General features: G+C 44.2%; 4 protein-coding genes across 34 annotated transcripts; 3 read left to right on the top strand and 1 right to left on the bottom strand.

The window, feature by feature from the left end:
• Positions 1 to 65688: 65688 nt before the first annotated feature.
• VDR (vitamin D receptor) lies at positions 65689 to 174696 on the top strand. 11 transcript variants are annotated; one of them, XM_084836803.1, is made up of 12 exons: positions 65954 to 66148; positions 86937 to 87019; positions 97411 to 97479; positions 115001 to 115072; positions 119059 to 119209; positions 130206 to 130336; positions 157023 to 157207; positions 158971 to 159079; positions 160879 to 161041; positions 163167 to 163318; positions 165615 to 165731; positions 168556 to 174696. In XM_084836803.1, the coding sequence occupies exons 4-12, from the start codon at positions 115009 to 115011 to the stop codon at positions 168813 to 168815; spliced, it is 1332 nt and encodes a 443-aa protein (XP_084692929.1). In that variant the 5' UTR covers positions 65954 to 66148; positions 86937 to 87019; positions 97411 to 97479; positions 115001 to 115008; the 3' UTR covers positions 168816 to 174696. The 11 variants fall into 11 exon arrangements, with proteins under 11 accessions (XP_084692935.1, XP_084692929.1, XP_084692927.1 ...); XM_084836801.1 differs by lacking the exon at positions 86937 to 87019; XM_084836802.1 differs by lacking the exons at positions 65954 to 66148; positions 86937 to 87019 and adding an exon at positions 87035 to 96394.
• A 6530-nt stretch (positions 174697 to 181226) lies between these two features.
• On the top strand, positions 181227 to 198912 carry MYG1 (MYG1 exonuclease). The gene is made up of 7 exons (XM_084836796.1): positions 181227 to 181421; positions 184676 to 184788; positions 185770 to 185929; positions 191701 to 191850; positions 194245 to 194367; positions 196005 to 196186; positions 198059 to 198912. The coding sequence occupies exons 1-7, from the start codon at positions 181260 to 181262 to the stop codon at positions 198231 to 198233; spliced, it is 1065 nt and encodes a 354-aa protein (XP_084692922.1). The 5' UTR covers positions 181227 to 181259; the 3' UTR covers positions 198234 to 198912.
• A 3253-nt stretch (positions 198913 to 202165) lies between these two features.
• Positions 202166 to 222676, top strand: LOC146353573 (leucine-rich repeat-containing protein 3-like). Of its 4 annotated transcripts, none has more exons than XR_014788098.1 (4): positions 202166 to 202326; positions 205669 to 206359; positions 208105 to 208207; positions 222475 to 222676. XR_014788098.1 is itself a non-coding variant. In XM_084836798.1 (3 exons), the coding sequence occupies exons 2-3, from the start codon at positions 205743 to 205745 to the stop codon at positions 208148 to 208150; spliced, it is 663 nt and encodes a 220-aa protein (XP_084692924.1). In that variant the 5' UTR covers positions 202166 to 202326; positions 205669 to 205742; the 3' UTR covers positions 208151 to 208224. The 4 variants fall into 4 exon arrangements, 2 of the variants coding, with proteins under 2 accessions (XP_084692924.1, XP_084692923.1); XR_014788097.1 differs by lacking the exon at positions 222475 to 222676 and adding an exon at positions 213146 to 213707; XM_084836798.1 differs by lacking the exon at positions 222475 to 222676 and having other exon boundaries at positions 208105 to 208224.
• On the bottom strand, positions 214012 to 239310 carry AAAS (aladin WD repeat nucleoporin). 18 transcript variants are annotated; one of them, XM_084836781.1, is made up of 19 exons: positions 239267 to 239310; positions 238801 to 238915; positions 237356 to 237482; positions 236772 to 236808; positions 236109 to 236236; positions 235077 to 235189; positions 234392 to 234483; positions 234043 to 234089; positions 232835 to 232933; positions 231668 to 231811; positions 230781 to 230901; positions 230259 to 230383; positions 229887 to 229947; positions 229155 to 229245; positions 226637 to 226730; positions 225567 to 225634; positions 222039 to 222120; positions 217739 to 217823; positions 214012 to 216035 (listed from the first exon to the last, which is right to left on the bottom strand). In XM_084836781.1, the coding sequence occupies exons 3-19, from the start codon at positions 237421 to 237423 to the stop codon at positions 215892 to 215894; spliced, it is 1599 nt and encodes a 532-aa protein (XP_084692907.1). In that variant the 5' UTR covers positions 237424 to 237482; positions 238801 to 238915; positions 239267 to 239310; the 3' UTR covers positions 214012 to 215891. The 18 variants fall into 18 exon arrangements, with proteins under 18 accessions (XP_084692907.1, XP_084692906.1, XP_084692908.1 ...); XM_084836787.1 differs by having other exon boundaries at positions 215575 to 215760; XM_084836780.1 differs by lacking the exon at positions 236772 to 236808 and having other exon boundaries at positions 239092 to 239310.
• Between the last annotated feature and the right edge of the window lie 29657 nt (positions 239311 to 268967).

Below are 268967 nucleotides of genomic sequence, written 5' to 3'. Positions count from 1 at the left end.
TAAAGTTTTTCAATGTGTCATAATTTCTTTGTTTTAGATAATTTCTTGGGAATCTTTTACTATATACCACATAGAATCTGATACAAACAGTCGAGAGAGAATTTATAATAAAACAATATGAAGCAACAATATCCATCTCACCATCCATTTTAGCCTCCTGTGAGATATATTTGCCCTGGAAATTGACAAATTGCTATGGTTAGAGAGTTGTTTATGTGAAGCTTCCATCCAGTTGGAGCCTAATCTGAACCAAGGCTCAGCCTGAGAAGATACAGAGCAACAGAAGAGTGTTTGGAACAGATGGAAATAAGCAGAAATATTATTCTCATGCCAAGGATCACTGCCCAAGCCTCCCCACCCCAACTTGACACATTGCCCAAGGGGTGGGCAATATCTGGCCCTCCAGTTGTTGTTGGATTCCAGTTCCCATCAGCCCCCACCAGCTTGGCCCGTGGTTGAGGATGATGTGAGTTGTAGTCCTCAGCTCCTGGAGTGGCACAGGTTCCTCATGCCTGTTCTACACTATCTGCTGTGTGTTGTATTAATTTACTATGCAAGAGCCTGTCCTTCACTGATTTAACTGGGTGTTTGTTCTTTTTGCTAAAAAAAAAAATACTAGGAACACACAGTTGTCTTACAAATTACAGTGTGTTATCAACAGTTGAAAATATAGCTCAGCGGCTGTAATCTTTGAAACGACAGGCTGTACATTATGTGGTGGCTGAAAGCACAATCTTCTGCATGTCTAACTCAGAAGCAAGTCCCACTGAGGTCAAGAGGACTTACACCCAGGTAAATGTGTATAGGATGGCAGCAGTAGTGTTTGTGATTGTGCATTTGCATTTGTCTGCACCAGAAGCAAAAAAAACACAGCCTTTGCATTCCACCTAGAAATGTAGCTTCTACACGAGTCTGATCAAAGCTGGGCATGCGGGAGCTGAACCGTTAAAAATAACAACGCTAGCAGTCATACTAACAACATTTTAATAAGACATCACCAAGAGATAAAACAGAGACATGAAAGAGGCAGTGATTCTGTAGGGAGAGTTGGAGTGTATGTAAAACAGTGCATCTGTTTATGTATTAAGTGCTTTTCCCACCTGGGTTTGAGCAGTGTGTTCGTAGGAACCTTTGCGTTCTCATAGGCTTGAACCCTGGCATTTCTCAGTTTAAGAAAATTAAGCACTATAGTGCAGTGCATCCATGTACCAACAGACCCTGCTCTGAGATCTTCTAGAAACAAGCCGCCCACACTGTACACCTAGATGGGAAAGGCAATTAACAAGATGGAGGAGTGGGTGGGTGACCTTTCATTCAAGAGCTTATTGGCTCTAGCCATTCCATTGTACTGCATAGCTAGCCCGGATTCCCCTCTGATTAGTTTTCCTGGAAATCCATTAGCTCCTAGAACATGGGAGATAGATGCTGGCTTGTGCGCGCGTGTTATATTAGATGTGATTCTAGAAAGTCCAGCCGAGCTGCTTAGAAAACATGGTCATCTTTGTTCAATTTCCAAAAGCAGCCATGCTCCCCGCTATTGAAGCCTTGACCCATCTAGGCACTCAGTAGTCAGGAAGAGGTGCTCTGCATATGTTCAGATGTGCTTTTCTTCACATTTGAAAGCTGAGATTTGGCATTTGAAACAGATCCTGCTGGAGCTGGGCCACGGGGTTCCCTTGTTTCCCAAATTAAGCCCTGACAAAGGCATTGGTTTAGGAATCTGCTCAGCAACCCCATCTTCTGGTTATACTGGATAACCTGTTGTCTTCCTAGCACAGCCTTCCTCAGCTAAGTGTCCTCCAAATGTGTTGGACCACAACTGGCTGGATTCTGGGAGTTGTAGTCTAACACATCTGGAGTACACCAGGTTGGGAAAGGCTTTTCTAGCTAATCTTTCAAACGTTTTGCCTGGCTCTGCTGCCGCCATCGTGTTCCTTGCTTAGGAAAGCACTGGCCTAGGAAAGACCAACAGGAAGGCACCAATCACAGGGAAAGGAAGGGAGAAGATACACAAGAAAAGAGGATTTTTTTTTTAAATTAAGCCCAATGCATTTTGAACTGAGTTCTTCCTCAGGGGCATTCCTGAACAACCTTTTCAGCCTGGCATTATCCACACACTGTTACAACATTTAGAATAGGGAGTCACCATACTATCAACTGGACAAGGATCCAAGAGGGCCTTAGCCCAGTAATACAGCACATTGTTGGCATGCAGAAGGTCTCCATTTCAAGATACAGGACATCTGCTCTGATAGTCACTGTCAGTCACAGTACACGATACTGGGCTACATGGGCCAATTGTCTCCCTTGTCATAAGGCACCTTCTTCTATTCCTATGATGCTAAAAAAAACACACAAGCTATGGTTTGATCCTGCTCCGCCTCAGCAATTCTGTGTGAGTTACTGTTCTGGGCGTGCTACTTGACTAGCTCATGCAGAGGTGCAACAGGTAGCCTTCTCTCAGGGCAGGCAATTCCATTATATCTCTGCATGGGGAGTGATTGAATTATTCCAACATAATTGATGCAGAGCTATTGTATTACTTATATTTATTACATTTATATCACATGTTTCCTCCAAGGAGCTCAAGGCAGCATACATGAATCATTCACGTACGCATACACAAACATACACTTACACGCATTTTATCTTCACGACAACCCTATGAGGTAGGTTAGGCTGAGAGAGAGAGTGACTGCCTCAAGGTCAGTGAGCTTCATGGCTGAGTGGGGATTTTGAACTGGTTCTTCCTAATCCAACACTCATACTACTACGCTAGACTTGATTGAATTTAGCATGGCCATGTGTCCTAGTTTATAGTCCACTCACTGAAGGGCTGTCAGTGACATTTACATCCTGTGGTGGCACTGTACTTCCTGGAAGGGGCTATTTCTCCCTGGGCTGTTCACAGGCTCCATGTAGCAGGTATGTACATGTGTCTGTGTGCGTATGTGTGTGTATACACACAAACATATCTGCCACATGGGAGCTGCTTCTGATATTTCTCTCTCTCTCTCTCTCTCCCTCTATCTATCTATCTATCTATCTATCTCCCCATCTTTAAGCTTTTTTTTTCTTTCTCTCTTTAAAAAAAGGTTTTGAAAATTTAAAAAGAAAACTGGTTATATCCCTAATGTGATGCACTTCTTTAGGTTAGTCCTAACATCACCAAAGATCCTCCACAGCACCACTTGGAAGTCCAAAGGTATCCATATTTACTATCCAACTTTTAATTCATTAAAAACTTCAGCTTTCATTCCTTAAAACCAAACTCCCAGCCCTCCAAGTTTGTAGAGATACATTTGACAATTTAAGGTCAATATGAGTGAAAATCAGGGCTTAACCTGAGCCAAGGATCAGCTCTGCTCTGCAACATATGAGGAAAGGAGTGTCTCTGAACCTGTTGTTGTTGTTCAGTCGTTAAGTCATGTCCGACTCTTCCTGACCCCATGGACCATAGCACGCCAGGCCTTCCTGTCCTCCGCTCTCTCTTGGAGCATGCTCAAGTTCATATTCATTGCATCGGTGATGCTATCTAGCCATCTCATCCTCAGCCATCCCCCTCTCCTTTTGCCTTCAGCCTTTCCCAACATCAGGGTCTTTTCCAGTGAGTTTTGTCTTCACATTAGATGGCAAAATATTTGAGCTTCGGCTTCAATATCTGTCCTTCCAATGAGCAGTCAGGGTTGATTTCCTTTAGGATTGACTGATTTGACCTCCTTGCAGTCCAGGGGACTCGTAAGAGTCTTCTCCAGCACCACAGTTCAAAAGCATCGATTCTTTGGCGCTCAGCCTTCCTTATAGTCCAGCTCTCACAGCCATACGTTACTACTGGGAAAACCATAGCTTTAATTATACGGACCTTTGTTGGCAAGGTGATGTCTCTGCTTCTTACTATGCTGTCTAGGTTTGCCATAGCTTTCCTCCCCAGGAGCAAGCGTCTTTTAATTTCATGGCTACAGTCACCGTTTGCGGTGATCTTGGAGCCCAAGAAAATAAAATCTGTCACTGCTTCCATTTCTCCCCCTTCTATATGCCAGGAAGTGATGGGGCCAGATGCCATGATCTTCATTTTGTTAATGTTGAGTTTCAAACCAGCTTTTGCACTCTCCACTTTCACCCTCAACAAGAGGCTCTTTAGATCTTCTTCGCTTTCTGCCATTAGGGTGGTATCATCTGCGTATCTGAGGTTGTTGATAATTCTCCCGGCAATCTTAATTCTGACCTGTGATTCATCCAACCCGGCGTTTCTCATGATGTACTCTGCATATAAATTAAATAAGCAGGGCGACAATATGCAGCCTTGTCATACTCCTTTCCCAATTTGGAATCAATCGGTTGTTCCATGTCTGGTTCTTACTTTTGCTTCTTGGCCCTCGTACAGATTTCTCAGGAGACAGGTAAGGTGGTCTGGTACTCCCACCTCTTTAAGAATTTGCCAGGGTTTGTTGTGATCCACACAATCAAAGGCTTTAGCGTAGTCAATGAAGCAGAAATAGACGTTTTTCTGGAATTCTCTTGCTTTCTTCATGATCCAGCGAATGTTAGTGATTTGACCTCTAGTTCCTCTGCCTCTTCGAAACCTCGCTTGTACTTCCGGTAGTTCTCGGTTCACATGCTGCTGAAGCCTAGCTTGTAGGATTTTGAGCATCACCTTGCTGGAATGTGAAATGAGCGCAGTTGTACGGTAGTTTGAACACTCTTTGGCGTTGCCCTTCTTTGGAACTGGAATGTAAACTGACCTTTCCCAGTCTTGTGGCCACTGTTGAGTGTTCCAAATGTGTTGGCATATTGAGTGCAGCACTTTAACAGCATCATCTTTTCGGATTTTAAATAGCTCAGCTGGAATACTGTCATCTCCGCTAGCTTTGTGGTTAGTAATGCTTCCTAAGGCCCACTTGACTTCGTTGTCTAGGATGTCCAGCTCAAGTTTAGTGACTTAAATCTATTCATCACCTCCACTGTATAGAGTCCTTTTCTCCAAATACAGAGCTGGACCTCATACACATCTGTCATAGATGGAAGTGCTTCAGGGTTATGATGGTTTCCATGGATGCTGAGTCCTGGCACCTCTCTTTTTAACAGTTAATCAGGGGTATCATTAGGAGAGGCCCACCTGGGCATGGGCCACTGATCTTTTTTGAGCTGTGACCTGGAATTTTTGAGCTGTCCTAATTGCCATTTTTTAAAAATTTTCCCATTGACTTGCATTGGAAAACAAAAACGGCCATAACGTTTTGAGTTTGTATGATAAATACATGAAATCTGGAGGCTTGGTAGCCCCCATGCAGCTGAATGAATATGCCAAATTTCAGGCAGTTAGATCTAGTGGGGTTTGTGCTAATCACAGGTACAATTTGCTATTCTCAAGAAAATATGTCAAAGCAAAGAGCTATATTTTTTGTGTGCTTCCACATACGTGCATGGAATTTGGGGACCAGGCAGCCCCTATAGAGATGACTGAGTCCACCAAAGTTCAGACAGTTAGGTCCAGTGGCTTTTGTGCTAGCCACAGGTAAAATTTGCTTTTTCCAAGAAAATCTGTCAAGAGCTATAATTTTTTTGTGCTTCCACATAAATTCATGGAATTTGGAGACCTGGCAGGCCCTATGGAGCTGACTGAACCTATCAAATTTCAGACAGTTAGGTCCAGTGGCTTTTGCGCTAGCCATGCGTAAAGTTTCCTTTTCTCAAAGTCTAAAACAAAAAGTGAAAACTGTCAAGCCACCCAGGGGATTAGCAATCCTAATCAGAAGGTGTTTAATGTGACCATTAGGAGGTCACTATCCCTAATCTCTGTTGTAGGGGCTTTTTTGAGGTGCTAAAAACCTCTCTCCCCCTACTTTTCTACTCTTACATGCCCACTATTGGGAGTTTGCCTGCAATGACATTTTGAAGAGGGAGAAGGAAGGAAGGAAGGAAGGAAGGAAGGAAAGAAAGAAAGAAAGAAAGAAAGAAAGAAAGAAAGAGCTCCATGTGAAATACTGGTATTTCACACCGCATCTGATTTTACTGCCCCAAACTGGAAACTTTGGCTTCTGCAGTTTAGTAGCTTCAGTACAGCAAAGGATCCAATCAGCCTCCACAAACTTCTTTCTCCCCCTCCACTTTAATTTCTCCTAAATAGCTGTAGGACTCAAATAATCCCAAGGGGAGGGTTAGGACTATGTGGCGTCATGATCGAGAAACTTCTGGAGCTTTTAAATAGGTTCTACAGTTTTAAAAAAGCTAGAAAAAGCCCTCAGCTACCTCACCTCCTAAAGTTAATTTAAGTAAGTGCAATCCTTGCAAACCCTGCACAGCCTCCTAAATTCCTCTGAAAGTACTACTTCTCTGAAAGGAGCCACTTGGCTTAGGGAATTCTCTCTACCCCCCACCGCCGCGCACATTTCCAATCACCATTCTTCTTCTTCCCTCCCCTCCCCTCCCCTATCCTATCCTATTCTTTCTTTCTCTTCTCTATTCTACCCAGATGGGCTTGAGCATGCTCCGGGAGAGAGCGCAGGACAGGAAGGCCTGGCGTGCTATGGTCCATGGGGTCACGAAGGGTCGGACACGACTGAACAACAACAAATTCTACCCAGAGCATATCTTGGGGAATTCTTAAAGAGAATTCTCTTTGGCGGGCAAGAGAAGTTCTGAACTGTATTTGACTTTATACAGACAAGAGGGTTGGTTTTTCTCCTTCTTCTCACTCAAGTCTTTGACAAAAGTGGGTTCACATGGTCACAGAGAAACAAATCTGGGGCTGTTTTGTTTGTCAGTTGCCATTATCCAGCAATAGGAAGGGCTGTAGCTCAGTGGCAGAGCACACGCTTGGCATGCAGGAGGTCCCAGGTTCAATCCCCAGCATCTCCAGGTAGGGCTAGGAAAGAATCCTGCCCGAAACTTTGGAGAGCTGCTGCTGCCAGTCAGTGTCAACAATTCTGTGTGAGATGGACCCAGAGTTTGACTCAGTATAAGGCAGCTTCTTATCTTCCTATGAACAGAAAGCTTTAATTTAAGAAACAGGAGTTTTTGGTTTGTTTTTTAAGTGGAGGGGAGATAAATATTGCTAATTTATGCAATCCTATGTATGCCTACTGAGAAGTCCCATTATGTTTAATGAGGCTTACCCTCAGGGAAGCGTGCATAGGATTCCAGCAAAAGTTACTTTTTCAGGGAGGTTTGCACCTTGATGTTCTGCATGTTTACTGAGAATTATGTCCTGAGTTGTGAGCATGGTACTGCAAGCTTAATACAGTGCCTACCCAATGAATTGACTACCCTTTCAGTTCAGTCTTATGCATGTTTTGTCATTTGTGAGTTGGGGGGGTTGCATGAGGGAAAGGCATTTAGTACATGTTCAGAGTTTCTCCATAACTTAGCCCTAGTTTTGCAAACAGATTCATTGGCTGAATCCTGGTGAAGTCTTGGCACAAATGAAATTATGGGGAGGAAGATACAATGAGAGCTTGTGCATAACAAGGAGGAGGTAGAGAGGAGTTGCACAAAAGAAGACATCTGTTTTGTTGAAGAGTTGCTGGAGGATGGTAGGATGAGCCTGTTTCAGTTCAGGTATTCAGATGAACAGTGGCAATCCAGTTCATAATATATTGCCAGAATGGCCCATCTTTACACTAGACTAAGGTACATAAACAGGTGGTATATGCACATCTACAACAACAACAAAAAGGAAGAAAGAAAAAAAGCATAAACAACCTAGACAATGCAGGCAGAGAGTATACAGAACAATCACAGCTATGTGGATAAGAAGATAAAAATTGCCTTGCTAGATCATACCAAAGATCTGTCTCAGCTTTGTCCAACTGGGTGCCCTCCAGATGTGATGAACTACAAATCCTATCAACCCTAGCTAGCCTGTCCAATGGCCATATTGGCTAGGGATGATGGGAGCTGAGGTCCAACACACCTGGAGGGCACTAGGTTGGAGAAGGATGATCTATCATACAGAATTCTGGGTCCAATAGCCATCCGGTTCTTTTCTTGAGGCATCTGGTAATCATGGGTATTTTGCCTTTGAACATGAATCTTGCATGCCATGCTGTACCTAAGGCTGAAACTAGCTATCATGGAGAATGCTTAGCTGCTGCCCAAAACAGCAGCCCTGTGTGTCTCCTCTTCCTTTCCCTCCCCTCCCAGTAGTATCTAGTAAATGCAGTGACACTGCATTCTGAGTTTCCCCACCTCCACAAATGGCAGCCAATAAAGGGGGAAACCTGCGACATTATGACATCAGATCCTGTGTTTTAGTTTATAGGTGTTGTGTGACAGAGGAAGAGGCACTTTCTTCCTGCTTTTGGTGGTAGCCCTGCATCTCCCATAACATCTGGTTTCCGCCTAATTAGATGCTACAGATAGCCACACAGAAAGGCAAGTCTTATCATGGCTGGTGTGGTTTCTGCCTCCTTTGCTATCATACATTTCAGTGTTTCCGCCTCCAGTGCCACACATTCACAGGGTTTCAGCCTCACAATGCCAATTATGACTGTTGTGTCATTCTGTTGGCATGGCAATTGGGACAATGCTTAAAGTGGGGTTTCCCAACTGATGTTACTCTGGCACTGGGGGCTAGAGTGGTTGTGGGATTAATCCATTAGAGTCCTTCTACATCTGGCTACCAGCAATTCACAAAGTAGCTTGTGGCATGTAAATACTGCCTTCAGGCAGTGGTTGAATTATAGGAGGCCGGAGTATGGGCAGCATCCTACTCTTCACGTCAACCACCTTGTTTTTGAAAGTCACGGGAGGGGGGCATAATTTCTAAAATTCCAAAAATGGGGAGGGGGCTTGTGGATTTCCTTAAGAGCCCACGCACACCTCTTCTCCCATATTTCAAGCATGGCCTTCAGTTGGCCTTGTTCACACTTGTGACAACTCGCACTCAAGCACCTTGGGAACGTGTAGGCTCTGCTACTAGGCCTAGGCAGGACAGCATGCACCCGGAGATGCCATTTCTGAGAAGAGGTGCCTAGAGCCAACCCAAAACATTTTGCTACCTGAGGCAAAGGTCAAGATGGCATCCCCACCCCCCGCCGCCTGAATTCTACATACAAACGATGACTGGACTGGCAGCTGAAATTTACTTCAACACTGGTGATTGGACAGCATCTTCCACTGCACTTGAGGGCAGCTGATTAGATTAGGGGGCAGTGGCACAAACAGCCCTGACCTCCAACACTTTGCCACTGTTCTGTGCTCCCTCCCTCTGCAACTGCCACCAGAGACAGCTAACTCACTCTTCCTAGAGGCACCTCAGTGTGAGAACTTTACATACAGTGGCAGTTGTGTCATTGTGGCAGTCCTTTTGGGGGTCACTGTTATGTTGACTGAAGCTCCTGCGTGGAGGCAGCAGTGCCCACAAATGGTGCCTCAGCATGCACGGAACCCAGACATGAGCTCAGTAGCAGCCCTCACACTCTTCTGAGGTCAGTGTCAGCTTCGGGGGGGGGGGGGTTGGGGGGGTTGCTTGGAACAAATGGTTTCAGTGGAAACTCCCCTCCACAAGATGGCCCACCTCTTCCTTGCCACTGTTCTTTTGCTTGCCTTCCTCCACTAGGCCCATCTGCATGGCCTCTGAGAGGGAGAAGGCAAGGTGAGTGGAGGCAGCTACCCCTCCTCCTCGCTCACTGAAACAGGGCAGGTGAACAGACAGAAACAGCAAAGAACAGGAGCAGCAGGGCCAGGGACTCTAGAGATCCTCTGCTAAGACATGAGCCTCAGCATGTGCCCAAGAATGCTGACCGCTGATGTTGGCCTTATCTGAAGCATTTGCCATAAATGTGAATTGGCCCAAGGAACTTCCATAAGTTTTAAAAAGTCGCTTCTTTCCCATGCCCTTTTAGGCTGCCAATGTACCACAGATGAGTAACACAAGTTTCTATAGTTAGATGGCCTAGTTAAAATATAGCACAGTAATTTCTATGGATTTATTTGAAAGGCTCTTCGACATTCATGACAGGTGCAGTTTCAGTATTTCTATCAGATTTACTGTTCACATTTCTGTTAGATTTGCTGTTCATATTTGCTTTTGGATAAGATCAGATTGCTTTTGGATAAGATTTTTGCACACACGCACGCACACTGCAGTTGCTGAACTTCTGCATCTCTTAATTGCCGGTAATTTCCATCACAACAGTTTTATTCAGTGGATTTACCCTCCCACGCACGGTTCTAATCAAGATGTTCATTGTGCAGAGAGATACCATAATTTCCTCATGTGCTGTTTTCAAAATGTGACTTCTATACATTGTCAGTTTCATTCATAGGTTTGTTGGAATGCAGGGTTCTTTACTTCTTTTTCTTAACTTCAAAGTTTCTTTAAAGAGCTTCAGGCTGCTTTGTGTGAAAGCAGAGCATAGGGATTGTAGTTCAGGCCATATACAGAAACAATAATTAAGGACGCAGTCCTATGCATGTTTAGACAGAAGAAAGTCCTACAACTTCCAGCATGCTGGGAGTTGTAGGATTTTTCTCTCTCTAAATATGCATGCTGTCACGTTCCTTCCTCCTCCTTCGCAATCAACACTCTCCAAGATACCAGGCTTCAGGCTCACTACTTTATTTTTTAATGACCAGGTTCCTTACAAATACAAATTTTAGGAAATTCTCAGGCACAAAGGAAACAGCTACTCCACAAAATTATGAACACCAATAGAGGAGCCAAAGTGAAAGTTAGAGGAGTTGCTGGCAGTTTGAACAAGAACTTCTCAGCCAGACTAGCTTAGGGGGGATGCCCCCCCCCTTACAGTTGCTCCCTCCTACATAGGTTATCACGCATAGCCAACCTGGAGGAGTGACTGAGCTCTGCCTCTAATCTTTCCCTCTTCGCTCTGTGACGAACCCTAGCATCCCTCAAGTCATGCCCCTCACTCTCCTCCTCCCCCGAGACCCGAGTTCTCATGGAGGAGGAAAGGGGGGGGGGCCCTCCAAGCCAAGCCATCTGTGTGCCAAGGTCTTGAGAAGAAGGCCTTGCCATATCTGAGCTCACTAAGGAGGGAGCCTCCCCCTGTTCTGGCTGTTCCCATTCTGAATCTGAGCTGCTAGCTATCTCCACACACTCAGATTCATTTCTGACACACAGGATTGCACTCTTAAGGGCTCATTCACTCAGCCATATTGTTTACAGCTGTATTTGTAAATGGAAAGAGCTCTGCCTTCCTCTTCCCCCACCCCCATGAAAATAATTGTTATTATTATTTAAAATACTTATATCACACTTCCTGCCTGATGACAGGCCTCTGAGACAACTGACAATAAGTGAGAATTAATACATAATGATACAGAAGAAGATTCTGTAAAAGGCAGTAATTGACTTGTGAAGGTTCTGGGGTGATGATGATGGAAAATGTCTACTCCGCAGGCCTTGGGTGTTGCTACTGCTGATGGGTGTGGCTGTTCCAACTGCTCCAAAAAGTTGACAGTGTCAGTGCCAAGTGAGCATCCTCGGGGAGAGTGTTCCATAAACGCAGGGCTACGTACTGCACATTCTCATCCCACTTTGGGATGAAGACAGAAAGAAAAGTGGTCACAGTAGGTTCTTCACCAGTAAAGCGACCCTAGATTTGCAGTCCACCTTGCACGTGTGCGTGGCCTGCAAGTTGAATGGTAGGTCACCTCTCAGTTTATGTCAATCCTGGGACTTAGTTTTGTGACAGGCTGCAGTGACAGTCTGATTCGGGCAAAGTATGAGTGTCAAACGGGCCAGAGGCAGAAGACCTTGTCACAGTTGGGCTGGAGGTCAGACAATGGCTCAGGCAAAGAGGGGCCAGAGGTTGAGAGCTTGCCAGGAAGACGGGCTGGTGGTCAGGTACCAGATTGGGCAGATGAGAACAAAAGAGTCAGAGGCAGGATGGAACTTTGGAATGCAGACAGAAGAGTGGTCACAGTAGGTTCTTTGAACATGGGAGGGGAAAAGTTCTGTTTGATGTCAAATACTAGCCAATAGGCACCATGACACCTGCCTTTCCCCTGATATGCTGCCAGAGATTTTTCATGTTCTAGAGATCACTCCAGGACCAAAAAGAAATGTGTGTTTTCAGGGGATTAAGGTGTATTCAGACCACTTTAGTCACATGTAAAATGCTGGGATGTTTGTGTTATCACCTAGACTGCCTTGTTAATAACCACTGTAACTATTTTGCTTTTATGTAACTGTCTCTTTCTTCTTCTTTTTTGCACTCCTTCACCCCTGCACATGCACCCTTCCCAACCATATGTATATATGCCTGCCAATGTAGGGTTACACTTCATGCATCTGCTGAAGTGGACTCTGGTCCACAAAAGCTAATGCCATAATAAATTTGTTGTCTTTAAGAGTCTTTGTTTTTGCTGCAACATGGCTAACCCTCTGGAAATGAGAATACTGTATCAGTCTTCAGGGGTGCAGTTAATTAATTCTAGACTCTGGACATGATGGATTTATGGGGGTGGGGTGGGGCTCTTTAGATGGTCATATGTATTACTTCACTTCTTTCAAAATGTGGAATGTCGGCCTCTGCCCCAAAGTCCCACCCTGACAGCACAACTGTCAGTCTTCATCCTCAGCATCAGGCAAGTTTGCATTGCATCAAAAAGGAGTGAGTCTTCCTGCAGTATAGACATGATTCCTGCTTATGTGAAAACCTGCAGCGCTGTTCCCTTTTACCCGTGAATGCCTGGAATGGGCTGAATAACTCCTGTACAGAGTTTCTCTAAAACTAACTGCTAAATTCCCCACAACTACCACTTAATTATGGTGGATGTATAACTACAGGATCATTACCGAAGAGCATACGCAGCAGCAGTAACCCACCTACATAACAAGCCCAATCAACTTGCAGAGGTAGCATTACAAAATGATAGAAATGCTTGTGGCTCAAGCACAACTTCCAATACCATCTGGATTCGGGTTTTAGAACCTTAGTCTCATGGAATTAATAATTCCTTTTTCACGTATGCTTAAAGGTAATTTAAAACAAAAAAAGTCTGATCACAAACCCTTTAGACTTCCAGTATAGGTCTTTCCAAGTGAAAATATGCCTCTCCATTTCAGCCATGCCTCATGGGCCAAGCTAGTTTGCTTCTTCAAGATGAGGGCTGATATTTACAGACTTAGGGGACCCAGAAGAGGAAATAAAATGGTTGAAGCTCCATATCCAAGCCCAGGTAGGCTATCAGACTCACACTAGTCCAAGAAGCCAACAGCAAGAAAAAGATGAGGCAAAATTAAAATCTGTGTAGCAGGTTGAAGTCAAGGGTTAGTTGCAGGGCCGGTTCTGGGTTTCAAGGTGTCCTTGGCAAAGCACATCTGGTTGGCCTCCTGCTCCCACCAGTGAGCTCTCCTGGTGGTAGTTGTGGACAGTGATGGCAGCTGTAGTGGGACCTTAATACCTGATGGAGTGCCTGTACTGGTCTGAAGGTAAAGGTGAAAGGTAAAGGTGTCCCCAACCAGTCATGTCCGACTCTAGGGTGTGGTGCTCATCTCCATTTCTAAGCCGAAGAGCCAGTGCTGTCTGAAGACGCTTCCGTGGTCATGTGGCCGGCATGACTGAACACCGAGGTGCACGGAACGCTGTTACCTTTCCCGCCGAAGCGGTACCTATTTATCTACTTGCAATTTCTTGCTTTCGAACTGCTACGTTGGCAGAAGCTGGGACTGAAGACGGGAGCTCACTCCGTCACGCAGCACTCGGGTCTCGAACTGCTGTCCTGCCGACCTTCCGGTCTGCAGTTCACCGTCTTAACCACTAAGCCACCGCGGCCCCTTAGTCTGAAGGTACCCGTACACTATAATTGTAATCTGGGGTCCTTCTCCAAGTGCCTCCTTCAAGGGAGGTTTGGAGGATGGCAGCAAGGGAGAGGGCCTCCTCGGGGGTGGCCTCCCAGTTCTAGAACACTCTGCCCATTGAGGTCCATCTGGTGCCAACATTGTCATCTTTTCAGGGCATGGTTAAGACCTTCTTCTACTCCCAGGCATTTGACAGCATATGATAGCGTTTTTAACGGGTCATGGGATTTCTTATTATGGATTGTTAAAATTGTTCATAGTTGTATGTAAATGGTTTTTTTTATATTATGTTACTATATTGCATTTTTAAGGTTTTAATATTGGTAAACTATCCAGAGAGCTTTGGCTGTTGGGCAGTACAAAAATGTAACAAAAGCAATGCAATGCAACATAACGCAATGCAATTAAAATGGCAGGCAGCTGACAAAAGGCGTTTTTCCACGCTATCAGCTTCACTTTGTTTGCAATTTTGTTGTAATGTTTCCCCAATCACATCTTCTCTTTTTCCTGACCCGGCTTATCATCGCTGTAGCCTGGGCCTTTGTGCTGTTTCCACTGAGCTCTAATCAAATTATTTTCTTGATGGCTGGGTGGAGTCTGAGTGGAGTCTGGGTTGGGTCTGATTACCTCATCTGTGTTCCCGCATCCTCGGCCGTGTTTCCAGGACAACAGACGGAGAAGCTAATGGAGGAGTACCGGATTTTAAAAAAGGAATCAGCTTTGCTGCGAAGAGAGGCTTCCCCCCTCCCCCGTTTCTCCTTTCCCCTAAAAGTCCAGATGCACCTGCATTTCAGGAGCAAACCTCATTGAGCACAATGGGAGTTACTTTCTTGTGCTTGTGCTGGGAAAGGGGGGAGAACACAAAGAGGGAAACCAGCCCCCATTTTAACCCAGAGGACCTCATTGACCACAATGGGAATTACTTCTGATGAGACAGTAATGGGATTGTTGTGTGATAGAGTGCTTTAAACACAAAGACAGAAACCAGCCCCCATTGTAACCCGCAGGATACCTATAACGAAGCTGTGAAGTACTTTCTTCCTAAGGCAATTATTCGGAGCCTCGAGATCCGGCTTAGTTGCTTAATCGTACTTAAGGAATTGGGCTTTAAAGTGTGCCATTTCAATTAAGGGGGAATCTCTGTAAGTTCTGATGTGGGCATTCACTCATTGACTGCAATAGGAGTTACTTCTGAGGAGACACTAATGGGTTTGTTGTGAGAAAGAGACCGAAACCAGCCCCCATTTTAATGCACAGGATCTCGATATGGAAGCTGTGAAGGAGTTACGTCCTAAGGCAATGGACCAGAGCCTTGAGATCACAGTTAATCACATTTAAGGAATTGGGCTTTGATATATGCCATGTCAATTGAGGGGCTTCTCTGTTATTTCTGTGGTCATTAAGAGGGCAGACCTCATTCAGCACAATGGGAGAAAACACCCTTTGACTGGGGTCACGGGCTGTGTTCTAGTGCTTATTTTCAATGATGTTTTAAAAGTTGGTCCCTCGGCATCCTCCTCCAAAAAGGCGATGAAACTTCTGGAAAACAGGGAGGGAAAGGTTTCGGTCACTGAGGTCAGAGCAACACACCCACAAAGGCCAGGCCACACACCCCATGGGCAGGACTATGATACCAAACCCAGCACAGTTGTGGAAACAGGTCAGTAATGGAGCCAAAGTACACCGGAAAGTCAGACTATAACCAGTCTCAGAAAAAGCGGTTTTTCCGTGTTAAAATGTGGGGCTGGTGCTGAATGGCCACAACATTATGAAAACACAGAGACTTCACCATGCAGCCAGCTTGGAGTAAATAGCTGGTGGAAACACAGACAAAGCCAACAGGCCAGTATAGGTGTCATTAGTGGGCCCCAGCAGTTGCCCAGGGATGCCAAGTACTGATAGTGACCCTGATTAGTTGTTGTTGTTGTTGTTCAGTCATTAAGTCGTGACTGACTCTTCATGACCCCATGGACCATAGCACGCCAGGCCTTCCTGTCCTCCGCTCTCTCCCGGAGTGTGCTCAGGTTCATATTCATTGCATCGGTGATGCTATCTAGCCATCTCATCCTCTGCCATCCCCTTCTCCTTTTGCCTTCAATCTTTCCCAGCATCAGGGTCTTTTCCAGGGAGTTTTCTCTTCGCATTAGGTGGCCAAAATATTGGAGCTTCAGCTTCAGTATATGTCCTTACAATGAGCACTCAGGGTTGATTTCTTTTAGGACTGACTGATTTGACCTCCTTGCAGTCCAGGGGACTCGTAAGAGTCTTCTCCAGCACCACAGTTCGAAAGCATCAATTCTTCGGCGGTCAGCCTTCCTTATAGTCCAGCTCTCACAGCCATACGTTACTACTGGGAAAACCATAGCTTTGATTATACAGACCTTTGTCGGCAAGGTGATGCCTCTGTTTCTTACTATGCTGTCTAGGTTTGCCATAGCTTTCCTCCCCAGGAGCAAGCGTCTTTTAATTTCATGGCTACAGTCACCATCTGCAGTGATCTTGGAACCCAAGAAAATAAAATCTGTCACTGCTTCCATTTCTCCCCCTTCTATATGCCAGGAAGTGATGAGGCCAGATGCCATGATCTTCGTTTTGTTAATGCTGAGTTTCAAACCAGCTTTTGCACTCTCCTCTTTCACCCTCAACAAGAGGCTCTTTAGATCTTCTTTGCTTTCTGCCATTAGGGTGGTATCGTCTGCGTTTCTGAGGTTGTTGATAATTCTCCTGGCAATCTTAATTCCGTCCTGTGATTCATCCAACCCGGCGTTTCTCATGATGTACTCTGCATATAAGTTAAATAAGCAGGGCGACAATATGCAGCCTTGTCGTACTCCTTTCCCAATTTTGTACCAATCGGTTGTTCCATGTCTGGTTCTCACTGTTGCTTCTTGGCCCTCGTACAGGTTTCTCAGGAGACAGGTAAGGTGGTCTGGTACTCCCATCTCTTTAAGAATTTGCCACAGTTTGTTGTGATCCACACAATCAAAGGCTTTAGCGTAGTCAATGAAGCAGAAATAGACGTTTTTCTGGAATTCTCTTGCTTTCTCCATGATCCAGTGAATGTTGGCGATTTCATCTCTAGTTCCTCTGCCTCTTCGAAACCCAGCTTGTACTTCCGGTAGTTCTCGGTTCACATGCTGCTGAAGCCTAGCTTGTAGGATTTTGAGCATCATCTTGCTGGCATGTGAAATGAGCGCAATTGTACGGTAGTTTGAACACTCTTTGGCGTTGCCCTTCTTTGGAACTGGAATGTAAACTGACCTTTTCCAGTCTTGTGGCCACTGTTGAGTGTTCCAAATGTGTTGGCATATTGAGTGCAGCACTTTAACAGCATCATCTTTTCGGATTTTAAATAGCTCAGCTGGAATACTGTCATCTCCGCTAGCTTTGTTGTTAGTAATGCTTCCTAAGGCCCACTTGACTTCACTTTCTAGGATGTCCGGCTCAAGTTCAGTGACCACACTATCATGGCTATCAGGGACATTCAGATCTTTCCTGTATAGTTCTTCTGTGTATTCTTTCCACCTCTTCTTAATCTCATCTGCTTCTGTTAGGTCCCTGCCTTCTTTGTCATTTATCATGCCCATCTTTGCACAAAACGTTCCTTTGAGATCTCCGATTTTCTTGAAGCGATCTGTAGTCTTTCCCATTCTATTGTTTTCTTCGATTTCTTTGCATTGTTCATTTAAGAAGGCCTTTTTGTCTCTCCTTGCTGTTCTCTGGAACTCTGCATTCAGTTGGATATATCTTCCCCTTTCTCCTTTGCTTTTCACTTCCCTTCTTTCCTCAGCTACTTGTAAAGCCTCATCAGCCACTTGGCTTTCTTGCATTTCTTTTTCTTTGTGACGGATTTCGTTGCTGCCTCCTGAACAATGTTACGGACCTCCGTCCATAGTTCCTCAGGCACTCTTGTCTATCAGGTCTAATCCCTGAAATCTATTCCTCACCTCCACTGTATATTCATCAGGGATATGATTTAGGTCATACCTGAATGGTTTAGTTACTTGCTTTTGATTCATTAAATTTTAATCCTATCCTTCCTCCTCTTTTTATCCTCACAACAACCCTGTGAGGCAGGTTAAAGGGAGAGATCAAGCTCTTGGTGGGTCTGCCCAGTCTGCCTTTCAAACTACTATAACACACTGGCTGGCTCTCCAGTAAAGAGCTGGAAGCAGCAGGAGAGAAGGCAAAGAGGAAGTGAGAGCAGATGTGTGGAAAGCTAGTTTACTGCTGCCGCAGGCAAGCAGAAAGGAGGAGAAAGCCCTTGCCTTTCCCCCTTGCACACTCCATGGCTGTGGTATGCTCACTATTGCTAGTATAGTTATATCAGGGCCTTGCTCATGTGTTTCCATCCTCTACTAGGTTCTCTTCAGTCATATTTGAGAATCTATGTGTGCTGGAGAATCTGAACAGGACCCCATGCGGAATGTGATAAGAGTCTCTACTTTCTTTTATTTATTTAAAGTTCCTAGTCCTTATGTTTCTGAAAATGTGCTTGAAAGTATGTGGCCAATTCCTGGTGAAAGTTGCAGAATAAAATTTCCCATAGACAGAGGGTGGGCCTCCTGTGTCTGTATAGCTCCTTATGACTCAGAAACCCAGAATGAATTATCCAGAATTAAGAGGAATTGTGCAAATAAGTCTCAGTTGCATAATTTATACAGGCTGGAATATTGAGCAGTTCTTGGTGCAGAATTTAGAGTGCCTTGCTACTGGATTTTAGAAATACTTTAGTGCCAAATAAACACAGCCCTAATTGTGTTTACTTGAACTAGTGAACCATTTTTCTGAGAATGTGCTGTATTGTACTTGGATGGCCTCTTCTTCATACTATGTAGCCAGATGCAGATACCAGCACTGCAAAGACTTCAGGAACATATAATGTATGTGTTGCTGTTGTTTTAGGAAACAGGATGACAGAATGTTAGCTCACATCTGGAGGCATGTTCAGGATGGTGCAATGCAACATGGCACTTCCTCTGTTTATCTCTGAACATAAGTGGGGAAGACACATCAAGGGCCAAACACATGCAGTTGCATGCAGGCATGTAAGGATTTTGTTAAATCTGTTCTGGCTGTGTTTTGCGGACAGTCAGGCATCTTTCATTCCATCATATGCTCAGTGAGGGAATTGGATTTTTTTAACCAGAATTTTGTTGCACTTGAGCTAATTCACATTAGTGCTAATGCACACTTACGCACATGTGCTAATCCACATTAGTTAATGTAAATTAGAGCAACCCCCCCCCCCAAGTGAAAAACTGGTCCGCAAGTCCATGGAATCCCCATGACTCGAAAAAAAGTTCTGCTGCAGAATCCGCAGGTTGGATTCAAAGAAATCTGAACTCATTTGAATCCATTACAGATTTCCCTGACATCCCTAGTAGTACTAGTGCAAATCCTGTGCTGCCATGGGGGCTAGTAGTCTGAGAGTGATTGGATAAAAATATCTTTGCCCGTTTCCCTTCTGACTGGAACAACTTTACACTTTTAAAATAAATGTACTACAAATAAACCAGCAAAGGAAAACAAACAAAAAATGTTATTTTTTAAAAGATCATTTACCATTTCTTGAAGTTTGATGTTGAAAACACATGATTGATTGATTGATTGACTGACTGACTGATTGACTGATTGATTGATTGATTGACTGATTGAAAATATTTCTTGGCTGCCTTTCAGAGCAGAAGCCCTCCCAAGGCAGCTTATAACAATAAATACATAAAAACAATTAAAATATTAAAAGTGATAAAAATGTAAAAACAATAAAAGCCAACAATAAACAATTAAAACCAACAATAAAACCAACAATGATGTTAACAGCAGCAACTGTAGCAGCCATACCAGTAGAAGGCCAAGGTAAAATAATGTTTTAAAGGCCTTCTTAAAAGACTGCAATGAGGGAGCATGGCGGACCTCCGATGGCAGCTTGTTGCAAAGATGTGGGGCCACTGCAGAGAAGGCCCTCTCACATGTGTTCACCCACCTGACTGCTCTCACAGGTGGGCAAATGAGAAGAGCCTCTCTTTCTGATCTTAAAGTGCAGGCAGGCTGATATGGGTGTAGATGGTACTTCAAATAACTTGGTCCCAAATTGTTTAAGGCTTTAAAGATCAAAACCAGCACTTTGAATTGGGCTCGGAAACGCACCGGTAACCAGTGCAGCTGGCGCAGAATAGGAGTTATATGATGTAAGATGTTTCTTTCTCTTCTCCCTCTGGTGTCCTTTCAGCTCTTCTTCCTCAGCTTCCTCCTCCTCCTCTATCACCAACTGACTTTTCATCATCCCTTTTCCAACATTCTGTGCCTGCCCTTTCATTGGCCCAGCACTCTAAAGAGCTCACAAAAGTAAGCATTATTACACATACATACACAGAGTGTGTCACATGTTACATTAAATGCATGGTGTTGGGCATATGCATTAACCTCCTCTTTGCCTCGTCCCTCTCCCTTCCCGAGCTGCCCAAAGCTTGAGCTTTGAACTTTTTTGAAGTTTCAAAATTTTCTGCATGTCTACATTGCTCAAGCTTCAGTTTACAACAAAACTGAGCAAAATTGGTCAGGTAGGTATCTCTAGTAATAAGCCTTACACTGCTGTATTCTTATATTAGATGTAACCTCCCCCCATTTTATTAGATCAAAAGCAGCCTCAGGAAGAAGCTGTGGGTTTAAGACAGGGGTGAGCAACCTCTGGCCCTCCAGGTATTACTGGACTCCAAATCCCAGCAGCTCTGAACAGCATGGCCAATAGTTAGGGACTATGGGAATTTTAGTCCAACAAAATCTGGAGGGCCAGGGGTTCCCCATCCCTGGTTTAAGCAGAAGAACAGTGGACAAGTGGCTGTTTAAGCCTTTTTCCTCCAACTCAAAATCGCCTTCCATAAGTTGATTTCCTCCCCAAAGAGGAAATTTGGATAGCAAGACAATGTGAAGAGGAATATTATCCTCTATCACATTGTCTTGCTATCACTCTAGAAGAAAATTCAGATCTGTCAGTAATGTATCATGATGCGCTGTATTAGGCCATCTACATAATTTAGAGCACAGTGCTGTTATGACATGTCACATTTCTCATGGGTGTTCCAGGTGAAAAGTTAATTCCAGTGTCATAAATCTTATAAGACAAAAGAAACAGCTGACATCAGGAGAGGAGTTTAAATCGTGGCTTCATTGCATGCCACTATGAACAAGCCAGGTAACTATATCAGGGTAGCTTCATTCAACTTTATCTGTTTTATCAATGGGGATCTTTATGAACCCAGTTTTACAATCTATGCCAATTTCCCTTTTAGGAGCATGTTGGCTTGGGGTCACTTTCCTGCTAAAGATGCACTTGTTATCTTGAAACTGTGCCCCGGAGTAAAATTGGCCCCAATCTGTCCCCAGAGTAAAATTGGCCCTAGTCTGTCCCCTGGAGTAAAATTGGCCCCAGTCTAATAAAGAAACCTCCCAGCTTGAAACAGGAAATGGATCTTGGAGGCATGGGGACTCACAAGTCTAGTGTTGGTAAAAGGTACTGTCAGGGTATCCAGGGCTCTAAACTCAAGATGGTGTGTAGTCTATTGAATTCTGACTACTGAATTCAGGCTCCACAAAACCATTAGTAACTTAACTTATTGACGCAGGCCTGTGTTAAGAGCCTGGCTCTAACCATGAACCTGCATCAGGGCTTCTCTGAGGCCCAGGCAAAAGAGAGGTAAGGGGGAATCTGGGAGCTAGGTTGTCATTAAGGAAACAGTGCACAGTTAATGAACTATGCTACCTGCATACAATGCATCTGGACCTAGCATGAGCATCATCCATCCAGAGCCCCTCTAGGGCAGTGAAGGAAATATGGATGTGTGCAACATCAGCCTGTGATTGGCAACATCTGTGACTGGTGGGCAGTATGAGGCCATTGGATTGGCCAAGCCTGGTATACATAATAGTAGTTTGGCATGCTGCCTTTGCCTTCTTAACAGTGTGTGTGCTCCTTGCCTCTAAATGCCTTTTGCCAGGTACCCTTGGCGGGAGGATACACACACATACACAGAGTCATACAGACAATTCTGTGTTTTGATTGAACAAGGAAATGGAGTGGTGATCCACCAACTTCTAATCAGTGCCAGAGGGAGAGCTAGGTACACTATCTGCTTTACCATTCCCTGTTTGTGCTTATTGACAGGGCTAATGGCCAACGAGATAAAGAAAATTATGACGTCCAGAAGTAGGTCAGTGAAAACTTTCTGGGAAGTTCTATCCCAAGAGATGTTCTGCCCAACATCGGCACTGATGTAAAGTTGCTTTGCCTCCAGAACTGGAGGAGGGAAGAAGGGTGGTAGGGCTGCCATAATGACTACACAAATTGGAATGCAAGGATAAATTTAGGGCGATGCAAAGATTATCCCTTCTGAAGAGCAAGGAGGGCCACTCCTCCCTTGAGTCTATCATGGCTCTAGCCCAACTCATTTTGGTGGTTTGATAACTGGCCAAATTACTGCCATAGGAGAGAAGGATGATGAATTTCCTGTCCTAATTCCTAACTGTAGCCACTCCGCCCACCTTCAGTTCCTGGCTATCTAAGGGACTGCCTGTCTTGCTGTGAACTTGCCCAGTTATTAAGATCTGCAGGAGAGGCCCTTTTGAGGGTGCCATTACCCTCAGCAGCCCATTTATCAGGCATGCACGAAAGGGCTTTCTTCTGCATTGCTCCGAAACCAAGGAGTACATTCCCTCAAGAACTGCGATTGGCCCCCACTCTCTTGTCCTTGAGAAAGAGTGTAGAGACACATCGTTTCAATTTAGCCTTTTAAAATGAGTATTTTTTAATGTTTCCAAACTTTTACTGTTTTTAATGTTCTTGTTTTTGTTGTTGCAAGGTTTTATTGTTTTAAATTGTTGTACCCTGCCTTAATGGCTTTTTAGCAGATAAGGCAGGGTATAAATGTTAGTAATTAATTAATTAGTTAGTTAATTCAATGGAGGGATGGAGTGCAGCTCAAACAGTTCTGAATATAGTCAATTTCACTCCAAGACTGAAGAAAAGACAGGGGTGTTGTTGTTTTGAATACAGAGGATTGTTGAGAGCATGTGTGTGATACAGATATGTGGATAAGCACTCATCATTTCATGTACACATTCATTACACATTTTTAAAAGTTTCCCAACTGCTCCAGGCATTGGAGGCCTAACATTCCCTCTGTGTTCGAACATGGTTCACATTTACTTACTTACTTACTTACTTATTTATACATTCTATACTGCCCAATAGCTGAAGCTCTCTGCACAGAATGGGGCTTTCCTGCCTTCTCCTTCCCTCTGCAACACATTGCTGTCCCTGAAAATCTGCTCCTGGGGGTTTGGGAGGCCCTTGTGAAAAAGGGGGGGGGTGCAGATGGAAGGGGAGTTGGAAAAAATTGCCGCCTTCTTCACCTGAACCGAGGAGCAACTTAGCATTCAAACTAAGCCCAGTTTGCACATCACAGCTACCCAGGGTTTGATTAGAACTGGGGTGGGTAACTTTCAGAGGTTCAGGGGCCATTTTCACCCCGCAGATCTCCACTGTGGGCCACATTCTATGGGGTACCATGCAGTCTGTGGAGCACTCCCCCCCCAAAAAAAAGAAAATAGAGCCAAAATGGCCGGTTTGCCACCAAAATTCCATGAAAAACCACGCTGTAGCATTAAAAATCACTACAATCGTTAAATGTAGCTTCTTTCCAAGCTAAACGTAACCCTTTTGGCACTAAAAGGGCCAAATTCAGCTTGCAAACAAGCTAAATTTGGCTCTTTGGAAGTTCTGTAGCTGCTACAGATGCCATTTGTGGGGGAGGACATTTCGGGGGGGGGCATCTTGCCCAATCCTGGTTTAAACTCTGGGTAGTTGTGAACAAAAGGGAGGGAGGGAGCATGCTAGCTCCCAGCTGCTCACCTGCTCCTGCTGAGCTAAGCAGCCCAGGGATACTCCATCCCTGGGTTGTTTATCCTGAGGTCTAAACCCAGAATTGTGGCTTCTTGGGGGAGGAACAATCCAGACTTGTAGCCCATGGTTTGTTCTTGGACGGAGCATCCCTGAGTTGTTTAGTTCTGAAAAAGAAAAGAAAAATGTGACTTAAGTCATTGGTCCAAAAAGGAGCACCAAAGGGGCGGCGGGACAATAACGCCTACTGGCAATGTTATCCTCTCACTATTATGCCTTGAACTGACACCTAGCAGTGTCCACTTCCCTTCTGACACTTCCCCAAGTCCCAAGGAAGTCAGCAACTAGGAGTTATTGATTGGTTCCCTCCTCCCATCACAGCTTTTTTTTCAGAGCAATTACGGCTGGGGTTACTGTGTTTCAATAACAGCTGCACAGGATGGAGTGAATGGGGCCCTACTGGGGCGGGTGGGTGTAAGTACTGCTGGCGTGGGGTGCCCCATTTGCTCCATCCCATGCAGCTACCTTCTAAGGGTTAAAAAAAAAAACTGTTGGGAGAGCAGCATATGCAATGGCACAAGGCTGCACAGAGAAAGGAAAGGGAAAGACCCTCGCCGTTACCCTCCATCTAGGATTATATAGATAAATTTGTATTCCTCTTTTCTACCCCCAGAATGGATGTGCCCAATGTTGACAACATGAGACAAACATTGACATGTTGACAACACGAGACAAATGACAACAATTGGAGACTAAGGCCATACACTGCTTTGGCCCGAAGCCCAAACTCCGAGTCAAACCGGGTGCCTTAGGACACTTCAGGCCGAGTCCGCTCCAAAGTGCTTTGGTGTGCTTCAGAGTGACCTGGAGGCTCAGCCGCCACACCACCGCAACTTCCACCACCTAGCCCCCAGCTCCTTACCTGGTCCTCTGGACACTCACTGGTAGCTGTCTTGTTCCAGGGAATGGGGAGAGCCATTTTTTAAATGCCTCCCCCCATTCCCTGGAACAAGATGGCTGCCAGTGCACATCCAGAGAGCCTAGGAACTGGTGGCACTGGTGGGATCTCCCCTGTGGCAACAGCGGCAGCTCCCCTGGCAGCGCCCCCCCCCCATGGAACAAGGGCCCAGATAAGGAGCTGGGGGCTGGGCAGTGTGTTGGGGGGTGAAGTGGGATTCGGATGTCCCAATCCTGCTTCGGCGTCATAGGCCAAGGTAGGTTGGGGGGCCCCCAAATCAGCCCAAGCCGAATCGGGGCCCCCGAGTCAGATTGGGGGGGCATGCACAGCCCTATTGGAGACTGTCAGTGTGCGAAGGAGTCAGAGGTTGCTGTGCAGGCCCCTCAGTTTCCCTGGTTACCCAGGGACAAAAGCCTGCAACCACTAGGACAAGCTGAACAGAAGAAAAGGGAATCAGGTCAAAGACTCTTTAAATGAGTAAAGGACTCTGAGACAGGTGCAGGAGGCGGGGCAGAAGCAATGGATAAAAGCCTAAATGCTGGAGGAGAAGGAAACCAAAGTAGATACAGGGAGGCCGTGAGGAGCAACACTAAAGGAACTCACAGGGACAGAAAGGGGGAGTAAGCCTGGAAAGGCACTAACTGAAACAGATGACTGGCTGATAAGAGAGACCTTTCAGCATAGACAGCAGCAAACAGACAGGTACAAAAAGGAGGGGACAAGAAGACTTAGCCACTTTTGCAACACATGCAGCTAGGGTTCATCCAGACCCTACAATTACTTACCAATGACTGACTTTATGACATAGGCAATCTTTGGGTGGGTATGCACATAACGAGAAGCTGCCATGGGTGAATTTCCAGGTGGGGTTTCTTGTGGTGGTGGCTGCTGCTATTTTGAATATTTGAGCGTGGGGGGGGCATAGCTTGTTATTTGTGAACTCAGTGATGGTGGGTTTTGGGGGTGCTTAATAAGCTACCTGCAACCCTGAAATAGGCCATGGGTTCTGGTTGGCTTGTTAACCACCCCAAAAACCTATCCTTGCCAGACTGTCATGTGATGACAAGCTATAGTGCCCCCCTGCTGCAGCTTGAATATTCAGAATGGTGGCTGCTGCCAGAATGAAAACCCCTGTGGGGAAATTCACCTATGGTGGCCTCTTGTTACCTGTGAACCAGGTCTTTCTGAACCTGCAGGTACTTATTCATATCATCCAGTGGAATTCAGCCTGGTCCTGTATCGGTTTACCTTGCTTGGTGAATTTTAATCCTGATCCTTCAGATACTTACTCATACTACCCACAGACATTTGTCCTGGTCCTGTAACTACTTGCCAGCATGGCTTCAGGCCATACTACTGCCTTATCATATGAATATTTCCACAGTAACTGAAGAAGTGGTCCTGCTGCTGCAACAATGGGCTAAACACGAGATGCTTTCTAAGGTGATTCCATTTAAATCCAGATTTTCATTAATTTGCTTTAGCTTCCCCCATGGCAGACATAGGCAGTAAAGCAGTGTATACACCCTGAAAAAACACTTTCATGGGGCAAACTAGGGATGTACGAAAATCACTTACCTTTTCGCAGCTTGGCTTCGCGGTGGGGGGGAGGCGCTTCGGTTCTCCCCCCGAAGTTCAGGCGACGGGGGGAGGCTTCCCGCCTCGCCTGGCCGAAATTCGGGCCGGGGGGGGAGGCTTCCCGCCTCGCCCGGCCGAAATTCAGGCCGGGGAGAAGCGCCCCGTCTCCCCGGCTGCGAAACAAAAAGTAAAAAAAAAAAAAAGACCCCGTGATAGCCTACGTGACGATTTACGTAGCCTATCACGGCTAGATTTCCAAAGTCAGCCGTGATAGGCTACGTAAATCGTCATGTAGCCTATCACGGGGGACTCTGGGGGAAAAAAAAAAGCGCGTACGCAAATGGCGGCTCCCATGGGGACCACCATTTGCGTTCCTTATTTTGGCACGTCTAGTCTATGTAAAGATTTACGTAGACTATGGCGAAAATAAGGGCACGCTATTTGCGTTGCCCTTATTTTCGCCGTAGTCTATGTAAATCTTTACGTAGACTAGACGTGCCAAAATAGGGAACGCAAATGGCGGTCCCCATGGGAGCCGCCATTTGCGTACGCGCTTTTTTTTTTTTCCAAAGTCATCCATGATAGGCTACGTGACAATTTACGTAGCCTATCACGGCTGACTTTGGAAATCTAGCCGTGATAGGCTATGTAAATCGTTACGTAGCCTATGCACAGGTGTGTTGTTGTTGTTTTTTACTTTAGTTTTTTTTTTTTTTGCAATGGTGGCGGCGGCAGCTGGTCGGGAGACCGGCCGCCGCCCCCACCCGTGACGAACCGCCGCCAAACCGCCGCCGGGAGGGACATTCGCCAAAGGTAAGTCCCGTCCCGGGGGGGGCAGGGGGGCGGAGAATTTCACCGCCGATTTCGGGGGGCCGAATGCGCTGGCGCTCAGCCCCCCAAAGATTCGGGGAGAAATTCTCCGCCATCCCTAGGGCAAACGGCACCTGAAACTGCGTTAGTTTGGGGTTGGGTGAGCGGAGTCATAGAATCATAGAATAGTAGGGTTGGAAGGGGCCTACAAGGCCATCGAGTCCAACCCCCTGCTCAATGCAGGAATCCAAGTCAGAGCATCCCTGACAAATGGCTGTCTAGCCTCGTCTTGAAGGCCTCCAGTGTGGGAGAGCCCACCACCTCCCCAGGTAATTGGTTCCATTGTCGTATTGCTCTTACAGTCAGGAAGTTTTTCCTGATGTTCAGCCGGAATCTGGCTTCCTGTAACTTGAGCCCATTATTCCGTGTCCTACACTCTGGGATGATCAAGAAGAGATCCTGGCCTTCTTCTCTGTGACAACCTTTCAAGTACTTGAAGAGTGCTATCATATCTCCCCTCAGTCTTCTCTTCTCAAGGCTAAACAGGCCCAGTTCTTTCAGTCTCTCTTCATAGAGCTTTGTTTCCAGTCCCCTGATCATCTTTGTTGCCCTCCTCTGAACCCTCTCCAGTTTGTCTGCATCCTTTTTAAAGTGTGGTGCCCAGAACTGGACACAGTACTCCAGATGAGGCCTAACCAGTGCTGAGTACAGGGGAACTAGTACTTCCTGGGATTTGGAAGCGATGCTTCCTTGAATGCAGCCCAAAATAGCATTTGCCTTTTTTGCAGCCACATCACATTGTTGGCTCATATTCAGCTTGTTATCGACAACAATTCCAAGATCCTTCTCGCTTGTAGTGTGGTTGAGCCACGTATCCCCCATCTTGTAACTGTGCATTTGGTTTCTTTTTCCTAGGTGCAGAACTTGGCATTTATCCCTATTAAATGTCATTCTGTTGTTTTCTGCCCAGCACTCCAGTCTATCCAGATCACTTTGAATTTTGTTTCTATCTTCCAAAGTATTAGCTATCCCTCCCAATTTTGTGTCATCTGCAAATTTGATCAGCATTCCCTGCACCTCCTCCTCCAAGTCATTCATAAAAATGTTGAAGAGCACTGGGCCCAGGACTGAGCCCTGCGGTACCCCACTCGTTACCTCTCCCCAGTTTGAGAAGGTCCCATTGATAAGCACTCTTTGAGTCCGATTCTGTAGCCAACTGTGGATCCACTGGATCGTTGTTTCATCTAGCCCACTTTGAGCTAGTTTGCTCATCAGGATATCATGGGGCACTTTGTCGAAAGCTTTGCTGAAGTCGAGGTATATGATGTCTACAGCATTCCCACGGTCTACAAGGGAGGTTACTTGATCAAAAAATGAGATCAGATTTCACTGGCAGGACTTGTTTTTGACAAATCCATGTTGGCTTCGAGTAATCACGGCATTGTTGTCAAGGTGCTTCCAGATGGATTGCTTTATGATCTGCTCCAGAATTTTCCCAGGGATTGATGTCAGACTGACTGGTCTGTAGTTCCCTGGTTCCTCCTTTTTACCCTTTTTGAAGATAGGGACAACGTTAGCCCTCTTCCAGTCATCTGGCACTTCACCCGTCCTCCATGATTTCTCAAAGAGAATAGACAGCGGTTCTGAGAGTTCTTCTGCCAGTTCCTTTATGACTCTAGGATGCAGTTCATCTGGCCCTGGAGATTTGAACTCATTCAAAGTAATGAGGTGTTCCTTGACCATATGCCTGTCGATCTCAAGCTGCAATCCTGCCCCTTCAGCCTGTACTTCGCCTTTGCCAGGGGGGTCATAGACCCTCTTTTGGGAGAAGACTGAGCCAAAGTAGGAATTGAGCACCTCTGCCTTTTCTTTGTCATCTGTTATCGTTTTGCCATCCTTATTTAAGAGCTGAACCACCATTTCTTTCCTCTGCCTTTTACTATGCACGTAGCTGAAGAAAGCCTTTTTGTTGTTTTTAGCATCCCTTGCTAACCTCAGCTCATTCTCAGCTTTAGCCTTCCTGACGCCATCCCTGCAATTCTGTGCTATCTGCCTGTACTCTTCCTTTGTTACTTGGCCTTCTTTCCACTTCCTATATGTGTCCTTTTTTGTTTTCAGGTCATCCCTAAGCTTTTTGTGAAGCCACATTGGCTTCTTCTGTTGTCTTCCACCTTTTCTTCTTGTTGGAATTGCTTGTGATTGTGCCTTGAGAATTTCCTTTTTTAAAAGCTCCCACCCATCTTGGACTCCTTTTCTCGCTAGCATCACTTGCCATGGGACCTTACTGATCATTGTTCTGAGTTTATGAAAATCAGCTTTCCTAAAATCCAGGGTACGCATTTGACTACACTCGGCTTTTGCTTCCCTTAGAACCAAGAACTCAAGTACAACATGGTCGCTTTCCCCCAGAGTTCCTGTAACTGCTACTTTATCCACTAAGTCATCTCTGTTGGTTAGGATCAAGTCAAGGATAGCCGATCCTCTAGTTCCTTCCTCTACTTTCTGTAGGAGGAAGTTATCCGCCACACAAGTCAGGAATTTCCTGGAGGGGCCATGTTTTGCAGAATTTGTCTCCCAACAAATATTGGGGAAATTGAAGTCCCCCATTACTACTACATCATGCTTCCTTAAAACATTGGCTATTTGCTTTTCAAAAGTTTCATTCTTGTCTTCTCCTTGATTGGGTGGCCGGTAGTAGACTCCAACCACCAGGTTCCTTTTATTCTTTGCTCCATTTATTTCAACCCAGATGCTCTCGATGGGGCTACCAAGCTCCTCCTCCTGTATTTCTGTGCAGAGATATGTATTTTTCACATACAGTGCAACCCCACCTCCCTTTCTGTTCCTCCTATTCTTTTTGAACAAGTTATATCCTTCAATTGTTGTATTCCAGTCATGAGAGTCATCCCACCAAGTCTCAGTTATACCTATCACGTCATAATTTCCCTCTTGTATTAAGAGTTCAAGTTCGTTCTGTTTGTTTCCCATACTCTGGGCAACTCTGAGTCCTGTAGACTCTGAGTCCTGGGCAACTCTGAGTAGAACTGAATTGTCATCAACTGCGTAGGTGGGGGGCAGCGAATGAGCAGAGGCTTCCTCCCTGCCCCTCTCCTGTGCTCAGTGGAGTGCAATGGAAGAGAATGAGTTACTTCTTAGTAGACATGTTTAGCCAACACCTCTCCTCACATCCACCCTTTCATGATGCAGCTTTCCCTTCAGCCTATCAGTGCTGCTCCCCCACAGCCCATGCCGAAGCCAACTGAGGTGACACAGACTCCCAAACTGCACTAAAGCTACCACAACAGGAACATCCAGTACAAAATGATTTTGCAAAAAAACAGCTTTTGGGGCAGAAAACCCCGCAGTCAATGCGAACTGGGGGTAGCATCATCTGCCACAATTGTGTGTTAGGTGCAGAACTGGAGTAAATCCCCCATGTAGATGGGGCCCTTGCGAGGTAACAAGGATTAATAAAGTTAGTAGTTGATATATTTATGTTGCCAAGGTTTTTTCAGATGAAAGCAGGAAAAGACATGTTGCCCTTGAGGGAGGCAACTCCCCCTGTCACACTTCAGCAAAATAAAGAAGCACCAGTAAAAAAATACAAATTTAAAACTAAAAAGAGCCAAAACTGAAACAAGAACCAGGATGAAACAGAACCAGGCTTGCTGGGAATGAACCATCTTCAGGCAGTGATGGAACACTGGCAAAGAGAGAGGCAACTAAACTTCCCAGAGCAGAGTTCCACGTTCTGAGAGCCACAACATAGAAAAGGCCTTCTTCTGTGTCCCCACTAACCATCACTCAGAATGCAGATTGCAACCAAGACATCTTCCTTGCTCCTTTAACTCAGCCTTCCCAACTTGGTGCCTCCCCCCAGGATGTGTTGGACCACAACACCATCATACTCTGCCAGCTGGGGATGATGGGAATTGCAGTCCAACACATCTGAGCATCATCAGGTTGGAGAAGTCTGATTTAAATCTTCTGGAGCAGCACAAGGGTATGCATAACTCAACACATTCCTCCACTGGTTCCCTTCCCCATCTTCCTTTTCTACTAGGTGTAAATACTACCAGACTCCCACTTGTAAGCAGGGGAAAAGAGCTGGCCATAGCTCAGTGGTAGAGCACAGACTTTGAATGCAGAAGATCACAAGCTCAATCCCCAGCACCTCCGAGTAGGGCAGGAAAGACTCCTACCTGAAACCCTGGAGAGCCATTGCTGCCAGTCAGTGTCAACAGTACTGGGCTAGATGGACCACAGCTTCCTATGTGGAAACAGCAAAGGGACATGGGAGGAACAGGCTGGGAAGCACAGTGGCTGCATATTCGTCTGCATCCTTAGAACATTTGGAGGGGCAGGCAGGATCTCTGGATTATATAACTCTAGCCTCAACTGCAGCTGGAGTGAAAATGCTGCTCTTTCAACAGCATCTTCTTCTGCTGGAGTTGCCCAGCAGAAAGACTGAACTTGGGTCCTGATACCCTGAAATATTTTAGGAAAGTTCCCCAAGAAGTATGTCCTTCACACTAAGAAGTATTCTTCTTAACCCCAGGTGACTGCAAAGTTCGGCACTTTTAAATTGACTTTAAATGGAGAGATTTCAATTTCATAACTATGTCTTGATCTGCGCCCATTAAGTCAATTTAGAAACATTTAGCAAAACATTTTTCCCCAGGTAAATTTAAGCTGTCTAGCTTACGATGGATGATTAATCATCAAGGGGTTTGCTTGTTTTTGTCTCTGCCTTGTTGCTGCTTCTTCTACCCTTACTTTAGTTTTTAGTTTTACCCCTTACTTAGTATTCACTGTCTTGTCTCAATACATTTCAGGAGATGGAGCATATATCTCCTGGAGGTAAGGGGTTAGAAGCTCTCACTCTTGCTGAAAAAGAATGTAGAAGATCTGAGAAACACATCATATCCTCTAACATGACCCAGGTGAAAATGGATGTGTTAATCTATTTATTGATCGATTTATTTATTTCATTTCTAAACCAGCCAATAGCCGAAGCTCTCTGGGCAGTTCACAAAAATTAAAACCACAAAGAACAGCATAAAACAATTTTCATATAAAATATGAAAGCTTAAAACTATAATATAAAAGTACAACCAGAATAAAACCTAGCAGCAATGCAGAGATTTAAAATACAGATTTAAAACAGCAGAGCTAAAAGACTAGAGTGCTAAAATGCTGGGAAAATAAAAAGGTCTTCACCTGAAGCTGAAAGGAGTACAACATAGGCACCAGACAACCCTCTCTAGGGAGCTCATTCCATAGCCAGGGTGCCACAGAAGAAAAGGCCCTCTTCCTGGTAGCCACCTGCTGCACTTCCAGGTCCTCCCAGAGAAGGACCACTGAAGATGATCTTAGGGTCTGGGCAGATACATATGGGAGGAGATGATCCTTCAGATAAACTGGTCCTAAGTTGTTTAGGACTTTGGATGTTAATACCAGCACTTTGAATCGGGCCCGGACATGGACTGGCAGCCAGTGCAGCTGGAAAAATACTGGCATAACGTGTTCTCATTGGCCAGTCCCTGTTAACAATCTTGCTATCCTGTTTTGGACCAGCTGAACTTTTTGGACCGTTTTCAAAGGCAGCCCCACGTATAAAGCACTGCAGTAATCCAGACAACAGGTTATCAGAGCATCGATAACTATAGCTAGGCTATCTTAATTGTGTGGACTGAGGGGGCAGGGATGTGTTTGTTTTTAAATAAATGCAAGCATGTTCCTTGTTTAGACTGGCAGGCTTTAGGGCAGAGGTGGGCAACCTGCAGCTCTCAGTCTAATTTCATGTGGCCCTAAGCTTAATTTCAAAAGCCCTGTGCAAGTGATTAATTCAGACCTCTGGCAAGAGTGATTTGTCCCTCTGCTGGCAGCCTGCTAGGTTGGAAGGGAGAGAGAGAGGGAGAGGGCAGAGAACTCAGTGGCAGAGCTTCTGCTTTGGATGCAGAAGGTCCCAGGTTTGATCCCCAGCATCTCCAGGTAGTCCTAGGAGGAGAATCCTGCCTGAAACCCTGGAGCGCCATTGCTGCCAGTCAGTGTCGACAATACTGGGCTAGATGGACCAAGGCTCTGGTTCAGTATAAGGCAGCTTCCTATGTTCCGAGAGAGGGAGAGAAGGAGGTGGCCCTGTCCACTTTTATTTTGGCCCATCACTCGCTTTGTCCTTGCCCACCGTCGGCATGTTGCCCCTGACAGATCGCCTCCAAGGGAATGCAACCTTAGACAGTGGATTTTTCCTGGTTAAATATTCTTATATTATCTGATGATGCTGAATCAATGGGACTTGGTGACATTTCAGCAAACTTGCCCATATCCTGTACTCTGGCTATGGAGTTTGACAGGTTGGTTCCAGGACCTACCTGAGAGGAAGGGCTCCACGCACAGAAGGTCCCTCTGCCTGATTTTTGGGGATCTACCTCCTCTCCCTCCAGTAAAGGAGATTGTTACCTTGTCTTGGTGCTGGAGCTTGAGCACCTCAGTGATGCCATGAGCTAAACCGTGAAGGGACACCCAAGACGGGAAGGTCATGGCAGAGAGGTCAGACTAAATACGATCCCTGGGGAAGGTAACGGCAACCCACCCCAGTAGTCTTGCCATGAAAACTAAATGGATCAGTACAACCAGAGATATGTTGGTATACCATCGGAAGATGAGACTCCCAGGTCGGAAGATGGTCAAAATGCTACTGGGGAGGAACAGAGGATAAGTTCAACTAGCCCCAGATGTGATGACGCAGCTAGCTCCAAGCCAAAAGGACGGCTAGCGGCCGACGTGCTGGTGGTGAATGACGAATCCGATGTTCTAAAGATCAACACACCATAGGAACCTGGAATGTAAGTTCTATGAGCCAGGGCAAATTGGATGTGGTTATTGGGGAGATGTCAAGATTAAATATAGACATTTTGGGTGTCAGTGAACTGAAATGGACTGGAATGGGCCACTTCACATCAGATGACCACCAGATCTACTACTGTGGACAAGAGGCCCACAGAAGAAATGGAGTAGCCTTCATAATTAATAATAAAGTGGCTAAAGCAGTGTTTGGATACAATCCAAAAAACAATAGAATGATCTCAATTTGAATTCAGGGTAAGCCATAGGGATGTACGAAAATCACTTACCTTTCGCGGATTATGCTGATGGTGGGGGGGGGGAGGCGTTCCGTCCCTCCCCCCCGGAATCCTCTGCGGCCAGCTGTGCTCCATGGCAGGTCCACGGAGCAGCCGGCCAGGCCCAGCCAGGTCAGAGCCGTCCGCAGCCGGATTTCCGGCCGTGGAGGGCTCTGGGTAAAAAAACAAACAAACCCGCATACACAAATGGCGGCGGCTATGGCTGCCGCCATTTGCGTTCCTTCTTTTTGGCCGTCTTAATCTACGTAAATATTTATGTAGACTGTGATGGTGAAAATAAGGGGAACGCAAGTAGCGTAGCGGACGCTATTTGTGTTTCCCTTATTTTTTCCGTCTTAGTCTACGTAATTATTTACGTAGACTAAGACAGCTCAAAATAAGGAACGCAAATGGCGGCGGCCATAGCCGCCGCCATTTGTGTATGCCTTTTTTTTTTACCCAGTCGTTTTAGGCTACGTAAGTTTTTACGTAGCCTAAAACGTCTGGGTAAAAACAAAAAAGGCGTACACAAATGGCGGCGGCTATGGCTGCCACCATTTGCGTTCCTTCTTTTTGGCCGTCTTAATCTACATAAATATTTACGTAGACTATGACGGCGAAAATAAGGGAAACGCAAATAGCGTAGCGGACGCTATTTGTGTTCCCCTTATTTTTGCCGTCTTAGTCTACGTAAAAACTTACATAGCCTATCACGTCTGTGTAAAAAAAAACAAAAAAACTGCAAATGGCGGCGGTGGCAGCTGGTCAGAAGACCAGCTGGAGTCGGAGCTGCCGCCGCCCGGAAGATCCGCCCCAGGTAAGTCTCGTCCCGGGGGGATCCGTGGGGGGGGGGCGGGGGGCAGGCCGTTCCGCCACAGATTTCAGGGGGCCGAATGCACTGGCATTCAGCCTCCCCGAGATCCGTGGCAGAATTCTCTGCCATCCCTAGTAAGCCATTTAACACCACAGTGATCCAAATATACGCCCCAACCACAGATGCTGAAGAAGCAGAAGTAGATTAGTTCTATGAAGATCTGCAGCACCTACTGGATAATACACCAAAAAGAGATGTTATTTTCATTACAGGAGACTGGAATGCTAAGGTGGGTAGACAAACGACACCTGGAATTACAGGCAAGCATAGCCTGGGAGAACAAAATGAAGCGGGACATAGGCTGATATAATTTTGTCAAGATAACTCACTGTGCATAAGAAACACTCTTCCAACAACCTAAAAGACGACTTTATACATAGACTTCACCAGATGGTCGACACGGAAATCAGATTGACTACATTCTTTGTAGCCAAAGGTGTCTGCTGAGACACTGGAAGTAGCCCAAGAAAGAAGGAAAGAAAAAGGCAACAGTGATAGGGGGAGATATGCCTAATTAAATGCAAAACTCCAGAGGTTAGCCAGAATAATTATTTTTAAATGAGCAATGCGCGGAAGTGGAAGAAGAAAATAGAATAGGAAGGACAAGAGACCTCTTCCAGAAAATCAGAAACATTGGAGGTAAATTTCAGGCAAAAATAGGTGTGATCAAAAACAAAGATGGCAAGGACCAAACAGAAGCAGAAGAGATCAAGAAAAGGTGGCAAGAATATACAGAAGATCTGTACAGGAAGGATAATATCGGGGATAGATTTGAGGGTGTGGTCAGTGAGCTAGAGCCAGACATCCTGAAGAGTGAGGTTGAATGGGCCTTAAGAAGCATTGCTAATAACAAGGCAGCAGGAGACGGTGGTATCCCAGCTGAACTGTTTAAAATCTTGCAAGATGATGCTGTCAAGGTGATGCATGCCATATGCCAGCAAATCTGGAAAACACAAGAATGGCCACCAGATTGGAAAAAATCAACTTATATCCCCATACCAAAAAAGGGGACACTAAAGAATGTTCAAACTATCCAACAGTGGCACTTATTTCACATGCCAGTAAGGTAATGCTCAAGATCTTGCAAGGTAGACTCCAGCAATTCATGGAACAAGAATTGCCAGATATACAAGCTGGGTTTTGAAAAGGCAGAGGAACTAGAAACCAAATTGCCAATATCTGCTGGATAATGGAGAAAGCCAGGGAGTTTCAGAAAAACATCTATTTCTGTTTTATTGACTATCCTAAAGCCTTTGACTGTGTGGATCATAACAAACTGTGGCAAGTTCTTGGTGGGATGGGGATACCAGGTCATCTTGTCTGCCTCCTGAGGAATCTGTATAACGACCAAGTAGCAACGGTAAGAACAGACCACGGAACAATGGACTGGTTTAAGATTGGGAAAGGAGTATGGCAGGGTTGTATACTCTGACCCTACCTATTCAACCTGCACGCAGAACACATCACACGACATGCTGGGCTTGATGAATCCAAGGCTGGAGTTAAAATCGCTGGAAGAAACATTAACAATCTCAGATATGCAGATGATACCACTTTGATGGCTGAAAGCAAGGAGGAGCTGAGGAACCTCATGATGAAGGTGAAAGAAGAAAGTGCAAAAGCTGGGTTGCAGTTAAACCTCAAAAAAACCAAGATTATGGCAACCAGCTTGATTGATAACTGGCAAATAGAGGGAGAAAATGTGGAGGCAGTGACAGACTTTGTATTTCTAGGCACAAAGGTTACTGCAGATGCTGACTGCAGCCAGGAAATCAGAAGACGTTTACTTCTTGGGAGGACAGCAATGACGAATCTTGATAAAATAGTCAATAGTGATAAAAGAGCAGAGACATCACACTGACAACAAAAGTCCGCACAGTTAAAGCAATGGTCTTCCCCTTAGTAATCTATGGCTGCGAGAGCTGGACCATAAGGAAGGCTGAGCGAAGGAAGATAGATGCTTTTGAACTGTGGTGCTGGAGGAAAATGCTGAGAGTGCCTTGGACTGCAAGAAGATCAAACCAGTCCATACTCCAGGAAATAAAGCCAGACTGCTGACTTGAGGGAATGATATTAAAGGCAAAACTGAAGTACTTTGGCCACATCATGAGAAGACGGGATACCCTGGAGAAGATGCTGATGCTAGGGGAAGTGGAAGGCAAAAGGAAGAGGGGCCGACCAAGGGCAAGATGGATGGATGATATTATGGAGGTGACGGACCCGACCTTGGGGGAGCTGGGGGTGGCAACGGCCGACAGGAAGCTCTGGCATGGGCTGGTCCATGAGGTCACGAAGAGTCGGAAGCGACTGACCGAATAAACAACAAACCTCCTCTCCATACCACAGCTCAGCCCCGTTCAGCAGAGTCTCCTGACTAACATTTTCAGGGGGCTGGAGGGTCTGCTGTAGGAAGGGGGGGGGAGTGCACTTCTACCAGCACAGTTGATCCAGTTTAAATCTGGATCCAACCCACTGAATTTAGGTGATCACATAAGAAAAAGTAGCTTTTTAATTAGATTAGAAGACAATGCCCTGGAGGAAGGAACAGTAATCTTCAGAGCTTTGCCTTTCATGTTTTAATTTCATGAATTAATCAAGCATTTAATGTACATGTAATGTACTTTCCCACATCATGATATCGGCTCAGTATGGGAACTCCCGAAGTCAGTTTGGGGCCATGTAAAAACCGTAAACTTGGATAAACTTTTCTATCTATGAATATTCCAATCACCATCTTTCCCCACGTAGACAGTTGTTATCTGATGAAAACAGGGTCAGATTGGCGTGTATGTTTCATAAGGGGCAGACCAGGGTGGCCAGATGCAAAAGAAGACAGAGTTTCTGCGCCTTCAGTAGCTGTTAATGACGATCTTCTCCTGATGAAATTCCCTCTTCTACATAACTATTAAAAGTGCAGGAGCCCTTCCTTTTTTCACCCGGCCACCCTAGTGCAGACTACGGCCCTCACCATATGAGGAACCCCGCTAGGATGCAATGAGCTGGGAATTTCCCCACTGTGGGTGTCACCATCTTACTCTTTGCACTGGACTCCTTAAGAAACCCATTTAGCTGTAGAGTCTAGTGGCTAGTCCCTTTTCACAAGACATGGGCTAGTGACTGTGGCCACAGCACTTGCAGCTAAAGGAAATCTTACAGCGCAATCCTATGCATGTTTACTCAAGACAGAAGTTCCACTGTGACCAATGGGGCTGACTCTCTAGTAAATGTGTTCAGAATTCCAGACTTAGAATGCCAGTGGTCTGATCAGTGCAAGGAGCAAAATACTGCCATATTTTGTACAGGTGTGTAGGTAGAAAATTTGGCTTTCTACGCAACTGTGCCAGAATGTGAGCCCATTCTTGCCCACCCCAACCCCAATACATAAAACTGGATTTTCACACCAGGTTTTTTCTTAGGACAGATTCTGGGAAAAGCTAGTGCCATTTTTACTTGATCAAAAGAGGATCAGTACTCTACTTCTGGGATTGGTTGCATCATGTCTCAACAGGCTTTTTTTGTAATATCACATCTGTTGGCTTGAAACAGAGCCCTTTCAAGCTGAAAGACATGTTACAGTCCTTTATCGGGTAGATCTGATAACTGAAGGGTTCCAACAAAAGTAGAATACAGGAGTTCTCCCAGCCAAAAAACTGATTTATGATTAAGGACCCAACCCTGTTGCGTCATATGGCAGAATGGGCTACTTACTCATGAGTAGTATTTCTGTCACCTCGCAGGTACAAAGTGCAAGGAGTAAGTTTCTAGCCCTCCGGATTACTGAAAGTGGAAACATCTTTAACAGGTGTGCCACATTGGAAGGATGGCCCAGCTGCACTGGTGCAACTCTCCTTCTGGTCAACACCAAGTGTGCGTATTAATAGGGCTGGCTACACCACCCATGAGTCTGTACAGCAGAAGCAATAACACCTGCAAGGTGAAATATTTCAGGGGAAGGGTGGAATGCATGCAATGAACAGATGAGAAGGGGGATCTTGGTGTGTGCAAGCACATGTGTATGCATGGAAATGGCTGCATTTGTGTGGCCCCGGATAGAGAAGAAAAAAGCATGATTTCTGGTCAGAAGCATGTAGGGCCCCAGAGTATACTTTGCCATAGGCTGTTTGTGCCTCATAAGACAATACCGTGTCAAAATGCATTGCTCTTGGGAGATGCCTTAATTTATGTCAATATGTAATCTTTGTCTAAGAAAGCGTGTTGGGAGTTGCAGTACTGACTTGCCTGAACATCTGTTCCTGGTTGGCTGTTCTGGGACATGCAAAGACAAGAGACGGGTTTTCTAGAAGTAGTAACCAGCACATACCTTGTTCGTAAGAACATAACCTAAGAGGTGTCCTGCTGGATCAGACCAAAGTTCCTTCTTGTACAATGCACTGCCTCCCACAGTGGGGTGCCAGATGCCTCTGGGAAGCCCCAAAGCAGGACACGAATAGCAGTAGCCCTCTCCCATTGCTGTTCCATAGCAACCGGTATTGAGGGGCCTGGTGCCTCTACTTGTATTGTCAGGTCCTTCTCTTCATTGCAAAAGTAAAAGGAGAACATCTTTTTCTAAAGTCTGTCCCTGGAAGTAGTCTCAGTTTGGGAATCTACTTTTCTTGACTTACCTGAGCCCAAGAAGAAAGCTCACCAAATCCACCTGATTTGAATATAAAGCTGCTTCAAAAACTCTCATCCAGAGATGGCATTTTAAGGGTCCGATTTCAGAACTGCAGAATTCCCCATTCATTGTGCCCTAAACTGGGGTAGGCAATGCCTGCAGGCCCTAATGTGACCCCCAGACACTTTTCTTGGCACTTGTGAAGGTCCCCTACCCCTCCCACTTTTAAATTAACGCATTTTCGTATTGGCAGCTCAGATCACTTCTCAGGGAAGTGAGGGCCTCCAGCTGCTGCCATCTTCATTTCCCATGAATGTCTCTGGGCTACATGATGGGACTCAAAGAAATTCTTAGGAAATTAAGATGTGGGGGGGAGAATGGATGTGTGCGTATGAGTGAGAGAGAGCACATCTATGAGTGGCAATCCAGAGGATAATTTGGCTTGCTGAGGGGGATGGGAGAAAAAAAGAGTGTGGCTTCTGGGAAATAGGTTTTTGTGGGTGCTTATTTATTTATTTCATATCCAGATCAAACTTTGCTCTGCCAAAATGTAGCCACCGCCACAGCTTTGTGGGTGCTCAAAACTATGTTTCAAAGGAGTCACTTAGTGAGTTGGGGCTCAGACTCCACCTCTGCCTTGTATTCAGTCTTTTGGACAGGTTTCTTGTCCTTTGCAACTAGGCATGCTTCCCATGACAACCATTTTGTGGTGGTGCCCATGATGGTTTCTCAAATTGCTACATGTGCCCATGGGCCCAAAAAGGTTGCTTACCCCTGCCCTAGACTATTGTGAAAACTTCAGTGAGTCTCCAAACTGATAAGTATTCACAACCAAGGGTGTGTTTTCCACCAGCAATTTATTCCAACCTGGCTGCATGTGGAGGTTGTGCAGTTTACATGACATCATAGCCATCCAGCAGACGTCCCGGAGTTTATTGCGGAAAAAACAGTTATTCTGAGACTGGTTATAGTCAAACTTTTCCTCTTTACTTCATCTTAGCTACAGTCCTATTGGGGTGTGTTCTATCACCCGCACTTGTGTCAGTATCATAGTCCTGCCCACGGGGACATGTAGTTCTGCCCATGGGGGGGGGGGTGTTGCCTGTGATCTCACTGACCCAATGCTTTCCCTCCCTGTTTTCTGGAAGTTTCAATGCAATTTTGGAGCAGGATGCAAAGGAACCAACTTTTTAAAAAACATTGGAAATAAGTGCTAGATCACTAGTGCGTATAAGCCTGCTGTCGCGGGCAAGCAAGCACTACCACTACAGCCTGAAAATCAGGTTTATCTCAGGTCACTTTCCCGTAACTAACGTGGGGAGGATCCACAGCTAATATTCCTTTGTGTCCTTCGGTCCTGTTTCGCAAGCTTCACAGTTCAGCTTTTGTATTACATGCTAAGGCTCTATCTCATTATAATACCATTGCACAGATCTTCTGTCAATATGCATACCCTCTATGTCAGTATCTCGCTTTCGCTTTATCACGAAATAGCACTAACACGCACTTGTGCTATTGCATGATAGCGCCTGCTGACCCCTGTTGTAGTCAATGAAGCTTGTTCCTGAAAATGCACTATCATGCATTTACGATATCGCATGATAGCACATTTATTCAGGGGTGCCTGCTAATGCGGTAGCCTGGTATTTAGAGGGAAAGGGGGAAAATGGGTGGAATGGGACATTAATCCGGGAAATCTACTCAGAAGTAACTCCTATTGTGGTCAACGAGGCTTGTTCCCAAGATTGCCATTAAGGAGAGTAGAGCCTGGAGGGGGGGGACCTCTCTGATTGGTTCAGCAGCCCCTGCCAGTCTGATGACATTCACTTCCAATCCCCCCACCCCACCCGGAAGTATGTTTCTATCAGTGACTTATAATGGTGCAAACTCCAGTATTCCTTCATTTGCTTCACCCTTCTATTGTTGTGGAAACACGGTCCAAGTTAGGAATGTTGGTATTATTCATCCTTTCATACACTGTGCCAGAAGACAATTTACATTCCTATGGTAGTCTTGACAGGTAACAACAGGATTTTTGACTGCAGCTTCACCTCCTAAGGGGCTTTGGGAGAAAACCTCAATGGGATCAAATGAAAAGAATGTGGGATACCTCTTAATAAAGGATAATTCATTCAGGGTCATATCTGAGTGGGGGGTGGGGGTGGGACAACTCTAGGAACACCTGGTGGAAATGGTGGTTTAATATAGCCAAACCTAGGGAGACCTCCAGAGGTAAAACCTCACCCTTCGATTGTGAGACACATCAAAACTACCTTATTTGCAAATGTTCCTGCTTTGAGCAGTTTGTGGATTGTCCAAATAACCCACCTGAGCTAAAGAGCAAAGCTCATTATCTACTTTACTGAGCCCGATATGAATTTCCTCTGTGGATGATGCAATCAAGCCATTTTCAGAAAGTTGATCTATTGACTGCAATCTACACGGCCAGCATGCTTGTGTTTATGTTGGTTTTGTGACAATGAAATGGAAATTACCAAGATACTTTAAGGAGAAGGATGGAGACTAAAGTCAGAACTGCAGTTCTAAGAATGTTGTCTTCAGGGGAAGCCCTACAGAAATCACTGGGACTTACTTCCAAGTAAACATGTTCGGATCATAATATAAATGGCTTCTGGGGCACAAATCCCCAAGGCTGCTTCTTATATATTGTGATCTAATTCTAGTACTGCACGGGTGGGCAGAAGGTAAATCTGGAGCTACTGATAGATCACTGGGTGATTTGCAGTAGGTTGGCAAGGATTTCTGACTCCCACTTGTTTCACAATAGCAGCAACAAAATTACTCCCTCTGTGCCCCTATATTGTATGGCTGAAATGAAAAAAAAAAAAAGCTTCTGGTAACCAGGAGTGGATTTTTATGAGGAAAGATTTGTGAGCTCTGTTCGGTTCTTCTGGTAAAGTTCCTGGGCTCAGAATTCTTTCATTCTAAGGGTGCTTCCAGACAAGGCTTTTATCCTGCAATCACCCAGCCTCAAATACAGAATTTGGGGGTGGTGAGGGGTGGCAGATGATGGCATTTTCCATTTGCAGGATCATTTCTAGGGGAAGGCAAAGTGGATGGTCAACTAGGGCACCAAGAGATCTAGGGTGCAGAACAGCCCCCAGGCAGGGAGTAGCAGTAGTGGCTGGGCAAGTCTTGGTACGTGGTAAAGGAAAGTGCTACACTGGCCTATCCAGGCTGCAGCTGTGTGCCATTTTAAATCGCAGTATTTTCCCTAGCATGAGAGGCAGCAAGCAGAACCAATCAGCTACCTAAGTTTGCAGCACACTCGGCCAATGAGGACCGAGCACAATGGAAGTTGTTTGTGGAATGGAAGAGTGTGTGTCCAAAGAAGGGCTTGTGTGCATTTTGTGTGGCTGTGTGGATTCGCACACCCCTCCATATAAACAAAAAGTGACAATGTGAAAGTAGGTCCTATGTTTCAGGCTGAGAATCAGAGATGAGTTTCGGGTCTGGATGGGTAGAAGCCCACTGGTTTAAGGGATGCATATACTGAATTCCAAACAAATGTACTGCTCCTTACAGTACAGTGATAGTGATAAATATTGCAGTGTTAAAGAGATAAAAATAAAAGGGCTTTTCTAAATGAGGTTTTTAACCCACACCTCTACCGAGGCTTCTGGTTTTGGATTCTTTACAGGATCAAGGCTGGTTCCTTTACATGTGTGTGTGTTTGGGGGGGGTGTCTTTCTCTGTCTTTCTCTGTGTTTCATTACACAACCACTAGATGGCGCTGTGGTATAGCAGAATTGCACAATTACGCAAGACACTCATTCCGCCATTTTTACATAAATTAAATACATAAATTTCTAAACTACATAAAAAGGGAGATAAGAGAGATCCAGCTAATTATAGGCCTATTAGCCTTCTAGATGTTGCTTCCAAATTGTATGCCAGGTTCCTCCTTCAAAAGTTAGAAGAATGGGCAGACATGCAAAAAACGATATCTGAGCTGAGGTACAAGACAGGTTTCAAAGAGGGAAGTCTACAGTCGATCTGTATTTTGTGATGAATTTTCTGTTGCTTAAATACGTTAATAACATACAGCAAAAGCTGTATGTTGACTTCATTGATCTGAAGTCAGCATTTGATACAATTTCTAGACACTTATTATGGCAGAAATTGGAAAAACATAGACCATCATTCACTGTTTCTTATTAAAACATTGTATACTGATACATCGGTGCAATTTTAAAGTTGATCTGGCTGGCCATCTTACCTCTAAAATAAAAACTTTTGTTGGAGTTAAACAGGGATGCATTTTGGCAGCTTTTCTGTTTAACTTCTACATTAATTATATGGTTAAGAAACTGGATGGTCTGCAGTTTGCCCCTGTTACAATTCTTGATTAAAAACTTTCACTACTAACGTATGCGGATGACCTAGTACTTGTATCTAGAACTCAGGTAGTAGGACTAAGATGGCTTCTTGCAAAGTTTGGCTCATACTGTAAGGTAAGGTAAATGCTTTGTCCATAAATTACGCTAAGACACAGGTTGTTGTGTTTGGGAAGCGTCCTAAAAAGCATGTCTGGCATTTGGATTAATATACTATAAAACAAGTGAAAACATTTAAATATTTGGGAATGGTCTATTCAGAAATAGCTTCTTGGAATATACAACTGTCAAATATTAAACTGCAAGCCTTTAGATTAGCTAAAGCTATTCTGAAATTTGCTGCCTCTAAAGGAGGAACTTGGCAAATCCTGATGTATCTGTTTATAAAGCCAAAACAATGGTCTAGATCCTCTTTGGGGCAGAGGACTGTGGTAACTCAAAGGTGTCAGATTTAGAACCCCTCAGAATTACTTTATAAGAGCTCTGATGGGCCTACTGAAAGATGCGTTATTTGCCATGGTTAGGTTAGACCTGTATGTTGAGTACTGAGAGCCATAGAGATAAAATAATTCTATGTTATTGGTTTAAGGTGCAACATATGGATAACACTTGGCTACCCAAAAATTGCTTGATTGAACTGACTAATGGATTACCTATTAAAAATTGGATACACCATGCTGCCCAACTTATGGTTAAATATGGTCTCCCATTGAATGAGCTTAAAAATTTCCCATCAGTTATACAGAAAAATATTATTAAGAGAACTATACGGAAGGTTGTTACTAAAAAGGATTTAGGGAGCAATCCTATGGCCGCTAGACTGCAGCTAGACAGCCATAGGATATGTTGTTTTCCGGGAACTTACCTCCTCCCACTTCCGTGCTGCCTCCGCTGAGGCAACACAGAACAGCCCCGTCCTCCGCACTCGCAAGAGGAGCGTGGAGCGGCCAAAAGGGGGTGTGGCTGGGGGCGTTCCAGGGCAGGGAAAGCGTAGCTGCGCGTACGACACATTCTATGTGTCATACGGCAACCTTCTTCCCTGCTCCGTCCTCTGTCTAGCTGAAAAAGCAGGGCAGGAGAAGCGTGGAGGGAACAATCCCCCCGTGGTTCTCCTGCCTTGTTTTGGACAGGTGGCTGCCTCCGAGTTCGGGGGCGGTTGCCTATCTAGATAGGATTGCTCCCTTAAACTCTGTTTATATATCTACATGCACACCATTATATTTTAAAGTTAGAGAGGCCCATGAACATGTAGATTACTTTACTTTACTGAGCTGACATTTGTACAACTCCGGAAAGCTGTTACAGAGTTACGATTAAATATGATGGATACTGCTTATAGAGATGGGAGGCATAGGGGTACTCCAGCAAATGAGCGTATTTGTATTGGTGGTTGTCCTGAGCCAGAGGAACTCGTCCATTATATTTTGCGCGGCCCCTTATACCAAAGGGAACAGTTTGTGGTACTCTTAATTGAAAAATCCTCTTACCAGAGTCCTTTGGATCTGATTTTCTATCTCCTAGTAGATATGGATAAATATGTGACCTGACGTGTAGCTCTCTTTGCCATTGCTGCCAAGAAGATCAGAAAGAAATATACAGCAGAGACAGCCATCAATTGCAAAGGAGATGACTGTATCTGCTTTACACCATATCACTTATGTCTCAATGACAGATTATTTTTAAATTTTGTATATTATCTGTTATATGTGTTATGTGTAGCCTTGGCATTTTTTGCTTCTTTCTCTTGGTGTGTATATTTATACCATATTACTTATGGACCAATGACGGACTATTTTTATATTTTTATAGTTTGTACATTATGTGTTATATATATTTTTAATCTTTGTATTTTTTGCTTTTTTCTGGGCTTGTGAATATATTTTATGCAAAGGCCATTAGCGAAAAGCAATAAAATTGGATTGGATTGGGTGGGGGGAATAATACCACACTTTCCTCGATCTAAAAAAAAGCAGAGGAAATGGTTGCAAAGAGTGGGAGAGGCCCTGGAGGATGGCAGCATTGTGTAAAGGACCTGCAAACTACCGTGAGTGAGCAATCATGAGCACACAATAGAAGCCTCATGTAGAAAGGCTCAATATCCCAAGAAACTCATTTTTTTTCTCCATTCACCCATTTAATGCTGTTTAGGAACTAATAGCAGTAACATTGGTGGTGGTGGGAATTGTACCTTACCTGGGGCACCAAAATACCTTGAGATGGGCCTGTCCATTTGCAAGCCTCCTGTGTTTATCCCACTGTTTCTTCCATCTTTTTTTTAACAAGAAAAAATCCATTAAGGAGGAAAAGATGGAATAGTTGCACAGTGCCATGGTGGGCTGCAGTGATCATGTGAACCCAGTCAGTCTTTGTCCATCCGAAGTCAACTCACTGACCAGGTTTGCATGATCATGGAGGGAAAATAAGCCATGGTGGCTTATTTTCTCACCCTGCACATGCCGATTGTGAGTAATCTAATTAGTGTAATGACCTTTGCCAGGTGTGGGTTATCATGAGGTCCAAACGTGGTTTGTAAACCACCCCAGACACCCTCCCCTGCTGGCTTTGGATGTCACGACAACCCGCACCCAATGAGGGTAATTATGCAAATCACTCAGTTTGCAACTGGCATGCGCGCAGGGAGGGGAATTTAGCCACTTTGGCTTATTTTTCCTCTGTGATTGTGTGAACCCACCCACTCTCTGTATCTTAACTCCGCATTGTCTCTGTCAGCTCTCACTTCTAACAGACTTTCTCCATTGACTTCACCTCCACCCATCATTCCATCTGGGCCTTGCTGTCAGTCCTTGCTCCACTCACTCTTCTGGTAACTGTGTGTTAAGGGTTCTGATCTGCACATTTTTGGTTTTAATGTTTTTCAATGAAGATTAAATCTAATTGATCTGACTTCATAAAATATTATGTCACACTAAATAAAAATCCGTCTTAATAGCTCCCTTTGATGTTGTGCCCAATTAGGAAACAGATAGAAGAGACATAGGAAAGAGGCTTTGTTAGACATCTGGTATAAAGCGAAGTAAGAATAGACAAAAACTACATGTTCTACGGATCCTCAGATCTGAATCTTTATAGATTGTGGAAAATGGTGAGGTTGAACTGTGAAATAATTTAGGTCTAATAATTTGGTTTGTGTATGATGAAAAAAAAAAAAAAATCCCCTTCATGGATCACTGCCTTGTTGTGGCAAAGGGGTTTGCGTAACTCAGTGAAGCCATAAGCTATGCCGTGCAGGGCCACCCAAGACGGACAGGTCATGGCAGAGAGTTCTGACAAAATGTGGTCCACTGGAGAAGGAAATGGCAACCCACTCCAGTATTCTTGCCAAGAAAACCCCATGGAACGTATCACAAGGCTAAAAGATATGACGCCGGAAGATGAGCCCCTCAGGTCGGAAGGTGTCCAATATGCTACTGGGGAAGAGCAGAGGGAATTTCCAAGTAGCGCCAGAAAGAGTGAAGCGGCTGGGCCAAAGCCGAGAGGACACTCAGCTGTGGATGTGTCTGGTGGTGAAAATAAAATCCGATGCTGTAAAGAACAATATTGTTTAGGAACCTGGAATGTCAGATCAATGAATCAAGGTAAGCTGGAGGTGGTCAAACATGAGATGGCAAGATTGAACATCGATATCTTGGGAATCAGCAAACTAAAATGGACAGGCATGGGCGAATTTAATTCAGGTGACCATCATATCTACTATTGTGGCCAAGAATCCCTTAGAAGAAATGGAGTAGCACTCATAGTCAACAAAAGGGTGGGAAAAGCAGTACTGGGGTACAATCTTAAAAATGATAGAATGATCTCAGTACGAATCCAAGGCAAACCATTCAACATCACAGTAATTCAAGTCTATGCCCCAACACTGATGCCGAAGAAGCTGATGTGGATCAGTTCTATGAAGACCTACAACACCTTCTAGAACTAACACCAAAAAAAGATGTCCTCTTCATCATAGGGGATTGGAATGCTAAAGTAGGAAGTCAAGAAATCACCGGGATAACAGGCAGGCATGGCCTTGGTGTACAAAATGAAGCAGGACAAAAGCTAATAGAGTTTTGCCAAGAGAACATGCTGATCATAGCAAACACTCTTTTCCAACAGCACAAGAGACGACTCTACACATGGACATCACCAGATGGTCAATATCGAAATCAGATTGATTATGTCCTTTGCAGCCAAAGATGGAGAAGCTCTATACAGTCAGTAAAAATGAGACCTGGAGCTGACTGTGGCTCAGATCATGAGCTTCTTGTTGCAAAATTTCGGCTTAAATTGAAGAACGTAGGGAAAACCACTAAACCATTCAGGTATGATCTAAATCATATCCCTTATGAATATACAGTGGAGGTGAGGAATAGATTTCAGGGATTAGACCTGATAGACAGAGTGCCTGAGGAACTATGGACGGAGGTCCGTAACATTGTTCAGGAGGCAGCAACTCAATCCATCCCAAAGAAAAAGAAATGCAAGAAAGCCAAGTGGCTGTCTGATGAGGCTTTACAAGTAGCTGAGGAAAGAAGGGAAGCGAAAAGCAAGGGAGAAAGGGGAAGATATATCCAACTGAATGCAGAGTTCCAGAGAATAGCAAGGAGAGACATGAAGGCCTTCTTAAATGAACAGTGCAAAGAAATCGAGGAAAACAACAGAATGGGAAAGACTAGAGATCTCTTCAAGAAAATTGGAGATCTCAAGGGAACGTTTTGTGCAAAGACAGGCATGATAAAGGACAAAGAAGGCAGGGACCTAACAAATGCAGATGAGATTAAGAAGAGGTGGCAAGAATACACAGAAGAACTATACAGGAAAGATCTTAATGTCCCTGATAGCCATGATAGTGCGGTCACTGAACTTGAGCCGGACATCCTCAAGAGTGAAGTCAAGTGGGCCTTAGGAAGCATTACTAACAACAAAGCTAGTGGAGATGACAGTATTCCAGCTGAGCTATTTAAAATCCTAAAAGATGATGCTGTTAAAGTGCTGCATTCAATATGCCAACAAATTTGGGACACTCAACAGTGGCCACAAGACTGGAAAAGGTCAGTTTACATTCCAATTCCAAAGAAGGGCAACGCCAAAGAGTGTTCAAACTACCGCACAATTGCGCTCATTTCACATGCCAGCAAGGTGATGCTCAAAATCCTACAAGCTAGGCTTCAGCAGTATGCGAACCGAGAACTACTGGAAGTACAAGCTGGGTTTCGAAGAGGCAGAGGAACTAGAAATCAAATCGCCAACATTCGCTGCATCATGGAGAAAGCAAGAGAATTCCAGAAAAACGTCTATTTCTGCTTCATTGACTACGCTAAAGCCTTTGATTGTGTGGATCACAATAAACTGTGGCAAATTCTTAAAGTGGTGGGAGTACCAGACCACCTTACCTGACTCCTGAGAAACCTGTACGAGGGTCAAGAAGCAACAGTAAGAACCAGACATGGAACAACCGAGTGGTTCAAAATTGGGAAAGGAGTACGACAAGGCTGCATATTGTCACCCTGCTTATTTAACTTATATGCAGAGTACATCATGAGAAATGCCGGGTTGGATGAATCAGAGGTCGGAATTAAGATTGCTGGGAGAATTATCAACAACCTCCGATATGCAGATGATACCACCCTAATGGCAGAAAGCAAAGAGGATCTCAAGAGCCTCTTGTTGAGGGTGAAAGAGGAGAGTGCAAAAGCTGGTTTGAAACTCAACATTAAAAAAACTAAGATCATGGCATCTGGCCCCATCACTTCCTGGCATATAGAAGGGGAAGAAATGGAAGCAGTGACAGATTTTACTTCCTTGGGCTCCATGATCACCGCAGATGGTGACTGTAGCCATGAAATTAAAAGTCGCTTGCTCCTGGGGAGGAAAGCTATGGCAAACCTAGACAGCATAGTAAGAAGCAAAGACATCACCTTGCCGACAAAGGTCCGTCTAATCAAAGCTATGGTTTTCCCAGTAGTAATGTATGGCTGTGAGAGCTGGACTATAAGGAAGGCTGAGTGCCGAAGAATTGATGCTTTCGAACTGTGGTGCTGGAGAAGACTCTTAGGAGTCCTCTGGACTGCAAGGAGGTCAAATCAGTCCATCCTAAAGGAAATCAACCCTGAGTGCTCATTGGAAGGACAGATACTGAAGCTGAAGCTCAAATATTTTGGCCACCTAATGCGAAGAGAAAACTCTCTGGAAAAGACCCTGATGCTGGGAAAGACTGAAGGCAAAAGGAGAAGGGGACAGCAGAGGATGAGATGGCTAGATAGCATCACCGATGCAATGAATATGAACTTGAGCACGCTCTGGGAGAGAGCGCAGGACAGGAAGGCCTGGCGTGCTATGGTCCATGGGGTCACGAAGAGTCGGACACGACTGAACGACTGAACAACAATGATGAAAAATATCCCCAAAGTTACCCAGTTATGCAGTTTTTTTTTTCAACAAACCCACAATTAATGTGTTTTCTTTTGTTGGAGACCGGCCATTGTTCTAAGCTTTCATTAATACTATTTGTGCAGTCGTATTTTTTCAGTAGTATTTGCATAGCAGCTTGTATTAGACTGGTTTCACCAAGTAAAAGCAGTATTTTCTTGCATATTTTATTTATGTAATTATAATCCACTACCTGCCATCTTACAAAGATCCCCATCTCCTACCCCAGGCAGCTAACAGTCCACTTGGGCCTCCTTCACACCGGGCTTTTATCCTGCGATTGAGATTGCTCCTTCATGGAAGTTTGCAGGCTCTTTACATGATGCTGTGACCCTGCCATGACCCTCCTGCACTAAATGCCCTTTGTTCCGTTTTTAAATAAATCGCAGACAAGGAGCTATCAAATTACTCCGTTGTGTTCCGCTTCAGTTTCCTCCATCAAAAGAGTTAAAGTGGGAAGAAGAGGAGCGAGATCAGTGAAAGAGAATGGAAGGGGGAGAAGGAGGGGGAAGAGGAGGGGGGAAAGGGAGCGCGTGTAAAGGGAGTCAGTTGTGATCCTACATTTAAAACGGAAGCAGAAAGCCCTGTTTTAAATGCAGGATTTTAGGCTGGTGTAGAAATGCCCTTAAAAACAACAACAGTCATTAAAACTCAGTGTGTGTCTGCTGTGAAAAAGGCAAAGTCCATGTTGGGCGTAATTAGGAAAGGAATTGAAAATAAAACTGCCAATATCATCCTAAACCTAAAAAAGGATATTATAGAGCTGGAAAACGTGCAGAAAAAAGGCAGCTAAGGGCACAATCCTATGCATGTCTAAACATGCATAGGATTGTGCCCTTAATTACTTTCCTTCTTATTGTACACTGATTTGCAGTGCAATTCTACCACCCCCGCCCCATTGTTGATGGCTGAAGGAGGTGAGGATGTAGTGGAAGTGGCCCTGGGTTTGGACAACACACTAACAGATGGTTCAACAAAAGCCCAATAGTTCAACAACAGCCCACACTCAACCACTGAGTATGGGTTAGCATGTTCTGCAAACCCAATCAGTTAGTTGAATCAGAAGTGGGAGCTGACAGGATTAGTTGGTTAGAAAACAGGGTGAGGTGTTAGTGAGATCAGAAATGTTAGTTTAGGTTATTAGAACTATTATTTATTATTATTTATCAGATGACTATTTGTTCTGGATTTACGTTCCATAAATAAATGCATGTTTAATGTTTTTAACTACATTAAATCTGGGTAGATTTTAAGGTTGGCATATCTCGCCCCACACATGCTGGCTTTGAAGTACAACTAAGTATATCAAAAGGAGAGTCGTACTGCTGCCTGCAAATCAGGCGGTAGTGGCAGTGGATTAAATTAGGGAGTATTAGGCGATGTCTGGGTTGGAGCAACTCCCCTATGAGGAAAGGTTACAACACCTGGGATTGTTTTGCTTAGAAAAAAGATGAGTAAGGGGGGACATCATAGAGGTGTACAAAATTATGCATGGTGTGGAGAATGTGGATAGGGAGACATTTTTCTCCATCTCTCATAATGCTAGAACCCAGGGGTCATCCCATGAAGTTGATTGGTGGGAGATTCAGGACAGATGAAAGGAAGTACTTCTTCACCCAGTGCATGAATAAAATCAAATAAAAAACCACCAATTTGGACGGATTTAAAGGGGGATTGGACAAACTCATGCAGGAGGGATAGGGCTATCAATGGCTACTGGCCCCGATGTCTATGTGCTCCCTCCAGTACCAGAAGCAGTATGCCTATGTATACTAGTTGCTGGGGAACGTGTCCCGGAGGGTGCTGTTCCACTCATGTCCTGCTTGTGGGTTTCCCGTGGGCAGCCGGTTGGCCACTGTGTGAACAGAATTCTGGACTAGATGGACCTTTGGTCTGATCCAGCAAGGTTCTTACGTTCTTAAAACACAATTAACAACAAAAAGTGGGGGTGGGGGGAGACACCATAGCAGAACCAGCAGACATAACAACTGAATAGAGAATCACTGTCAGTAACAGGTTCTCCCTCAAATGCTCTACCAGACTCATGTATGCCCCATGAAATCAGATGGGCTTCTTGTAGGAGGGCATTCTACAGCTTTGGCTCCATGACTGAGAAAGACTTATTAGAACATAAGAGCTTGGCTGGCCAACCAGATGCCCATGGGAAGCCCACAAGCAGGGCATGAGTGCAAAAGCACCATCCTGCTCATGTTCCCCTGAAATTGGTTGTGAGAAGCATACTGATATGGAGGAAATATATAGCCATTATGACTAGTAGCCATTAATAGCCTTATCTTCTATGAATTTGACTACATCCCTTTTAAAGCCACCCATGTTGGCAGCCATCACTATGTCATATAGAAGCAAATTCCGTAGTTTAACTGTGTGTCATGTGAAGAAGCACTGCCTTTTGTCTGTCCTTCCATCTCAGTAAAATATGAAACGTAGTCCCAGTGTATTGTGTAATGCATGCCCTATCTTTCCAAGCGATAGGAAGTTTGAGAGGTAGTGCAGCCTGGTATTGGCTTCCCCCAGATGAGACTTGTAGCATTTTTGTAATATTTGGTTTATCTACAAATAACTCGTCTCTCTCCCCCCTCCCTCTCCATGTGCTTCTTTCTCTGTCCCCAAACTGCTTCATTTTGTTCCTTCACACCCAGACATACCTTACATCAGCCCCTCCCCTTAGACGGGATGGTCACCTCCTTCAAGTTCTGAAGGCTAAGACTCAAGAGTCCATCAAGAGACCATCTTCTAACCGAGCCTTCCCCCATCTTGGAGCCTTCCATGATGCTTTGGACTACAACTCCCATAATTCTTAACCATTTGGTCATGCTGGCTGAGGGAGATAGAAGTTGACATCCAAAACATCTGGAGGGCACCAGGTTGGGGAAGACTGTACCATTAGCTCACATTGAGGAAATGCTGACCACCCAGCTGGGCCACTGACAAGCAAAGGAATGGCTGGTCAGTAGAAACTGATTGACAAACTATGGACTATTTCAGGAATCACCATGGGGAAGAGCAAGCCAGAAATGTTGCACATACAGAGATGTCACAACTGTGATATGTATATGTGCAGTAATGCTGAAATACCTCAGTTCTGGGTACAAATATCTGGTGAAGTTCCTACAAACACGGTATTGTAGCGTGCAATGACTGAACTTTATTTGAACTTTGCAGTTCTTACAATACAAAATGACTGCTGTTCTGGCGTTCCCCCGTTACTTCTTCCCTATATACAACTACGTGCAGAACTACACCATTCCTACTTTCCATCACTCACTCTCATTACCATTTCTGCCTGCAGTGGAAATTTCTAGCAAGTTTCAAAACAGCTGTGCAGTAGGCTTGTGTGATGTGTGTTCAGGCCCAGATAAAGGTAATAAAAGAACAGCATTAGGTATTTTTTGGCAACCTAGGTGAAATATTAAAATAGAACTCTCTTCGATGTCTTCTGGATCCCAGCCATAGGGGCAGAAGACTATACACGCACTACTTGGTTTTCAGTTGGACTTTGGATTTCCATATTGTGTTGTTAGTAGGTAAAAGCACAGCACATCCGCTTTCAACTGAGGGCCAACTTTGGGCTGTGGTTGGGATTTGAGAAAGCAATGCAATTGGCCATTTAATTACTACAACAACCTACTTTGGGGATGAGATCTCTTTTGCTGGGAATCCAGAAAAGCCACCAATAGAAAGTGACTTGGGGGTGCTTCCAGGCAAGGCTTTTATTGCACCATCACCCTGGATCATTCATGGAATTTTATGATGGTCCAGACAACAATGTATTCTATTCGTATTCCTCCCATTTTCCCCCACTACTACTTCTATCCTTTTTCTTGCCCCAGAAAATCCATTATGGAAGAAAAGATAGAATAGGTACACAGTTCCTTCTAATTGGTAGCGCTAGGATCCCTCCATCTGGAAGCATCCTGGGTGGGGATGGGAGTGTAACTTCCACTGCAGCATTTTACAGATCTAATAAGCAGCCCTAATTGTACAAAATGTTGACCAAATTCATAAACCTTGATCATGTAGTCTCAGAGTTATACATACTTTCAGTGATGAGATTCATTAATCAAAACAACTACAACTTGTTTCCTGCCTCCCAGCTGAGCAGAGCAGAGCAGAGCAAGCTGCTCCAGCTGGTCCAGGGACTACAGAAGCAGGCAAGCTCCCAGAGAGCGAGCGAACAGAGCGAGCGGACAGGGGGAGCAAACAGGAGTTGGCCAGGGGAGTTGCAGTGGTTGAAGAGACAAAGGAGACAAAGGAGACAGAGGCTAAGAGGTAAGTGGGTTGCAGGAAGCCCAGGGCGCTGCCCTTTATCCTTCTGACTGGCTGTGAGCTCACCAGGAGCTTCTGAGAGCTCCAACTGAATTGGAGGGGTGTGGCCTGAGTACTCCCAGCAGCTGACTGGGCGGGAAGCTTCAGTCTGTTTCCCGCCTCCCAGCTGAGCAGAGCAGAGCAGAGCAAGCTGCTCCAGCTGGTCCAGGGACTACAGAAGCAGGCAAGCTCCCAGAGAGCGAGCGAACAGAGCGAGCGGACAGGGGGAGCAAACAGGAGTTGGCCAGGGGAGTTGCAGTGGTTGAAGAGACAAAGGAGACAAAGGAGACAGAGGCTAAGAGGTAAGTGGGTTGCAGGAAGCCCAGGGCGCTGCCCTTTATCCTTCTGACTGGCTGTGAGCTCACCAGGAGCTTCTGAGAGCTCCAACTGAATTGGAGGGGTGTGGCCTGAGTACTCCCAGCAGCTGACTGGGCGGGAAGCTTCAGTCTGTTTCCCGCCTCCCAGCTGAGCAGAGCAGAGCAGAGCAAGCTGCTCCAGCTGGTCCAGGGACTACAGAAGCAGGCAAGCTCCCAGAGAGCGAGCGAACAGAGCGAGCGGACAGGGGGAGCAAACAGGAGTTGGCCAGGGGAGTTGCAGTGGTTGAAGAGACAAAGGAGACAAAGGAGACAGAGGCTAAGAGGTAAGTGGGTTGCAGGAAGCCCAGGGCGCTGCCCTTTATCCTTCTGACTGGCTGTGAGCTCACCAGGAGCTTCTGAGAGCTCCAACTGAATTGGAGGGGTGTGGCCTGAGTACTCCCAGCAGCTGACTGGGCGGGAAGCTTCAGTCTGTTTCCCGCCTCCCAGCTGAGCAGAGCAGAGCAGAGCAAGCTGCTCCAGCTGGTCCAGGGACTACAGAAGCAGGCAAGCTCCCAGAGAGCGAGCGAACAGAGCGAGCGAACAGGGGGAGCAAACAGGAGTTGGCCAGGGGAGTTGCAGTGGTTGAAGAGACAAAGGAGACAAAGGAGACAGAGGCTAAGAGGTAAGTGGGTTGCAGGAAGCCCAGGGCGCTTCCCTTTATCCTTCTGACTGGCTGTGAGCTCACCAGGAGCTTCTGAGAGCTCCAACTGAATTGGAGGGGTGTGGCCTGAGTACTCCCAGCAGCTGACTGGGCGGGAAGCTTCAGTCTGTTTCCTGCCTCCCAGCTGAGCAGAGCAGAGCAGAGCAAGCTGCTCCAGCTGGTCCAGGGACTACAGAAGCAGGCAAGCTCCCAGAGAGCGAGCGAACAGAGCGAGCGGACAGGGGGAGCAAACAGGAGTTGGCCAGGGGAGTTGCAGTGGTTGAAGAGACAAAGGAGACAAAGGAGACAGAGGCTAAGAGGTAAGTGGGTTGCAGGAAGCCCAGGGCGCTGCCCTTTATCCTTCTGACTGGCTGTGAGCTCACCAGGAGCTTCTGAGAGCTCCAACTGAATTGGAGGGGTGTGGCCTGAGTACTCCCAGCAGCTGACTGGGCGGGAAGCTTCAGTCTGTTTCCCGCCTCCCAGCTGAGCAGAGCAGAGCAGAGCAAGCTGCTCCAGCTGGTCCAGGGACTACAGAAGCAGGCAAGCTCCCAGAGAGCGAGCGAACAGAGCGAGCGGACAGGGGGAGCAAACAGGAGTTGGCCAGGGGAGTTCGGCAGGGGAGGTCAAGGGGGAGGCCCCTAACATTTTTTTTTATTTTTTTTTTTTTTTTTTTTTACTAACTTTTTTTTCATTTATTTGTCTTGTAACACACACTTCCACACCAGTGGGACTCTGCTTTTAACCTCTACTGAGTAGAGGAGCAGGCACAGGCTAGTCTAGAACAATCACAAAGCTAGACACAAAAAGGGAAAAGAGGCTATGGAAGGACAAGACTCTCCAGTGGTGGTGACCTGCAAGGTGTGTGCAATGTTTGTTTTCTTGCCTGAGAACAACATGGCCTACACCTGCAACAAGTGCAAGTTGATCACGCTGCTGGAGGAAAAAGTAAGTGGACTGGAGCGGCGACTGTCAACCCTCCGGGGAATAAGAGAACACGAAGAGTTCTTGGACAGAATGGGGGAACTACAGCAGCAAAGGGCGGACCAGAAGCTTGAAGAGCAACAGCAAGATGAGGCAGTGGGAAATGCTGAGGTGAAGAAAAATGGAGTAGAGGATACTCCTTGGAAAACGGTGACAGTTAGGAGAAGAAGAACTAGACGACACTCTGCACCAGTGGAAGCGGTGGAGCTGTGGAACCGATTCCAGGTACTTGCAGATGAGACTGGAGGACAGCCTGCAGAGGAAGAATCACAGGGGAACCTGCATGAGAGTGAGCAAGAGGCTAAAGGTCAGTCAAACAGAGGCGATGAAACCCAGGCCTACAAGAAGAAGAAGAGAAGAGTGGTAGTAGTGGGAGACTCCTTGCTGCGTGGGATCGAGACCCAAGTATGTCGCGAAGACCCGTGGACTCGCCAGGTATGTTGTCTCCCGGGAGGACAGATTAGAGACGTGACTGAAAGGTTGCCTGCACTCATAAAGCCCACTGACAGGTATCCCTTTCTTCTCATCCATGTGGGAACAAATGATACCGCCAAGCGGAGCTACGAAGAGATCACGTCAGACTTTGAAGCTTTGGGAAGGAAACTCAAGAACTTTGGGGCCCAGATAGTTTTCTCATCCATCCTTCCAGTAGTTAGAAGAGGGATAGAAAGGGAACGAAAAATACTCCGGGTGAATGACTGGCTACGAAGGTGGTGCCGATGAGAGAGATTTGGATTCTGGGACCACGGGCTATACTTCCTGGAAGATGGGCTGTTGGCTAGGGATGGGTTGCACCTCACAAAGGCTGGGAAGAATGTGTTTGGCCACAGCATGAAGAACTTCATCAGGAGGGCTTTAAACTGAATCCTACGGGGAAGGGAGATGTAATGTTGGGGGTAACAATGGACGTAGGCGCATGCACTGCAATGGAGAGAACAGCTCTGATAGCGTCCAATAATAGTCTTCAGACACAGGTAGGAAGAAAGCCAGACTATGAAGCACATGGTCTTCGATGTCTATATACTAATGCCCAGAGTATGGGAAACAAACAGAACGAACTTGAACTCTTAATACAGGAGGGAAATTATGACTTGATAGGTATAACTGAGACTTGGTGGGATGACTCTCATGACTGGAATACAGCAATTGAAGGATATAACTTGTTCAAAAAGAACAGGAGGAACAGAAAGGGAGGCGGGGTTGCACTGTATGTGAAAAATACATATCTCTGCACAGAAATACAGGAGGAGGAGCTTGGTAGCCCCATCGAGAGCATCTGGGTTGAAATAAATGGAGCAAAGAATAAAAGGAACCTGGTGGTCGGAGTCTACTACCGGCCACCCAATCAAGGAGAAGACAAGGATGAAACTTTTGAAAAGCAAATAGCCAATGTTTTAAGGAAGCATGATGTAGTAGTAATGGGGGACTTCAATTTCCCCGATATTTGTTGGGAGACAAATTCTGCAAAACATGGCCCCTCCAGGAAATTCCTGACTTGTGTGGCGGATCACTTCCTCCTACAGAAAGTAGAGGAAGGAACTAGAGGATCGGCTATCCTTGACTTGATCCTAACCAACAGAGATGACTTAGTGGAGAAAGTAGCAGTTACAGGAACTCTGGGGGAAAGCGACCATGTTGTACTTGAGTTCTTGGTTCTAAGGGAAGCAAAAGCCGAGTGTACTCAAACGCGTACCCTGGATTTTAGGAAAGCTGATTTTAATAAACTCAGAACAATGATCAGTAAGGTCCCATGGCAAGCAATGCTAGCGAGAAAAGGAGTCCAAGATGGGTGGGAACTTTTAAAAAAGGAAATTCTCAAGGCACAATCACAAACAATTCCAACAAGAAGAAAAGGTGGAAGACAACAGAAGAAGCCAATGTGGCTTCACAAAAAGCTTAGGGATGACCTGAAAACAAAAAAGGACACATATAGGAAGTGGAAAGAAGGCCAAGTAACAAAGGAAGAGTACAGGCAGGTAGCACAGAATTGCAGGGATGGCGTCAGGAAGGCTAAAGCGGAGAACGAGGTGAGGTTAGCGAGGGATGCTAAAAACAACAAAAAGGCTTTCTTCAGCTACGTGCATAGTAAAAGGCAGAGGAAAGAAATGGTTGTTCAGCTATTAAATAAGGATGGCAAAATGATAACAGAGGACAAAGAAAAGGCAGAGGTGCTCAATTCCTACTTTGGCTCAGTCTTCTCCCAAAAGAGGGTCTATGACCCCCCTGGCAAAGGCGAAGTACAGGCTGAAGGGGCAGGATTGCAGCTTGAGATCGACAGGCATATGGTCAAGGAACACCTCATTACTTTGAATGAGTTCAAATCTCCAGGGCCAGATGAACTGCATCCTAGAGTCATAAAGGAACTGGCAGAAGAACTCTCAGAACCGCTGTCTATTCTCTTTGAGAAATCATGGAGGACCGGGGAAGTGCCAGATGACTGGAGGAGGGCTAACGTTGTCCCTATCTTCAAAAAGGGTAAAAAGGAGGAACCTGGGAACTACAGACCAGTCAGTCTGACATCAATCCCTGGGAAAATTCTGGAGCAGATCATAAAGCAATCCATCTGGAAGCACCTTGACAACAATGCCGTGATTACTCGAAGCCAACATGGATTTGTCAAAAACAAGTCCTGCCAGACAAATCTGATCTCATTTTTTGATCAAGTCACCTCCCTTGTAGACCGTGGGAATGCTGTAGACATCATATACCTCGACTTCAGCAAAGCTTTCGACAAAGTGCCCCATGATATCCTGATGAGCAAACTTGCTCGAAGTGGGCTAGATGAAACAACGATCCGGTGGATCCACAGTTGGCTACAGAATCGGACTCAAAGAGTGCTTATCAATGGGACCTTCTCAAGCTGGGGAGAGGTAACGAGTGGGGTACCGCAGGGCTCAGTCCTGGGCCCAGTGCTCTTCAACATTTTTATTAATGACTTGGAGGAGGAGGTGCAGGGAATGCTGATCAAATTTGCAGATGACACAAAATTGGGAGGGATAGCTAATACTTTGGAAGACAGAAACAAAATTCAAAGTGATCTGGATAGACTGGAGTGCTGGGCAGAAAACAACAGAATGACATTTAATAGGGACAAATGCCAAGTTCTGCACCTAGGAAAAAGAAACCAAATGCACAGTTACAAGATGGGGGATACGTGGCTCAACCACACTACGAGCGAGAAGGATCTTGGAATTGTTGTCGATCACAAGCTGAATATGAGCCAACAATGTGATGTGGCTGCAAAAAAGGCAAATGCTATTTTGGGCTGCATTCATAGAAGCATCGCTTCCAAATCCCGGGAAGTACTAGTTCCCCTCTACTCAGCACTGGTTAGGCCTCATCTGGAGTACTGTGTCCAGTTCTGGGCACCACACTTTAAGAAGGATGCAGACAAGCTGGAGAGGGTTCAAAGGAGGGCAACAAAGATGATCAGGGGACTGGAAACAAAGCCCTATGAAGAGAGACTGAAAGAACTGGGCATGTTTAGCCTTGAGAAGAGAAGACTGAGGGGAGATATGATAGCACTCTTCAAGTACTTGAAAGGTTGTCACAGAGAAGAAGGCCAGGATCTCTTCTTGATCATCCCAGAGTGCAGGACACGGAATAATGGTCTCAAGTTACAGGAAGCCAGATTCCGACTGAACATCAGGAAAAACTTCCTGAGTGTCAGAGCAATACGGCAATGGAACCAATTACCTGGGGAGGTGGTGGGCTCTCCCACACTGGAGGCCTTCAAGACGAGGCTGGACAGCCATTTGTCAGGGATACTCTGACTTGGATTCCTGCATTGAGCAGGGGGTTGGACTCGATGGCCTTGTAGGCCCCTTCCAACCCTACTATTCTATGATTCTATACATCCTAATTAGGTGCCGTGCCATCATGTTGCCAAGATTCATAATTTACAAATGCACCAAAACTGTGACAATACAGTAGTTAATTATTTGTCCAGTTCTTTTGACCCTTTAGAATGAGCTAACTTGAAATATTCATACTATGATGTTTTACCAATAACGATCAAGAAAATTACCATTCTTATAGTCTGCATTACAGAATTGTTGTGAGTCGCTATTAATCTAATGCTAAACTAGATATGATTCTAGACATCTATGAACAATATCGTGTGTTTATGTGTTTTTAACATCAAGCTAGTCATGGGAAAGGTTCTTTTAGGGCACAATCATATACATGTTGAGACAGAAAAAAGTCCTATAGCTCCCAGCATGCCCCAGCCAGCATGGGGCATGTTGGGAGTTGTAGGACTTCTTTCTGTCTGAACATACATAGGATTGCACCCTTAATCCTTTTTTCCTATGCTGTTTTGCTTTCTGGAATGCCCCACATAACTATATTTCAAATAGCAGCTCTGAGGGACCTTTCAGCTGACAAAATGGCAGCCCTGACCTGAGTGGAGGTGGGGGCTGCTTTGATGTTTAAAAAAAAAAAAAAAGGATATCCTGTTCATGGTTCTCCTGCATTATGTCCAGTTTGGCCCTCAACCCCCTCTGATATGTGGAGATCATTATACAGGGTAGTGGTGGTTCTCTCTCTCTCTCTCTCTCTCTCTCTGTCACACACACAGACACACACACACAACTGCAACATGTTGATAAAAGCACGAAACACATTGAAGAGTGGTTGTAAGCCATTCTAAGCAGCAAGAGCGCCCCCCCTCCCGGTAATATGGAGTACAATACCTATGGGCTGTAACTGAATTGCAGCATATTTTTAAATGTTAAAAAACCTAAGTTAATCAATAAGTAAAATACATTTTTTCACACACAAAGAGGCCTGAGTTTGGAAAAGCATGAACTTCTGTCTTTGCTTCTGCTTTGCTGGGGACTGGGGTGACAACATGCTGGCACTTAATCATCATCATCATCATCATCATCAGTTTATTTGTATGCCGCTTTTCCATGGTAAAACCATGCTCAAAGCGGCTTATAACAATATCAAGACAATTTACACAATAGAATATAACATTTCCTAATAATTAACAATTATACATCATAACAAGGTTTAAATAGCCATACACATAAATACATATGACATTAATAAATATACAGTAGGATTAAACAATCCAATAATAAATATACTAAGGTCAAACAAAGGAGAAAAAAGCAAATCCAGACAGCAAAAATAACCACAGGGGCAGGAACCATTGTAGCTGGAGTCAGTCAGTCAGGGCCTGTCCCTCCCAGGCCAGGTGTAATGAGCCAGAGAAGCAGGGACCAGGCCTTGCAGGACTCTCAGCTAGACAGTCTCTAGGTATAGCTATACTAAATTCCTGGATTTCTCCATTCTTTCTTATGGGCAGTTGTCACTTTTACATTGCAGGAGAAAGTGGCAGGGAGGCATCAAAAGTAACTAGAAAGTCGTTTCTAGACAATGGAATTATCAGTTTAGGATTTATTCATTTTTAAATCTGTGATGCCAGCCAGAGCTCCTGGTAACTTCCCACAGCGTTTCATCTAAGACAGCCACCAGGAGACCCTGTCTGTTGTCAACAATATCCAGAAGTTCAAAGGGGAAGGGAGCATGACGTGATCTTGTCATTTGTGACAAGCAGATTGACAATTTTGATGTAAAGGCATGGCAAGTGTAAAAACAGGTAATGAAACAAATGGGATGTGGGAAGACAAGCATGGATAAGGCCACACCTAAACCTGTCCTTTCTCCTTAAATGGCCTGGGGATGCACAGTGTTTGAGAGAGGCTGAAGGAACTGGCGATGTTTATTCTCATGCAGCATGGTTAGGAAGGTAAATGAATGGTTTTATGGCTCCATGGCAACTAGGCAATAGTGTGCCAAACATTGGTATATATATTGGGCATAATAAAAACCTCATGGTGATGGATTACTAAAAAAGGACTAAAAAAATATTCCCATGGATGACTAAAAGGGTTTTAGAAAGTTTGTTATGAGGAACGTTTTCTTTAGGTTTTCATACAGCGAATAGCTAAACTTGCTTTCTGAATGGACACCGATGAGTAGAAGATTCTTTCTTTAAAAAATACCTATGGGTTTTGCTGGGTGGAGGCTATTAATTATTGTACACACATGCCCACCAGTTTGAGTTGGAACTAGAGATAAACAGATTAACAGCAGGCATATAGTCAGTGAAAGTGACTGAAGTCTTGAGGGTGTGGTGTGTGTTTTTTTGCGGTGGCTGCCAAGAAGAAGCTGTGGGGTGCTCTGGAGGCATACTGGTTGCCTTTGGGAGAATTTATGCTGCTTCAGGACTGCTGCTACTTGTCTTCAGTTCCTCCCTGCTCTCTTGTCCTTAAGTTGTATATTTGTGAAAAGCGAGGTATTATAAAAACACCATAGCCATAATCCAGGGATAGGCAACATGGTGTCTGTGGGCACCTGGGGAGGTGTCCTACCTTATTTTTTCTTGGTGCCTGCTGCCTACCCCTGCCATTATCCAATGCAAAGTTAAGCCTGTTTAAACTTGTTGATTTTAGTGTGCTTAAGGGTGCAGTCCTATGGGGATGGCTGTAAGCCTCCGAACTTGGAGGCTTATAGCCATCCAATGCAGAGCAGCAGGAGCGCCAGAGGCGATCTTTGCCTCCACGTTCCACTCTGCATTTGTGCTAGACAGGTGTTTTCACCCATCTAGCTGAGGCACTGGGGAGGCGTCATATACCGCTTCCCCAGTCCCCTCCCCTCCTCTCCCCTCCCCACCCCACCCCACCCACAGAACCTCCCTCTTTCCGCCCTTTCCGAGGTTGTATTTGCAAGTTCAGAGGGGCAGCTGGCGTGGGGAGCCTTGCTGACTGCAAGGGTGGCAAGCTTGAACTCCTGAGACCAACCTTGGATTCAGAAATCTGAACTAGCCTAAGGCCTCCCCAGACGCTGTCTCAGGGTAATAAGGTTGCTCTCTAAGTGTGCTTAACTATTGTGAACAATAAGGCTCACACTATATGTAAAACTTAAAACAAAGAGAATCAATCAATGATTTTAGAAAGGAAAAAAAAGATAGATTAATGTGTTCATCAACACAACAACACATAGCTAGATCCAAAGGCTGCAAAACAGGGGACTGAGTTTGGAGAGGATCTAAATTGGTATGCAGTAAAACACACACGGACACTTGAGCAAACGGTGCTGAACTGTTATAAAGGCTGACCACTAATGAGTCCTCTCCCTGCAACATGGTATGGAGCTGATGTAGTAAGAAGGTTTGAGACTCTCTACTAGACAACTCCCTGTAAGCCAGGAAAGGTACTGCTCTGGCCTTACCAAACAAGGCCATTATTTTTATGTCTTGGGCCTGGTGGTGTCCATTTTCCTTTTCCCAGGAAGTTAATGTCACTCTTGGGGGAAGAGAAACAACACAGATCTTGCTTTAGACCCCCTGGTCTTATTTATTTTTCAAACCTTTGGGAACTGACTAATCCATCTCTCTCTTTTTATGGCCACAAGCAATTAACAATGTCTGAGGTGTTCAAAAGTAAACAACCATTTGCCTTTTATTTCGGCTAAATACTCTGGATCCTTGCTTGGTGTACACGCTATGCTGACGCATTGTTTCCTTCCTGACAAAAAGGCACGCACGTGGGTGGCTTGCTTACCTCACTAACCTGTTCATTTCCATACAGAGAGGACAAATCGTGTACTTTCAATCTGAGACAGGAAAGTATCAAACTACGTGGAATCAGGGGTGAGGGCTGCCAGGTGTTTTTTTTAAAAAACAACACCTGAGTGATCATGCAGTCATTAGGCTACAGGTTTCATTTTTTGGTGGCCTCATTCTCCTACAGCTTCTCCACAGAAAAATGTCATCCTTGGGGAAGCCTAAAAGTTATCCTTGGTTATTCAACTCAAGAGAATTTGTTAATTTCCCTCCCATTGGTGTCAATGGGAAAGAAACCTTGGAAACAAAACCAACAACCCACCTCTTGCCTGCTGCTTCCTGGCCCTTAAAAACACCAGAGCTTGCCTTGGACATACCTCTCAAATGTAACAATTCTCCCAGATACTGACTTTATGAGCTCACAGTTGATCCTGATTGGGGCCAGAGCATGTATCTTCTTAGCACATCATTAGCTTAAATCAAACTATTATTCCAAACGAGTAGCCTGTTTTTCAGTCTCAGGCTCTGTTTTTGTATGGTGGAGAAAATTAAGGGAATCAGTCTAGTTTTAATATTAGTTCAGGTTCAATTTGATTCAGCATATCTACACTACAAATGTATATTGTTTTTATGAGTTTCACTGCACCACCCCCACCCCAGAAGAACGATGGGAACTGTAATTTGATGAGGATGCTAAGAGTGCCCACACTCAGCTACACTTCCCGGGATTCTCCGCAACAAAGGAATCTTTATAAACCAGCCCCCCTGGGATGCATAAACCATAAGACAGCAATCCTTATGAGGAAGCAAGTCCCATTGAATTCAACAAGGCTTTCATCAGAGTAGACATGTATATGCACTACAAGTCTGTAGATCAGCCTTCCCCAACCTTGTGCCCTCCAGATGTGCTGGATTGCTGGCTGGGGGATGCTAGGACTTACAGTCCAACACATCGGAGGGCAGCAGGTTGGAGAACCCTGCGGTAAGATCAGGGATAGGCAGAAGGTAGATCTCTAGATGTTTGGGACTTCAACTCCCAGAAGCCCCTACCAGCAATGGCCAGCCGTCATGGATGCTGGGAACTGAAGTCTAAAAAATGTGGAGATCTACTTTCTGCCCACCCCTGCTGTAGATACTGAAGGGAAGGGAGAGTGAGGCGGAGGCTGTCTCTGATTAACAGTGCCAACCTAATGCATGTCTACTCAGAAGTAAAACTTGTTGCGTTCAATGGGACTTACTCCCAGGGAAGTGTGAGTAAGATAGCTGTCTCAGTGTTTATAATACAACACAGTATGCAGCGCAACGGTAACTCAATCCGATTCACGTTTGCTTGTGCGTAAGCTCTACTGAACTCAGTGGGACTTACTTCCGAGTAAATATGCCAGATAATGAACGGCAGGGAGTCCCTGCCGCTGGACGCCCCGAGAATAGACGGCCGTTACCTCACAGAACTTGAGTGAGGCTGGGTGTGCGCAGATCACGTGCCCCTTCGTGAGACGAAGGTAAAGGGGAGCACACGCCCATCGGGAACGAGGGTCGAGGGTCTTTTTTTCCCCGCCCCGCTTCACGCGCCCAGCTTGCAACTGTCAAATTTACAGGACGACGGGGGGGGGGCGGGAGGGAGACAAGTTAGGAAGGGGCGAGAGAGGCGGGGTTAGAACCCGGAACCGCAGAATGCCATTGGTCTGTGCGGGACGAGCCGAGTAGAGCCTTGCTCCCCTATTGGGCGGGGCTGGGGAATTTCGGGGAGGAGGAGTGGGCAGGGCGGAGCCAGACAGAGGGTGATTTCCAGTTAATAGACGATTACTGGATGGGGTAGAGGGCGGGCGAGTGCGAGAGCCGGGGCAGGGAACGAAGGTACTGAACTGAGCGGGGTCTCCGGGGGTGAAGGGCTCGGCTGAGGGCGCGTGGCCGAGTGAGTTTGTGGTCTGCTCCTCTTCCCTCACTCTTGCCCAGGAGTGTGTACGTGTGTAACGTGTAGACTCGCACACGGGGAGGTTGCGTGCGGGGGAGGCGGCACGTTTTCCACCGTCAAGGGAAAAAGTGGAAGTGGCTATAAAAAAGTTGGGGGGGTGGGGTGGGAGGAAAGGTGAATATTACTACTGAAGTTTTTTGTGTGGTGGGGGTATAAGATAGAGGGAAGGAAAATAAGAGTTGAGAGAGCGAAGAGTGTCTGCGTGCCACAATATAGATATCAATATATATCACTCTATTTTTCTTAATGTCTTCCTTTCTTTCCTTTAACTTCCATATATTCCACACTGTTGCGAAACAATTTAAAGCAATAATAGTGAATTATATGGGTAATCTGTTAAAAGTATATTTTAAGTTAATTTGACTTAATATGGAGGAGTTCTTTTGAGGGGTTGGTTGGTTGGTTGAAAGAATAAAGCCATTTTAAGGGAGAGGGCAGGTCTTACAACTTTTGTTTTCCTATCCTACGGAGACCATGTTTCTCATACACATTCTATTGGCCTTTTCTCCCTCTTTGTTCGTGTATCCAGCCTTCCTGAACCTGGTGCCCTTCAGATGTGTTGAACTCCAGTTGGCTAGCTGGGGATGCTGGGAGTTATAGTCCAACACATCTGAGCGCATGAGGTTGGGGAAAGGCTGTATCCCTACTATAGCGAACATCTAAAAATGTAAGGTTCTAAAATGATCTGCAATATGCAGAGCGGGATATAATTCCAAATGAATAGGACAGAAACTTGAAAGTTGAGCTGCAGGAGCATAGTTTCATGCTTCCATGTGATGAGGGCACTCATACAAACAGGCAAAGAGAATGTATGTGTAGGTGGCTGCTTAAAAGTTTTGTGTGTGAGTTACATCTACTTGTTATGTGAACAATTGGCATGAAGGTGGGTTAAGGTTTTTACATTGCAGTGTGTGTGAATATCGTCCTCATCATCCACAATTGGCTCTGTGCCTCACGCCTCTCCAGATGGATATTGCATGGACTGATCTGTGATCAGTGTGCTCCCCCTTCTAACTTGCTTCCCTTTTTCCTCCAAAGGTATAACCTTGTGTGTGGATCAGGGCAAGTATCAGCACTTGGCATTCTTGTGCAGCTGCCGGGGCCACTACCCTTTAGCAGGGTCCACTGCTTATGTCCTGTCCTGGGCCCGCCATACAAAAAATAAAAATCTGGCGTGGTGTTTTGAGCAGGGGTGGGTGGATGGGTGGGTCTAGCTGCCATATGCATTTTCCACAAATTCCTGGCATCACTTCAGAGCACTGTGGGAAATTAAACTAGCAGCTGTCTTTTACTCAAAGTGGTGCTGTCTATCCCTGCCATAGAAGCTTGAAGAGGGCCACTGACAAGATGAAACCCGCCAGTGGCCGCTTTGTCCAAGGCTCCTTCAAACCTGGAGTTAGCTCTGGTGTGGATGTATAGATATGGGAACTTTTTCCAGGCTTAGCTTCAGATGTCTCTTGCAATAGGCTTCTTGAATAAACACCCTCTAAATTCAGGCTAGTTTTCCCTTTTGCTAAAAGTGTTAACATTTTCTTGTACTTTCCTTGCATGTGGCATTGTCCTAACTTATCACCTACTATTTCTGGTATTGACACAGTAGAGCAATCTCAAAGAAAAGAAAAAGCTTAGTGCTTAGTCTTGTTTGTGAGACTCAAGTAATGCAGCAAGGGAAATATTCCTCAGACATACCAGACAGGGAGCACAGGCCATAGATCTGGCTGTGATCACGTGCAGTGATGCTGTCCTCCTGAACTCCCTAGTGCTGTAATGTGTAAATAAGAGCTTTTCTCAACAGCAGTCTGATTACTTGGAGGGCCAGAATTGAATTAAACCAGAGATTACTTGTATAAGGCGTATGCATTATCCTGGCTGTGTTGCTTTCCTCACCCTTTTGAAAACAATTGATTCTCTGGACTCTTTCTAAGGCCTTAGAAATCATTGAGACCTGGTTTGCTAACAGAAAAAATGTTTCTGTGTGAACTGAATGGAAACTTACAGAAAGCCACTTGAAATATCATTTTGCGTTTAGTGCAATACATCCCACGTGCCACCGTGTCATCCAATCTCTAATCTTACCTACTATCTACTACCCTGGCATTGTGCCAGCATCACTGAAACCAGAAAGCTCTTAACATCTTTGAGGCGCAGGCTGTCCAGGTTATCTGATTTCATGTTAATAATTTCATCCATACAGATCTAATTTGTATGCTTAATTTCTAAAATGAAGTGTGAAGTCTTAAACCTGACTAGAAGTCACATTCTTTACAATGAGACAAAAAAGCTTGCCTTAAATCTCAGACATATGAGGCCAATTGTGGTTACCTTATTACTTGTCACATATATGCCACACCCTTCCTCCAAGAATCTCAGGCATACTTGGATAGGGCTACCCCCTTTAGAATGCAATCCTATGCATGTGTAGACAGAAAAAAGTCCTAAAATTCCAGCATATCCTAGCGAGCATGGTATGGTTGTAGGACTTTTTTCTGTCTAAACATGCATAGGATTGCATCCTTGACCACACAGCAAGGTTGGGTTTAGAGGAAGTGACTGGCCTAGAGTCATTGAGTGAGCTTCATAGTGCAAGATAGGATTTGAACCCAGGTCTCCCCAATCCGTCCAACCTGTGCCAGTGTAATTGTGTCCTTTATTACTGCTTTACATGTTTCACAGCTGAGCTTTGGCAAGTTTTGGCAAGTTTTTAAGCACTAGAGTTGGGTTGCTAGCTATACTAAAAATGCGTTGTATGAATAATGGCAAATTACTTTTAAAAATCTCTTTGCTGATGCTTGCTGTCCACTGATCACTCCTTGTTTTATTCAGTTCTCTTTTGATTTATTTTCTCCTGGTTAGTTTGAGTGTAGACTTGGCCATAAGTGCACTGCACTTAGGATGGATTGCATGGCTATGGACCATGCTGGTGTGAGTAGCTTGGGAGAACCATGGGATAGTGGGTGTTGCATCACTCAAGCATCCTTCCAGATGTTTTGGACTGCAGTTCCCATTATTATGTATTTATATATAGTGCCATCAATGTACATGGCACTGTACAGAATAAAACAACAAATCCCTGCCACAGAAGTGTACATTCTAATAAAATCACATAATAAAATCAAGGAAGGGAAGAGAATGCATCAAACGGGCACAGGGAACAATAGAAAAATAATCAATATTACCAAGCAATTAATACAGTCTAAGCTAAAATAATCCATAGCTATTGACTGTGCAGGCTGGGGTTGATGGAAGTTTACTTCAAAACATGTGGAAGGTACCATGTTGGGGAAGGCTGACTCAAGGTAATATAGAAATGGAGCCTCTTGCTATAGCATAAAGGAATCTAGGATTTCTCTGTTATCCATTCCTGGTCCAGTCCAGGTGTTTCCCAAATACCTCTTTTTACCAGGTAACTGTATTGTAGAGGTTGGAGTCACTGTAATGCTTTCCTGTCTGCCTATTCTCTCTCACAACTGCTCCACTTGGGTATTTTCCCCTCAAGCCAGGCTGATTTCTGGTCTGAGCCTGGTTAAGGGGAAAGGGACAGAGATTCAAAACTTCCCCTCCCACCAACTGATTCATACCTGAAGATGTCCCCTTCCATGACATTAATGATACAAGGCGAGCATGAGGTTGGGAATTCTGGGTTTGCTGCATAGCAGATAGATCCACCCTAAATGTTTTGTTAGGTCCCCCCATCCCCTGTACAGTACTTCATTTATTTTCATATACTTATGTACAAAACACACTTTCAGGTGCTTGCTGTTCTTGTCATGCTTGTGTTTGTCTAAATAATAAAGTTCTGAAAACTAGCTTGGTCTAGTGAGAGGCCAAATCATTGCTTCGCTATTAACTTTTTGGGTGCCGTTGGAAGGTTTCAATTCTTCTTAAGTTTAAATCTTCCTCTTAGAATTCTCATGAGGATGGATAATTTTAATTATTTTAGGGTGCAGTCCTATGCATGGGCGATGGGGAATGCTGGGAGTTGTAGATAACATGCGTAGGATTGCGCCCTCACGCGATTAAAATTTGTATATACTTTAATTACAAAGAAAAAAGAGCTAATCCAGTTTTTTAATATTATATACATTTCAATTGTTAGATAGAAAAGCAGTTATTATTTCAAGGGCCACAATCTAGGTGACTTCATTATGTACATGAAAGAGCATGCACATGCACAACAGGTTTATCTTTTTTAACTAGCAGCCTCTCCCATGGCACATTGCTAGCTGCTTTTGAAACTCTTCCCTCCCTCCTCACGTGGGCAGGCTGCTGTTTGTAGAAGAATGGAAAATGTCATGGTCCATGCATGGTTCAGGTCTTGTGCTTCTCTTGACTGGGCAATTTTTTTTAATCCACGTGCTTGATGGAAGCTGGTTTTGTTTACTGGTTAAGAGTTTGAGCTGGAAGTTGCTGATATTAATCTTGGCTCAGTCATGAACTTACTGGATAGCCTTAAGCCTGCTGCTGTCTTTTGGGGTGTATACAAACATGTATAATTTTAGTGGTGAGCATTCTGTAGGACCAAACACTGGGCTTCTCCCCTCGGTTTTATTCATGGGAAGCCTGTTCAGGCTTTAGCAGAAGCTGGGTTTGCACAGCACTGGGTGGCCAGCTCAGGTGTCAGTCACAAACTTACATCCCGCCCCATTTAGAGCAGGGCAGTGCGCAGCGTTGATCGGATGACTGCTGTGTCAATCACAAAGCCATCCCCTCTGTCTTGAAGCAGTTTTAAAAGTTTATTTTAGAGTAAAAGGTTTAAAGCACTGAACAAATACTGGAGCTGATAAATACGGAAGGCACTTGAAAACAATGTAGACAGTCTACCTGAACTGTGGGGCAGATGGTGGGCACTTATGTTGAATCCTGAGGCTGTATGTGTGTTGTTACAGGGGTTCAATGGTGAGGGGGAAGAACTTGCCCTGCACCAGGAAAACCCACTTCTGTTCCTGTTTGAAGGTAATTCTGATTGTATGCAGCCTTGGACTCAGTCTCCATCTGTAATATAGGGATAACAACACTGGCCAGTCTCACAGTGTTGTTGTAAGGATTGCAGACTTAATGTATGTGAAACATACTGGGATGATAGAGGAAGTGTTACTTAAATATTTAAATATTAAGTATTATAAGACTTCCCTAGTAAGGAATGTATGCTGTCTTAAATCATAACAGAAAGAATAATACTTGGTATTTACATAGCATTTTTGACTGTTCAAAGCACTTAATATATATTATTTTCTTGTAAGCCTTTCAACAACCCTGTGAGGTAAGCCAATATACTGTCCCCATATTGCAGATGATTGGGGAGGACTGTGAGGCTGAGAAAATAACACCTAGTGAATTCATGACAAAGCAAGATTCGAAATGAGGACTTCCTGAATTGAAACTTGGTCTATGCTATGCCAGCTCTTAAATATAATAATTCCTCTTTGTCCTTTGTTCTGTAGCTCAGATACCATGTTGGCTTTTTAAAGTGACATTTAGCTTTGTATCTCATACCAGGGCCAGATTTATCTTCCTCCTTTAAAGGTAGGTTAGGTGTGGGTCTTTGATGTCAAATAGGAAGGATGGATTAGGCTTTCTCTCTTTTCCTTGTGAACCCAGAGGAGGTGGTGACTGTGTGTTCATATGGTTGCCTGGTATGTGCGTAAAAAGGGTGAGGTGCCTCTGTGGTTTGTTTGGCACCAGATGTAGAAATGGGTGGAATCTCTGTGGAAGATTTTGTGAGCAGGCAGAAGCCAAGGGTAGAGAAAGGGGTGTTATAATCCTTCTCACTCTTTCATCAGACTTGTTCTCATCTTTGTATGCTCTATCATTTTAGGGGATGATACTCAAATTCTCCAGAAATTAGCTTTTGGACTGAGTTGTCCCAGGGCTTGCTTTGTTCTGTGGCATGCTTTCCACCCACACTAGATATTGGATAGTGACTCAGCTTCCTTTACAGGATCAGATGCAACAGTAACTTGTTTAGAAAAAAATTCTTCATTTCCTTCTGAAAGAGCCTTCTTGTCAGTGTTCAACTTTATTTTGGAGTATCTTCAAAATTCTGGGAAACTGCTGCTGCCCACAGAACAGATGTGATTGTCACTAAAGTCTAGCAAGTGTATCAGCTTGGCCTCTAGACTTGAATTTCAGGGCTGCAAAAATCCCAGGGGCCTGACTGCACAGACACTTAAAATGGTATGCTGGCGCTTAGGAATTTTGACACTTTTCCTGGCTGTGTGTAGGCCTGGCTCTTAGGAATTTGAAAGACAAGTAAACAAGGACTGAAAAAAAATTGAAGGGCTGACTGACACTGAGGCTTCAATAAACACTTTTAAACAGCGTAACTCCTCCTGTATTTTAGTACAGTCACTTGTTTTGCCCCCAGCCTTCTGTAAACTTCCAGAATTTTTGAAAACCGCAAATTAAAGTTATGGAACATTAACAGTAAGAATCGTAGCATTTTTCCTCATGTTTGACAGCTCTTTTATCCCGATTTGGTGGAGATCTGTAACTGGAGGCTCCAGTTGAACCTCAGGTCACTTAACCAGAGGCTGTGTGGACAGAGGGACAGCAGTCAATCAACAGGACTTACTGGAAATCCACTTTGACAATGGGTACGGACCCTTTCCTCAGTGGCTCTCCCTTAAGTTGTATACCAAAGCAATTTCCCATATGCTGAAGTTTATAGCACTAAATTTGGAAAGCAGGGAACCTCGTCTCTGAAATATTGGCTGTACAATCCAATGAGCACCTACATCCAGAGAAGTCCTTTGCAAGATGATTGACCTCTGTGATGGTCTGGTGTCTACTGTGCAAGTCTGTTCAATGTGCTTCTGGCTCACTGTCCTTACTCTGTTTGCTTCCAATTTATTTATTATTTATTTATTATTGCATTTATATCCCGCCTTTTTTCCTCTTGCAAGGCACTCAAGGCGGCTTACATGATCCTCCTCCTCTCCATTTTATCCTCACAGCAACAACCCTGTGAGGTAGGTTGGGCTGAGAGTGTGTGACTGGCCCAAAGTCACCCAGTGAGCTTCCATGGCCGAGTGGGGACTAGAACCCGGATCTCCCAGCTCCCAGTCCAACACTCTTGCCACTACACCACACTGGCTCTCCAATTGTTGCCTGTAGTTAGGAAGACATAAATTGTGGTGAATTATACAAGTCATTTTCCTGGCCATTATATGCCACAGCATTTCTATTCTTCTTGGGCTGTCGGCCTTGGCTCTTGGGATTCATCCTTTCCATGGTTGGAATATTATTCCAGTAAATGTAGTGGTGGTACTCTGGTCCTATCAGTGTGTGTAGGACTGCATTTAGTATTACCCCATCCCTCTTTTTCCCTTTCCATGCACTCCCTCTGCTTGTACCAGAATGCAAATATAACATCAGGTGGGCAGATCCTGTGCTTATGAATCTTTTGTATGATCTGTTGAAGCATCTCCCCAAACTGAACCCCATTTAAAGTCACTGTAGACAGAGTAGACCATACTATGTTAGATGGACCAGTGTTCTGACTCTGTATAAAGCAGCTTCATGTGTTAAAATTTGTAACTCAAACTGTGGAATTTGAGCACTTGTCTTTGTAATCTACTTTATGGGGAAACATTTTGATTATCAATATGTTTTTTAATTTCAGGTGCACTTACTGTAATGTCAATGAGCAGGCCATTATCAGTAGTCCTGGGACTGTCTGTACTTGTAAGAATGGAGAGGGGAACTGTTCTTCTGGATCATAAGGAATATAAATGGCAAGATAAGAGAGAACAAAGGTCCAACCAGATAAGGCAGGGCAAAGACTGCTATGGGTTTTAAAGCCACTTTGAGGCATAATTCTAATCTGACATTGTTTTGCAACATACACGGTGACTGGGAATAGAACTGGGAAGGCCTTAGGTTGGAAATTAAGCATCTTTGAATATTCTGAGTAAGTTTGGGATTAGTTTACTGCCAAGTACTCAGTTGAAAATGGTTACCTGGTAGTTGGGAAGCCTAGTAGCTGGGAGTGATGCAAACTGTGCTATATTCATTTTGAGCTTGAAACAATTGTACTTTGACCATTATGAGCTGTGTAAGCTTGATTTTGATCTTTGAACTTGCTGATTTGAGGTAGTGATGGTGTTGAGAAAAATGAATCTTTAAATGACTCAACCCTAGAAACAACAAATATGCTGCTGCTTGTTAAACAAAAAACAAACAAACAAAAATCACCATCACCTCCCATTGACGATCTCCATGAACCAAACCAATTTTCTGCTGCTTCAGGGCTGGGATATGCTTGCATAATTCAGTTAGCATTTGCCCGACCTGGGGCTTCTATGTGCAATTTTGTTTAGTTTGGTGCTGCTAAATTTGGCCTTCCATACGTGATCTGGAGACATTTGGGGTTTTAGGCAAGATCATAAGAAGAGCCAGGCTAAATGAGATCAATGTCCATCTAGTCCTGCATTCACTTCACACAATGGCCAACCAAGCTGCCTTTGGGAAGCCCACAAGTAGGACATGAGTGCAAGATCATTTTGTGCTGTCAGTTTTCCCGCTTTTGTCTAGCTTCACTCAGGCAGGGTTTCTTAGAGTTACCATATTTGTGGCTGCCACTTACTATAGGAGTCTGCAATGCCTGCCCTCTAACATCAAGCAGCCTGCTAACACTAGGGTTAGCCAACTACCACCCTACAAGCTGGTATCTGGTCCCTGATATCCCTATAGAATTTAAATAAAAATATGGTAAAATGTTAGCCCTCTGCTTCAGTAGTAGCAAACAAAAGTTTTCAAAATGTAAGAAACAGAAACATTTCATAGTTCAATGCTTTATCTTTTATTTTTTATGTAAATAAACATTTATTTGTAATGCTAGGCCTGAATGGATGAGTTCTGTAACAGAGAATCCCTTACTGCAAATGGCAGCAATATTTTTGTGGCTTCTGACCATTGCCAAAAAGTTAACATATTTTGGTTGACTGTTTAAATGCGAGATGTTTGACTAAAATGGCTTTTGGGGATAAGATCTAAAGAGGGAAATATTCAAAGAAGCCAGGAGGCTTAACAATTACAAAAAAGAGCTCCAGTCATTTGAACTTCTGTACTTGCGGTCTCTGACTAGGGTATGTCCTTAGATTTACACTTTTTCAGAGACCGTAAACAAACTGACTTGTGTGAACTACAGAGTTCATGACTTTGATTGTTGGTTTAAATAACACTGTAACATAGTAGCATACCGAAAGCCTAGTTACTTAAACACTGAAATTTGTTAATGTCACAAATTAGCACACTTTGGGGAGAGACTATAGCTCAGTGGTAAGTAACAAGCAAATGCTCTGTATGCTGAAGGTTTCAGGTTCGATCTCTGGCATTTCCAGTTGAAAATGTATCAGGTAGCAGGTGATGGGAAAGACTTTCTTGGCCTGAGACCCTAGAGAGTCAGAATATACAATACTGGAGTAGATTAACAAATAGGAATCTGCCTTATTCCAGGTCAAACTATGTTCCTGTCTATAAAACATGCAAAACCTTCAAATGTAGTGAAGACTTGAACTCATCATGCACTATAAATTCCTTGAATTTCTTTGAACAAGTCCTGAATAAAAGACCACTGCTGTCATTCTTAGTGTATGTTTAGATGTGGACTCTTCAGTATTGGTCTGAATTGACTATCATTTTGATTGAAGCAGTAAGCTTTTCTCTTGCAGAATGGAGATTGTCTAGCAGAATGCCACCTCTTCTGTACATATGGTCTCCCAAAAACGAGGGGAGCCTCTCAAATGTGAATGAAATGGAGGGTTAAGAAAATAGCCATTTTTCTGTGTGTAAGTGGGTTTCTGAACTTCCTGTAACTTATTTTATGGACAATGCACAGATCAGTGCTATCCTGTGGAACTTCTTGTTAGTGCCAATGGAATAACCCCCTAGCTGTACTCAGCTTTTTTGTGGGGGGAGATCTAGGTTCTTCCATCAAAGATCTTAACTCTTGTTACCAGCTCATTTATCCCTAGTATCCTATTGATTCTGCTAGGGACAACATGAAGACTGCCTGCTAAATCTTTTGTTTTGCTATAGTTATAGGAAAGCTCACTACACAGTGTCAGTATCAGTTCGTATATAGCTTACTAACTTTATATTCCAATTTTGTTGCCACCTGAATATTGTTGGGGGTTTTAAAACCAATTTATTTTCTACTTTTATGTATTTTTTAGCCCAAGTTCAGTGTTGCTCATTGGACAGCCTTAAGGGTTCCTTAAAGTAGGAAATACAGACACCATTGCTCTAATCCTGCAAGAGTGATCTATACGTAGAAGTGTGTGTGTGTTTTCCTGCCTTGGTTCCTCTTTATTGGATTCCTGCATCCAACATCTGGGTTGCCTTGACACTGGAGAGCTGAAGGACATCACACTTTGGTCTTGCCTAGGAGACCAAGGGCCACTGGGAGGCTGCGCCCCCTGCCACCCAGAAAGAGCATCATGGTATGGGGGAGGCCAGCCTGGCCACAGCCATTGGCCAGACAGTGCTTAATTTCCTCTTCCCTTCCCTTGTACAATTCCTATTGTACTGTGTATGTTAGATTGTGAGCTTGTCTGTTTTACCTTTGAATACATGTACAGCACTTACAAAATTTTAGGCACTTTATAGGTATTAATAATAATGTGCAGAGCAAGAAAATTGTTGTCTTCAGCTTTGACAGTATGTTGATAAAAGAGATTGATGCCAGTGCCTCCCTTACCCAACCAACAGATGCTACCATCCTTCTAGCCAGCATTCACACACACACACACACACACACACACACACAAATCTTTGTCTATTGCTGCATGTGAAGACCTATAGATCAGGTTCAGTGTGTTCAAATGATTATCCAAGGAAGTGAGAGAGTGTACTACTTTAAAAAAAGAATTATGAATGGTCTAATCATCATCATCATCATAATTATTATTATTATTTATTACATTTCTATATCGCCCAATAGCCGAAGCTCTCTGGGTGGTTTACAAAGATTAAAAACATTAAAAATACAGTATACAGAGATTAAAAATCATTTACATGGAAAACACATGAACAGACAATATGCACAAAAGAAACATATATCTAAAATGACTTCAAACAAACAATCTCAAAAGCAAACAACCATAACCATAAGACATTACAGGATCGATTAAAACTTATGCTGCCAAATGCCTGGAAGAAGAGAAAGTTCTTAACCTGGTGCCGAAAAGATAACAATGTTGGCACCAGGCGGCCCTCGCCAGGAAGATCATTCCATAATTTGGGGGCCACCACTGAGAGGGCCCTGTCCATCTTCCGAGCTTCCCTCGGCGTAGGCAGCCAGAGGAGGGCCTTAGATGTTGAGTGTAATATATGGGTAGGTTCATGTTGGGAGAGGTACTCTGTCGGGTATTGTGGTCCCAAGCCATGTGAGGCATATAAGAGTCAGTCTTATATGTTCGGACCTTCTAATCCCCGTTATCAGTCTGGCCACTGCATTTTCATGAGCTGCAGCTTTGGAACTGTCTTCAAAGGCAGCCCCACATAGAGTACATTGCAGTAATCTAACTTGGAGATTACCAGAGCATAGACAACTGAAGCCAGGTTATCCCTGCCCAGATAGGGGTGTAGCTGGGCCACCAACCGAAGTTGGTAGAAGTCACTCCATGCCACTGAGGCATGAACAAAATGCCTTAAAATGAACAAAATATGTAGCATTTCATTCTTCATAAGCATATTGATCTTTGTGTTTAGTACTGTAAGTAAGTTGCTTAATGTTAAGCTACTGAGGGCGCAATCCTATTGAGATAGGCGGCCTCTGAACTCGGAGGCGACCACCTAGCCAAAGCCGGGCAGGAGAAACACGGAGGGGATCGTTCCATCCGCGCTTCTCCTGCCCTGCTTTTTCTGCTAGGCAGCCGATTGTGGCTGTCTAGCCACAGGAGCATGGAGCGGAGAGAGAGGCTGCTCTACGACACATCGGATGTGTCGTACAGGCAACTACTCTCTCACTGCCCTGGAACGCCCCCAACCTCGCCCCTTTCCAGCCGCTCCGTGCTCCTCTAGCAAGCGCAGAAGATGGGGCTGTTCCGCACTGCCTCCGAGGGAATGGAGGGAAGTCGTTTCTCCAGGAACCGACCTCAGAGTGTGAGTTCTGAGGTCGATTCCCAGAAAATGGCATATCCTATGGCCGTCTAGCCGCTGTCTAGCGGCCATAGGATTACTCCCTAAAAGACACAAGTTTAAAAAGTGCTGAATACTGTACCTGTTTTGAAGAACAGTTGCCCCCTGCCTTTTTATGAATGTTGCTCGCTCACCTTAGCTCTCTGCTTCAACTAATCGTAAATGCGGTTTGGAAACCCTGATGAAGTAAATGCCTGATTCATATTTCTTGGCTCCGGAGTTTGCCTACCTTGGATAAGACCAGCTTAGGTTGGTAGCTGCCAAGAAGCTTACCACATCTCTCCTTCGAAATCCTTCAAAAGAACATTGGTGAGAAGCTTTTTATTTGTGTTTTAAATTATTATTCTGTTCTGGTACATTTTTAAGTCATTGCACTTCCTAAAATGCTTATGAGTTTTCTTTGAATGCCTTGCTTATTTAGCATTGTAGTCTCAATTTGTATTCTGCTTTGGGCCTTTTCATTTGACTCTTTTTCAAGGAACTGTGAAAACCCTGCATCCATTTATAGTTCCTTGACCCAGGCAGAGGAATGAGAAGGACTGCTTGTATAATTTGGCTGTGACCTTTTAGTACTGATGGATCAAACTGAAACTGAGAGTCTGTATTCTTTGGCGTGTAACTGATACAAAAAAATGAGCCATTAGAGACATATTGTGTTTTTTGGAACATCTTATTCGCTTTTTTATTCAATTGTATAATTTTATTTATTTGAAAGATTTATACTTCTGCCTTTACAGCAATTGTCTCTGGGGCAGCTTACATTCACAATTAAAATAATATAAGCTGCAAGTGCTATCTGTGTGTCCCTCAAAGGCTTTGAAACTGCTTACAAATGTGCTGTCATGAAATTCCATGGTGTGTAGTTAGTTTTTACCTGTTTAGCTATACACAGGTAGCTCTTGGATCTAGGAACGCAAAACAAAGCATTTCCCATTGTCCCTTAGCAGTCAGCTATAAGGCCCAAGGATTTATTAGTGTTTGTCACGTTTGTATTCCATCCGTCTTTCAAGGAATTCCAAGGATATGGGATTATTTTATTGTTGTTCTCAGGATAAACCAAGAGATTTACCCAAAGCTTCACAACTGGGTGAGAATTTGAACCTAGAATTCAAACATCCAAACCTATTACTCTATCTCACAGGCCCTCGCCTGACATCAGCTGAGATAGTGACAAGTGAGTAGCTGAGTCAATGGCTAACAAAAAGGGACACGTGCCTGTGTGTAGGACTACTGTGACAGCGCAGACATGCTTGCATATTGGTGGCTCTGGAGCCGGTTGTAGAAGTTTGGGTGCTCAGAGCCAGCTATTGTTTTAAGTATGCTAGGAAACTACCTCCCTTCAGTGACACTGATCAGTGGATGGTCCAGGACTCTGTGACTGGTATGGCTGGCTCTTAGGATCCTGCCCAGAGGTTCTGGGTCTGGAGTATATATGCATTTTGTGTTGTTCACTCCATGTTAATGTGATCATTACTGAACACCCTTAAAACATGTGTCTGGTATTGAGAATGTTGTTGTTGTTCAGTCGTTCAGTCATGTCCGACTCTTCGCGACCCCATGGACCATAGCACGCCAGGCCTTCCTGACCTGCGCTCTCTCCCGGAGTGTGCTCAAGTTCATATTCATTGCATCGGTGATGCTATCTAGCCATCTCATCCTCTGCCGTCCCCATCTCCTTTTTCCTTCAGTCTTTCCCAGCATCAGGGTCTTTTCCAGGGAGTTTTCTCTTCGCATTAAGTGGCCAAACTATTTGAGCTTCAGCTTCAGTATCTGTCCTTCCAATGAGCACTCAGGGTTGATTTCCTTTAGGATTGACTGATTTGACCTCCTTGCAGTCCAGGGGACTCGTAAGAGTCTTCTCCAGCACCACAGTTCGAAAGCATCAATTCTTCGGCGCTCAGCCTTCCTTATAGTCCAGCTCTCACAGCCATACATTACTACTGGGAAAACCATAGCTTTGATTAGACGGACCTTTGTCGGCAAGGTGATGTCTCTGCTTCTTACTATGCTGTCTAGGTTGGCCATAGCTTTCCTCCCCAGGAGCAGGCATCTTTTAATTTCATGGCTACAGTCCCCGTCTGCGGTGATCTTGGAGCCCAAGAAAATAAATCTGTCACTGCTTCCATTTCTTCCCCTTCTATATGCCAGGAAGTGATGGGGCCAGATGCCATGATCTTAGTTTTTTTAATGTTGAGTTTCAAACCAGCTTTTGCACTCTCCTCTTTCACCCTCAACAAGAGGCTCTTGAGATCCTCTTTGCTTTCTGCCATTAGGGTGGTATCATCTGCATATAGGAGGTTGTTGATAATTCTCCCAGCAGTCTTAATTCCGACCTCTGATTCATCCAACCCGGCATTTCTCATGATGTACTCTGCATATAAGTTGGATATAACTCTGCATTCAGTTGGATATATCTTCCCCTTTCTCCCTTGCTTTTCGCTTCCCTTCTTTCTTCAGCTACTTGTAAAGCCTCATCAGAAAGCCACTTGGCTTTCTTGCATTTCTTTTTCTTTGGGATGGATTTCGTTGCTGCCTCCTGAACAATGTTACGGACCTCCGTCCATAGTTCCTCAGGCACTCTATCAGGTCTAATACCTGAAATCTATTCCTCACCTCCACTGTGTATTCATAAGGGATATGATTTAGGTCATACCTGAAAGGTTTAGTGGTTTTCCCTACATTCTTCAATTTAAGCCGAAATTTTGCAACAAGGAGCTCATGATCTGAGCCACAGTCAGCTCCAGGTCTTGTTTTGACTGACTGTATAGAGCTTCTCCATCTTTGGCTGCAAAGGACATAATCAATCTGATTTCGATATTGACCATCTGGTGATGTCCATGTGTAGAGTCGTCTCTTGTGCTGTTGGAAAAGAGTGTTTGCTATGATCAGCGTGTTCTCTTGGCAAAACTCTATTAGCCTTTGTCCTGCTTCATTTTGTACACCAAGGCCATGCATGCCTGTTATCCCAGTGATTTCTTGACTTCCTACTTTAGCATTCCAATCCCCTATGATGAAGAGGACATCTTTTGTTGGTGTTAGTTCTAGAAGGTGTTGTAGGTCTTCATAGAACTGATCAACCTCAGCTTCTTCGGCCTCAGTGGTTGGGGCATAGACTTGAATTACTGTGATGTTGAATAGTTTGCCTTGGATTCGTACTGAGATCATTCTATCGTTTTTAAGATTGTACCCCAGTACTGCTTTTCCCACTCTTTTGTTGACTATGAGTGCTACTCCATTTCTTCTAAGGGATTCTTGGCCACAATAGTAGATATGATGGTCACCTGAATTAAATTCGCCCATGCCTGTCCATTTTAGTTCGCTGATTCCCAAGATGTCGATGTTCAATCTTGCCATCTCATGTTTGACCACCTCCAGCTTACCTTGATTCATTGATCTGACATTCCAGGTTCCTAAACAATATTGTTCTTTACAGCACTGGATTTTCTTTTCACCACCAGACACATCCACAGCTGAGTGTCCTTTCGGCTTTGGCCCAGCCGCTTCACTCTTTCTGGTGCTACTTGGAAATACCCTCTGCTCTTCCCCAGTAGTATATTGGACACCTTCTGACCTGAGGGGCTCATCTTCCGGTGTCATCTCTTTTAGCCTTGTGTTACGTTCCATGGGGTTTTCTTGGCAAGAATACTGGAGTGGGTTGCCATTTCTTTCTCCAGTGGACCACATTTTGTCAGAACTCTCTGCCATGACCTGTCCGTCTTGGGTGGCCCTGGACGGCATAGCTTATGGCTTCACTGAGTTACGCAAGCCCCTTCGCCACAACAAGGCAGTGATCCATGAAGGGGGGTATTGAGAATACTCAAATGTTCTAGCATTCAGCCTTCCCCAACCTGGTGGCTTCCAGATGTTTTGGACTACAACTCCCATCAGCCCCAGTCACCATGGCCAATGGTTGGGTATGTTGGAAGTTTATTTATCATTTATTTTATTAAATTTATATACCGCTCAACTGACAAATGCCCTAGGGGCATTCTCCAATCATAAAACCCCAAAGCAACAATAAGACCAAAAAAATAATATAGCTGATGAAAATGTCAAAATATTAACATATTAATATATTCACAACTTTAAAAAATAAAGAGCCAGCTTTAAAACTAATAAAAACAAGAAATTAAAGATTAAATGCCTGCTGGAAGAGGAAGGATTTAGCTTGTTGTCTAACTGTATATAATGAGGGCAGCAGGCAGATCTCCCTGGGAAGGGCATTCCACAGATGGAGGGCCACTATGGAAAAGGCTGTTTCCCAGGTGGCTGCCCACTGCACCATTGTGGGCACTGGCACCCAGAGAAGAGCCTCTGAAAATGATCTTAAGAGTCGGGCAGGAACATATGGGAGAAGGCACTCCTTCGGGTAGTCCTAAATTCAGGGCTTAAAGGTCAGCACCAACAATTTGAATCGGGCCCGGAAACTGACTGGCAACCCATGTAGTTGATGCAGCACTGGAATAATACATTTAAAGCTGCCAGTCCCAGTAAGTAGCCTCATTGATCCATTCTGCACTAACTGAAGTTTCTGGGCTGTCTTCAGAAGGAACCCCTCATGAATTGTAATAATCCAGGCGCTTGGTTGTAGTCCAAAACATCCCCAGATTGGGGAAGTCTATTATAGTACTATAAGGCAAGTGTAATGTCGCTGCCTAGCACTTACACGGAAGAGGGGGTTTATATGCAGGGCACGGTTCTTTAAGTACTGGTGAGATGTGTTCCCAACAACCAGTCCCAGTCAGTAGCCTAGCAGCTATATTCTGAACTCACCAAAGTTTCTGAACACTCTTCAAAGGCAGCCCCAAATACAGCACATTGTAGCAGTCTATTCTGTTACAGGAACAAGAATAACTAGTCAGATCAGGTATCTCTGTTTAGATTGGTGCACTCTGGTGCACCAGTCTCAACTGGTGAAAGCACCCCATGTCACTGATGCCATTTGGGAGCTTCCAATGACAAAGTTAGGTCACTGAGTACCCCCAGATTGAGATGCAGCCACATCCAGAACAGGTTGAACTCTGCCTTCCTGAACATACTACTATATGGGTTTCCATATTAATGAATGTGTATGTCTGTGACCACTGTAAAACATAATAGTGTACTCTATGTGCAGAACCTTCGGATTCTAACATGTTATTGGTATGTTTCTGTGTTATGGTCTTCTACACACTGACTAGTACTGCTGCTTTCCTGGCATACATTTGACCTGGGACTATAAGGACAGAAACGTTTTATATCAGTTAAGTGCTAAAAATAGCATAATTGTAGTTTGGACTGTAATTATGTCAGTCCAATTGCTCATATGGGATAAGATTTATTTTTATAGTATGTAATCTGTCTTCCTTTAAAAAAAAGAAAGAAAAGGCAGCAGTGTTATACACTTTAACTAGTTGTAAGATACAATGGCTGAATAGGTCTTGAACCCAAATCAATTTTTACTGTTCGTTTGCAGTATACGCTTGGGCAAATAATTTTATCCCTCTTCTCAAATTCTGATTTTTTCCTATGCTTATCTTTCAAGTGTTGCCCTAAGAGCTCATAATCATGTAGTACAGCGATTCTCAAAGTGTTTGACTAATAATCCAGTAGGTCCTTAGATGCCCACAAACACTAGCAAACCTTTCAAACCACCTCCCAGAATTGCACATTTTACCGCTCCCAGTGTTTCTAATGCTAAATAGCTTCTCTTTCTCAAAAGTTACAAATGTGTACCATTTTATTTGTTTTTAAGAGAGCATGTACAGGAAAATTTCACTCTAGATTTTGTCCATCAGAAACCTAAGGATACGGTTAGCAAATAATGACTTTTGGTTTTAAGCCCCTCCTTTGGGAGCTTTCCAAAAGATAATACAAAAATAAAAGCACATTTTAAAAATCCCTTTAAAGTCACTTTTAAAAGAGGGAGGTGAAAAAGCAAGCTAAGGGGAGCCGACAGGTACACACTTGAAGGGGGAAAAAGGGTTTTATTCAGGCAAGCACTTATGGTGGCACCACAGACAGGTGTGACTGTGTGCACACAAAGTGAAATTTGTAGGTGCCAGTGAAATTTTTCCAATGAGCTAGGTTAGAAAATAATTGCTGCCAAGCTTCTCCAGCAATCCAGCTGCTGGTTGCCAGCCTCAGTTTTTTAAGCACCTCTGGCTAATAGTTGCTTGCATTTTTGCAACCCTAACTATAGTGACAGAAAAAGGTTAGAGCTGCACATAGCTTGAACTTTTTGCATTAAATGAAAGACTGATATTGGCCATTATGTTCAGTGGGGAGTCACTGTTTCCCTCCAGTTCTACAGTCCCAGGGCAACCTAAGAAATGCCAATATGGACTACATCAGGGTGGTATTGTAATGCTGTAGCCCAGGGGTAGGCAACACGATGCCCGTGGGTACCAGTATGCCACTGGATACCTTTCGTAGGGCCCACCAAGGTACCCTACCCGTTCCTTTAAAACACTCACACATTTCGCTATGAAATTGGCTTCTGTCAGAGCTGAAAACTGTGAGTTCAAAGGAGTTGTTTTGTGTGTTGGATCTCAGACCCCCCCCCCTTCTTTGTACTCGAGGCAAAGAACAAGTAGCTCATGGGCAGGCTACTTGTCCTTTGCCACTCGTCCCATGACAGCCATTTTGTGGTGGTGCCCAGGGCAGTTTCTCAAATTACCAAATGTGCCCAGTGCCCCGAAAAGGTTGCCTAGTCTTTTCGAAATGTTGAAGGAGGAACTGCTTCAGAGTTCAGTTGATGGAGTGGGTGAGGAGAGTTAGTCTCTGAGGGAAATATCAGAACTATTGTCTCTGCCTTTTCTGTATCTTTGAAGTAAATTTCAATCTGTTCCTCTGCTGGTTCATGACAGGTGGCACAGGCCTAGGGTTGCTAGCTAGCCAGAATTCAACATGTGCCTACCCACAGGCTTACAATCTAAAATAAATGACATACAAGGAAAGGGGATTAGGAGGGAGGAGGGATAACCCAATCTGCCCAGCATTTTCTTAGGCAGAGAGGTGCCTGTGAAGCTGCTGCCAGCCTAAGTGAGCAAACTTGAGTTCATTGTTCAAGACACATAATAAGAACTCTGCTGGATCATACCAGATTGGGTCCATCAAATCTAGAATTCTGTTTCTCCCTGTGGCCTCACAGATTCCTCTGAGAAGCCCACAGGCAGGGCACAAAGGTGACTGTCCTGTCTCATTCTTGCTTCGCAGTTGCTGGTGTCCAGTGGCATACTGCCTCTGAACCTGCAGGTCCATATAGCCATCATTAGTAGCCATTGAGAGATCTCTCTGTGAATTTGCCTTTCTAAAGTTATTTAAACCATCACCATACTTTGTGTCAGCAATTTCAGTCAATTTAATGATGATCTATGTAGGGGAGTACTTTACAGTTGGCCAAATCCCCCCCCCGCCCCCATCAGATATGAATCTAATTTACATTTGTGCACCATACACACCTGGCTACATGACTTGTGCTGCAAAGAGTGACAGAAGGGGTGGTGGAGAGAGGGCCTTGAGGGAGGAGCGTGAAGTAGCTGGGGTCTAGGATGATGAAGTAGGCAATCTTATCTTCTACTAAAACAACTTGGCAGACGTTAACAAGGTATGGGGTGAATGGGTGCACCAGGTTCAGTTTTGCAAATTAAACAATGAAAGATGACAATGACTAAAACAGGGTATTGATAGATCTTTGTTTAGGCTCATTTCAGGTAAGATTATATCTCTCTTTAATGAGATCCAAACGTTCTTGTGCAACAAGTGGCAAATCACTGGATGCAGTATAGACTACCATTCCTGGTTTGATTATCGGTTGTCATTTCCATGAAAAACCAACAGTCTTGATGTACTCTTAAAGTTGTCTGGGGACTTTTTAAAGGGATAAATAGGGCCAGAGAAGTGTTTCAGATTCCTAGGCACCAACATTAAATTTTATGTGCAGTGCTACCCTGGCCTGAAAAAATGTTTGATTAAGAGCATGAAGCTAAAGGCAATTGAGTATAAGTTTCCCCCAGTGGGTTTCTTTACATTTAAAAAAAAAACCCATCTGGGGAAACGTATACACAATTGTTTGTTGTTGATGATGATGATAAAGAAAAGCAGCTATAGGAGGCTGTGATTTTGAACAGAGCTCCAGAGGGGTGAGGGTCTCCTTAACGCTTTCCTCTTAGTCCAATTTTCCCACTCCCCCAATTTCTTTTATCTCCCTCATGGAGGTCCATGTGTCTCTTTCCCTGCAGGGAGAAAAAAATGTGTTTGAGTGTGTCGGGGAGTCACCTTTGGGCAGAAAATGCAACATAAGGGGAGGTGGTTAAGTAGACCCTCATACCATACGTGGGATCTCTATACTTATACCTGGCAAATATTTCCAAAAACTTAATGCTTTGTTTTGTAAAATTTTGGGGGGTTCCTCTCCATCAAGAATATCTTTTAAAAGGATGCAACTTCCAATTAATGAAGGCAGGTTCGGTTTTCAAGATCTAGCTGTGTACCATAGGGCCTATTTGCTGACCTCTACTAAATTTTGGTCTTTTCCACTCAAATTAGATTTTCCTCCTTGGGCAGTATTGGAATCTTCTTGTCTGGAGCCTCTGTATAAATGGATGGCATTAGGTTCTCAGCATACTAAGGTAGGCAGAGTTCCTCCCACAATTTTGGCAGTTAGGGAAGTTTGGCATATAATGTCACGTCAGTTGGATCCATTTTCCCATGCTAAATTGACTTTATGGGGAAATCGAGATTTAAGAATGGGCAAGAAAATGTTTTTCGGGCAGACCTGGACAGATAAAATTATTTTTACTGTAGATCAATTAGTGAGGGTTGATGATGAGTTTTTGTTATTTTCACCTTTGCAAGATCAGTTTGATTTGCCTGCTGCAGTGGAATGGCAGTACTTGTAATTGAAACGTTTGTTGGTATCTAGATTCGGTCCTTCTGCTTTTATTGCCTTGGAGTCTCCTTCGCTATTGGAAATACTTATTGAAGCTGATCAGATATATTGGCCTATGATTCATGTTTACAAACATTATCAATGAATAAATATGACACGAGTGGTTTACAGCAGGAATGGAACAGGGGATTGGAATGTCCTATTTTGCTTAATCAATGGACTGCTGTTTTGGCATCTGTATCGGACATTTCAATGAATATTATTCAGCAAAAACTTTTGTTTCAGGTCTATTGGACGCCACAGCATCTTTTTAATAAAGGCTTGTCAAATTCGGCTAATTGTTGGAGGTATAATGCAGTCAATGCTTCTTTTATTCGTATTTTCTGAAAATGCCCAATGGTTGCCTCGTTTTGGGAGGAAGTTATTGTACGGATAAATTTTGTATTGGAAAGCTCTTTAATAATTACTGATGTAAATGTTCTCTTAAATTACTTACCTGCTTCTTGGAATGTAACACGTGGTCAGTGTAAATGGATTTGTCGCACCCTTTTGGTTGCTGAAAGACTGATATTACGATACTGGAAGGATAAAAGCTCACCGCATGTAACACAGTGGACTGAAGACTTAACAACACTAGCAACATTTGAAAGAGTGGTATATAGGCATAACTTGCAGATGGACTTATATGTGGATATTTGGTCTGCTTTTACCGAAGTTTGTGTGTGACCTTTTTTTTCTCTTTCTCAAATATTGTAATACTTGAAACTGAGGATTTTGAATATGTTGTATTATTATTTTTATTTTGTTCTTTTTCTTAGGTTTTGTTATGTTTTGTTTTGTTTTGTAAAAATTCACAATAAAAGACTGGGGGGAAAAGTAGACCCTCATACCTATGAGTGCTCTACTCAAGCTTACAGTCTTCAGGAGCAGATTTTGGTTAAAAATTACATTGCAAGGAGGGTACTGTGTTATTTTAAAAAATAATAATTAAAATAAACTTTTCCAATAACAAATAGGATGATACATAAGTAAGACCACAATGTGTCACATGTGCACAGAGCAAATGCTGTGCCAAGCAATATGGTTGCAGGGCAAACAGCTTAAACTGAGTGTGCAGTGAGCCAAGCCTCATGCTGCAGAGGAGAGTGAAAGAAAGAAAAAAGGTCCCTCACCTCTCTGACCTCGGGAAAAATAAGCCTTCCTTGACTTTAGATATAGTGATCAGTCAGAGCCCAGAGCAACTAGAAGGAAGGTCACAAGAACTCATCATGCAGGGAGGAACGTCAGTGTTCCACAACCAAGGTTCCAGAAAGAATATTGATTTTAACTAATTAGTCTGGCTGAAGCTCTCTAGTGAAAATACAGAATTGCAATATTTGTGACTCTGTGTGCATAAAATGTTTGACTGTGGCCAGATAGACAGAAGGAGTATGCAGAGAGATTGTCACATTTGACAGTTACTCTTCTTTCACAAGGCCTATCTTTTAAGAGCAAAGTTTCTCAGAATATGAACAGGCATCCCTAGTGATGCCAGTTAGGAGCTTGAGCAGTTTGGGGGTTGTTAACCACAGTTTCAGCAGTCAGGATGTAGCCTACTATGTCTTTGAGTTTGATGCTGGTTACTCTACTGAAGCTAAAGATCAGGGCATATGAATAAGTAAGTGAATCTTTGATGTTGGCAAATGATCAAGCAGAAAAAGGAAAGAGCATTGCATTGCAAAATATACTTGTTCAAACTGTTTGCAGCATGGCTTGCGGTTTTCAGTGAATGACTAATCTATTTTGTTAGGATTCTTCGCTTTCTGTTGCAAAATGTTGACAGTGAGCTGATGTGAAGCTATACAGGTGTTTGTTGGATACATCTCTGTTGAACTGGGCACAGAACACAGTAGGGCTTGGTGGGATCTAGCCCTCTGATTGTGAGAGCTACATCTAGAGCTGCATTCCAGTGCACATTTACTTGGAAGGAAGCCCTGTTGAACTTCGTGGAACTTACTTCTGAGTAAACATAGTTGGATCTGTCTGCACATTTTTGAAGAGAAGTTTGGCGAAGGTGTATAAAAACTGCTGATGGTGAATGAAGTTTTTTAGATGTAGTCATCAGTTCTGCAAGCAATTTTTTTGCCTTGTAAAATTCTGTATGTGTGCATGCCCTTTTCCAGAATTCAGTCAGTTCAACTTAGATCCTGTTACTGAGAGATTGCAAAATATACAGGTGCTGTGCATGTATTTCTTCATGATCTGGAGTGGCAGCACAAAACAGATCACTGTTTTGTAGAAGAATAAATCTTCTGGGATTCTCTCCACTGAAGGCTTCTTGAGTATAACAGAACCAGCTTAACTTCCTCAGAGTTTTTGGTGCTAGAAAAGGAGTTCACAATTGGAAGCTGGAGCCTTCTGGCTGCGCCTGTGAGTCATGTGACTGAAGGTTTACCAAAGAGTCTAAATTGTCAGTTCACTAGTTGAATCAATCAGTCACTCACTGCTGAAGGCACAGACTCTGGGAGCTGGGATCTCCTGTAGCTAGAGGTGCTGAGGGCAAACAAGTACTGCAGGCAAGTATTCTGTCTCGTTTCTATCTTAGTGACTTAATCAGTAGATTAACTTGCTGTCTCCAGCCTAAATACTGAAAAAGTTTAGCAGGAAATAGTCACAGTGTGTTCAGGTTTTTGTACCCTGGCAAAAAGCAGTAATGTTTACAAAACTGTTTAAAAGGTAAAGGCAGGTTTGTTTTAAACATCCCCGATTGATTGTACTTGAATAGCTCTAGCAATTAAGTTTATCCCTTTTTTCCATATGGTTGTTGATTAACATTGCCTTTTTGTAGATTTTTGACCTAGTCATCTCCTTTTCAAAATAGGTTCAAGCATGCCCCTCTTTTTCTCCCCCCCCCCATCAGGTTTTTTTTTTTAAGTCTACTTCTTTTGATCTGGTAGGGAAAACTAGTTTCAAGAAAATTATCCACAGGACTGTAAATCTGTTGCAAATACTTTCTGGCAATAGGTACAGTATCTCAACAGATTTGATTTAGCACAGAGTGTTTAACCCTGTAATTAATTTGGTATTTACAAATGTGGTCCTTTCTGACTTGTTTTGGTCTTGCTTCTAGGGAAAAATATACTATTTGAGATGTGTAGTTAAAATAAGAAGGCAGTGCATGCATAAAGAGCGATTAAAACTTGCATAGGTATCCATTGCCAATTTAGAAGTACTACCAGAGCAAGAAAGTATTACTTGTATGTTATGCCAGATCCAGCTTATATTGTTGTGCCTCAGCCCAGTAAGAGAGGGAATGCTCATGCCAAAGTGAGCTGACCCTCTTATAAGAAATCCCTAACAGATGTGGAGCACTTGCTTTTATATGTAGGTCTATGTGTTTGTATGTTGGGGCGGGGGAAAGCTGAACTCTGCAGGTTCTCAGCCAAAACTATACAAATTTACAGATGCCCTGCGCAATGAGGGTTCTACTGGCTTCAGTGAGGGTTTTTTCACTCTTCCCACAAATGGGTTATGTTGAGGCTTTTAGACATATATGTAAGTGCTCGTTTTAACATTTCTAAAAGAGTATTTCTAATGCAAATCTTACATTAGAATTTTCAAATCGGAATTACTACATTAGAATCAACAAGTTTACATTATGAAGATTTTGACCTTGTAGCATTGTTAAAACTTGTATACCCAATAATAAAAAATGTTACATCAGCTTATTGTAGGAGATTTGATGTAAATGTAAAGCTGTAGATGAATGCGAATATTAAAATTAGCTATGTTTTCAATACAGAAAATGTTATTTAAATGACTATCCTTTTAATAGTGTAGTGTTCAGTGTCAGCAGATCCAAGTAAACCTATGACTATTCAATTAGTGTTCCTATATTGTACTTTAGAAATTGACTTGTAATCTGAGATAGTTTTGAGTTGAAATAGCCAAGTTCTGTAGATTTAATCAGCGCCAGGTAGTAGGAATAGAAAACATTTGCAGTTACATTGGCTTGAAGAATAGTGAACCTCAAGTTTCCCTGGGCACTAATAAGCTATTTACTAAGTGTTGAATGTGGGATGGCAAGCGGAACCGCAGTAGAGTGTGCTGTTGTGCAAGAATAGAGCTCAAGATCTGTTGGTAGAATCAGAATTGTTTGCTGACTCAGTCTAACACGCGACTCAGATAAAGTCAACTACAGTCCATGGTTTGTTCATTCTTTACTTTGTATTCCCTTTTCCTTTGTCTCATTAGATTATAAGCCTGAGAGCATGAGAAACCTGTTTTATGTTTGGAATTTTTATATAGTGCTTTGATTTTTGAGGTAGTTCATAAAAATATTACTAGTGCTGAACATAATGGCAACTGTGCACCTGACTTTATATAGAATTAGCCCTCCCCCACCCCTCCCCAGGTTTACAATCTAAGGACCACTTCACACATGATTACTTTTCTGTGCAAATACCATATTAGCATAGGTAAAACAATGGACAGTTATATGTGACAAATACACATGTATCTGTTTTGCTGCATAAAGGGAATAGGAGACATTTTGATGGAATATCCTGGTTTTGCTGGCGGAGTTAATTGGCAGCAGACAGCTTGGAAGGTGTTTCAGGCATAGTAAGAACCATAACAGAAAATAAAAAAAGCTGAAAATTAGAATAGGGAACCCAAAAGGCTGTTAATAGATGAGAATAGGGGACTAAGAGCTCTGAATATTAACAAACTATTAACAAATTTAACAAATATTAACAAATTTATTTAAAACAAAATAAATAAACAAATGTAAGAGCTTGAAGCTGATACAGAAAGTAAAGAAGGACAGCCCAGAAATAAGGGAGACATGATAAGCAATGGGAGAGAAAAATAGAATTATCCTTCTCCCCTTTTGATACTTACATAGAGTTTGTTGGCAAGTCCTTTCTATTGGTTCAGGTCCCTGGGGAATTCCCACTACTCAGGAACCAGAAACTTACATCCATGCCCTGCAGTGTACTCTACTTAACCAGATAAGATTTACTTGGGCTCTCTCCCTGGGTAGCTCATTTTCCTAGTTATATGTTTTCACCTAAGGCTGGAGACAGAGAGTAACTTTTGAGACAACTGAAAATAATTTGAGGGTAGCATTATGTTCCATGCTGTGAAGTACACAACATCTTTTGTCCCACTGCCATCACTAATCAAACAGGATTGCATGCTTTGAAATGATAAAGAAACCTCTTTATCAGGCTCAAGAGACCTGTGATGATGGCAGACCAGTTGATTGGAGCAGATCTGCGTTTAAATTGTATCTAAAGGGTGAGGGACATGGCACACTGATTTGAAGACAGAAAAGGGTGCATGGATGAGGGGAGCTGAACCCTCCTACTGCTTGCCTCTCTATGGTCCATAATGTCTCAAATGCCTTTAACCCCACCCCCAGCTGGGCTGTGATAATGGGCCTGGTTGGGAGAGAAGTGCCTGAAGGGAGGAGCTGGGGGCACTAAGCTATGGAGCAGTTCAGCTTCCTTTATCTACACATTTCTATCTCTTAATTTGCTCTTAAAATTGGACCTCCGCTCTGCTTTATCTGTGATTGAAGAGGTCCTGTTACAAACGTGTCTGCCACTGTCAGTTTTAGCCTCAGAAGCAAAAGCAGGATGTGAGTATACAACCATGAGCAGTGATCCTTCTCCCTAACTGCCTTCAGCTCTCTGAAAAATTGTCTGTCTCTAGCCTAAATCGAAGTGCTGCAGAAAGGCTAAGCGGTTGCAATTTCTCTTAGTCTTCCTTCTGCCCCTACTGGTCACTCCTAGCAGATTTCTTGCACCCTATGTAGGATAACTTTTTTGTTTACAGTTCAAAATAAGGCATTATCAAACTGACCTACTGTACATTTCCCATGCAATTCTGTACTATAGAATCTATAATTCTATAGCAGATTTCCCGTGCAATCCTTTGCCCAGGAATTCTTGTAGATACACTGTTGTGTGAGATTGGTGAACTTCACCAGTGTATATTCAAATTAAAAATATGTATCAAAATAATGGATATAGCAAAGTGAACAATACGGGAATGCAACTGCTTCAGCAGTCGTGTCAACGTTTGACGAATGAGGAATTGTATTGGTATTGTACCCTCGCTCTTTCAAACCCTGCTTTGGTTGCTATACAATGTATACCAGAGTGACAGTTAACAGAAATTATTAGCATTTGTCTAAAGTAATCACCAAGAACTGCTACTTAGTTGATTCTCAAAATAGCCTTTTCAACCTTGATCCTTCACCCTAGCATAGCAATAAATTATCTGAATATTCTATTTGGGAACTCAAATAATCACAACTTGTATATTTTGGCTTAGCATATAAAGAGGAAAAACCCTGAATGCAAAGCCTCTTTGCAGGTCCTCTCCATGATCCAGCATGTTTAGATGTTCATCTGCCCTTGACACTCTTCACTGAGAAACATGCCATGTGTGTGGGGTAAATTCAGCTGCCCCATAAACTGAATTTATACATAGTACTGTTGGGATGAGTTGACAGTCTTACCACTGCCCCAGACGGCATACTATCACTACTGTCCATTTATGGAGCTCTTTCTTCATCTTACAGGGCTTGTCTTTTTGTATGTTGTTGTGGCTTGAACAAGAGGGGGACCAAAAAGTATTGCATCATTAACTGCTTTGAAAATGGCTTTAAAATATATTTTAGTGACATAATATTAAAATGTATCTGTCCATTTTACTGTAAAAGCCTTTTCAGCTGCTTTTCTGCCTCAGCTACTTTCTCAATTGCCTGTGAATCAAGTTTCTGTCCCAAAAAGATTTAGTGTATGCTTTCTGTTATACTATATTTGAGTATCACTGTTTGTGTAAACAGGGCCACATTCTTAATTTAGATTGATTCATTCGCAACCAAGCCTCTTGGTTCCGTACTCAAAATTGAAAATATCTTTTAGGACTGTTTCTCCATATACAAATATGCATTGAGATGATGGGGGAAAGTCCTTGCCTTTATCACACTTCAAACTTATTTTGTATAAAGAGCTAAAAAGTGTATTAAGATGTAACCAAATAATATTAACTCTAAATCACAGCATCACTGCAATCCAGGTGAGCTATGGGAGGAACATAGTATAATAAACTCCTGAATGCTGGATCTTAAAGTGGACAGAAGCACTCTAACTGAGGGGCAATTGGGAACCAAAGACTTTGAAATAAGGGACACAATGACAGCCATCAGATTTTATATTGGAAATATGAAGCGATATTTCATGGAGTGCTGGGAGCATTTTTTGTTAGATGGAGTCATCTATGGAAGAACTGAGAATTAGTATATGTTTCCCTTTCCCCATGAGGCCCAGTGAGAAATATTTTCTGAAATAATCATGTCTTATAAACAAAAGGAGGAACTATAGCTGAGTGGAAGATCACAACAATCAAGGTTCAGTTCCTACAATTGTAGTATAAGTTGGAAGAATCTCTTGCAGATGCTATTGGTCTTAGTTTTGCTCTTGTAGCTCCACCCCACTTCCCTTTAACCAAGCCCATTTAGCACCATCTTTGGCCATGCACCTTCATTAAAGAAGGAGATATGAAGAAATATATAAGTTGTCTCTAAGCATGAACAGAATGCATGAGTAACTTCAGCCTGTCCCACATACTTAGAACTAAGGAGGAAAGCTTCCTTTAATGGCATGTGATGGGGCTTCCGTATAGGCCTGAGAGCCCCTTTACATCTCTTCTTAGAAATTAAGCTCAGCTCACATCTACTTTGACAACATTCTGTGAATGTGGTTTACTTTATTATTTTGGTGTCCATTGTTGTTCAGTCGTTCAGTCGTGTCCGACTCTTCATGACCCCATGGACCATAGCACGCCAGGCCTTCCTGTCCTCCGCTCTTTCCCGGAGTGTGCTCAAGTTCATATTCATTGCATCGGTGATGCTATCTAGCCATCTCATCCTCTGCCGTTGGTGGCCATTATGAATATGCAAATCCCAGCTGGGGATTGCTGTGGCATGTGATGTCATCTGAACCTAGCCAGGGATGGTTATTTGAGGTTTAAACAATCCTCATATAACCCTAGAACAGACCGTGGGTTATGCGAGGACTGTTTAATCCTTGAATAACCCTCCCTGGACCAGCTCATAGGAAATGACAAACCACGCAGCCCCCACCTGGGGGTTGCATATTCATAATGGCAGAGGGCACACACTATAGCCCCTCATGGGTCAATTAACCCACAAGGGGCTGTCGTGTCATCCGAGCCAGGTCATTCTGTGGTTGCAAAACATTTGAAAGGATTGCAGCTGAGAATATGGCAAGCTAATTGAGACTGGGCTGTTTCTCCTTGTCTTGTGTAGCTGTCTTGGGCTACAGTTTTGTAGGTTTAATGTATTGCCACACTGCAGAGTCCTCTGGAGTAAAGATACAGAGACTCTCTCCTAAGACAAGTTAATCTAAAGTGCTGATAACCGTCTTGATATTGCCTTTAAATATGGATGTTCGCTGCCTTGCTTCTCCCACAATGTGCCTTATTTTCTGTCTCAATTATGAAGTTATTGTTCAATTATTTGGTTTAATTGGAAAGATAAAAATAGATAGCATTGGCACTAGATTAAAGCTGTTTGTATTCACACAGATGTAAGCATCCTTCTCTTCTCGTATGAATTGTGTGTGTCTTGGCTTTCTTGTTTGTTACCCTATGTAAGTAACCATATTTTACGTTTTAGCATTTCTGGACTAATGGGCAGAATCCAACGGGGCTCTTACACCTCCGCTGATTCTTACGCACCCTGCTTGCCACAAATTGTTGTGCAAGCAGTGGGCCCTACTGATTCTGTTGCATGAGTATAACCCTCCACTTGCACAATAGCAGTTCAGCGCTTCCCAGGGGAAGCCCTGAAACGAGCAGAATGCTCATTTCTCATTTGGGGCAGGTCGGCAGAGCTTCATTCTGCAAGCTCTACTGACCTATCCCGGTCCAGAAACAAGCACTTTTGCTTGTTTCCGGTTGTCAAAGAAACACTAAATCTTCCTTCTGCAAGTGGTGGGTTCTACTTGCGGACAGGAATTGGTGGGGCACTTATTGGATTCTGCCCATGGACACCATTTCTCACGTTAGTCCGAGCTCCAAGAAATTTGAAAGGAGTGGAGTAAGTAAAGGCACTACTTATAATCATGCTACAGTGGGAGATCCTGTCTGATGGGGTATGTTCTCTAGTGTATATATAGCCTGATGGTTATCCGAGCTGTAGTTGGTATTAATGTGTCTTTACTTGCTTTGTAAGGAAATGGAGAAGACATAATTGCAAGGCAGAGCTTTAACTCTGTCCTGTGCTTTCTTTTGTCTGTATTAAACCGGATGCTAATATGCTGGAGCTACTTGCCATGGAATAGTGATATGGCAGTGCAATTAACTAGATAGTGGTATCACTATGGAAATCATGTTGACCATGTGAAAAGCTGTGATTTTACAGAGAGTAAAAAAAGCAATTTGCAGAAATAATGGTTCTAGATAAGAAGTGGAAATCAAATATGTTTCTTTCTATTTTTGTGCAACTGTAATTGGATCTCTTTATTAGCTTATTTGTATTGAGCCTCTAAAACACTTACATGGCTGACTTATTTTAATGGTTAGAGCCAGTCTTGTTTAATGTCAGCAAAATGACCTGGAAAGCACAAATTAGTGGTGTGCATGTTTTTATTCTGAAAATAGATGTGTAAATTTAAACATCCTCCTACAAACCAGCTTTAGCTCTTTGGGGAAAAGAATTGTGCCTTTAGATTTCAAGGGAACGAGGACAGTAGTACAACTCTGCTTAGCCTCAAAGTAATCAGTTCAGACTCCTGCATTAAGAGTGCATGGAGAGATGGGGCTCAATTTGAGCCAGTGGCTAGAGTGCTGGACTGGGAGCCAGGAGATCCAGGTTCTAGTCCCCACTCAGCCATGGAAGCTCACTGGGTGACTTTGGGCCAGTCACAGACTCTCAGCCCAACCTACCTCACAGGGTTATTGCTGTGAGGATAAAATGGAGAGGAGGAAGAGGATAATGTAAGCCACCTTGGGTTCCTTGCAAGAGGAAAAAAGTGGGATATAAATGCAATAAATAAATAAATAATTGGGGGACCGTGTTACTCAGGCACTACAGAGCTTATTCATTTGTTCCAGGTTTGCCGCTTTAGACCTTAGCTGCTGGTGGCTTTCTAGAAGAGGACATCCCTTCAGTGCCTAGCCCAGGTATCTTATCACATCTACATAGCTTTGTCTTGGGTAAGAGCTTGTGCTGTCCAACTATTGGATTAAATCCATTTGTATTAAAAAAGAATAAGAAAAAAAGGATAATACAGGAAGGGGCTGTTTCACACTCCCCTTAAATACAACTTCGGTTAAGGCTTTATGAGATAATCCCAAGCAAGGCCCATCATTTTTGAAAGAGATGAATGCGAAAGAGATGAATGCGAGGTGTAGAAAGCACAGGCCTGAGGCAGACACAACACTGACATGGAAACGGTGGAGGATGGAGCATGCAGGATGACTGAGGTGATGAGGAGTGAAGGAAATGCCATGGAGATTATGAGTTGATGGCCTGAGGTTTTGGGGAAGAGGCAGAAAACATTAGCCATGGGTGGAGGTTGGGGTGCAAGAACATTAAAAGCTATTGTTCAGTTATTTGAACAATCCCTGATCACTTGACCACTCAGTTAACTTATGTGTCTGGTTTCTGAATTTTAACTAAATATCACTTGTTCATTGTCAAACTTCTCTCTGCAGCTGCAAAGGCCTAGAAATGTGCCTTTTCTCTCTTCAGTAAAGTAAAAGCTGGCTTTTAGTGATACATCTGATGTACACATCTTGCACTGGTGGATCACAGTGACAGCATTAACAGCGCAAGCTGCTTTGCAAAAAAACAGTAATCTAGGCAAGTAATCTTTGCAGAAAATTTGAGCAGGTACTGTAGTCTCATAGCCTTTTTGCCTCCCTTATAATGTCAGTTGGTGCATGGCAGCTTTTCTCAATGGAAGATATTCATTTTTCAGCTTGCCTTAATTTTTGTATATGTACAAAACCTACTACTACCTGAAACAGAAATGTTAAACCCAGGTTGTTTCCTAATCACGTTTCTTGAATTAGTAACACATACCTATCAGTGTGTACATATCTGCATCATCGTCTAAGTTAGCAAGCTAAAAATAGACTGTTACTTTGTACCATACAAATGCTGAAACTAGGGACAGAATGGAAGGCAGAACATGTACCTATAACTGTGCCTGTGTGGTTAGTAGGACATAGTATTCCCCATAGCTATGTGGTTTACTTTACTCAGCACCATTTCCAAGTTCTTCATGAAAGCTATGGTTACTACCAGACAGCCTCTGCCAGGCATGCATCTTCATTGCATTCCGTAAATAGTGTCCTTTTAGTATGGTATTACAGCCACAAATTAATAAATAGAGTTAATCATTTAAAAAAAAAAAAAAAACCTGCAGGGCACTTAAAAAAAAAAAATCTGGGCACTAGCCACCAGACCTCTGCCTAATGTGAGGATGGGATCTGAACATTAATTCATTCATATGTGGGTTGCCAAAGCCATAGATGATGCTGGGGAGTTAGTATGAAAAGGTATTCTACAAGTTAATTGACCAGTAAAATAATACATGGCCATAATTTGAACTGGGAGAATTACAGAAATCTGTGTGTGAGACTGAAGGAAATATTATAGTTCCACTTTATTGTCTTTGTTTATTCACATATGGTCTAAACATATCTACACTTGTACAGAGGACAGAGCTCTGAGTATGTTCTAGGGCTGTAACCCTCAAGTTGGCACTTGCACTCCCTTTTCCTTGAGGGAAATGTTTTACCATATGTGGTTGCTTACCTGTAATTGTGGTTCTTTGAGTGGTCATCTGTGCAGTCACACAAGCTACCCTCCTTCCTTGCTGTAGGAGCTAGTATTGCCTGCTCTTGTTCAATGAATCCTTATATAAACGATTGAATTAGGATTATTGGGCACCTGAGTGGGAAGATGGGAGTCACGCCCCCTTGAGCATGCAAATTGGGGGTGGGGCGCCTGCCAAAATGCTAGTCATGCTCTACAACAGGGGTGAACAACCTGTGGCCTGGGCCCACATGCACCCCCCAAGGCCTTAAGTGCAGCCCCGGGTGCCTGAACTCCTGACTGCTGCATATTGCCCCCTCCCCCACCGATTTCCTGCTAATTGTGCTGCTGTTATCAGTGATATAGATCACTCTTTCTGGTGAAGAAATATGAGAATCTCTGGGGAAGGGAGTGGTCTGTATCAGGATCACTCGGGAACAGGGTTGAGAGAAAACACTCCACTCCCTCTCCCAGAGATTCTAATACAAATCATTCTTTTTCCACCACTGCTACCAGCAAGGAGGGAGCGATCTATATCAGGATTACTGATGTGTGTGCATGCATGCATGCAGCCCCTGACCTCCTAGCCAGCTTAACATGTGGCCCTTGAGGTTGAATAGGTTGTGCACCCCTCCTCTACAATGTCTCAAAATGAGGCTTGGCATAGAACCCATATATGTGTGCTCAGCTTCTCTTTAAGAATGGAGTTTTCTTCTGCTGATATGGCAGCTTCACTTGAAGGACTTAGAAATATTAGTGAAGTATGGCTTCGGCCTGTTGTCGAAGACATTTTCCTGTATCAGCCAAGAAACAGTTGTAGCTGTAGTTTTTTATAGGCGCAAGATCAGAGCCATGTATATTGACTTAAAATAGGGCAAGTACACTTAAGGAGGTCTGAAAGATGTGCAGACTAATCCTGCACACATTTTACTTATGTCCAAGATCCACCCCCTTTCATGAGATTTACTTACAGAGGAGTGCTCATAGGATTGTAGCCTTATTTATATTTTGTTACTTAACCTTAAGTTCTTCCATAATTTGAGGCAAAGAGCTTGGCTAGATCCTAGAAGGCTGGAAGGCCGTGTTGGACTATATGAGCCTTTCCCTTTCTGTTTACATTTTCTCTCCTGTAATGCATAGCAATGGCAAAGTTATGACTTACACATTTGCTATTTTTGTTGGGGGCACATTTTTATATCTTCCTGAGGTAAAACTGAGCATTTCTTCATAAGATATTCCTGTACATATTTGTCATAGCCTGTTTGTCATTGTTGCCATGATGTCAACAGCCAGCATTGGGAACATTTAGGAACTGGTGCCGACAGACCAAAGCTAGTTTAGAAACTTATGTAAATACTCTACATTTCACTGGATTGAGGAGGAGCAAACTCTCCTACTCCTTCATACTATCCTGCAAAAACCTTTTGATGGAAGTCCACCCCCCATACTCTACATAAGTGAGGCTTCTGTGCTCTCTCTAATTTTGAATTAATATTTTGAGTTTTGCTTTTCATTTGCATCAACATAACAAAGACAGCCCTAACAATTAAAAGGTGTTCTCTGTGACCAAAAGTAAATCCAAAAAGTAACCCACCACCCCCATCAGAGGAATGCACTATTTTCACCTGAGATGTTGAGAGACCAAAGTAGAAAAGTGGTCAAGAATCCTTGGACAATCTAGTTGTCCCCTGTGTAACACAGCTACTTTCAGTTAGGGAACAGAAAAATAGATTCTTCTTTGAGCTGATTTGCACTTTCTGCATTCTGGTACAAAAAGCTTTGGAGTTTAAAAGGCAAAATACACATATAGCATCCTTAATTGGGAATGTTACATGCACATTTAAGTGGTGAGGTTTCCCCAGAATAAACACAGGTGATTAGGAAAGGAAAGATTGACTTGGCTCTCAGCACCACCTAAAAAAATGTGAACCAATGTTTACCCCACAGTTTAGAGTGTTCTTTTATTAGCTGTAACCCAAAAATGGTTTGCAAAGGCAAGGCCACACCATGTTTGTTCAGAAATCCCATTTCAATTACACACACATGCACGCACACACTTGCATGTGCATGGTGAACATGTCTTCTGGGATTTTTGCTTTGGGCAAATGGACACATGATTCTCAGAGATTTATCAGAAGGCACTAGTATCTACTTGACCTTTGGCATAATACGAGTCATATCTTATATAATCATTGTGGCATCAAAGGCTTCAAGAGTGCTTTGAAGTAAACATAAAGGTGGCAGAGTCCAGCAGTCCCTCTAGGGAAATGAATTACATGATCTTCAGTGCTGGAGTGAACTGGTGCAGTCCTTATCAAGTAGCACGCTACAATGTAAGTTTTTGATCTGTTGATCATGAAATTCAGCATTCCACAATCTTCTGCAATTCTATCTGGGCAGTAAACAAGAGACCACGAGTATGTGTGTGTGAGGCAGGTGGTGGTGGTGGGGTGTTGAGCAGAGCACACTAATACTGGAAGAATCCAGCAAATAATGTACTTGCCTGTAAACCAAGAATGATGCAAGATGTAGAGGATAACAGCTAGTGTTGCATAGTAGCTTAGAGAATGTTGTGATTTGGGAAGCCCCCGGTTCTCAAACCTCACCTCAGGCATGAACTTGCAGAGGCAACCTTTGACAAGCTGTTAATCTCTTGCAGCCTTAGCCAACCCACCTGCAAAAGAGGCTAAATAAAGCTAGCCTACCTTGCAGAGCTGTTGTAAAATTGCTAAGATAATTACATAATGCAATGTGAGCATTTATATGCAATATAAATTGTAATGACACCATGTTTTAGTCTACTGAATGAATAACAGGAGTATATGGCTATGCCTCATACATTCTTGCCTTTCATTTAGTTCATGGATTTGATGCCACATAACACTGTGAGGACTGTTAGCTTAGATGGCTTTTTTTAAAAAAAATACTTTTTATTTATTTTGTCTTTATAAATGAAATAAACAATACCAACAACCTAACCTGATCAATAACTACAGTTTCCCAACAATGCAATATTCTTATGACGACACAACAGTAACAAAAAGAAAGGAAAGGGAAAGGAAAGAACAATCTTCCTCTTTCTTCTCCCCTCTTCCCTCTCCTCTTTCAAAGAGTTAAATTTAAACTCCAATACCCACGGGCTTCAGATGCCATTCTATTTTAAAAACTATACCTATATCACTAGGTTGATTACAATTTTAATCAACCTTACATTTCAATATCATATGAACAATCTTATCTCAAGAAAGCAGGCATACAGTTCATTCCCAGTAACCATATATTGCCCTTAAGTTAAAATATAATAGTAATAAAGCTTAACAATTCAACCAACCAAAAATCTTACTGAGTAATCTTATAGTGGTGGTGGTGGTGGTGGTGGTGGTGGTGGTGGTGGTGATGATGATAATAGCAATACTGATTAAAAAAAAGAAAAGACGAAATTATTATATAATAAAGTTTGAAATATAATAAAGTTGCGAAGAGAAAACTCCCTGGAAAAGACCCTGATGCTGGGAAAGACTGAAGGCCAAAGGAGAAGGGGACGGCAGAGGATGAGATGGCTAGATAGCATCACGGATGCAATGAATATGAACTTGAGCACGCTCCGGGAGAGAGCGCAGGACAGGAAGGCCTGGCGTGCTATGGTCCATGGGGTCACGAAGAGTCGGACACGACTGAACAACAAAAGTTTGAAAGCAACCTTACAACAATCAGTGATATATTTTACACTGGATATATAAATGAGTGTGTTCAATACACCCTCAAACAATATATTTAAATACAGCATATCATATCTATTTTGGAAAAAGAGAATTTAAAGAAAAATAAAAAGAGGAAAAAAATGAAAGAAAGTAAACGAATATATGTATGATCAGATATCTTCTGGCCTAGCCTGAATCAGGTAGACTAAACATAAACAGTTAACTTATTTAAAAATTCCAGTTCATGGGGCTGGAACAGAAATCTCACACATTTTTACGTTCAGCCATGCCTCCGCCATTTCATGGTTTAGGAACTTCTTCGTCTGACCTTCAGAAACAATGCAAAATGTAGCAGAATATTTTAAATAATATTGTATGTTCATTTGTTTTGCCACATTCTTCGCCTTGATGAATTGCTTTCTTTTATTTGCCACCTCTTTGATGTAATCTGGAAACAACATAATTTTATCTTGTTTCCAAAAAAGACTTCCACCCTCTCTTGCCAAACGCAAGATAATTCTTTGTGGAGACTCTTGCAAATTGAACTATAATCGTATGGTCAGTCCCTTTAGCATTTGGCACACGAAATGCCTGCTCAATATCAAGTAAATAATCAGATGGCACAGGCAGTATCTCATGCAAAAGCTTGTCCACAAAGGCAGGCAAATTTACATCAGTAGGCAGATTTTTAATCCCAATAATACGTACATTGGATCTCTGTGTGAAAGCCTGCAGTTGAGAAATTCTGGCAGAGATATTTTTGAAAAGAGCTTGTGTCGTAATTTCATTCATTGTGAGCCTATCTTGTAGCTCGTTAACTTTCGTCTCCATTTTTTTGCCAGGAAGTGTTAATTAAATCCATAGCTCCTTGCAAGGTGGTGATGGAATTTTGGATTAAATCCAATCTCTTGGCTTGCTCCACAAATTGCAAAGATAAAGTTTTTATCAAAGTAAATAATTCCCCTATATCTTCTGTTCTTGGAGCTTTTGACAAAGGTGGTATGGGAGGAGTGGGCAGCGATGCAACCCCCTTCTCCTCGGTGTAGCCATGATTCATTTCCAACAAATCTTGCAGGTCCTAAAATATTCTCAAATATTGTTGATATTCTTAAACCATCTCTCAGGTGTTGTTGATATTTCTTAATCCATATATTACAATGGAACACGTCAGCCCTGTTTTCTCCTATTAAATAGGAGTTTCAGCACAGCTTTTTGTGGTGGTTAAGCTCTGGGAAGATAATCCGGGAATGCAGCCCCTGCACTGCCTTGTGGGGAGTACTTTTCTCCAAGATGTTATCCATAATGCTGCCTTGCCCCCCCCTTTAATTCCAGGGGGGAGATGAAAAGTTTTTTCAACCATTTAAAAAGCTGTCTGAGATCGCGTCCTGCAAAGACTTCGCGGGATGCTGCGAGGGCGACATTGGTTCCAACCGGAAGTCAGCTTAGGTGGGTTTTTAAAAGGAGAAGGACTCTTTCAAGTGCTCCACATGTGGTAGCTGCAAGGTAACAACAATATGTTGTTCAGCAAAGCACAAGCCAACCAGAATAGTGGTCCTTGGTGCAACAAGGTGATTCTTCTTCTCCTCCTCCTCCTCCTATTAGCGAAGAGGATCTCAAGAGCCTCTTGTTGAGGGTGAAAGAGGAGAGTGCAAAAGCTGGTTTGAAACTCAACATTAAAAAAATGAAGATTATGGCATCTGGCCCCATCACTTCCTGGCATATAGAAGGGGAAGAAATGGAAGCAGTGACAGATTTTACTTTCTTGGGCTCCAAGATCACTGCAGACGGGGACTGTAGCCATGAAATTAAAAGACGCTTGCTCCTTGGGAGGAAAGCTATGGCAAAGCTAGACAGCATAGTAAGAAGCAGGGACATCACCTTGCCGACAAAGGTCCGTCTAATCAAAGCTATGGTTTTCCCAGTAGTAATGTATGGCTGTGAGAGCTGGCTGTGAGAGCTGGACTATAAGGAAGGCTGAGCGCCGAAGAATTGATGCTTTCGAACTGTGGTGCTGGAGAAGACTCTTAGGAGTCCCCTGGACTGCAAGGAGGTCAAATCAGTCCATCCTAAAGGAAATCAACCCTGAGTGCTCATTGGAAGGACAGATACTGAAGCTGAAGCTCAAATATTTTGGCCACCTAATGCGAAGAGAAAACTCCCTGGAAAAGACCCTGATGCTGGGAAAGACTGAAGGCAAAAGGAGAAGGGGACGGCAGAGGATGAGATGGCTAGATAGCATCACCGATGCAATGAATATGAACTTGAGCATGCTGCGGGAGAGAGCGCAGGACAGGAAGGCCTGGCGTGCTATGGTCCATGGGGTCACGAAGAGTCGGACACGACTGAACGACTGAACAACAACAACAACAAGCTGCCTTGAACTATCAGGAAAAATGGGATATATATTTATTAAATAAAAGTTTAGGTCCAAATTACTGCTAAAACAGCTGTGTCTGAGAAATGTCTTTGGAAAATGTTGCAGCTAAGTTTAATAGCAGCTTATATATAGCAAACTGCCCTTGCCTTTCAAGAAACTGTACCAAATATTTGTATACTAGATTAATTCACACTTCAAAACATCAGTGTTCACTGAATATATGACTTGTTAGGGCAACAGAAATTTCAAGATCACCATGACAATTAGTTATGTGCCAGTTATCAGTCTCTTGAATGGTAACCTAAAAATGGAAAGGGTTTTTTCCCCCATTGTACTTTAAGAACAGAAGAGCCCTGCTGGATCAGACCAAAGGCCCATCTACTTCAGGATTCTGTTTGCATAGTGGCTAACTAGATATCTCTGGGAGATCCATAAGCAGAACATGAGCACAGTAATGCTCCTCCCCAGTCGCTAGTATTCAGAGGCATACTGCTGATGATGGTGGAGGCAACATATAGCCATCATGACTGGTAGGCATTGATAGCTTTATCCTCCATGAATGATTCTTGTATCAGTGATTCTTAACCTGGAGCAGTGTTCTGCAATACAACAAACTTTTCTTGTTCTTTGCAGACCAACACATTCCACAGCCATGTGGAAGGCTGCGTAAATCTTTCTGAATTACAATCCTGCTCTTTCTACAGCTGTATTGTGTATTTGTCTAAGCAAAGAATGAACACTTGGGGTGAAGGAGAGTGCAAGTGTTGCAAATAGTGGGCATGGAGCTCTAGACTCACTCAAGCTCTCTGCCACTGAGGGCCAAACTAGATGAGATGCTGGAGATCCTTGACTGGAGCTCTGTCTCCTTAAATGTTGATAAATAGCAGCCATGGGGGACCACAGCACTATGAGAGGAGGATTTTACCCTTTCCTCGCCTATTGCAAATAAAAATCACACACAAACACCACTCTTAGCTGAGCACACTTGTACAAATAGCACCCAGTCCAGATCAGCTGCTGCTTGCCTATATTTGAAGACAAGAGTATCACATATTCCTGTCTTATCTAGTTTAGCCCTGAAATGTTTCTTGGGGATAATTCTTAGCTAAGTTTTAACCCTAACTCTGTCTTGAGTGCTAAGTGTTTCAGTGACACAAAGCTTGTGCAAATCTAGCAACATTTACCAACTAGCTTGTAATGTTTCCCCTTCCTTCACTTAACAATACTGCTGCAATGAAGGATTTGAGTTGTAATTCAGCATTCATCGGTAATTGCTGTTATAGTTTTTCCTGTAGTTATGCCGTAGGCTCTTAAATAATCTGAAAGCATGACATGGACTACAGTAACAATCAGTAGACTATAGTAACTGCTAAGTTCTTGATGAATAGCATTATTAAGATTTTAACAAGCAGGAATACAGAAGGTTTGTGTTTTTCTTAGCAGTTTGTTTTCGATATATAACCTGCATGTTGGCAAGCATGTGCTGCATAAAACATATCTAAATGAGATAGCCTCCCACAGCAACAATTGCAAGATATTCGTAGCAAGAATAATTGCTAGACCTTCTTACAGTTTTTGTATTTCCAGCTTAGAAACTTTGGTAGCAAGGCGCCGCACATGTACACCAGCATCTCCAGAAAGTTTTCCTGCAAATTCCATTTGGCCAAAATTTCCAGTGAACTCTGTAAGGCTGTATGTATGCTTTGTTCTGGAGCCTGACCCACATTTCTTAAGAGCAGGATCAAAGATGTCAAGTGCAGATAACAAAAAGGAATGGTGTCACGAAACTATTAGCCACACTGGGATTATCAAGTATCTGAGAAATTATTATGACGCCTCTCAGCTGATAGCAGGACACTTCCTTTTTCTTTGACACCACTTATCAGATCCACATAGTAAGCCGGTTTCTAGTTCTCAAGGTTGTGCAGGTGTATTGAAAATGAGCAGTGTCTCTAAAGGGCCTTGTGCTTACAAGTCCAATGGTGTACATTTAATGACAACCTAATCTTCTTGTGTTACCCATTTCCCACCACATTCCTCATCAAGTTTCCCTACCATTCTGGTGTTCTGTCTGGAAGAATGCATCAACATTTTGATTGTGTAGCGTGCTTGAGTAAGTTGGTTTATAGTGGTTTGGATTCTGGGTCCACAAGAGATCAATCTTCATCCTAAGCTTTCAGAAATGTTGCATGAAACAGTTCTAATTTCAATAGCATCCATCTGCAAATGAAGTGTAGAACCTTAGTTAGATCGACACTGCAGCTTGTATTGCTTCTCGGCGTTTTGACTGTGCGTGCGTGTATGTAGTATCTAAGGTCAGTGATGTTCCAAGTTTGCAGCAAATCTAAACCTTGAAGCAGCACAACCAAATGATAAATTTCAAGAAGAGGAATGCTAAAAAGCTATAGGATTGACATACTTATATTAAAATAGGGTGCTGTATAATATCAGGAGGTTATATTAAAATATAGCCTGCCTGGTCTTCTCGGCCCCCACCCTCTTGTTGCATAGACAGTATGGAGGGGTATCTTCTCTCTCTCCCTTTTCTTTATACTTATGTGTTGAATAATTATCTGCCCAAAGTATCAGCGTAGGTATTTGAATGAACCATTCTGATTTACAAGAAGGAGCAAAGTCAAGAGTTCCATAAATACAGATTAAATGGCAATGTATCTACGTTAATAAATCTGATAAAATGTAATTGGTTTTGAATTCCCTAGTATTGTAGATTAGTCTAGGGGATGCTACATGTTGCAAATTAGAACTGGCCAAGAAATGCTCAGCTTTTTCTGTAAAAACAAGTTCTCTGATGGTTGGGTAGGGAAAGTAAAGTGACAGCTAGTAAAAAAATGAAAGGGAAGCAAATCTAATATTTTCCTTTCGGTGCCTCACACTGGCAGTTGAGTCTTGCATATTTTGAAGCAATGGAACTGGTGCAGAGCTCCATATTTTGGAAAAGTCATAGTATTAAAAAAAGAAAGAAAAAAAGAAAAATTAGTAGTATATCCCATTTTTAACAGAAGCATTGGAAATGGTGAATGTCAATTCCAGTTAAAAGACCAAAAGAGCTAAGCCTTTCCCAAGAGTAAAGTATCTGTTTCCCTACTATCACATCTTAAACCTTGTAGGATTGCTACATCAAACGTATATTTATTTAGTCACAAAATAGGAAATGCCTTGTGGATGTTATAACGAAATAGTGTGGCCCATTTCCCAAGGGGACAATTAAGTCTCATGCAGCCATCGTAGCTACTTCAATTTTGGGAACTTCATCTGAAAGCTGTATTAGTCATTGCTTAATGGCATAGTCATAATTGTGTGAAGGGGAAATCCATATGCCTTTTTAGTCTTCAGCATTTATATCTCTATAGCATAGGGAACTTTTCAAGGCATTCTAACTGCAGTTCTATAACTAGGCCAAGATACTTAGCCAAGATGCATCCAGACAAAAATTGTACTAAATTCTGGGGACAGGAAAGTTGTTGCTTGGCCTGCTGATATCTTGGAAGACAGAAATACAGAAGACAGGGCAGACTTGTGGAGGGGGGTTGTTGTTCAGTCATTAAGTCGAGCCCGACTCTTCGTGACCCCACGGACCATAGCGCACCAGGCCTTCCTGTCCTCCGCTCTCTCCCGGAGTGTGCTCAGGTTCATATTCATTGCATCGGTGATGCTATCTAGCCATCTCATCCTCTGCCATCCCCTTCTCCTTTTGCCTTCAATCTTTCCCAGCATCAGGGTCTTTTCCAGAGAGTTTTCTCTTCCCATTAAGTGGCCAAAATATTTGAGCTTCAGCTTCAGTATCTGTCCTTCCAATGAGCACTCAGGGTTGTTTTCCTTTAGGATTGACTGATTTGACCTTCTTGCAGTCCAGGGGACTCGTAAGAGTCTTCTCCAGCACCACAGTTCGAAAGCATCAATTCTTCGGCGCTCAGCCTTCCTTATAGTCTAGCTCTCACAGCCATATGTTGCTACTGGGAAAACCATAGCTTTGATTATACGAATCTTTGTCGGCAAGGTGATGTCTCTGCTTCTTACTATGCTGTCTAGGTTTGCCAAAATCTGTCACTGCTTCCATTTCTTCCCCTTCTATATGCCAGGAAGTGATAGGGCCAGATGTCATGATCTTAGTTTTTTTAATGTTGAGTTTCAAACCAGCTTTTGCACTCTCCTCTTTCACCCTCAACAAGAGGCTCTTGAGATCCTCTTCGCTTTCTGCCATTAGGCGGTATCATCTACGTATCTGAGGTTGTTGATAATTCTCCCGGCAATCTTAATTCTGACCTGTGATTCATCCAACCCGGCGTTTCTCATGATGCGCTCTGCATATAAATTAAATAAGCAGGGCAACAGTATACAGCCTTGTCATACTCATTTCCCAATTTTGAACCAATTGGTTGTTCCATGTCCAGTTCTTACTGTTGCTTCTTGACCCTCGTACAGGTTTCTCAGGAGACAGGTAAGGTGGTCTGGTACTGCCATCTCTTTAAGAATTTGCCACAGTTTGTTGTGATCCACACAATCAAAGGCTTTAGCGTAGTCAATGAAGCAGAAATAGACATTTTTCTGGAATTCCCTTGCTTTCTCCATGATCCAGTGAAAGTTGGCGATTTGATCTCTAGTTTCTCTGCCTCTTCGAAACCCCGCTTGTACTTCCGGTAGTTCTCGGTTCGCATACTGCTGAAGCCTAGCATGTAGGATTTTGAGCATCACCTTGCTGGCATGTGAGATGAGCACAATTGTGTGGTAGTTTGAACACTCTTTGGCGTTGCCCTTCTTTGGAATTGGAATGTGAACTGACCTTTTCCAGTCTTGTGGCCACTGTTGAATGTCCCAAATTTGTTGGCATATTGAGTGCAGCACTTTAACAGCATCAGCTTTTAGGATTTTAGCTGGAATACTGTCATCTCCGCTAGCTTTGTTGTTAGTAATGCTTCCTAAGGCCCACTTGACTTCACTCTCTAGGATGTCCGGCTCAAGTTCAGTGACCGCACTATCATGGCTATCAGGGACATTAGATCTTTCCTGTATAGTTCTTCTGTGTATTCTTTCCACCTCTTCTTAATCTCATCTGCTTCTGTTAGGTCCCTGCCTTTTTTGTCCTTTATCATGCCCGTCTTTGCACAAAACGTTCCCTTGAGATCTCCAGTTTTCTTGAAAAGATCTCTAGTCTTTCCCATTCTATTGTTTTCCTCGATTTCTTTGCATTGTTCATTTAAGAAAGCCTTCTTGTCTCTTCTTGCTATTCTCTGGAACTCTGCATTCAGTTGGATATATCTTCCCCTTTCTCCCTTGCTTTTCGCTTCCCTTCTTTCCTCAGCTACTTGTAAAGCCTCATCAGACAGCCACTTGGCTTTCTTGCATTTCTTTTTCTTTGGGATGGATTGAGTTGCTGCCTCCTGAACAATGTTGCGGACCTCCGTCCATAGTTCCTCAGGCACTCTGTCTATCAGCTCTAATCCTTTAAATCTATTCGTCACCTCCACTGTATATTCATAAGGGATATGATTTAGGTCATACCTGAATGGTTTAGTGGTTTTTCCTATGTTTTTCAATTTAAGCCGAAAGTTTGCAAGAAGCAGCTCATGATCTGAGCCACAATCAGCTCCAGGTCTTGTTTTTACTGACTGTGTGGAGCTTCTCCATCTTTGGCTGCAAAGTACATAATCAATCTGATTTCGATATTGACCATCTGGTGATGTCCATGTGTAGAGTCGCCTCTTGTGCTGTTGGAAAAGAGTGTTTGCTATGATTAGCGTGTTCTCTTGGCAAAACTGTATTAGTCTTTGTCCTGCTTCATTTTGTACACCAAGGCCATGCTTGCCTGTTATCCCGGTGATTTCTTGACTTCCTACTTTAGCATTCCAATCCCCTGTGATGAAGAGGACATCTTTTGTTGGTGTTAGTTCTAGAAGGTGTTGTAGGTCTTCATAGAACCGATCAACCTCAGCTTCTTCGGCCTCAGTGGTTGGGGCATAGACTTGAATTACTGTGATGTTGAATGGTTTGCCTTGGATTCGTACTGAGATCATTCTATCCTTTTTGAGATTGTACCCCAGTACTGCTTTTCCCACCCTTTTGTTGACCTTGAGTGCTACTCCATTTCTTCTAAGGGATTCTTGCCCACAGTAGTAGATATAATGGTCACCTGAATTAAATTCGCCCATGCCTGTCCATTTTAGTTTGCTGATTCCCAAGATATCGATGTTCAATCTTGCCATCTCATGTTTGACCACCTCCAGCTTACCTTGATTCATTGATCTGACATTCCAGGTTCCTAAACAATATTGTTCTTTATAGCATCGGACTTTCTTTTCACCACCCGACACATCCACAGCTGAGTGTCCTTTTGGCTTTGGCCTAGCCGCTTCACTCTTTCTGGCGCTACTTGGAAATACCCTCTGCTCTTCCCCAGTAGTATATTGGACACCTTCCGACCTGAGGGTCTCATCTTCTGGCGTCATATCTTTTAGCCTTGTGATACGTTCCATGGGGTTTTCTTGGCAAGAATACTGGAGTGGGTTGCCATTTCCTTCTCCAGTGGACCACATTTTGTCACAACTCTCTGCCATGACCTGTCCATCTTGGGTGGCCCTGCACGGCATAGCTTATGGCTTCACTGAGTTACGCAGGCCTCTTCGCCACAACAAGGCAGTGATCCATGAAGGGGTTGTGGGTGTTAATCATGACTGATTTAAGTCCCATTCATTTCAGTGGGCCTATTCTGAGTAGGACTAACACTGCATATAACCCAGTAGTTTTTCAAACACCACCAGATATATTTAAATCCCCTCCTGAAACTGACACTTGCAAAGCTTGGCACTTGTGGCAGAGCTTCTAGTACTTGGAGAGATTTGAACGTTACCTGAAATGCCATCAACTAAATGCAGAAATGACTTCTCCATTTGACAGGCGACACTTCTGGGTAACCTCTGAAGGGGAACTTGTTTAGTAGGAATGCACTTCAGATTACACTGGAAACCGTGCTTTGTAAACCCTCACGCCCATGTTACTTTGGCTTAGAACTTTCTGAAGACCTACCATTTTTAAGACACAACTCAGAGTTTGTGAGAGCTATTCTTCTCTTCCAGGAAGGGCACCTTTCACTAACAGCGCTATTAAAGAATTCCTTTTCTGTTCTGGTATGTCCATGATACTTTCCCTTCCTTTGATCATTTTGGACACAGAACGATGTCCTTGGTTAGATTTTTTTTGGCTTTCTCAGGCAAAGCAGATTGCTTAAAAGACATTAAGAGGGTTCTTTGACAAACGTCAAAGCTATCTATATTCTATAAAAACTAATCTGACTCAAGGTTTCATTGCTTCTTTTCCTCTGAATATCTGAAATCTCTGTTAACTGGGTTTCGCGTGATATCTGACATCACTGTTAACTGGGGTAAAGTGAAATATCTTAAGAATATGTATTTTATATCCATTACCATACTTGCTTTAAAACTGGAGAGAGAGAGAGTCTTATGGACAGCATCCAGAACACAGCTCTGTGTAACACAGGCCTGTGTTCTGGAGCCATTGACCTGGTTTGCATGCAACGACACACTATCTTGGATTAATTTCCCTGCGGGGCTTGTTGTTGCAGTGCTGGCCACCAATGCAAGCTGTAGTGGGGGTGTGCTGCAGCTTGTTACATGCAAACCTGACCAGGGTGGCTGGGAAAGTCAAGTGACAACTAGTAAAGAAATAAAAGGGAAGCAAATCTAATATTTTCCTTGAGTACCTCACACTTGTATATTTTGAAGCAGTGCAACTGGTGGGGAGCTCCAAATTCTGGAAATGTCATAGTATTAAAAAAAAGTATTAAAATCACCCAGTAGCCAAGAGGAGGTGTTTTAATTCCAAAAGGAGAGGGGGCTGTGGTTTTGAGGAGTTGAAGGAGCTCTGTTAGTGAGAACTGATGCTCCAAAGGTTTTTAAGGAAATATTGGTGCCCCAAAGTATTTCTAAAAATAACTGAAGGCCTACAGTATTTCTAAAGAAGTCTACATTGTAACATGCCTTTTGCAGAGCATGCATAGCGAAATATTTTTTCCATAAGTTTTCTCATATTTAAACAGACGTGTGTATTTCGTAAGCAGCCTTTGTAGTATGCTTGAGAAGTAGCAGTTGAATGCTTGTCCTAGCCTAGGACAGACGTATGATAAATTCTACTGAAATATATTTCTATTGGCAATCTGTAGCCATATCAGCCTGAATCAGCCTACATGGTTTGAGCATAGGGCATTTCCACCCCAGCCTAAAATTCTGCATTTAAAACGGGGCTTTCTGCTTCCGTTTTAAATGCAGGATCACACCTGACTTCATTTACACACACTTCCTACCCCCCTGCTCCCCTTCCCCCCTCCTTCTCCCCCATAGCTGAGTCTTCCATTCTCTTTCATTGGTCTCTGTCCTCTTTTTCCCACTTTAACTGTTTTGATGGAAGAAACTGAAGCGGAACACAAGGGGGTAATTTGATAGCTCATTATCTGCGATCTATTTAAAAACAGAACAAAGGGCATTTAGTGCAGGAGGGTCAGGGCCTCATGTAAAGAGCCTGCAAACTCCCCTGAAGGAGCAATTTCAATCGCAGGATAAAAGCCCGGTGTGAAGGAGCCCCCAGAGAGAAACCGATAGCATGCTCAGAATGGATGAAAGCCAGTTAAGCTACTGTATAGTAGTATGCGTATTGTAACAGAAAATAAAATGAATTTCTAGAAACTACAATGGAGAATGAACAGGCCTCCTTTTGAATGCTGTGACAGGATATGGTCCTTTGTATTGATTTATCTGAAAAACAAAGAAAAAGGAGAAAAAGCTCATAAGATTTGTTCAATATAATTTAGATGTATTAATTCCTTTGTTATAGGAATATGCTAGTTTGTGTTCCGTGCTGATTTTGGAAAATATTGGCATCTAGACGCAGGCAAAAGAGTGGAGACTCCTATCTGTGGGTGACAATCAAAGCTAACCATTCCCCCCTCCCCCCAAAGTGCAAATTCATGGGCCTGAACAATTCTTCAGATTCTTAGATACCAGTTTTTACGTATTTGGGATAGATAAGCTTGATGTCAGTGAGTTGGCTCATACCCATGAGAATACAGCTAGACAATGGCGCCTAATCTTTTCAATACTTGCTAACAAATTACACTGCCAGTTGGGCAGCCATGGACCTTATAAGACACATGCCTCAGAGGAAAATTCAAAACAGAGTAGGATAGTAGGTGCCATTTTCTATGTGTGGTAAAATAGGGGGAACCTGTTAAACACAATCCTGCCTCTGTTGCACACCAGAAGAGCACAGTATTGTTTTTTAAAATCTTATTTAGAAACATTTGTCAAATGAATCATGAAACTGAGAGACCTTTCAATTCATTGGTATAACCCTTCTACGTAAGTGTCTTGAGTTATAGAAGGAAAAATCTCTTTCCATGTCATAGGCCCCCCATGTGGATAGTGAGTGCAGTTTCTTATTGAAAATTCTTCTGAATTCTCAAACCTTCCTTTGCGGTGCCTGAGAGTAATGTGCTGTGGGGCTAGTATTATCTCTCGACATCTATGAGGTGACGTTGCAAGAGCTTGGGAAGCAGCGCTAAATTTACACCTTATGTTTTGTGATTCCCATTTGGGTGTGGTGGCTTATTTGCAGAAAGCCACGCCTCATTCTTTAATATATGTTGCTTACGTCAAAAGACTGGAGTTAAAAGCTAGTATAAATTCACAAGCTCAAATCAGAACGTGAGATTACCAAACTCTCTTGACAAATGCTGGATGCTAAATTAATGTTTACAATATTTTTGGATCACAGGTGGCTCCATGTCACAGTTTCAGAACTCATGGGAATTATACCAGCAGAGTATGCCAAATGACCTGGATGTCGGTAATGTACCTCATTTTCTTACAAAATATTACTGTGATGTAATATGGTGTCTCTTCCCCATTCAGGGGAGAATTGTATAAATTTTAAAAGCTGCATTATCTTTTGCTTTCATTAAGCCTGAAGGAAGAACCAAAATCATGGGCTCCTTGAGGCTTCTCTGAATAGCTCAGTTCTTGCATGCATTGTTTTTTTTGGTGTTGGTATCTGCAGATGATGTTGGATTGGTCGTGGATAAAAGTGGTGATATTTTAGATGGGACTAACTTTTTGTTAAAGTACAAGGGTACAACTTTCAAGTTTCATAAGCACTTGTGTAGCTAAGAGATGGAGCTACAAATTAGGCTGTCTCTGATCTCACCTCTTCTATGAACTTACTAGGTAGTCTTAGGCAAGACACACTCTATGTCAGCCACCCCATCTGCAAAATGGGGACAATAACACTGTTCTGTGGTTTTGTTATAATCCTAGCAACAACACTGTAATCAATATGGTTTGAATACTCTCAATATGGTTTGAATAATGCTTCATATAAATGCTAAACAGTATTATTACATATCTCTCCTTGCTGTCAGGCAGACTGGATAGTTAGCAAATTCTTGTCTCTAAAGGTTTTGCTCTTATTATTCTGTAGAATATATGAGGGGTGCATAAAAGTCATTCTTAAAGTTTCTGCTGATGTTGGTATGGGGAACAACTGAAGAAATAACTTTGGGGATGAGCAGGTTATAGAGAGAAGCGTTGTGGAGGCTGGAGTTTAATTCCATTTTTTTTTAAAGGTTATTTGGTATTTACTAAATACTTAACTATGACTATGTTGTACTTCCTCCTTTGTTGCTTGGTGTTGAGACTGAGAGCTCTTCTGGGATGGGAATCCATCTGATTAATTACACGATGGCTGCATATATTCTGACACCTTGGGATAGAATAGAATGTAAATCTGAATACATAGCACAATGTTGGTTACTAATGCAAGTGTTCAATTTAATCTCAAAGAGACATATATAAATATTGACCAGTGGAGAGTCCAAACTTGTTAGGACAAGCAAGTTCTTATTTAATCCTTCCAACAAATCAGCAATTTGCAGCTGATCAATGGGTGTATTGTATATACTGAAAAACTTGTACATCTGAAGTACTTGTCATGATATGGAAGCCAACTTTGTCCTTTCTAATAGAGAATAAAGTATCCTGTAGTCTGTCTAACATTCTTATGGAATTATGTGTAGATTCTGAACCAGCAAGATGTTGGTTCAATAAGATTCCACCCACCCCTCATTCTTTGCATATATTTCTTTTGTAGATTTTGTTGGCTGATTATGTATTTACTGCCAATTTTAAGAAGGGCTTAATCAACTATGAGTAGAAAAACATTCTGAGGTATTAGCAAAGGCTAATACATTTTGGAATACTTAGCTGTCATCCTGGGTTATGTAAGTTTTGACTGCAATTCTTAATAATGGTCTCCACAAGGGGTAGCATTGGAGGGAACTAATACAGTACATGAGAAAAGCCTTGCAAAATTCTTAGCTTTTACTTAAAATTTATAGCTGCCACTAGCCCAATAAAGACTATCTGAATGGAGGAAATATAGCCACAACAAAGAGATGAGCCCCTTGAGGCTCATGTTCCATTTAATAAACAGGAGATTTTAAACAGTTACACACTGTTACAAAATCACTTTTACCCAGGTAATTAAGTATTATCTGATAATCCCATTTTAGTTTCAAAATTACTTCATGGTCAGTAGTGAAAGCAAAAGGTGAAAGACAATATGGAAAGTCCCCATTCTTGGCCACAATCACAGTAGCTTAGCAACATGTCTTTCTACTGCCTGGTCATTGCTAAATGCTCATTCATGAAAGAGGCAAGACAAGATTATTGCTTGTTCACATGTTGTTTTCGGATATCAGGCTTGAGTTTTAAATGCAAATGGTGACATTCAAAGGTTAACAACTCATCACTGATTAGTCCAAATTTAGACATGGAGTTTACATAGTAACTAATAAGTGCACCTCCTATTTGGGCAGACTGTCAATGTTTGCCTTACTTATAGAGGACCTGGGTTAAGTCCATAATTAAGAATAAGGCTGAATTTCCAGTTAAGTGGAAAAGGGAACTGTTAATACAGTAAGTTCATCCACTTCTTCTTTTTTAAAAAATTAGTCTTGATTCTTAGGCAGACATATGGAATAGGATTTTTGAATGTAATGGGGGAGGAACAGCAGAAAATTTGAAAACAGAGATCATGAAACCTTTTCTATCCTCAGTTATACATGTCTGAGGGTAGTTAAGATTAGCTTCATCTTGCCTTGGGCTTAAACTACATGTGACATTAGCAGTCCCATTTGTTAAAACTGGGTCTGTCCCAACCATGTATAAAGCAGGGACTGGGGGTCAGTTTCTACACCAAAAGAGGTATACTAATGACTAAACCCGAGGCCTATCTCCTCACAGCTTATCCCCCAAGTACTTTTCTCCTCAGTTGCATTCTAATGCCTGAATTGAAATTAACTGGGAGAAGAGCAATTGTGGAGGAGGGGTGACAAGGATTTAAAGACGTAGAGTTCAGCGCCATTCACCTGCTCTAAAAATCCAAACCCTTCCACACTTGATATGTGATTGGGGCAGACCTGGGTTTCAACAAATGGGTGTGCCACTGTCCCAAGTTGTTTGCATCTGAGCCTTGCAGATATGCACATCTTACCAGATTTTAATACACCTGTTACTGTTGTGTTGCAGGAAAGATTGAGAAATTATGACTATATGGAAGCAAAGCCATAGCAGGCCTACAGGGACCTGGTCACTCAGGGATATTCCAGATTCTCCTCCCTTAATTTTCAACTTCCATTAAAAAAATAAAAACCTCTTTGCCTATTTATGGAGATATAAAAGGGAACTGTGGAGGCATACTCTGACTAGTTGCTCACCTGGTTATATTATTTGGTGTTCTGTTAAATGAATGCGAAGATACTGGGACAAATCACATGGTGTTACATTACATGTTACATTAAAAATAATAAAACATGCACACATGCAATTTCAGTTAGAGACCTCTATACAACTAGAATTAGAATGCCTAGTTCTGACTCTGCTGTTCTATAGCATTGCTGCTCTACTCACTGGCCGCATTCATACATAATGCTAAGGCATGGTTTATGTTAACCATAGTTTGTTGCTTTAGCCATTAACTATCTTGGAGATGAGCAAACAAACAGCAGCTTGTTTTCCCTATTTCTGGTTTGTTTCTCTCCTATTCATTTTGCCAGCCTTCAGAGCAGTTTCATTTGCAGGCTGCTCTTGCTGGGTGCCTTTGTTTTGGCAGCACAAACATGCCAGGGATAAGTTGCAGTTCAAGGTTCAGACATCATGACAAGACATGATTTAAACAAGCCAGGCTTCATAAACAAACAACAAATCATAGTTTCAATTTGTGGTTTGTAGCTGGTTAACAAGCCATGGCTTGTTTATGGGGATGGGTTCAGACACAGCAAGCCAGATTTCAACAAACTACACCATGGCTTAGGGTAATGTGTGAACCCGGCCATCTTCTCATATGAGATGACATGGTAAGAAAAAAAGACATTTTTACCCTATTTTGATTGCATATTCTTCTCGGACCAGTTTGCATTCTATAATTTCATTATTTATATCAATCTAATTCACACAAACACCTTTTTTTTGAAAGGATAAGGTGGAGGTATCCTGACTTTAGCTGCAGTGTTTTCTTACTTACCTACCCATGTGAAGATGAGAAAACAAGGCAGAATTGCACTGTGTGTTTTTATTCTACTGGAAATCGGGAATGTGTGTGTCAGGACCTGTACAGCTTGAATAAAGGGATTTTGCTGTGTTCATGAGGAAGTCAGTAACAGTGAAAAAATCTTCATACTTGATTTTGCATAGTCTATGCTGCGTAGTGCTGTTAAATTATGACTTTACTCAGAAAACTGTCATGGTGAAGTTGATAATCTCTATATTTCCTCATAGAAATGGAGTCCATGGCAGCTTGCCCATCCTTTCCTGATCCAGCCAATGACTTCGATAGGAACATTCCCCGTATCTGTGGTGTTTGTGGAGACAGAGCTACTGGCTTTCATTTTAATGCTATGACTTGTGAAGGTTGCAAAGGATTTTTTAGGTACGTGACTCCTGACATTTAACTTACAGGTGTACCCCAACAGTTTTGACCTGTGCCCCGAAAACCAAATCTTTTGTTGGACCAGCAGTTTACTCTTACCATCAAAAGTTGATCAAATAGTTTTCCATGTCCTCTTGTTAAAATTGTTTCAGTGTAATGACAGTATTTGTAAAGCGCCTTTAAACAAGGTACTGCAAACCCTGCCTGCAGATCTAGAAGCTAAGGAATGAAGAGAGCATATATGGAAGATAATTTTTGAAGTAACTTTGCCTCTAACATTGAGCATTGGGGGGGGGACACACAACAACACCCTAATCTGACTGCAGACTTAAAGGTGAACTTCCTCCTGGACTTTTATGTATGCATATATGTTAAATTCTGTAGATTATTTCCTATGTCCAGAAAAGCCAAATTGATGCAAATTTGATGTAAATGGAATAAATCTGGCATGATGGGAATATCTGGATCATTTCTTTAATTCACTAGATTGTGGAACAAATTCCATTCAGCATCCACAGAAATTACTGAACTGAGGGACACTTATGCTGGTTTCGGTATTCCATACTACAAAACAGAGTGTTGGAATAGCAGAGGCAAACTGGGATAGTTTGGGTATTTATTTATTAATTTGCAGCGTTTTTTACCCTGCTCTTCAGCCAAAAAATGTTTCCAGAGCAACTTACAAAGATTAATAATAAAAGTAATGGTAAAAGGTAAACAGAAACAGAATTGGGGAGGGAGATAGAGCTGTTCAGAGTGACGTAATCTCTCTCAATCACTTAAAAGCTCCAATTCACTTCATATCCTTTTGGAGTAAGTGACAATGTTTTCACTGTTAAAAAATCTTATGCTGTCATTAGGGCTTTAAACTAAATATATGATATTCTCATGATCTAGATCAGGGCTGGGCAACACCCTTGCACTAAACCACTGTTTCAGACAGTGTTACATCTACACTAGCCCAGAGGGTTTCAAGAAATATCAACATTTTAGCATATCTCATAAATGAGGTACCTATTTATCATAAAACACATTTCTGTAATGATGACATAAGAGGTTTTCCTGGGAACTCTTGGTTAAAAATGGATGACTAATAGCAGGCATAATTAAAAGCTGTAATGTGACTAATTAGGGGAAACCCCACATGTATCTATCTAATGCTGTAATTGGAAGGTAGGAATAGCATGGGTTTGGGATTAGCATGGACAGTAAAGCTGAGGATCAGAAGGACAATTTCCTTTTAACATGACCCCCCTTACTTCAGCATCTCTGTAGCAGACATGTCCACTTTGCTAGATTGTTGGAAGGAATGTTTTGCATACCATAGACCTTGCAGCCAGATTTCCAGTTGGGCTACAGTGCAGCCTGGCTAACTAGAACAACAACATTTTCTTCCATTACTGTTGCTTAAATGAGTAACTCATCTTGCAAGTGTATATTTCCACACACAAGGTTACTGCCCTCAGCTAATCAGTCATATGCTGTGTGTCCTAGACATGATGCACGTCAATGCCAACTATTCATCGTGGCTGTGGGACATTGGCTGAAACATCTATTGCAAGGATCTGATAGAAACCTGAGATGGTTGAAGCTTGCAGAGTTTGAGTATCTTACTCCTGATAACATTTTAAGGAAATCTGAAGGATTCTTTCAGAATTATTCTGAAATCCCAAACTAAAATCCCAAGGAGGATCTTCTCCTTTCATGGAACCCAGGTTTATAGGCCAATGTTTCACAAGTTTCTGATAGCTGAGGGACACTGTTTTTCTGAATTACAATTGAAGGCATATTGCTTTTATGCCTGAAAACATTGGAAGACAGCTCACATTGCAGTGACTCACACAGAGATGCAGTGGAAGACTTCCACGATGGTAAGCCTTTCTGTTGTGTCTGCATTGAGTGCAATTATATCATTCTTCCTTTCTCACTGCAGAAACGCTGCAGAAAATCAGAGAAGGCTGATTGGAATGGGGCACACCTGGAACCTCATTGGAGTCTTAGGGTGCAATCCTATGGCCACTAGACAGTGGCTAGATGGCCATAGGATTGTTTGGTTTTTGGGAACTGACCTTGGAGCCCATGCCCCGAGGTCAGTTCCCAGAAAACCACCTCTCTGCCCCTGCTTCCTCATAGGCGGCGTGGATCGTCCCCAGGCTCCATGCTCAGAAGAGCAGAGTGGGGCAAAAGGGGGCATTCCTGGGGGCGGGAACCTCGGAAGGGCCAGTACAGCGCTTCCTATGTGTCATCTGACCTACCTCCCCCCCGCTCCAAAGTCCCATGCCTAGACAGCTGAAATTGGCCGTCTTGCTGCGAATGCAGGGCAGCCAGAGCGCGGAGGAGAAGATCCCCCCCTGCACTCCACCCGCCTGCATTGGATAGGCAGTCGCCTCCGAGTTTGGAGGGTGCTGACTATCCCCATAGGATTGCTCCCTCAATTATTTATTTTACTGCATTGCTCAATCTTTGTGAATAGTGCTTTCAAGTCCCACTAGAATGCATCAATGCAGTTTAGGAATGACTGCTATGGAATCATCAGTGGATTCACTTGCAGCTGGTTTTTGTGTGGAAACACAAAATCCTGTTAGTTTGAGATTAATTTGTCAAGAAAACCAGTGTAGCTCCTTGGAAGGACCACTGTTGAAGTATTTATAAATTAAAATTAAATGTGGATTAACTGTCACAGCACTGCTTGGAATATGGGTGAATTTCTCATGTTAAACTCCCAGATCTTAACCATTTTATGGTTGGACTCTGTTCTTGATAGTATGCTGCTTATACTTTGTATCCTTAAGTGTATGCACTTAAGTGTATCCCTGCTCTTCTACTTTATTCATTTGAAATTTTTCTGTCCTACCTTTCTTCACAGTTTTGCTGCTCCAACTACTTTGGAGGGTTCCAGCTATCATTGCTTGTGCCAGGGTTTTACCTTACAACTTGCACCATCATTTATTTTATTTGGTGTAGTGGTGAGAGTGTTGGACTGGGAGCTGGGAGATCTGGGTTCTAGTCCCCACTTGGCCATGGGAGTTCATTGGGTGACTTTGGGCCAGTCACAGACTCTCAGACCAACCTACCTCACAGGGTTGTTGTTGTGAAGATAAAATGGAGAGGGGGAAGATTATGTACGCCGCCTTGGGTTCCTTGGAGGAAAAAAGGCGGGATATAAATACAATCAATCAATCTATACTGCCCAGTAGCCAAAGCTTTCTGCATAGTTCACAAAGCAAAACTTAAAACTATAAAAGGCAACAATATAGTAAATTATAATACAAAAACCTTCAGTTTTAAAACAAATACACCCAAACTAAAAGCAAGCAGCAATGCAAAGAACTAATAGTAATTAATGCAGTTTTAAAACTGAAAGACTAAAAAGTCCACAACTATGGAATTGCCTTTTTCTTCTTTTTCTAGTGTGCCAGGGTATTTTCTGAAAGCAGTATAGAGTCCCCATGTTTGTGAGGGTGGCCGTTTGGAGCCACTTCACTCTGTGCAGCAGTATGGGGATGCCAGAGAAAAACTTCTGGTTTACCCAGGCTGCCATGTAAAATGTGAAATGGCTGTTAGTTAGGCAAGCCTATAGTTAGGCAAGTGTAGAGTTAATCTTAACCTGTGATTTGAGTATTATAATATTTGATACTTATTGGCTATGGCAGCTGGGCACTATGCAAGGAATAATTGCATAAACACCGCCCCTGCCCACAGGCTTGCTAACGTAGGCATGACGCATGAGGTAAGGAAGATGAAAGAAATTGAAAACAGATTATGAGGAACTGAGTTGAAGGAGGAAGAAAAGATGAAAACAGTTCAGTTAGAAAAAGCATGAGAGGAACTCTTAAATGTTAAATTTTAGTTAAGTATTTTAGCTTTCTGGTTTTACTACATTCAAAAATTAAGCACCCCAAGCTTTAAGGAAGTGGTCAGTTAGAAATCTAGAAAAACTTCCCACCATACTAGGAAAATGGTGGAGACAAGGGACAGAAGGATGCTGCTGAAGGCTGCCTTTCCTTTTCCATGAGGACTAGATAAAAGTACAGTCACCACTGAGCAGAGCTAATGCAAGTATAATGTTAGTTTAATCAGAAGCATTCTGTTATTGTCATATGGAAGCAATCTTTCCCCTCTCTTCCTGCTTAACGAGTAGTGTAGCACAACTTATGATGGAACATCATGGTGCTGTGCATTTCACCACAACCAGGCAGTGATATGGGGCAGAGGCAAGGAAATTCACAGTGCAATAATGTCATGCCACAGATTGTGTTATAAGATGTTACCAGGAAGAGAAGAGAAAGAGACACAGAGTGGTAGCTGTTACTCTCTATCTCAGGAGTTTCCCAGCTTTTTTGGACTTGTGGGTACATTTGGGAATTTGATAAACTGCTGCGGGCGCCACCACAAAATGGTTCCATGGAGGATCTGGCTAATCACATAATGGCTGCCATCCAGGCCTGGCTAGTTGAAAGACAGAGAGCGGGAGAAATAGTGAGGCTAAAGGGTGGGAGGGAGGAGAAAATAGCAAGGCAAAGGGGTTGAGGGGAGAGAAAGAGTGAGGTGAGGAGGAGGAGGGAGAAACAGTGAGATAAAAAGGTGGGTGAGTGGAGAAATAGCTAGGCTAGAGGCTGAGAATGGAGAGAAACAGCAAGATAAAGGGTTGAATGGGAGAGAAAGAGCAGGGCTAGGATTGGAGGGAAGGAAGAAGGCTAGGAAGGGGGAAGGGAGAGAAATAGTGAGGAAAAGGGTTGGGTGGATAGAAATAGAAAGAGAGAGAGCAAAAAGGTCTATGTGGACAGAAAAAGATTGAGTTGGGCCAAAAAGCAACTACTTCCTTCTCTTCCTGCTCACTGAACAGCTGATCAGCGACAGGTTCAGGAACAGAAAAGAGAACCTGGCACCCTAATGTTTTTCAAGTTTTTTTAAAAAAAAATTTTTGGAGGGGGTTGGGAGTTCCACGGGCGCCATCGGAGGTCTCCATGGGCATTACATTGGGGACCCTTGCCCTATCTCTTCAAACATCTAGTTCTGGCCCATAGATGTGGCATGATAGTATGGGTAAGTTGCCAAGGAACTTGGAGTTTCCATGCCTCCAGACCAACTCTTTTTCTGAAAACATCTGCTAAAGGCAAATACAGAAGGCCTTTACTCTTGTGATTTGACTTACTGGTAGCTGCAGGAACGGCAGTGGTATGAACGATGCACTGGGTCATACCCAAAAATCCCAGCGGCGTTATCTGACCTTGAAAGTGGGTAAAAAATGTCAGTTGGGCAAGGTATGTCCTGGGAGAAATTTGCAATAGGCTTTTTGTTTCAAAGCAACAGTAATGGTATCTTAAGACCAAACTGGGACATTAGAAACGAGATGCCTGTTGCTAACTGCCTGCCCCTCTGGTCATTTTCCTCTCCTGAGCATGATTCAAAGAGTTTGCCAAACACTCTGCCCTTCATCTTTCCTGTGAACTGAAGCCTTCTGTGACTGACTGTGCAAGATGCTGCTCAGTCCTGTGCATTTTAAACCTGAAGCAACAAAGTTATCAACTGCTTCAGAAAAACAGACTGATTAAAGTAGATATTGTCTGCTAGGTCCTTCATAACAAGTCCATCAGATATGTTGTAAAATGCATGTCAGGGAAACCATGTGTACTGGCCTTCCAGTTGCTTCTCTTCCATTGGAAAATACTTCAAATCCCTTTAATCTTCAAACAGGCTAGATTCTCTCCCGCAGTCTTTTACCCATTGACACCTCTTATAATTGCAGATGGCTAATATATTCTTGGATGTGATCTTGCTCAGTAAGAGGTGAGCATATCTTTTAGTCTGGCAAGCGTGCAACACTGGGGAGAGCTTCTGCCCTTCTCCTGAGCCTAGAGAAGGGTTGGGATTATTCATTATATTTTGCTGACTTTGAAGATACTTTGTAAAGCCAGTGAGATTTCTCACTGTTTTCTGAATGTCTCTGAGGCTTGGCATGAGGGCCATTGCTAGGCCTAGACTCATGGGGTCCCAGCCCCAAATCTATTTCCCAGGGTCCTGGATCTGTTCCCCAGAGCTCCAAGTGTCCATTAATGCCAGTGAAAGATTTCTTAGCTTAATTGTCATACTAGGGTGATTTTCAAAGGAGATTGCAGCTGGGGAGGGAAGAGTTAACCCTCTCCTCACCACATATTGGGACGCCCTCCGAAACCCCCACTCCCAACATGGAAATTGAGCTTAGAAAAAACCCTTCTGTTGGTGTCAATGGAAGCTTTTCTTCAAAGCTTAATTGCAGAACATAGGGGCAATTTTCCTCCAGAAGGGAAAGGGGTGGGGGGAGAAGTGCTGGAAGTAACAGTGAGATATTGCAAATTAATTGTAATTTAAGAGGATTGGTTGATTTGGGATGATCTAGGGTAGGGAACAAATTAATTGAAGAATGTATTTTATTTGACGTGAGAAATTAATTGGCTGGCTTTCCCTTCTGTGAAATTGAAATAAATCCTAGTAATAATTTCTAAGTTTGCATATATAGATATAAATTAGCATATTCAAATTTTATGCAGCTTTGTGACCTACAGCCTGGGCTTGGAATTTTCTAAGTACCTGGTAACCCTCAGTCAGTTCCTTGGTGTGACAAGACCCCTTTCATGATGGGGAAGCGTCAGGTTCCTGGTGAGCACAAACTGGGACTGGCTACAAATTTGTGGGCTGCCTGAACATAGAATGTGAGGACATCAGAGTTTTCCTTTGAGTTAATGAAGGCTAGCTAACTTAGTCCTGGTGAAGGAGATTTGTTTAAGCCTGAATTCTCCCATTTAGTTGTACATCAGGAAACCTTATTCCTATGTAACTCAGAGATTGGATTACAGAGTTCTTTTCAGAGTAATATGGCAATTGTGGAGCTATGGTACAGCAACCCTTATTTCTACACTTCCTTACATCAATAGAATCCACAAGTTCCTGATTGTGTCTTTAGCTTATCTTTCCCTGTCCCAATGCTCTGGGTCCTCCCTTGAAGTAGGCATGGGTTCCTTTTACATTTGGCAGTGAAAGGTTTTTCTTAGCACGTGAGAGATGAGAGATTTTAGTGAAATGTAGTTGAATGTTAAACAACTTTAATGAAATTGCTGATCTGCAGAGCAGAGAACATATAATGCCTGCTTGGTGGGAGGGTTGAAGGTGGTTTAAATATGCAAAGGCTCAAATGACAGGCAAGGGTGCTCAAGCTAGGACAGCACAAGCAATCCTATGGTTGGTTGGAGATGACTCAGATTCCTGGAAAAGAAAGTAACTTCTGGTCAAAGGCGAGACCAATAGATGTGTAACACAGAGCCATTTATGTTGGTAAGAAGCTGGTCTAGATGGTTTTATGGTGACAGTAGTTGTTCATAAAAAATCTAGTCCTCATGTGTCCTTTAGAATGCATTTTCAAGGCACTCTTATTTCCAAAAAGTAATTGTTCTTAATGTTTTTTAGTTAACATTCATTAACTTTGCATTGGTTTGTTTGTTTTGCTTTTGTACAAATGGTTACTGGTAGTATCATGGTTATTTGCCACATGAGGGCTGATTCACATTTTATGAACCAGATGTATTTGCCACATATATGCTACTGTGTAGAACAGCAAGGTGTGAAGCAGAAATGCACGTTTGTAAATATGCAGCAGACATGGGCTAGTGGTGCATGGCTACTGTATTATCAACAACATGCATTTCTTCTTCATCCTTTACAAGATTTGCTACTCCAAACACAGATTTAATTTCATCAAACACTCTTGATACATTCAGCTCTGAACTGTTCAAGATAAAATAGTAAGGAATTATGACCACATTCAATTGTCTTTGCCCCAGATGTTAGTGTGGGAGTGACACTTATGGACAGCATTCTGCAATGCAGCTATAGATTAACTGAGCTACTTACAGGTCTTTTTTAGGGCTACATAATTGGATTGTTCATATGTTTGCATTCTTCCCAGCACCCCAAGTTGTGTGGTTTCCCCAGTACCAGGTGTTGGTGATGACTATAAAACTAATTAGTGACCCACTTATAGAAGACTGAATTCATCTCTGCTTGAATAGCTACATATATATGTACATAGTCTGGGAGTGCTCCTGGGTACATCTTTGTCACTAGAGGCCCAGGTGACCTCAGTTGCTCAGCGCCCATTACCAGCTTCAGCTGGTGCACAACTATAACCATTCTTGGATAGCCTAGCTACTGTGAACCATGCACTGGTAACCTCACAATTAGACTACTGTAATGTGTTCTATGTAGGGCTGCCCTTTCACCTGGTTTGGAAGGTGCAGCTAGTGCAGAATGCAGCAGCTAAGATGCTCAGAGGAGCACCTAGCTATACACATATTACAACTGCATTAAAAGAATGACACTGGCTGCCTATTACCTACCAAGCCTTGTTCAAGGTTTTGCTGTTGACATACAAAACCCTAATTGACTTGGGACCAGGGTACCTAGCTGACCACCTTCCCTTATATATACCCAGTTGACTCCTGAGATCTTCTGAGGAGGCCTTACTGGTCATTCTGTGGCCAATGGAATGTCATCAGATAGCTCCTGATTTCCAGGTCAGTGATAATGATAACAACAAGAAGAACCATGCTGGATCAGACTAAAGACCTGTCTAGTCCAGAATCTGGTCCAGCATTATGCTGTTCACACAGTGGCTAACTAGGTGCCTACAGGAAGCCCACAAGCAGAACATGTATAACAGCACCTTCCTGCTCATGTTCCGACTAACTGGCATACAGAGGTATACTACCCCTGATACTGGAGGTAATATATAGCTATCATGACTAGTAGCCATTGATAGCCTTCCCCTCCGTGAATGTATCTTATCCCCTTTTAGAGCCATCCAAGTTGGTGGCCATGTTGTGATAGCGAATTCCATAGTTTAACATGCACTGAGTGAAGAAGTACTTTTATCTGTCCTGAATCTCCCACCAATCAGCTTCATGGGATGGCCCCAGGTTCTCATATTATGAGAGAAGGAGAAAAACTCCTCCCTATCCACTTTCTCCACGTAATCTCTCTCTTGTTCCTCTTTGGATTTCTTTGGCCAACAATAGACAACTGAGGTAATCTCCAAGGTGTTTCTTTCAATAAGGGCCAATCTACGCAAGGGGGTTTCCTGGTATTACAACATCTGGCTTGCGTGCAGGGCAAACTATGCTCACCCCAGCCCTTTGTCCTGTCACTATTTCTCCCTCAGTATTCCTTTTTTCCCCTTAAACTTCTCTTAGTGAATAACCACACTTTATATTAACACCTCCATTCTTGTGCAGCAGCAAAAGTGTGCATGCAGTTAATGGACTCAACAAGAAAAAAGCCTAACCCTCTCTCCCCAAGTTTTTTTGAAAGGAAACTCCCACAATTGCAGCACTATTTAGTGGAACATGGCACATACAGATTGTGGGTTATGCAAGGGCTGTTTAATCCTCAAATAACCGCCGCCAACTGGATCCACAAAACATGACAAGCCCCGTTTGGGGGTTGCATATTTGGTGGCTGGTACATGTCAGAGCTCCTTGAGGATAAATTAATTAACCTCCGATGGGCTGTTGTGTCATGTGAACTGACCTTATATTTCCTAATCCTCTGGCTTGCTCATCCAATCTGCTGAAATTTCCTGCTTGAGAATTGCACAATGGTGATAAACTTTAAGATACTTCTTCAATAGATCACTGTATCTTACTCTAGAAAGAGTAGGGTATGGGTACCAATGGTGGAGGTCTTTCAGGCTCATCAACAAAAACAGAGACAAGTGATTCTGCACTATTACCACCCCAAATATCCGCAGCCAGTTTTCCCAGACTATCCTTGTAGCTGAGACTAGTTGAGTGCACGCTAATGACTGGCTGGCTGATGAAAGAACAGGCAGTCTGCTGTCAATCTCCCCCCCCCCCATTTTGTATGAAGGCTGTAGATATTGCATCTGATCATGCCCCAGATACATCTGTGTTTGGTGACCCTTGCTGTGAACACTGATGTTTTTGGCTGGGAGTGAGCAAGCTAGGCTCTCTTCCCCTTCCCAAGCCTGGCCCACTTGGCTTCCTTTAGCTTCCTTTATCTACTAGAAAGAAAAGACTTTAAAGCCCAGAAAACTTTTTAGAGCTTGTATGAAGTTTTTACCCTTGGGATTTATTGTAGTGGCAGGCTTCCAAAATAATACTGTTGGATATGATACAATCAACGATAACCCATTTGGTTCTGTATTGCATTCATGTTATGTTTCAAATCCAAGGTGTCTGTCTTTTTTTAACCCTTTTTATATTCATTCGTTTTTAGCATGTTAATTGATTTATCCCTTAGTGAAATTAAACCTGTTTGAGTGTAGGTTTAACCTACCACATTCTCACTCTTACTTCATATATCTGATGAAGTAGGTTATTGTCTTCTGAAACCTCATGTGATAAACCATTTGGTTTTTAAGATACCACCACGTTCTGTCATCTTGCTGCTGTGAGCTACTTTTCCAGGATTCCTAAAGCAATTAGAAATGTTTATGAATTGACAAATACTACATCTTTGTTTTTTGATTGGCTATGCTTGAGTTCCAGGTTTTTTGGCCCTCTTCTATCCTGTTTCTAAGTAGTTTTCCAGGATTGGACTATTTGAGCCATCTGAACTGTGGTTAATGTTTTCCTGTTCATAGTACAAGCTGTTTCTGTCAAGAAACTGTGTTTTTCTGTATGCAGTCCATAAAATATTAAGTGATTTTTAGAAAGAAAACCACCAAGACATGCAAATTGTTAGTTTCTTCGAAGTGTAATGACAGAGCAAATTGTTAAAATAACCGGATTTCTTAGAATCATAGCATCAGCTACATTTGGAATATTTATCCTATGCTATGTAAGTGCTTGCATGCTGCCTGTTTAGAGGACAGCTAGTTTTGTATGCAAATTTGCCACACTGTTTGTTTTCAGAATGGTGTCCACACAAAAGGCTATGAATTAAGTCTTTTCCTAACAGCAAGCAAGCCAAGATTACATTTTTGTGTGTTTGTTTTCTTTAGGAGGAGTATGAAAAGGAAAGCAATGTTCACATGTCCATTCAGTGGCGACTGTAAGATCACCAAAGATAACCGGCGGCACTGCCAAGCTTGCCGGCTGAAGCGTTGTGTTGACATAGGCATGATGAAAGAGTGTGAGTACGCATGTAGCTCTCTTTCCTACATTAGAGGTTTTGCAATACTTAAAGACTGAGAATCCAGATCACTTTTTCACATAGCTTTGATTTGTTTAAAACCATTTTGAAAATTCTAGCCTGTAGGTTTAGTTGAAGGTTGGCTCCTTTTTTCTTGCTTTTTCCATGATCTGTTTGGCAATATGTGATGGCCCATTTCAATTAGGTACCTAAAATACTCTTGAGTACAGAAGTTAAAGCATGTGTCCACTCAGAGGAATGTGTGTGTAGTAATTCTGGCCTCAAAGCCATATGTGCCCCTTAACCTTTTCAGTTATGTGGTTAAGAAAATTTTAGGCAAGGGGTTGGGAGATAGGATCATTCAGTCTTGCCTAGGTGGAAGTGTACTAATTCATTGATAAGCAGTTCTGAGTTTTCAGTTGTTTCTGGCCATTTGCATTTACTTCAGATGTCTTCACAGCTGGCAGAATTTGAGGCAAGAAAAGGATAAAGGCAATGGTGACATGTCTGTCATTGGGTATAGAGCAACTGAGTTGCTCAGGCTACTCTTCTTCACTGACCTCAACACCTTTACAGCAGGGGTGGGCAATTTTGAAGGGTCCCAGGACTAATTTCCACCACCTGGAACCACCAGGAACTGCACCCCACCCCAGCACATCACCATCAAATTTTGGCAGCAGTTTAACCATGAGAGAAAAAAGGTGCATTTCTGCTTTATAACAAGGTGCACAGGGAGCACGCTCCTTGTTTTAATGCAAAATCAAGCCCTGGGAAGCACAATTTTGCTTTAAGACTAGGGGTGCGCCCCCTATGCACCTTGTTGTAAATTGAAAATGTAGCGTTCTTCTTGCTGCCACCATGTGACACCACAGTTCAGCAGTGATGTCAATTTGGGATGGCAGGGGCCACAAAAAGGGATGGAAGGCCATGTGGATGGTGATGCACTTGCTGAATCCCTGCCTGTCATCTCTCAGGTCTCAAGTTTAGGTCCTAATGTGTGCTAGAATCCTGACAGATGATATTTCTGTAGTAAAGAAACTTGCAAGCAATGATCAGTGCAGACACCCTAATAGCTATCTGTCTATCTTATCTATCCATCCATCCATCCACACACGTTCCTGCTTGCACTGCCCAGGTTTAGGTCTGGCAATATCCTTGATTTGATTTATATTCTGGGTAGTGTCCAATGTTAGTCCTATTTAGAGTAGACCCATTCAAATGAATGGGACAAGTTAGTCATGACTAACTTAAGACCCATTCATTCCAATGGGTCTACTCTAAGTAAGTAGGACAAACATTGGATATTACCCTCTGTTTCCCAATTATCATAAAACTGGGCTGTCACCTTTGCAAGCAGCCAAATCTATCTTGCTCAGCAGTACTTTCGAAGGTATAACATCAAGATTTGCTTTCAAAATTAACTTGCTATCGACTAAGTTATCAATTAAATGACTGTGGAAACTAGCAGATTGGAAGGGTAGCATTTCTTTCTTGCTTCCTTTCCAGAAAAAGTTGTTCTTACCTTACCAGTAGCTAAAGTAGTTGTGCTATTGTACCACAAACACAATATAAAGCATAAAATACATTTTTAAAAAGGTACTTTGAGCTTAGTTGCTGTGATAGCAGAAGCACTATTCACACTACTGCTGTACTGGAATTGTTCCACTTCTTAGGAAGCCTAAGTCATTTGGGGCTGTGCCCATTCTCCTCTTTCTAACTTAGGAGAGACAATGAGTTCATAGCAGCAGTGTACTGTTTTAGTTTTTAAAAACATTTCTAGGAGGTGTGGAATATTAACTGAGGCCATAGTGGTTAATATAATACCTCTGACTGAGCTTCACTAAGGCCACCCAGGGAACTTGGTTGAAGGGAGGAGTACAAATACCTATAATAAATAAGATGTGATTCACAAGAGCGAGTACCCATATGAATGCTCTTCTTAAAATACAAACACATGGAGGCTCTGTACATGTAAGTCATTGGTGTGAACAAGCTTCCAACACAGTTGCACCATGCCATTGCACATTTGCTTTTCAGGTGACTGCATATATGAATCAAGCTAAAAAGGGCCAACCCAAGACATTTTGCTGCCTGAGGTGAAGGCCAAGATGGTGCATGCGCGTGCACACACACACACACACACACACACCAGTGTTCTGTACAAAGGGATTTGATACAAATCTTAGAAAACCTACACCTTAGCAACCTGATCAGGTGGTTAAACTATAGTAGTAAGCGTACTGTAGGCCTTCTATAGCCTTCACAGTGCAGTGTAAGAAAAGTCAAGGAACCTTCCCCCTGTAACCACACTACAGAATTACCTTACCCAAAGATCAATTTAAAAAGTGAAGGGGGACACACACAAAAAACATTTGTGTTCTGTCCTAGTATATGAGCATAACTCTCTGATAAACAGCGTTTGTTTCCTTTCAAATATACAGTATATAGCATTTCTTTTATTCTTAGAATTCTAGGTAATTGAGATGGATGAGGGACTGGGTTTGCTCCAGTTGAAAATAATGGTAGCTGAACTGTGTGAAATGTCATGTTGATATGCGGTGGTGTCATAGTACTATGGATAATCATCATGTACACTATGGTCCTCTTGTACTTTGCACACGTATGCAAGTCTAAATACATTTCATTTTATAACATGGGTCCCAAGTATTTTATTTACATGGTTATGTTATAGAATTTAATTTTTCCTGCTTTTTTTGGTTTTGGCTTCAACAGAAAGTTGATTTGTTCCATCTTTGCTGAATAGACAAATAGAGAACTTTGGTTATTGGATAGTCTAAATGTGTAAAAAAAAAATTAAAAAATTGTGCTGCTGTTGGTCAAGTGGAGCTTGTGCAGCTGAGAGCTCTTGATTTTCCTTTTTAAAAGGTATCTTTTTATCATTTCTGATAAAATGTCTGAGATTCAGTTTGGAAGGAAAGTAAAACTAAATCAGACTTGTTCATGTTCAAATTTCATGAATATGAAATACAACTCGGCATTTGCAAAACTATCATTTCGTGTTGGAATACCCTAGCTGGTACTTAGTAGGCCTTGGAGTACTTCCCAGCATGCCAGGAATTGTTTCTAGGAAATGGAACACCACACAGGATACATATGGTGGATGGGACTCTGCAAGGTTGTAACATGGCCTCCAGCTATTGACTAGCAGCTTAACACACTTATGTGCATTTCAAGCAAAGTGTGATCATCTGTTTTTAATACCATCCACCATGGTATCCTTCTAGATCTCCTTGGGGATGGGTGGGGGGAAATCTCTAGAGTTTACCTGAACACTTCAGAATATTCATAGATTCTTTCTCTTCTCTCCCCTGCAACTGTAAGCCCTTTGTTTTCAAGAAATAAGCTCACTGCAATAAACTAATTTAATGAGTTAAGTGGGCAAGATATACGGAAAAAAGAGATTATAGTCTTACTTTAATAGGCATAGCTAAAATAGAGGTAGTGCATTGCAGTGATAATCTGAAGTACACCCAGCCAGCACAAAAGAGATCTTACTGGATAAAAACCAATTTTTTACTTGTCACTAGCTGTGAAATCAGGGGTAGGCAAATTGGTGCCTCATCCACATTGTCTCTCAGTTCTTTTGTATTAGCCCCACTCCTGTGCCTTTAACATCAGCCTATCATATAGAAATTCAGCAGGTAAAGCATGGAGATAATCAGCTGAAAAACTTGTCAAATTTCTGAGAATCAGAAGTGGAGCCAGTAAAAAAAAGTGGCAATCTGTTGAGAAAAAGAAAAGAGGTAGTATAAAGTATTTGTCCACAATGGTGAAGTGCTTCTTTCCATATGCCAACTGAATGAAATATACAGTGACCTGGTTCACACAATCATGGTGGGAGAAATAAGCCACATTGGCTTATTTCCTCCACCACATGTACCAGTTGTGTGCTGGGTGGATTTGCATAATTACACTTGCCGGCACCACTTGCTGTGTTGTGTGAACCCAACAAGGGTAGCTTGTTACTGTGATTAACAAGGCTGTTTTAGGGTTCTGGGGTGGCTTGTTAACCATGGCAACAAGCCACCCTTTCCAGGTTCACAGAAAAGTATTTCCACAGGGATACAACTGCCTGCTTTTAAAATAGATGCTTACCCTTTTGCGTTGGCAAATCCAAAACAGGAGGAGACCATTCTCCTGTGACAATGTTTTCCTCCCTCTTGGTTAACTTGTTGTAATCATTAGACAGGTAGCATTTAAATGGAGTTGATGCCTTTGTGCCTCTTTGGAATATCTTTGCATAACAAGCCCTGAAGAGAGTGGAGGACTTTGATTTCAGCAGCCCTTTGCATGAGCAAAGGGCAGCTTCAGCGGAAGTGTACCCACTTTGAATTTGGCAGGGCTGGCACTAAACCCCAGTAGCAGCATGGGAGAGGGATGTTTTCTAGGATGTGGTGGTAGTGTACAGTGTAGCCGTTAACTTGTAAATGATCCTTTTAGTGAAATAGTTACTTGATAAAGGAAACCTTAACTGACTGTAGCTAAAAATAGCCTTTCCAAACTGACTGCTAGTTAAATGAATGGGAACAGAATGTGCTTTAAAGAGCTGTAGGCCAAATTACTAAAAGGGTCATGCTCTCTGTAAGGCTGGTTCTGTAGCACCAGCTGTGTTTTTCCCCCTGGAAACAACTGTTGCCATCCATACTACATCCTGGGTTTAGGACTTCACTTCTGGGTGTTGTTGTTAGGTCATGAGAAACATTGGTACCTGCAGCTGCAAGCTTGCTGGTTTAAACCACAAGAGGGGTGATTACAAATAGATCTGCCTCTTGTTTTTACATAGCAAACTGGCACACCCATTCAAAGGTGAATCTACCGTAGTACAATAAATTAAGGGAATGGGATTAAAAGCAGGGTGAAGGACACAAAGATTGGGTTTGCATGTGCACAGGTGGTTAGTAAGCCACCATGGCTTATTAACCACCCTTGTGTTGTGGTTAACTCAGCCTAAGGCTGCTATCTCTTATAGCTCTACAATTTGCATTGCAAGGAAACACCAGCCAGATCTGTCCTCTCATTGGCAGCTGCATTGGTCACACTGGCTCAATTCAGCCATCATTACAAACTATGGTTTGTTTGCACTAGCCTTAGTTGGGATCCAAAGCCATGGTTTAGAGCTGCACGTGAACTTTCATTTTTTTATATCTGCTTTCCACTCCAGTCTTTAGGTGCAGTAGCCTCTGGAAGCAAAGCAACAGCTGTAACTATGGTTGGCAGTTCAGTTCGGACATCCTTCCAAGCCATAATTTGAAAACCCACTTCCCCCAAAACATGAATTCTGATTCTGGTTTGCTGGCCAATCACAAGCTATAGTTTGCCCACTCAGACATCACACTTCGGTGTGATGCTTGAACTGAACCATTCTGAGTTAAGTCATAGTCTGTCCTGACACCCCCACCTATGTAAGATCTGTGACTGGTTCCATGCAATATCAAGTAGATATCAATATCAAGAAGTGCCCCTTCTCTCCCTCACGTGCTCTGACTTTCCCTCTTACTTCTAAATCAGAATTGAAAGGGGAGGCTGGTCCTTGTGGAGTGGAGGAGGGATTGTGAAAGCATAGGGCCTGTTCATAGTCATACTGCCAAACCATAGTTGTGCGGTAGTATGTCTAAACAGCATGTCTGGTTGGGATGGTGGGCTCCCAGATTTCCTTGCCTTATCTAGCTCAAATGTAGGGGGGTTGGGGTTACTTTAATGTCCTTAGGGGTAAGTGTTTTAAGCTGAGTGAGAAGCTGGCATAAGTCCACAGGAGACAGGCTGTTATCAACGCAAATTAGGTCAACTATAACTTCAGCCTACAAAAGTCTATCTTATTTAAATGATCTTGAACAGAACTAACTCTACATCATAAACATGAGACTGATTATTGACTGAATGCAACTAGACATCACTGGATGTGAAAAGGTGATTGAGTATTGCCCTAACAATGTGATAGGGCAATACTCATATGTGTGAATAAAGTTCATTCTTTTATTTATATAACAAAGATACAGTACTGTTAAGATGGGGAGCAGTCCTCCCAATTTCCAAGAACCATTTTCATTACATTTTTTGATCTGGCCAACCTATCACATTGTTAGGGCAATACTCAATCACCTTTTCACATCCAGTGATGTCTAGTTGCATTCAGTCAATAATCAGTCTCATGTTTATGATGTAGAGTTAGTTCTGTTCAAGATCATTTAAATAAGATAGACTTTTGTAGGCTGAAGTTATAGTTGACCTAATTTGCGTTGATAACAGCCTGTCTCCTGTGGACTTATGCCAGCTTCTCACTCAGCTTAAAATATGCAAGGTTTGGCTTTGTGGTTCCCCCCCACACCCCCAGACCTGTTTTCTTAGGGCAGGGGTGTCAAACCTCTTTCAGCCTGAAGGCTGAATTCTATTTCAGAGAAGCTCTTAGGGGCCACATTCCAGTAGTTGGTGGGGCCGAAGGCAAAAGGGGGACAAAGATATCCACATATTTTAGCTTAAACATCTTACTGCCAGTAACTAAGGCTGAGGAGAGTCATTTCAACCTCTTGGAATGTGAAAAAACCCACACAGGAGTTGGGAAACCACCAAATGATCAGCTGTCAGGGGAAAGGCGTTCTGGCCAGGGCAAGGAGGTGTGGCCAACTGAGGAGCCCCAGAGGGTCAGATTTGGTGGGAACATGGAAGAGTATGAAGGGGGATAAATCCTATATGAGAGAGAGAGATCTATGTGATGGAGGAATTGCTGAGTGAATGTGATTGCAAGATATAAGATAGATAAGGATGTTAGTGGAAGAGGACATAAAGGTGACAAAAGATGTGCAAAGGATGGGTCTGTTTACTTAGCATAGGAATGTAAAGCAGTTTTGAAACCCTATCAAATAGAAAAGAACAGCATGCAAAGGTGGCTTCACATGCCTACTTTTCCCCACTGTTAAATGAGTCTTCCCAGAAGCAATCAGTGTGGAACTTAGTCTTGTAGATGGATTCAATACATTTCACTGTCCCCCCCTTCCCCTCCCACAAATAAATGGCAAGCCCATCTAATTGTAAAAAATTCTTGCAAAAAACCAACATTTTGATGAAGACAGTTTATATGTCTACTGCTTTGAAACACCGGTGGGGGGAGGGAAAACAACAGAAAAATATGAGATGGAAAACCAGCTCTGAATCCGTTTAAAATGTGCCTGAATCTAAAACAGTTTTAATTGAATTATTATCTGTGCTTGCTAACATAAAACCTGGTATGTTGTCAGAGTGAAGTTTTGCATAACTGTAATAACATGGTATTTATTCTTTTTACCACTTTGTTTGACCACAATACAGGAAGGCAAAGAAAAGAGGCAAAGCCTCAAAATGGTGCAAAGATATAGGAAACGTTAATAAGACATACCAGATGCATCCTTTATAAAATTATGGCATTTTACGTCTCTTAAAGTTTCCTGCGGATTGTAGGAAGTTTCCTACCAGCAGAACAGCACCACTGGAAGAACAGATTCCTCCTCCACATTTGGTCAGGGGGCCCTCCAAAGTAGATTTGGAGAGGGGCAGGGGGTAGGAGGCAAGAGGAAAAGGGAGTCCTGTTATCTGAGTTGAAGTTCACTCATGCATGCAATGCTAGATTTTGCCCTATATCTTTGTAGTGTCCTGAGGCTTTGCCTCTGTTTAGCCACCTTGTGTTCTGGTGCTGTTCAACAACAACAACAAAATTCTGCTCAACAATATAGAAAACCATAGAGTTGGCTCTCAAGACACAGTACTATAAATATTTTTTTTAAATTTTGAACATTTACCTTTTAAATTTTATTTCATCACTAAGGTGGGGTTAAATTTTATTTAATTACTAGGGTTGTGTAGGGAATGCCTTGTTGAACTAGGGTTTTTCTGGGGCCTCTTCCCACTATCACCTCTTGTGTCACCTGTCCCAAGTCACTGCTGAAGGTTGGGGTGCCCTCCAGAGAAGCATTTAGCATGTCATGAGGTGATGCAGTTGGAGGGGAAAGTTAGCAAAGCAACAACAACCCACAACTGTGCATGTGCAAAAGAACTTTCCATTTGGATCCCAGCCGTATTACTTCATGAGAATCAGTGTTGTGTTAATGATACCTGTGCGTATCACTCACACCTGCATAGCTTTGCATGACTGGATACCATACCACCTCTGAAGGTAGCATGTGTAAACAGTCATTGCAGACTTTGCGTATGATGATGATTATTATACTAATGTGAGCAGAAATCAAGTTCCCATGACTGTTATTCACTTACTGCTGAACTTATCTGATTTAAACTTGCCAAGGCCACTATGACCAAAAATATAAATTAATTAAAAATTCTGTGATTTGTGGCAGTTTCTGAGAGAGGGTAAAAATCTGAACTTTTAATAGCCAGCTGTTGAGCATGTAGAAGAGTTGCTGTATCTGGTAAAATTCCACTTCTGCTGACTCTTCAAGTTACTTTAACCACTCTCATATTCTTGTTTGTTATCTGCAAGTTATATCCGATTCTTGAATGAAGCCCCCATAGGAGAAAAAGAGGTGAGGAGCTTCTTCTTAGGGTTTCTGCATTTGACCCTGAAAACTGATTAAATCTGACATCACAGTATATCTCTTGAAATGTGACTAAAGGCAAACACTGTTAGCAGTTCTGTAGGTCATGTTTAGTAATAAGAAGTAAGTGTGTTGTTTTATTATTTGCATACTTAATTATGGGGCCACATACCCCACCCTTTCCATACCAGTAAGTACCAATGAAGACATATGGGAGTATCCCAGAACAATTATCTGGTCTCTGTGTTTATAATTCTATGAATGTTAATGAAAAGATTTATAATGTTATCATTCTTTGTGAATCCTACCTCTAACCAAATACTGAAAGGAGTTTTACTAAATAGTGCATCTTAGGGAGAAAATGGTCATGCCTGTTTGTGACAGACAAGAGGAACCCTTGGAAGTTGCAGATAACAATTCTCTCCTGAACAACCAGTACAATACCAGTGTACATGTGACTCTGTTAAGATATGTACTCTGGACCCCTCCCTTAATTTCAACTCCTATGTCAGTGAGAACAGCAAATTAAGGCTTTGTTAAATTGAAGGTAATGATTGATTATAAGAACACAAGAAATCAGTATTTTGGGTTGGATCCATCCAAAGTTTTTGCTTTGAATAGAAGGAGCTTACATTTTCTTCTGTGAGCACACCTCTGCTTTTGTGAATGGAAGCGCCTTCTTTTTACAGAGTAAAAACTTTGGATCCAGACTTTTGTCTCTAATTCCAATTAATTGATAGTGATGTCTGTTCTGAAGTTTGCTTGAATATCTTTCTTCACAATTTTGAGTTGATAAATATTACACAAGTCAGCACTGAGATCAGAAATCATTATACTTTGGGGGGCATGCTGTGCCGGTTTTTACTGGCCAAATTGGAGGTGTTTGTGTTGTGAAGTCTTGTATCTCCCAATCTCCAACTGTTCAGTTTCTTATCTTTTGTGTTCTTCAGGATACATGATAAGCATACAGAAGCTGCAGGCAGACAACAAGTTGTGGGTGGGAGCAGGGAGCAAGGAAAGGCAGGCAGGCAAGATATAGTCTGGAGACCATTTGAAAAGATCTGTCGTGCTTTCCACAATATTATCCAGAACACTGGCCAGTTTTTTGCAATGACTTCCAACATAGTTACTACCCATCTTAACTGTTACCTGTCAGTGCCTTGCATGGATGCACTCGTGTGTAAGCCAATGGCATGCACAGAATTCTTCCTCCACTGATCTTTTGCTTAACAAGCTGCACTCCATGCTAAAAACAAGTGCACAGAGAGTTTTGCATATGCTGCCAGCCTGTACACAACCACTTCAATGTATAGAACTAGTGGCTAGCAGTTACTGAATTGATCTTTAGGCCAGTTCTGTGTGACAATTTGCTAACAACCTTTAATCATCTGAGGCAAGGACATTTCCTGCAGCTGCTAAACAGACACATTTGAAAATTTATTCATGCATTTATTTGTTAATTTGTTAATTGATGTAGCATCACTAGTGTGCATGGTGCTTTACAGAGTACAAAAGGACAGGTCCCTGCTTACAATCTTAACATTTGACACTGAGCGAACAATAGTGGAAGGGGAGGCCGAGGTAAGCAGAGAAAGAATTTGTGGCTGTTTCAGTTACATGTGCTCAGGTTTGGTTGCAGGTTTAGTTGCAATCTCCAGCAACCTGGTGCCCTCCAGATGTTTTGTACTACAACTCCCAGAATCCTTTACAGTTGGCCATGCTGGTTGGGGCTGATGGGAGATGTAGTCCAAAATATCAAGAGGGCACCAGGTTGCCTGCCCTTCAGCAGGGCATTGTAACTAGAAGGCTCATCCTAAGCCTCTTGGAAGAACTGTGTCTTGAGGGATTTGACAGAAGTAAGAGAGGTGGCATTATGTAAATGTTCTGGGAAGCAACAAGGGGGAAATGGTGGAAGAGGCAGTGGAGATGGGTTGCAGGGAGAGGGATGGTGATAGAACTGGGTGTCATCGGCATATAGGCAGTACTGAAAGCCATGGCTCGATGAGGTCAGCCAGAGACAGAAGAGCAGAGGGCCAAGAACAGATCCCAGGGGACCCCAACAGAGAGATTGAAAACAGAGATAGAGCTTACTAGTATGGAAACCTTGAAAGAACAATTAGACACAAGAAAGAGAACCTTCTGAAGATATTATCACAAATAGAGGTGGCAGTATACTCAGCGCTAATAAAAATACCCCTAAGTCTTTAAAAGACTAAATTTAATTCAGAATAGTCCATTTTCAAGCAATCCAAGTCCAGTGGGCACTGGAACAATGATGCTGTAGTTTTCTAACCTTTAAACTGGCTTAAACAGATGAAATTGGGGATCATTACTCCCACTGAAGTAAAAATAATAATAATGTAGTTATGCAGCAATCAGTCTGGGTCAGGAGAGGATTGGGTTTTTTCTGGCCATGGAGGATTTTTGTAATAGAAAATGAAACATTGCCATACAAGAAACATGATTTGACAGTTCTAGTAATTAGTGTGCTTGTTCTTCAAGACAGACAATCCAACCCCCCTGTTGTTCACCATGAGTTAGCGCTGAATTGAAACTGACTTGACCCGTTGCTAACATGCAGCAGTTATACTATGGGGATCCTTGTTGGCATGATTGATTCCACCTGATGAGAGGGGAATCCTCTCCCTTGGCCAATTTGTCATTGGGAGCAAAAGGTTCCTGCTTGGTCGTGTGACAGTTGGCTACTCACAGATTGCATCTTCAGACAGGGAGGGTTGTTGTGCAGCTGGAAACTGCCTAGAGGCCAAGGGCAGGCTACCTTATAAGGCAAGGCAAGCACTCTCACTCCATTCGATGGACTGCATGAGGGAGGCTTACAGATCCTGGCTGCAGCTCTGGCTCCTCCAGATGCCTCATCTCCAAAGCAGGCCTGAGGCAAAACCGCCCCAACCCCATGCAGAGGTGTGGTAATATAACACTAAAAAACAGACTATAAGCTCCTTACAAATGCTTCAAAAATGCTGCTGGCTACAGTAAGCTTTTCCAATGGCCATTTTTGTTTTGGTAGGAAACAAGAGAAAAGGCGTTATATATGATAGTACTTTGTATCTGGTTGGAAAACCATGTTTAGGATCTGGAAGTATTCTGTGAGGTGACACTGTTCTGCCCTGTGCAATTGCTCAGTCTGATGAAGGCTTTTGGCAAAGTTCAGAAACTGGTGCCCATCTGGTTTATCTTGAGAATCAGTGAAGTCACTTTACCGTGAAGAAAATTGTGCCATCTGGAAGCAACCCTTTGGTGGCTTAGCAGATACTTTAACTTGTGGTTCTGAAGGCTGAGGTCCAAACTAGATTTGACATTAAATGTGTCTTTGCATTTAGTATGCAGGGTTTAAAAAAAAAAAAGTGAATAGCATCAAAAGGGGTTGGGGCTGATAATTGTCCGGGTCTCAGCAGTCATGGAGGAGGAATATAATATTTTCCTTCACTGTTCTGGTCCTGAGGAAGATCCCTCCTCTGAAAGTAGTATTCACATTGGAGGGAAATCTCCCCCCCCCCCATGGAGGAGGACAGGGTTAAATTTAACATTAGCTCCCCCAGCTGACCTGCTTTCATTTAAAGTCATGTGGAGTTTGGCCCTGAGGGGAGTTTTATGAGGTTAATGCATCAAGTTATGGGTAGGGCTGGATCCAAGCTACTGCAGTCTATTTGTTTGGACTGAGCTGCCTTATGGGGCTGTGTGCTGGGGGTCAGCTTAGGACTGTGTAATCTAAGGGATCATTTTCATTCCTATTTGTATAATGAATATGGAAAAACCCACCAGTGAGTCCTGGTGAGTACATACAGTCCTGCAGCAGAATTATAAATGGCTTTATCATGGGGACCAGGTACTGGGACAGGGTTATTCAGATGTTTATAATTTTGCCTGGTTCAGCATACTTAAATTTCCCTTAATATACTCCTACTGGGTGCTTGCTGAAGAATCACTGGTTAGCCAGGATTGTTTTCATTATTTTTACAGCAATTTATGGTACAATCTTAGAGTATAATCAGATCCACTGCCTGGAGGGGGTTAGGATGTGGCAGAGGGCCCCCTCCTCTGGAGGAGGCATGTCCATGCCAGAGGCCCCAGTTACATCCACAGAAAGTTCCATGGGCGTAATTCTACTGCAGCAGTAGCCAGTTGTAGGCCCTGAAGCAGGGTGTTCTGGGGTGGGGGCAGCTTTGAATCCACTGGATCCAAAGTTTTTTCCCATGAGGCTCCAGGACTGGGCCTGTTACTTGCGCCAGTCTCAGGATGGCTTAAGTATATTCCCTCCCGTTGATTAACTTGGAGCTAAAGGAGAGAACCCATTACATTCCTTCTGGAATGTATGATGTGGCATGTCATCATCAGTGCTCAGTCCAAACAAGAACATTGAAGTGTCTCCACTCTTTTGTTTTGTCTTTTTCACTAGTCCCATGATTCTGATGAACACTGAGCAAGCTGTGGAAGGATCTGTTTAGAGTCCGCTATGTTCTGCGCTGTGAGGTGATCCTTTATCCACTTTGCTCTGTAGAAAAATATACACCATGGCACGCATACTGCTTTGAGAGAACACTGTATTACCATGTTTCTTCAGCATGGCAAAAGTCTTTGAGCTTCCTTGTTATTACCTTCCCCTCTAAGGCCTATAGAAACATGTGGGTTTATTTGTATTTATTTTTATCTGACCTTTCAGGGCTAATATGAATATGGCCTCCAACCCGGAATCTTGTAGCTTGAATAAACTCCTGGTAATTAGTCAGTCATGTTTCACCAAAATACATTTTAATTGTAATGATTATTTCAGTTGCTATTCTGTTGCTTGCAGAAAGGCAACAAATCCATCCTCAGTCCACTTCAGTAGACTTTTGCATGTGAAGCCCATATCACAAAAAAAGTAGCTCAACTTGAGGGTACCACGCAACACTCTTTTTGATCACAATCCTGCACCCTGTATACAGAGAGGGATCAAGTGGTGAAGCAGTTCTCATTGCTCATCCACTTCAGGAGGTCTAAAACTTTTTTGATGTGTGCATCTCATGATGTTCTCTCCACGCAGTGGGTGCAACATAACCATGGGCCTTGTTGTCCCCTTTCCTGTCTTCGAATGATCCCCACACACCCCTTATCTCAACATTTTGAAATAGGTGCTTCTCGGCACCATTTTAGCACCCTCTTTTGTATGCGTGTATGTGAGTGACCTGGTTCATATGTAACAACAACACTGAGTATGGGTTGTTGAATCCAGGATTATCGTTAAGTGTGAACCTGGAATTATGGCTTAACTATGGGTTGTTCACCACAAGCAACCCAGAAAGAGAACTCATGGGGCCAGTTCACACATCACAACAAGCCATCGTGGGTTAATTAACCCTCAGGGCATTGCAGCATGTGCCGGTGTGATTTTGAATATGCAAGCCCTGGCTGGCGGTTGTTGTGGCTTGTTATGTCATATGAACCTGGGCACTGTGGGTTGTGTGAGGGGTAATCCTAGAACAGACCATGGTTTGTGAACTCTGGGTTGTTTTAACTTCCATGACAACCCAGATGCATGGATTGTTATGGGTCGTTTCACCAGGCTACAGAGGCGGTGGGTAAGAGTGGTAAAAAGAAAAGAAGACTGATCACTCTGCATGCCAGTACTACGGCGCCACAAAGGCATTTGGGATATAGGGAAGGAGCGGGTGAAGGAGGAGGGAATTAAACAACCCAGGAATTGAAAAAACGGTACTTTTCGCAATCATCTGGCAGACAAATCATGGGTAAACTCTGCGTAAGGTAACAACCCATACTCTGGGTTGTTACATGCGAACCAGGTCTGGGTATGTGTAATTTTTTTAAAAGGTGCTTGCAGCATAGGGTACATCAGCTGCAATCTTATTTCCACATAGATATGGTTACAGTGGGGTAATAAATCCTGACTCTTTCTGGTCAGTTTCACAACCTCTCTGGCAAACTTGCCTACTTGCCTTTTCCTAGTCAATTTTAAATTCACCCCTTGATTTTTCTGGTTAATTTCACAACTGGGCTAGACACCTGCAGGATTTCATTACATCTTCAAGCACACCCTCTCCCCACATTTGAAGGGGCTCCTTTGATTCATTGTTTCCCAACACAGTTTTTTTTTTTTAAAGGAGAAGGGAATGCAGCAGTTGAATTGACAAGATTCAGTTTTGCCTCCCTATCTCCTTTTTAAAAATCAATAGGCTACTCCTTATATTTTAGGGCTTTTCCACACTGAGCTTTTAATCTGCAATCGACATTGGTTACTAACAGAAGTTTGTGGGTCCAGGACCACTCCCATGCTTTCTGACCTTTATGCTGTTTTTTAAAAAAATAATGAGCTATTTAAATATCATGAATTGATATTCTCTGTGAAAAGAGGAAGTGGCGCTATAACACAGCACCATCAAGTGGCTGTATAATGAAACATATAGCGCTTGCAGATAAATTAACTCCCTGGGGGAAGAAAATGGATTTGCCTGAAAAGGGGCAATCTTAATCCCACAAAGAATATGGAAGCAGAAGCCCCCGTAAAGTTGCAGAGAAGCCCTTAGAGTACCCCCAATGCAAACACAGTGAAATTTCGAATTAAAAAAAAAAAATCAGTTGAGTGCCAGTAAGAGGATTGCAGCCTTACAGCAGGGACAGGGAATGTGTAGCCCTCCAAATGTTGTTGGACTGCAACTCCTATCAGCCCTAGCCAGCATAGCCAGTGGTAAGGGATGATAGGAGTTGCAGTCCAACAACATCTGGAGGACTATGCATTCCCCTTCCCTGTCTTAGCACCAGATCCTACACATGATTAATCAGAAGTAAACACTAATGTGTTTAATGGGATCTCTCCCTGCTTTGTGTGTTCGGAGAAACCTTGTGAAAGGGGAAAGGACTTTCAAGGACACAAAATGGCTCAGCAATCAGAAATGCACAGCAGGCTATAGAGAAAGGAGGAGCACTCCCCAACACATTGCCCACCATCCCCAGGGACTCCTCGCACAATGCTTCAACTGCACATTTTCCTGTCCACACCTGCTAAAAAATTGCCCTGCTTTTCCATTCTTTCTGCCCTTACCAGATTTTTTGTGGTTAGAAAAAAGATGAATGCAGCAGTGGGAAAACATGGGCTGATTATAAATGGATCACAATGTCATCTGGACCCTCTGTAAAATTCCATGAATAAGGCAGGACGATTGCACAATAACAGCCTCACCTGGAAGCACCCTAAGTCTTCCCACTCTGAATATTTCACTGCTCCTCCAGGAGCACTGCAGCCTGGACAGGCCACTGATCCAGTTAAGGCCTTTCTCAGGCCCACCTTTGCACATCTGGGGGCCAGAGGAAGAATGAGCACTGGATGTCAAATGTGGGTCATAGGAGTTATTGTAGTGTGCTACTGTGAAAATTGTGCATTTCTGGCTTCCGTTGCATATTGCAGATGCAAGCTGTAAATGTATTCATTTATTTATTTTGTACCCTGCCTTTCTACAAAAAATGACACTCAAGGTGGCTATGTATCGAAGCTTGCAAATCACCCAAGAAATGTGCACTCTCTGTCACAGCCTAGGTGGAGCAGGTAAGACTTACTGAGGTTAGTAGGCCTACTTGTGAGTAAATTTGCATAGTTGCATTTTTATAAGACCCATCAAATGTGGAATACCATCAAGCATATCTTAAAAAAGCCTTCCCCAACTTGGTAGTCGCCTGATGTATTAGACTACAACTCCCAGCATTCCTGATCATTAGGCATGCTGGCTGAGGCTGATGGGAGCTGAAATCCAAAACATTTGGAGGGCACCAGGCTGGGGAAGACTTGTGTACGACATTTTGTGTATGCCCCCTTCCAATGAAAGCACAGTCTCTCTGTCAACTTGATCCTTGTGAAGAGCTAGGATGAAAAGGAAAAAGTTCTTTCAGATTCATTCTGTTGATGTGGCTATCATCAAATTGAACCTCTGTGTTGAGGAAGACTCCATGGAAAAATCTGTGTGTGCATTAATATTTGGTGTTGATTCAAATATTCATGCACATGCAGTCTTGTAGTCATCCTAGCTCTTCATGGACATCAAGTTGGCCAAGAGGTTGTGCTTCCATTTGAAGGTGATATCCACCATGCCTGTGAAAATAGTGCCATTGGTGATGGACTCTGTTTAACCTGTGCAACAAGATCTGTTTGAAAGGTACATTTGATAACTATCCCAAATTTGGTAGGCATTTTACCATTAAAATACAACTACAAACATTTACTCACAAATAGTCCCACTGACCTCAGTGTGTTCTACCTGCTCCATCTGGACTGTGAAAAAGAGCAACACCTAGGTGATCTGTAAACTTACATATGCATAGAAATTACACCTGCAATATGTAGCTAGTAGCTGGAAATGCATGTTTTTGCATCTCTGAAATCAATGAGTGGCATGGCCAAGTTGCACTGCACTTGGAGCAGCAGTAGCCTTCTGGAGGGGCAGGGAGAGTTCTGGAATGATGGTGGTGCAGGATTGTGACTTCTGCCACCACGACCACGCACAATACATTCTCATGGCTATGTTTCTGAAATTAGTTGCTATTGCTTAAATGCATGTTAACCACATTTACTAGATTCAGGAAACCCAGTCAACTTGGAAGGTTTTGTTAGATTTTAGCAAGCAAGTTATCTAATTTAGAGCCTGCTCAAAATTATCATAAATTCTCAGTTAACAAGGGTGGGGAGGAAACATCACTCAGAATCATTAGTCATAAAAGCACCTTAGATGGGGTATGATACACAAATTGGGAAGATAACACTTTTTGGTAAATGTATGTCTGCCTGTCCCCTTTGCCTGCCATTGTACAAATCAAATCCTTTTTTTAGGAAGCAATCCTATGCAGCTAGTCAGTGGCTAGAAAACCGTAAGATATGTCCGTTTCCAGGAACCGAGGCTCCGAGGTCGGTTCCCTGAGAACCGACCTTCCCCCCTCCCACGCTGCCTCGCGGGCAGCTCCGTGCTTGGAAGAGGAGCGCGGAACAGCAAAAACGGGGCGTTCCTGGGGGCGTTCCAGAGCAGGGAAGGCGGAAATGCCAGGATGACACATCCAACATGTTGTCCAACAGCCGCTTCCCTTGCTCTGCCTTCCTGCAGCTAGACAGCCAAAATTGGCTGTCTAGTCGCAAATGCAGGGTGGCTGAAGCGCAGAGGAGACGATCCCCTCCGCACTTCTCCTGCCCTGCATTGGATTGGTGGTCGCCTCTGAGTTCGGAGGCGGCCACCTATCCCGGTAGGATTTCTCCCTTAATTATTATTTTCCTAAAGCCTCTGGAATGTTCACAGACTTAACTTTTGCATCTGCTTAGAATGTAGTACTGTGGAGCATATGCATCCATAACATGATTCATCCGCCTAAAAATTGTAAAAGAATGTGTGAGATTGAACTCCCTACAAAGAGAATGGTGTGGGACCATTGCATGAGAGCTCTTAATACATGACTAAAAGAATAACCTCCAGCATGCAGCATGTCCCTTTGAAAGACTCCTTTGAAACCCAATTGTTACCTTTTTGCAAATGGTGGCAGTGGCACAAACCATTGTGGCCGTGACAGAAGCACCACAAGATTGCACTGACTTTTCTTAGTCTTAGCAGTTGTTTATGCCATGTTGTCTGGCAGCCTCTCGCAGTATGCAAGTGTAGAGGTCAATAACAGGCTTAGCAGAGCTAATGGCTGCAGTTGAGGTGGTTACAGAGTTAGGGTGTGGTATGGCATTAGAAAGATTGGACACTAGGGATCCAAGTGCATAATTCTAATAGTTTTAGTATCTCCACTGATCTGAAGGTATTTCCACAACAGTAATCTTTCTCAACATACTGTGGCATGGGAAGCTTCAGTGATTCATTTCCTACGTTCGGTCTTAGCACCCAAGCTGTTGCAACAGGGATTTCAGCACCGTTCAAAATATTTTTCTGTATTAAAAGTTTTAAAACGTGTTATAACTTCCTTTTCTTTGGAAATCACATCCAAAAAAAGAGCAGCTCTTGTGGGTTTTCCCCCCTCTTCTTTCCTTTTTGAACCTTTCAATATTTGGTACTACAGAAAGAAATAAAAATCTCTGCTCTTGAAGCTGTTTGTGTAAACAAGGGGTAAAAATCTTTACAAGCTGCTATGTTTGGGTTCAGATGCTCTGGACTTATTCCAAATAATCTTACCCATTCTAATTTGCAGTTCAAACCTACATATACTGCAAGGAAAAAAAATTGGAAGTGTGGATTACATTGTGTTTGTATAAAGAGTTGTCAGGATATTAGAATAGGGCACTAGCCAATAAATAAGAATAGATGTCTGCCAGCCAGAGCTTTGACTGGGATTTTCAGTGGATCAAGTGATTTGCTTTTACAAAATAGTTACTACAAGCGATTCCTTGATTGTTCAAATGAAGAACTCATTGTTTCATTATTTTGTATGGGGAAAACATTGGCTGGATTGCAAAAGTAGATTAAATGTGGAGTGCGAATTTATCAGTATGCCTCCTTCAGCTGAAGCAAAGTCTTGAAACTCTTGGTTTTCTGTCTGTTGTGAGTGAGAATATTGAAAGCACGTTTTTATCCCTTGGCTACAATTAAATTTACTGTGACAGATGTTTTAAAAATAACTTTTTTCCAGCATTAAGCATTTAAACAAAGCTCCTCTGTGCCAGGAGTAGTGTTAAAGAGGTTGCTAATCACTTCCTAGAAACTATAAGAGTCTCCAAAACAAACACCATGTCTCTGTTAACAAGCTGCCTGAGTACCTCATGATGGGTGCGTGAGGTCATGGCAACCTGTACAGTCCCATCCCCATAACCTTCCAGGAAAAGCTTTGCGGTCCATCCAACTTGGTGCATTCAAAAATCAATGCTTTGGCTTTAAAATCATATTCAAAACATGCAGACAGCCACCGCCACCATTTGGGTTAATCCATAAAGACTTCCTTTGCCTGGTTCCCTGCTGCTTTCCCCATTCCCCTCACACAAACAGTTATGTAAACTAAGTTATAGTTCGTCAGTATGTGTGTATGCATAGTCATGCAATAGCATACACTTGCAGGGGCTGATGTTCAGTAAAGGTAGCATTTCTACAGAAAAATGGCTATATGCTAGGGGTATGGCTAGGGGTATAGAAGGGGTATGGCCAAGCAAATCTTATCTCAACATCCCCAGGGAAAGCCCCAATCACTGTGAGAGAAAAAATGTTCCAGATTTAGGAGCAGGTACAAAGGCAAACAAAAGTTATTATTTCCAAAGTAGTACCCAAATTAAGGGACAGAACCTGGAGTACAGAAATATTCCCCAAGACCCTGATCCTTAGGTTTTTTGACTTCACAGTTTGAAATGGTTTGACCAGCTTTTGTTATTTTTTATAGAGGCTTAAAAGGCTGCTCACTTTCCTTACTTCATAAACATTAAAAAGGGTGTATAATGCTTATTATACAAGTGCCTTATCCAGGTTAATTTTGAGGATAAGTCTAAAAAAATGCTTATACAGTTCCGTAACTCAAAACTAATTACATCCCTGAATGAATGTTGGTATTCTAGCCACTGCATAGCCTGGAAACAGTTGGATACCACCTTGATCTTCAGATCATTTTCAGGCATGCACAGAGTTGTGCAACTTTTGTATTGGAAAAACACTAGCAGCTAACTAACCCCCAGCTTAAGTAGCTGCAGGCTGCATAGCAGTTACTTGCTTTGCATCACCGGTGTATGCCACAATGACAAATGACCTAGCTTCTATTTTTTCTTGCCAGATCTCTCATTCCAAACTCCACCTTAACCATAAAATGTTCCTTCTGCCCAGTCTGCAAAAGAAACCCCAGTCATACGATGACTGCTGCCTTGTGATTTTTAATGTCCTGTTTTTCGAGGTTACCAGTGTCTTGACAAAAGCAACATTTATTATTGTTGATTGTAATTTCTTTTTGTAGTGTACTGCTGATTTGTAGTTAGATTAAAAGAAGTCTTTTAAAACAAATGTTTGACTGTAGCCTGTACTGAAGACATGGCGGAAGAAAAATCCTATAGTGTATGTTTTATGTTGTGAGGACTTCTCTGTCCTGCTAATATTATATGGTTTACAATATTTCTTGCGAAGGCAACAATGTAAACATTATGGCTGTATTCCTAAACACTCTTACTGGAGAGTAAGTCCCATTGAACACAGTGGGACTTGCTTCTGATTAAACATGCATAGGATTCCACTGCATATATGTTAATGCCTCTTCTTGTATATTCATCTTCAAATGTACAATATCAACTGAAATTTTTCATGCTTATTCTTGGGGAAAGGGTTTGGGGGGGTGGGGTCTTCTTCCCCATGAGTTGGCAGGGACTAAGGGAATGTCAACACAAGAAATGTAAATAGATATAACTGTCATGACTTTCCACAATTAAAGTCTAGGAACTGTATGTTTGAAAGTTTTAGGGCTGCCTCACAAACTTGTTAAAACTACAGTTCCCAGAGCTGTTGTAGGATGGTAGATCACTTTATATTGTAAATGTGCCCTGCCTGTGAATCTTGTCAGACAGTTCCTCTCTTGTTCTTTCTTCATGAGCCACTCTGAGCCCAGGACGTAGATTCCTATTGAGGAGCTACTCTGAGATTTCAAAAAATGCTAAGCTCCAACTGTTCCTAGAGCCAGGCTTTCGTATGAGCTCAGCTGCCTTGCAAATTAATAGCTGAGCCCCCAGTTTGTTTCTTCCTCGGAAGGATCCCTAAAAATGCTTGCAACAGGTGAACTGTATGGAGTTAGAGGTAACATACTATAACTTGTTTGGTCACCCCCTGTGGTGCTATTTTGGCAGAGACCTTACATCAAATCAGAAACTTTTCTTGAGATTTGATTAGTGTATCTCTCTCTTCCCCCCACACCACAAGTTTGTGTGTGAGACCATTATAATTCCACTACTAAACCCTTACTATTTGTTGAACAAGACTTACTGATCCCATTCTAGACTTTCATAAGGCTATGGGTTTTGGAGGAACAATGCAAAGGGGACAATGTCAGGCTGAAATCATAAAAGTCTTCTACAGTGACTATTCATAAATCTTTACAATCCTGACCTCGTTCAGTCGCAACCAACCCCACTCCTACCATCTCTTCAAACAGCTTTTATTCCTATTTTAAAGATAGGAAACTGAAGCTGAGAAAAGGTGATTCACCCAAGGCCATCCAATAATGACAGCTGGCCTGGGACTGGAATCTAGGTGCTAATCTAGAACTATATTTATAAAACCTATATTATTCTATATCACATCCACTTTACAATACTATTACTGAGATCCCCAAATATAAAAATTCATAAGTTTGAATAAGTGTGGCTCTGCACAAAGAAACTTTGGCCTCAATCCCCAAAAGAGGCAGCTTGTGGGGTGGAAATGGTAAATGTGGAAGGAGCGCAGAACCCATGTTTGTTCTATATTGTATTCTACACTGGAAAATTAAATAGATTAAATTAAAAATATAGTTGACTTTCAGAATTTAATAATTATATTTATTTTTATTACTATTACTATTATTAAGTTTGTCTTGGGCCCAATTCATGTCACCACTTGGTATATGGCAAATCTTCCATAAGTGAAACAGTCCCTTAAATATTCTTATATGTTGAGACTCTGGCTTGCCATTTCCTAAAGAGAAAAAAGGTTTAAAGCCAGGCAGTGCTAGCAGTAATTTGAATACATGCAATATGCTGTTACGTTTATAAAGCCTGTTACTATGCCAGAAAGGAATCAGCTAGCCTGTGGTATGCTCATCATATTAAAAAGAAAAACGGTCATGTGAATCAACCCGTAATAGTTTCCCTCCTGTCTTAGAAGATCTCTAGGATAATTTTACACCGACCCTTTAAAAATACCACATCAAGCAGGGTCTAGCAGACTTGTGCTTTTATCTTTAAATTTCAAGTATTTCTAAAGGGTTTTTCTCTACACAGCATTACGTAGGAACATCGACTGTGGCATTATCCTTTTCCTTTTAGCTTCTACACACACACCCCATCCACATTGGCCCAGACTGTTTTTCTAGGTCTGTGTTGAACTTTAAGGTGAGCTTTTACACAGGTCAGGTTTGGTGGACCCTGTGTTGGTAAAATAGGTAATCCAAGGGGGACTGAGAGACATCAAAAATGGCTCTCCCGATGCTGCATTAGAAACCAACCCACATTAACTTTACACTGAAAGCAGGGCTGGCATCAATTAAAGGCATGGTCAGGCACCTGCCAAGGGCCCCACTGGCAAGAGCTCCTTGGAATTCCTCCTCCTCTTCACCATTACAACCTGCATCTCACTCTTTCCCAGGCAACAATTCCACTGCTTACTTGCTCACTGGCAGTGTCTGCCTGTCAAGCAAGCAAGTAGAAGTGATGAGGAAGAAGATGAGGTGCAATAGGAGCTGGTGACAATGGTGGTGAGAAGGGAGACTCACTGAGGGCGGGGCCCAATAGGAATACAGAGTTCCCAAGGGCCCTCAAAAACCTGGAGCTGGCACTGCCTAGAAGCCCCAGGGGAAGAGGGAGATATATGAAATTAAGGCATCTGTTGAATACAGAGGCTTTTCTGGATTCAGTCTTAGAAAAAAGTGAACTTGGGGGAGATGGAGTAGACTAGAAATGAGATAGCATTCTCCTGTGTGGCATTGGGAGAAGCAGGCAGTGGAGGTAAGATATGTGCTACTACAAAATCTAGACTTATAAATAAAGCAAACTAGTTACTAAGGAAGCGTATACTTACATCTAATAGAAGAGTTTTTCTCTCATAGGTTCTGTATATACTGGACAGATTTACTTATTTTATTTACTTTATTATCTGTTTTGGACATCTCTATCCCACATTTCTGTTTTTAAAAAATTGAGGTGATTTGACTGCATGACAGATTGACTTTATTAGATGTACAGTTAAGTGTCTGAGTTTAATGGAGGAAACTGTGTGTATATATGGTTGTAAATACACATCAGGGTGTGGCATTGATTTTGCAGGAAAGTAGAGCTTCTGTTTCATTTGCTATTGAAATACAGCTGTATGCACACGGTCGTATTGTGCAAGTTTCCTATAAGTAATATATCTGATTCAGAGAAAAAGAAATTGTATCTCTTTGGTAAACAGCCTCAAGAGTGTGGGTTGCTCTTCTAGTTCCCTGTTGGAAGAAATTCAAATGGGCCAGTGCTTTCTAAAGCAAGGAGCTGAGACTTCGACCTTTCACACACTGCCCTTTCTCTTGAATACATACTATTCAGAGTAGGGCATGAGATATGGTGATCTCAAATCTAGAGTTTTGTTGGACTTTTTTTGATGGTACAATAAACCAGGTGGGTAAAATTAGATGAGATGTGATAAGACTGGGTTTGAAGAAATAAGTCTTATGCAAGATAGCATAATAGACTGGGCGGGTTCACATGTCACGCTAAGCCACCCTGCAAATAAGCCACGGTGAGTTGGTTGTTCACTGAACAACCCACAGTTCGTCCAACAGGCAATTGGGCTTGCCATGGCTTGTTTTCCTCCTCCTTCCCCCTCTCCAGCCAGCTCCTGCATGTATCCGAGGTCCCTGTGTGGCAGAACCCATCTTGTCTTCTCATCCTGGCCCCTTCCCTGCTCTGATCGCTACTGCTTTTCGTTCCCTGGCTTTTGGGGGGCGGGGGGTGCTTCAGTAGTATGTACATAGGTTCTTTTATACAGGATCAAATAAGAACACAAGAATTGCTCTGTTGGATCAGACGGAAGGCCTGTCTGGTCCAGCATTCTGTTCCTACAGTAGCCAACCTGATGTCTGTCGGAAGCCCACAAGCAGGACATGAGTGCAACAGCACTCTCCCGCTCATGTTCCCTAGCAATTGGTATTCAGCCTCAGATATTAAAGGTCTAATTGTGCACGTAGGTCCAGTTTCTCCAATTCTTGAAATCTTACTCCAAGAAACAGGCACAGTATCTCCCCCACTTCATATCCAATAAGCATATTTTCTGATTAAGCTGATTAAGTTGGGAAATTCTACACAAAGTAGAATAAGGACACACGTGTCATGTATGTTTCTTTTATTTGCTCTCCACCCATATAACCATCATGAACTAGTAGCCATTGATGCACATTATGTATACCCAGCTCTTTACAAAGAATCATGCCACTCAAGACGCTGTCAGTTCTACACTATTGTCTTAAAAAACAGCCTACATAGTTGCAAGAATCCTACCAGCATTAAGACCATATTTAGGGCAGGTTATGTGCTGCAGCCATCCTCCTGCTCCTAGCAACACAACAGCAGTATGGATCCCAACCTGACATTCTTTTTCAAGGACTCATACCTGCCTCTGAAGATAAGAAGGTAAGAGTCCAGCAGTTGAGGCATGCGAACAGGCTGGCTTGAACTGCAGAATCCCATTTGATCTCCTACCCAGCCTACACATAATATATTGCAGGGTGACCCTTATAACATTTTTTAGCGTGCAGAGTGCTTTATAATCTTTATCTCATTATTCCTCACTTCTGTGTTAGAGGTCATTTTTTTTTCCAGTTTCCAGGCACCTGAAACTGGATGCTCAAGGCTACCAATAGCTGACTTGAGATACAAACTCCAGTTTCCCAGGTTCCAAGTCCCAACATTATTTCCAGTGTGGAGTCTGTAGTTTTGTCCCAGACCATATTTTGGATTTAGCTCATATACAGTGGATATTCCCTGAAGTAATGTCCATGTGCCACTCCAACTATAGAGGATTTATCTAACAACCCATGTGAAACTAAATAAGTACCCAAAATCATCATGGATTAAGGTTTGTGATGGTCACCTAGTTGCCATGCTGTGATGGAATTTCCCAGAAGACACATGTAGCTTGTATGTTAACACCTAGAGCTGACTCACACACCTGGCTGAGGATCTAGTAGTGCAGGTGGTGAAAGAGCAGACTAGATACCCCTGCCTGCAGTATGTACAAGGTGATGTGTGAGATGGTCACTGTACATGTAGGTCCGGTTTCTGCAGTCCTTGAAAACTTACTCCAAGGAACAGGGACAGTTTCTCCCCCCTTTTTATATTCAGTAAGCATATTTTCTGATTAAGTTGGGAAATTCTATACAAAGTAGAATAAGGACACATATGTCATGCATGTTTCTTTTGCTTGAACTCCACCTGTATTAGTCATACAGTGTGTTTATTGTTAACTTCGTTTCTGCCTTTAGTTTTCTGAACACAGCCTTTGTCTGTATTTGCCGAAAGTATTCCTCGTAGCCTATTAATGCAATATGTCTATGTGGACATCTGTAGCAGCCTTCTTTATGCAACCATGGTAATGCTTCTGCCAGCAGTATGCACTGGCACTGCTCTACTATGAAAATCTGTTGTAGTTGTTTACTTGTAAAACACCAAGATATTTTTGGAGTTCAGTTTCTGAATTTTCCAGAATGTATTCTAGCACAACAGGTCATATTGTCCCCATAAGCAAACTTTTCCTTTGCTGAGATGCACAACAAGTTGATGTTGGAAGTCTGATGCCACAGTATCAACAAGAACAGCATATCCACAGCTATTTGGTTTGTTTGATGATGATGAAATTGCACTGCTTCTCCAGTTATTTTACAGGCATATATTCAGAAAATGACTAGTATTAGAGTGCACACAACTGTTCAAGAAAAGTACCGTTGGCTATCTATTTCGTTAACTTCAGTGAGATAGTCATGTGGATGAGGCCTGACTGGGACATACAGTTAAAAGACACGCATAGCTGCATGTTCTCAACAAGACGTACACACATATTGTTCAAATGTATAATACGTTAATGTATTAACGCTGTCAGCCAAACATATGACCTGTGGTTGTTTCCTAGAGTTTTAAAGTTCATAGGTGGGGTAGGCAACGTGGTACCTTCCAAATGTCTGGGACTAGAATTCCCATAATCTCTGACTATTGGCCATGCTGGTTGGGGTTTATTGGAGTTGTGGTTCAAAACATCTCGGGTGCACCAGGTCGCCTACCCCTTATCTAGCCAGGTGTCTTGACCCTACAGAAGGCTGCTCTCTCTTCAGACATTAGTGTACCATGGAAAACATTCCATGTCTTTATAAGAAACAGCCCTCAGAATGCATGTTGTATTTGTTGTCTTACTTTTCAGCTAATTCTTGCAATTTGATCTTGATTCTTAACTGTTTTCTATCTCTCCATCAATGAACAGTTATTCTGACAGATGAAGAGGTTCAGCGGAAGAGGGAGATGATAATGAAGAGAAAGGAGGAGGAAGCTCTTAAGGAGAGCTTGAAGCCCAAATTGTTGGAAGAGCAACAACGTGTCATTGAGATTCTCCTTGAAGCACACCGCAAAACTTATGATCCCACTTACTCTGATTTCAACCAATTTCGGGTAAGCTGAGACCTTGCTTTCTTTTTATAGTCTTATTACAGCTGAGTCTAGTAGGACCTCTGCTGGTAAAATAAGTGCATGGAAGCAATTGTTAGTGAATATTTTTCAGCACCATGGCTCATCTAAATCAACAGTCCTAGCGAAACCCTCACCAACTTCTCACTTGAAAATAGTGGTTTGCAGACTGAAGTCATTAGATCGGGGTGGGCAACTGCAGCTCCCATCAGCCCTAGCCAGTGTAGCCAATGGTGAGGGATCATGGGACTTATAGGCTGAAACATCTAGAGAGGCTCAGATTCTCCACCCCAGCTTTAGATAGACTTGCGATTTACTTTCTGTGCAGGAACCATTTAATATTTGCTTAGACTGGATGTGTGTCCTGGATAGAAACTCCTTGTCTAGGTAACTAGCTTTGGAATTGGAACTTGGCTATAAGTTGTTGTACTTCACAAGCTACCAGGAAAATGTTGGCATGCCAAACCAAAGTCCACATGTGCATTGAACCAATACGATTTGATAGTAATCTGTCCTCAAAATGCACAATAGAACAAAATGGCAAGGAAGTTTTTGTCTGGTTCAGAAATCTCATGTGCATCCCTTCCTTTTCAAGGTCTAGCTTTGAAGCCATATATTCCATTGGACAATGTAGAGCAGGGGTGAGCAATTTGTGGGCCTCCAGATGTTGTTGAGATGCAACTGCCAGTGGTGAGGGCTGATGGGAGTTGCAGCCCAACAACATCTGGAGGACCTCGAGTTGCCAACCCCTGGTATAGATAATAGAATGCCAGGCCTCTAAGGGTCTGCCTGCAGACTCATCTTTCTCAGCTGCACTCAGTCCTTGAATGGCTATTTTCCTCAGTTCTTGGGAAGAAAGACTAGGGAGGAGAAAGTACTTGTGGCTGATGAAATCACAAGTGCTTCCTGTCCTGTAGCAACAAGCAAAACAGCTGGGAACTGGAACTGAGCTTTGGGGTTGCGTGACGCACATGAGTACAAGGAAGAAAGACTGAGGCAGAGAGTGGAAGTAGAAGAAAGAGAACTGTCTTGACTCATGATTTTGAAAACTTGCAGTTGGTAACACTTGTTGTTTTTGTGGTTCTTCCCGACAGACTTCTCCCCCACCTTTCTTTCTCTCTGCCAGCATTCTGAGCAAAACTAATATCTCCATTATGGGGTGATAGTTTCCAAAATACCCTGATGCTCCTAGCATCACCCTGAAAATTGCACAAATGTGATAATTAAGTGAATATGCCTTACCTGCCATGGATTGGCATTTTCAGATATCTTTCAAGGTCTCAGTAGAAATGAAGCTCATGACATAAAATATTATTTTCTGTGGCTTTCTGCCTCATAATATGCTTTATGTGTCTTGCTACATTCCTATAAAAATTAACCATGTTCGGGCAAAATAATGGTACATCAGAACTGTTTTTACTTGGGAACTCTTATTCTAGAAAATGGGTCAAAAGGATAAATGAATTGGGCAAAATGTAGTAGAAGTGAAAAATGGAAGTGGAGATTTACAAACGTACTCTGCACTAAGTTGGCCCAATTTCATTGAGTTCATTGGTGGAAGAGCTAGCTCCAAGCATTCTTAAACATCTCAGGCCATTCTTTTCCTCCTAGCAAGATGTCCCTATTATGCACAGACTTCCCAATAACTAGAATTAGGGAGCAGGGGCAGGGAGGGATGACACACAGAAGGTATAAGGAAAATAATGGGCTGTTAATAAACAGTTAGAATGGTATCCGTTCTGTTTCAGCCTCCTGTAAGAGACAGTTTGGAAAGAAGTACAAAAAAATCTTCCTCTATTACAACCCAAGGTTTCTCCTCCTCAGATGACTCTACAGACACTTTCGGCTCCTCCCCAGGTAATGTGCAGGGTGCTAAATAGGATTTATGCTCACAGTAAACAGCTAAAGGAATTTAACTCCAGCCATGGATCTGTTTTCTAATCTGACAAGTTCAGCATCTTGTCTTCTTTTATAGATTTGGCCTTCTTAGGCTTTGCAAATCTTCTATCTTGTGGTTCACTTATAGAGACAACGCTCCTTCCTGGATTTGCTTTCTTTTGGTGACTCATGATTTGTTTTACCTTTCTGGACCTGTCCCACACCCTTACCGAAGAAGGGCACAACTACATCTTATGGGAGACACAGAGCTGCCACTGAAAATGTACCTGTGTGATTGAGTTCTCTCTGCTGTAAGCTATTGTATCACTTACCCAGTGTTGTGATGTCACAGTGCTGTGCATTTCCCTACAACAGCCTGTGAGTGGAAGTGCTGACATGCAGAATATGACATCATGGCAACACTGCATATTATCAGCGGGAAGGGAGAAATGTAACACAACAGTGCCATTTTTGGTGGTAGCCTATGTAATTTAACACATGTAATTCTGCCCTAGAAGGAGCTCAGAATCACCACATTAGTTTCTGCTCCTTTCTCACTGCATGGATCATCCCAGACTTACAGCAGTCTATTATATGTTCAGGCTCCTGCTGTATTTTCCTGGGTAATTCACCCCAGAAAGGTGGGATGGATGGAGAAATATCCTGTCATCTATCTATCTTGTCTGTCTGTCTATCTGACACATAGGTACTCACAACTGTCTCCATTTCTCTATGAGAAATTCTGTTAGTCTCAGTCTTGTGAGTCATTAGGATACACTCTGATTATCAGCCTTTAGGCTTCGAGGTAGTCTCAAAATTCAAGGTAGACTAACTTGTTTTCACCCATAATCAGATTGTGTGATGAATCTTTTTCCCAAATGGGATCTACCTCTTGATGTTCAGCAACTTTCAACCTGTATGTTTTCAGAGTCCACTGTCAGTACTGCACATGAGACTTTGTCCTTTTAATTATTTCATTTATGTATGTCACATTGCTGTGAAAAATGCCTAACAGAGCAATCCAAAGTGGGGTTGAGGAATTGTGGAGCAGCAGATCGGCCACCACCTCCCAAGCCCTGCTGGCTCATACCACCCAAGATGGAGGGATGGGGGGCTCACTATGCCAGCTCCAGGCTTTCATAGCTGAATGACCCAAAGATCTGGATCCAAAGCTGCCAGCACCCTGCCCATGGACTGCCTAGGAGATGCCCTATTTTGGGTTCCCACCTGTACTGCCTGTGGGAAAACCACCAGTGGTAGGTTTCTACCTGTCCAGGGCACAGCAGGGGCTGCCACCGCAGTGGAGCCACATGCCAGCAGCAGAGCTTTTCTCCACAGGTGGAAGCTGGTTGAGAGGGCCACTTCCACTACGTCCTCACCTCCTTCAGCCTTCAATAATGGGGTGGGGGTGGTAGAGTTGCACTGAAAATCGGAGTTCAGTAGTAATTAAGGGCACAATCCCATGCATGTTCAGACAGAAAAAAGTCCTAAAACTCCCAGCATGCCCCTGCTAGCATGGCTGGCTGGGGCATACTGGGAGCTGTGGGACTTTTTTCTGTCTAAACATGTATAGGATCGCGCCCTAAAAATCTTGGAATAACCATAAAGCTGTAAGCAGCAATCTGTTCAAGCCTCCTTCAAAATAGCATTTAACACACTGCTTTGAACAGGCTTTTAAAAAGTTTTGACTTACTAATTGTTTCCTAAAACACACTCCACCACCATCATGCCTGAAATAAGAAGCCTGAATTGTGTGTTTTCTCCTTCCTGCCCTGCAGAGTCAAAGATGTTCTCAAATCTGGAGCTGGGCGATGACAGCGATGAAAGTGCAGCCATGGCCATAGACTTCTCACACCTCTCCATGCTGCCTCACCTAGCTGACCTGGTTAGCTACAGCATCCAGAAAGTGATTGGATTTGCAAAAATGATTCCAGGGTTCAAGTAAGGATGGGTTTGGTTTTTAGAAAGCCTGTATGCATTTTCCTTGTGTATGTGTGTTTTGTTGTATTTTAAATTAGAAATTGTACCACACCACACACATCCCAAGGAGACATCTGGGTGGGTTACAACGTAGTAAAAAACATCCATCAATAAAATAGATTAGATTGAATTATCCTTGAAGCAAAATGTAGTCTTCAAACAATGAAACAGCATAAATAAATTCAGTTGTTTTCTTGATAGCACAATATTTCTCAAGCGTATTGAGCGCAGGCCCCACTCCTAAAATCTTTAGCCTTTTTTATGCCCAGCCATCTCTTTGGCAGGCAAATGCAGAGAAACCTCACATGCAGCTGCATGTATGTAGCCCATTGCCATGTGCATAAGGATCTCTAGATTGTGGTGCTAATCCAACCGTGGCATCCCAGGAACATGTACATCCCAGACCCCCTCCTAAAGAAACCAGCCAGGGAAGGAGGTAGGAGAGCTAAAAACTATTGTAGCCAGAAGCTTCCCCTAAGTTCCCTGCTTCTCTGCATGTTTCCTAGTTTGTTTGCAGCCACCAAAAAGGCTAAGCTAAGCTGACTCTCTGTTCCCAGGAAGAAAGTGTCTGCAGCCCTGCCTGCCGCAGGATCCTTTCCCTCCCTGGAGAGGATTCATGCACCCCAACAGATGTCTTTTGCTCCTCCACAAGGACTGCCCTGCAGTTTGAAAACCATTCCTCCAGAGCAGCTTCCCTCAACCTGGCACCCTCCAGATGTGTTGGACTACAACTCCCATCATCCCAAGCCAACATGGCCATGGCTGATGGGAGTTGCAGTCCAAGATATCTGGAGGGCACCAAGTTGGGAATGGCTGTACTAGAGTATAACCAGTCTGCCCCTGAACATTTTGCATCCATCTTTTAACTGGAATTACATTAATCCCTAGAGGTCCATCCAAGACAAAAAGTCTAAACATGCTATGTTTAGATATAAACACAGGGAGGGAGAATTAATTTCTTAACTATTCATTGCAAACAATTTCTGAAGAAAAATGTTTAGCCTAAGAAATTATAGCTGTATTGCATTTATCCTCACAACGGTCCTATGCGATAGGTCACAGTTATTCAGACTTTACAGAATGGGAACTATGGACACACTCTCCAAACCTCCTTCCTTGGGCAGACATAACTTGAGCAAATCCTTCAATCTGACTGTGAGCCAAAACAGTAATGTAATTAATGCCTGCCCCACTTGTTCAGGTCATGCATTTAGCTTGCAGTGAGGTGAGTTATTTACAAATCTCTTCACAAACTGAGTGTTGTTTATTTATTAGATTTATATCACACCTTTTTTCCTCCTTAAGGAATCCAAGGCAGCGTACCTCCTCCTCCTCCTCCATTTTATCCTTACAACAACAACACCCTGAGTTGGGCTGAGAGTCTGTGACTGGCCCAAAGTCACCCAGTGAGCTTCCATGACTGAGTGGGAACTAGAATCCGGATCTCCCGACTCTCAGTCCAACACTCTAGCCAGTATACCACACTGGCTCTCAGTTAATGGAGTCATTGCATGATCACTCAGCCACATGCAGATTTGAATAAGGATTTGCTCATCTTTTATCTTGTTGTGTATTGAAGGAGGTGTGTATCTGTCTGTGTGTATCAGCCATGACTTCACATGGCTGAGTTAGAATTTGAACTTAAGATGTCCATATCTACCAGACTGCATTCATTCCTTTACATGGAAGTGTAAAGACTGCATTAATCCTGAGAAATTAATTGGGCTCGAAGTTGAACTATGTAGATTGCACGTGGATTACTCCGCGCTTGATGGCTCTTATTCCAGTGTGTAGTCTATGTTAAAAGCATTGTACTTGAAATGACATTGGGTGACAAACAAGTGCCGACTGTGATGTCTGATCAGTGATGGCTCATTCACACAAGTATGCCATCACTTGATGCTGTAGTCAATGCGTTATGTGTGTGAATGTGTGAACCCAAGGGAGCTCCTTTGAATACTGCAGTATTAATTGTTGGGTTGGGTAGAAGCAAATGATAATCAGTTCTAACTCTTTTCCTATGGAGTGTTGTAATGAGGGATTTGTTTAAGGTCTCAGATACGTATTCTCCCTTCTCAAAATTTAGAAATTTAACAGCGGAGGACCAGATTGCTCTGTTGAAATCCAGTGCCATTGAAGTAATTATGCTCCGTTCAAATCAGTCGTTTTCACTGGATGATATGTCCTGGACCTGTGGCAGCAATGACTTCAAATATAAAATCAGTGATGTCACTCAAGGTATGATAGTTGCAGCTGTGAATGGCTTTAGATGCCTACATAAAGCAGAAGACTGCTCTAGAGCAGCCACATAAACAGGCTTGCCTCATCTTGATTTCCATCCAAATACTATTAGATATCACTTACAAAGATATAAGAGAAAGCCAGCAGAAGACCAAAGGAATGCAAAGTTAAAACAAGCACAATACAACTCAATCCAGACTGAGATGCTATTAGTGCATGGATTTCTTGGCCAGATGAAGGATGCTCAACCTGTTCTGGATGGGGTTGCACTTCCCCTGAAGGAGCAGGTTCATAGCTTGGAAGTCCTCCTGAAGCCATCTTTGTCACTTGAGGCTCAAGTAGCCTCAGTGGCACAAAGTGCCTTCTACCAACTTCGGTTGATGGCCCAGCTATGCCCCTATCTGGACAGGGATAACCTGGCTTCAGTTGTCTATGCTCTGGTAATCTCCAAGTTAGATTACTGCAATGAACTCTACGTGGGGCTGCCTTTGAAGATGGTTCAGAAGCTGCAACTTGCGCAAAATGCAGCAACCAGAATTATAACAGGATCAGAAGGTCCGAACTTACAAGACCAATTCTGGCCCGCTTGCACTGGCTGCCTATATGCTTCCAAGCCCAATTCAAAGTCTTGGTTTTGACCTATAAAGCCTTACATGGCTCAGGACCACAGTACCTGACAGAACGCCTCTTCCGCCATGAACCAACCCATATACTATGCTCTGCATCTGAAGTCCTCCTCCAGGAACCTCCTCTGAGGGAGGCTTAGAAGGTGGCAACAAGGGAGAGGGCCTTCTCAGTGGTGGCCCTCCATTTATGGACTAATCTCCCTGACGAGGCCTGCCTGGCACCAACATTGTCATCTTTTCAGTGCCAGGTTAAAACTGCCCTCTTCTCTCAGGCATTTGGCACCATATAAGTAGTCTCTTCGATTGTCTCTGGCTGATAGTTTTAAATTGTTTTGGATATATGTTGTTGCATGTGCTATTTGTTTTATGCCATTACGTGAATGGTTTTATACTTTATATAAGGTATTTTAATTGTTTTTAATTTTTGTGAACCTCCCAGAGAGCTTTAGCTATGGGGTGTTATAGAAATATAATAGATGGAATGAAATGAAATGAAATGAAATATATGCAATGCACTAGTTCACAAATTGTTTTAGTTATCTATTAAAATATTTATAACAGATACTTTAAAAAAGAATAGATAGGTGATGGTAATGATTTAAAACCCTATATGGTTCCGGCCCAGCCTATCTTAAGGAGCACCTCCAGCAGCACCAGACAGGCTGCTTAACAAGATCAGCCTCGGATGGCCTTCTCTCTGTCCCATCAGCCAAGACAGCTAGACTGGTGGGGACGAGGGAGAGGGCCTTTTCTGTGGTGGCCCCCACTCTGTGGAACTCCCTCCCTAGGGAACTCCGTCATGCCCCCTCTTTAATGAGCTTCCGTCGTGCATTAAAAACGCTGTTGTTCAGGCAGGCATTTGGGGTGGGTTAGGGTATTTTAGAAAATGTTTTTATTGTAGAATTTTATTGTTTTAAACTGTTTTTATTGTATGTTGTACATCGCCCAGAGTGGCTGGGTGACCAGCCAGATGGGCGATTAATAAATTTAATAATAAATTAATAAATAAATAAATAAATATACATCTGAAAATAAGGGGGAACTGTGTTTACCACTTAGCCAATAGATATTTCAGAGCTGATTCATGCAACAACCTTTTCAGGCTTTTCCCAGATCTTATTTGTCGCTATGGGTAGTAAATAGGGATGGGAGGTAGGCCATTTGATTGCTTTACCATGGGCAGAGTTCCTGATTTAGCATGCCTCTGCACACACTTCAGAAAGGTGGTGTTTTGTGATGATGTGCCAAATTAAGAGTTGGGTCTGTACTGCAGCATTCAGACAACCATTTTGCCATCTCTGTTTTCCATCCTTTGAAAACAAAAAAATAACTACAGACTGAGGTAGAGAAGGTGGGAAGCTGAAAAAGCAATTGTCTCTTAGAGATGATGGGTGCAATCCAGTGAAGGTTAAGTGTGCCAAAGTTCCTCCCATTCAATATACAGGGAAACTGAGGACTTAACAGACCAGACACTATCTCATTGGTTCTGTGAGATCTCTAGGCAGGATTAAAGGGTACTTTGGTTGAGCAATCTGTATGTGCTAAACTACCTGGCTTCAGCTTATGCTTAAATTTGCTCTTTGCTTTGTTTCAGACTAACTAGCTGGTAATCTATCATGCATCTAGTGCTTGCTTCTCAAAAACAACTTGTTCTGTTTCCGTTTCAGCTGGCCACAGCCTGGACTTGCTTGAGCCCCTTGTCAAATTTCAGATTAGTCTGAAGAAACTAGACCTGCATGAAGAAGAGCATGTGCTCCTGATGGCCATCTGCATCCTTTCTCCTGGTAAGGAAGGCATTATCATTTCAGGCTGCCTTCCATTGGGCTGTCCCACAGCAACAGGTGGCATCTCTGAGCCACTTCAAACCTGGCATTTTTCCTACATGGAGGCAACTTCTATATAAGAAATAACACATATAGCTGCATAAGCTGCCATGTGTGAAAATCATGCAAGCATCATGCAAGCAAATATGTGTAATTGTTTTGCCACAATTAGACACCTTTGGGTGCTGGATGGGCATGGAGATTACCTCAACTTAAAAAAATATATAAGCCAATTCACACATGTGAGAATCTTTAAAAGACTGATTTTCACAATCCCTTCCACAGTGCGGAACAAAGCTGTTGCTTTCCCATTGTCAAAAATGGAGACGCTGTGGCATCCTTCTTGGGGTGCTTCCAGATGGATGGCTCTTAGTGCTCCCAATCAAAAGACATTGTCTGGGTTCAGATGATCACAGGGGTAAAAGAAGCCGGCAGAGCTTCTCCCCCCACGTGTGCTTGCACACGCAACCGTCATTTGCCATGCGGCTTGCCATGTCGTCCAAACCCAGCACGCAGTGGGGGCGGCTTTGTACCCACCCTACAACCCGTGACTTGTGTAGCTATTCCATATTTCCATCTCCTTGAGTAAAAAGTTGGAAGAATCTGTGGGAAAACACAGGAAGGCTAGAAAGCTAAGGTACCGTTGACTGGACCCCTGTAAAATTCCATGAATGAGGTAGGGTAATTGTGCAGCAAAAGCCTCATCTGGAACCAGCCTTGGTCACCCAGGAGTCCTTGTCTGCTTGTATTTTTATTATGCAGAATGTTAATAAGTTGGTGACTTTCAGCATCCACATACATAGAGTTACAGTGCAATTAGCTACTTCTGATCCCCTCCCCCCCCCAGTTGTTCCTTCTAGACAAAACACTGAGGACTTGGAGCATGCTGAAGCTGTGCCTCATTCTGAGAATGGCTGCTTTCCTTCAAGCAGCCATGGCAAGCAGCCATTGCCAGAATGTACATGGAGGTGTTTCACCTAGCCCTGCTTTTTGGTAGAAGGTTAGGGTCACTGTGGAAGAGCAGCAACGCCTGGAATTTTTCCTCGCCAGGAGCATAGTGCAAGGAAGTATAGAAAGTGGTGGAAACAGGCTCTTCCATTCTCTATACAAGCTTCACAAGAAAGGAGATTTCTTGTTTCTTCCCAAGCCTAATAACAAGCAACCAGGGGGGTGTCTCCACGTGCAATTTGCTGCAAGCTGGCTGTGTTTGGAAGTCGTTCGGGGCACATGCAGGCTGCCATCCCGCAGCCACCTCAGAGCTTTTCGCGGAAAAGCTGGATTTCCTGAGACTGCTTAAAGTCCAATGCTTTTCCTTAAGTCAGGTTCTCTGTGCTATAGTTGTTGTGTGCCCCAACCCTCGCATTTACTTTGGGTATGCTAGCCCTGCCCAGGGGTGTGCCTTTCACTGTGAACCCGGTCAAGGGGTGTCTCCTGTCCCTGTGTTTCCCATCCCTGTCTTTCCCAGCACAAACATATGTGTGTCTACCCAGAAGTAACTCCCATTGTGGTCAGTGAGGCTTGTTGCCAAAATGCGCACTCCCAAAGTTACTGAGATTCCCATGAATCAAAACAATGCATTTAGGAGCCTTAAAGCTATGTCGAAGCTGCATGTCTTTGATGTTTGCTTTCTTGCTTTTTGGAAGTAATTAATTAGCAGCTTCTCTCCTTCGCTGCATCGGGAGCTTCAGGGGAAAGGAGAAAGCAGTTAGAAAGGGGGCTGGTTAGTGCCATGGTGCTTCAAGTATTCAAAGGGTCAACTCTCCTAAAGGCTATGAAGCGCTATTTTGAAGCTGTGTGTCTTTCATGTCTGCTTCCTTGCTTCTCAGAAGTAATTAACTCGCAGTTTCGCTCCTTCGCAGTACCGGGAGCTTTGGGGAGAGAGAAGGCTGCGGCTGTGTTTCTCTAATGTTTGCTTTGCTGTAAGGAAGGATTGGGGGGCTCTCACATTGGAGGGTGGCGGAAGCCTTTCGCATTGGTTGATCAGCCCCTGCCAGTCTGTTGACATTCACTCCACACCCCCCACCCCACCCAGAAGTATGTTACTGTGAAGCAACTTAGAATGGTATGGTACACTCATTTGTGAAGCCCTGTGCAGGCCAAAGCCAATTCCCTGAAAAATCCAGGTAATCCTCCATTCGCTTCTCTTCCTGTTGTTGTGGGGATCCCCCCAGGGCTTGATTACAATAAGAAGGTAACATACATCTCTGCTCTTGTAATTGCACAAGGCACACTCTGAGCTGCATTCATTGATGTGGACTGTTTCTCTTAAGTGCTTCACTTTCATGTTTTTCCATACAAAAGCTTGTACTCAAAAAAGATTCAAACCTTCCCACAATTAGTCTCAACAAAAGTATTGCCTTGCCTCTCTTCCAAGGAGTTGCCCTATCCCTCGTTCTCTGTTGTCAGAATCATTTTCTTTTATTTTAATTAGGTGTTCAATCCACACCATTGCACTCATCTGTCTTCGGCACCTGGCTGATTTCTTCTGCTGCTTGGGATTTCATGATCCCCAAAACTTATGATCCCATCTCACTTCCCTGTTTTTGGCACATGACAGGACATTTATAAGAGAATGTGTGTGCAAACACAGCATTATTTTTTAGAAATTTTTTAAAGAGCTAAGCTTGTAGTTGTGAGGGAAGAGGGATTGTGGGTATGCATGGAAGGAAGCTAATATCAGCATAGCAAAAGGAAACAAGAGAAACTGAGTGCACATAGACCTTGCCATTCGTCCCTTTGCACACCCCAGTCACTAGAATCATATGTTGTGTGTTCTCTTCCCTAGACCGCCCTGGCGTTCAGGACACTGCTCTGGTGGAGTCCATCCAAGATCATCTTTCGGAAATCCTGCAGACGTACATTCTCTGCCGACACCCCCCTCCAGGCAACCGCCTGCTTTATCCCAAGATGATCCAGAAGCTTGCAGACTTGAGGAGCCTGAACGAGGAGCATTCCAAGCAGTATCGTTGCCTCTCCTTTCTGCCTGAACACAGCATGCAGCTCACTCCACTGGTTCTTGAAGTCTTTGGCAATGAGATCTCTTGATTTGGCATTGGGAATTAAACACGTTGAAGTAAGGAAAAGGGTCGGCCCAGCTTCCCACTGGTGGCAAACTGAGAGCTTTGGCCCAAGTGAAGTTTTGTATATTCTGTCAGCAAGAGGTTTTCTTGAGGTTTTTTTAATCCACACTACCAGAGGGACTGCATTGTTTGTACATCTTCAGTCTCATCCTTTGCATTGCTGCTGAGCAGTAACCTGCAAGCCAGTCCCCTCTCTCCTGCCAATCAAAACTGAACTGCTTTCTCACTTGCTGCTTTGCCATGATAAATCTGCTTGTCGCTTTCTTCAGTGTTGAGCTTTTCAAGCCAGCAACTGAAACTACTGTGTGTTAAGGAAGGTAATGATTGAATAAGAGCTTCCACATAGAATTGGTGGACCTCAGGGCTTGAGAGAGACTGCTATTGGGTATTCTTACCATATCATGTTGAGAGCTTTCACTCCAGTATGACTGTTATATGTAGAGATGGCTAACTGTTCTTTTCAGTGTAAAATATGCACTCACTCCCCACTCCCATAATTTTCTGCCAAACACCAAGGTTCTTTGGCACTAAATAAATATATATATTTATTAGCCTAATAATGAATAGGAGAGAGTTACTGGAATAAATAATCGTCATCTTTCTGGCTTTTTTTAAAGAATGTGATTTGTCCAGTGTGTACAAACTTGCCCAGCATATTGTTGTCACTAAATAAATCTGTAAGAGGAGGAGGAGATTTCAGCTAACCATGCACACCTAGGGGAGGTCTTGGGAGAATCCTTAATAACCAAGCCCCTGCCAGGAGCTTGGCATCACTTCATGAGAAATGAACCCAATAAAACCCATGCCCTGTTTGCAACTTTTGTCCTTACAGTTTCAAACACTACTAACAGCTAAGGGGAGATTTCAGACAGCCCAGTAGTATGGAGCTGGGTCGAGTTGTTCAGAACAATGATTTAATACCGCTTTTGAGTGATGTGGAGAGACTCCTTGTGATCAAGTCATGCCACATGCAAACCGTTGCCTAAATATTACAGCCACCATATAAAGAAGTGATTTTCAGCTGTCTCCATGTTGGGACTATAATGCTTGAGTCAGCCCTTAGTCATCCTCAGGGAGACTGAAACTAATTTATTTTTGTCACACATAAGATGTTTACTGTGAGTTTGATAACCTCTGGGCTATGTGACCTCTGGAAAAATTAAGCACATGTGAGCTGTCTGCTGACAAGGGAAGGAATTGTCATCAGTATTAAGTAAAATCATGCATTTGCAGAGTACCTTTTTGGTATATGTAACTGGTGCTGTATTGGTCCCATAGGATTTGAAATAAGGTTATCTTTCATTGGACCAACTTCTGTCTGGTGTAGGAGTATGCAAGTGTTTGGGTGACACCAAGTTATTAAACATGAAAAATAGAAAGGTAAGGATGCAATTCTATCAGGATAGGTGGCCGCCTCTGAACTTGGAGGCGACTGCCTATCCAATGCAGGGCAGGAGCAGCATGGAGGGGATCTTCCCCTCCATGCTTCAACCACCCTGCCTTTGTGGCTAGACAGCCAATTTCAGCAGGAAGGTGGAGCAGGGGAAGGTGGAGCAGGGGAGGTGGCTGCCAGACGACACATAGGAAGCATCGGAAGGGATCATCCGCCCTCCCCACCCTGCCCCCAGGAACACCCCAGTTTCACTGCTCCATGCTCCTCTTACGAGTGCGGGGCCAATCCACACTGCCTACAAGGCAGTGCAAGAGGGGGTTGAGGTCAGTTCTCACGGAACCGACCTCAGAGTGCAGACTCCGAGGTTGGTTCCCAGGAACCAACCTATCTTGTGGCCATCTAGCCGCTGACTAGCAGCTATAGGATTGTGCTCTAAGCTAATTGTCAATTGTAGAGAGCACAAAGCTGGTTACAGAGGGGTGTTCTCCCCATCACTTCAGATAGATAGTGGCCTGTTCACAGAAGACATACACTCCTCACTTTACACACATATTGTACTTTCACCAACATGCTGTTGTGTTTGTTTTTAAACTATTGTGATAACTGCAATTTGCATACTCTATACACATACAGATGATCACCAAAATGTCTGATGAGATGACATGAATTAAATTCCATGGAGACAAGAAGGCTTCATTGAGCAGATTAGTGTTGCAAGCATCTGGGGTTGTGCCTGTAAGAATTGGCATATGCGGATAGAATAAGATGGAGGTGGGAGCTTCCTTTTTGGATTAAAATCTCACTTTTACTCACTAGGTGTCAGTAGGGTAACACAATAGAAAGTAATTCTTATGTAAAGTGCCTTGAGTTTGTGCCATAGCAATGAATCCTCCCCCAGATTTATGAGTAGATTGTTTTACTCTAAAATTAATCTAAATTACTAGGATTGGAAGGGTTCATCAAAGTCTTTACTTCTTTCTGTACTTCTGTTGGCACAAGAGCAGCCCACCCACATGCACTAAGTCTCTGTGGGCGGGGGGGGGGGGGGTGAGAGAGACACACACATGCAGGTTCTCCTCCTCCCCCAACAGTACAGCCATCTCATAAGAACATAAGAATTGCCCTGCTGGATCAAACTAAAGGCCAATCTAGTCCAGCGTTCTGTTCACATGGTGGCCACCCAGATGCTCCAGTGGGAAGCCCACAAGCAGGACATCTCCTTTTGCATGGCGACAAAGCCATTAAAGACCAAATCTTTGCAGACTTAGAAGTGAGGAAAAGAACACACCCATTTGTTGCATCTCCTTATACATGCTTGCAACGTAAGCCTTCAAATCTCCTTTTCAAACCTCTTGTCACTTCAGCAAGACTCACCCACCTTTTAAGGAATTTAAGGCACAATCCTATGCATACTTACCTGGGAGCAAGTGCCATTGAACTCATTGGAATTGACTTCTGAGTAGGCACGTATAGGATTGTATTAGACAGGATTTTTAGGATGCCATAACACCATTTGCAGTTTGTCTCAGCATCCAAGCTTATGGTCACTTTCAATGCCAGATGGGTTTACTATGTGTCTGCCACATGCTTGTGTCATGAACACCATACCATTTGAAAGTGAGATATACTTTGAAATGACATGGTGGACACACAGAAGGGAGTCAAGGGAACTGAAAGTGCCCTGATGTGTGACCCAAGTGTTGAAAGATGCCCAAGTGCTTGTCAAGGAGAAGATTATAGTGTTCACCACAGGATGCATAGTGGACACATTGGAAACCTGTCTGCCACAGAAAATGCGAAGCAGTTGTTGGAACATAACCAAGCTATAGGTTCTTCTTTGTGGTTTCTGTGCATCCTACATATGGGCTCTGTGCCTGCGCAGAGCCTTGATTTGGGAAACTTTTTTGTGTCATGTTGCTGTTAAGACATCTTTGTAAGGGGGAAATTAGCAGCCCCTTGTAATTCTTTTCTTGGTTTAAAAAGAGAAGAAAATGAGGCCTTACCTTTGTAGGAGCTGCAATTATGGATGGGAAATTTGGATCGCAGGTGTCCCATCTCAGGAAATAATCCTTCAAGCCTAAAGAGATGGATGGTTGTGGTCTAGTTGCAAAATCATTCACTGCCTTGAGAAGCTTTTGCCCTTAAAAGTGGCCTAAAAATAATTATAAATAAAATTGCTACATATTGCTATTCTGTCAAGGAGTAGAGGAGTAGAAGCAGGCATGATCCCAGCACCTGTGTGCTTGATTGGACATAGTAATATTTTAAATAATGCTCCCAGTGAGCAGGTCAAGCTCCTACTTAAATGAGGTGGACCTGGGTTATTAAAAATGCTTTCTGTGTGGAAAATGCCCCTTAATTCTATCATCAAACTTGTCAGACAAAGATCTATCTCTGTTTTCCATCTGCTTCCTTTTCTTTGAGGCAGAGGGAGCAGGGGAGAATAAAGGTTCTGTTTTGTCTTTTGGTTAACTACCCTAAAGAGCTGACCTTAGGGGTGCTTTCCAGACAAGGCTTTTATGGCATCAGTGCCCGCCTTATTCACTGAGGCTTGGCCTTGTGTGTGTGTGTGTGTGTGTGTGTGTGTGTGTGTGTGTCTGGTCCAGATGTCATTGTTTTCTGCTCATAACCCTCCCATGTTTTCTCACTGCTTATTCCGTCTATTTCTGTAACACAGAAAATCTGTTAAGGAAAAAAGATGGAATTGCTATACAGTGCCTTCAGATTGCTTCAGGGTGCTTCGATACCCCTGTCTGGAAGCATCCTAGATTTAAATAAATGAGTTGTCACTGCAGTCAGTAAGAGAGTAAACCTGGCCACTGCATTTTCCAAATTAATTTAGGTGCACTAAGTTACTTGCCCCTGTTTTAAATCCATTAGTAATAACTATAGTGAACAATTTACACCGAATGTTGAGGCATAATTGAATCTGTAAATAGCTATTTAATATAGGTTGAAAATGTTCTGTTGTAAAATGTAAATTGGATTTTAAACATTTTAAGAATAATATTTGAATCGAACCTGCTCCTTTGGTGAGATGCTGGGATTTAGTTTATTTTTTCCAACTCTACATGTGAAAGCCAAACCTGTACAGTAAAAGAGGAGTAGCTTCTTTCCAAATGTGAAACACAAATTATCTCTTGTTTGTTGCCTTGTGTAATTTAAATCGTCATGCAATGCACTTTATGAAAATCAGCAGAATGATTTAAAGAGACGAATCTATATTTTAATTATAGTGGTGGTGATGATGATGATGATGATGATGATGATGAAGACTTAGAGGAGACTGCTCACTTTTTATTCCTCTGTACATCTTTGGGCTTTTTTCTAATGGATAAAGAGAAGATCTAATATAAAAAAATTCCAGAGCTTATTGACATGATAAAGAATGAATGAATACTGTCTTTCATAGTTGTAAGTGTAATGTGCTGTTACCTTATTAATAAAAATGCATTGCTTTGTGGAAAAGATCAATTACTTGAGTAATTTATTTACAGCACAATTCTGTACATATTTGCTCAGATGTAAGCCATATTAAGTTCAATGGATGTCACTCCCATATAAGCTAATATAGGATTGCAACCTCCATCTCCCTGAGATCTATTAGTTTTTAAAAGTATAAACTTCACCTTCATCCAAAAGTGGATTTCAGTGTGATATACATAAAAATACTCAAATATTAAAACCTAAAATTTTAAATGGCAATACAATAAAACTGAGAGGCATAAAGCTATTCAACTAGCTAATCTTGTTCATCACCAGAGGAGGTTGGCAAGAACCAATTGCCTAGGGAGGTGGTGGGCTCTCTGTCACTGGAAGTACTCAAGCAGAGACTGTACACCCATCTGTCAAGAATGTTTTAAACCAGATTGCTGCACTGAGCAGGGGGCTGGGTTTGATGGCCTAAACTGCCATCTAAGAGTCTCTGTTTCTAAAATTCTCCCTCTGCCATGACAATTACTGGTTAGCTGTGGGAAATACACTGCTGGTCTTCCTTCACAAGTTTGTTAGATAAATATGGGAAAGCACCATGTAATTAAATCTTGCAAACAGCCCTATATTACACTTAAAATACCAAATCCTTCACTATCTGAAGACAGTTTATAGGTATAATTTCTAATTCTAGGTTTATTATTATTCCAGAGAAACCCCTTAGATTTAAGGGTTAAATTCAGTGCTATCTTTTAAAAGTTTCACATTGATTTTTAACTTAGTAGACTGTGCAATCAGTCACTTTATTTGTATACCAGTTTTCCATGCAGTATGCTCAAAGCACTTCACAACAAAGCATTATGAAGAAACAGTACATTCCTATACATATTAAAGAAAACGCAGAGCAATTTCATACCAAGTACATAATAAAACATCAGTCTCAAAACAATAATTCCATTATCTGTGCTATGTCCTTCCTCTCTGACGTACTGTGCAAACCGCACAATATTGCAATCCAACAACATCCAGAGGGCCACAAGTTTCTCGCCCCAGGGAGATTGGGAATCACATCGTTTATGTAGGCTGAAGGACCTGTACAGAAATGATGATCCAATATTTATTTATTTTATTTGTACCCCACCTTTCTACCAAGAAAAATGGCGCTCAAGGCGGTTTACACTCATAAATGAAACAATCATAAATGAAACTTGATTAAAACCATAATAGAACAAATGCATTGAAACAATTAAAAACAGTAATAGAATAAAAACAGCATCCAACACAACAGACCCGCTTACACGCCAAAGGCCCATTTGAATAAAATGGTCTTGGCCTGCCGGCAGAAAGAAAAAAGACAGCAAACATAGCCTCCCTTGGGAAGGAGTTCCACAGCCTGGGAGCAGCCACCAAAAAGGCCCTCTCTCATGTCGCCACCAAACATGCCTCTGAAGGTACCAGTCTCAAACGAAGGGCCTCTTCTGAAGACCCAGGCAGGCTTGTACGGGAGAAGGTAGTTTTTCAAGTAGCCTGGTCCCAAGCTGTATAAGGCATGGGTAGGCAATGTGGTTGCCACAGGCACCAATGTGCTCCCAGACACCATTCTTGGCATCCACCAAGGTGCCCTGCCCCACCCACTTATTTTTTTTAACACATTTTTTTACTGGCAGCTGGGATTGCTGTGCAATAGGTTTCTGTTGGTGCTGAAAACTGTGGGTTCAGTAGAGTTTAGTGTGTTGGGACTCGGCCCCCACCGCTGCTTTGTACTCAAGTCTTTTGGTAGTTTACTTGTCCTTTGCAGCACCTCCCATGGCAGCCATTTTGTACTGGTGCCCAGGACAGTTTCTCAAATTGCCGGATGTGCCCATGGCCCCAAAAGGTTGCCTACCCCTGGTATAAAGCTTTATAAGTCATAACCAGCATTTTGAATTCTGCCCAGAAACATACCAGATAGACAATGGTGTAAAAGTAACCTAGTTTTAGGTTTGCTGCAAATCTGTCAGTAATGTCACTGGTTTGATTTCTGCCATTTACCTGTATTTTACTTTCTGAATAACCTAGTGACCACCCAGATGGTTTGTATATCATACAGGGAAATGGCATTATACAACCAACTGCCTAGTCCTGTTTGTAGCAAAAAGACCCCTGAAATCTGACTCTGCAAGTCACTGAAAATAAGTTACCTTTGATATTTGCCCCTGCTAAGGTACACCATGTTTTACAGATGTTGGTGATGTTGTTAGGGATGCTGGGACAAAGGCTCCTTTTACCATGTGGAACTCCAGAGTGGCTACAGAAGTCTGGGAACTACCTTGTGTTGAACAGGCATGAACCACAAAATCAGAGGTGACCCTAGGCCCTGGAACTAACACTTCTATCTATTTTTGGTCTGATACTTGGGCACAAAAGTCTCTCACATAAAGAGCAGTTTACTCTTTTGATGGTAGCAGCCAGCTCATAAATTGGAAGGTGTCCTCAGAAAAATATTCCACAGAACTCTTGATACCAGCAAGTTTGTCATCTCGCCTTGATTGAAAAATCAACCCAGCAGCAGGTCCATCTCTCTAAAGGACTACTCAAATCAGATTCATTTTAGTCAGTGTGGCATCCTTTTATTTTTCAGACATTGATAAGAGGCTCTCATACACAACTACCCTCTTTACATGGAGTGTTTTTGGAAAAACTGATCTTTCCTTCTCCCTCCCCCCCCCTCTCTCTCTCTCACACACACACACACACACACACTGTGCTACAATCCTACATAACTGGTACTGATTAAACTCAGTGGGACTTAACTCGCCTTGGATTATACTATAACACACGTAAACCATGCCTGGGCTTGAAGAGGTGTGGTGAATGTGAGGATTTGCATGGGTCACTTTTAAAAAGGGCCTATTTTGCGGTTCTTCTTGTACATACGTTTTACTCTTCGGATAACCTTAATATAAGCCCCCACCCCCACATGCAGAAATGATATTTTTCAATGCACCTATAGAGAAATTTAAATAAAGAAAAACTACGGAAAAGCTTAAGAAGGCAGCCAAGCATCCACTTAATTCTTTTGAATCTTTTATAGAAGCTGTTGTTGCTTCAAATAAAGGTGTGGTATCATCTTCTTATAAAATCCTCCAAATGCCATTATTGGATGACAAGCCATCGTATGTGTGGGAATGGGAGACTGGTTTAAGCGAGTCTTTGGAAGATGATTGGCAGTGTATCTGTACTTCTTTTGCATCTTTATCAATCAATACTAATATAAAGGAAGTGCAATACAAAGTTCAGAGTAGATGGTACATTACTCCTGCAAGGCTTCACCTAATATGTCCAAATTATAGCTAATATTGTTGGAAGAGGTGTGGTCACATTGGTTCACACCTTCATCTTTGGTGGGAATGTTCTATAGCGTGGAGGTTCTGGAACATGGTTGCTGATTACTGTCAGGAATGTCTTCACTTTAGACTGCTGGTAACTCCTAAAGCCCCCTTCATGGATCACTGCCTTGTTGTGGCGAAGGGGGTTGCGTAACTCAGTGAAGCCATAAGCTATGCCGTGCAGGGCCACCCAAGATGGACAGGTCATGGCAGAGAGTTCTGACAAAATGTGGTCCACTGGAGAAGGAAATGGCAACCCACTCCAGTATTCTTGCCAAGAAAACCCCATGGAATGTATCACAAGGCTAAAAGATATGACGCCAGAAGATGAGCCCCTCAGGTCGGAAGGTGCCCAATATACTACTGGGGAAGAGCAGAGGGTATTTCCAAGTAGCGCCAGAAAGAGTGAAGTGGCTGGGCCAAAGCTGAAAGGACACTCAGCTGTGGATGTGTCTGGTGGTGAAAAGAAAATCCGGTGCTGTAAAGAACAATATTGTTTAGGAACCTGGAATGTCAGATCAATGAATCAAGGTAAGCTAGAGGTGGTCAGACATGAGATGGCAAGATTGAACATCGACATCTTGGGAATCAGCGAACTAAAATGGACAGGCATGGGCGAATTTAATTCAGGTGACCATCATATCTACTACTGTGGGCAAGAATCCCTTAGAAGAAATGGAGTAGCACTCATAGTCAACAAAAGGGTGGGAAAAGCAGTACTGGGGTACAATCTTAAAAATGATAGAATGATCTCAGTACGAATCCAAGGCAAACCATTCAACATCACAGTAATTCAAGTCTATGCCCCAACCACTGATGCCGAAGAAGCTGAGGTTGATCGGTTCTGTGAAGACCTACAACACCTTCTAGAACTAACACCAAAAAAAGATGTCCTCTTCATCATAGGGGATTGGAATGCTAAAGTAGGAAGTCAAGAAATCACCGGGATAACAGGCAAGCATGGCCTTGGTGTACAAAATGAAGCAGGACAAAAGCTAATAGAGTTTTGCCAAGAGAACACGCTGATCATAGCAAACACTTTTTTCCAACAGCACAAGAGGTGACTCTACACATGGACATCACCAGATGGTCAATATCGAAATCAGATTGATTATGTCCTTTGCAGTCAAAGATGGACAAGCGCTATACAGTCAGTAAAAACAAGACCTGGAGCTGACTGTGGCTCAGATCATGAGCTTCTTGTTGCAAAATTTCGGCTTAAATTGAAGAACGTAGGGAAAACCATTAAATCATTCAGGTATGACCTAAATCATATCCCTTATGAATATACAGTGGAGGTGACGAATAGATTTAAGCGATTAGACCTGATAGACAGAGTGCCTGAGGAACTATGGATGGAGGTCCGTAACATTGTTCAGGAGGCAGCAACAAAATCCATCCCAAAGAAAAAGAAATGCAAGAAAGCCAAGTGGCTGTCTGATGAGGCTTTACAAGTAGCTGAGGAAAGAAGGGAAGCGAAAAGCAAGGGAGAAAGGGGAAGATATATCCAACTGAATGCAGAGTTCCAGAGAATAGCAAGGAGAGACAAGAAGGCCTTCTTAAATGAACAATGCAAAGAAATCGAGGAAAACAACAGAATGGGAAAGATTAGAGATCTCTTCAAGAAAATCGGAGATCTCAAGGGAACGTTTTGTGCAAAGACGGGCATGATAAAGGACAAAGAAGGCAGGGACCTAACAGAAGCAGATGAGATTAAGAAGAGGTGGCAAGAATACACAGAAGAACTATACAGGAAAGATCTGAATGTCCCTGATAGCCATGATAGTGCGGTCACGGAACTTGAGCCGGACATCCTCGAGAGTGAAGTCAAGTGGGCCTTAGGAAGCATTAGTAACAACAAAGCTAGCGGAGATGACAGTATTCCAGCTGAGCTATTTAAAATCCAAAAAAATGATGCTGTTAAAGTGCTGCATTCAATATGCCAACAAATTTGGAACACTCAACAATGGCTGCAAGACTGGAAAAGGTCAGTTTACATTCCAGTTCCAAAGAAGGGCAACGCCAAAGAGTGTTCAAACTACCACACAATTGCGCTCATTTCACATGCCAGCAAGGTGATGCTCAAAATCCTAAAGCTAGGCTTCAGCAGTATGCGAACCGAGAACTACCGGAAGTACAAGCTGGGTTTCGAAGAGGCAGAGGAACTAGAGATCAAATTGCCAACGTTCGCTGGATCATGGAGAAAGCAAGAGAATGCCAGAAAAATGTCTATTTCTGCTTCATTGACTACGCTAAAGCCTTTGATTGTGTGGATCACAACAAACTGTGGCAAATTCTGAAAGTGATGGGAGTACCAGACCACCTTACCTGTCTCCTGAGAAACCTGTACGAGGGTCAAGAAGCAACAGTAAGAACCAGACATGGAGCAACCGAGTGGTTCAAAATTGGGAAAGGAGTACGACAAGGCTGCATATTGTCACCCTGCTTATTTAACTTATATGCAGAGTACATCATGAGAAACGCCGGGTTGGATGAATCACAGGTCAGAATTAAGATTGCCGGGAGAATTCTCAACAACCTCCGATATGCAGATGATACCACCCTAGTGGCAGAAAGCGAAGAGGATCTCAAGAGCCTCTTGTTGAGGGTGAAAGAGGAGAGTGCAAAAGCTGGTTTGAAACTCAACATTAACAAAACTAAGATCATGGCATCTGGCCCCATCACTTCCTGGCATATAGAAGGGGAAGAAATGGAAGCAGTGACAGATTTTACTTTCTTGGGCTCCAAGATCACCCCAGACGGGGACTGTAGCCATGAAATTAAAAGACGCTTGCTCCTGGGGAGGAAAGCTATTGCAAACCTAGACAGCATAGTAAGAAGCAGAGACATCACCTTGCCGACAAAGGTCCGTCTAATCAAAGCTATGATTTTCCCAGTAGTAACGTATGGCTGTGAGAGCTGGACTATAAGGAAGGCTGAGTGCCGAAGAATTGATGCTTTCGAACTGTGGCGCTGGAGGAGACTCTTACGAGTCCCCTGGACTGCAAGGAGGTCAAATCAGTCCATCCTAAAGGAAATCAACCCTGAGTGCTCATTGGAAGTACAGATACTGAAGCTGAAGCTCAAATATTTTGGCCACCTAATGCGAAGAGAAAACTCTCTGAAAAAGACCCTGATGCTGAGAAAGACTGAAGGCAAAAGGAGAAGGGGACGGCAGAGGATGAGATGGCTAGATAGCATCACCGATGCAATGAATATGAACTTGAGCACACTCCGGGAGAGAGCGCAGGACAGGAAGGCCTGGCGTGCTATGGTCCATGGGGTCACGAAGAGTCGGACATGACTGAACGACTGAACAACAACTCCTAAAGCAATGCTGCTTCGTCTTTTTGAACCCAATGATCCTGCACAATTCCTGCACAAAGGCCTTCTTAAGCAATTGTATACAGCTGCGAAGTTATGTATAGCATATACCTGGAAGTCCCCAAAGCGATCAACTAAAGAGCAATTAATACAATTTGGGAGACTATGAGCATGTATAAACGTACTCAGCAAGTGCAGCGAGCAAGGACTCCTCCAACTTGAAGAATGATATTATGACACCGTGGTTTCCATTCAATTCCGATGTTGAGGCACTTCAAACTTTTGGTGACGTTCCAACAAAGTACACTTGCCTGTATTTTTTTCTGATTAATACGCACAAACACAAAATGACCTACACTTACGCACGCTCCGTTTATAGAATTTGTTCTAGAACTTGTATTTTTACTTTCATCAGATACGGAGCTCCTACTTGGGTCGTTTTATTGTAGATGTTCCATAAGCATATTTGTTATAAACTAGGATTTGATTATGGGCCACGGTGGCTTAGTAGTTAAGACGCTGAACTGCAGACTGGAAGGTCGGCAGGTCAGCCGTTCGAGACCCTGGTGACGGAGTGAGCTCCAGTCTTCAGTCCCAGCTCCTGCCAACCTAGCAGTTCGAAAGCAAGAAATCGCAAGTAAATAGGCACCGTTAGCGAATTCCCTTGTTTCTTTAGTTATTTTGATTCATTATTATGTACGTTGTTTTTTGTTACCTTTATTTTGTTAACCTTATTTCGAAATAAAACTGTCACGGGGAAAAATAAAACCACGAAGCTCGCAGCCGCCTTCTAGATTATACGCCCGTTCTAGCTGCGCTCGGAGTCCCGGGTATACGGTAAAAGCGCGCAGGCCACAGCAGGGGAAGAAGCCCGGCCCAGGCGTCGCTCGCTATGCGCATGCTCCGCCTCGTCGCTGGGCTTCCGCGCTTGACCCGGAGCCTCATGCCTGGGCCGAAGCGGCCGCGGCCGGCCCGCATCGGCACCCACGGGGGGACCTTCCACTGCGACGAGGCGCTCGCGTGCTTTCTCTTGCGGCTGCTCCCCTCCTATCAGGTATGCAATCCGGATCAGAACCCGCAGCCGCCGTCTAGTTGCAGCGCCGCCCTGTGCGTGCTTACTCCGAAGTCAGCCCCACGGTGCTCAGTGAGGCTTGCTCCGGAGCTCAGCCTTGCCCAGCGTGGCTCCCTCCAGATGCGTGGGACTGCAGCTCCCAGCAGCCCCAGCCAGCCCGGGCTCGTCCAGCACATCTGGAGGGCACCTGGTTGGGCATCGCTGCGGTAGAGAATAAACTGAGGTACTGCAGCCTCAGTCGGGACTCCAGGAGGGAGCCTTCCCAGAAAGCCTCCGGCTCCCTTCGAGGCGCACGTGGTGGTCCTCGTCCGAGATGGGTCAGGGCGCTCACGGCCAGGGCCTCTTGCAGGGCTGGCCCTGGAGCCGCCACGCCGGACCGGTACGCCGGCCCCTGCCGCCGAGCGAGGGCTCCGCGCCCCCCGCGCCCTTGCGTACTTTCCGAGTATCGAAACGCATCACCAGGCACGTGCTGCGAACCGAGTCGCTGGACGAAACGTGACACCCGTCCCGCGGTTAGGAATTGCCCGAATGCTTCTTCCCCCCCACCCCCCACACACACACAGGCGCACGAACGCCAAGCTGCAAACTTTTAAGGACTTGCTCTTTTTATTATATATATTTTATCTAGTTTTCAGACAAAAGAATGATTCCTAATGTGACGCAGAAGAATTAAAATTCAGTGCACAGCGTGGTTGGTGGGTGCTGTACCACGTACATGAAGCGAAGACTCAGCTGCAAAGTCGCCCTCCCCTCGGAAATCCCAGCAGCGTTGAGCACTCCCTGCACTGAGACGTGGTAGGCAGCAGAGCAGAAAACAAGCACCCCGTCCGCCATCCCCCTTGCAAGACACTCTTGCTTAATACTTTTCTGTGCCCAGGCCTCTGTATCTTTTGCACTTTAAAAAAATAAGAGTGCAATCCTACGCATGTTTGGACGGAGAAAAGGCCTACAGTGCTGGCTGGGGCATGCTGGGAGTTGTAGGCCTTTTCTCTGTCTAAACATGCATAGGATTGCACCCTAAATAAATCAAGAGCTCTGCACCAAGAAAAGCTGATATTTGTAACTTGCATGAATTATGCATATTTACAAGATACTATGTTTCTCCTGGTGGATTGGGGGGGGGCGTAGAAAGAGCCCATGGTCATTGAGCACTTTAGCTTCCCCCATCCTACCCACCCACCCTGAGTTTCTGAGTTTTCATATGCTTTTAAAGCTGTTTTCACAGTCCTAAGAGGTAGAAACGTGTATGATTTTTTTTTAAGCCAAGTTTCTTCTGATTTCTGTACCCAATACCAGTTTTTATGCTGGTGTATAAAAAACTTTATTGGCCACGGTGGCTTAGTGGTTAAGATGCTGAACTGCAGACTGGAAGGTCGGCAGGTCAGCAGTTCGAGACCCGAGTGTTGCGTGACAGAGTGAGCTCCCGTCTTCAGTCCCACGGAGTGAGCTCCCGTCTTCAGTCCCACGGAGTGAGCTCCCGTCTTCAGTCCCACGGAGTGAGCTCCCGTCTTCAGTCCCAGCTCCTGCCTACCTAGCAGTTCGAAAGCAAGAAATTGCAAGTAGATAAATAGGTACCGCCTCGGCGGGAAAGGTAACAGCGTTCCGTGCACCTCAGTGTTCAGTCAAGCCGGCCACATGACCACGGAAGCATCTTCGGACAGCGCTGGCTCTTCGGCTTAGAAACGGGGATGAACACCGCACCCTAGAGTCGGATATGACTGGTTGGGGACACCTTTACCTTTTATAAAAAACTATATACATATACATACATACATACGCACGTGTGCACACACACACACACTTATCACAGGTATTATACAAGGCTAGTTTTGGAGGCTCTGGTCACCTTTATCCTGGGTGATCACATAAGGTAGGGTGGCCTATGTGGTTGAACAACAAGGATTATGAAGATGATATTGCATCTGCCTCCCCAACCCTGTTTTCCAGCAGAGCACTGTGAACCCTGAAGTTGCTCAACCTATTCCTTGTGGAGTTCCAGAGGTACAAAAACAGGGAAGGGAACATGAATTCTTATGACAGCTGTAAGCTTTCAGATTACACTGAATGCTTCATCGTGCAAGTACGTGCTACCTAATGAATAGCACCCTTAAGCCCCAAAGCTTAAGGACCACCAATGCAAAGTCAGTGCCACCTATTCTGTCTCTTTTTCTCTGAAACCACTAGCTACTAGCTAGAAAGGAATGAGACCAGAAAACCCCACGTGGACAGCTAGAGTGACATTCGAGCTTGATAAAAATCAATGGTGTTTTTTTTATTGGATTTTTAAAAATTTAAATCAGATTTTTTAATTTAAATCAGAATTTGAAATTTTCTTAATTATTAATAAAAAAGAGCCTGGGTCAAAGATATCATCATGAATATTAATTATACAGCTTCTAATTATATTCTGTGAACATGTTAGTGGTTTACGGAGATGGGAGATAACCTGATCAGTCCTATTCTGCACTTCAGGTGGTGTACAGAAGTTCTTTCTCGCTGTCCCTCTCTCAAGGGCTTGCGTATCTCTAAGTGCAAAAATAGAGAAGGTCAATAAATAGAGAATTTGGAGAGATGGAGTACATCTGAATAAGGCAGAGGAGTCTGGCTATAAGTACAAGGGATAGCAAAGGGGAATAGAAAGTGAAACCAAAAGTGAACAGAACATATCTAGCCACTCCTGAGGAAACTTCTACTGCATATATCCTCCACGAAAATCCATGTACATGTTTTGTTAATGTTGTTTGTTGAAGAAGAAAACTAAACAGAAAACTAAACAATCTTATTAGAACAATTTAAAAGCCTGTGTGGTGGTGGTGGTGGTGATAGTGACAAAAGTATCATGATTAATGGAGCAGTTGGAGCTGGTTCAGCTCCTGACTGACTTCACAAGTTCATTCTGCTTTAGTACTAAAACAACCAAATTATCCTCCCATTTTTTGATGAAAATTGATCTGAAAACAATTCAGGATAATTGCTTAGTGTGTACCTACCTTCTAATGAAACTTACATCTCTGAATATGTATTAAGGTTATATTAAACAATAATGTACTTTTACTAAAAAATGATTACGTAGAATCTTCCTCACTAGAGATTTAAACTGTGATTTCAATCATTAAAATGGATTCCTTCAGAGAAGCCATTTAAATCCATTTCATTTCAATCAAATCGACCCTGGTGGCCTCAGGGTGCGTTTTGATTCACTGTGTGTGCTTGTTGTCACCCTGCTGTGCCCCCAGGATGCGGAGATCATCCGGACGCGGGATCCTCAGCTGCTCTCGGGCTGTGACGTGGTGGTGGACGTTGGGGGCGAGTATGACCCTGAGAAGCATCGCTATGACCATCACCAGAGGTACTCTTGAGCCCCTTAAGCATTTCCTCCAAATAGGCTCCAAATAGGCTCACGGTGGTGGTAAGACTGGTGCACCTCACCCTTACTGAGAGAAATCTCTCAGGGCAGGGGGCCGCCATGTCTCCTCCTGCCTCCTTGCTTCCTGGTCTGGGTGTCCACTGTCCCTTCCCACTTGCTGCACAGCTGACTTGGAGCCCTGTTCTTTTCTTCCTTTTTAGTCACCCAATAACAAGCGTTCTCTTAGTGGATTACAGTTAAAATAATAAAATGCAGGATAGTATTTTGAATTTAATACCGATATTTAAAATACAATGCTTGCCACAGTAAGTGAAGAGGGTGGAGGGTGACAGCACCGGGCACTAACAGGCAGGAGAAGACGTGGTTGATTTTGCTCCTGCTGCATTGGGAGACTGTAAGAGGTTCAGCCCTAACTGGGGAGGTTCTGTAGTTAGGAAAACTTCCGCAGTTTTGATAAAGGATACAAATTAAAGATCCCTAATTCTTTTTCCCATTCCGTGTAACGGTAAAGAGCTTGTTCCATACCCCACACACATTACCCACTCTCCTCCTTACACTGTTTGTTTATCATCTGAAGCATTTTGACTGTGCTCCTCAGTTGAAAAAGGCTCCCAGAATAGCTTACAAATATCTATAATAAAACAGGCTTACAGTCAAAAAGTTACAACACAGAAAGAAAAGGGATTAGGAGGGAGGAGGAAAAGGCAAACTGAGGCACTAGTTCTAAATTGTTTTCCTTGTTTTTGCTTGTATGCTTGTTAAAAAGTCTTTTTTTTTTTAATGATTCCACGAGTCAGTGTATGAAGCGGAGAGTTTCCGAATTTGAGTTCTGAGTCACTGGGAAAGCTTCACTTCCATGTAGTGGGACTGGGAGTTCTCTTAGAATGTGGGGGTGGGGGAGGCAGACCTAATGCTTTAGGGCAGCTCTTCATAGTCTCCCCTGATCCCGCCTTATTTCCTCAGGTCATTCGGAGAGTCGATGCACAGCCTGAAACCTGATCAACCCTGGCATACCAAGCTGAGCAGTGCAGGGCTGGTGTACTTCCATTTTGGCTACCAGATTCTGGCCAGCCGACTGGGCCTAGCAGAGGACGATCCTGTTGTGCGTGTGCTTCATGACAAGGTGTGTGTGTGTGTGTGTGTGTGTGTGTGTGAGAGAGGGGGGGGGGAAGAAGGAGACCATCCCAACATCAGAAGGCTTAATTATAGGCAAAATTAATCAACTCATGCCTCACCCCCTTTCTTTAGCACCTTCTAGGGAACCCCTTGACTCTGAGCTACCCCTACCAATGGGGCCAAGGCGATGTTGACACATAACAACAACCCAATTGGTTGTCAAGTAGATGCAGGTGCATTGCCTGCAGCATACCCGCTTCTTCCATTTTAATGCACAACCCACAATTGGCTGCTTCGTAGATTGTGCAGCGTGACTTGTGAACACAGACTGCTGGATTGTTTAGAGGCTAAACAGCCCAGCGGTAAACGCATGGTTTGTTGTTTTATGAAGCAGGTAAACTATTTAGAAGTGTGTACATTAACAAATATTAAAGACCGTTCCATGTTCCAGGACAGATTTTATCCTTATAATAATCTCCTCCCAAAAAGAAGCAACTACTGGACATTGTGAAAACATGTTTAAAAGAAGCATTGCACTGGCAGCAATTACCTGAATTGTTGTTGTTGTTCAGTCATTCAGTCGTGTCCGACTCTTCGTGACCCCATGGACCATAGCATGCCAGGCCTTCCTGTCCTGCGCTCTCTCCCGGAGTGTGCTCAAGTTCATATTCATTGCATCGGTGATGCTATCTAGCCATCTCATCCTCTGTTGTCCCACTCTCCTTTTGCCTTCAAACTTTCCCAGCCTCAGGGTCTTTTCCAGTGACTTTTCTCTTCACATTAGGTGGCCAAAATATTTGAGCTTCAGTTTCAGTATCTGTCCTTCCAATGAGCACTCAGGGTTGATTTCCTTTAGGATGGACTGATTTGACCTCCTTGCAGTCCAGGGGACTTGTAAGAGTCTTCTCCAGCACCACAGTTCGAAAGCATCAATTCTTTGGCACTCAGCCTTCCTTACAGTCCAGCTCTCACAGCCATATGTTACTACTGGGAAAACCATAGCTTTGATTAGACGGACCTTTGTTGGCAAGGTGATGTCTCTGCTTCTTACTATGCTGTCTAGGTTTGCCATAGCTTTCCTCCCCAGGAGCAAGCGTCTTTTAATTTCATGGCTACAGTCCCCGTCTGCGGTGATCTTGGAGCCCAAGAAAGTAAAATCTGTCACTGCTTCGATTTCTTCCCCTTCTATACGCCAGGAAGTGATGGGGCCAGATGCCATGATCTTCGTTTTGTTAATGTTGAGTTTCAAACCAGCTTTTGCACTCTCCTCTTTCACCCTCAACAAGAGGCTCTTTAGATCCTCTTCGCTTTCTGACATTAGGGTGGTATCGTCTGCGTATCGGAGGTTGTTGAGAATTCTCCCGGCAATCTTAATTCCAACCTGTGATTCATCCAACCCGGCGTTTCTCGTGATGTACTCTGCATATAAGTTAAATAAGCAGGGTGACAATATGCAGCCTTGTCGTACTCCTTTCCCAATTTTGAACCACTCGGTTGCTCCATGTCTGGTTCTTACTGTTGCTTCTTGACCCTCGTACAGGTTTCTCAGGAGACAGGTAAGGTGGTCTGGTACTCCCATCACTTTCAGAATTTGCCACAGTTTGTTGTGATCCACACAATCAAAGGCTTTAGCGTAGTCAATGAAGCAGAAATAGACGTTTTTCTGGAATTCTCTTTCTCCATGATCCAGCGAATGTTGGCAATTTGATCTCTAGTTCCTCTGCCTCTTCGAAACCCAGCTTGTACTTCCGGTAGTTCTCGGTTCGCATACTGCTGAAGCCTAGCTTTAGGATTTTGAGCATCAACTTGCTGGTATGTGAAATGAGCACAATTGTGTGGTAGTTTGAACACTCTTTGGCGTTGCCCTTCTTTGGAACTGGAATGTAAACTGACCTTTTCCAGTCTTGTGGCCACTGTTGAGTGTTCCAGATTTGTTGGCATATTGAATGCAGCACTTTAACAGCATCATCTTTTCGGATTTTAAATAGCTCAGCTGGAATACTGTCATCTCCGCTAGCTTTGTTGTTACTAATGCTTCCTAAGGCCCACTTGACTTCACTCTCGAGGATGTCCGGCTCAAGTTCAGTGACCGCAGTATCATGGCTATCAGGGACATGAAGATCTTTCCTGTATAGTTCTTCTGTGTATTCTTTCCACCTCTTCTTAATCTCATCTGCTTCTGTTAGGTCCCTGTCTTCTTTGTCCTTTATCATGCCCGTCTTTGCACAAAACGTTCCCTTGAGATCTCCGATTTTCTTGAAGAGATCTCTAGTCTTTCCCATTCTGTTGTTTTCCTCGATTTTTTTGCATTGTTCATTTAAGAAGGCCTTCTTGTCTCTCCTTGCTATTCTCTGGAACTCTGCATTCATTTGGATATATCTTCCCCTTTCTCCCTTGCTTTTCGCTTCCCTTCTTTCCTCAGCTACTTGTAAAGCCTCATCAGACAGCCACTTGGCTTTCTTGCATTTCTTTTTCTTTGGGATGGATTTTGTTGCTGCCTCCTGAACAATATTACGGACCTCCGTCCATAGTTCCTCAGGCACTCTATCAGGTCTAATCCCTGAAATCTATTCCTCACCTCTGGTTTTCCATTAAATCTTCAATTTAAGCTGAAATTTTGCAACAAGAAGCTCATGATCTGAGCCACAGTCAGCTCCAGGTCTTCTTTTTACTGACTGTATAGAGCTTCTCCATCTTTGGCTGCAAAGGACATAATCAATCTGATTTCGATATTGACCATCTGGTGATGTCCATGTGTAGACTCGTCTCTTGTGCTGTTGGAAAAGAGTGTTTGCTATGATCAGCGTGTTCTCTTGGCAAAACTCTATTAGCTTTTGTCCTGCTTCATTTTGTACACCAAGGCCATGCCTGCCTGTTATCCCGGTGATTTCTTGACTTCCTACTTTAGCATTCCAATCCCCTATGATGAAAAGGACATCTTTTTTTGGTGTTAGTTCTAGAAGGTGTTGTAGGTCTTCATAGAACTGATCAACCTCAGCTTCTTCGGCATCAGTGTTTGGGGCATAGACCTGAATTACTGTGATGTTGAATGGTTTGCCTTGGAGTCATACTGAGATCATTCTATCCTTTTTGAGATTGTACCCCAGTACTGCTTTTCCCACCCTTTTGTTGACTATGAGTGCTACTCCATTTCTTCTAAGGGATTCTTGCCCACAATAGTAGATATGATGGTCACCTGAATTAAATTCGCCCATGCCTGTCCATTTTAGTTCGCTGATTCCCAAGATGTCGATGTTCAATCTTGCCATCTCATGTTTGACCACCTCCAGCTTACCTTGATTCATTGATCTGACGTTCCAGGTTCCTAAACAATATTGTTCTTTACAGCATCAGATTTTAGACAATCCCTAATTAAAGAGATGCTGTAGAGTCCAATAAATATGAAACAATTTTTTTTGCTGAATAAGACACAACCTAAGATCCAAAAATGTGACAGGTATAGACACCAAAGTGGCACTCCGCTGATGAGATAAAATGGGACAATCCAATCCATTCCTGCTTAAAAACTTGTATATCGTATTTATTCACCAATAACAAGTATTTCTAGATGTGGGTGATGGGTTGCTTTGCCTGACCAGCCTCATTAAGTGCTTCCAATAATGATGGAGACTCTGATGCTGTAAAAGCATCCAGGCCAAACCTAGATACTAACGAATGCTTCAGTTGGGAGTATTGCTGGCAAAGCATATTGCAGGATCAAAAACAACAAGAACTCGTTGTCTGCACTCACCAGTTGATCCAAAGTAAAAATCTCCTTAGCTGACCATGTCCGCCACCAAAACATTTTCCACATTTCTGTTAGCTGAGGTTCTCCCCAGCGCCACTGCCTTAAAAAAAATTAAATAGGAAGCACATTTCACTCATTCAGGCAAAAGTGTTTACTTTCATAGTATAAAAGAGTACAAGTTACCTACCCAGGTCCTTTGTGTTGTCAGTTCTCTGAGTGTACTCTGAGTTGTACCTCCTAATGTACCTCCTGAGTGTACCTCCTGAGTGCACTCTGAGTGTACCTCCTAATTAGAACAGGGGTGGGCAGAAGGTAGATCTCAAGAAGTTTTGGACCTCTATTCCCAGAAGCCCCTGCCAGCATGGCTAATAGTAAAAAAAATTCTGGGAATTGAGGTCCAAAACATACGGGGAAATCTACCTTCAGCCCATCTCTCTTTTAGATGATCTGTCTAATCATCTAAAATTAGAAGATTTTAATTTTAAAATTAAAATTTTAAAATTTAATTCTGATTAAATCTGATCTGATGTCGTCAGATGGATCCAGTGGGGGACTATCTGATTAGATTGTTGCGGTAAGGCACGCCTGATCAGTGCCACTAAATGGGGGGGGGGGTGTGCGCGCGCAGGAATATTCTTATTACCATTATCATCATCATCATCGCTAGTGGAACGCCTATATCACCCTCAGCGCTAGTAGTTCTGCTTCTTTCCTGCTTTTTGGCCCCTCAGTCCCCTCACCAGAGGGGCTGATGAATAATGCAAATGTGGCTCATGCATAATGAATCCCCCTCCAAAATTTGCATGCAGTGTAGCCCCTCCCCGTCCCTCGCACACCCCGATTGGCTGCCTCCATCCCTCCCCCCCCCCCACTGGCAGCAATAGCCTAACTGCGTGTCTGCGCCCAGAGCCCATCTTCATGCCACACTGATTGCCTGAGCGAGACTGTCCGTCATCCCAATGGCGGAGGGGCTGCCCTGCCTATTTGGCACAGAGGAAATTAATTGCTATTCAAACTTGAGCTTCGAACTTATTCAAACTTTCAAAATTTTCTGCACATCTACACTGCTCAAGTTTCAGTTCAAAACTAAAATGAGCAAAATCACTTGGTAGATCTCGAGTTATAAACCTTACACTACCATAGTCTTATATAGGTATATTATTATTTCTTAAATTTCTTAGACACCTTTCTCAAAAGTGACTCAAGGTGACGAAATTAAAACCATACAGAACGTAGAACAACTAAAACAATTATCTACTAACATACAACCACCCATTCAACAACTAAAATACTAGTGACAACCGTAAACAATCCAACGGGTGCTATAGCAGCCCATCATATGCCATCAAATGCATGGAAACACCTGGCAACCTTGGCACCAGGCAAGCCTTGCTAGGGAAAGCATTCCATAGTCCAAGGGTGGTAGGCACCACTGAAAGGCCCTCTGCCTTGTTGCCATTCTCTGAACCACCCTGAGGAGAGCCTCAGATGTTGACTGTGGGGTATGGGTAGGTTCATACTGGGAAAGCCAGTGCATCAGGTAATGTGGTCTCCAACTGTAGAAGGTTAGACACAGGTTTTGTTACGGCTGATTGTGGCCCATTCACACATGCCTTTAGTGACCTGGGAGTGGCTGGTCCTATGCTGCTGTGGTGTGCATATGAATGGCCCCTTCATATGGATCTTTCTGTCGTTACCCTTCCTCCCTGCTCCATGCATGCAATCTTGCCATAAGGAAACCGCCCTCCTGCCCTTCAGTGTAGCTGAAGGGCAGACCCCCCAACCCCCAGGTCTTACAGGGACATGCAGGCACAGACTTGAGCTGGTTATAAGTTGCAGCAGGGAATATTTGGCACACTGAGGTGACCGGCTCCCTCTGTCCACCATTCTTTCACCAATGCATAATGAATTCCCCCCTCCAAAATTTGCATGCAGTGTAGCGCCCCCCCCCCCCCCCCCGGTCCGGCAAAAGCCACTTCTCAAGGGTCTGGTGCTGAACTGACCTTTTCTTGTTCCACCTCGCCTTCTAGTTGTACGAGAACTTTGTGGAGGAGATTGACGCAATAGACAATGGAATCTCCCAATGGGATGGGGAGCCCCGCTATGCCATGACCACGAATGTGAGTGCCAGAGTGAGCTACCTGAACCCCCGCTGGAACGACAAGGATCAGGATACTGAGGTAGGAATCGGAATGTCTGGACAGATCTCTCTTACATATTTTAAAATGTATATATCACCCTTCAGCCATGCTTCCAGAGCTGCTTACCTAACAAAAAATAAAATGCAAATTTTAATCCAACAATAACTTTTAAAAATTTAATAAAAGCAGCTTTTAAAAGAATCAAACTTTAAAGTCCTGGCAGAGAGAAAAAAATGTTGTCTGGCACCAAAAGGACACCAGTGTAGGAGGCACTAGGCAGTCTTCTTGGGGAGAGAGTTCCGCAAGCAGGGGCCACCATGAAGAAAGCCCTCTGCCCAGTCACCACCTGTCTTATGTCAGGTGGGGGGCGGCATCCAGAGCAGAACCGTTAAAGTTGACCTCAGTGGATGGGGCAGTAGATGTGGGAGCGGGCTTCCTTCAGGTACCCAGGCCTTAAGCCAAGTGGGGGGCAAGTTGGGTGTGTACTTTTTCAAACCATCTTACACTTTCTCTTGGGAAGAGGACTCAACCCAAAGGGAGGTATTTTTTCCCTCTCTCTGTAGACAGAGCCAGCTCCTGGCTCAAGGGGGCACTCAGCAAAGCACTTTCTGGTGGGCTCCCTCTTATATCAGCCACCAGCTGCACTAGTGCTCCAGTGAGCACCTAAGAGCTGCCATTTTTAAGTTCCCAGAATCTGCTGAATGTAGCATTGCTCTGAAGCACTGTGGGAAATTTAACACCAGTTTTAAAGGGCGCCCGAGAGCTCAGCAGTGGACTCAGAAGTTGCCCGAGGGTGCTGAATGCCAATGCCAGGCCTGCCCGTGGAAGGTTTTCAATCAACTGACCACTAGGCAAAGCTGTCTGTGTAGCAGATTCATTCCCTAGGTAGAGCGGGCAGAGACGTTTTGCCATATTCCATTACTGCAGGTGGGGGGCAATGTTTTTTCTGTCGGGGGTCACCATCCCTCATGGGTAATCTATTGGGGGGGCGAAGAGAGTGGTGGGCAGAGCCCAAGCCAAAAGTGGGTGCGTCGTCCCTTTTCCGCATTCTGCCACCCCCTTCTCTCTCTCACCACACAGCAGGCTGACAGGGAAGGGACAGATTGTTCTTGCCAGAGGTCTGAACTGATCACAGGCAGAGGGCTTTTGAAATTGGGCCGAGGGCTGTAGGTTGCCCACCCCTGCTTTACTGAGTTTCCAACTTCCTGTGTCCCAGTCAAGAAAACGAGATGTAGAGCAGGGGTAAGCAACTGGTGTCCCTCCAGATGTTTTGGCCTACATTTCCCATCAGCCCTAGCCATCATAGCCAATGCTGAGGGATAATGGGAGTTGTCGGCCAAAACATCTGGAGAGCCACGTGGCCCACCCCTGACCTAGAGAGTAGATCTTACAATAGACTCTGGCATAGAAACAGCCGGAACGTTTCTAAACAAGAGCTGGTTCAATCTTAGCACTGTGGGAACCATTGAGTATCTGCCTGGTAGGACCCAGGGGGTCGGGATGGAGATCTGTGGAGCGGTTTATATTTGCAGCAGTGCTGCTTCTAATCTGCATGAAGCAATTGGGGATGTACAGGTTGTGTGAGATCCATTCCATCTGTGTTTCGTAGGTTGTCAAGTGCTTTTCGTTCAGTTGTCCGCCCATCAATAGAACTGGATCCTTTGGGGGGTTTCTGAATTTGTGCAAATGTGAATTTGCACAAATTCACATGTGCAAAAATGTAGATCTCCCCCATTGCGCATTTTCACATTTTAGCCTATGGGGAAGATGCACATTTTCGGCTGCGTTTTAAAAAATTTTCGTGTATTTGTGATGAAATCTGTGCAAAATTCCCAAAGGTTAGAAAAATGGTCCGCTAAATTTGCCCAACAGGGAAAGGCCAGTCCACGTGGAATCTGTGAGTCAGAGTCATAAAAATCCGAATTCATTTGTTTCCCTTGTGGGTTTCTCTGACATCCCCAGAGCAGGTCCTCGCGGTGTTCTGTGAGGGTGTCGCTAACGTAGGTCAAGGGTTCTGAAGTTTGAGCGCAGCCAGCAATTTGTACGGGAACTTCATTCCTGTCCTTCCAAAGGTTTTTTGCATCCAGTTATCACCAGCTCGGGTGCAGCTGAGGCTGAAGCATGAAGAGGCCGGCACGGTGCCCTAATCTGTTTTCTTGAGGGCCAGACCCTTTGTGACATCCATGCCTTGGTGTCTGTCTGCAGAAGGATCGCTGGCTAGGAAGTGGCTTGTATGGAAGCCGCTCTCTCCTGTCTGCCCTGAGCAAATCTCAGCTGATAAAGAGCAAAGAGACGGCAGGATTAAAAGTGTTGGCTTATCTGGAGCAGTTCAGAAAGAGGCTGGCATTCTCCAAATAGGCTAGCAGTCATGGCAGGCTGCAGGACCAAGGGAGCCATTGGACCCGGCTTCAGGATTTGCGTTGTCTTTCCCAGGCTGGTTTCCAGAAGGCCATGGAGCTGGTGGGAAATGAATTCTTGGACCGGCTTGATTACTATTACCGTGCCTGGCTGCCAGCACGCACCCTGGTGGAGGAGGCCATCCAGCAGCGCTTTGAGGTACCGTTGCCCCAGCAGCACCTGTTCCATGTAGGGATGTCCATTGCTGTGAAATCCAGTGGGGACCAACAGAGTCTCATGGTGCGCCCAACGTGGCTTGCATTTGTGAGCCGAGCTGCGTGTTTTCCCCAAACTGCAGGGACTTCTTGCTTATTTGTATGTGTGTTGAGATTTGTGCAAATTGGCACAAAATTCAGCGATCATTTGCGCAAATTTAAAAACACAGAAAATCTGCTAACTGGCCTGATTCCCTACTGGCCCAGTCGGTCTACATAGTGGAAGTCTGGGGGACCAAACCAATGGAAGCTTGTCGAGCTCCACCCCCATTTCTCTGACTTCCCTAGTACCATGTGGCTTCATAACGGTAGGCAAGGTCTAAACTAGGGGGGTGGGGGGACCTGTGGCCCTCCAGGTAGTGACCTGGTTCACATGACACAACAGCCCATCATGGCTTAATTTACCCGCAGGGGCTGCTGCATTGTGCCAGGCGTTCATGGATGCCATTTTTGCGTGGTGCCCGTGAGCACCTAGCTTGCCATGGCTTGTCGCATTGTGGGAACCCAGGTGGCATGGGTTGTTTGTGGGTTAGACAACCCTCAAGTAACCCTTGGCTTGTTTTAGGGTTATTTGAGGAACAGTGCCTGGGTTCACACGACATGAGAACCCCATAGGCACCTGACATGACAGCCTCCGCAGGTAAATTAAGCCACGGTGGGCTGTCAGGCCATGCAAACAGGCCTGTTGTTGGACTCTGGCTCCCATCATTCCTGACAACTGGCCATACTGGCTGGGCCTGTAGGAATTTGAGTCTAAGACCAGGTTCACAAAGATGCCTTCTGATATACTTCAAGCCCCTGCTCTTGCTAAGCTCTGGCTTTGCCACAAGTCGGAATTTCCTATGCAGAAGCAGTTCCCAGGTAGAAAGCGACATGAATCCCAATGGTAGTTTGCCACATGCAGTGAATGTGCACATAGCTGGTTTGCCACGTGCTCACAGCCGGGAGTCTAGAGGCGGAAATAACACACAGAGCAGCACAGAAGCCACAGGCTTCTTTTGCCCACCCTAGCAGAAGCCCAGTGTGCGTCCCCCTCCAGTTCAAGATCCCTTAGCAGACAGTGTACATTTCCATGTCTCCTTTCATGAGGACTGTCATATAATCATGAGGGCTAGATGGTACCACTGTATTTTGCGCTAGGGCGGGGGTTTCGAACCTCTTTCAGCCCTCGGGCTGAATTTCATTTCAGAGAAGCTCTCAGGAACCAAAAGCAAAAGGGTGGGGCCAGAAAACAAAAAAATACCAGCATATTTTAACTTAAAACACTTCCTGCCAATCACTAAGCCTCAGGAGAGGCATTCCAACTCTTTTAAATGCGGGGGAAAGTACACAAAAGCCAGGAAACCAACCATGAGTGGGAGGAAAAGGGCCAGGGCCAAGGGAAGGGGGCATGGCTGGAGGGCCAGAATGTGCCCCTGGGCCTGAGGTTCAGCACCCCTGCAGTGGAGTCTAGAAGAGGAGACTCGTGATTTGCCCTGAAATCGTAGCAATAATTCCCAGCTGATAGGCCTGCCTGGCCGGTGAGCCATTGGCACGGTGCGCTCGGTGACCCTGAATTGCACGCATCTCTTTCCTTGGTAGGTTGACTCCAGTGGTGAGATTCTGATGCTGGCCCAGGGTGGCTGCCCATGGAAGGAGCATCTTTTCAGCCTCGAGCAAGAGATGGATGTGAAGACGCCTCTCAAATTTATCTTGTACACAGACCTGGGTGGCCAGTGGCGGGTTCAGAGTGTGCCGGCTGGGCTGCGCACCTTCCAGAACCGGTGAGCAGGGGCTCCCAAACTCCCTTTTCCTTGTGTCCTATCTCTGTTGGGCTTGGGGAGAGAGCTTTGAAATCCCAAAGCTCTGGGAAGGCCCCAGATCTTGGGTGCCGGCTCTCCTGTTGCACCCTTATGCTTACACAGCCAAGAGTCCAGTGGTGCCTTAAAAGGCTAAGGAATCAATTGTGGCATAAGACCGGCACCCATTTTGTCAGGTGCGTAATCACCTACGTGAGCAGCTGACGTGGACGCACAAATGCAAATACCAGTGGTCATAAAATCCCAGCTGTGCAGCAGAAATTTGCTACCATGGCAACGTTTCAGTTTATCAGCCATATGCTCTCCCACAGAGGTGTGTCATGCAACCTATCCCGAAAGGCAGGAGGGAGGAACAGCAGCCTGTCTCATCCAGCAGGCCGTTCCATAGCCTTGGGGGCTACAACAGAAAAGGCCCTCTTCCTTCTAACTGGCGTTCTGACCTCTGTTATCAGCACACAGAGCAAGGTGGCTCCTCAGCACAGAGGCTCATGCACCACAGGGCAGTCTCTGAGATATGAAGCTCTCATGCCACAAAGGGCTTTAAAGATTAAACCTGGTGCCATGAGTTTTGAAGCTAGCTGGAAGTCGCTGTGTTTGCAGTAGAATACGCTTTCGCCTCCCCAACATTTGTGAGGAGGCAGGTTGTAACCTTTTGCAGCAGTGGGCACTTCTGGATCTTCCCCCAGGACAGTTCTGTGTAAAGCAGCGGGATGGAGAGGTGGCAGCTTGTTCTGCAAAGAGTTGTGTCCAGATGCCACGTCTTGGGGGGCAGAGGGATCGGAGAGAACACATGGCAGCTGAGTGCTGCAACGACTTGTTCATTATTTATTTACGAAATGTATAAACCGCTCTGTATCTAAACTGGATTCCTGAACAGTGGACATTAAAGAAAAAGCAATGCAAATGGAAAAGAATTAAAATGTTTAAAATCAAGTTGTGCCAATAAAGCCATGGCTGGTCATTCAGGAAAAACCTGTTGAAATAAAAATGCCTTCAGCAGCGGCCAAAAACAAAGCAACGTTGGCACCTGGCTGGCGCCGGCTGGCTGGGGAGGCCACAGAGAGGGAGCCAGGACGCTAAAAGCCCTGGTCCACCAGCAGCGCCTCATCCGATGATTTCATCAACTGGGCAGCTTGATGACCCCTCCTCTGTCCTGGTCCCAAGTTGTTTAGGGCTTTATATGTCAGTAACAAAACCTTATGTCCTTCTGCCTCTTTTCCAGCTCCCTCCCATTTCTCTTCATTCCGCTCACTGCTCCGCAGGTGTTCTTATCAGTAAAATGGGGATAATAATGAGTATCTAAAAGGGTTGTTGTGGGGATAGAGTGTAATAAGGATATGTTGTTGCCCTGCCCTGAATGATCCTCCAGGATAAGGCCTAGTGGATATCAAAGCAAGGGGACCAAGTTGAGGTCGGCTTTATTACGTTGTAGCAGAGGCCTTACCCCTTGACTTCTCCTGTGGCTAGCAGCCATCCCCCCCACCCCAAGGGCCACACCTGACTCCACCTCCTCGCAGTGCAGGAGCAGCTACGGAGTATCAAAAGGGTCCAAATTAGTTTGTTTTCAAGCTCATTTTGACCTCTCTGGTGTTCCGTAGTTGTAGCTACAGAGCACTGAAAGGTTCGGAAATACTTCAAAATGGTAGCTCTATGTTGTTTTAGATAGATAGATAGACAGACACACACACACACACACACACAAACATAATTCTGGGAGTAGCAGGGGCTGGATGCACAGGCCGCACTTCGCTCACCCATGCTTTAAGGCCATCCTTGGATACAAGGCTAATCCCCACCCCCCGTTGCTCTTGGTTTTCTTCCCCCACCCTTCCACAGATTGTCGCTTCTGGAGGAATGGCGGGGATTACGCGACGAGGAGCTCTCCGAGGTCAGCGGGATACCTGGCTGTGTCTTTGTACACTCCAGCGGCTTCATTGGGGGGAACCACACTAAGGAGGGGGCGCTGGAAATGGCGCAGAAGACGTTGGCTCGGCAGATGGAAACCAACTGAGGAATTAAGCGTCTCCCAGCTGGACTTGTGGGGAGTCCCTTTTCTGTGGGATTGCCATAAACTACGGGTTGTTTTGAAACAAACAAACAAAGCCACCGTGTGTGTGTGTCTGAGACAAAATGTTGGACAGAGAGCTGGAGGCAAACCCTCAAAACAGTGCCAGGGATTGTCTGGGATCTGCCTTCCGCGGGAGGAAGGGCTCCCCTGCAGAAGGTCCCTCCACCTGATTTTGTGAGATCCCCCTTCCCAACACACCACAGCTCACCCTGTTCAGTAGGATTGCTGTGGGAAGAAGGGGCCAGGGAAGTCCAGTTCCACCAGCACAGTTCCAGCTTAAATCTGGATCTAACCCCTTGAAAACAACAAAGTAGAAGAATCCTTTTGGGAATGGGCCAGGTAGGGGCTACTGAAAGTGTTTTGCCTGCTCTCCCCAGATTATCTCGCAAAGGACTTAGGAGCTGGACACAAGGGGAGGATACAGAGGGATAGATTGGGAAGCAGTGACGCCCAAGAAGGCTGCCATTACGTGGCAGAGGGCTACTGTGCCTGTGTCTCCTTTGGACTGATTTGTGAAAGCTGTATGAAGGATGTGTGTGTATGTACTTCACGCTAAGAAACAAACCCTGTACTGAAACAATCCAAATTCTGTGACCTGAATAAATTGGGCAAACTTGCATAATTCGTTTTATTTGCATAATTCATTTTAACCATTTTGTGCTTTCTGCTTTTGCTGCTGTTAGGGGCAGGGCTTAGGCACAGCACTGAACCCCTGCAAATCTTAATTCAGCCACTTCTCTGGCATCAGATCTCAGCAAGCATTGCTTAGACACTTCCAAGCCTATATTTAAGGATTAGAAACTTGTGAATGAAAGGCGACTTCTGCACCTAATTCCACTGTGACATCCTTGGGGCCCTTCAGCGAGTCCTTATCTCCATCTCTTTACCCTGGTAAACAGTAATAGACACGTGGTTATTTTTCCAACTTCACCCCTGGGACTAAATCCACTCTAAATTACAGTAATATTACTAACGGCCACCACCTACTAGGTACTCACTCCTAGTACTAGGTACTAGGAGTGAAACTGCCAGCATTCATTCACTAACCAAACAACTCCCCTAAAGCACTAGTGTGCCCGTTCTGAGTGACTTGGCTGAGAGACCAAGGCATTAACATGAGGTGAGGTAAGCTTAGACTCCCCCCCCCCATCAGAATGCATGAGTTTATTTAACCAAGACATTACGTTTATTAACAAATACGAAGAAAATGACCTTGCAGGCAAGCAAAAAGAGCACAATACTGGTTCTGATGTCATCTATTTAGGCCAACCTGGTGCCCTCTGGACATTTTGTGCTACAATCCCCCTTAACCCCGACTATGCTGCCTGGAGCTGATGGGAGTTGTAGTCCAAAATATCTGGAAGGCACTAGGTTGGCCAAGGCCACCCCATTGGGTATAATAGGCGCCTTACTATAAGAATAGGTATCGTTTGTGGCTGCAAAAGGTCCACAGCAAGAAGCAGCAGTTATGAGTCAAATCTCTCTGCCCTCTTTGCAGAAGATGGGATCCAGTGAGCATCGCTTCAGGTAACCCCAGACTGAAGATCCCTGATAGTGGATTTGTCTGCGTATTTTTTAGGAGATGAGGCTGAGAAATTGACAGAAAGGCATAAATTGCTTTTCAAGGTTTAGGGGCTGGGCTTAGTCTGTGTAGACCAGGAGCTGGCAAACTGCTGCCCTCTAGATATTTTGGACTCGAACTCCCATCAGCCCCAGCCAGCATGGGAAAGGTCAGGGATTATGGGACCTGTAGTCCAAAATATATAGAGGGCACCAGGTTGCTTACCCCTGATGTAGACAATGCACATTCAATGTCAAGTGGAACGTCGCTAAATGATAGCTACATTCAACCTTCCATTTCTAGAAGTGGGGGCAAGTATGTTCATTACATAGGACAGCCCAGCACCCTCCAGAAGTGGTGAACTACCGTTCCCATCATCCCCATTCCTGCAGTCATGGGGTTGGCTAGGATGAAGGGGGTTGTAGTCTAACACATCTGGAGGAGTCCAGGCTTTAACCAAGTTGAGAACTTGACACTTGCTCCTGGCCCTTTTTCCAGGCCATCAGAAAATTCCACAACTACACACAGCATTTTCAGTGGGATAAACAAAAATTCCTTTAAATAAAATCCTTTTAGGTTACACTAGGGTAATTTTGCTGTCTAATTGCTGTGTTTGGGGGTTGAGATGTCGTTTCTCCAGCAGCTCTTAACTGGGTGGATCTAGTTGTAAAGTTTGTACGTGCCGCACAAAGGTTACCTTAACTCATTTCATTTGGAGGCAGTTAACATGGGGTGAGCTATTTGCAGGTTCATCATGTGAACTGGGCGGGTTCTCCATGCCACCACAAAATCTATTCTTTGATATTCTTTGCACCAATATGTTGAGCTGTTGGATGGAAACGGCTTGTCCTGTGGAGCAGTCTGTACAGCAGAGGTGGGGAACACGTGGCCCTCAGATGTTGGGTTCCAACTTCCATCAGCCCCAGCCAGCATGGCCAATCAATGCACAGAGATGATGGGTGTTGGCAGTTCCATACATTTCCCACCCCTGCTGTACAGGGTAGCAGCAGTAACATGAGCCATAACTCGGTAGTATTTTATTATTTGTTTTTTAAAATACTAAACTGCACCTTCATCCAAAAAACAAGATATTTCCAGGGCAGTGTACACAAAATAATTCATGTTGCTAAAACCAAAGCAAAACAATAAGAATCAAAACATCATAACAATGAAACTGAAAACTATTCAACCAGTGAAAGATGATACAATGGGCTGTATCCAATGTTAGTCTAACTTATGTCCTGTTCATTTCAATGGCTCTACTATAAGGAAGACGAACATTCAATGCAACCCAATCAAATTAAAATGCTTGTGCAAAAAAAACCATTGTCACCTGTTGCTGAGAAGAATAAAGTGTCAGCACCAGTCATACTTGGGAGGACGTCCCAGAGTCAGGGGCCACCACAGGAAAGGTCCTCTCTTTCGTTGATGCATAATGCACCTCTTCTTCCAGTGGAACTTTGAGAAGGGCCTCATCTGATGACCTTAATGCCGGGTACAGGACATGCTTTACATGTGGAAGGTCCCAGGCTGGGTGCCTCCGGTTTACAGGATCTTCGCAGGGCTCAGCTAGATAGACGGACTCAGCAGAAGGCACGTTGATATCTGTCCGTCAAGGCCTGGACCCTTAACAGCTCTTGTCCTGATGCTTATTGCATCCAACTCAAGATTTTTGCTGCATTATTTTCCTTAGCTGCCTCTTCAAAGGTTTGTATCCATCCATGCCTAATAAACACTGTGTTCCATCTTGCCCAGGGCATTTGACTCATCCAGCAGGCAGGGATCAATTCTGGGTCTGGGTCATTCTTTGTGACATTTTGGTTGCTGCCCGGTAAAGGTGGCCAGGTGTCCTACCATACAGAGGGCAGCCCTCTCTTGGAAGGGCTGCCCGGTTGAAAGGGAAGGAACCCTAAGAAGGGAGAGCAGGGAGGGGCCTGAAGCTGCCCATCCACACTTCGCACCTGGACAGCAGCCGGCACAGAGCTCACCTGGTCACAGTCTTCCCTGCTAGGATGAGATGGATCGGGTTTCTATTTAAATTACAACCATTATGGCTAAACGTGACCGGTACACATAAGTGAGACTGTGCAATTTTTGTGCAACCCTGCATCTTCTTTTGTCCTGTTTTTGTAATGTGTAACTAGCCACGCTACTTTCTATTCAGCAGAACAGAGTTCCAGAGAGAGAGAGAGAGAGAGAGATCCCTGCCCCGCCTCGTGCAGACCAGCAGGGGCAGGCCGTCCCCCTCCCCCTCCCCGAGCTCCAGGGGGGAGTGTCTCAAGCCCTTTTGCGAACGGGCATCAGGCAGGGAACCGGAACCAGGGGAAGTGAGCCGCGGAGGCTGGTGGCGCCTGCACCCGTCCAAAGGAAGCCAGGCAGCCGCTCCCCGCGCCGCCGAGCTGGTTGGCCCCTTGAGCTGCGCAGCCTGGCCGGGTTCGGGCAAGGAGGCCGCCCGGGAGAGCGCTGTGCGCACAGGTGTGTACGTGGCGCTGGGGAGTGTCGGGTGGGGAAGGATCGGACGAAGCGCGCCCGCCACTTTTTGCGGGCTTGACCGCCGTGTCTGTGACAGCGACCCGCCGCAGAAATCCAGCAGACGATCCCTTCCCCGGCGCCGCGTTCTTTTATCTAGAAGCAGATTATCCGGCAGAAAAACCTGCTTGGAGCTCGCTGGGCTTAGGGTTCCCAACCGGGGGGGGGGGGGGTATGGACCTGCTCGTGTGCCTTGAACAGCAGCCTGGTTTGCGCCGGTTTGCAGGCGAATCGCCATGGCAATAAAGACGGCCGCGGCTGGGAAGCCCGCGCCTCCCCGAGGCACGGAGGCCAGCTGGAAACGCGGCAGCCTCAGCTGGTCCTTGAGCAAGTCGTTCGGCTTAATGAGTTGCGGTCCATAGTGCGTGTGACCACAAACTCGCACACCCTATATGTTTTGGCAGGCCCGTTCTGGGAAGAGGCAACCAAGCCAGTTAATTCAGTCCTGAGATACCAAACCCTTTTCTTCTAAGGTGGCCGGATGCAGAGGAGGGCGGGGCTCCTGCGCCGTTCGTGGGCGTGCAGAAGAGGGAGTTTCAGCGTGACAAGCTGCGCCTGCTGAAATTCCCTCTTCTGCACAACTGCGAAAGGCGCAGGAGCCCCGCCCTCCTCTGCATCCGGCCACCTTATTTTCATCACTTAGGCTGCAATCCTGTACACGCTCAGCTGGGAGTAAGTCCCGTTGAACTCAGTGGGGCTTACTTTTGAGGAGACATGCCTAGGATTGGGCTGTTGCAGCACACGCCCTTGCAGATTTACTTAGAAGTAAGTCCCACTCTGTTCAATGTTGCTTACTCCCAGGTCAATTGGATTGCAGCCTTAAACTATATTCCTGTCACCTGCATGCTTCTTAAAGAGATCGGAAGTATGGCTTGCTGGAACAGCCTTGAAAGCGCGCGCGCGCGCGCGCGCGCACACACACACACACACACACACGGAACATGAATACAAACACCGCTGAAAGATTCAACTGGATTTTTTTGGCAATCTCCCTCCTTTGGAGGCCTATGTGTTATAGCTGATAAATGCACAACTCAGAAAGTCATGGCCAGAACTTCAACGTGGGAGTGTGTTTGCTCTCTCGCTCCCTCTCTCTCTCATAGTTTCTTTGCTTTTATTTCAGACAGCAGTAAGGTGGGGGTGGGGGTACATAAGAAGCAACCAAACTCCAGGTCTCAGGCCGAAAAGCATTTGTCCCATCACCTGCTCCTACCTGCTCCTTTTAATGGGAAATGCAAGGGATAGAATCTGGGACCACGTGCTTGCAAAGACGCATGTTCCACCACCAAGTTATATGGAACTGGATGGAACAGGGTAACTGTACACCAGTAATTCCCAAACGGTGTACTAGGAACAGCAGTTTGCCTAAAGTGGACCGCTAGCATTGTTGCAAGAAACACAATCAGTTTATTAAAAAAAGTAAACATCACCTATCAGCCCAAAGGAACTCAAACACAGAAGAGGCTTCCTGCTGCATCTCTGCATGATTTGTTGTTCTTTTTCCTTCTCATCGAGCTCAGCTGAGGCAGATAATTCTCTGCATCAGGCACACGTAGATCATACTCCCATGCAAAGATGTAATAGAATTAACCTGTCCTCAGCAGAGGCACACCTAGAACAGTGACTCATCCAGAAACACAGGGTGGGCTCCTCTGCACATGGATATTTTTACTCTTACACACTCTAAAAGTAAACTAGTAAGAGTGATGTGCACCTCCAGTTTTAATTCAGAAACTAAAAATTTGTCTCAGCTGTCAAAGCTTTGGGAAACACTGCCGCACCAATTGACCAAGAAAAATGGGCTAGATGGCTTTGGTGTCTTTAAGGGCAGCTTGATTTGTAGAAATAAGCCAGCGAAGTTTTTCATGAAAGGGAGAGAAGCACCTGTAGCATAGGAGCAGGTGCAGGAACGAAGTTGACAATCTTCTACAGGAGAGTTGCAGGAGGGAGTGGAGGTAATACACTGGATACTAGTAATTGTTCTACCATAGGTTTATAACTCATAGGACAACTTGTTGGGAACAATTTTAATTAAAATATTAGATTTTTAATTAAATATTAGAAACAGATAGGCCTTGTGTATATGCACATCTTGTTGCTTAATTAGATTGTAATCCTCTGGGCAGAGACCTTTGATTTTAATATAATTTTTATACACTACATGGCTGCTGAGTCACTAGTATTAGTATTACTACTCCTACTACTCCTGCTCCCACGTGTTTTGTAAGCTTTGTGCATCATACCCCTCAAGGATTTCTCTTCCCCACACGCCTAATAACTGGGCTATCATATGTTGATTTTTAAAAAAATCATACCCATTTTCCCCAAGTCAAATGCATCCCTTTTATACACTGCTGAGTTTGAGGGGTGTGGAAAATCTGAAATCAGATGGCAGCAAAAAAAAATCTCTAAAACAGATTATGTCACAGGCTGCTGTATGCAAATCAGAAAAAAAGAAAGCAAATTTGGGGATATACTTCCTTTAGGCTGCAAATTAATCCTGTGCCCTGTTACCTGGGAGAAAGCCCCAATGAACTCAGTGAGACTTTCTATACAGGATTAGATATGTCTAGGATTATGAAAGTTGGTAAACACATTGCTGTGTGTACAGATTTGAGCACTGCAGCCTTTGGCTGTGAAATAAAGAGGCATAGAAAATATGGAGAGAGGAAAATAGAATAATATTTAGAAAAGCTAAATCTTGATCATAGAGCAGGGGGGTCAAACTTCTTGCAGCCTGAGGACAAATTCAGTTTTGGAGAAGCTCTTGGGGCTGCATTTCAGTGGTGGGCGGGGCTCAAGGCAAAGGGGCGGGGCCAAAAATCCCAACGTATTTTCGCTTATTGCCAGTAATGAAGCCTTAATGGAGGCATTTCAACCTTTTAGAATTGGGCAGAGGGGGGACTGTCAAGAAACCACCAAATTATTGGGGGGGGGGGAAGAGGTGGGGCTAGGGGAAGGGGGCATGGCACTCTAGGAAATCCTGCAGTTCCCAACCCCTGACATATAGGATAAGAGACCAGTGAAGGGCAGAAAGTAGAACAATTATTCAAGTGACCATTAGGGTAATGACCATTTTATGAAATACCAATGATCCTTTTTGAAAGCCAGAAGTGAGCTGTAAATCAAGGCAGGTATGACGTGTGGCCTGCAGAACATACCAGTGGCAGATATTAGATGAAGCTGTTCCAGAAATCACCAGTGAGGAAATATTGTTAAACCAAGCCCATGGGACGTGTAAAGAAGGGCCTTTCTCCCCTTCATTTGCCTTTCTCCCTTGCTATTCAGTCAGATTTCTGGATCAAGATCTCCCTATCTCGTGACCATCCCAGTACCCTGAAGACGAGAAGAACTATGCAGAGATGCTGGCATTGCCCACCCTCCTGTTCCTGATCCTCGGCCTGCCCAGCAGCCTCCTGTGTCCCCAGAGCTGTGACTGCCTCCCAAGGAGTGGCGTGGTGTGGTGCAACCGGAGAGATCTGGTGAGGATCCCTTTTGACATCCCTCACGACACCCGGGTGCTTCACCTGGACTCTAACTGGATCACTCATGTCCCGAACGGGGCTTTCCACAGCCTGAAACAGCTCCAGGAGCTTCACCTAGCACACAATCTCATAGAGAATATTGCTCCAGGGGCCTTCCATGGCTTGGGCAGGGGGCTGAGGCTGCTGGACCTTTCAGGCAATCAGCTGCAGAGGATGGAGGTTGCTCCATTTGTCATGCTGACCTGGGTCCGACTAGAGCTCTACGACAATCCCTGGCACTGCGACTGCTCCCTGCAGGAGCTGATGGAGGCTCTTCCCTTGGACACGGAGACTGTAGAAGATATTGTGTGTGCCACTGCCACGTGGGAGGAATACATGGGCAAGACCGTGGCCCACCTGCTCAACGCTGGCATCAATTTCTGCCTCGGCCCGCAGAGGAACACCGACCTCGCCATGCTGCTCACCATGTTTTGCTGGTTCGCTGTAGTCATCACGTACGTCATCTATTATATCCGGCGCAACCAAGCCGAATCCCGACGCCACTTGGAGTATCTCAAATCCCTGCCCCTGCCCAGCCCTGACGAGGAGGTAGAAGATGACACACTCAGCACCATCCTCTGAGGGCTGGGCGTACACGACTGTTTGGAGGTGGGGAACACACAGCAAATACACAAACCTGCTTTGGCAACGGATTTTAATATTTTAATGTGATTTTTAAAACTGTTATAGCTTCTCCCTTTAGAGCCTAAGAATGGTAGTATTACGAAAAATCTGAGAATCTTGTGAAAAAGAACCCTGTCCCCTACACAGAATTAGAATTCCCAGAGTTCCTTGGGAGTGAATCTTTCCTAGTACCAACTGTTGCTCTATTAACCCCAAGCCCCAATCACTGCTAAATCCAAACTGCCATCCCTGTGCAGGCCTGGCCCTAACATCAGACAGAGTGAGGTGTCTGTTTCAGGTGGCAGATGCTGGAGAGTGGCAAGGGTTGGAGGACCGAGCTGTCTGCCCAACATGACCATCTCTGGGCTCTCTAAGCTAGTATGCTGCCCTCAGGCGCAGCGGGGGACACCATCTCATCACCAGTGCTACTCTGGGACTTTTATGTGCCCATTTGGTATTTTGGCCTCCGGTTTGTTTTCTGGTATTTTGTAGAACAGAGAACATTGGTTATTGGGTGGACTATAAATGAATGAATGAATGAATGAATAAATAAATAAATAAATACGTACATACCAGGTATTTTGTGCAGGGGAGGGTTTCTTTAAATCTATTGGCTCACACTCTGATCCACTAGCACCACTCACTGACTGACCCACCACAACCCCTCATTAGTTTCCCCTCAGACCAGTACAAATCTGCCCTCTGGCTTCTCCCACTGACCAGGTTTTTTAAAGTCACAGGTTGGCAAACTTAATTCTGGGAAATGTGTATTCCATTCCCAAGCTCATCTGGGGGTAACCACACTGACTGGATCAAGACTTGTTTAAACTGGAGCCTGCAAACAAACCTAAAAACAAGGGTTTTTGGAGTCCCCCGTCCCCAGAAAAGACTTGTTTAAACTCACCATCTCAGTCTACATTTCCCAATCTCTGCTTGGAGTTATTGTGGAGTAACCCCAATAATTTTTGTAATTGCAAGCCGCACCTCCTCCCTTGTGATACCCCAAACCTCCCTCAAGATAAACTTTCCCCATTGGTGGATGCTTTCTTCTGTCTTCCACCAGACCCACAATGGCTGCAGAGTCTCCCCTTTCTGACTGCCCATCCAGTGGCCGCCATTTTGAATTTCAAAAAAATATCACAGAGGTGTGGGTGACAGTTAGGCTCACCATCTTTTTCCTGGCAAGTGTTCCGTGTGCCTTTATCAGTGGCATGAGACAGAAAAGCAATAGTTGCAAATCTCCTTGTGCCCGTCGTTGGGCTGGTTCCCCCTTAAAATTGCACTTGCACGATTCTTATGTACCTACTCCTATAACTTAATGAAAAGGGGGTCTACATGCCATCATGGGATGCAAATTCCCCTTTGTAGTGTGCACACATCCACACAAAATCTGTTTCTCGTAATTACTGGCCGCAGAGCCTCTCCCAGTGAAACGAGATCCCTCCTGTCAGGGAGCTCTCCAGGTTCTCCCTTCCTGTTTGCCAGGGATTTAGGCAGAGATGATATAGCTTAATGCTAGGAGATTAACAATGAAAACAATCATAAATCCTGGTCTCGTAATCCTTCCTTTTTACAGGAGTGTTTGTGCCCAGCTCAGCTCAGCTCCAGCCACTTTCCCTTGACCTGCTCCGACTGCTTCCTTCCTGTCCCTTAATGCCTCTCCACACATTACGTCAGGGGTGAGTAACCTCTGCAAGTGTTCAATACAGACCTTGCCAAGAGCAACCTGTCCCTTCCCTGGCAGCCCACAGCGTGGAGAAGGAGAGAGGGAGAAGAGTTGGCAAAATGAGACAAAAAAGGGAGAGAGCTAGAGGAACGGGGGGGGGGGGTGGCCTTTTCACCCTGGCCCTGCCCACCATTTGGTTCACCTCCCCCTCCAACAGATTACCTCTCCCCCCAAGGGAAAGCAGCCCTCAATGGAAAGGTTCCTCGCCCTCCATTGCAAGGTAGCAAAACCTGGGTTTGCGACCAAGAGCCTCATCTAATCCTGCCTCTTTGATGACAACTACCTATATTAGAAACATGCTGCCAAACACATGCTTTTCTCATTCACACGTTACATTTTTAGGTGTACACTTCAAATATCTTAGACTAGGCCAGGGACAGTGAACCTGGTCGTCCAGATTCTGTTGGACTAGTTGTCAAATCACCCCGGCCAGGCTGAATGGAAATGATGGGAGTTGTAGTCTTGCCAGGTTGTAAGGAAATTAATTGCCATAAGCAGTTGACACTATAAAGGCCTGGCCATTGTAAGGGCATTGTTTCTTTACAAAACAACCCATTCCAGTAATGCATCTGCAGTCTGCAGAGGAGCAGAAGCTTGTCAATGGGTCTTGTGCAAAGTGCATATGGGGGTGGGGGGACACCACAGCTCAGCAAAAAAAAAGCAGGGGGGTGTGTGACAGGAAAGCAATTAAGACCCAGGAAGTGAGAGGTTTTGATTTTTAATCCCAATGAGATTTTTTTCCCTGCCATTTCTTAGGGCCAAAACAGATGTTAGAAGCCCACTTTGTAAGTGCTTATCTTTATAAACATTCCACATTCACATACTCATCAAATTTATATACATTTACCGCATGTGAGTAGGCCTATCCAATCCAATCCTTTTGCTTAGATGTAATGTACAAATATTTTAAGTGTGCACCTAAAAACATGTGCAAATGAGACAAATCTGTTTCGACCCACGTTTCACAGAGTTTGGAATCATGTCTATCAGTCATGATAGCTATACGCAACATTCCAGTTCCGAAGTGTGCAGAGGCTGAGGTGGCTGTCACCTGGCTTGTGAGCCGCCCAGAGGCATGTGCTTGGCCATCCTTTGAAACCAGCTGCTGGCCTAGATAAGCCTTTGCTCTGATCTAGCAGGGCTTCTCTTAGGTTCTGGAGCTGTTGGCATGTAGTCAGACCAGTCATTGGCAACCCAGTTGGATGGACTATTGGCATGGTCACATGACATCTGATGGGTCAGTTGCACATGGCAAGTGCGTTTAAACATGGTGGAACATACATGGAACATTGATCTAGATAGGGCCATCCCTTCCCCAGCCTGGTGCTTGCCAGATGTTTTGGGCTGCAATTCCCATCAACCCCAGCCAGTATGGCCAATGGTTAGGGATGATGGGAGTTATAGCCCAAAACATCTGGAGGGCACCAGGATGGGGAAGGCTGAGTTAGGTATTTCATTTTTTGTAAGCTTTGCTACATGCAAGGGCCTTAGAGGGTGGCTCATTCAAGCTACTTCATCAGCCATAGATGCATCTAATGAAGTGGACTCGCTAGTCTGGGATGGGCAACTTACGGCATTCCAGATGTTTTGGCCTACAACTCCCCTCACCCCTCACAATTGACTATGCTGGCTAGAGCTGATTGGAGGTATAGGCCAACAAGTTGCCGACCCCTGCACTAGTCCATAAAAGCTTATGCCGTAATAGATTTGTTAGCATATATGAGATTTGCCAACTAAAAACAACCTGGTCTGTTCCTGTGCTTTGTGAACCGGGGCTTTGACCTGCAGAAAGCAGCAGATATGCATTTCACAGAACAGGGCATTACACAGCATTATCTCAGAGTAATATCGACAGATCACACTGCTGTTAAAGGCAGGGACAAGTTAAAAAGTTAGCAACCCTAAACATGCAAACCATCTCTTACTATTGAAGCATTGCCTCCATGAGGCTATCCACAGCAACAGGTGGGCTTGCACATGGGATAATATCAAATTACCACAAGGGCTGTTGTTGTTGTTGTTGTTCAGTCGTTCAGTTATGTCCGACTCTTCGTGACCCCATGGACCATAGCACGCCAGGCCTTCCTGTCCTGCGCTCTCTCCCGGAGCGTGCTCAAGTTCATATTCATTGCATCCGTGATGCTATCTAGCCATCTCATCCTCTGCCATCCCCTTCTCCTTTTGCCTTCAGTCTTTCCCAGCATCAGGGTCTTTTCCAGGGAGTTTTCTCTTCGCATTAGGTGGCCAAAATATTTCAGCTTCAGCTTCAGTATCTGTCCTTCCAATGAGCACTCAGGGTTGATTTCCTTTAGCATGGACTGATTTGACCTCCTTGCAGTCCAGGGGACTCGTAAGAGTCTTCTCCAGCACCACAGTTCGAAAGCATCAATTCTTCGGCGCTCAGCCTTCCTTATAGTCCAGCTCTCACAGCCATACATTACTACTGGGAAAACCATAGCTTTGATCAGATGGACCTTTGTCAGCAAGGTGATGTCTCTGCTTCTTACTATGCTGTCTAGGTTTGCCATAGCTTTCCTCCCAAGGAGCAAGCGTCTTTTAATTTCATGGCTACAGTCACCGTCTGCGGTGATCTTGGAGCCCAAGAAAGTAAAATCTGTCACTGCTTCCATTTCTTCCCCTTCTATATGCCAGGAAGTGATGGGGCCAGATGCCATGATCTTAGTTTTTTTAATGTTGAGTTTCAAACCAGCTTTTGCACTCTCCTCTTTCACCCTCAACAAGAGGCTCTTGAGATCCTCTTCGCTTTCTGCCATTAGGGTGGTATCGTCTGCATATCGGAGGTTGTTGATAATTCTCCCAGCAATCTTAATTCCAACCTCTGATTCATCCAACCCAGCATTTCTCATGATGTACTCTGCATATAAGTTAAATAAGCAGGGTGACAATATGCAGCCTTGTCGTACTCCTTTCCCAATTTTGAACCAATCGGTTGTTCCATGTCTGGTTCTTACTGTTGCTTCTTGACCCTCGTACAGGTTTCTCAGGAGACAGGTAAGGTGGTCTGGTACTCCCATCACTTTAAGAATTTGCCACAATTTGTTGTGATCCACACAATCAAAGGCTTTAGCGTAGTCAATGAAGCAGAAATAGACATTTTTCTGGAATTCTCTTGCTTTCTCCATGATGCAGCGAATGTTGGCGATTTGATCTCTAGTTCCTCTGCCTCTTCGAAACCCAGCTTGTACTTCCGGTAGTTCTCGGTTCGCATACTGCTGAAGCCTAGCTTGTAGGATTTTGAGCATCACCTTGCTGGCATGTGAAATGAGCGCAATTGTGCGGTAGTTTGAACACTCTTTGGCGTTGCCCTTCTTTGGAATTGGAATGTAAACTGACCTTTTCCAGTCTTGTGGCCACTGTTGAGTGTTCCAGATTTGTTGGCATATTGAATGCAGCACTTTAACAGCATCATCTTTTAGGATTTTAAATAGCTCGGCTGGAATACTGTCATCTCCGCTAGCTTTGTTGTTACTAATGCTTCCTAAGGCCCACTTGACTTCACTCTCTAGGCTCAAGTCCGGCTCAAGTTCAGTGACCGCACTATCATGGCTATCAGGGACATGAAGATCTTTCCTGTATAGTTCTTCTGTGTATTCTTGCCACCTCTTCTTAATCTCATCTGCTTCTGTTAGGTCCCCGCCTTCTTTGTCCTTTATCATGCCCGTCTTTGCACAAAACGTTCCCTTGAGATCTCCAATTTTCTTGAAGAGATCTCTAGTCTTTCCCATTCTGTTGTTTTCCTCGATTTCCTTGCATTGTTCATTTAAGAAGGCCTTCTTGTCTCTCCTTGCTATTCTCTGGAACTCTGCATTCAGTTGGGTATATCTTCCCCTTTCTCCCTTGCTTTTCGCTTCCCTTCTTTCCTCAGCTACTTGTAAAGCCTCATCAGACAGCCACTTGGCTTTCTTGCATTTCTTTTTCTTTGGGATGGATTGAGTTGCTGCCTCCTGAACAATGTTACGGACCTCCGTCCATAGTTCCTCAGGCACTCTGTCTATCAGGTCTAATCCCTGAAATCTATTCCTCACCTCCACTGTATATTCATCAGGGATATGATTTAGGTCATACCTGAACGGTTTAGTGGTTTTCCCGACGTTCTTCAATTTCAGCCGAAATTTTGCAAGAAGCAGCTCATGATCTGAGCCACAGTCAGCTCCAGGTCTTGTTTTTACTGACTGTATGGAGCTTCTCCATCTTTGGCTGCAAAGGACATAATCAATCTGATTTCGATATTGACCATCTGGTGACATCCATGTGTAGAGTCGCCTCTTGTGCTGTTGGAAAAGAGTGTTTGCTATGATCAGCATGTTCTCTTGGCAAAACTCTATTAGCTTTTGTCCTGCTTCATTTTGTACACCAAGGCCATGCCTGCCTGTTATCCTGGTGATTTCTTGACTTCCTACTTTAGCATTCCAATCCCCTATGATGAAGAGGACATCTTTTTTTGGTGTTAGTTCTAGAAGGTGTTGTAGGTCTTCATAGAACCGATCAACCTCAGCTTCTTCAGCCTCAGTGGTTGGGGCATAGACTTGAATTACTGTGATGTTGAATGGTTTGCCTTGGATTCGTACTGAGATCATTCTATCATTTTTAAGATTGTACCCCAGTACTGCTTTTCCCACCCTTTTGTTGACTATGAGTGCTACTCCATTTCTTCTAAGGGATTCTTGCCCACAATAGTAGATATGATGGTCACCTGAATTAAATTCGCCCATGCCTGTCCATTTTAGTTCGCTGATTCCCAAGATGTCGATGTTCAATCTTGCCATCTCATGTTTGACCACCTCCAGCTTACCTTGATTCATTGATCTGACATTCCAGGTTCCTAAACAATATTGTTCTTTACAGCATCGGATTTTCTTTTCACCACCAGACACATCCACAGCTGAGTGTCCTTTCGGGTTTGGCCCAGCCGCTTCACTCTTTCTAGCGCTACTTGGAAATACCCTCTGCTCTTCCCCAGTAGCATATTGGACACCTTCCGACCTGAGGGGCTCATCTTCCGGCGTCATCTCTTTTAGCCTTGTGATACGTTCCATGGGGTTTTCTTGGCAAGAATACTGGAGTGGGTTGCCATTTCCTTCTCCAGTGGACCACATTTTGTCAGAACTCTCTGCCATGACCTGTCCGTCTTGGGTGGCCCTGCACGGCATAGCTTATGGCTTCACTGAGTTACGCAAGCCCCTTCGCCACAACAAGGCAGTGATCCATGAAGGGGACCACAAGGGCTACAAATTGGTTATCCTTACTCAGGCACATGCAATAAAGCTAGGCCCAGAGTGAAAGCAATGCAAGAGTCAACGGGGGGGGGGGCAGTTTATTTTTATTACTGGATATTTTAAGTGTCCCCTTTTATAGAATTAGTACTAAAAACTAACTGTCCTTGGTGAGGCTTTGGAGCGAAAGCAAAAAATAAAATAAAGTGTATGAAAACCAATAACATAGGACTTGGTACTTCCTTCCAAATATGCTTTTAGCGATCTTTGACAAAAGGCAGAGACTGTTCAGTTTAGGTCCTCAGATTTAATCATTTCTGCTTATTCCCAAGCACAGCTGTTCAAGCTACTTTAATTGACCAGGCCTTTCAAGTCATTTAGCAGGATCTTTTGTAATATTTAAACACGAGGACTTTGCTTCTGTCCTCTGCAAGGCAAAGATTGCCTGCTGCCTGTCTTTTTTTATCTTAAAATGTCTCATTTTGTAAGCATCAAGCCTACCCTAGAGAGAATATTTTTTGTTATAATTAGTGTTACAGCCATCAAATGGGCTTTGGACAAAATCTGTTGTTAGGACTGTAGCAGGTAGGGCCAGCTTAAACAAAGGATAGGGCACTTGATAACGGTTGCAATCCTACATACACAGTTACCCAGGAGTAATCCCCCACTGAGAACAGTGGCACCTACTTTTAAATACATATGCATAGGATGAGACAGTAAAGGGAAAATGTTCAGCAGATGTAGTTGTCTCCTAGCACCAGAACACTAGTAGAAACTGTACCTGCTGTAAAGGAGAAAAATATATATCTCCGCACCATTCAGCATTTTATAACCCTAACATATTGTCCCCTCTAAACTAGAAAGTCCTCAAACATTTTGACATCTGTACACACATATGCATAGATGTTTTGACAGCTGCAAATGATACAGAGATCAAGTACTGTGGTCCACCACACATAAGGTACTTCCTGCAAGAGCCATGTCTCATAGAATCATAGAATAGTAGGGTTGGAAGGGGCCTACAAGGCCATTGAGTCCAACCCCCTGCTCAATGCAGGAATCCAAGTCAGAGCATCTCTGACAGATGGCTGTCCAGCCTCATCTTGAACGCCTCCAGTGTCCAGTCTCCACTGCCCGAAAGAGAATATTCTGGCAGAGCTTTTGTTCATCTCATATGTTTCCCACTTACCACAACTTTTCTGGAGTGACATGGAAGTGTGGTCTTCTTACATCCTCAAATATCATGTTTTTAATTAAATGAAGGGAAAGGAATGCCTGATAAATGCCCTTACATTGCTCAGCCTGTCACTGAGCCTGCCATTCAACTTATGAGATTTCATCAAGTACAGATTTCACGTGGCTTGGAGCTTAGCTTTAGATGGTAGAAACTTGCTTTTTTCCCAGCCAGCATAAAAGTCAAGAACTCAGAATGCTGTATGGGGCAGGGAGAGACTGAGGTTCTGGACCCAAGACAGGTATACAAACAGGTATTGCTAGGACACAGCCTTGCCTCTCCTCCCTGGAATGCTCCTGACAGGTGTTTTCTCCCCTCAGCTTACGAGAAGGGCAAGGAGCTGAAATATCACCCTTCTCCTCCTCCTCCTCCATCACCCTTCCTTCTACAGGCTGTATTCTGGGATATCAACACCTGCACTTAACTTAGAAAGAGAGGAACCTCTGCCTTCTACTGGGTCAGACCCTTGGTCCATCTAGCCCAGTACTGTTGTTACTGACTGGCAACAGTGACTCTCCAAGGTTTCAGGCAGGATTCCCTTCCTAGCCCTTCCTGGAGATGCCGGGGACTGAACCTGGGACCTTCCGCATGCAAAGCACGTGCACCACCATTTCAGCCTCTGGGCCTCTTTCACACCAGCACAAATAAAGATGCCAACAGTGGCAAGGCTCTTATCCCTGGGGAGTGAAACTAACAGAGCAGTACAGTGACCTGTGAAAGACCCAGGACAGGCAGCAAGTGAACATTTACTTTCAATACCTTCAACACAAGTGTGAATCTTGATTACATAAAGCTCCAAAACTGGTTCTGTTTGGAGGTGCTGAGGCAAACCTACAGGATGCCCTCCTTAACTGGCACAGACAGAATCAGCATACAGAAATAAAACATTCATCCTTTGTGTTTTTATTTTCTCCCTCAAATACAGCCACAAAGTTGTCCATCTCAGGCAGGCAGGCAGGAATTCCTCGGGCTCCAGATGACTACCTGTGGACAGCCTCCAGGTAGGCAGCATGGCAGGTAATCCACCCCAAGGTGCACCTGACAGAAAGAAGATGCACTCCCAAATGTCAGACTTCTCACTAAGTCAGAGATTTTCAGTGTTCTGGGGTTACACAGACCAGCAGGGAAGCTGGAGCTGTTTGGAGGGCAAGCCAAGTGTGTGCTGGCCTTCAGAGCTCTGAAAACAGCGGCTGTTCCCGGGCACTGCTCCTGCTGCCCAAGGGCATGAGGGGACTTTGCCCAGGGCTGAGAGAGGGGAACTGGGCAGTCACAAAGAAGAAGGGAATGTGACTGATCCTTCCAGTTGACCAGCACTGAGAAAGAGACAAAAATGCAGCGTGAGCAGACAGGACAACACTAGCATACCCTGTCCTGGCCCTATTCCAGCATTCATCAGCCAACTGATTCTATCATGCTGTTTAAGGATGGAAAACTTGAACCCAGCCTTTTCCCAGCCTGGTGCTCTCCAGATGTGTTGGACTACAACCCCCATCATGCCCAGCCAAGCATGGCCAATGGACCCACTAGCTGGGAATGATGGGGGTTGTCCAAAGAGCACCAGGTTGGGGAAGGCTGCTTTAGCCCAACTCTTGCTGCAGGGCAGGGCCATTGTGTATATCCTGCACAATGAGTCTTGTGCCAAGAAAAGTTGGATTCTGCCATCGGGAAAGATGATAAAATGTGGCATATATTTGCTGTTTTGCATCGTTTAGCCCCGTTATGATGGTTGCGAGGAACCCCACCCTCCTGACCTGGTCCCTGAATTGTCAATGCCAGACATTCCTCAAGTGTTTCTTTGCCGCAGTTCTTCCCAAACTGTGTGCCAGAGATGCTGGTGTGCCATGAAAGAACACTCCTAGTGTGCTGCAACAAACAAGTAATGAGGCTTCAAAACACCCGCCCATGGAGGAAGCTGCAGCGCTCTGTGTGAAGTGCTGCTCTGGGACTGCCTTCCCATCAGCTTCCTTGGAGAGGGGGGGAACTCCAGGATCTCCTTGCATTTAAAGCAATTGATTCAGTCAGTCACACCCAATGGAGGGATGCAACAAAATTACTTAACCTCAAAGGAGTGGGCTTGTTGCATCTCTGTATGAGTCGCTGTTTTGGGCTTACCTCCTCCCAATAAAACAGCATGACCTCCTTTGAGAGTGGGTAATTTATACTCTTACTGATGAAATATAAGCCTTTTCAGTTGTAAGAGTGACGCGTGCCTCCTGTTTCAATTCTGGAAAATAATACGTGCCTCAGCTATCAAAGGTTTGGGAAACAGTGTCTTAAGGGCTAGAAGTGTGATTGTAAATAACAAACTTGAGATTCTTGGGTTCCTGAATTCTGTACAGAATCATGGAATACAAAACCTTGACTGAGATTCCAACCCACCTACCCTCCAAACAGATCAACCCAGGCAATCCAGACCACAGGATGCCAAATCAGAACTGTATCTGCCAAGCAATTGTTCTAGATGTCTCATGCAAACGAGCCAAGCTACACATTGCTGGAAAGCGATGCACGCCAGCCATCAGCCAGTCTGTCTTGGGGAAACCCCCAACCCTAAATATGGTGACTGGGGCATGCTAGGAGTTGTAGGATTTTTTTCCTGACTAAGTATATGTAGGATTACACTTTAAGATCCCAACTGTGAACAAAATGCATCCCTTGACTTTTTCACCCAGGATACCCTAGCGCTGACCACAGGATCCTGGCCACGCAGAGGGCTAGCAGCCCATGCTAGTCCTAACAGTCATCCAGATGGGCTACCATGGACTCAAACCACCCCTCTCCCCGACCTAATGTATGGGTCCAGCCCACCAAATAAAGCCCCTTACTAACATGCATTGAAGATATAGGCTGTTGGTACACCTGTCTTCTTATCCCTAGTACTATTAACCCCTGTCCACTGAACTCCCTCTAGGCACTGCTTAGACAAGATAGCAACTGCTGGGGTGACTTTCACCTAAGGCAGTAAGAAGCCTTTCTGTGAGACACCCCTCAACATCTTTAGCAGTTGGAGACTCACCACTGTCAGAAGGGCTCCTTTCTTAAAGCAACGGTGGAAAGCAACCAGTTGGGGCTGTGCACCATCTTCACCCTGTAAGAAACCACTGAAGAATGGCGGAGGAGAAAAGACAGAGAGGGGCCATTATTGCAAGGGACACTCACAGGCTTTTGCGATGGTGCTGAAGGCCTGTATAGGTTGGTCTCTCCCATTGTACCAGCCACACCAAAATGTGAGTGAAGGCAACTCTGCCCATTCACCCCTATGGTAGAAATGCCCTCCCAGAACATCCGAGTGGCACTACCTCCTGCTTCCCTTGGAAGCGCATAAAGTCTTCGGCTTAACCCTCTGGTCTACATCCCCGACCCAAACAAAACTAAGCACATGCAACTGCATTTGGTCACGTCTATCCCTTGTTGCCTTCCACCATCTCCCTTCCCCACAGTAAAGTTAGGCGTATTAATTGCAAGCATTTAGACCCTGCTTTTTCAAGGTTCCCAAGTTGTCACTGAAAAACTTAGAACCGTTTATGTAAATGAAAGCAAACATGTTCATGTAAAACACCATGCACACTAATGGCATAATACCAGTAATGCCAGTGCAAAGGAGGAGGAGTGATGGCATCAGAAATCTGGCAGGTGCTGGGGGGGGGGGGTGCGGTAAGAGGAAGCTTCTGGGTACTGTCATCAGCCAAAGCAGCGCAGAGGCTGTGTCTGCCAATCCTGCACCTCTCGCAGCCTCCGCTCTAAGGGAAGCATTGCTTCTCGGGTAGAGCACGCCACACGGTTAAGCGGAACACTTGTAACACAGACAACCAGATCTAACCTTCAGATCTTATGGAACATCCTTCTCCCTGGAGATGCACCACTTCCCAGCCTAAGCATCTTTCCCCCCCCCCCACATAACACAGCAAGATTTTAGTAACTGGCATAAGGACGCTGAGGCTTTTAAAAAGGTTTGATCAGTTTTAAGGTAACAATAAATGGGTGTTCCAATGACTACATTTACAGTTCTCTTTGGGACAGGGCAAGCTTAGAAGGCAAGTAAAAAGAAACAACAAGGTATAAAACTTTTAAGAATACTATTCTTAAATTTAGATTATCCATCTAGCTGCATCGGTCATCCACTTGGGATGGGGCAGAATAAATATCTAAACAATTATCCTTAAGAACTAGGGTGGTTAGAAAAACCAGAAGCTATTTAATATATGCTACCCCCCACTCCACTCCACCAATATCCCGTAATGGTAAGAAATGGTCTTTTTGCCTAAGTCTCCAATTCTGTTTTTGGGTGGGAGACAAGGATGACCCCATTTAAATGCAGGAATGTTAAAAATCCCCTCTTCAGTCTTCCCATTAGTACTTCCACCTTGGCTTTCAAAAATAGCTGTAAATTTGGCTAAAGGGTTGGGGGTTACTGCTTTTATTTTGGTATTCTTTCACCACATATGCTTTAGATGTTGCAACCACCTTGAGATAAGAGGCTAGCTATAAATATTTGAAGTAAATAAATTAGGGCTGTCACCTGAATAAAGACATCTCAGTCACTAAGCTATGAGTTTTAACTTGAGTAAACAAAAATACATTCTGAGGAAAATAAGTATTTTGGGTTTTTTTAGATAATGATGCATGCCCATGCTGTAGCGGGAACCATTTTAGAAGTGGCAGGCAGACCCTGGGGTGGGAGAGGGAGAGGAATTCCTCTTCTAAGATGACACACTGCTTCTATATTAAAAATAATGTTTTTTTAATCTGCTGCCCAATCAATCAGGGACTGCTTTTAAATCAAAAAGCTTTAGGGTATGATCCACAGGACAGCGTCCTGGGGCCCTGGGATACTGTGGCCTCACCCTCCATTGGCAGAGAGGGAGGTCTGCTTGTGGAGGTCCTCCCTGGGTGGCAGAAGCGCTTTCCATAGCTGTGGCTGCCACTGGTGCTCGGACAGCAGGCAAGGGCAAAAGGGGGCATTCTGGGGGTGGGTGGGGGAAGCTTTGGATCTACCAAACCAAAAGCTCCATCATTCCCTGGACACACACCTAGAAAACGGGGAAACTACACCAGCACGTGGACTGAATTTCCTTCCCATTGCTAATAACAATAATAATTTATAATAACAATGTATAATAATAGTAATAATATATCATTATTATTAGTTGGAGGAGGGAAAGTGAGGAAGGAAATCAACAAAATGATACAGTCCTAAAATAATGTATTGAATAACTTAATCATAAACAGTGTATAACAGTGGAATCTTGTGCATATGTAGCCGCCTCATACCAAATAGTTTTTAGCCTGTTAGTTTTTGGCTAACAGTAGATCTTCAAGGTCTCTGGAGATACCAGGGATTAGATCAGAGACCTTTCCTAGGTAAAACATATGCTCTCCTGTTTAGCTATATCGCATTGGATGGAAAATTTAGCAACTTAAAAATATCAGTGTGTGCATTTTAAAAAGGCATGCTCCTTTGGGTTTATGGCTTCGGATGAGCTTAAAAGCATATGGGCAGTTCCTGGTGAAATCACAAAAGCCAGAGTCAACAAGGAGGGGCTCAATGCGGTTATCAGCGACTAGAAATTCAGCGCCTTGCATTGCCTCTCCCCCCAAATATGCAAAAGAGCAAACAAATTCCAAATTTGCTTAATCTGAAGAATTTAGGTTCTTCGGTACAGAGTTTTGATATTTTTCTTTTTAAATGCAGTTTACCCCAAAGGTGTGTCTATGGCACTTTCATAGTAGGAAGTGCTTTGCAATTCTTACTTGTCTTCACAAAAACCTCAACTTATGGGCTAAGGTACAACGACCACATATTAGATCTCCAATGCAGATATCACTTCCATGAAGAAAGCCGCATTCACCTCCCACATGCTCACCCTCATATGCAATGAGCACATTGCAAATTCACTGCATGCACCCACCGGACGTCTGCAGCCAACTGCAGCTTCCCGTGATGAGTACGTACAGGAAAACAGATGTGCATTCTTCACACCCAATCATTAATGCTACTTCTGTGAAATATAGCTGTCATATGTGAAACAGCCCCTGAGTAAGTTTGCAAAATAGCATTTGCAAAAAAGGCAAATGCTATTTTGGGCTGCATTCATAGAAGCATCGCTTCCAAATCCCGGGAAGTACTAGTTCCCCTCTACTCAGCACTGGTTAGGCCTCATCTGGAGTACTGTGTCCAGTTCTGGGCACCACACTTTAAGAAGGATGCAGACAAGCTGGAGAGGGTTCAAAGGAGGGCAACAAAGATGATCAGGGGACTGGACACAAAGCCCTATGAAGAGAGACTGAAAGAACTGGGCATGTTTAGCCTTGAGAAGAGAAGACTGAGGGGAGATAGGATAGCACTCTTCAAGTACTTGAAAGGTTGTCACAGAGAAGAAGGCCAGGATCTCTTCTTGATCATCCCAGAGTGCAGGACACGGAATAATGGGCTCAAGTTACAGGAAGCCAGATTCCGACTGAACATCAGGAAAAACTTCCTGAGTGTCAGAGCAATACGGCAATGGAACCAATTACCTGGGGAGGTGGTGGGCTCTCCCACACTGGAGGCCTTCAAGACGAGGCTGGACAGCCATTTGTCAGGGATGCTCTGACTTGGATTCCTGCATTGAGCAGGGGGTTGGACTCGATGGCCTTGTAGGCCCCTTCCAACCCTACTATTCTATGATTCTAAGTTCCTTTTTATTTCGTAGCTGGGTGGAATTTAACCATGAAGCCGCCTCATCCAATCACAGCATGCCCCTATCACTGAGCTATAGGAGGACTACAACATCTGGTAGAGCATCTGGTCTGCATGCAGGTGGTCCCAGGTTGAGTCCCTGGCATTTCCAGTTAAAACAAAAAAGGGAAGTCAGGTATCAAGTGATCGGAAAAACCTCTGCCTGAAACCATGAAGAGAGCTGCTGCCAGTCAATAAAAGACAATCCCTGGCTAAACGCACAAATAATCTGACCTGATCCAATGCATGCGCCTAACATGCTGACACAGGCATACTGGCTCTGATACTGGAGGCAGTACTAGTCCTGATGGCTATGTGCTACCTCCAGTACCAGAGGCAGTGAGCCTATGTACACCAATTGCTGGGGAACATGGGCGGGAGGGTGCTGTTGCACTCATGCCCTGTTTGTGGGTTCCTGGTCGACAGCTGGTTGGCCACGGTGTGAACACAATGCTGGACTAGATGGACCCTTGGTCTGATCCAGCAGGGCTCTTCTTATGTTCTTATGACACCTACAGCACAAGGGCTAGAAGGATGTGAAGCTTGTAGGATCCATTTCCAGTGTAAGATCAAACAACCAAAACATGTCAATACAAACCACGGCAAGAGTTCAAACACAGGGCTGTTGCGGGTTCGAAACACAGCAATGATGGCCCTGCAGCTGGAAGCATCACAATTTCCTGCCAAAAGAAAAACTAAAGGTAAGGGAATAGGGTGATGCATACCAAGACAGAGTGTGGGCAGATACCGGGCAGATCCTAGTGTTGTAAGCTTGTAGCTTTAAGGCCATGATGATAGGCTTAAAAATGTGGGCTCTCCAGAGACTGCTACGGGCAGGATGCTCAGTGGGCTGGGCTTCAGTACCTTGGATAGCTTTGTGCCTCTGATGCCGAGCAGACCTTCTGGCAAGGAGCTTACAACAGAATACATGGGGCTTCTGGGTGATCTCCCACCCCTCTAATGGCCTGGCTCAAACTTGTTTAGCATCAGAGACAGAAAGACACCAGACAACTATTTTATGTTTATCTTATTAGAAAGAAAACCACAGCTGTTTCTTTGCAAAGGGCACATCAGTCAGAAAGGAACAGCATTTTTCATTGAATATGGAGCCAGGAGGAAGCCGTCTATGTGCAAATCGTTGGGCTTTTCAAGGATACCAGAGTCTTTGCTTATTTGTTTCCATTAAGGGGAAATGGAAGAAGCAATTTTATCTTGGGATTAAAGATTTAGTAGATCAACTGATGGCTCATGTAATGAGATATTGTTGCTCTCATTCTTGTGGAGATTATTTATATATTGGGGGGGGGGCATTTTTATAATGTTATTTAGCCTGAGCTTTGGGGATAGGACAAGATAGTATGGAAGGACATTTGCTCTTTGCTTATAGCATGACAAGGCTTGAGCTGGGGGAAGGCTGGGTCAATAGTCCTGCCCTACGCTTTCAGTATGGACTAGATTGTCTTTTCCAGCACAACCTGATGCACACTTACTTGGGAGTAAGCCCCAATGAACACAGTGGGACATACTTCCAAATGGACATGCATAGGATTGCACTTTTAATTCCTTCCGTGTTCGAATAAATAGAAATCAACCACAGTGTTTGTGGGGATCATAGCATTAGAGTCAGATGGTATTACTCTGGGAGTAGAAGGTGAATGCACTGCAACCTGAAATCTAGTTCACTCTCAGCATCCAAATGGGTTCCTTTTCTGCAAAACGCCACTGCCCATCAGTTATCGCTCCTAAAGATTCAGAGAAGGCCTGTCTGATTTGGAATCTCATTTTAGAAATTTTGAATGAAGGTGCAATCTGGACCTCTCGCTCTCTCTCTGAAGCTCCAGCTTTAGAGAGAATCACAGAATGCTTTAAAATGCAGATTAGAGAAGAGTTATTTTAAGCTCCACAAGTGCAAGCCGTTTCATGCTCTTAAGCTTACGCACGGTGTGCCTGCCGTCTCTTCAAGAGGACAGGGTGAAACAAAGGGCTGTTTCTCATTTCACTTTTAGGAGCAGGGTACGCGTGCGCAAGTACAAAATGTGCACATACTTGGTCGAGTGAGAATGGATTTTTTTAACCCTTGCCCTTTCTTCAAATACGCATGAACAGTAGCCTGAACCTTTCCCAACTACTGCTTGTTGTGTTGCTTTGAGAGACACACACCACAGAATACACATGCATGCACTTCTCATTTGGTGAAGTATGCATGTTTTTTGAGCGTGCATACTCATGTACGGGTTCAAGAAGAACAACAAGACAGGCTCTAAAATGATGGGAATGGGGTGGGCCAAGAGGAAGCAAATGGAACATTCTTACCATGATGCTTTGGCCCTTAACCCTAGCTAGATATAGAATCATAGGGTTGGAAGGGGCCTACAAGGCCATCTAGTCCAACCCCCTGCTCAATGCAGAAAGCCTGATTCCCAGGCGGTCTCCCATCCAAGCACTAACCAGGGCTGACCCTGCTTAGCTTCCGAGATCAGATGAGATGGGGCGCATCCGCTTTCCCCACTGCTATCTAGAACATCACTGTTCTGCACCAAAATGAATTTAAATTCTGCATCAAGCAAAAGTGAATGTTGCAGCCAGAATACAAAATTAAAATTAAGCAGGTTAGTATACATTTGGTCTTATTTCTTCACTTATCCCACCGGACACATCACAAAGCTTTAGCCCACTTAGGGCGCAATCCTAACTAGTTAGGTAGCTGCCTCTGAACTCGGAGGTGACCACCAATCCAAAGCAGGGCAGGAGACGCACAGAGGGGATCGTTCCCTCCGCGCTTCTCCTGCCTTGCTTTTTTGGCTAGACAGCCAATTGTAGCTCTCTAGCCGCGGGAGCACAGGACAGGGAAGGAGGCTGCTGCACGACACGTGGGGTGTGTCGTACACACAGCTATGCTCTCCCCACCCCGGAACGCCCCCAGCTACGCCCATTTCCGGCTGCTCCACGCTCCTCTTGCGAGCGCGGAGCTGTTCCACGCTGCCTCTGAGGAAGCGCAGAAGTGGGGGGAGGTCAGTTCCCGGAAAATACCATATCCTGTGGCTGTCTAGCTGCTGTCTAGTGGCCACAGGATTGCTCCCTTGATAGCTAGAACTCTTGTGCATCCCCTCTCTGGCTCCCAATATCCCTCTCTAGCTCCCGGTATATCATCAGGAATTATTCCAACGTGGTGAAACTTATTACTAACCAGAGTGGTGTAGCGGTTAAGGGTGTTGGACTAGGAACAGGAAGATCCCGGATCAAATATCCCACACAGTCTTGAAGCTCGCTGGATGATCTTGGGCCAGTTATTTAATTTTAAATTATTTCTATAGTCCTTTAAAGGTGTAGCACCCCATCCTACCTCACAGGGTTGTTGTGAGGATTAAAAAAAAAAAAAAAAGGTGGGGGGAGAACCATGTACACCTCACGGCGCTCCTTAAGAAGGGTGAGATATAAATGTAGAAGCAGAAAAGAGGCGAAATCTCAAAATGGTGGCGAAAAAACCATGAATTTAATAAAATAATAAAATGTCCTTATAAAAATGGTGAAGATACCCAACTCATTTCGGTGAGACCTTCTTCAGGGGCACAGGAATAGTTTTCCTAGGCAGGAAGGGTATTTCCTAGTTAGAAGGTTTTGCCTTACTGGGAAAACTGCATCCTTGTGCCCCGGAAGGAAGCCTTCACCCAAATGTGCTAGGCATTTTACTATTCTAGAAACCTGTTTATTTATTTAGATTACATACTATTTTTTGTTTCGATATGTTTGGCGCAGCCTCCTTTTGTACTTATAAATTCAACAAGCTTGACTAGTGAGACGTGTGTATGTGCATTCTTTGCTCCTTCTACCTTAAAACACATGCAAGGAGCAACTAGGAAAGGACCAGGCTGCTGCTCATGGGCATCGGGAAAGAGGGCAAACAACAACATACCACCCACTTGACAAAACATTTTACCTGTGTACATATGCCCTTGCTCGAAAAAGCAAATAAAGGATTATCCCCCTAAAAAAAAAAAATGGAGTTCTCAAATTGCTGCACTCTTGAGCTGGACTCCATATTCCGCATTGGCACACTGCGTGGAACACACACAGCTCCTTCCATCTCCCCGTGCCTAGTCAGATTTCTGAAGATGGAAGACTTTACCTCTGATGACAACTGCAAGCCTTTCGCCGCTTGGGTCCCAAACCATGGAATGCGCTTCTCCTCCAATCCTGGAACACAGGGAGACAATGAGTAAGCCAACCAAGGCAACACAGAGAAATATCCAAGATGACATCCATCTTCAGGGGCACAGTAATGCAGTTTTCCTAGGCAGGGAAACCATAATGGGAAGAGAAGGGTTGGGATCAGGATCAGGATGGGGATGAAAATGATCACCCCCTTGGTAATTATAGTTGCATGCACAGCATTCAAACGCTGCTTATTAAGACTACGCATTTTAAAAGATACAGATAAACATAACAAAACTTTTAGCTAAAACAGGCCGTTATTTATTGCCAGGGATGTGCATATTCTGCTATGGGTGCAGAATTCAACATCCTGTGAACCTCAGGGGATAAGATAAAATAAGTGGATTAGACAGCCAGTTCCCCAAAGTGGTGTCCTCCAGATGTTTTGGCCTAGAACTCCTGTCAACCAACTCCTATCAGCATGGCCAGTGGTCAGGGATGATGGAAGATGTAGTCCAAAGGATCTGGAAAGCATCAGGTTGGGGAAAGATAGGCTAGAAAGTGCATGTGCAGTGCCTCGCAGAACATCACAAGCCGCATGGAGACTGAGCAAGTGTTCCAGCAGTGAGGTGGGTAAGGCTTCAGAGCCACAGTATACACATTTCTGTCCCTCCACATGGATCAGAATTAGGCAAAATAAGCAAAAATATGAGCATTCCAAAGCAATAAATATGCACTTAAAGAACTTCTTAGAAATAATCCCATGTTTTAAAAAACGTTCTCTCTGAAAACGAGTGCATTGCGAGGGGCTCCTTTTGTTTATAACAGGAAATGGAATGGAACTTGAAGCCTTTCTGATCACTGGAAATGCTGCTCAGGAAGAACCTCCCTCCCCACAATCTGTCATACTTATGTTTTCATGCCTACCTTTGCAGCTTTAAGAGCTAGAATCTTGCACTACCTAACATTCCCCTCTGTACTTGTATGGTGCTCATGTAGAAGCACGGTATACACATAGCTTTGTCTACAGTCCCTTCCTCTTACCTCTCCTCCCCATACAAAGTCTCAAAGGTGGTCTCTGACAGATCTGCCACAATGGAAGCCGTTTTGGACCCACCAACCTGCCCTTGCTGTTCGCCTGAAATACAGGAGGATGGAAGCATCATTACAAGGGGAAAAAAGCAATAGGAAAATGGCAGAAGGGAGTTTTTAACTACAGAAAAGTGCTAGTAAGCACAGGATGATAAACAATTCTGTGTGGCAGGGTACAAAAACCAAGGTCTGAAATTAAAGAGAGTTATCTTTGTGGTAAACACTAGGTAGGGAGAGCATTACAGCTGCAAGCAACTTTCTGAGAAGATAAATGCCTGTATCCAACCTCTGATCAGCTACAAAGTTTACTGGGTAGCTGTTCAAGAGTCATTCTTCCTCAGCCTCACAACACCTCGCAGGGTCACTGCGAGGACAAAACGAACACCACGTATGCTGACCTGGGCTAATTAGATGAAGGACAAGATACAAACAGGGTAAATAAGCACATGAGAAATGTCAAATAGCAGAGATCCCAAGTGAACAGAAGGTCACTGAGTTCAATCCCCTGGCTTGAGACAGGATTTCAACTCCTTGACCCATTCATAATCTGGGTGGGCAGTGCTGGCTCTAGGATCATGGAGACCCTTGGATAAGGCACAGTAACAGCCGGACTAAACACAAGAGAAACTATGGGGCTGTTCACACAATATGCTAACCCACACTCAGTGGCTGAGTGTGGGCTGTTTTGAACTGTAGGCTGTTTGTTGAACCATGGGTTATCGTGTCATCTGAACACAGCCAAGGTGGCTTGTCAACCACACAGTGTGGCTTGTTAACCACCCTGAACAACCCAACAACAAAACCATGGGTTCTCAAGGTGGCTTATTCGAGAAAATAACCCACACCACATGGTTAACAAGCCACCCTGGCTGCATTCAGACAACATGCTAACCCACAGTTCAACAAATAACCCACAACAACCCACACTCAACCACTGTGTGTGGGTTAGCATGTTGTGTGAACAACCCCATCTGTATTTTTCCCATACATTTACCTGGTATAACAAATATAAAGCGTGCGTGTGTGTGTGTGTGTGTGTGTGTGTGTGTGCCCGTGTGCGGGGGGGGGGGTCGGTTCTATTCTTTACATGAAAAGGAGCTTGCAGGGGAGGGAAACAACCCACCCCCTATGTGATCCTTTTCATGTATTATTTTATTTATTATTTATGAATATTTATATATCGCTTCCCATGTTAAAAATCCCAAACAAATGATAAAACAATAAATTATAAAAGCGCAGCAACTTTTAGGCAAATTAATGCCTCGGAAACGCCAGGGTAAACAAGTTTTTGGTAACTGTTGAAAGCACAAGATTGCCAGTGCCTGCCTTATCGCAGAGGAGACGTCATTCCAGAGGGAATGGGCCACCACTGAGAAGGCCTGTTGCCATGTTGCTGCCAGGTGGGACTCTGCAGGATGTGGCACAGTCAACAAGGCCTTCTCTGCAGATCGTAGTGGTCTAATGGGCTTATATGTAATGAATAGATCTTACCCCACCACTGGGCGTGGCTGCCCTTTCACCTCTGGTTTGACACTTAGCGCAGAAGCAGCAGGGCATGCAAACTGAGAATCCTTTTACACTGCAACACAGCGCCCATGGAGGCCAGAGGCAAAGTGATCATGGCAGCACTGCTGGAACAGCGGGCCCTTTCTTGGTCTTTGGGACCCAGCAAACGCCCAACTTCACCACCCTCTGGAGTTGGCACTGCATGTTAACCTGCAAAATCCTCCAGACCTTGGTCAGCATGCCACTAGCACAGCACAGAAGCAAGCATCTTGCCAGTAAATAGTTTAAGCAAACGGGTTGCGCTATATACGACCTGTAGGACAGACAGAAGGAAAACACACACGCTGGCCGATCTTTTCTTGCAAGAAGTTCCTTTCCAATCCCATACAACTGAGAGAAAATGCTTACAACTCCAACATCTTTCAGATGTACGGTGCGGCTTTCTTGGCGTTTCCCTGGAAGGATTGGGGGGGGGGGTCATCCTGTCCCCCCCCCATCCCCAGTTTCCTAGCACTAACATCCAAAGCTATGAGGTTGTGCTTACCAATACAATGTCTGCGCCCCTCAAAAAAGCAGAATTCTACATCCCATGCAGATTTGCATCTATTTGCTGATTTTGTGCAATACCTTCTGCTTCTGCTTGCAGCATATGTTATGCAACACAATCAAAACTGTGTAAATAATAGGTATGGATTAGGAGCTATGCAGGACACTAAAGCCAATCCATGGACCAGCAGACAACTTGTTCAGCACCGTACCATCACCCACACTACACACACAGACACACACCGTTTCTGAGATGGTTGAACATTTCCTTCATGCTTTCAGGCGTACTGCTGCAGCCTTAAGGGCTAAATCTTACTTTATTTAAAAATGACAAAAGCAAAGAGGCTGAGATCTGTGCACAAAACCATTGCCTGGATTTCCAGAATCCACACAGAATACTCACACCTCATATACTCACCACTGTATTCCAAGAAAGACAAGGAGTATATCACTGATTCACCCTGGACTGTGAAGAGCAAGCGACTGCCATCTGGACTCCAGCAGCCAGTCTGGGGAGGAGTGGGGGAAGAACACAGGAGACACACAGGCAGGCGAACTTTACACTTAGGCAAAACAAAGCGTCTAGAATCCTGTGCTAAAGACATGTACCATGACTTCCAAGATAAGATATGCCAAGATCTCCAAATGGGAGCTTGCCGGGATGGGCACAGTGAAGGAGGGAGAGATCAGGGATTAATACATGAGAACTGATGATGGGGCAGAAAAGACAGATAAAGTGAGGCTTTGATGAGTCAGGTTGCTGGAAGTGGGGCTTTGAAGAGGGTGCATGTGGTCACGTGAGTAATAGATGGGCCCACACCTGGGAGGCCTATGTTTTAAAAAATGTCAGCAAAGCCACAGGCTCATTGGGCAGGCTTCATGAAACCACACACTGTCTCACAGCCCCAATGACTGCATCTTTCCAGAGCAAATACTGATCAAATTCATAGGTCCTTCCTAAGGACAAACAAGATCAAGTAACGTAACCCACCGTGTGAGCTATTAATAGGATGGGCTATCAACCTAAATAAGAACTAAAAGGCAGCAACAGAAATACAAGGAGGGCTGGATTTCCAGCTGTTTTTCCCCTTGTCAACACATTCTCCCTGCCCACTTCCAAAGCTTTCCTCCATGATACTCCCCAACATACCCGACAGGGGCCTTTGATAGTGGGCCACTTCTCGCAAGTCCACATTTGAGCCTCCCACACCCTGCAGAGAGATACACAAGCCGGTAGAAAGAAGCAATTTATTTTTTTATTATGTTTCTATACCGCCCAATAGCTGAAGCTGTCTGGGAGTTCACAAAACAAAACATATAACCGTAAAATACAAAAATGTAGTAAAACATAACATATAAAACAAAGCAAAATTGCTTGCAGTGCAATTAAGTCTAAAGAAATGCTAGAAGGAGAACTGCAGCAATTAAGGCTTCTCCAGATAACCTGTCATCATGGTCCAGGGCTACTGAAGGCTGAGGGGGCTGATCCCAGACTGCTGGCTCTTAGGCCTTCTCTACTCACCTGAAGACTGCTGAAGGTGTAGCTGCTAGTACTTTGCTGCCATCAGGTGACCAAGCTAGATATGTGACCCCACCTCCTCCAAACCACTGCAACTGGATACAGTTTTCTGTGGATACATCCCACACCTAACATGAACAAGGTCAAAGAGGGGAATTAATTTCTGGAGGAAAACACAGCATCTCTCCAGCACCTTCTGCAAGAGGCAGCTGAGAACCAGAGAGGAAGCACAAATCCATCACTTTTAGACTATTGCAAGAATGTCAGCTGTCTGCCTGGGAACAAGCTCGGACATAAACGCATTTTGAGGATGCCTGCAGGAAGCGTTTTCACATCCTTTTGCATGAAGTTCACTGCATAAGAATGTCATTATGAGCTTTGCCTGCCACAGCTTTTGCGCTATTCCTCCACCCTCACACACCGTTAACTGCAGAAACACTGCATCAGAGCATAAGAAAAGCCATGCTGAATCAGACAGAGGTCCATCTAGTCCAACATTGTGTGTACACTGTGCATCACACTCACAAGCATGGCAGTATCCACAGGTGAGGCAGACAGGAGCAATCCTCCACTGGGTGCCCAGGCCAGACTGGTGATGGGGCTATGACCCGGGTGGCTAAGCACCTGGGCGCAGCCAGATGAAGGCCTGCAGGGACAAGAGACAAAGACAGTATCATTCCTCCAGGAACAGGAGAAATGGAAGCACAGAAACAATAAAGGCTAAAGACAGGGCTGGATATATTCTGTGCACCTGAGATGGCATCTGCTGTCCAGCGCAGAATTCACCACCTGGAGAATGCCAGCTTTCAACACATACACACGTGCAGCTCCTAGCACAGGAGGAGGAAAGCTGGTGCCCTCCAGATATTTTGGACTACAACTCCCATCACCCCTGACCATTGGCCATGCTGGAGGGCACCAGGTTGCCTAGCCCTGGCCTAGGGAGAAAATCAGGAGCCACAGAGGGCTAAACAGCAGTTCTAAGAGTCAGGAGGGGTTCCAGCACAGTGTCCCTCCTCAATGGGTAGCAGAAGTTGGGTGTTATACGTATTGTACTCGTGTGTACTCATTTGTCTGCATAAATTAGTCAGATAACAAATGGCCGGGGGGAGGGGGGGGGCTACAGAGTATAAGCAGCTCTAAGGTAGAAAAAGTTGGGGTGTGGGAAGAAAAAAGAAACTGGTAAGAGACAAGAGCCAAAGGATGCTTTTTAAAAAAAATAATGGTGGGTGGAAGAATTGGGGGTCATGGGGAGGGGGGGAGAATAGCCCTCTTCAGTCTCAAGCATCAGAAATCTGCTAATTGTTTCCTCAAAGCACAAGTTGTGACAATGATCAACTGTGCTTATTGGCCAACATGGGCCTCCATCACTGAGCAAACTGCAGGCGGGCCTACGGCAACTGGCTGGTTACCTGGTAGAGAGAGAAGTGGGATCCAAGTGCCAAACCAGCACACAGCTCTGGCATGCCACGGCAAGGATGGATGCGCACAGCGGCTTCCATGCCAGCAATGCCACATTCCTCTGGAGGCGATGCTTCAGGATTGGGACTGTGGCACTGGAGAAGAGAAGCAGGGCACAGGAAGCTATAGGGAAACAGAGTGAGAATCCCTCCCAAGAGGGCAAGCCATATCGGAGCAAGAATTGGTAACTGGCGATTTGCTCAAGGTCACCACGTAAGCTTCATATCCTGGGGCTTTGACATTGGATTTACTCCAGGCCCAAGCCATGGCGCTACACTGGACCTGGCCCAGGTTCATCCTCCATTACAGTTAGCGCTGCAATGGCAGCTACGTAACTTCCTGTTTGTGTCAAGTAACAACACCAAGGGGAATAAAGCAACTTCTTTCAAACTGGCCCGTGGTCCTCTGGCAGACTGTGACCTATTTCTGGTGGGTTACTTGGCACCTGGAGGTGGCCAGGATCCTTGCAAAGCATGCTGGGTTCAGATGGATCATGGCGTGATCCCATCACCAAGACACTTCTTTGGTTCTTATGCAAAAGCGCACATTCAGGATGACGTCACATAGATAAATTACGCACAGCTGTTATGAGAACTGAAGCATGCAATCTTGAGTTGTAAATTTCTAGACACACTGGCGAGCCAAGGGCAGCCTAGCTAAAAGGCAGGCTGAACAAGACTGAAGTCGGCCCACCCGTTACAGAATGCCTGCCTTTGAGAACTTTAAAGCGTGGTTGTTTCTGCCCCCACTGACCTACTCAGTCCCATTTCAGGGTTGGGCTCTGCTATACAATTCACCTTTTCCGATGACAGTTTGCAAACTGATGTGATAGGTTGTGCAGCTAGAGAGCTAAAGCTTCCAGAATGTGTATAGCAGCCTTCTCCAACCTGGTGCCCTCCAGTTGTTTTGGACTACAACTCCCAGCATTTCTGACCATTGGCCATGCTGGCTGGGGCTGATGGGAGTTGAAGCCCAAAACACCCAGAAGGCACCAGGTTGAGGAAGGCTGGTGGACAGCATGCATTGTTCAAAGTTGCCCGCGAGCAAGTAGACGGGCCCAGCCTGGCCTAACGGAAGTGCTTCAGCTTAAGTCTGCACAGGGAGGCTGCGCCCCTTACCTGTTTGCATTGTAAACGCGGATGGAGTCATCCAGCAGGGCCACGGCAAATTTGCTGGTGTGGGGATGCCAAGCAAAGGCTCGGATGGAGCAGCCTGCCCTGGATAGTCAAGACAGGGGGCGAGAAGGGAGCGTTAGGCATGCTGCGTCGCACAGTGGGAGCTAAAACGTAGCAGCAAGACAAATTTGGGATAGGTGAGACCAAGGGTGCACACTTGAGAAAATCTAAATGCAAACTGGCTGCCCCTGGAAAACACAACAGCCACCTTGCATTCATAATCAGGATGGCTAAGCACTGCTAAGAAGGAGTTTCCTCTCCAGCCAATATTTTAACGCATGCTTGTGGGTGAAGTGAGGATTCCAGTTTGCGTTGGTGATTAAAAATACAGAACCAATGGGTTGTAGTTATTCCAGGATTTAATATTATTACTATTATTATTTAACATTATTCTCATCACTGTATTAACTTTCTTAGATGCCTTTCTCCCCCGCACCCAAAAGACTCAAGGTGACTTACAATAGAATTAAAACGGACAAAATTTAAAACAACTTCCCATTTAAACACAACCGCTTTAAGGAATGTCAGCGATGACCATATATGCCATCAAATGCGTGGGAATAATAATTCTGAGTAAAAGAGTGATTTTGCACATGGGTGGCAAAAAAACCAGTGTGTGTTTGTAGGGATGCAATTAATAAACATGTGTTTGTATGGATTGTAATTAAACAATGTGTGTTTGTATGGATGCAATTAAGGATTCTTGCAGAGATTATTCAGGAAAGAGCTGTTCGTGACTGGGACGCGCAGCCTGACTGCCTAAATTCAAGCAGGGAGGCCGAGGTTTGCCTCTGTACCCAAGGGGAACTCTTGAGTGCAAAGTGCCCATTGGATGCAGAGGCAGAGCAGGCCCTATCCATGTGCTCCGCGCCCCAAAGCCACAAGCTCTGAGCTGCAAGGGGGCAGGGGCTTGTTTTCTGCCCCTGCACCCCAGCTCCAAGCTTAGAGCTGGAAAGAGGAGAATATTTTTTCCCTGACCTCATGCTGTGTTTGAGATGTAAAACCAGGTCAGGGACAACACCCTGCTAGCCTTGGCGACAACTTATTTTGAGGTGACCAGCGAGGCCTGCCAGAATTTGCCAACCCCTGCCTAGATCCTACAGAACGAAGTATTACATGTGTGCCATGAAGCACGAACACATAGGACTTACCAGTCCACAGCCTGGGAGAATTTTGATATCATGTCTTCACTCTGCAGCTTTGGAGAGAAGGACAGATGGAGAAAGGATTAGCGCTGCGACAGCAACTGCTCATAATCTGACCAAGTTTTAAAACTGGAACTAAGGCAAGCCACGCTCCGAATACAGCCCTGAAGGAACTGGGGGTTGCCCCATGTGAATGAAGAGGAAAAGGTTACCTCCATTTTTTAAAAAATGGAAATACTGCTCAGCTGCCATAGCTGGTACTTCAGCCAACTCCCAGTCTGGACTGCTGCACTCTCTTGCCACTAACCACCCTTGCCTTTTTGCCCTGCTCAGGCCTACTTTGCGCAAACCTTACCGACAAATGGGGAAAGAAGGAGCCATGGAGAGAGGAAACCCAACAACAGAGCGCTAACGTACAACGGGATCCAGCTTTCACCCACCGAAGAGCTGAAAGGCAACAGAGGAGATAGCATGGTGAACACACCGCCAACCATCTTCAGGAAGGAGTGCCTCCCGTTCTTTGTGCTAGGCTCCTTTTACAAAGTTGTCCACACACAACGGTGTGGCAATCTTATTTCTAGCCAGATGGATGTTTAAGTACTAGGAGCCAGGTCTGCATCAGGAGCACAGCTATCATTCTGTACAGCCCTGTAGGTAAGTGGAAAAGAGGACAGGCACATACGTTCACCTTCAGAACTGTCTTAGCGGGGGAAGTTTGAATCATGAGTCAAAGAAGTGTGGAGTCTCATGACAGGGGCCAATAGAGGGCTGCAGGAGCAAGTGAGCAAAGGGCTGGATGTGCCTGATCTCAGAAGCTAAGCAGGGTCAGCCTTGGTTAGTGCTTGGATGGGAGACTGCCTGGGAATCAGGCTTCCTGCATTGAGCAGGGGGTTGGACTCGATGGTCTTATAGGCCCCTTCCAACCCTATGATTCTAAGTGGATGGGGGGGAAAGGCCCTACCCCATAAACAGAAAACACCTTTCCTGTGAAAAATTAAAGAAAAGGAAGGCTCAAGGTGTATAACTATTTGGAAAGATACCTAGCTCCTTCGCAGAGTTCGTCCAAGACTGCTCATTCATCCCCTGGTCCATGTCACCTTCCTCCTCTGCATTCGCAAGCTCTTCAAGCACTCCGGCCACGCCAATGTCACACCTGGGGACAGAGTACTGCATGAAATCTCTTGAAAGTCAAACAGAGGTCTGTAAGTATTTTATTTTCAGCATGCAAACTAGTAGTGGGCAAAGATACTTGATTTTTGTCATGCAAGCCCAGAGCCTGGGCTCTGGATGCAGATTCTCCAGGGTGTTTTTTAAGCAGCTCTCTTAACCAGCATGAAAAGGAGCTTGAGCACATGAAAGCAAAAGGCTCAGAGAAACCAGGGCTGAAGCTGCTTAGCTGATGCCAGTCAAGGGGTTGGGGCACACACAGAATATCTACAGGGTTAATTACAGGATTAATATCCCACGCCCTCCCCAATTAGGCTGAATTAAAGAGAGACGTGCATTTCGGCATCACAGACTCTGCTAGGACACATCTGCATGCTGATAAATGAGAAGTCCCACCTGGGTAACAAAGCTATGAAGGCTACAACATTCCAAATAAAATTGGCATCAGCCACCATCCAGTCCCTTTCCATACAAGTTGGACAGGAACATACAGGGCTAAACTAAACATGAGGTTGGCAGAGCTGTGTGTTTAAATGCAGATCTGCTCCAATCACACTGCAAGAGGGGTGTGTGTGTCTGTGTGTATATGTATTTTTAATAATAAAGGGAACATGCATGCAAAGAGTACAGAACCTTCCTTCCAACCACAGCTTACCTCCCCCACAGTCTGTCCCCTTGTCTCCGGAGGTGCGTTTCCCTTCAGGCAAGCTCCCGTACTGGAAGTGTACATGGCTCAGAGAGAAGTGCCAGAAAGAGGAGCTGTGGGGAGGTAAGCAGCAGGAGGGGGAGGGTTTTGCACTCCTCACCTGCATGCCCCATTTGCTGTTAAGAATGGACTACCCCGAACACACACCTGCCTCTTTTCTTATGTATTTGGGACAGATCTGTGTTTGGCGCACACTCACCAGGCATTGATGCACCTCTTCCAGAGTGACTCACAGTGATGAATGAAGGCGGGCTTGGTAGTGTGTTCCAGTCGGCTGTGAGCTTTCAGAGTGTCTTTGCGGATGGTCAAGACAGGCACGTCCTCCAGCTGTACAGTCACCCAGACAATCAAGAGGGAGTGAAAAGCCTTGACCAAACTGCTTGAACAAAAAGAACTGGGAGACAGAGAATCAACCAAAGCAAAGGCCTCATCTAGGCTTCACTTTTGGAGCAGCACAATAGACAGAAGTCTGCCATATTATTTTGCCAGTCTGCAAGTGCAGATCAAAATTCATGAACGCAGAATTCAGAATCTGGAAAATATTGTCCAATAACAAATAATAATAACCAAATAGGTTTCCCTTCAAGCTACAAAAATATACTTTGTGAAATCCAAAAAGCTAGAAATGGTTAAGAAAAATCCTAATTAAAAGCATGGAGCTTCATTCTCTGCATAGATCCTTGACCCTGCCCGCTCCACGTGACTAGCAGGAGTAGAATAAGTTATGCAAAATACACAGATCACAGAATTCAGGTTTTCTTGGATCAGAACTTTATTATTAATTTTAAAGTAACATGCACCCCACCATATATATTTGCTTGCTATACCCTCTTGTATCCTCCACATTTATTCTTTTGAATACCTTCCTCTGGCTGAGTGCTCCTTTTTGGATTTCATACCTAGGTGACAAAGAGCATATTTAATGAGTAGCTATGGAGGCCTTTGGACAGCAGTAGCCAGACTCAGAACTCATACATTGTTTTAGAGCAGCTCAATTGTGGCTCCCAGACAATATCTAGAACTTTGAAGCTGGCTCTCTCAGTCCCACTGAAAATATTTAATTCAGCCCAGCCAAGAAGACAGAGATAAAGCGCTGATCCACCAGAGGCAGATGAGCCTTTTTCTGTTCAGCTAAGCAGAAAAAAAGATCAGTCCACCTTTCCTCCCTTGCCTTACTGCTCCCCCTCATAAAAATATTGCAAAGTACAAGCTGGAATACCTACTCCAGCCTTCCCCGACTTGGTGCCCTCCAGATGTTTTAGATTCCCAACTCCCATCAGCCCCAGCCTGCATGGCCAATGGTCAGGAATGCTGGGAGTTGTAGTCCAAACAGCTGGAGGGCATCAGATGAGGCAAGGCAGACCTACTCTCTCAAGGTTGCCTGCTGGCAGCAAGGGCAGGAGGGCCATAGCTGGCTTCTTCCTGTTGTCAAAAACGGTTCCTTACCTGTCCTTGGAAAGTAAGTGGGAGCTTCTCATAACTGCGGCCAGAAACCAGGGCATTGTTAAATTCATAAAGGGTGATGTCTCCTGGAGGCGGTGGGGGTGGGAAGAGCGCTAGGGAACACATCCTCCTAGTGATCCAGGAAGAAGCAGAGAGGAGGGAGAGAGTTTATATTCACAGAGCCGCACTATGAAAGCTTCCTGCAAAGCTCTATCACTACTGCTTATGGTAGCGATAGTGACCACCACAGGGTTGTGTCCAGCCAGTTTTGGTCACTGTATATCTACAAATGCATACACACCCACTCGCACAAGCGAAAGAAGTTTCTGCTAAGCTCTACCAAATCAAAGCTCTGCCTAAACTCCTGCTAAGCTCTATCTGAAGAGGCAACAGAACTCCCACGCCCCAAAATTGCATCTCATGTGCAACTTTGGCTCGCTCTTGCTTTGCACTAGACTGCTGGCCTCTATCACAATGCAAACTTAGTACTCCAAGCTTTTACTATTAGATGAAAAAAATGTCCTATTTTCAGACTTTTTAGTAATCAGTTTGACTTGGGGTATATGTATACCAAATATCAACAGCAACAGCAAGAACTCCCTTTTGAAAATCAGAAATCAAGACTATCAGTAACATATTTTGAATATTAATGCTACAATCCTACACACACTTACTTGTGAGTAAAGTCCCATCCACCTCAGAGTGACTTACACACAAGCAAATAGGCATAGGATTGGGCTGTAAGTGTTCTCAGCTTGTTTCAAAGACAGAGCCAACAAATCCATAGAAAATTAAGTTAATCAGTAGCATGATGACAAAATGGATCCTCCATGTTTGGAGGTAATATGCCACTAAACACCAGCTGCTGGGAGTGGGCAACAGTGGGAAACTACTGCCTTAACACTTTAGTTGTGGGTTTCCTATGGAAACATCTGGTTGGTCGTTATGGGAACTAAAGAAGAGCCATGCCACTGATAGCCTTTTACTCCATGTCCAATCCCCTTTTAAAGCCATCCAAGGTGGTGGCCATCACTACATCTTGTAGTAGCTAATTTCAAATGCTAACTGTGCACTGTGTGAAGAAAAACTTCCTTTTATCTGTCCTGAATCACCCACCAGTTGGCTTCATGGGACGACCTCGAGCTCTAGTATTACAGGAGAGAAAAACATCTCCTTATCTATCTTCTCCACGTGATACATAATTTTGTACACCTCTAGCATATTTCCCCTTACTCACTTTTTTCCTAAGCTAAGCAGTTCCAGACCTTGTAACCTTTCCTCATAGGGAGTCGACTGTTTGGTTGCCCTTTCCCCAGCTCTACAATATCCTTTTTTAGGTATGGTGATCAGAACTGAGAGACACGATGCTGGACCACCAAATGAACCTGTGGTCTGATCCAGCCAGGCTGTTCTTAAGTTCTTAAAGCTGCAATATTACGCACGCTTACCTGAGCCTATGTTACTAACGCTTATTGTTGTTTGCTAATGTTAATACGGTGACGACGATGATGGCTGCAAGCTGTTTTGAGTTCATTTGAAGGAACACGGGATTAAGGAATAACCCTAAAGAAAAAAAAATAATCCTGAATTTAGGGCGCAGCCCTATGCACGTTTAGACAGAAATAAGTCCTACAGCTCCCAGCATTCCCCAGCCAGCCAAGCTGGCTGGGGAATGCTGGGAGCTGTAGGACTTATTTCTGTCTAAACGTGCATAGGGCTGCGCCCTCAGCAGGGCTTACTTCGGGAAGTACACGTGCTTAGGGACGGCGCCGTAGATGCTGGGACCACGCCGACGCTGCATGGCGATGCATTTACTGAAGCCCCCATTAAGAACCCTTCATGAAAGGGGAAGACAAAGGACGCTTAACCCCGTCCGCGCGCCCTGCCACGCTCATCCAGGCCACCCTCACTCACCCTGGGCAGGAACTGCGGCCCTCCCTACGTAGCTCCGCGGCAGCAGTTCAGCCTCTGCTGGGGGTGGGGCTGGGGGGGGGGGAGGTCGCCGAAACTCGTTTCGGCCAACTTTGGCTTTTCCCGGGAACCGTTCAGACCGCGACAACGGGTGCCGAGCGGGGACACAGCGTCGTAAACGAACGCCTTGACCTGCCGCGGCGCGCGCAGCCTCAGTCCCCGCCTCCCCCCCCCCCTCCGCGCGCGAGCACGCTCCATGGCTGGCTGGCTGGATGGATGGATGGCTGGATGGATCGCCTCCTAGCGGCTCTCGGCGGTAATAAGAACTCTCATCAGCGCGGGCGCCCGACTGTTCCTCGAAGGAGCCGAGAGCTTGCAGCGAGGCTTGCTGCGCGGCTTGCCCTGCCTGGGCCCAGATCGATGTGCGTAGGGTTTGTAGCCGTGGGCTGAAATTACACGCTGACTGAGAATAAGCCCCATTAAACTCGAAGGGCAGGCAGGTATAGGGTTAGTTCATATGACTGTTAATTTAACGTTTCCAGTCAGGGCTAGGATGACCAAGGGCAAGGATAAAGTTCCTCCTCTGAGAGCACAATCGTATGCGTGTGTAGGCAGAAAAAAAGTCCCACAATCCCCAGCATTCCTCAGCCAGCCATGCACAGGATTGCACCCTAACCATGTTTACACAAAAGTCCCCTCACTGATTTTAAAGGGGTTTACAGCTTGCCGACAAAGGTCCGTACAATCAAAGCTATGGTTTTCCCAGTAGTAATGTATGGCTGTGAGAGCTGGACTGTAAGGAAGGCTGAGCGCCGAAGAATTGATGCCTTCAAACTGTGGTGCTGGAGAAGACTCTTACGAGTCCCCTGGACTGCAAGGAGGTCAAATCAGTCCATGCTAAAGGAAATCAACCCTGAGTGCTCATTGGATGGACAGATACTGAAGCTGAAGCTGAAATATTTTGGCCACCTAATGCGAAGAGAAAACTCCCTGGAAAAGACCCCGATGCTGGGAAAGACTGAAGGCAAAAGGAGAAGGGGACGGCAGAGGATGAGATGGCTAGATAGCATCACTGATGCAATGAATATGGACTTGAGCACACTCTGGGAGAGAGTGCAGGACAGGAAGGCCTGGCGTGCTATGGTCCATGGGGTCACAAAGAGCCGGACATGACTTAACGATGGAACAACAACCACTTTAATGGTTGTGTAAAAGAGGAAGTTTACAGACGAGGTGAAAATTTTTCTCACCCTGGCTGCACTCTGACATGAAAAACTGCACCTGCCAAAAGTCCCCTTTCTACACAACTCTTAAAAGAAAAGACAGATGACAAAGCAATCCCTTTATTCAAACCAACAAAGATTCATGAGTCATGCAAGTTTTTGAGTTTCACAGAACTCTTTCTCAGGCAGAATGCCAATCAAATACACTATTTAAAGGGCATGTGGTGCTGAGCCCTTCCCGCGCTTTGTTGAGAGGTTTTACCATGGTGATGGATTAGATTAAGACGTGAGCACTGTGCAAAATATCCAGATTAAGCAAAAAATATGCTGAGACAGGAAAAGCAATGGAGGCCCTCCACTTGAAACGATAAAAAATGGCATAATGTGAATCTGTTCTGGCACTATTAATGTAATGGTACAGGAGCTCAGTGCTCAGTTGCATCTGGTCACCTACATCCAAATGCATGACTTTCAGAAAGCACTGCCCAGCTAGAAATAGGCTTGTCAAATGGCCAGGAAGAAAACAGCCTTCCTTGGTCTTTTGCCTCAGCTGATGAAAGTTTCTCAGACAGAGAAATAAACATGAACACATCTTAATATCTGCACATCAAGCCATTGTTAAAGGCAGAGCTTCAGAGGCTGGTTGAAAAGTTGGCAACCACAAACATTTTCCCACCCTCTGCCTGTTATCCTTGCCCCCTCCTTTCCTAATTCTCCATTACTAAGCAATTACCATTTAAGAGCAGTTGTTTAAAGGGTCGAAACAAATTATTTGTTGTTCACTGGAATTATTTCAATATGTGCTAATTTTAAACATTCAAGGTTTGTTAGGGCATTTCCCTACCATTTCCAGTATAATTATTTTTGATACCTTGCTCCCAAACTAGCTTACCACCATACATACGCACTACATATTTAGGGAATCCCCTCTCTTCCCAAACTCCTTCACCCTTGTTTAATCTGCATAATTTGTTTAACTTTACAAAGATTAGCTACCATCTGAATACTAATTTAGTAGGCCACTTTTAAACCACACAATATTTTATACCAATACACACACACACACACAAAATAGACTTCTTACTGTTGAGATTTTTTTCCATTATTGTAGAAAATAGAAAAAAATACAGAAATGTCAAACATAGCTAAACAGTACATGCCACAAAGTTGAGAGTTAAAGTGAGATGAAAAATATTAGTAACACTAGTCATAAGCTATTGAGGACAAATCGGAGTACAAAGGGAAAAGGAGACAAGAAAAAAAACACATTCTACTACAGGCTTAATTATTCTTTTTTTCTCCTGTGGACCTGAATCAACACAACTACAATTCAGAACTATAAGTTATAAATTACAAATGCATGTTCCCCAAACCAGTTTTTGCTGACTGAGGAGAAAATTTGCAGGGGAGACTTGACAAAAGGAAGGGGGTGCTTGTCCACCCACTCCCAGCTCCACCAATTATTTCCAGTCTCAAGAGTTCAGCTGGGGGGAAAAGTAGTGGGGCAGGGTGGAGAGAGGATGCAAAGGAAAAGTGGCATTTAGAAGAGTTCAGCGCTCACACCCCTCCTGCCCTCCAATTCTCCACAGCAAATGCCCTTGCTCTGCATTAGCATTATGAGGTAACATGGGTATGGGAACCTAACATTTACCTCAGGCTGTGTAGCTCCAGCTTTAGAGTCCATTACTGTCTAACATGTTGCCCAACACTTGCAGTGAGGCCAATACACATGTAGAGCCATCGTATGTGGCACTAGCACGAGTTGATTGGTTGGTTTGGCTCTCATGGATCTGAATGCTTCGAATGTATGCTTTTTCCAGCAATGGAAGCAACCAGGGCTGGCCCTACCATTAGACACAGTGAGGCAGCTGCCTCAAGCAGCAGGTGCTGAGGGGCAGGGACAAAACCCTGTGCTATGTGGTGCCCCTTAAGCTAGCCTGGTCCCCTCAGGTGCAGTGGAGGATGCTGTCCCATCACCAGTGTAGAAGCAAGATTCAACAGCCAATCTGGTTGGCTTTTTTACATGAAATGGAGGGCAGGAGGTGCCATCTTGTCCTTTGCCTCAGGCAGCAAAATGTCTTAGGCTGGTTCTGGAAGCAACGTGTAAAATGGAAGCATCTAACATTAGCCTCCCTATCTTGATTACAGGCAAATCTCGAGTGAAATAGAGGGCCTCAGTCTTGTTTTTTTTTCTTTAGAAGACTGGTAGCCTGGCATTTCAGCAAATGGAAGGTGCCAAAGGGCCTCCCCTCAGCCACTAATGGCGAGGCACGTAATATTACAATGTGCCTGGCACAGAGTCAGCATGCCTGGCTGAGGGCCAGCAGAAGAGGCAGGCTGGGGAGAAGGTTCAGTAGAATCCCATGGGTGCAGCTGCACATGGAGGAAAGCATGGATCATCCCATATCCTTCATTAGGAAAATTGGAATATATCTTAAAGCACAACAATTTCCTTAAATTACATTTGGTTTTAAAAATGCATTTCAGTAACTAATAAAAGGAGCCCACATCTCATGAAAAGCAGTCGCCTTTTTCTCTCCCTTCTCATACATCTCAGTGACATAACTGCAGTCATCTCATAACTTTAACATCTCTTCTTGTACATTAGGGCTGTTTTGTTCCCAATAGCAAACATTTAAATATAAAGCATCAAACTTCAATGCCTGTTATATTTTGGGAGGTTCCTAGTACTCGGGAGCATGATGCTGCCAATGAACCCCAAAGAGCCCCTGACACATTATTTATTAAAATTCAAGACCACATATGGGCTGCCTTCCTGGATCCAAACAAAGGTTCAGCACTCTGTCTCCAACTTTAACTAGCCAGATGTACTTTCAAAGCTCTATAGCAAGATGTGATGTAGATTGCTGTCTCCTATTTTTTGTCCTCATCATCTGGTGATCAGAGCCAGCCCTTTCAATATGTAGACTCCCTTTTGGCTAATAGAGCTTTTTTACATGAGACTTTTCTTGTGCACTTGCCATTTCTCACTCATGGTTATTTACAGGTGCTTTAGACAATGGGGGTGGGGAAAATCTGGTATTTTTTGGCATTGAGAAACAAAGCACAACTCTCCACCAGTGTAGTTGCATTATTCTGCTATACCACAGCACCACCTAGAGGTTATGTAGTGGAAAGCACAGAAAGGCAGGAAAGGAAAAAAAAACACTGTGTACAGATCTGGTCTTAATTCTGCAAAGAATCCGGAACCAGAAGCAGCAGGTTAAACAGCCTGACCTAGAAAAGCTCACAGTCATTGATGGACCTAGTCGCTCCTTCAAATACCAAATTCAGGTGGTAAGCGTCGGCAAGATCGTAGCCCATACTGGGCCACTGAGAATCAAGAAGCACGTAGCAGCCCGCTTTGGGGGATTCCGAGGTTTTCAGAAGTAAACAAACAATAATCCCTCGAAAATATCCTAATAAGAACCACACATGCTCAGTTGCCACAGACTGTAGAGTGCCAGGTAGAAAAGAAAAACACAGCATGGTGTTGGGGTGGTGTTGGGGGGAGGGGGAAGGAGTGTAATGCACTTGTAGGATGGAGGCTACCCTGCAACATTTTGCTCCAGGTCCCACTTGCTCCAATTGATAAGCATTTGTGCATCCATTCCATTTGCCTACGAATGTAACTGGTGGCTGTGTGACCCCAAAGAGGTGTCTGTAGTTTGGGGGTATTCATATTTGCTGTGTCCACACATCTATGTGCTTGTGTGTGCGCGCGCACATCTGTATCTACAGTTGTATGCTAGGTACTGTGAGTTTATGAAAGAGAATTCTTGTGCATTCATTCTTGGATATTTGTGTCACTGTCCACATATTTTATGTCTAGTCATGCAATTTTATGTCTACTCTGCCTGCATTTGTGCATCTTGCTCACCCATTCATGCATGTGCATGTGCATTTGTGTGAGTGTGTGCGCGCGCGCTCCCTTTTACATTTATGCCCCTCCTGGATCCCAGTCGTTGGTTAGGAAAGCTTCCAGTCCCTCTGTAGGGTTATATTTTTGTCTCATTTTTATTATATTTATCTTTGTTTCTCCTAGAGGCCGCAGAAGTTATTTTAAATTTTTTCAGGATATTAAATAAACGCTGTGGCCAGGGGGAGGGGCCACAAAGCCTGCATTCCTGACCCATCACAGAAAAAGAGAGAGAGAGAGAAAGGCCTGATAGGAGCTGGCGATTTTGATGGCGCCTTTGCCTCAAAGACATCAGAAGCACCACAGGCCTGGCATGAGCTCTCTGGTGTCTGGACACAAACATAGGCAAAAGTCAGGCAGGCGGGTGGGGAAGTCAAACAGAACACACGGTCTGTGCCATGCTGAATGTTGATTATGGAGGGGAGGAGGGACAAAGACCCCCCCCCTTTTGAGGCTTTATATTCTTTTCTAGTCAATACAGCCAGGAGACTAATACTAAACAGTTCTAATTATTTAACACTAACAATGTGCTGGGTGCTGTACAGAACACAGAAATGATGCACTCCCACTCTAGAGGGTTATGTCAGAAGAACTGGGAAAGAGGTCAAGGATATTCAGTGGGGAGTGGGAAGGAGGATATATTGGTCTTGGACAGAAAGACAGGAAGTGGTGCAGACAGGCCCCCTCCCAATGGAGAGGATGTTTTTAGTAGCTTGGAGGATAAGTAGGGCTGGAACAAAAGAACCAGCACCCAGATAGAACCAGCATCAATTTAGGCCTGATACAGATGTTACCCTAAATCAGGTGTGGGGGACTTGTGGCCCTCCAGATGTTGTTGGACCACAGCTCCCATCAGACCTAGGCAGCACAGTCAGTGGTGAGGCATGATGGGGGTTGCAGTCCAACATCATCAGGAGCAGGACCACAAGCTGCTCACCCCTGCTCTAAACACATAGCTGCCCCTAAAACAGCAGCTGCTTTTCTAGGTCCTCCCAAACTTTGGCATATACTAGTAGAATTTACCTGTCTCCTGATGTCACAACATTCCACATTTCCCCCTACCAGCTGCAACCAATTATGTGGAGTGGAATGGCATTGCCATTTTGTCATATCTGCATTCTACTACATGCTATGGATGGGAGGGAGGAGCTAGATGCACGATTGTCATTTTAATCAGCAGTCCCATGTATAGGTAAGGGCTTCTCCACAAGGGGCTTATACTCATGGTTATTCGTGGAAGTTTATGGTTCCTTTACACAACATCGTCAGCCTCCAGGGCCCCTCTCAAGGTTTATGACATTTGTCCTGCCTTTGTAAAACGTGGGGAAAGTCCAGTTTTTCTCCAGGAAGTGCTATGAAGCACTTTACTTGTTGGGTGTACTTCCATAAAGGTGCTATAACAGAAGCTCCATCTAGTGGCTGTAAAATTAAACATATAGAACTTGCCAAGAAATAAAAACAGCACGTGTCAGTCTGTGTAAAGGAGCCCATCTTAATCCCACAAAGAATCTAGAAGCAAAAGCTCCAGTAAGGTTGCGAGATTTTAGTCTTGTGTGGTGAAGCCCTTAATGTCTAGCCCCAGGGCCTTAGAATTTCTCTAAAAGCAAGGAGCCATCACACAATCTGCCTTTTGACCAAGGTCTAAGTATGTAGCTACTCTGGAAAGGGTTTATAATTCTGTTTTTCCCTCCCTCTCAATCCAAACCTGTCTCCTTCCTTCCTTTCCAGGTCAATCTAGAGAAATTTGAGGGCTAATGTTGCCAATTTTTGCTTTCAAACTTCATTCTGGCACCTCATGTTGAGTTTCTTTTCCTACTTACAGGAACCAATTATAGTTTTAAATAATTTAAGATCTGAATGTTTCTGAGCATGTATAGACTGACTTTCTCTTGTAATAATACACACAAATATGCATCTGATGCGCTTGCAACTGATGTACTGGACTATAGTCCACAAACGTTTGTGCCGTAATAAATTCATTAGTGTTTATGATGCCTCAAGACTCTTTGTTGTTTTTGCTGCAAGAGGCTAACATGGCTATCCCTCTGGAAACAATTTTTAAAAGCCAAACAGAACCATTTGGCTGTATGCAATATACAACAGCATTGTCTTTAACTAAAGTACACACTTTGGATATTTTTTTCAATAACAGAACCTTTCCAAGTTGCCTACATGCAAATTTAAATCGAGGTTACAAAACTGCCAACACCACTTGGGCAGAAGACATGTCTTATAAAAAAATTACTGAAGTCTCAGGTTGGTTTCCTTTAAAAACAAAATGGTTTCAGGCCTCGGTTGCACATGATTGTTTATTGAATTTAAGTTAATAGATTCCATTAACTTACCATCCTGCTCTTCAGTTAAAACATTCAGAGCAGCTTAAAAGATTTCAGATCCATCAGTTAAAAAACAAATCATCTTGTAATGTGTTCTAAGCCCCTCAAAAACCTGCATTTTCTTCTAGTACGAGTCTGACTGTTGTATCTCTGCAAGATACACGTTGCTGAGCATCTGAACTGGCTCTCACAATCTGTGCTGTGCCCAGTGGTGCAGTTGAGAAGTTTAGACCCTGGATTTAGGGTGCAATCCTGTGCATCTTTAGCCAGAAGTCATACAACTCCCAGCATTCCCTAACCAGCCATGATAGCTGGGGAATGCTGGGAGCTGTAGGACTTTTTTTTCTGCCTAAACCTGCATAGGATTGCACCCTTAATGGTCTTATGGGGGGGGGGGGCCCTTCAGTTGGCCCTGTGTATTACTTCCGTTGTAGAGCACACAACTAACATTCCTCTTCACCCTCCAACCAGCAATCCACACTTTACAACTGCTTCTACATTAGAACAGGAATAACAAAACTGTTTGCCAACCCTGATTTAAAAAAAAAAAAACTACTCTGAGCATGTGCAGTTTTGCATTTTAAACTCACTGGAATCATAGCACCACCATGACAACAGGAATGAAATGGATTTTGCTTCTGCTGCCCTGATCACCAGCCACTCTCTGGATGGTCATGGGGGGGGCAGGTCCACCCCTAACTGCACCACTTGCTGTGCCTATATCAGACTGTGCTGCTGGGGGCTTGGGGCAGGGGTTGCTTTATGTCAGTTGTCAGAAAAGCAAACCCTTTTTCACCTGCTTTTATATTTAAAGCTATGTATCTTAAAAGTATAGACAGAGTTTGTGCTAGGGATGTACGAAAGTCAATTACCTTTTCGAAGGGTGACATTCGTGGAGGGGGGGAGGCACTCCATCCCTCCCCACGAAATTCTCCCCGGCCGGCTCCGCTCCGCAGCGACTCCGCAGAGCCGCCGGCCGGGGCCGCCTGCAACCGGACATCCAGCCGCTGGGCTGCACAGGGACACAAATGGCGGCTGCCGTAGCCACCACCATTTGCGTCCCTGTATTTTGCTGCGATAGGCTACGTATATATTTACGTAGCCTATCACGGCAAAAAAAAAAAGGGGGGGGGAATGCAAATGGCGGTGGCTACGGCGGCCGCCATTTGCATTCCCTTTTTTTGCCGTGATAGGCTACGTAAATATTTATGTAGCCTATCATGGCTATAATGAAGAAGCAAATGGCGGCCGCAGATGTGGCTGCCATTTGCAAAGCAGCATGAACAGCACCAGGTAAGTGACCCGTTTCACGTGCCTTTCGCCAGGTGGGGGGGCGGGGGCTTTGTTCTGCCATGGATTTCGGGGGGCCGAATGCACTGGCATTCGGCCTCTCCGAGATCCGTGGCGGCATTCTCTGACATCCCTTACCGCAGAACCTGCTGAAACTTGCTAGGGTCTGACTGCTGCACTCACCAAAAAACATTAGGCTCTACTCCCCACCACCCAAAATTATGACAAGAGTCAGCAACCCATTTGTACTTTGGGTTGCCACCTGGTTGTTTTTATTTGGGTTTGTTTTAATTGACACACTAGATTTTTGCAACCCTGAGACAGCTGTTTGTCCATGAAAAGTTTAAAAACATTTTAATCAGTTTTCAAATCTTTCCCAAACAGGTGGGGTGACTAGAGTTGGTGGCTGAGTTCCCTCCCCGGGAGGAGGAGGGGAAGGTCTTTCCATAAAAAGGTGATAACCTGAGCCACAGTGCCAAAGGGGCACTCATGCTGTCATATCAGAAGTGACATGAGTTCAGGATTCTTTTGTTCACACACTGCATCTGCTTGAAAGGATATTTGTTTCTTATTTTTCTGCCTCTACTACTTAAAAACCCAAAGAAAAAAAGGACCAAGAGCATTTATGCACAAGGCTTTTATTGCATGCTTATGATTGGTCACTCACAGGAGTCTGTGAGTTCTTTACACAACATTGTCAACCTCCAGGGCACCTCCCGTGCTTTCTGACCTTCATCCCGCTTTTTTGAAGATTGGAGATAACCCAATAAAGAACATTAATCTGATATATCAGCTACGTGTAATTGCACAGTTCTGCTATAACCACAGTGCCACGTAGTGGCTGTAAAATGAAACTATAGAACTTACCGGAAAGGAATTCCCTGATTCAAAGCATGTGTCTGCCCGTGTAAAGAAGCCAATCTTAATCCCTCAAAAAATATGGAAGCAGAAGCCCTGGTAAGGATGTGGGATTTTAGCCTTGTGCGGTGAAGTGCCAGTGCAAAACACGTTCTAAATAAATAATAGTTAATTGATTACTCACTCATCCAATCAATCAGTTTAGTTTTAGTTTAAATATAATTTCATTTCATTAAATAATTTCATTAAATTATTTGGTATATGACCAAATTACATGCCTTTCTGAGATAGTGAAGGAAGTTTGGGATAACTTGCAGTGTCATGAACAAAAGCTACTACTTAGGGATGTCCAAATCAATGTATTTCTAGCCCATGTCACTTTGCATGCCTTCACCCAGAATACCATTTCATCTAATTTCCACATTAATCTAAGACTCTTTTTTTTAACCCTTTGCACAAACATTGGCAGTTAAATACGTATTTTTAAACATATTTTCTCTCAGAACACACATTTCTAAATTTATTTTTGTATGTTTAAACTGCCGAGAACTGCACTGTAAATCGAAGTAGTGTGAAATCCAGAGGATAATTAAGTTCTGATCTGTACGTTAGTCAGAGAGGTGTGGATCAGGTCAATTCATATCAGAATTAGTAAAGACTGAATTCCTCAAGTATCCCTAGCTACCACTCATTGTTAAAATAAAGAGGGAATGTTAAAAGGAAAAGCCATATTTAGTCATTTCTTATTCGTTCCAGTAACACATGCAAATAGCCCCCAAAGACAAGACAACCAATGTGCCCTTAATTCTCAGGCCCACTGATTAAAATTGGCCCCCAATGAGTAATAAAATTAAGCTTTACTTGATTCAATTACTGATTAAAGCTTGCAGCCCTAATAAATAGAAATGAATTTATCCAGGCGATGGCATAGACTGAACACATACACACACTCTTGTCTGAGAAGGATGGCAATGCTACCTCCTCCCCCTTCCCCGCCAAGCTGCTACCTCAAAAAGCCAAGGAATGAATCGAGAATCATTCAATAAGGTGAACCACTTCATAAGCAGCTGTCTTGGACGTTGGGCGAAGGCCTCCCCTTCTCTCTGAACTGCCACCCACAACAGCCACTCAGGCGAGTGTGGTTAGTGGCAGAGTCTATGCGCCATCAAACACACCAAATGGTCCGATTAAGGGATGACCTCCCAGAAAGTAATCATGAACCATCATCCACATAAATTGGGCAGCCACCCTTGAACTCCCCTTCTCCACCCCCACCTACACAGCAGAGGCTGCTCTTCGGAAGAAGAGGCAAGGTTCCTCATGTTCAGAGAAAACTGAAGGGTGAACTAAAAAGAAAGAGGGGTGGGGGCAAAGGAAACGTTCCTTTAAATGTGTGTCTAGCAGCTAAGAATTCTTTTCATTTTTAATCTTGTGTAGGCATAACAGAAAGCCCTCAACCCAGATCTTAAAAGCCCCCCTACTTCCCACACTAGGTTCCCAATCTGGATCTGGGCACCTGTGCCTACTCTAGAGTAAAAATAATTAAAAGATGTTACTGCTAGACACACATTTAGGGCGCAATCCTATGCATGTTTAGACAGAAGAAAGTCCTACAACTCCCAGCATTCCCCAGCATTCCCTGGCTGAGAATGCTGGGAGTTGTAGGACTTTCTTCTGTCTAAACATGCATAGGATTGTGCCCTTAAAGTATGTTTGTTTCAGCCCAGAGAGAGAGAGAGAGAGAGAAAGACAAGAGCTCAGCTTTGCAGATTTTGCCAAGGTTCTTCTAGATCACCGTAGCGTACCAGGTGCAGCTTCATAAATTACCAGTCGAGCCAAAAGGAATAATTTATTTTCAGGGATGTTCTTTGACCCAGCTTCTAAGGAAAGGACTGCCATGCAGAATGTAAGGGCACACAAGTGAGAAAGGACTGGCCCAAACTAGGCAGTACAGATTTTTAAACATGTCTATAGGGTTTTGTATATTTACTGTTTCTAACTGTGTTATAGTATGTTGCCCTGAAAGTTTGAACTGCAGGGCGGCAGAGCAATGTTCTAAATAAAATAAAATAAAATAAATAGAAATGTATATAAATAGAAATGTACTTAAAATAAACAAATAAGGAAAATAAATGCGTTCTTAATCCGATAGGTTTTCCCATCTGCAGCTTATAACAGTTTTGGATGCAAGAGGTAATTTGGCTTGGGGCAGCGCTGCAGGGGAAAATGATCAGACCCTCCTCCCCCACACCACAACTCTAATCCAAATCAGTCCCCCTCCTGGCTGCTCTTTCAGAAAGAAAAAACACACATAAAGAGCTCCACACCTTCATATCATGCCTAGTTTAGTCCTAACCTACTCTGGGATGAGGTCTCTCACCTGGGAGGCCTAGCTAGGTGAAAGCCAGAACAAAAGTGGATGTGATGCAATATCACTGAAGGTTTCTTTTTAAAATGTTTCTCTTTAAACTTCTTTTAAAGGCAGCAATAGGAAGAACTCCAGAACCATGGTGCAAGGGCGGGGGCATTTCATGGATCTAAATTCTGCCCACCTCCAGCATTTGTTTGCTCCAATATAGAGAAGCTACAGGTTTATTCTTGTCACATCCATATTATCCTGCCAAGTGGCAAGGAGAATTTTACCACACATCAGGTACAGGTGTTGTGCGGAAAATTATGTGATAAAATAATCTGTAATCACATCAATACTTTCCATATCTGATACAACTGGTGTATATCTGTTAGTGAAATGTCAGACACAACTATAGAGCATATCATAAGATGTACCACTAGTTGCCTATCAGCTGTATAGACTGCTTCTGAAGCCACATATGGATCCACCCTTATATTAAAATACAATACTGTGGACATCCCCCTCTGTGGGTGGAAAGGGAGGTCTGCTGCAGATGTCCACTCTTGACTGGCCGTGGAAGGCTCCGCTGTCATGCCTACTCTGCCGTCACTGCTCCAGTTGTGGTAGGGGGCAAAAAGGGGACATTCTGGGGGTATGTTAGGGATGGATCAGTGGATTGTTCCCCATGCATGCCACAGGAACGGGGGAAACTACTAGCTTCAGAGATGACTTCGTTATTTTCCCTCCAGTTGGAACCAATGGGAGGATTGTTTTATTTTGTTACAGGAGAATCCAGCAGCAAAACCAGAAAACGTCCACTGTGCCCTGGCCAGCATAAGCCTTACAGGTCTTAGGAGGTTCTTCCACCATGGATTCTTCCTCCTCTGTCCCCAAAGGATTGCTCTGCCCAGGTCACATTAGTTTGGTCTTCTGTAATTGCATTAAAAGATACTTGAATAGGCATCCTGATGGTGTTTGCTTACATAAAATCAAAACTGCTCTAAAATGCTTTCATAAGCAGTTCTTAAAAGCCTGCAAAATACAAATGTATTCACTTGGTGCCTAAATGATAGTATGAGTGGAGCTCCACACTGTGCTCAGTGTGGGTCTGCTGCCGAAAACAGCATCCTGTGTCAACACAAGAACTTAAGAACGTAAGAAGAGCCTTGCTGGATCAGACCAAGGGTCCATCTAGTCCAGCATTCTGTTCACAAAGTAGCCAACCAGCTGTCGACCGGGAACCCACAAGCAGGACATGAGCGCAACAGCACCCTCCCACCCATGTTCCTCAGCAACCAGTGTACATAGGAATACTGCCCCTGTCAGATTCTAAATTAGATTAGATTTTAATTTAGTTGCCCCTTTCCCCTAATAAGTGTGCTCAAAACGAGAGAGAGAAAAGCAGCTCATAAAACCAATGATTCATTCTGAAAACACAACCCCAGAACATGTTGGATAATCCCCCACATCTTTGGCTGCTGCTGCTGGCAGAGCTGGGTCAAAGGATACCGTCATGATGCCCTGACCTAGTGGAGAAAGAATGGAAGAACTCAACACAGGGGTGCCGTCGTTGGCAGCAGGGCATTTCCTCGGAGAATCCAATTGCGAGGAACCTCCTCACAAGCACGGTAACCATTTGCACGTGTCCCCCTGCAGCCTAGCCAGCGTTGCAGTCGCTCCCACCCCACCCCTCCTCCTTTCTGTGTTTGTACTGGCAGAAAGAGATGCTGATGAATTGAAGGCCTTTTTTTTAATCTTCCAGAAACCAAAAAAGCCCCAAACTGAAACTCCCAGAGATCAAAAGGCTGGCTGGAGCCCAAGGCGCTGCAAAGAGCCGGCCTGCGGCAAGCTACGCTTGGCACGGCTCAGCCCCGATGGAGCCACCCAGCACCACAAGCTTGACTTTGGAGGAGGCCTTTCAAACCTCAGCCAAGGGTGTGGAAGGGGAGGGCGAGTCAGGGTGGCATCTCCAGAGATATTACGCCCTGCTAACCAGGTGTGGCAGGACCCATCAAACTCCACATCTAGTGTTTACCATTTATATAGCACTTTCGAGAGTTAAAAGTGCTTTGGATACATTAGCTCAATAATCCTTACAGTAACTCTGCAAGGCAAGTCAGCAGTAATTGTTATCATACTAGCGAACGTACCTGGCTTTGCAGGGGTTGGAATTGCCTTAAGTTGGATACAGCAAGCCTGTCAAGCAAACGTACGCAGCTGTCAGACCTGGACGCATTGTGCCCACCCCATCTGAGTGAAACCACGTTCCTGGCACCCCATGCACAGGCCTTCCCATGGTGAACAGCTGTAGCCCCCTGAGGGAGGCGACTGCACGCTTTATTCTCCAGAGGTCGGGGGGACATTAGAGCAGAGGAAGAGCCCTGCTGGATCAAACCAAGGGTCCATCTGGTCCAGCATTCTGGTCACTCAGTGACCAACCAGCTGCCTGCAGGAAACCCACAAGCAGGACACGAGTGCAAAAGCACATTCCTATAACTCTGTTCCTCCAACTTCTCCCTCCGGCTTCAAACTGTATTGACCGCAAAGCTATGCTGTGGTTAGGGAAGTCTGCCACCTAGTGACTGAAGATGGTACTTCAAATGCACAGATTAATATAAACTAATTAGGGCACAATTCTATGCATGTTTACACAGAAAACAGTCTTCCAACTGCCAGCATTGCTCCATCTAGTCATCATGGCCGGAAGGATGCTGGGAGTTGGAGGACTTTTTTCTGTCTAAACTTGCATAGGATTGCACCCTGAATGTGTTTTTATAACCAAATAGTCCTGAGGTGCACACCTATGGGGTCCCCTTAGTATGCATGCTAAGTTTCAGGGGTCTGGGGTACACAGTCTTGGAGCTATGGCACTCACAGGCAGGCAGGCAGGCAGGCAGACATACACATACATGAGAGCCAGTGTGGTGTAGTGGCGAGAGTGTTGGACTAGGAGTCAGGAGATCCGGGTTCTAGTCCCCACTCAGACATGGAAGCTCACTGGGTGACTTTGGGCCAGTCAAAGACTCTCAGCCCAACCCACCTCACAGGGTTGTTGTTGTGAGGCTAAAATGGAGGAAGAGGATTGTGTAAGCTGCCTTGGGTTCCTTAAGGAGGAAAAAAGGTGGGATATAAATGTAATAAATAAATATATAAATAAAATACACACACATGCACGCGTGTGCCCACACACATGCCTTTATTGTTACAGAAGATTGTAGATGGGAGGCTGAGAATAAGATATCATGGTTTACCAAAGGCCACCTATTGACCTGGTTTGTACAGCACAACAACCCACTGTGGCTTAATTTACCCACAGGGGCTGTGGTGTCATGCCGGGCCACTTACAGGCACCCAGCTTACCATGGTTTGTTTTGGCTTGTCATGCTGTGTGAACGCAGGCGGCAGGGGTTCTTTTAGGATTAGACAACCCTCAACTAACCCTAAAACAGGACTTGGAATATTTGAGGGTTGCCTAACCCTCAAAAAAACCCTGACCCCTGGGTTCACATGATATGACAAGCTATGTCATGCCAGACACTCACGGGTGCCATGCAAAAATGGTGCCTGCAGACACCCAGCACAACATGATAGCCCCCACATGTAAATTAAACCACGGTGTGCTGGCGTGTCATATGGACCAGGTAATTAAGTCCATGACAATGGTGGGGTTGTTAAAATGAGGGATTTCTGGTTCACAGATCAGTCTCCTAGACAGTGACAGCTCCAGGGTTTTCAGGGCCCTTGGGCAAGCCACCCTCAATGGCCCCCTCCCTCAGCGAGCCCGCCTCCTCGCCACCACGGTCACCAGCTGCTCTTGCTCCTCCTCCTCTTTCCCATCATTGCTACCGCTTGCTTGACAGGCACAGAGCCAGGGAGCAAGCAGGCCGTGGCATCTGGTGCTGCTCCTTCTCACCACCACCGTTGTCTGGGCCAGAGCAAGAGCCAGGGAGCAAGCAGGCCGTGGCATCTGCTGCTGCTCCTTCTCACCACCACCGTTGTCTGGGCCAGAGCAAGAGCCAGGGAGCAAGCAGGCCGTGGCATCTGCTGCTATTCTTTCTCGCCACCACTGCTGTTTGGGCCAGAGCGAGAGGCAGGTGAGCAAGCAGGTTGCAACGGTGAAGAGGGGGAGCAACTCCAGTGGCTCTTGTCGGTGGGCCCCTGCTGGGGTGTGGGCTCTTGGCAGGTGCCCAGCCATGCCTATTTTTGCTGCCAGCAGTGCCCCTAGCCCAGGGTTATCCAACAAAAGGCCACAAGGACTTCATGAAGTCCAATGGGATGCCCAGTACGGGCCATGGCACAGACTACTCAAGCCCATGTCAGCATGAGGCATCCTCAAGCAGCTGGCAGAGTCCAGTGCTGACCCCTGCCCTGGCCTCCTCTTAATTCCCCCCTTGTTCCCATCGGTGCCGGAAGGCCGACGTTCAGGCATACAGCAGCAGCGACTGACGAGTTCACCCCTTTGCCCCAGGTAAGGGCAACATTAGACTCTCCTCCATTCCATTTAAATTAGCAGCACAAGTGTCAAGAAGTAGGGAATTTGCCCTTTGTCAGCATTTGCTGCCAAGGGGGAATGATGCGGAATAGACGGTGGTAGGCTTTGGTCAGCTGAGAAGGAGCCTTGGATAAAAAGGGGGTATAAGCAGGCAGGGTGTGCTGGGAGGGCAGCCCTTTGGGGACATGTGAGGGGCTTTGAGAGGGCAAGCCGTGGCATGTAGGAAGGAGGCTATGCTCCCTCTGCTGATGATTGTGGGCAGCAGTGGCACTGTGGAAGGGATTTTGGAAGCCAAGATGGAGAACGGTGGCGTGTTGTGCTTGGATGGTAAAGGGCATTTTTAGATGCTAGTCACTGGTCCCACCACCCCTCCCTGCCCCGATCTACACATCAAACATAGTGGGGTTTGGGTAAGGAATTTTGGATGTGGCCTCTGGGATTTGGCCCTCTGCCAACCCATGTGACTTTATCCCCTTGTCTTAGCCACAGTGCTACATCTTTTTGTCATCATCTCATGGTGGATGCCCAGCCAGGACCCCTGCGGCAGAAAGACAATGGGCATCTCTACACCAGCCTAAAATCCTGCATTTAAAACGGGGCTTTCTGCTTCCGTTTTAAATGCAGGATCATAACAACTCCCTTTTTCACGGGCTTCCTTTTCCCACACCCCCTTCCCCCTCCTTCTCCCTGTATCTGAGTCTTCCATTATCTTTCGCTTGCTCCTCTTCTTGCCACTTTTACTGTTTTCATGGAGGAAAATGAAGCAGAACACAACGGGGTAATTTGATAGCTCATTCGCTGCGATCTATTTAAAAACAGAACAAAGGGCATTTAGTGCAGGAGACGCCTTGGATGATCACGGCGTCATGGAAAGAGCCCGCAAACTTCCGAGAAGGATCAATCTCAATCTCAGGATAACAGCTCAGTGTGAAGGAGCCCTATGAACAGCGGTGCTGCTTAAATGGGAGCTTCTGGGAGAGCTTGCACGGATGATGAACATGGGTGTGCAGAGAACACCTGCAAGGCAGGTCTGAAAGCTGGCAGATGTGCATCCCTTGCCCACTCACATGCACCTGCAGTTTGATAGAATCATAGAATAGTAGGGTTGGAAGTGGCCTACAAGGCCATCGAGTCCAACCCCCTGCTCAATGCAGGAATCCAAGTCAGAGCACCCCCGACAGATGGCTGTCCAGCCTCGTATTGAACGCCTCCAGTGTGGGAGAGCCCACCACCTCCCTAGGTCATTGGGTCCATTGTCGAATTGCTCTAACAGGAAGTTTTTCCTGATGTTTAGTCAGAATCTAGCTTCCTGTAACTTGAGCCCATTATTCCGTGTCCTACACTCTGGGATGATCAAAAAGAGATCCTGGCCTTCCTCTCTGTGACAACCTCCCAAGTACTTGAAGAGTGCTATCATATCTCCCCTCAGTCTTCTCTTCTCAAGGCTAAACATGCCCAGTTCTTCTTTCAGTCTCTCTTCATAGGGCTTTGTTTGCAGTCCCCTGATCATCTTTGTTGCCCTCCTCTGAACCCTCTCGTTTGTCTGCATCCTTCTTAAAATGTGGTGCCCAGAACTGGACACAGTACTCCTGCAGTGCTGAGTAGAGGGGAGCTAGTGCTTCCCGGGATTTGGAAGCTATGCTTCTATTAATACAGCCCAAAATAGCATTTGCCTTTTTTGCAGCTGCATCACATTGTTGGCTCATATTCAGCTTGTGATCTACAATTCCAAGATCCTTCTCGCTTGTAGTGTTGTTGAGCCATGTATCTCCCATCTTGTAACTGTGCATTTGGTTTCTTTTTCCTAGGTACAGAACTTGGCATTTATCCCTATTAAATGTCATTCTGTTGTTTTCTGCCCAGCGCTCCAGTCTATCCAGATCACTTTGAATTTTGTTTCTGTCTTCCAAAGTATTAGCTATCCCGCCCAATTTTGTGTCACCTGCAAATTTGATCAGCATTCCCTGCACCTCCTCCTCCAAGTCATTCATAAAAATGTTGAAGAGCGCTGGGCCCAGGACTGAGCCCTGCGGTATCCTGCTCATTTTGTCTGGGCCCAGGACTGAGCCCTGCGGTATCCTGCTCATTTTGTCTGGGCCCAGGACTGAGCCGGGCGGTATCCCTCCAGCAGCCATTGCCATGTCCCTCTCCCTGTTCAGAATGCATCATGTGGTAATGGCAGGCTCAGTGGGAGCTATACAGGCTGGGCAGTGGGAATGCCACTTGGAGCCCACCAGAAAAATCAGCACTGTTTCAAGGTACTCCACTTCCAGTACTGCCAGTTTAACATACACAGTTGTTAGATGCACAAGTCCAAAGTCTAGCCAGCACTTGGAGGTTACTGATGGGTCGAGGTGTGGGAGTGGCTTCCCTCAGCAATATGCTGTCCATACTGAGGAAAAGCAACAGAGCTGGGTGCTTTATATAGCAGGCAATGGCATAAGATTGGCTCTCTGGTGTCCCATGCAGTGGAGGCTGGTGGCTCCAATTTTGGTGGGGCTGTGACTGCACACTGGGCTTCAGTCAGAACCAGCCATAATTGTAAAGGAACTATCCAAGGTGCTGACCCCTAGCTCTAAAGTAGGTTCAGCACCTTGGTTACTCCTTTAGAATTCTGGCTGAAACCTGGCATGGATTCACAGCCGTACCGAAATCGGAGCCACCAGCATCTACCGGTCCCATTATTCCCAGGATCAGGATTCTAGGGTGTTACATGTCCCTGCTCAAACTGCTGTCTTCCACATAATGGGCGCCTGTTGGTGTAGGTAGTAGGGAACTGGTGCCTGATCTGAAGTGTTCCTGGAACCTGGCACAAACATTGAAACTAGAGCAGCAGGGGAGGTTGTCTGAACTCACATTAAGAGAGAACATAGCAATTACCTTGCAAGATCAACCAAAGGAAGACTCTTAGCACTAACAGTCAAAATGCATTGTGCAGCTATTCTGTTTTTTCCTCCTTAACAGATTTTTTTCTGGTAAAAAAAACAGACAGAAGAGGCGGTGGGAAAGAGCAGGAGGGTTACAAATGGAAGGTGATAGTGCCTGGAACCACCCCCTGTAAAATTCTCTGAAAGAGGCAGGGCAATTGCACAATAAAAGCCTAATCTGGAAGGTCCCTAGCATTCTTGTTTCTAACAGTACTGGCTGTCACCACATCCTGCGGCTACGAATCCCATAACTGAATTATGCATTTGTGAGAAATGGCAAAGTGAGGGTCCATTCTCGTGACATGTGTAGGTAGGAGTGAGACTTACGGATGTGTTTCTGAAAGGGATGTGACCAGTCTTCCCAAGCAAATACACAAAATGTTTCTCCATAGACACAGTTAATCCTGACCATTCCTTTTATGGAACTGTTTTCTGAATGCATTTCTTTCAGAAATGTAACCCTATGCCTTTCTGCTGTCTCAGAACTTGTAAACTTGTAAGGCAGGATCTCTGGGTTGTGGCCTGGCAATCAAACTTTATGAGGAAAAGCCAAATAAACTGGGTGAATTTGTCCTAAAGAAAATGTTTGTTCATTTATTATTTACTCTATTTATAGGAGGCCTCTCTCCATATAATTAACCCAAGGTGGGTTATAAATTCATATAAAACAATCAAGTGTTTAAAAAATCCTTTCAAATAATACAATCAACCATTTAAAAATAATTAAAGCATAAACTGCAGAAAGTTAAACAAAAATAGTTTCAAAGACTTTTTGAAAAAAGAACACTAGATAAGGGAGGTATCCCATCCTGAAGGAGGTAATTCTACAACTGAGGTGCTATGATAAAAAAAGCAGTCACAAAAAAGGCCTTGTTCTGATTGTCATGGCATGTGGAAGCGTGAAGGGAAATGAAGGGAGGGGAATAGCATAGTAGTATTCAAAAATGTTAAAGAGCCTGGAACAAAGAGGGAAAAGACAGAGTAAAATACAGGTAGGTAGATTAAGGGTAAACAGTAGCAAAAACTTCCTCATAGCTGTCAACCTGACCTTTGGTTTATGATTTATTTATTTAAAGAATTTATATGTAAATATTTCTAGGGTGGCTTAAAAATAAAGTCTAAAATACATAATTCAGCAATACAATTGAAAGAGCCACCACTAAAAGCAGCATAAAACAGCTGGGTAAAAAAAAAAAAATTAAATGGCAAGAGAAAGAAAAAGGTCTTTGCCTGGAGCTGATGGACGTAATAGTGGACACCAGGTGCGCCTTCCTGGGGAGAGGTTTCCACAAACAGGGTGCTACCACCAAGAAGGCCTCTCCTGCCCCCCATCATCACTTGCCTCACTTCAGATGGCGGGGCCACAGGGAGGAGGCCTCCAGAAATTATCTCAATGTACAAACAGGCTCATGTTGGAGAAGGTGATCCTTCAGCCATGGCACATGGAGCAGGGCTTACCCCAAAACATATAGTCCCTCATACGAGGTAGGAACATAGGAAGCTGCCTTATACCGAGTCAGACTATGGGTTCATCTATCTCAGTGTTGTTGGCACTGACTGGCAGCGTCTCTCCAGAGTTTCTGGCAGAGAATTTTTCCAGACCTACCTGGAGACTCCGAAAACTGAACCTGGAACCTTCTGCATGCAATGCAGATGCTCTACCACTGAGCTACGGTCCTTCTTCAAAGGTGAGTTGTGTGTGGTAGGGAGGGAGAAGGTGGTAGTGCTCGAAATTTGTTTTTAAAGACACTGGAATAGTTTCCTTTATGAATCAAGGATGGGATAAAAGAAGGGATAAAATTCAGGAAGATAAATTTGGTGCAACAGTAAAATCTTCATAAAATTTCAATGTTTTGCAGAGAAAAATAACATATTGTGGGGAGGGTGTGAAGTTTTCTCCAAACATACTCATGCACGTACCCCACACACAAATGCCTGTCATTATAAAATGGCAGTCCCCCTTTTTCTTTTGGCAATGCACTTCCCCAGTGAGAAGGAGGTACTGTGCAATGGGTTATCCAGTGGGTTGCCTTCTTTCCAGGGTCACAGCCACTTTAAAAGGTAGTGAACATTTTGCCCCCTGTTCGTGTCCCTGACGCTGAACTGAGACCTCTTTTCACAAATGTTTTTACGGAGGGGGAAAAAAAGAGGAGGGGATTTCAGTTCAGCTCTAGCAGATATAGAAGGCAAACATTTGGAAAACAGACAGATCCTTAAGCATACGCATGTCAGATTTCAGCAATGGAAGCTGCTTAGGGAGGTCACCAAGTTCCTCCCTTTCCTTGAGCATTCAGAGTAGGGGTGAGGAATTGGACAGGCATTTGCCAGGGCCGCTTGAGATATAGGATATCCTGTCTTAAGGCAGTGGGTTGGAGTGCTACATGGTGCACTGATTTCCTTCCAGCTCAAGGCTTCTATGGGGTTAGAGGCAAGGGCTGCACGTGGCCATGTGTGTTTGCATAAGGCAAAGGGAGAACAGATGTGCTCCCAGCTGCGCCTGGCTACTGTACATTGACGGTGTGTGGTCCGCAGAGGTCGTTCTGGTGAATGCTTTGAAGGCTGCTGCTGGAACCGCCATGGGAGACTTCACCCAGAGGGAGATTTGCTGGCCCCCTGGTGTTTGCAAGCAGCAGCGCCTTAAACCAGGGGTGGGCAGACTTCAGGCTTGTGGAAACTACTTTGTTTTTCACTGAAACCTCGAGATCCACCAACTGGAGCCTGGTGCAGAAGACATACATTTAGAATTAAAGAATGTTGAGTCCAGGAATTTATTTCGAGTACCAGAACTGAATAGAGTTAGCAGTCCACACATAAATCCACTTCTGGTTACTCCAAGCTTTCTTTGTTTCAGTATTATTTGTTGGGGGGAGAATCATTTTGTTGCTTCTGTTGTTAAACAATCGGGAGTCAGAAATCCTTGCCAATCTACTGCAGATCACGGAGATAGATAATAATCTACCTTTTGCCCAGCTCTCCGCTGCCTTAAACCAAAGGCTTCTTTTCAGAGTTTCAGGTGAAGTATTTTATCACCCAAAGATTTCAGAACCAGAATGGGGTTGTTTTTTTTAAAATTCCTTTGCTCTTTTCCATCCCCTCAACACTTTGCTGCTTGACTGTTGTTGTACAAGGTTATCACATTATTTTTACTCTTTTTACTGGCCCTACTCCTGTGCCTTTAATTCCATAACTTCCCTAAGCAACTTACAAAGCTGAAATGTCTATCAGTGACAAACCTGCAAGCTGGTTTTTATTGTCCCTTTTCCTATGCCTTTACATTAAGTTAAAGGCAGCCTGTGTGCATAAACTGAGCAGCAAAACTTTCCTGGCATGGAGATAGGGATGGGAAAAACTAAATTACAACACATCAGGCTGCATAGTTAAAGACTTTAACTTAAAGACATAGGAGCAGGGACAGTATAAATTAAATGCTGGAAATGCTGTCACTGATCTGAACTAACATTCACATTTTCTCCCAGGGACAATTTGAATGAAAGATGTATTTTCTGCTTTGGATCTAAAAGCACTGAATAAACGTGATCCACCACCCCCACCCCCGTTTTAATGGCCAGTGTCTACCTATTTGTTTGAATTTTACACTGGGCATGATGCAAGACCACTGTGACTGTATGAGTGTAAGCTACCAAAAGTTTGGTAGTCTAGCCAAGATCAGGACCAAAAGAGGAGTCTGGCAGGATTGTGCCCATAAGAGGAGGTAAAGCAGGAGCCAGAACATGGGTAACACAGAGTAAAGACTGAAGCAGTGGTTTTTAACAATTCCATATGCAGGACGCACATTTAATGCTAGCCTGCAAGATGCGAACCCTTAAAATATTATTTTATATTATTTCTAACCTTGCTATTTCTATCTAGAACAGTTCCTCTCACTATTTCACCTTTGTCTGTCTGCCCATTTCTCTCCTTCCTTCTTTCTTCTTCCATCTTCAAAAGATGGCTGTAGGTCGATACAACCCACCTTAAGTAAGGTTGCATCCATCCAACTGAATGGATTGAAGGAAACATTACAGAAAAGAAGAATTTAGGTTGTGGTCCTATATACACTTTGTTGTTGTTCAGTCGTGTCCAACTCAAGCCTGTGGAACTTACTTCTGAGGAGACACCCTTAGGATAACACTGTTGAACTTGCATACAGATTTTTCTCCTGTCTAACCTTGCCTGGAAAGTGCGTACAATTCTTGGTTTTGCCACAGGGGGGCATATTTATGCAATCCTGAACAATGGAAATATTACAGATTTATCTAATAAGCTAGTTTTTAAAAGGGGTTGCTACCTTCTCTGTCTCTGCTCCTGTGCCTTTAATAGGTGCCCAACACATAAATTAAGGTTTGTCCCCCCTGCTTCTCCTCTATGCCAGAAAAAGCCTCATCGCATTTCTTTTGGAAAGAAATGAAAAGAGACTGAAATCTAATTATAGATTTCCTAGGTTTCATGTAGCTTGGCCCTCAGTGAGACCTCTTCATTGGAAGGAGCGAGTCCAGTGCAGTAGCACACAGAGGCAACGAACAACCTCTTCTGTGGGCGGTATTCTGCCACATCTCTGCATGGAGCAATGTAATGAACCAGCCACACCTGATGCAGAAATGTGGGCGGAGTTACTCCCTACTCCCCTTAATTCGGGTTGCCAACTTTTTTTTTACTAGCCTTTGTTCTTGTGCCATTAATAGCATCCTGATCTGCAAATAGTATGGCCACTTGTGTACCGCCTAAAAAGAGGAAATGCACCACCAAAAGTAGATGACATCAATTTACATAATATTTGCATATTCATATGTCTATGTATACATCCAAATTTAGAAACCGTAACTATAATTTAAATAGAAATACACCCATCTCACTATAGTAGGGAAGGCTGTGACCAGGTGACCGTGTGCCTGCTCAGGCTGTGGTCCAGGAGTTCACTGTTGATGGGCAACTTCAACACCCTTCCCTGCTCTCCTTTCTGATGGTTCTTTACCTTTATATCAGACTTAAACAGCATTGCTTTCAAATAGACGACTGTCCTCTGCCAGCTCTCCAAAACAGAGGACTGTCCTTTGTAAAGTAGGACACCTGGCCATTGTATCTGCAATGATAGCAGGTGAGAATGTCGCAGGAACTGGACAAGTTGATTTATTTTTTCCTAATGAGTTGGCATCCCTACCCACAGCAGAGACTGACTGGAAGGAGATACAGGGAGAGCAATAAATCATGCAGAGTTGCAGCAGGAAGCCTCCTCTGTGGGTGGGAGTGCTGAGATCACATGAGCCCTTAATGCCTCATTGTTAATTATTTTTGTTGAAAACTATGGGGAATCACATTGGGGAGGTACTGTAGCTCAATGGCAGAGTACATGCTTTCCATGCAGGACATCCTTAGCTCAGTTCTCAGCATCTCCTCAGGGTCATTAGACAGAGTGAGGCATCTCGTCTGAAGGAGCATGACAGGGCAGCCATGCTTAGTTATTTAATGTATTATCGGTTTGTGGGGGAGCAGTGCTTGCGGGATTGCCTGTCTCAGGTGCCAAAATAATCTGACCAATCTTGGGGTCTATGCATCTTGACTGGCTGCTTCACCTCAAGCAGCAAAATATATTTGGCTGGCCTTGTCCTTGTGTTAAAAAAAGGATCTGCTAACATGTCTTCAGAGGCCAATTTCTCCCCCCAGTGGGGTGCTTTCAGATGGGGCTTTTAATGTACCTCATTCATGGAATTTTACACATGTGTGTGTCCAGACATCATCTTCCACTCGTAAGCCACCCACGTTTTCCCACCACTTGTTTTGTATTTTTTCTTACCAAAGAAAATCCATTTAGGAAAAAAAAAGATGGAATTGCTGCACAATACCTTCTGTTAGGTAATGCTAGGAGCCCTCTGTCTGGAAGCACCCCTGGTCTTAAACTGTGAAGGGAAGCTCCTGGAACATATGTATCCCCACTCCCATCCAGTACTTTTCAACTGGTGGTATTATTACCATCTGACATGCTGTGAAGTACCACTAGCTTTTAACCAGGGATGAAGTTGAGCTTAGAGAACACACAGTTGTCCGAGGTCAGTTCTGCTACCCCTACTCCTTTAAACTATGAGGAGGCATTCTCCTTCACAGCTGAAAAGGCCCACTGAAAGAGGGCATTAGGCTCAGAGGATGCGTACCACAACGCATGCATCCCATCCCAAGTTCCCCTCCTTTGAGGTTCCAGACAGAAGGGTTGGGCCTAACACCTAGGCCTGGCCCTCACTGTGCTCTGTACTGCTAAAGTTTGGGGGCAACACGAGGGCTGTATTTGTGCCTGTGCAGATCTTGGCCCAAGCTAAATTTCCAGGGAGGCAAAGGGCCATTAAAAAAGGTAAAGATTTTTCTGCATACCTTGGGGGTCCTCCGCATCTCTTGGAATCCACTTCTGCCCTCTCCCAAAGCTCACTGTGCTCCGCACATGTTAGCATACAGGACACACACACACACACCTTTACTAGGTGATATTTCTCTCCCCCTCCCACTGAAAATAGAAGAGGAGTGAAAGGATTCAAAGGACTTGTTAAACTGAAACAAATGTCCACGTGAACAAAGGCCGTGTGGTGTGTGCTTTTAAACAGTGAAGCAGTCAGGGCATGACCTGCATGTAAACAGGACTCTAGTCTCCTTCAGCAGCAAATCAGGAGTAGCTGGGTATAATTGCATATTGGTTTGAAAATGTGTGGGAATGCTTGTTGAAATCTCTGCATCTCAGGAGTGAGTGTGTGTGTGTGTGTGTGTGTGTGTGTAACAGCAACATTTTTAGGAGTTGGGCTGGGGGGGCACTACTTTGTGAAACTCATTACACTTTGCCATGTTTACGGTTGTCAACTTTTTAATTGGCCCTTGCTCCTGTGCTCAGGAAGCCAGTGAGGTCAGTGGATTAAGAATTATAAAATGAGCAGTGTGCTCTCAGTGAGAGGAGGACGGGTGTTTTGTCCTAGAGATGGTGCAGTGTAAGATTGGGTGCTTCCACACTAGGTGTTGCCAAGATAAAGGGATTGCTATACTTCGCTTGCTCAGTTTTTACGGGGCATCTACATGATGTCATCATCTAGTTGTTGCCCTCCTATGTTTTCCCCATGCTCTTTCCATATTTTCTCAAACTGCAGAAAATCCAACTTGTTTGAAAAGAATGGACCTGTAACACGATCTCCTCAAGTGTAATTTCCTTAGTCCTAATCTTCTGTCTTTTTAAAGAAGCTTGGCTTTGATTTGTGCAGGGAGGAATTGGGGATGAACCTATGACCATTTAGCAACGTAGGAAGATGCCTTATATGATGTCAGACCATTGGCCCATCTAACCCAGTCTTGTTGACTGACTCTGACAGGCATAGCCCACTTCAGTACACTTTCACTATTACCTTTTTGGTGGGCGCTATTTTATCACCATGTTAATTTTTTTAAAGCAATCTTCTAGTTATGCTTCTTCTGCTATATACATATTTAATATATGTGCTGTTGAAGTGAGTCCAGGTATATATGATTTTTAAAATATTAAAATATTTGCATGAAGTGCTTACATAAAAGAGCGTTATAGCACTAATTTTAAATGGTTTTATAAAAAAACAATTTGCCATTTTAGGAATATTTTTACTTTGCAGATTTGCCCCAAAGCACTTCTTAGAGTTTTAAATATTTTTACAAGTTATGCAAACAATCACACAATTGTATTTAAATAAGCATTTTAGCGCAAATTAAATAACTGGTTTTAAAATATAGGGGGGGGGGGTTAATGGGGAAAATAGGAATCCTGCTCTGGTAAATTGTATCTTTCCTGTCCACATGGCAATGTCACACCCATTAGTGTGGATAGAACTTAGCAGATGTGCGTGCGTGCACACACAAACACAAGCACTATACTCCCAAAGTGTGGGAAATTCATTGCAATTCTATTTGTAGCTTATGATGGTAGAGCAATGATTACATAGCGCAAGGAGTTGCCAGTCTGGAAGCAACCACTGTAAACTGTGAGCAGAAAAATCACCACTTAAAATCTCAGCTGGCCGTAAAGTAGCTTAGTGGCCATAGGCAAGGTGCTAGAATGCCCTGGGTAACATGGAGATAATGTTGGCAGCCTTTATAGGCATATTTGCACCACAGACCTATACTGGGTCACCAGGCATTCCCTCTCAAAAGGGAATCTTGGGGACTGTGGTTCTCTGAAGGGGAACTAAGAATCTCTAATAAGTTCTCTGCACCCTCACTAATCTATAGTTCCCAAGATGCTTTGATAGAGCCCATGATGAGACAGTTACACCAGAAATAAAACTGATATGTTTGTACTGCAGACGTGCCTTACTTGATTGTGGTAAGCATCACTGAGGCAATGTGGAAATAATGTATTCTTGCTTTATTCTTGCTTAGTCCATGGAGAGGACAGTACATGTCTCTTGCACAGAGGTTCACAAAAACCTGTAGCTAGCCCTAACATCACACAACATGTGTGGTTTGAGAAGTGCCTTGCTGGATGAGGCCAAAGGTCTATCTAGCTCAGCATCCTACTATGCCAACAGTAGTAGCCAGCCAGATATTACTGGGAAGCTGACAAGCAGGAAATGAGGCCTCCCCTTTTTGTTGATCCCCAGTATTCAGAGCCTGATATCTGGAGCTATGCTGTGTTTAAACATGGAAGTTCCATTGTACTCATCACTACAATGATGTTCAAGGAGAAACACTTTTCCATGGGAGATTTTCCTGCCCCCATCCCATTGTCCTTGTTGAACTAGTACTACAGTAAAAATCCATCAGGACCTTTGGAGGTCAATGCTTGGATGGGGCCTAACACTTCAGAAGCCAGTATAGGGCTGGGCCAGCCACACAGCGGGACAAAACAACTTGTTTCAGGCAGCACCAGGATGGGGTGATAGACAGGGCCAGCCCTACCATTAGGCAGAGTGAGACAGGCATCTCAGGTGGCAGATGATGGGTAGTGTGGAGAGGGCAGCAGTAGCAGCCCCCTCACCATTCCCCTCTTCTGGGAGACAAAGCTGTGTGTTCCACACAGCCTGCCCTACACCTCCTAAGTTAGCCTGCTATCCCTCAGGTCAGGTCGAGGATGCTGTCCTATCTCCAGTGTATGATTCAGCTGCCAGCCCGGTTGGCTTCTGTAATGGGGTGGGGGGAGCATCTTGTTCTTTGCTTCGGGTGGCAGAATATCTTGGACCAGCTCTGGTGATTGATGAAGGTTGGAATGGGTGCTGAATGGTGCAGCAAGACATTTTACATTGGGCCTAGCAATGGGTTGGGCTGGGATGCCACTTGAGACTCCATTTCAGGCAGCAAAATATCTTGAGCCAGCACTAAAGCCACATGTGTGCCCACTTAAAAGCAAAGACTGTGTGGGAAGAAGTGTACCACATGGGTGTCTCATTCCCACAAGGCTGAGCTAGGACAATGTCGTGAATCCCAAGGAGTTAAAAGTCCGGGCTGGCTGGTGTTAGCTGTAATTGCCATCCCTTCTGATGGGAGCTCATCTCTTCACAAAGGTCTATTGTGCCCTTGCGAAAGGCTTGCTGACAGAAGGCCTTTGTTCCAAGAGGACCTGTGGGGGGCTGGGAGCTCCAGCAGTCACCATTTCCCGAAGGAGAGCTTGGGGGCTTTGTGGCGATTGCCCTGCAGGAGTGCAAGGCCTTCCCTGCCAGGCCGTGGGAACTGAGTACGGCCCCTCGCTGACCTCTGGTGGCATGGCCTGCCTCTTCTTATTCACTGGGGTTACCTACAGGCAAGGTGATTGACACAAAGGCCAAAGCTACAGTGTGGTGGCTACCAAAAACCCATGCAAGTATGAACCGCGCCCCCCCTCCGACATACTGTGGTAACACCTGTAATCCTGTCACCATATAATTGGAAACCTATCATGTAGGACAACCTTTCCCAACCTGGTGCCCCACTGGTGTTTGGGACTACATCTCCCAGCATTCCTGACCATTGGACATGCCGGCTGGGATTGATGGGAGTTGGTCCAAAATATCTGGAGGTCACCAGGTTAGGGAATGCTGGTGCGGAAAGTCCCCAGATGCCAAGCAGGAGAGCTGGCCTACATGGCTGCGTGCAGTAATATATAGGAGGGGCAGAGCTGCACCTTTTGAAATTCCCTCATCCTTATTACAGGTAGAGGCATCCAGTCCCCTTTTACATCCGGTCAAAATGGGATCACTCCCACGTACACCACTCTGAACTCCTTGGGGAAGAGTCAGAGTGTAAGAGCTTTTCTGCATGAGGCACTTATCGTGCGCTTGTCATTTCCTACTTACAGTTGTTTACGGGTTGTTTAGATGATGTTGTGACCTTCCTGTTT

The sequence above is a fragment of the Heloderma suspectum genome, chromosome 2 (genome assembly GCF_057233095.1).
Source record: "Heloderma suspectum isolate Gila_16-S chromosome 2, 16-S_ref, whole genome shotgun sequence".
Lineage (NCBI taxonomy): Eukaryota > Metazoa > Chordata > Lepidosauria > Squamata > Helodermatidae > Heloderma > Heloderma suspectum.
Note: the sequence above shows the minus strand (reverse complement) of the source record. Positions and strands in the feature narration are given on the sequence as shown.

Bases quoted from the DNA above. Each gene is read 5' to 3' on its own strand.
- AAAS (XM_084836780.1), bottom strand. From the start codon at position 237,478: ATGTGTTCCCTAGCGCTCTTCCCACCCCCACCGCCTCCAGGAGACATC. The intron at 230,384-230,780 runs GTGAGTGTGATG...TGTTCATGTTAG, and splicing joins CTGTGGATACTGCCATGCTT to GTGTGGGATGTATCCACAGA. The intron at 226,731-229,154 runs GTGAGTATATGA...CCTGTATTTCAG, and splicing joins GTCTTTCTTGGAATACAGTG to GCGAACAGCAAGGGCAGGTT.
- MYG1 (XM_084836796.1), top strand. From the start codon at position 181,260: ATGCGCATGCTCCGCCTCGTCGCTGGGCTTCCGCGCTTGACCCGGAGC. The intron at 181,422-184,675 runs GTATGCAATCCG...CTGTGCCCCCAG, and splicing joins GGCTGCTCCCCTCCTATCAG to GATGCGGAGATCATCCGGAC. The intron at 185,930-191,700 runs GTGTGTGTGTGT...CTCGCCTTCTAG, and splicing joins TGCGTGTGCTTCATGACAAG to TTGTACGAGAACTTTGTGGA.
- LOC146353573 (XM_084836797.1), top strand. From the start codon at position 205,743: ATGCTGGCATTGCCCACCCTCCTGTTCCTGATCCTCGGCCTGCCCAGC.
- VDR (XM_084836809.1), top strand. From the start codon at position 115,009: ATGTCACAGTTTCAGAACTCATGGGAATTATACCAGCAGAGTATGCCA. The intron at 115,073-119,058 runs GTAATGTACCTC...ATTTCCTCATAG, and splicing joins GCCAAATGACCTGGATGTCG to AAATGGAGTCCATGGCAGCT. The intron at 159,080-160,878 runs GTAATGTGCAGG...CCTGCCCTGCAG, and splicing joins CACTTTCGGCTCCTCCCCAG to AGTCAAAGATGTTCTCAAAT.